This window comes from Cetorhinus maximus, chromosome 22 (genome assembly GCF_964194155.1).
Source record: "Cetorhinus maximus chromosome 22, sCetMax3.hap1.1, whole genome shotgun sequence".
NCBI lineage: Eukaryota > Metazoa > Chordata > Chondrichthyes > Lamniformes > Cetorhinidae > Cetorhinus > Cetorhinus maximus.
Window position 1 is genome coordinate 10,856,486 of NC_135900.1, and position 288,358 is coordinate 11,144,843.

At 42.9% G+C, this 288,358-nt stretch overlaps 6 protein-coding genes across 19 annotated transcripts; 3 read left to right on the forward strand and 3 right to left on the reverse strand.

Moving 5' to 3' along the window:
• Positions 1–8,272: 8,272 nt before the first annotated feature.
• Positions 8,273–82,385, reverse strand: LOC144696473 (putative tetratricopeptide repeat protein 41). Its single transcript, XM_078567799.1, has 15 exons — positions 81,308–82,385; positions 73,503–73,725; positions 70,307–70,521; positions 68,976–69,139; positions 67,387–67,837; positions 49,398–49,637; positions 45,126–45,324; positions 32,913–33,070; positions 30,490–30,629; positions 26,634–26,814; positions 25,972–26,119; positions 23,309–23,458; positions 22,385–22,518; positions 11,042–11,168; positions 8,273–10,967 (listed from the first exon to the last, which is right to left on the reverse strand). The coding sequence occupies exons 1-15, from the start codon at positions 82,107–82,109 to the stop codon at positions 10,208–10,210; spliced, it is 4,092 nt and encodes a 1,363-aa protein (XP_078423925.1). The 5' UTR covers positions 82,110–82,385; the 3' UTR covers positions 8,273–10,207.
• Positions 82,386–84,975: 2,590 nt separating this feature from the next.
• On the forward strand, positions 84,976–98,852 carry hsp90b1 (heat shock protein 90, beta (grp94), member 1). Its single transcript, XM_078567790.1, has 18 exons — positions 84,976–85,164; positions 85,973–86,060; positions 86,850–86,991; positions 87,503–87,619; positions 88,263–88,594; positions 88,834–88,945; positions 89,021–89,134; positions 92,962–93,078; positions 93,341–93,478; positions 93,923–94,000; positions 94,369–94,434; positions 94,760–95,029; positions 95,189–95,434; positions 96,874–97,010; positions 97,333–97,411; positions 98,085–98,240; positions 98,390–98,497; positions 98,590–98,852. The coding sequence occupies exons 1-18, from the start codon at positions 85,113–85,115 to the stop codon at positions 98,617–98,619; spliced, it is 2,382 nt and encodes a 793-aa protein (XP_078423916.1). The 5' UTR covers positions 84,976–85,112; the 3' UTR covers positions 98,620–98,852.
• A 3,692-nt stretch (positions 98,853–102,544) lies between these two features.
• On the reverse strand, positions 102,545–111,773 carry uqcc6 (ubiquinol-cytochrome c reductase complex assembly factor 6). 10 transcript variants are annotated; one of them, XM_078567779.1, is made up of 4 exons: positions 111,578–111,593; positions 111,387–111,486; positions 104,803–104,952; positions 102,545–102,801 (listed from the first exon to the last, which is right to left on the reverse strand). In XM_078567779.1, exons 3-4 carry the CDS (start codon positions 104,908–104,910, stop codon positions 102,676–102,678), a joined length of 234 nt encoding a protein of 77 aa, XP_078423905.1. In that variant the 5' UTR covers positions 104,911–104,952; positions 111,387–111,486; positions 111,578–111,593; the 3' UTR covers positions 102,545–102,675. The 10 variants fall into 10 exon arrangements, with proteins under 10 accessions (XP_078423905.1, XP_078423908.1, XP_078423910.1 ...); XM_078567782.1 differs by lacking the exons at positions 111,387–111,486; positions 111,578–111,593 and adding an exon at positions 111,752–111,773; XM_078567784.1 differs by lacking the exon at positions 111,387–111,486 and having other exon boundaries at positions 111,589–111,610.
• Positions 111,774–111,860: 87 nt separating this feature from the next.
• On the forward strand, positions 111,861–136,112 carry tdg.1 (thymine DNA glycosylase, tandem duplicate 1). 3 transcript variants are annotated; one of them, XM_078567774.1, is made up of 10 exons: positions 111,861–111,988; positions 112,103–112,227; positions 116,966–117,198; positions 125,028–125,097; positions 125,322–125,457; positions 125,541–125,623; positions 127,065–127,159; positions 128,040–128,211; positions 129,247–129,375; positions 133,698–136,112. In XM_078567774.1, exons 1-10 carry the CDS (start codon positions 111,942–111,944, stop codon positions 133,838–133,840), a joined length of 1,233 nt encoding a protein of 410 aa, XP_078423900.1. In that variant the 5' UTR covers positions 111,861–111,941; the 3' UTR covers positions 133,841–136,112. The 3 variants fall into 3 exon arrangements, with proteins under 3 accessions (XP_078423900.1, XP_078423902.1, XP_078423901.1); XM_078567776.1 differs by having other exon boundaries at positions 133,701–136,112; XM_078567775.1 differs by having other exon boundaries at positions 116,969–117,198.
• A 2,727-nt stretch (positions 136,113–138,839) lies between these two features.
• Positions 138,840–188,851, reverse strand: glt8d2 (glycosyltransferase 8 domain containing 2). Of its 2 annotated transcripts, none has more exons than XM_078567788.1 (10): positions 188,509–188,851; positions 181,025–181,074; positions 175,226–175,318; positions 171,091–171,304; positions 164,227–164,344; positions 150,633–150,717; positions 149,119–149,231; positions 148,751–148,917; positions 143,061–143,173; positions 138,840–140,987 (listed from the first exon to the last, which is right to left on the reverse strand). In XM_078567788.1, exons 2-10 carry the CDS (start codon positions 181,041–181,043, stop codon positions 140,815–140,817), a joined length of 1,095 nt encoding a protein of 364 aa, XP_078423914.1. In that variant the 5' UTR covers positions 181,044–181,074; positions 188,509–188,851; the 3' UTR covers positions 138,840–140,814. The 2 variants fall into 2 exon arrangements, with proteins under 2 accessions (XP_078423914.1, XP_078423915.1); XM_078567789.1 differs by lacking the exon at positions 188,509–188,851 and adding an exon at positions 186,489–186,661.
• A 9,592-nt stretch (positions 188,852–198,443) lies between these two features.
• On the forward strand, positions 198,444–274,739 carry LOC144696470 (host cell factor 1-like). 2 transcript variants are annotated; one of them, XM_078567791.1, is made up of 25 exons: positions 198,444–198,614; positions 216,809–216,957; positions 217,540–217,700; positions 220,546–220,748; positions 230,402–230,486; positions 231,977–232,083; positions 233,676–233,855; positions 234,537–234,845; positions 237,778–237,965; positions 241,384–241,608; positions 243,185–243,292; positions 246,220–246,439; positions 252,453–252,589; positions 253,577–253,727; positions 255,448–255,671; positions 256,812–257,058; positions 258,783–258,943; positions 261,288–261,687; positions 262,373–262,645; positions 264,108–264,193; positions 264,585–264,722; positions 265,205–265,390; positions 265,653–265,950; positions 271,588–271,645; positions 273,047–274,739. In XM_078567791.1, the coding sequence occupies exons 1-25, from the start codon at positions 198,455–198,457 to the stop codon at positions 273,084–273,086; spliced, it is 4,494 nt and encodes a 1,497-aa protein (XP_078423917.1). In that variant the 5' UTR covers positions 198,444–198,454; the 3' UTR covers positions 273,087–274,739. The 2 variants fall into 2 exon arrangements, with proteins under 2 accessions (XP_078423917.1, XP_078423918.1); XM_078567792.1 differs by having other exon boundaries at positions 237,778–237,959.
• The last annotated feature ends 13,619 nt before the right edge of the window (positions 274,740–288,358 follow it).

The window sequence follows — 288,358 nt, forward strand, 5'->3', positions numbered from 1 at the left end:
CTGCTTCAGGTTCGGAGATGACAATACATTAACCTCCTCCAAACGGGTGGTCCTCCCTTGTAGGATAGCAGGGATCAATCTGTTTATCAGTACTGGTGTGGTTTCTAGCGAGATACCGCTATTGTTAAGTCGATCTGCGATGAAGAAGGTTTAGATGACACTAGATATAAAGATAAATAGAGCAGTCGTGTTTGGGAAAAATGTGGATCTACATTTTACTCGGTCAGGCCATTACTGCTTGCCACTAAGGAAGCCAGAAATTTCTCATCATAAAAGTTCATGAAGTTTTGTTAACTGCTGAGAATGAGAATTTGATGGACAAAAAGATCATTTGGAAATTACATAGATAGTTTGCACATCCGGCGCCACAAAAACTGAAGACTCTGCTTCGAGATGCGGGAATGGTCGATAAAGGATATGTTGACCTTATTGAACAAATCACTGCTCAGTGTGAAATTTGTCTTAAATATCGTAAGACACCACCGCATCCTGTTGTGAGCTTGCCATTAGCCAGGGAGTTTAACCATGTAGTGGCAATGGACCTGAAAGTTTGAGATAAGGTAGGGGTATTGTTTTACTACACTTCATAGATATGGCAACCAGATTTAGTCTTTCCACTGTGATACATAGTAAAGACAAAAGGACCTTTGTCATGTCATGGAATGTGTAGGAACAGCAACGAAGTTCCTCACAGATAATGGCCGGGAATTCGCCAATGAAGAATTTCGAGATATGTGTGAAAATTTAAACATCATAGTTATGCACAATGCAGCTGAGAGCCCATTTAGTAATGGTCTTTGTGAAAGAAACCATGTGGTAATAGATAACATGTTACATAAAATATTGACTGATCAACTAGATCGTAAATTGCAAATGGCACTAGCATGGGCAGTGCACGCAAACAACTCTCTGCAAATGGTTGGGGGTACAGTCTGTACCAGTTGGTGTACGGAAGAAATCTGAAGTTACCTTCAGTGTTGTCAGATGTTCCCCCTACTCTAGAAGGGGCTAGCGTTAGCTCCACTTTTTCTGCTCATCTGAACGCTTTGCATGCGGGCAGAAAAGCTTTCATTAAAGCTGAGGTTTCGAGAAAAACTCGGCGGGTCCTACGGCACTGCATAATACCATCAGGAATACAGTTTAGACAAGGAGACATGGTATATTATATAAGGGAAGGCCAGAAAAAGTGGAAAGGACCTGGCAAGGTTATAGGGAGTGATGGGAAAGTAGCAATTGTGCAACATGGCAATCAAACTGTTAGGGTACATTCTTCACAGTTAATTGGTACTGATTATACCGTTACAGGTTCTGAACAGGACATAAGATGCGAGGACGCACCACACACTTCACATACAACATGGTAGTTATGAGGAGCAGACGACGGCAGATACAGGGTTGACTGACTATTAACAAAGTAACACTGAGTTACAGGATAATGCTATTCATCCAAAAGAGCAACTACCCAAAGTAGGAAGAAAGGTAACATACATGCCAGAAGGGACCAGTGTGTGGAGGGATGCCACCAACAAAGGGTGAGCAGGAAAGGCCACTGGTAAATACAAACATTGGCTAAATGTGCAGGATGAAGGACAGGAGACAAGACCGATCGATTGGCAAACCGAGGTAAAGATGTGGAAACCCAGAAAGGGCAGTATGAGTCCTAACAGTGGACCAGAAAATGGTCCTGACACCAGAAAAAAAATCACGGACTTGCGAACAGGGTTCTGCTCGCATGGGAGGACGAGGGAGAGAGATGTGAGTAGAGGCCGTAGCTTTAAAAAAATGAGAACTAGAGAGCAAGCTAGCAATCTCAATAGGAGTAGAAGTATTTATGATCGAGAAATTCTAGTAGCTGCTGATAAATTGAAAAATAAGCTGATAAAGGAAGCCAAATGGAAAGAGGTAGGAAGTTGGGAGGAATTTGGGGTATATTCTGAAATACCTGACAGAGGACAGCCAGCTTTATCTTACAGATGGATCTGTACAGAAAAGGTACTCACAGACGGCACATATAAAGCCAAAGCAAGATTAGTAGCCCGAGGCTTTGAAGAGAGACTAGGAGATCGGGATGTCAGAGTGGAATCGCCTACTGTGGGGAAAGTAAGTTTGAAGATATTTTATTTTTAGCTATTTTGGCATCCTATTCCTGGGAGTGCAAATCAATTGATATAAAGGCTGCATTTTTACAGGGGGAGAAGTTTCAAAGAAGCCGGGGATGTAGAAGGAAAGCTATGGAAATTGAACAAGAGTGTTTATAGATTGAATGATGCATCAAGAGTTTGGTATTTTTCCATGAGGTCTGTCTTGTTGAAAACAGGTTGCATTCAGTTAAAGGCAGACCCCGCGATGTTCTACTGGTACCATAAGGAGAAACCAGCTGGGATCTTTATCATGCATGTTGATGATTTCCTGTGGGGAGGCTCTGTAGAATTCGAACAATGGGTAATCGAGAAGATAAAGAAGGAATTCAAGGTCGAAAGTCAGGCTTCCGGGGCCTTTAAATACATAGGTTTAGACATTAAGCAGAACAAGTTAGGAATGACATTGAATCAACAATCTTATCTAGAAAATGTTAATCGAATCCCAATAACTTAGGTTAGATCCTCACAAAAAGAGGATCCTGCTACCAAGAAAGATTTGATTGGGCAGTTGAACTGGTTGAGCACTCAGACTAGGCCTGACGCTAGTTATGATGTGTCGGAGCTGAGCATCATGATGAAACATGCTACAATTGAGCAAGTTCTGAGATCAAATAAAACACTTAAAAAATTAAATTCTGAGAGATGTGTGCTCAACTTCCCAGCCTTGGGTGATCCAGGGATATGAGGTTGGTCATTTTTAGTGACGCTTCACATGCCAATCTTCCAGATGGGTACTCTAGCACAGCAGAGTTCATCATATTCTTGGTGGGAAAGAATGATAAATGTTACCCACTGCCTTGAGGCCAAGAAAATAAAAAGGGGAGTGAAAAGCACATTAGCTGCTGAAATGATGGCCTTAGTAGAAGTATTAGATATGGGAGTTTACTTATCCAATATACTGACAGAAATATTATAAGGGGCAATGTGAGAAATGTTTGCCCATAGAATGTTATGTTGATAACCGATCTCTTTGGGACAATGTTCATTCCACAATGTGTCACGGAAAAAAAGCTAAGAATAGACCTAGCCAGCATAAAGGAGATGTTAGAGAAGAGATCTCTAAGATACAATGGGTTGACACAAGTCACCAACTATCAGACTGTTTTACGAAAAGCAGTGCCTGGTCTTAGAAATTATTAAATGTATTGGAAGGGGAGTGCCTTATGTTATAATGATGCAATGAAAAAAAACTTTTTTGTTTTATAAGGGAACTATAGATGTGGAAATACGTGACATTATTTCCTCCTGTTTGTTTAAAAAAAAATGTTCTTTAAGTTTTTTGAAGTTTTAATTTAAAAAGAAAAAGAGGGGAATCTGTCAATGTATAAATAATCACACTGCATGGCAATCACCTTGTTAAAGACAATTACTAGTTAAAAAGGCGATGGGCGTTGATTATCCCATTTAAATAGAAAAAGATACAGCTGGAATGCTTTGTGTGGAAACTTCTTGGAAGTCAGTGACACTGTGTGGAGCTGTCTTGAAAATAAACCAGCTTGAACCAAAAGACCAGCCTGGATTAGTTCTTCCACCATAACCTCTTATTGTGAGTAACAGGTGTAAGAGAGGAGGAAGGTGTAAGGGAGGGAGTTGAGGGGGGGAAGGTGTCCGGGGTGGGGGGGGGAAGGTGTGTGGGAGCAAAGAAGGTGTCTGAGGGTGGAGGAGAGAGGTGGGGGTGGGGGGGGGGGGGGGGGGGGAGTTGTTGTCCGGTGGAGGAGGGAGTAAGGGTGGAGGACGAAGTAAGGGGTGGGGGATGTCAAGAGAGGGCTCTGTGGAGTCAATGACTGCCTCCTTGGGAGCAAACTAAGGGTGGGCATGGTAGGAAGAAATGATGAGTATGAGAGGGAGCTGACAGGATAAGGGTATGTTGGTAGCGGTAGAAGGGACGGTGAGGTTAGTTGGTGGGGACTTGGAGGCAGACACAGATCCTGGGAATGGGAAGGAGGAAGTTGGGGAGGTCAATGTGGATGGGGGTGAGATTCTCAGGAAGGTAGAGAATGTGCATGTTTGCCTGGACATCCTGGAAAGACAAGGGTTTGGGTTGGTAGGTGACGCTGGGGAGGTGGGGGGTTGATAGTGATGGGGCAAAGGACGTGGGTGATTGGGGAGGGGAAAAGACAGGGAGCTTATCAAAAACCTGACTACAACTATCATTGTCGAAATCAAAAGTGAGTGGAGCCTCGTTTCGGGCACAGGAGCTGCAAGGCAGTGCAGTCAGTGGGTGGGGGAGATGCAGGTCAGCTCAGATGGATAACTGAAAGAAAACCTCAGCAGGCTGCATTGAAAATGCTTGGGACAGTGAGATGAGCGTGATGGATGAAGGCTCCACATGCGTGGGAGTGTGCTTGCATGAGGCTCCGAAAGGCCCTGACACACACACACACACACACATACACTTCTCCCTCCAGAATCACTCATGGTCTGGCTGGGTGCAGCTGAACTACTAACGGGGAGGATGCAGTCGGAGGACTCGTGAAGCCTGTCATTGTAGCTGAAAGACAATATTACACAGTATTCTGTGAAAATGAATATATTTTCAGATTATAAGGTGACAAAATGTATTCACCCCTGCAACCACTTGTGATCAGAATTTCTTTAATTTTCTAGGCCTACCACTTCTAGGTGCTGCCTTGACATGTGCAGCAGGGGTGGAGATGGCCTGTGCAATGGTTGGCCTTGTTGCCTCTGATTTTGGTGCTTCCTCTGGAGGCCTTGAGGGCCCCGGCTTACTTTGGCTGTCCTGTGGGCCAGCTGCTCCCTCTGCAGTGACAGATGATGAGGTTGAGGGGGTCACAGGCAAAGGGGACTCGGAGGGGGCAGACAGCCTCTGAGGTTCCTGGGTGGATGACCCAAGGGTGTCCAGCTGCTGCTCCTCCCTTCAGGTGCCAGAGGGCCTCAGCCTGACTCCTTGAGGGGAAGGAGCACCTGGAGGGACGTTGAGTTGCCCCATTTCCCTCTCACGTTGCCACTGCAGGAACTCACCCATGGATACCGCAATGGAGTACAGGTGCACGTGCAGCTCTATTCTGCTGGTCCAGGGTCTCCATGGCATCTGCCATCGTTCTCATGGAGAACATGTGGTAACCACTTCATCAGGGAGCAGGCAGACACACTCCTCTGGCTCACGAGCCACTCTGAGGGTTTCCAACAGCTCTGCGTGATGTTCCCCCGCTGCCTTCTGACTCCCCACAATGAGTTGGAAGGCTGAATCCAGAGGCTCGACATCTGACTTGGACCTCACAGGTGCCTCTTCCCTAACAGTCCTCCCAGTGCCAGGGAGCTTGGCTGAACCTGCCTCCTGCTGCTGCAGATACATGTCCGTGCAGTGACCGCCAGATTGTGAACCCAAGCCTGCTCTGGATCTAGGTCCCACTGAAGTGTGTGTCTCTGAGCTGGTGCAGGGTTTGGGTAAGCGCTGTGATGGGTCTTCCAGGCTGCTTATTTCCAGCTCTTCAGTGGAGGAGGTGTCCTCTTGGCTGGAGGTGAGGGCCTGGATGGAGCTGAGGGACTGGCTGGTTGAGGGTGTTGGTCGCTTGCCAGAGTTCCCCGTGAACCAAAGTAGAGATAATTAGCGCATGGCAGCAGAGTCAAGAGCAGGAGAGAGAGCACTCACGGTTGCATTGAGAGAGGGATGATGTGGTGCAGGATCCTCCAGTGGGCGTTCGCAACAGGCGGATCGGATGAGAGCATTCATTCTCTTCCTGCACTGGATGGCTGATCTCCTCTGTGCTCTGGCGGCACTGACCACCACTGCCACCACCTCCCAGCTTGGATTGGTGACTCTGGAGGACCTCCTGCCAGCAGAGCGGGGGTAGAGGACATCGCAGCAGCCCTCCACTGCGTCCAGCAGACACTCCAGGGAGGTGTCACTAAATTTGGGGGCTGCCACCTTCTTTGCTTTCGTGGAATCTGCCATCTGGAGCGGTCTGATCTGTAGACATGAAGTTGACATGTGCTCTGGGTGGGCTCGGAGCGAGGAAGCACTGAGGTTGCGGTGTACCGTGAAAATCCAAGCCCGCCTGCCAGCAATCGAGTGTTTCCCGTGAATGCATTATTGGTGAGGCAGGATGCACCGGGGATGGGATGATGTGACATGAATATCATATAGAACTACTTTTTTCCCACCAGCTACTGCACTTTTTGCCGGCGGCTCCATCAGTTCCGGCAGTGCCAGGAAGATGTCAGTGGCACCTGCTGGGACTACAGAAGGGGAAAAAAGATCAAGGCCCATGGATCACTGGAGCAGGTAAGTCTGGGGTCTCGGGCTGGGAGAGTTTGGGTAGGTTAGGAACAATTGTGGGCCTCACGGGGAGCTGATGCAGTGCTGGAAGCCATAAGTAATGGCAAATTGGGTGGTGTATTTATTTGCAAATTGTGGACCATTGTCTGACACTCTCTCGCCCTGGATGCCTTGGCTCATGAACATGTCCTTCAATGCTCTCACCAACGTCTCTGTGGTTGTCATGTATAATTGCTTCACCTCGATTCAGCAGGAGAAGTAGTCCACCACAGTGAGGAAGGATTTGCCATTGAGGATGAATAGAAACATAGAAAATAGGAGCAAGAGTAGGTCATTCAGCCCTTCAAACCTGCTTCGCCATTCAATATGGTCGTGGCTGATCCTCTATCTCAAGGCCATACTGAGGCCTATAAACAGCAGGCGAGCTGTGGAGAACGCTGCTGCTCACTCACCTCAGTTCCCCCAAAATGAAGGCCACCAGGTGCGTGTCACCTGTGTGCTGTTGTGAAACATGTCGACAGGCTTTCCCATCGGCGGGAACGGATGATATGGTGGGGTTCCAAGAGCCTGGCGGGATGGCCTTTTATTTATATGCTGATGCATTACAATTAGCTCCCTGCCGACCGATGGCAGGAAACGCGGCCCGCTGTTGGCGGGCTGAGCGGACGATTGCGACCTGCCCTCACACCGTCATGAAGCAGGTCGCGCCATATTTTCCACATATGCCTCCTATCACGCCCACCACCAATGGGCTCGGAAAATTCGGCCCTTTGTGTCATCCTCACCACTTGCCTTCCCATCTATTTTTGTGTCATCCGCAAACTTGGCGATAGTACATTCACTTCCCTCATCCAAGTCATTAACATATATTGTAAATAATTGTGGCCTCACCACTGATCACTGTGGCACTCCACTAGGTACAGGTTGCCATCCCGAAAATGTCCCCCTGATCCCACCTCTGTCTTCTATTAGTTAGCCAATCCTCTATCCATGCTAATATACTACCCCCAACACCATGGGCTCATCTTATTAAGTAACCTTATGTGCGGTACCTTATCGAACGCCTTTTGGAAATCTAAATATATTACTGGTTCCCCTTTATCTATCTTGCTTGTTACCTCCAATTGTGTTGTTTATATTGACGACTTGGTAGTTTTCAGTCAAACATGGGAGGAGTATTTACAACATCCGAAAGAACTATTTGATCGACTGCAAGAAGCTAATTTTGTGGTGAACTTGGCTAAGAGTGAATTTGCAATAGCGCAAGTTACATAACTAGGCCATACCATTGGACATGGTAAGGTGGCTTTGAGAGGTGTGAAAGTAAAAGCCATTATGACTTTCCCAGTACCTACAACAAAACAAGAAGTTTTGAGATTTCTGGGCATGAGTGGATTTTACCAGAAATTTGTACCAAATTTTCACAGTGTGATTGCTCCATTGACTAAACTACTAGTTCTAGAAGAACTAGAAGTTCAATGAACACAGGAGTGTCAGAATGCATTTGACAGTTTGAAAACTGTGTTGACTACGACACCAGTCCGCAGTACCTAATTATGCCAAGTAGTTTAAGTTGGTGGTTGATGCAAGTGATGTAGTTATTGGTGCTGTATTGTTACAAGAAGGTGAAACTGGAATTGAGAAACCGGTGGGATATTTCTCACGGAAGCTGGATGTACATCAGAGAAGATATTCAACCATCGAAAAGCAGACTCTAGGTCTAATGTTAGCATTGCAGGTTTATGTTGCAAGCAATTCATCAGAAAAAATTGTTTATATAGACCACAATCCTTTAAAATGTCTGGACAAATTTCGAGACTGAAGTGCAGGACTGTTCAGATGAAGTTTATTACTGCAACAATTTAATTTACAGATTATACATGTGGCTGGATGAGAAAATTTAATTGCAGATGCATTTTCGAGAGTTTAAAGCTCAAAGGAAATTGACATTTAAAACCTGGACATTGGACTGAAATTATCTCTTTTGATACAAAGGATTTGGGTATATTTTTATGTTAATGCATGCACCTGGTAATGTAATAGTTTGCGTATATAGATAAGTACAGCAAGTAGTGTAAGATGAGTTGAGAAAATGAAGCCATCTTTTAAAATCACGACAGTTCATTTTTCCATAAGGATGGAGGCGTCACAAAACCATGATATTATTGTAGGCTTATGGATTTAAGTGTCTGTCTGTGTGGGGGATTTAATTGAATTACAGTCAGACAGACTGCAAGGTTGACATTATCAAAGGTGTTAGGGTAAAAAGGGTATTTGAAATGCCAATGACTGAGCTACAGCAAGAGTCAGTTGATAAGGTGTGAATGAAATTTGCATTTGTGGATAAGTGGGGATTTGTTTGAGTTTCAGAGGGATGGTAAGATGTTTACAGCTAACAAGATAAATAGGGCAAAGTTATTACGTTTATTTTCCCAAAGGAAAAAGGCCATAATGATGACATGAAAGATTTTTATGGGAAAAGTAAATTTCCAAAGAAATGTAGAACGGTGGGATTTTACATATTAAAGAGAGAGAAACATATATAAAGAAGGATGTGATAGAAGGCTATGTGGGGTGTAACCATGTAAAATCCTGAAAGGTACACTGTGTGAAACAGCCTTGGGAAAAGCCTCTAGCCATTTTTGCAGAAGTCTGCTGTGCCCAGTAACTAAAATTGTGTTAAAAGCCTTTGGAATTCCACTGTTGAGTGGGTGTTGTGGTAACCTTGCTGGATTGCCTATTTAAAATTCTGATCTATTTTGGACTGTTGCTTTAAAGGGAGTGTGTGGTTGGGAGTCTGGTTAAGTAGGAATTTTGGGATTTGTTATAATATCAAGTAACTGTAATCTTATGTATGTGTTTGAATTCTTTTCTTTTGTTAATAAATGTTTTAATTTAATTTTTAAAATCTCTAAAAGTGTTAGTGGGCTCATTACTTCTGAATTCAGTGCACAAATCTTCTTGTAATAAATACAAATTGCAAACCTTTGTGATAGCATGGCCAAGTTTCCCTTGTGGATTTGGTCCACCTGGCACATATCATCTGCCGCATCATAACACTTGTTGCAATGATATTGAGGGATAAATGTTGGCCAGGTGCCTGGAGAGAACTTCCCTGCTCTACTTTGAATAGTGCCATGGGTTATTTTATATTCGCTTTAGAGGATAGACTTGATTTAACATCTGATTCAATATTTTTGGCTTGAGAAGCTATGTGATGCAGGAGGACAGTCGATAAGGGACGGGAATAAAATACATTTCCTTCCTTTTTTATTGCATTGATGTAGTTGTGACTGCAGCCTTAAAACTTTTCAATTTAGCTCCTCACAGATAGATTGTAGCAATGCTATAGAAAATCCTAATATACAAATAATGCTATCTAGTAGTTTCAACAGGTTTTTGTGTTTTACAAATCTCCATTTTCAGTGTTCCTTGTATTGGGTTTCATAATGGAGTAAAAAAATTAAAAAATCATGTTTGTCACTTTTCTCTTTTATTTGTTAGTTCATTACTTATCTGTAACATTTAATTAGCAGTGCAATAGGATGTTATGGGTTGTACTTTGTCTTGCAATCTGGTAAACAAAGGGGATGCAAGAATGATATTGGTCGAGTCGCTCTCCACTATTTCCCTCCTTCTTTCAGTTTGAATATACGCCTCGCTGTTTGGTCCTTTAAGCAAGTCACAGTAATAGGAATTTCAAACGAACTTATTGCTAGATGGCCAAAGAAGAATAATATTGGACTCGAAATGTTAACTCTGTTTCTCTTTCCATTGATGCTGTCAGACCTGCTGAGTTTTTCCAGCACTTTCTGTGTTACTACTGCTAGATGGCGTTGTTCAACAGTGCAGTGACATGCTGCAGATTCCTAGCCATTCCAGGATCCTTTCTGATCAGATGTCTTTGGGATGAGAAAGGTTTTTGACGAGCTGGGTGCTGTCCTGGTGGATGATGCCAACCTGATTGGTAGATGATCCTGAGTCTTTCTGAGCCTACTTTGGTCCTTAAAGGTGGTACTAAAGTGTTAATGCTAGGCCTAAATGAAGACGGTTTGCAGATGGTTAATGGCCTGCAGACTAAACAAGACGAGGAATGTTTTTTGATTGGTGCTGACGAATTCCTATTCATAACTGGAGATGTAGATTCTTGGTGTTCCATCAACAAAGCTGGACTTGGAAGCAAAGCATGTTTGGAAATGTATAATTTTGAACCTAAATTGCCTAAACATTCCTCTTCGAAACTGACATTATTTTCCATTTTATCCTGTATAAGTATAACAGGTGCATCAGATGATATGTTAGAACCAACGTTTGCTTCTGTCTTTTCCATTGAACAGCCAACAGGATGTGTTGTTTTCACAGACTTGAAATTGCCAGTCATCTGACGACTGTCAGTTAGGCTGCTAATTAAAGTCTTCGAATTAATATGGTTCTTTGGTCTTTCATGAGTGAGGTGCAAACCAGGTTTTGCCTGGCCACTTTTCTTTGCTGTTAGGGAACTGAAAGACTTTCCAGGGCTATCTGCTGCCAATCTCTTAAAGAATGTTTGATCTTTGCAAATTTGTATCTCTGAATGTTTCAGCAGCCTATGAGAAAAAGTTACTGGTGAGACGCAACACCTTGTAAAACAAATGATCAATAAAATCTAAACATGCCATACCTTCGCACCTCCATTGCTAAATGATGATTAGGACCCAGCAGCTCGGTTAGTAAGTCGAATGAATGCTGTAGATGTTCTGTTGCTTCTTTCCTAGTCTGATAATTGTCATTATTTTGTAATAGTTTACCTATTTAGAGAAATAAGAAAATGCAAAGTTCCAAAAAGCAGATTTTATGCTTTCCATTGTACAAATGATGTTTTTCTTTGTATCTTACACAATGACCACATTTAGATCTGCATGTCATCACCCAAAAACAACACGACATTTAAGCTTATCCAGAAACAGATTTTCACACGGTCAGTTATTATGGTCATACATTGGATCATTGGAGGAAGTAAGCCCATCTTTGTTGTCAGTATCCTGATGATTAAATAATGAAAAAATACCAGTTATGAACACTGGAGGGACATCTAGTTCAGTAATAAGGCATGTGCTTGGTTCAAAATGTTAAATCTATTCATAGCTCTGCCTCTCTTCCAATCCGCACAAGGCTAGAGTTCCATCTCACTGGGGACGTCACTTTGCTGTGTACATGAAGACAGTAGCACATGCAGGAGTATTTGTTGTCTAAACAAAAGTGTTTGGCAAACCTCTCTGCTGTTTGAAGATGTGCTTCAATTTTGTCTGGGCAATAACAATAACATGCAACATACAGATGTGTTATTAGATCATTTATGTCAAAAGGTTATATGTTAAGAGAGAAAAACATTTACAAACAGTCTTTCATTAAGATGATATCCTTGTAACAAAATAATAATTATCATCATCAGTACAGATAAGGGCTACTTCATCAATGCCTGAAAACTCAGGCATGGAACAATGTTTAGTTTCCTAGTTGCTCACATGTGCAGTGACTCTTTAGCACTTGTATGGCTGCTATTTACCTGCCAGTAAAACACTGCAAAAACAGGATGATAAAATTTCCTTCAACAGAAAGATTCTGCACATAATTGTTCCATTGTTTAGAGCAATTATCCAATTACTGTATAGTACATTAATAAATATTTGAATGAATATGATTCCAGTATAATAAATCTAAAACATAGTTAAGAATACAGAGCGTTTGGAAATGCAGCATGAGTCTGCCAGTGTCAGTAAAAAGATGAGTTAAGACCCAAAGATCATAATCAGATCATAAGAAATAGGAGCAGGAGTAGGCCATTCGGCCCATCGCGCCTGCTCCACCATTCAATAAGATCATGGCTGATCTGATTGTGGCCTTAACTCCACTTTCCTGCCTGCCCACATAAACCTTGACTCCCATGTAGATCAAAAATCTGTCTAACTCAGCTTTGAACACCCAGGCTCTACTGGTCACTGTGGAAGAGAATCGCAAAGAGTAATGACCCTCTGAGAGAAGATATTGCTCCTCATCTCCATTTTAAATGGAAGACCCCTTATTTTTAAATGTTTTGTTTGCAGTCTCTCAAAAGATACTATGACTTATAGCTCAAATGCTAATTTTTTTCCTCCTTACGGGCTGCTGTCTGTTTTGTGCATCATCTGGTTTCATTCATAGCTTGTGCAGTTTTTTCTACTTAAATCTAAACTACACAAATGTAGAAATATTAACGACAGTGTACAGAGTTTTCAGTCCACAGGATCTTATTTTAAGTTATCTCAATTTTAACAATGTTTTTCTGTTATTATTTGGCTTTGTAAACTGCTCCACCAGTGTTTTTCCCAGTCAATTTTACTACATCAACTTTTACAGTGTATTTGCGGACTCTGACCACCAGATGGTTCTCTGTGGAGTAGTTTCTGACGTCTCTCTCCCACAACTCTATTGCCAGCTTGTGTATGATTTTTTAAAATCAACTGGTTGCAGTATAAGGGGGTGGGATTTTCTGGTCCCATTACCGGCAGGCGTCATGGCGGGCGGGATGGAAAATGTGGAAAGCTGCCAGAAGTCAATCTCCTGCCGGTTTAAAAAAAGTTTGCAACTTTCTGCTCCCAACTTCCTTGGCAGGTTGGGTAGCCTGCTGCGCATGTCGGGAACCGCATTTGAATCACAGAATCACACAATGCAGAAGAGGCCTTTCAGCCCATCGAGTCTGCACTGACATGTGAGAAACACCTGACCTAACAACCTAATCCCATTTACCAGCACTTGGCCCATAGCCTTGAATACTATGACGTGCCAAGTGCTCATCCAGCTACTTTTTAAAGGATGTGAGGCAACCTGCCTCCACCACCCTCCCAGGCAGCGCATTCCAGAGAGTCACCACCCTCTGGGTAAAATAGTTTTTCCTCACATCCCCCCTAAACCTCCTGCCCCTCACCTTGAACTTATGTCCCCTTGTGACTGACCCTTCAACTAAGGGGAACAGCTGCTCCCTATCCACCCTGTCCATGCCCCTCATAATCTTGTACACCTCAATCAGGTCGCCCCTCAGTCTTCTCTGCTCCAACGAGAACAACCCAAGTCTATCCAATCTCTCTTCATAACTTAAATGTTTCATCCCAGGCAACATCCTGGTGAATCTCCTCTGCACCCCCTCCAGTGCAATCACATCCTTCTTATAATGTGGCGACCAGAACTGCACACAGTACTCCAGCTGTGGCTTCACCAAGGTTCTATTCAACTCCTACATGACCTCCCTACTTTTGTAATCTATGCCTCGATTGATAAAGGCAAGTGTCCCATATGCCTTTTTCACCACCCCGCTAACATGCCCCTCCGCCTTCAGAGATCTATGAACACACACGCCAAGGTCCCTTTGTTCCTCAGAACTTCCTAGTGTCATGCTGTTCATTGAATACTTCCTTGTCAAATTACTCCTTCCAAAGTGTATCACCTCACACTTTTCAGGGTTAAATTCCATCTGCCACTTAGCTGCCCATTTGACCATCCCGTCTATATCTTCCTGTAGCCCAAGACATTCAACCTCACTGTTAACCACCCGGCCAATCTTTGTGTCATCCGCAAACTTACTAATCCTACCCTCCACACAGTCATCTGTGCTGGTTATTAAAATGACAAATAATAGGGGACCCAGCACAGATCCCTGTGGTACGCCACTGGACACTGGCTTCCAGTTACTAAAGCAGCCTTTTGTCATCACCCTCTGTCTCCTACAACTAAGCCAATTTTGAATCCACCTTATCAAATTACCCTGTATCCTATGTGCATTTGCCTTCTTTATAAGTCTCCCATGTGGGACCTTGTCAAAGGCTTTGCTGAAATCCATATAAATGACATCAACTGCGCTACCCTCATCTACACACCTGGTCACCTCCTCAAAAAATTCAATCAAATTTGTTAGGCATGACCTCCCTCTGACAAAGCCATGCCTACTATCTCTGATCAAACCTTGCCTCTCCAAGTGGAGATAGATTCTCTCCTTCAGAATTTTCTCCAATAGTTTCCCTACCACTGACGTGAGACTTACTGGCCTGTAGTTCCCTGGCTTACCTCTACAACCCTTCTTAAATAGCAGAACCACATTAGCTGTTCGCCAGTCCTCCGGCACCTCCCCCGTGGCCAGAGAGGAATTAAAAATTTGGGTCAGATCCCCTGCGATCTCCTCCCTTGCCACCCTCAGCAGTCTGGGACACAAATCATCCGGACCTGGAGATTTGTCCACTTTTAAGCCTGCCAACACCTCCAATACCTTGTCACTACATATATCAATTTGCTTAAGAACCTCGTAGTCTCTCTCCCCATGTTCAATAACTTAATCCTCATTCTCTTGGGTGAAGATGGATGTGAAGTATTCATTCAACACTCTAGCGATGTCATCTGGCTTCACCCATAGATTGCCCCCGTGGTCCCTTATGGGCCCTACTCTTTCCCTGGTTATCCTCTTCCCATTGATATACTTATAGAAATCTTGGGATTTTCCCTACTTTTACCAGCCAGAGCTTTCTCATATCCCCTCTTTGTTCTCCTAATTGCTTTCTTAAGCTCCACCCTGCACTTTCTGTACTCCACTAATGCCTCCACTGATTTGCTTCCCTTGAACCTGCTAAAAGCCTCTCTTTTCCTTCTCATCATAACCTGAATATCTCTGGTCATCCATGGTTCTCTGGGCTTGTTACTCCTTCCTATCACCCTTGAGGGAACATGTTGAGCATGTACCCTCCCCATTTCCTTTTTGAATGCCCCCCCACTGCTCCTCTGTAGATTTCCCCACAAGTAGCTGTGAATATCATGAATACTCATTAAAAAGGCAGCTCGCCAGAATCACGCCCCCAGTCCAGATCAAATGGCCATGCCGGCGGCTAATTAGACCGTGTGATTCATGACCGGTATAAGTGACGTGCACCTGGCGAGAACCTTTTCACTCGTGACCTCAAGGTATGTTCGCCTACCTTTCATTATGCTCATGGCTGCTCTGATTCAGTGCCAAGGCTGCACAGGCAAGACCAGTGGGAACTCAAGTGGGCAGGGTGTTCAGAACCAAGGCTTACCATGCGAGACCAGTGGGAAGGCAGGGGGAAGGGGCAGTAGGGTGGAAGGTGCTGGAGGGCAAAGGCTTGACTGGGGTGGGGGAGAAGTGGTGGTAACGCAAGATAGAGGCAAGGGGAGGGGCTGGAGAGCAAATGCTTGAATGGGGTGGGGGTGGTGAGACAAGACAGAGGGAAGGGGAGGGGCTGGAGGGAAAAGGCTTGAATGTCAGGGTGGGGAAATCAGACAAGACAGAGCCAAGGGGAGGGGCTGGAGGCCAAATACCTTAATGGGTGGGGGTGGGTGACACAAGACAGAGGCATCGGAAGGGGCTGGAGGGCAAAGGCTAGACCGAGGAGAGATGACTGGGGAAAAGATCACATGGACACATGACTAAGGGAGTGGGAAATTAAATCAGGACCAGAAAGCAGAGACAGTCCTGGGCAGTTGCGCAACAAGTAGTCGGGGCCAGAAAGCACAGACAGTCCTGAACAGTTGTGCAGCATGTAGTCAAAGCCAAAAGGCAGAGTCAGTCCTATGGATCTGCGCCACAATTTAGAGGGCTGTGCTTGGCACGCCTGTCCTAGTCGCAGTCCAGGGAGGGAGCGGGCCTGTCAGTCAGTGCCCAGCATGAGACACAGAACGTGGTCAGTCCCTCACACACGTCGATCCTGGGGTCTAATCTGAATCCGCACCTTGGCAATCGCTTATGCAAGACAAATTTTCAGGCCTCATCATCATACTGAGTCCCCAGAATGAGATCTCTCTTCTGGACGCAGTCATCTGCAACTCTCAGTAATGAACCTGAGCCTGCACTTCAGCTCACCTTGCAATGGACCATGAAAGCTTCAGCTGCAGCCACATGGTCTGCTCTCTGTCAAGCACTCCTGACCATGGCTCTGTTTGGAGGCTCCCAACTTCCAGTACATTCTAGCCTTGGCACAGGTGGCCCCAAAAATGCTGACGCTCAATCTAGGCATTAAATACACTAATCTTTGATAATAAAGAACACACATCAAATGTTTTGGAGCCTTGCTCTGATCCCATGTGAGGCCTCCACATTTTCATTCCACCAGTCTGACATGTCCACAAGGAAACCAGTCCCCCAATGCCATTCTAATTAGCACATTACCATGCCGAATGACCATCTGAGAGCTGGCACAGGGTTAATTTAATGAGACACTAGCCAGACCTTCTGGCCCAGCACAGCATCCTCCCATGCCAAAGTCCAGCACCTAGGGCCTTTACACACACCTCCTATCTCACCTAGTTCTAACCATCTAGCACAATTGGCAAGGCTCAACATGTGTCAGCAAAGTTCATAGTTCTGCACCATGGAGGTGGGAAGGTGGAGACTAAGATTGGGGTGATCTTCAGATGTACAGGCAGGCATGAGATAATGCTGCAGGCCACCAGGAGCACATAAGAGCCCAGGCTTTTGGTTCATAAGTAAAGCACACTCAAGGCTGACGGGAATTACATAGAGGCTAATGAAAGATGCACCGACTGAGATTGACTGCAATGTGCATCGATATTCAATCCTCCAAGATCCACATTGAGCACCCTTCAATGCAGAAGCATCAGGAGATAAAACAGACTCCAGCTTCTAAACTCATGAAGGAACATAATGGCCTGTAACTTCAGAGCTCCCCAATGTCGGATTTGGGGGCGCCCCAAAGATGCACTGGGGAATCCCTCGGGGAAGTCCCCAGGTAAGGATTTGCACAGCAATTGCCCAGAAATACACACTTCCTCTGAACAATTGCACTGCGCTGGGAACCATTCGAAAATGCAGTTTCAAATCACAAACTTTGAATGGTTCCACCAGGGTTATACAATAGTTACTCAGAAAAAGAATTAAAATCGCTTCTAACTTCTGAGTAACTATTGTAAAGACCCAGGCCAATCACATGAGACTCCACCCACAACCCCAAAACCCCCCCAAACGGGGCTCCCCCGACACAACCCGACCTCCCACCCCTGGACCTCCAACACTCCCTACCACTGACAACCCCCACCCCTCAATCTCCAACCCCAGCCCCTCCAGCTTCCGAGCGCCCACCCACCGACCTTTGAACTCCCCTCCCCGACCTCCGATGCCCCAACCCCCACCTCAGGTGCCCCACTCACCCGATCTCCAAATGCCCACCCTCGACCTCTGACAACCCCCACCCTTGACACTTCCCACCCCTCGGTCTCCAACCCCAACAACCTTAGAACCCCCATCCACCGACCTCCGATCCCCCACCTCTCCACTTCCGATCCCCCCGACCTCCAATGACCCACTCCCCTGACCGCCTTCCCCACCCCCGACCTCCGATGCCCCACCCCCTACCTCTAAATCCCCATCCCTCCAACCTCCGATCCCCCACCCCCCGACCTCCAATCCCCTGCCCCACTGACCTCCAATCCCCCACTCCCCCGACCTCCGACTGCCCAACCTTCCGACCTCCGACACTCCCCACCTCCCCTAACCTCCGAAACCTTCCACCCCCCCAGACCTTGGACCACCTGCCTCTCCCCACGGACATCTGACCCCCATCACCACCCCCCCGCCCCCCGGACCTTCAACTGACCTCTGTCCACGACCTCGTATGCCCCTCCCACACTCCCCACAGACTTCTGGCCTCCAGCCCCTCAACCTCGGACCACCCCCACAAACCCCTCCAGACCTCCAACCCCCCCCCCCCCACAAAGACCTTCAACTCCCACCCACCCCCGTCTCCCCAGACACCGGACCCCCACCATGGCCCAACTCTGGCCCTCCCCCCATGACCCTCCCGGACCTCTGACCGACCTCTGCCCCCGACATCAGACCATCATGCCTCGGAGCCCTCACCAAGGACTTCCAACCCCTTGAACAGACCATCGACCGACCCCCCCCATAGCCCTGGAGCTCCGACTGATGCTCCCCCACGGACCTCCAACCAAGCTCCTCGTACCGCCCCTGAACACCCTCATCCCCCAAATCCTATCCCCTTACCTTCCCCGGCCTGTCAATCTCCCTAGCCCTTTAAACTTACCTGCTTTACGGCAACAAGTGCTGTAAAAAAAGGGGGTGCAGCCTCCTTGAATATGCTGGTGCCTGCGCGGAGTCTTTCGAAGCAGACCCCAAGCAGCTCTAGCGAATGGAAGTATCAATGTAATTTTCAAGACCAGGTAACCAGGTATTTATTTCTTCTAATTCCTGGGGACTAGCAATTCCAATGCTAATTGAAAGTTATGGCCTTATATGAACCTCTGAAGCAGGTCTCAGAGGCGCCTTGCCCAAGACCAAGTTCTTGGAGCCAGAGTCTTCACTAATGTCGATACTGCGCAGAGAATGGTCAGGCACTGTAATGAGATGTTCGAGATACCATAGACCTGAGGCAGATGATGGGACATCTGAGAGAAGGAGGGCATCTGTGACACTTGACTGACCACAGAGCATATCATCAGATAGAAGAGGCATACACTAGATGGGAAGTAGACTGAAACAAATTGTATTCACGTTTGTGCCATTTACATACAGATTCTGAACACCAATGCTACCTTTGTGCTCTTAGTATTTCTTAATTTTTCTTTCCCTACTACTACATCTTTGTGCATCCCCGACATCCACAGCAGAGATGGAGGCAGGCTGCTGACTACTACGCACTGTTGTCTATGATGACCTTGGTAGGCACCCTCTGGAGGGCCACTGCCTGCTTTGGGTGTCCTGCTGTGGGGCAGTGGACACTCCCTGGCCTGTGGAGCTGGAGCTGATGGGGTCACATGCAGAGGGGATTGGTAATGGCTGGACACGCTGAGTTACCTAGGTGGATGGCCCCAGGGTGTCCAGCTGATGTTCCTCCTCCCTGTGGGTGCCCGAGGACCCCTGCCTGGCTCCTTGGGCAGAATTTTACGACAGTGGGATTTTACGTTCCAGATGTCGACAATGGGATTTATAACGGCCCGCTGAAACGGGGCCATAAAATTCTGCCCCTTGAGGAGAGGGGGCACTTGGAGGGAGGTCAAGGTGCCCCATCCCCCTCTCGCCTAGCAACTGATGGATCCAATGTATGCTTAGAGCGATGGAGTGCAGGTCTTGGCACACATCAGGTGCAAAGTCATGGACCAAGGTCTCCATGGCAATCGCCATCCTACCAGTGTTGACCTCGGTGCACTGGCATGTCGGCGCAATGAAATCAGACAGAACTTCGAAAGACTCCTCAATTGTCCGTTGCAATCTGATGACAGCACCGGACAACCCTGCCTGATGTTCCTAAGTCTGTCTTTGCAGCTCCAACATCTGTGTTAGGACCGAGTCCAGAGGCTCGCCATCATAATTGGACTCAGCAGGAGGCTGGCGTCCAGCAGTCCTCTGAGTGTTGGTGACCTAGGATGTCCCAGCCTCTGCTGTGGATCCGAATCTGTGCTGTGCTCACCAGATTGTGATCCCGAGCCTGCTCTAGGACTAGGTCCCACCAAGTTTTGTATCTTTGCGCTGGTGGAGGGTGCGAGTGAATGCTGTAACCACTCTACATCTAGTTGGTCCTCAGTATCCTCATCCGAAGTGCTGTGGGGGCTAGGGCTGATGGGCTGGCTTTCGGTGCGGCTCTTCCATTTCCTGCTGGTGCCTGTTAAGGAGAGAAGAGATAATGAGTGAATGGCTGCATAGTCACCAACCTAACAAAGCACTCACAGTTTTGGCTGGTGTGTGAAGAGCTGGTAATGAGTCCTCACTGGGTTGGGAGTTGTTGATCTCGGTGCAGGCAGAGTCCCGGTCCTCACCAGCCAGCTCTGCCACCCACTCTTCATATTGAGTGAAGGGCCTGAGCTGGGATCTCTCCTGTTGTTGTGGGCGACCTTGTCCTGCATAAAGACAGATGCACACATTGTGAGCAAGATGGATGGCAAAGCTAATGATAAGAATGCTACTTTCTGTGTGTGCTGAGTGGACCCCTAAGGGCTGGGCACGCGATGAAGATGTCAAAGTGTGTGTGGGAGAACCGGTGGTGATGTCCTTATGGTGGTAGTGTGTGAGATCCCTGTGGAGTGTAAGCCCGCAGATGGCTGATGAGCTTGTGAGAGTGTGAATTGAGAGTGAGGAGAATGTTGATTTAAAAACAGAAAATGCTGGAAAAACTCAGCAGGTCTGGCAGCATCTGTGCAGCGAGAAACAAAGTTACAGTTTCGAGTCCGTATGACTCTTCTTCATACAGACTCGAAATGTTAACTGTTTCTCTCTCCACAGATGCTGCCAGACCTGCTCAGATTTTCCAGCATTTTCTGTTTTTATTTCAGATTTCCAGCATCCACAGTATTTTGCTTTTATCAAAATGTTGACTTACCCTGGCAGAGCGGATGAGATTATTCATCCTCTTCCTGCACTGGATCAGGCTCCTCTTCTGGGGCACGTTGGCACTGACCGCCCTGGCAGTCTGCTCCCATGCTGGCATGGTAAGGTTGGTGGATCTACGGCTCTCATCATGGGGGCAAAGTATCTCCCACTGGTCCTCCACTGCGTCGAGGAGTGACGCCAATGAGGTTTCACTAAACTTTGGAGCAGCGTGCTTGATTCTCTTGGGGCCACTCTGGTGTTCACCACAACAAGTCCTGGGCTGCAGTGAGCTGTGTGCATGGGTGCGGTTTGAATACGTCGCCCAGAAGGAGGATCTGATGAGTTTACGGATGAATCCCAGGCCGCCCCGTCATGAGACATAGCACGCTTCATGTTCATGCATATTGAATGAGCTTAAAAGCGAACGATCTGGCGTGGAAACCTGCCGCGACAGGTCAGCAGGAAATGCTCCACTTTTCCCACCCGCCACCACACTTAGGGCAGAATTTTCTGCCTGCCGGGCGGGTGGGCCCAACCCAATCTCCGGCGGGTGGGGAGCCAATCCCTGCCGGAGAAGCGGGCCCCGCCGCCATCTTAGGGGGGCGGGCCAATTAAGGCCCGCCAAGCGTGACATCCGGCAGGAAGCGCTATGCGCTCCCTTTGCAGGCGGGGGGGGGGGGATTCCCCAAAAGCGAGATTGTGCTCTTTCACGCATGCGCACGAAAGAGCGCACATCTCCCAGAGGCTAAGTGCTGCCTCAGGGAGATCGCTGACACTTTTAAAAATATTAAAAATAGAAAAAAAAAATTCCTTAACATGTCCCCCTCATGTGACAATGTCACATGAGATGGGACGTGTTCATAATTTACATAATAACTTTATTAAAAATTTTAAAACACTGCATGAAACCTCATCCCGCCCGTGGATGAGGTTTCACGTTTTCTCTATTTGCCACCGGGGCTCCTGGCCTGCCTGCCAACCTTAAGGTTGGACGGGCAGGTACACTAAGTACTTTAATTGATCTATCAATGGCCTAAATTGGCCATTGACAGGTCGGTGGGCACGCAGCTGACTTTGCTGCGGGCCCGCCTTCCTGAAAATTTAAGTGACATCGGGGGTTTCGCCTGATGACATCCCGCGTCATTTTACACGTTGGCAAGCGGGTCCTGCCCCCTGCTCGCTGACAACAAAATTCTGCCCTTAGTCTCCAAAGCATAAAATTTCACCCAGGGTCTGGCGCATAAAGGATTAACGTGGGACTGAGTACAATTTCACCCAGTGATGTAAGAGAACACATGACCGGCACCTAGGGGTCAGTGTAGTGTTGGACAGAACCATGTGTGGAAGCAAGCAGGGAGACAGCTCCTAGCTTGGATCTTTATTGTACTTATGTATATAGTTTCTAGTAGTTAATAAATACTTACTGTTGAACTACCTAAGACTACGAATAACTCAATAAGACCTACTCAACTGCACCAACACCTACAAAACTGGTCATATGCAAAGCTGTGGGCAATTTATGAATTTGTGAATAAATGTTCTTGTATTACCACTGCAAAGTGCACAGAGCAACAAGCTAAAATTATTCAGGAAATTATTTACGCGTGTGAAAAAAAAATTGACAATTATCTAAATATGTGGTTATCTTACCTAGTTTATAAATAGTAAGGGCTCTACTGAGATTGATCTGATCTCTAATTTGCGAAGATCTGGCCCACTGCATACTGTCCTCTTGAATTTTGACCACTTGTCTGTAAAACCTTTCTGTTTGACTCCAGTCTAAGCTGCAAATTAAGAAAACAGCACTGTGTAAAGGATATAGAGGTAATCTATTGAACAGCCAAGCTGCCCAACCTCATAAACTGCAAGTAACGGTTGTGAAAGTCAGACTTAAGGTTAATTTCTAATGGGAAGTACTCAAGAATTATACCTTACAGTTTTTTTTTTACTGTATTCATTTGTGTTACCTTTCCAATTGGTCTTGTTTTGGAAAATTTCCCCCCTATTTATATTGATGGTCAGCAGCAAGCAGTTTCAGATCAAAACTGACTCAAGTTAAATTACTGAGCCCTTAAATTCCATGGGGCTACCATTGGACAATTGCAGTGGCAGAGCCGCATACATGGCTATCAGCTGCTTGGACCATTTTGTTGGAGGTTTCAATGCTCTTCCACTTAAGTTTTAAATAAGGAGATCAGCAGAACTACATGGCATTGCCAGACCATTCTAATCTTCCAAATGCAACAGTCTGATGTTTATAATTTCATGTGATGTATTTTTGTTCATACTTCACAACAAGATTTTGATTCATAATCCAGGTTGACATTCCGGTGCAGCACAGAGAGGATTGTATTCATTTGGATGAGACATTAAAGGAAGTTTCCTGGTAAACCTTTTTTGCAGCACCATTTTCTCCTAAATAGTTTGATGTCTGTTTCTGTAAGTAGAGCACACCCATCATTATCTGAAACCCACTACAGCAATAAAATTGGTGCCAAGTCAAATTTTCACCATAAAATGTTTCACAGGTGTACTTTCTTAGGGAGGAGGAATATTATATATGGTAAAATTTACCTATTTGAGTATTCAGGATAGCACAGCAGATCTGCCAGGGGTTCCAGCACCTCAGCAACAATGGGATGCAATTTACCATACCATTTTTGCCTGATATCTAAAGCCTGTTGAAAATATTGTTCAGCTGCAGGAAGTTTACCTACATGGATTCTAAAAACAAAGAAAATTAAATTATAGTCATAAATCTTAAAGAGAGATTAAAGTGATGGAAGTAACAAATAGGACTGTAAATTTAAAAACTATGTAAGGAAGATATGAGTGGATTATCAGTGTCAGTGAAAAAGAGACACATTTTATATAGCACCTTTCACAACTTCTGGATGTCTCAGAGCACTTTACAGTCAATAAAATACTTTTGAACTGAAGTTACTGCTGTAACATAGGAAATGCAGCAAACGTTTTGCGAGGTCCCATAAACAGCAATGTGATACTGATCAGGTAATTTGCTCTTTTTAGTGACATTGTTTGAGGGATAAATATTGACCGAGTCACCAAGGAGAGCTTCCCTGTTCTTCTTCAAAATAGTACTGTGAGTGCTTGTGTTGGCTGTTAAGATGGGAATGTGAGGCGGTGCCTTAATAGTGAGGAATGAATGGAGCTGCAAGATGTGTTGGTCTGTGGTGTGTTGTGCAGGAGAATTCTGAGAAATTTAGAGTGTGAAGCTTGGGCACCTGAAAGTGTTATGCAACTTACCTTTCCTGTCTCCCTGAGTTCCCTAAACCTCTTGGGGCACTGCATCCAGGTTTGAGGAATCACACTGCTGCTGCTCACTTGATCATTGCCATTGGAGCCTGCTTGGATTGAGAGGTTGGCCTCTTTTTCCCATCCTTGGGAAACATCACCTCACTTCAGTCTCTCAGACCCTGCAGCAAGGCCTGCAGAAAAGAGTCAGAGTCCTGTGGTTGGTGAAGCCTCAGGAACTAATGTACTGTGCAGCCATTCTGACCCCTGCCAGGGTCTATTTAACTAGAGATCCTTCCTTTGACAGATATGTGCTTTATCACACACACCCTCTGTCAAAACAGCCATGGCAAAGCCTGCTTCAATTAAAAACCGTACAATCCCCCACGAAGATAAGGAGAATTTTTTTCTCTCAGAGGATCATTAGTATGAGGAATTCTCTTCCCCAGAAAGCAGTGGAGGCTGGGTCATTGAATTTATTCAAGGCAGAGTTAGACAGATTTTCAATATACAAGGGGGCAGACAGGAAAGTGCAGTTGAGACCAAAACCAGGTCAGCCATGAATGGCAGAGCAGATTTGAAGGGCTGAATGGCCTACTCCTGCTCCTAAGTCCGATGTTACTACCAATGCTGACACCCACCTCACGCTGCCTCCACATACCTCCAGCTATTCAGCTATGGCAGGCAAATCACCCAAACACAATGCAAAACAGTTACTTAGATTCTGCCTTCTCACTTGCAGAACAACATGGCACAAAATAGAAGCAGAGCTGGCAGGGGACAAAGACACTTCTATGTCCTAATCCCTATGGAGGATTAGATTCTCCACATCATGGAGTTGGCTGCAATAGAGCCCTTGATATCCGATGTCGCTGAGAACATTGAGGATGATGATATGTTTCTGCATTATGCCCCTTCTCAACTCTAAGCTCCCCTTCATCCTTCTATCTGGCATGATGATAAACCTGCAGAGAGTGTGACCATGGACCTCTGCTTCCCACCCGTTCCTCTTCCCTCGCCCCAAACTCTCCCCACTGATTTTCCACTTTCAGATTTCCAAGAGCTGGTGCCTGCCAATGCCAGGAAGAGAAAGAGCAACACCGCTCCACTGAGGAAGAAGCACCATCACCTGATCTGACACTCACAGCTACCAGCTCAGATACTGGCACTGCACATGCCTTCGATGGTAATATAGAGTAAGGATAAGCTCGTGGTGAGTCACTGGGCATAAATGAGCTGCAGCCAGAATGGTTCATGATCCAGTTCACTTAAGGATAAGGTGGCAGATGGATTCTGCTGAAGAGGACTTAGCTGAAGACCTTAATGGGGCACCATACAGAAGCACGCTGATTAGTATGCACACAGAGGTATTGGGTGTATTGGGAGGCATGCTGGACAGCATCCTCTCATTGTCAGGAAGAACAGGGGAGTCTGGCTCCAAGCTGACAGAGGGCATCACGCAGAGCTTGTCCTCTTTGCAGTCTCTATCCTCCCTGTGAGGACACAACAACTTTCCCTGCTAAATCCAGGAATTCACCACAACACCTCCAAAAGCACTCCAGAGTCCTTTGAGACAATTTGCAATAACAAACATTCTTCAAAATTACTGTATCTGCAAGTTGGGTTCCTGGCTCTTTACATAATGCTATTACAGGGCCCCTGACATATGCAAATTCATTGAATAGACCTGTGTGGTCCAAATAGTGTGGTAAATAGGCATTACACAGACTGTAGGGCAGTGTGATGCCATGTGTCATGTATTCAGTTGCCTCTGGTGCCTCTGTACGTGCCCTTCTCAAGGTAGTGCGCCATATGGGTTGTGCTGAAAACAAGAGGTGATGCAGCGCACACCCGACATGGACAATCAGCTACAGCAGTGCCATCTCCGGCATTCCTACAGATCCAAATTTCATGTCCGAATTCTTTGATGGAAAATGCCACCATATGAAGGACAGACAAAATTAACCAGTAAACAAACTCACTTTCGGAAACCTTCAAGAATTTTTAAATTTGCTTCTGCACATGGATCACAGATCTTTTTAGTAGCTTTCCTGGCTTTCCACAGGATGTCACCAATGTCAGTTGAGCCTCCTCGCATAACTAAATTAGCCAATTTAAACAACAACTGTGCTGTAAAAACAAATGAATAATTAATTTGCTCAGTTCAGTTACCAACACATTTTTAAAAATTTAACTTTAAAAAGCAGCACAATGTGATACATATTTATTGCCACAAATAAAGTAAATTAGTGTCCTTCCTGTGTGAATACTGATGCTATTTAGCAACAAACTAAGTGATGTTGTTCAATCCCATGTAATAATAGATACATAAGACTTCCATTAATAACCTGATGCATTTAGGGTGAAACTGAATAATCTCCATTCATGTACATCAAAATGTTCCCTAGAATGTAGTACATTGCCAAAGACCACTCAGGAGAACAAATGTATATTCCTACATGAAATTAAAATCAGGCTGGTGAGAGTTATTACTTGTTACATGAATCCGAAACCCTAATGCAAATGGCTCACTGGCATTAACAGAATTTGTCAAACACATTACAGCCTTATTAATGCTCTCAGACATCTGGTATATGGTGCAAAATTCATTTTCCTGAATGACACATAATATTTGTTGCATTACCTGTGCACTTTAACATATCCACATTTTTCCTGATATCTTTCGATGCATTATCAATACTGTGCAAAGCCTTTCGAAAATGCTTTGTCGCATCCTGCAACTTGTCGACACTGACACAAAGTTGTCCGAGGCTGTACTGTATTTTAAAATAAATTTCTGTTTCCTTCAGGCTCAGAGGGCATGACTAAAATCAATAAAGCACATGTTCCAGATTTAGAGTGCAATTGGCTTTTCCAAAGAGACAAGAGTGGTTGGTAAAGACTTTTACAAGTATTCAATTTCATAGCTTATCCATTAAAAAGATTGCCTACTTTCATCTCTATAGCATTACCTGCCTCCCTCCCTATCTCAACCCCGAAAACCTTATTTACCACCACCAGACTAATTATTTCAATACTTTGCAATCCTCCAGCCGCCCATTAACTTCAGCTGATCTTATATTCTGCTGCCCACGTCCTATCCTACACCAAGTTCCACTCCTCATCACACACATTTTTGTTTATCTACATTGGCTCCTATTCCAGCAATGCCTCAGATTTAAAATTTTTAGCCTTGTACTTAGAAATTCTTCCATAGACTTGCCCCTCTGTAACCTCCTGAATCCCAACAAACTTTCCCACCTCCATCCCCCGCACTTTTCATTCCTCTGGCTCTCGCATCTTATGTATTTGACTCCCTTCACCAAACTACGTTTCACTCTGGAATTCCCTCCCTAGACCCCTCTGCCTCTCTACAACCTCCTTCTTTGTCAGGCCTATCCTTGAAACCCACCTCTTTGGGGTGGGGGAGCGGGGGTTGCTGGCGGGTAGAGGGGATTTTATGGCCTCTCTCGTGGTGTGTTTCAAGGTGGGGAGGGCATTTAGTTAGGCAGAATGGTGGCTTGCGAGCACTCTGCAGCCTTCCCGCCTCCCCAGCAGATTGGATGTTAGCAAATGTAACACCGCTATTCAAGAATGGAGAGAGAGAGAAAATAGGAAACTAGAGGCCAGTTAGTTTGACATCAGTCATTGGGAAAGTGCTGTAATCTATTATTAAGGAAGTCTTAACAATAGATTTAGAAAAGATTAGAATAAGTTAACATGGTTTTACAAAAATGAAGTCCTGTTTGACAAATTTATTCGAGTTTTACGAGGAGGTAACTAGTAGGGTAGATGTAGTATACTTGGATTTCCAAAAGGCATTCAATAAGGTGCCACACAAAAGGTTAATACACAAGATAAGGGCTCATGGAGTTGGGGGGTGATGTATCATCATGGATAGAGGATTGTTTAATGGACAGGAAGCAAAGAGTAGGGATAAATGGGCCATTTTCAAGTTGGCAGGCTGTGACTAGTGGAGTGTTGCAAGGATCAACGTTGAGGTCTCAGCTATTTACAATCTATATTAATGACTTTAATGTATGTATCTAAGTTTGCTGATGATGCAAAGCTAGGTGGGAGTCAATGCGAGGAGGACACAAGGAGGCTGCAAAGAGATACAGGCAGATTAATTGAATGGGCAACAAGATGACAATGGAGTATAATGTGGGGAAGTATGGTCGTAAGAATAGAAAAGCAGAATATTTTTTAAATGGCGTGAAACTTGTAAATGTTGATGTTCAGAGAGACTTGGGTGTACTACACAAGGAACACAAAAAGTTAGCACAAAAGTACAGCAAGCAAATGACATGCTGGCCTTTATTCTTGTACTCCAATCCACTTGCAATAAAGAAGTCATGCTACAATTGTACAAGGCTTTAGTGAGACCACACTTGGAATACTTTGCAAAATATTTTTTTATTCATTCACAGGAGATGGATGTCACTGGCAAGTCCCACATTTGTCACCCATCTCTAATTCACTTGAGAGCAGTTAAGAGTTAACCACATTGCTGTGGATCTGGAGTCACATGGAGGTATGCTCGGCATATTTCCTTCCCTGAAGGACATCAGTGAACCAGATGGGTTTTTACAACAATCAATGATACAGGGACTAGTTTTCAATTCCTCTTTAGCTCTGTTTCTTTCTCCACAGATGCTGCCAAACCTGCTGAGTTTTACAAGCATTTTCTGTTTTTATTTCAGATTACCATCATCCACAGTATTTTGCTTTTATTTTAGTTTCAATTCCAGATATTTTTAATTAGTTAAATTTAAATTCCACCAACTGTAGTGGTGGGGTTTGAACCCATGTCCCAATGCATAAACCTAGACCCCTGGATTGCTAGCCCAGTGACATTATCACTACACCATCATCTCCCCGTATTTAAGGATGAATATATTTGCATTGGAAGCAGTACACAAAGGTTCACTAGATTGGTCCCTGGGATGAGAAGGTTGCCCTACGATGAGAGACTGAGTAAATTGAAACATAGAAATATTCTCTGGAGTTTAGAAATCTGAGAGGAGATCTCTTTGAAACATTCAAGGTTATGAAGGGACTTGACAGGTTGGATACTGAGAGGTTGTTTCCCCTGGCTGCGAAATCTAGAACAAGGGGACACTATTTCAGGATAAGGGACCAATCATTTAGGACTGCAATGAGGAGAGATTTCTTCAAAGGGTTGTGAATCTATGGAATTCTCTACCTCAGAGTGTTCTGGATGCACCGCCACTGAATATATTTAAGGCTGAGATGGACAGATTTTTGGTGTCTGAGGGAATTGAGGGATATGGAAATTGGGAAGAAAAATGTAGTTGAAGCCCAAGATCAGCTATGATCATATTGAATGGTGGAGCAGGCTCGATGGACCATATGATCTTCCCCTGCTCCTACTTCCTATGTTCTTATGGCATGGTCACAACTGGCCGTATGGCCTCCTTTTGTGCTGTAACCATTCTATGATTTATGACCCCTAGTTTTGGATTCCCCACAAACAGGAACAGTGGGCAGAATTTTTTGGCTGACGTGAGAGTGGTGGAGCCCGCACGTCAGTGCTTAAAATGTCTCGCGCTGACATCGCACGAGCGTCCTGACGTCAGCACGCGGCATCGCGATATTTAGGTCGGCGGGCGCTATGCAGTGGGACGCACGCCCGCCATTAATTAAAGGCCTCGTTAAGGCCCTTGACTTGCCAATCGTCGACGATTTTGAGGGGCCCATGCGAACTTCGGCTGGGCGCACGGGCCCAATGGGCAGGCGGGTAGGTGATTTTTTTACAAACCTCATCCAGTGGCGGGATGAGGCTTGATAGCGGTTTTAAAAACGTTTAATAAAGTTTTTGTTTATTTCATTAACATGTCCCATCTCGTGTGACATTTTCACATGAGGGGGACGTGTTAATGAATTTTTTATTGTTCTATTTTTTATATTTGCCAGCCTTTCAGCGATTGCCCTGAAGCAGCATTTTGCCTCATGCGCATGCACGAAAGAGCGCACTCTCACAGTTGGGGAGTCACCACCCCCCCCACACCCCGCCCCCCACCCCCCCGCCCGCACAGGAAGCGCACAGTGCTTCCCGTCAGGCAGCACGCTGGGCGGGCCTTAATTGGCCCACCCACTTAAAATGGCGGCGGGGCCCGTTTCGGCGGCGGGGGTCGGCTGTCCTCCCGCTGCCGAGTTGGTCGGGCCCACCCGCCCAACAAGGGAAAAATTCTGCCCAGTTTTTCTACATCTTGAGTTTAAAACACATTTGCAGTTAATTAGAAGTAGAGTGCTTTGTGATTTCAATTTTCATGAATGCATTTTTCAGGAGTGTGAATGTTTGTTCCTGTTTTTATGTAGCTTATAGTAACCTTAACAAAGTTTGTAATTTTATCCCATTTATGCATATAAATTCTGAGGCCAATAATCGTTATAAAAAATTATCACTGAGATAACTTATAACTCTGCATATTGCACATGTATTTGAATACAATCTTTCTAAATATTGTTAACTTTACCTCTGGTAACAAAGCTTGGGCAATTAGAAGCAATTCATCTGCTGCTGTGGTCTTGTCAAGTTCTTTCAGAAACTCTGCAGTAAACCATATCAAAGTAGCTTTTCTGCAGCTGTCATAGCTCAACGTTTCACTGTCACCATCTGTAATGGCAAACATTAGTCTTTAGAGGTCCAGTGAGAGTTTTTCCATTGATAGGGATGGGTGCCTGCTATGAGTGAATGAACTGCTTGTAATGTGTTTAAATCAAAAAAGGAAGAGCTTACATTTATATGGCACCTTTCACAACCTCAGGACATCCTAAAGTGCTTTACAGCCAATGAAGTGCTCTTTGAAGTGTAGTCGCCGTTGTAATGTGGGATGCAGGAGAAAATTCCCCAATACAAGCTAAATGCTTTGCTGTGGAATCCCAGTGGGAATAGGAAACTCTAGGGAAGGGGGGCTCAAGGAGTCCTTATGGGATCCAGAGTAGTGCTACTGTTCCTCCTGGCTTAAAAGGAAACTAAAAGAAAATGTTTGTTTAAAACTCATCATGCTGGGGCTCTTTTGGCCTTCGATGCTGTTCTTGGGATCAGAGACCAAGCTGTATATTTAAAAAGCAGACCTGCTGGCTTGGGGTGGGTATCCTTCTCTCCTGCTTCATTTTAACTGCCCTCCCCCACCCTACCTGTCTGATTTCCTTCAGAGGGGGGATGGTAAAAATGATCTCAGAAAATGCCAACAGAATAAGGGGTGACAGATATGCAGGTAAAAAGGTAAGCAGGAAAAACTGGCAAAGTGGATCAGGTACCATTAATCCAAAGGTCAGGTAGAAGAAAAGGCACCAAAGTTAAAAGCCGTATCATCAGCATGGCGTTCTGATGGAGGGGTGGAACTGGAACCAATCCCAGTCTCCAACCTCTTCTTCCTCCCATCTCCAGAAAAACTGGCCCACCTATCACACATTGCCAACAACACCTACTAGAGAAAAAGTAGGAGCTATAGCTAAAGTTGTTAAAGTCAATATTAAGGCCAGAAGTCTACAAAGTACCCACTAGAAAGGTCCAAAAATAGTCTTGAATTTATTTGCAGTACTTTAAAAAAAAACAGGAACCTACTACAAAAACAAATATTTTGAGCAGTTAATTACTTTGTTAAAATGATTAGGAAACCAAGATGATGGGTGAAACCACCTTGCAAGATATTCCCATGGATGAAGAAATGACAAGAGATGAGGTAAATCAGGGAGTGGTCATTAGGTGAAGCCAAGCTAGATTATGTTTTCAGAGAAGAAAGACTCTGAATGACAAGGGCCCCAATATTTATAGCGAGATGGGGAGCATGCCGGGATGGCTGAGAAATGGGCTAGGCATTAGGCAAGGCCGGGGACTGGAGATGCTGCTGAACAACGGCAAGACCTCATTAACATTTTTGGTTCCATTTTCTGCCCAGCACCTGGCTAAACTAACAGCCTGGCAGAGTTGCAGGCTGTGATGAGTCTTGATTTTAACATAAGTGAGAACAAGAGCACATAAGATGGTGTATTTGAAGCTTAGAAGGAATAAAGCGCTTTGTGTAGCACTGAGAAAAGCAGGTTATCAGTCTTGGCTCACTGGTAGCACTCCTGCCTGAGTAAAAAGATCATGAGTTCAAACACCACACACAGATTTGAGCTCATAATCTAGGCGTACAGTTTGTGCAGTACTGAGGGAGGGCTGCACTGTTGGAGATGCTGCCTTTTGAATGAGACACCAAGTAAAGGCTTCATCTACCCTATCAGGTGAGCATAAAAAAAGTCCTACAGCATTACCTGGGGAACAGCAGAAGAGTTCTCCCAGTATCCTGACCGATATTGTCCTTCAAACACTTCATTAAAACAAATTATCTGGTCACGTATCTCACTGCTGCTTGTGGAACCTTTGACTACCACTTCAATAATACTTAATTGGCTGTAAAGCGCTTTGGGACAGTCTAAGGTTTTGAAAGGCATTGTATAATCTTTAGGAGGAATGAGAGGAAATAAGAGATAATAACAAGAGTAAATGAGGAAAGTTCAGTGGAGTTCCCATGAGGGAGAAAGGCAAAAAAAGTTGTGATGGAAATAAGAGAGATTGGAGGCTTAAGGTGCTTCTGTTTTTGTTTTGGATTTCCAGCATCCGCAGTAGTTTTTTGTTAAGATTTTCTTGTATCTGGTTTAAAGGTGCAAGCAACATGCTAGAAGATTTTTTAATGAATGGTGAGTATACAAAATATTAATTAAAACCAATAAACCACTACTTAAGGAAGCTATATGGAAGGTTAAATAACACAGCCACCTGCTGCTAATTGATACATATCTACCATTCACCAATATAAATGTAAATTAAATAAAGTTTAGTGTTAAAATTTTTCCATTAAGTAATCAGAAATGGCATTTTTTCATGGTAACTGTAAATGTTATTGCCTACTTTCTGATACTTTAGGTGTGACTGGCAACTCATCCACCATGTTGTGATAGGTAACTGCAGGATCGAACCCTGACTCCGATAACAAATCCCAGTAATGTACAAGGTCCAGCTTCGACTGATAAGAATGCTTTGAATTCTGGTAAATTAGATCCATGATTCTAAAGAGAAAGGAAACAAGTAACACCTTTTATTTTTGAAGTATGTCTTAAGTCTTACCTGTGAAAATTAGGTCATTCTGATGGCATTGGCATTAACCTCTCAAAAGAAAATAAACACACTTTAAATATACACCTGGGGTGTTGGGAGTTGAGGAGGGATGGATGAGAAGGGGTCATTTTGACTGCCAGCAGGTTTGAGATAAAAAGCTGCTGGTTTCGTTTAGATTCCCGCCCATTGTGGCAAGAATGAGGACACACCAGTTTTTACTCTTGAGCGTCATTAACATTCCAGATGGGGATTGGGTGGGAAGTTGTGCCAGCCTATGGCACTGAGGCAAGCCTGAGGACCAGGATTCTGGGGAATTCTAGCAGTGAGGAGATGAGATGGAGGGGGGAGGATGCAGAAGAAGTTCAAGGAAGTGAGGCTTAAACTGTGTTCATTGGCTTCCAGTATCCACAATGGTTCAACAGTAAAAATGATAGGGTTGGGGTATTGTGTCTTTGACTGTTTCGGACAAACTTGAAGGATCAGCCAATCTTTTCATGTCTGTGTTTTCATATGGTCGCAGGACATTGTCTGTGCATTGTCTAAGGATCTGTCCAAACAAGTTAAGTAAACATGAAGTTTTCTGTTTAAAGATCACTACTATGCAAATAAAATGAGAAAAAGCGGGCAAAATTTTCTATCTGTCGGGAAGGCGGCCCGACCCAATCTCCAGAGGGTGGGGGGGATTCCTGTGCGGGTGGGGGGATTCCCTAAAAGCGAGAGTGCGCTCTTTCGCACATGCGCACGAAAGAGCGCACATTTCCCTGAGGCTAAGTGCTGCCTCAGGGAGATCACTTGCACTTTTAAAAAGATTAAAAATAGAAATGTCACATGAGATGGGACATGATCATAAATTACAGTAAAACTTTATTAAACTTTTTAGAACCCTGCATGAAACCTCATCCTGCTGGTGGATGAGGTTTCGTGTTTTTTCTAATTGCCTCCGGGGCTCCTGGCCTGCCCACCAATCTTAAGGTTGTACAGGCAGGTCCTTTAGTTGTTTAAATGATCTTGTCAATGGCCTCAATTGGCCATTGACAGGTCGGCGGAGGCGCAGCTGATTTTGCTGTGCCCCCGCCTTCCTGAAAATTTAAATGGACCGGGATGACGTTGGGGGTTCCGTCTGACGTCATCCCGCATCATTTTACGTGTCGGCGAGCGGGCCCCACTCCCTGCTCTCCGACGGCAAAATTCTGCCCAGCAATTTTACTCCAGTCTCCGCTGACAGGAAAACATAGCATAATATTGTCTTTTCATGCATGACGAAGGAACTTGATGATTTCACTCAGACAAGTTGAAACGTTGGGGAAATGTTAAGGTCAATTTAATGAAATATGAGGGGCTCAGTTGAGTTCAGAGTGAAGCAAAATAGGAAATGGTGAAAATACAAAGCTCATCTGCTTGCATCTCAAAAGATAAATAATGGGGCACTGCCTTAGGTATAGACTTCCATCACAACTGTTATGATGAAGGGGTTACATCTGTATTGGTAAGCTGAGCCCTTTCACTTTTCATAGAAGTAACATGTGCTGCTGATAAAGGGGAACCAGTGGATGTACTATACTTTGATTTCCAGAAGGCTTTTGATAAGGTGCCGCATCAAAGGTTATTGCAGAAAATGAAAGCTCATGGTGTAGGGGGTAACATATTGGCATGGATGAAAGATTGGCTGGCTAACAGGAAACAGAGAGTAGGCATAAATGGATCATTTTCTGGTTGGCAAGATGTAATGAGTGGTGTGCCACAAGGGTCAGTGCTGGGTCCTCAAATTTTTACAATTTATATAAATGACTTGGATGAAGGGACCGAAGGTATGGTTGCTAAGATTGCTGATGACGCAAAGATAGATAGGAAAGTAAGTTGTGAAGAGAACATAAGGAGGCTACAAATGGATATAGATATGTTATTTGAGTGGGAAAAGATCTGGTAAATAGAGTATAATGAGAGAAAATGTGAAATTGTTCATTTTTGCAGGAAGAGTAAAAAACAAGCATATTATTTAAATGGTGAGAGATTGCAGACCTCAAAGATGCAGAGGGATCTGGGTATCCTAGTGCTTGAATCGCAAAAGGCTAGTATGCAGGTACAGCAAGTAATTAGGGAAGTTAATAGTATGTTATCATTTATTGTGAGGGGAATTGTATACAAAAGTAGGGAGGTTATGCTTCAGTTGTACAGAGCACTGGTGTGACCATATCTGGAGGTCTGTGTACAGTACTGGTCTCCTTATTTAAGGAAAGATGTAAATGCGTTAGAAGATAGAATGGATGTGGGGAAGATGTTTCCATTAGTAGGAGAGACTGGGACCCGAGGGCACAGCCTCAGAGTAAAGGGAAGACCTTTTAGAACAGAGATGAGGAGAAACTTCTTTAGCTAGAGAGTGGTGAATCTATGGAATTCATTGCCACAGAAGGCTGCGGAGGCCAGGTCATTGAGTGTATTTAAGACCGAGATAGATAGGTTCTTGATTGGTAAGGGGATCAAAGGTTACGGGGAGAAGGTGGGAGAATGGGGTTGAGAAACTTATCAGCCATGATTGAATGGCGGAGCAGACTCGATGGGCCGACTGGCCTAATTTCTGCTCCTATGTCTTATGCTCTTATGGTCTAAGAAGTTCAGAGAAGGTTTACTAGACTAATACCAGGAATGGGCAGGTTGTCTTATACAGGCTAGGCTTGTACCCACTGGAGTTTAAAAGAGTAAGAGATGACTTGATGAAACATAGAAGATCATAAGCGGTCTTGACAGGGTGGATGTGGAGAGGATGCTTCCTCTAGTGGGAGAGTCTAGAACTAGCGATCACTGGTTAAAAATAAGCGGTCGCCCATTTAAGACAGAGATGAGGGGAAATTCTTTCTCTAGAGAGTAGTGAGCCTTTGGATCTCTCTTCCTCAAAAGGCGGTGGAAGCAGAGTTTGAAAATTTTTAAGGCAGAGGTAGATAGATTCTTGATAAGCAAGGGGATTATTGAGGGTAGGCGAGAATGTGGAGTCGAGGTTATAATGAGATCAGGTATGATCTTTTTGAATGGCGGAGCAAGCTCGAGGGGCCGAGTGGCCTACTCCTCCTCCTAATTCATATGTTCCTTTGTTCATATATGCTGATAAACCCGTCAAGTATTTCCAGAACATGTCTTTTTACCAAATTTCCAATGTTTGCAGTTTTCCTTTTTTAATCTCTAAACTTCAGATTGCAATAGTGGGTAAATTAACAAAGAAAGTCATCCTGTCTTGCCAATGGTTAATGGGAGTAAACTGAGCATGGGTGCTCCTTATACATTAACATATGCATTTAAGGGATTATTTTATAAATGCAGCTCCCAAGACAGAGCCCTGTCTAGTGGGAGCACAGAATGGAAAATTGTGGAAATTGGCCCTTACGTATTATTAAATTGTTATTAGCAGTATAGTGAGTCATCACTTTTGATGTACACTCATCAGGCAACGTGGCTTAGTTTCCAGCATACTTTTTAAACTGGTGTGTTAGGCCAAATATCCCAATGCATTGTGTATCAGCCATTACCTATTGAGAAGGATGAACAAAGAGTGAATTTAGTCCTTCTGCACACATGAGAAATTTCTCATTATGCAATAAAAATGGGATACTGGGAGATGTTGTTCAAATTGCAGATTAAAAACTCTGTACAATAAAGTCCCGCAGTTTCCTCTTTCACAAATTTGCTTATACGTGCAAAAGTTTTTGTATATCAGTTTTCCCATTGCTGACCCAAATTCACTTATCCATGGTTTTAAACAGAAAAAATAGAAGCCATCTTTAGAAAATGCCGAAAAAAAGAAAAACCGCCTCAACAAAGTTTTTTAAAAAGGAAGGTGTCCATGACATATATCCTGCAGCCAGCCTCTTCCCCCACACCCAACCCCGTCACCCCGGCAGCAACGACTCCCCGTCGCCCCGGCAGCGACGACTCCCCGTCACCCCGACAGCGACGACTCCCCGTCACCCCGACAGCGACGACTCCCCGTCACCCCGACAGCGACGACTCCCCGTCACCCCGACAGCGACGACTCCCCGTCACCCCGGCAGCGACGACTCCCCGTCACCCCGACAGCGACGACTCCCCGTCACCCCGGCAACGACTCCCCGTCACCCCGGCAGCGACGACTCCCCGTCAGCAACGACTCCCCGTCACCCCGGCAGCAACGACTCCCTGTCACCCCGGCAGCAACGACTCCCCTTCAGCAACGACTCCCCGTCACCCCGGCAGCAACGACTCCCCGTCAGCAACGACTCCCCGTCACCAACGACTCCCCGTCAGCAATGACTCCCCGTCACCCCAGCAGCGACGACTCCCCGTCACCCCGGCAGCGACGACTCCCCGTCACCCCGGCAGCGACGACTCCCCGTCAGCAACGACTCCCCGTCACCCCGGCAGCAACGACTCCCCGTCACCCCGGCAGCAACGACTCCCCGTCAGCAACGACTCCCCGTCAGCAACGACTCCCCGTCATCCCGGCAGCAACGACTCCCCGGCAGCGACGTCTCCCCGTCACCCCGGCAGCGACGACTCCCCGTCACCCCGGCAGCGACGACTCCCCGTCACCCCGGCAGCGACGACTCCCCGTCACCCCGACAGCGACGACTCCCCGTCACCCCGGCAGCGACGTCTCCCCGTCACCCCGGCAGCGACAACTCCCCGTCACCACGACAGCGACAACTCCCCGTTACCCCGGCAGCAATGACTCCCCGTCACCCCGACAGCGACGTCTCCCCGGCAACGACGACTCCCGTCACCCCGACAGCAACGACTCCCCGTCACCCCGACAGCAACGACTCCCCGTAAGCAACGACTCCCCGTCACCCCGGCAGCGACGACTCCCCGTCACCCCGGCGGCGACGACTCCCCGTCACCCCGGCGGCGACGACTCCCCGTCACCCCGGCGGCGACGACTCCCCGTCACCCCGGCGGCGACGACTCCCCGTCACCCCGGCGGCGACGACTCCCCGTCACCCCGGCGGCGACGACTCCCCGTCACCCCGGCGGCGACGACTCCCCGTCACCCCGGCGGCGACGACTCCCCGTCACCCCGGCGGCGACGACTCCCCGTCACCCCGGCGGCGACGACTCCCCGTCACCCCGGCGGCGACGACTCCCCGTCACCCCAACAGCGACGACTCCCCGTCACCCCGACGGCGACGACTCCCCGTCACCCCGGCAGCGACGACTCCCCGTCACCCCGGCAGCGACGACTCCCCGTCACCCCGGCAACGACGACTCCCCGTCACCCCGGCAACGACGACTCCCCGTCACCCCGGCAACGACGACTCCCCGTCACCCCGGCAGCGACGACTCCCCGTCACCCCGGCAGCGACGACTCCCCGTCACCCCGGCAGCGACGACTCCCCGTCACCCCGGCAGCGACGATTCCCCGTCACCCCGGCAGCGACGATTCCCCGTCACCCCGACAGCAACGACTCCCCGTCAGCAACGACTCCCCGTCACCCCGACAGCAACGACTCCCCGGCAGCGACGACTCCCCGTCACCCCGGCAGCGACGACTCCCCGGCAGCAACGACTCCCCGTCACCCCGACAGCGACGACTCCCCGTCACCCCGGCAGCGACGACTCCCCGTCACCCCGGCAGCGACGACTCCCCGTCACCCCGGCAGCGACGACTCCCCGTCACCCCGACAGCAACGACTCTCCGTCAGCAACGACTCCCCGTCACCCCGACAGCAACGACTCCCCGTCAGCAACGACTCCCCGTCACTCCGGCAGCAATGACTCCCCGTCACCCCGGCAGCAATGACTCCCCGTCACCCCAACAGCGACGACTCCCCGTCACCCCGGCAGCAACGACTCCCCGTCACCCCAACAGCGACGACTCCCCGTCACCCCGGCAGCAACGACTCCCCGTCACCCCGACAGCGACAACTCCCCGTCAGCGACGATTCCCCGTCACCCCGACAGCAACAACTCCCCGTCAGCAACGACTCCCCGTCACCCCGACAGCAACGACTCCCCGTCAGCAACGACTCCCCGTCACCCCGGCAGCGACGACTCCCCGTCACCCCGGCAGCGACGACTCCCCGTCACCCCGGCAGCGACGACTCCCCGTCACCCCGGCAGCGACGACTCCCCGGCAGCGACGACTCCCCGTCACCCCGACAGCGACGACTCCCCGTCAGCGACAACTCCCCGTCACCCCGGCAGCGACGACTCCCTGTCACCCCGGCAGCGACGACTCCCCGTCACCCCGACAGCAACGACTCTCCGTCAGCAACGACTCCCCGTCACCCCGACAGCAACGACTCCCCGTCAGCAACGACTCCCCGTCACTCCGGCAGCAACGACTCCCCGTCACCCCGGCAGCAATGACTACCCGTCACCTCGACAGCGACGACTCCCCGGCAGCAACGACTCCCCGTCACCCCGACAGCGACGACTCCCCGTCACCCCGGCAGCGACGACTCCCCGTCACTCCGGCAGCAACGACTCCCCGTCACCCCGGCAGCAACGACTCCCCGTCACCCCGGCAGCGACGACTCCCCAGCAGCAACGACTCCCCGTCACCCCGACAGCGACGACTCCCCGTCAGCGACGACTCCCCGTCACCCCGGCAGCGACGACTCCCCGTCACCCCGGCAGCGACGACTCCCCATCACCCCGGCAGCGACGATTCCCCGTCACCCCGGCAGCGACGATTCCCCGTCACCCCGACAGCAACGACTCCCCGTCAGCAACAACTCCCCGTCACCCCGACAGCAACGACTCCCCGTCAGCAACGACTCCCCGTCACCCCGGCAGCGACGACTCTCCGTCACCCCGGCAACGACGACTCCCCGTCACCCCAACAGCAACGACCCCCCGTCACCCCGGCAACAGCGACTCCCCGTCACCCCGGCAACAACGACTCCCCGTCACCCCGACAACGACGACTCCCCGTCACCCCGGCAGCAACAACTCCCCGTGGCCATGATCGCAGTCCACCTCCACTCTCAAGTACTGTAAGTGTGACAAATTTTACATTTTTCTTCTTTTAGTAAACAATTTCTCCAGTAAATTCCTCTTTAAATTAATTAAAAGATAGTTTTTATTGCCTTTGATCTTTCATACATAAAAATTTTTGGATGGCTGGTACCTATCTGATTCCCATTGTAAAGTATGTTCATCATTCGCGATTTTGCCATTTATAAGGTTTCGTGGGAACATCGCAGGACTTTACTGTATTTCAGAAGTCTATTTTTGTAGTTTTAGTGATGAGCAGTGTTCCCTCTAAAGTTTCGTTGTTGTGCTCAGTGAATCTTTTTATGGTCTTTAAATACCTTTGCATGGTACTTATTGTTAATATGGCAATCATCTTGTTAAAACCAATTGCTAGTTAAACAGGTGATGGGCATTAATTATCCCTGCTGAATAGAATAAAAAAAGGTACAGCTGGATCACTTTGTGTGGAAGCTACTAGCACTGAGGAGTTGTCTTGGAGATAAACCAGCTTTAACCAAGAGACCAGCCTGGATTAATTCTTCCATCACTGCCTCTTATTGTGAGTAACATGGTAGCAGAGAGTGAACTTGAAGCTCTGCTGATTGATTGCTGTATATGAAGTTTTCTGTCTCAGTCCTCTGAGGGAAAAGAAGTGTACTGTTGCTGACAATTCAAGTTACGGAATGGTGGAAGGATGGTGCAAAATCGCAAGCTTTGACTATCCACCAATTTTTTTTCTGACTCTGAACCTTATTAGCAATGGAAGGCTGAAGTTGAAATGTGGACCTGGGTTCCTGCTATACCCCGGAAGAAGGAAGGTATGGCTTTGGCATTATCATTACCAGCCAAAAGTAAGATAAGGAGTAAAGTATTTTCAGAGTGGAAAGTGGATGATTTGGATCATGAAGAGGGATTAAACCATCCGATACAATTTTTGGATAAGCTTTACAAAAAGGATGAATTATTGGAATTGTATGAAGCTTGGACAGTCTTTGATAGGTTTAGCAAATCAGATGATAAGTCCATGGAAGAATATATCACGGATTTTGATAAATTGTACCGGAGATTAGTGATTTGAACGTGAAATTCCAGAATCGGTATTGGCATTTAAGTTACTGGACTCTGCTCACGTTTCCCATGTTGATAGTCTTTTAGTACTAACAGGGGTTCAGTTCCAGGGGAAAGAGTCTCTTGGATCAAATGACTGCTGCCCTAAAAATATTTCTGGGGAAACAGTTGTTCCCTGCTAATTTTTTAGCAAATGCGAACAATTATGCTGTAAAACAAAGGATAGAGGATTCAATAGTAATTGAATTTTGCGGTCGACCAAATATTAGATGAAGATTCCAATACAAGGATGGGGTTAATGATAAGAGGTCTGAAAATGGTCGTAACCCTAGCCAATTTTAGTCGGGACAAAAAGCGTGTCTGGGATGGTGACCGTAGAAGTTTAAACCCAAAAATTGCACAGGAGTGGTTAATCGGTGTTTTTGGTGTGATTCCCAGTACCATTACGCAATGAATTGCCCACAGCGAAGGAATCATGTTTTTGAAGTGACCCACGAGATGGATTCATCTGAAACTGAAAATGATGACGGTGACTGCCATGATGGAATTGTATTGATCAGAGTTTGAATCCGGTGATGAGCATCTTGATGGTAGATTCCTTCAACTGTGCAGTTCTGGACAGTGGTCGCACTTCTATGGTGTGCAGCATGGACTGGCTTGACTGCATCTTGAGCCTCTTGATGAGGCAGACCGGCAGAAGATCAAGGGGTATGAAAGCTCTGCGTTCTTCAAGTTCGGAGATGACAATACATTAACATCCTCCAAACGGGTGGTCCTCCTTGTAAGATAGCAGGGATCAATCTGTTTCAGTACTGATATGGTTTCTAGCAAGATACCGCTACTGAGTCGATCTGCGATGAAGAAGGTTCAGATGACGTTAGAGATGAGGAATGATCGAGCAGTCGTGTTTGGGGAAAAATGTGGATCTGCATTTTACTCGGTCAGGCCTTTACTGCTTGCCACTAAGGAAGCCAGAGATTTCTCATTAAAAAGTTCACCAAGTTTTGTTAACAGCTGAGAATGAGAATTTGGTGGACAAAAAGAAGATCATTTGGAAATTACATAGACAGTTTGCACATCCGGCACCACAGAAACTGAAGACTCTGCTTCGAGATGCGGGAATGATCGATAAAGGATATTATTGAACAAATCACTGCTCAGTGTGAAATTTGTCTTAAATATCGTAAGACACCACCGTGTCCTGTTGTGAGCTTGCCACTAGCCAGGGGGTTTAACGATGCAGTGGCAATGGACCTGAAAGTTTGGGACAAGGTAGGGGTGTTTTTATTTTGCTACACTTCATAGATATGGCAACCAGATTTAGTCTATCCACTGTGATACATAGTAAAGACAAAAGGATCATTGTTGACAAGGTCATGGAGAAATGGGTAGGAACAGGATTAGGAACACCAACGAAGTTCCTCACGGATAATGGTGGGGAGTTTGCCAATGAGGAATTTTGAGATATGTGCGAAAATTTAAACATCATAGTTATGCACAATGCAGCTGAGAGCCTGTTTAGTAATGGTCTTTGTGAAAGAAACCATGCAGGAATAGATGATATGTTACGTAGAATATTAGCTGATCAACCAGGTTGTAAACTGCAAACAGTGCTAGTATGGGCGGTACATGCAAAAGAGCTCTCTGCAAATGGTTGGGGGGTATAGTCTGTACCAGTTGGTGAATGGAAGAAATCTGAAGTTACCTTCAGTGTTGTCAGATGTTCCCCCTACTCTAGAAGGGACTAGCATTAGCTCCACTTTTTCTGCTCATCTGAATGCTTTGCATGCGGGCAGAAAAACTTTCATTGAAGCTGAGGTTTCGAGAAAACTCGGCTGGCCCTACAGCACCGCATAATACCATCAGGAATACAGTTTAGACAAGGAGACATGGTATATTATATAAGGGAAGCCCAGAAAGAGTGGAAAGGACTTGGCAAGGTTGTAGGGAGTGATGGGGAAGTAGTAATTGTGCAACATGGTAATCAAACTGTTAGGGTACATTTTTCACTGTTAATTGGCACTGACTATACCTTTACAGGTTCTGAACAAGACATAGAATGTGAGGAGGCTATACACACACACAGTAGTTATGAGGAACAGATGATGGCAGATACAGGGTTGACTGACTATGAACAAAGAAATACTGAGGTACAGGACAATGCTATTCGTCCAAAGGGCAATTATCCAAAGTAGGAACAAAGGTAACATACATGCCAGTAGGGACCAGTGTGTGGAGGGATGCCACCATCATAGGGAGAGCAGGAAAGGCCACTGGTAAATACAAACATTGGCTAAATGTGCAGGATGAAGGACAGGAGACAAGACTGATCAATTGGCAAACCGAGGTAAAGATGTGGAAACCAAGAAACACAGTATTAGTTCTGACAATGGACCAGAAAGTGGTCGTGACCCTAGAAAAAGGCCATGGACTTGCGAACAGAGTTCTGTTTGCATGGGAGGACAATCATATAGTAGCAGTCCAGAAAGGGAGAGCAATGTGAGTAGAGGCTGTAGTTTAACAAGGAGGACCGGTCGGTCGGTCAAAGATAATGTCACATGTCAACTCATTTTTTGCTTAAAAACAAATGTTGAAGTTGTTTTTAGTTTTTTAATAAAAGAAGAGGGGAATCTGTTAATACAGCAATCATCTTGTTGAAACAAATTGCTAGTTAAACAGGTGATGGGCATTAATCATCCCAATTGAATAGAATAAAAAGGTACAGATGCAACACTTTGTGGAAGCTGCTAGGAAGTTAGTAGCACTCAGGAATTGTCTTGGAAATAAACCAGCTTTAACCAAGAGGCCAGCCTGGATTAATTCTTCCACCACCGCCTCTCATTGTGAGTAACAATTATAATAAGTCCTGCACAGTACCTTACAGACTGCTGCGTGGCCGTGCACCAGGGCAGCTTAGCAGAACCATAGGTAGTTAGTAATTGATTGCAAAGAAAGACATTTTCTCGTGTATCTCATTAAAGGACTAACTTGGTTAATTAATTATCAACTAGCTTGACCTTTGAGGTCAGCTTCAATAAAGCTTGGTTCAATTACAGGAAACACACCATCAAATATTAATAAGCATCTCTCGAATACAAGTGTAACTTTGTGAGGCTCCATTCTGCCTGAGGACTTGAGTTTGCCCCTGTCTCTGCTCGGTTGCTGAAACCCTCATTCATACTTTCATTACCTATAGAATTGACTACTCCAGTGCACTCCTGGCTGGTCTCCCACATTCTAATACTTCTGTAAACTTGAGGTCATCTGTCATCCAAAGCTTTGCTGCCCATAACATTAATTTGCACCAAATCCCATTCCCCTATCGCCCTATGCTCAATGGCCTACACTGGCTCCTGTTCAAGCAACAACTTGATTTTAAAATTCCCATCCTTGTTTTCAAATCACTTCATGGCTTGGCCCCTCCCTATCACTGTAATCTCCTCCAGCACCACAACCTTTTTAAATATCTGTGCTCCTCCAATTCTGGCCTATTCTGCATTCCCAATTATAATTCCTCCTCCATTGATGGCTGTGCCTTTGGTTGCCTAGCCCCCAAGCTCCTGAATACCTTCCCTGCACCTCTCTACCTCGCTTTCCTCCTTTTAAGACACACCTTGAAGCCTAGCTCTCTGACCAAACTTTTGGTCTTCTGACCTTATCTCCTTATGTGGTTCAGTGTCATACTTTGTAAAATGCTCCTGTAAGGACCTGGGGTTTTTTATTATATTAAAGGTGTTATATAAATGAGTTTTTTTGTTCAAAACCTGGAACTACTAAATTTCTCATTGCACCAAAATAAAGTGATGAGGTATATGAGGGAGATAAAAATTACATTGTAAAATGAATCTGTATTATGAAATGTACAGTGAAAGCATTTAATCAAATTTTGTTGCACAGTGTAAAGCTACTTAATGATGAGAGTATAAAATATTTGGACCATAAGTTGCAAGTGCCATAATTGAACAGTAGAACAAATAAGTGAAATTTTTGACTTACAGGGGTTCAGATACAAAAGTACACAAAGCGCTGAGGTTGCCACTCATTTTCAGATGCCAAGGTAGCTCTTGGTAAAGCTTCAGGGTGTAATTCTGCTGTGCAAAGTACCCTGCAAATAGCCGGTGAATATGGGTCTTTTTACAATTAAAGTGATTTTGAAAAGAGTTGAAAGTGGATTCATTAACTGGGGCAATAACACCTGCAATTTAGAACAACAGACATAGAACTAAGCATAGATTTTTAAAGTTACAAGCACACTTTTCCCTCACTGTCAGTAAACAGATTTTGTTTAAACTCTGAACATTATTTATTTTTTCATAGCATGCTGGCAAGGCCAACGTTTGTTACTTATTCCTAATTGCCCTTGAACTGAGTGACTGGCTAGGCCATTTCAGAGGGCAGTTAAGAGACCACTACATTGCTGTGGGTCTGGGGTTACAATGTAGGCCAGACCAGGTAAGGGTAGCAGGTTAGTGAATCAGATGGGTTTTTAAGAACAATCAATGATAGTTTCATGGTCATCATCACTGAGACTAGCTTTTAATTTAAATTTTACCAGATATACCATGGTGGGATTTGAATCTATGTTCCCAAAGCATTAGCCTGAGCCTCTAGATAACTACTCCAGTGACATTACAATTGTGCCACTATCTCCTCCTAAACATAAGTAGCTCTTGGTGTACTATCATTTTCAACTCCAAAAGTAGTAAAATCATCTTCTTGATTAAGCAGTAATATCACAATGACTACAGAACAAGGTTATAATAACTTTGCATCCTGGCAATAAAGTATTGCAATGTTGGTACTGTGTAAACCATGTACTTTATTCCTCCCCTTCCAATTTGTGATACTGGACAACATTTGTGGGATATGACTATTGTGGAGGATCATTTCATGTTACCGGTGATTCAGTGATGGTGCTCTCACTTCTAAGTCAGAAGGTTGTGGGTCTCATTTGTGACACTTTGGCACAAAATCCAGGCTGACATGACCAGTTCAGTACTGAGAGAGTGCTGCATTGTTTGAGGTGCCATCTTTCAGATGAGACATTAAACTGAGGCCCCTTCTCCCCTCTCAGGTGGGCATAAAGGTTCCCTTGGCACTATTTTGAGGAAGGTCAGAACTTCCCATCAGATTGGAAAACAGCAAATGTGACACCTCTAGTCAAGAAAGGAGGGAGACAGAAAGCAGGAAATTACAAGCCAGCTAGCTTTACATCTGTCATAGCAAAAATGCTAGAATCTATTAATAAGGAAGAAGTAGCAGAGCGCTTAGCAAATCTCAATGTAATCAGACAGACTCAATATGGTTTTGCGAAAGGGAGATCATATTTGATTAACTTATTGGAGGCATTTGACGAAGTAACAAGCAATGTAGATAAAGGGGAACCTGTGGATGCACTGCACTTACATTTCCAGAAGGCATTTGACAAGGTGCCACCTCAAAGGCTATGAAGCAAAATCAGCACTCATCGTGTAGGTGGGTAACATTATAGTGTGGATAGAAGATTGGTTAGCTAACGGGAAAGAGAAGGCATAAATGAGTCATTTTTGAGTTTGCAATATGTAATGAGTGGAGTGCCACAGGAATCAAGTTATTTACAATCTATATTAATGACTTGGGTGAAGGGACAGAATGTAGGGTTGCTGATGACGCACAAAAATAGGTTAAAAAGTAAGTTGTGAACAGAACATAAGCAGTCAGCAAAGGAATATAGATAGGTTAAGTGAGTGGGCAAAGATTTGGCAGATGGAGGGCAGAATCATCCCAGATTTACACTAAGTGAGGTACCAAGTGTGAAAAAGACATTTTACCCGCTGGCTACAAGGGCGGGTTTTCGTACTGTATCGTTCCCTTCCCGCCTCATTAATTATGTGGCCACAGGAAACATGCCACCTCGCTGGTAGGCAGCCTGCAATTTGCCTGCCACCGTTACCTTGTCACTTCCTCACGCCAGGTGATGTGGTGCTGCCTGCAAAGCCTGGCGCCAATGACCGCAAGTGCTGTCCAGAGCAAGGTAGGCAAACAAACCTTGAAGTCCCAAGCAAAGTGCAGCTCGTCGGGTGCATGTCGCTTATGTACAGTTGTGAAACACGTCAGCATGTGCCCAGATGATCCAACGTGGCAGGATGATTCTGGCAAGCAGGGCTTATAATGAAATAGCAAAGTATTGAAATTAGGTTCCTGACCTGCGACGGCAGAAATGCAGCCCACCCATTGATGGGTAGAGCGGGCAATCGCAAATTGGTTTCACAACACCGTAAAACTGAGTTTTGGCCTTCTCGACACATTGTCCGCTCATGCCTGCCATGATGCCCCCCACCCATGGGACCAGACAATGTCTGGAATATAATGAGGGAAAATGTGAACTTGTCCACTTTGGCCTGGTGCATAGAAATGCAGTTTTTATTTAAATGGAGATAAATTGCAGAACTCTTAAGTGTAGAGTGATCTGGGTGTCCTGGTACATGGATCAGAAAAATTTAGTATGCAAATACAGCGAGTGATTAGGAAGGCAAATGGAATGTTGTCACTTATTGCAAGGGGACTGGAATAATAAAATAGGATGTTTTGCATGAACAGGGTGTTGGTGAGATAACATCTGGAGTACTGTGTACAGTTTTGGACTCCTTATTTATGAAAGGATATAAATACTTTTAGAAGCAGTTCAGAGAAGGTTCACTCAACTGATACCTTGGGTTATTTTATGAAGAAAAGTTGGACAGGCTGGGCCAGTATCTGTTGGAGTTTAGAAAAATAAGAGGTAATCTTATTGAAACATGAGATCCTGACAGGACTTGACAGGGTGGATGCTGAAAGGATATTTCATCTTGTGGGAAACATTTTAAAAGTAAGAGGTCTCATATTTAAGATGGAGATGAGGAGAATTTGTTTTTTTTTGTGGTATAGACCTTTGGAGCATTCCACCCCAGAGACCGGAGGCGGCGGGGTCAATGCATATGTTTACGACATAGATCAACAGACAGACAGATTCTTGACTAACAAGGAGTCAAAGATTATCAGGGGTAGATGGGAATGTAGAGTTGAGGCCACAATTAGAACTTACTGAATGACAGAGCAGGCTTAAGGGGCCAAATGGCTTACTGCTGCTCCTAATTTGTATGTTCCTGTTCTTCTTTAAGAAGTGTCATGGGTCCTCTTACATCCATCTGATCAGGTAATCAAGGACTGTCTTTTCCAAAAGGCATACGTACAAACTTAAGGCATATAAATGACATACATCATATCCGAGGCTGTATCCTGTATGTACTCAGGCATAATGCAAATGCATTCCAAAAACCTTGGGCAGAATTTTGCCCTCGGATGGCATGTGGGCCCCACCAGCTCGGCGGTGGGCGGACAGCCGACCCCCGCCACTGAAACGGGGCCCACTGCCATTTTGAGTGGGCGGGCCAATTAAGGCCCGCCCAGCGGGCTGCCCGACAGGAAGCGCTTCCTGTGCGGGGGGGGGTGGAGGGATTCCCCATCTGTCAAAGTGCGCTCTTTCGCGCATGCGCATGAAAGAGAGCACTGCTCCCTGAAGCAAAGTCCTGTCTCAGGGAGATTCGTGAGAGATAAGTAAAGTCTAAAAATAGATAAATATTAAGATTATTAACATGTCCCCCTCATGTGACAATGTCACACGAAATGGGACATGTTAATAATAAACACATAAAATTTATTGAATGTTTAAAAAATGGACATGAAACTTCATCTCGCCAGTGGATGAAGTTTCATGAATAATCTGCAGCCCGCTGGGGCTCCTGGCCTGCCCGCCAGCCTTAAGCTTGGACGGGCAGGTCTTTGATTATCTTAATTAGCCTGTCAATGACCTCAATTGGCCATTGACAGGTCGGCGGGCGGACAGCTGATTTTGCTGTCCGCCCACCTTCCTAAAAATTTAAAGGGACTGGGGGATTCCTCCCGACGTCATCCGGCATCATTTTCCCCTCAGCGAGTGGGCCCCGCCCCCAAATTGCCGAGGGGAAAATCCTGGCCCTTGTTTAGTTGGGTTCTTACTCATGGAGCAGTGTGAGCCTTTTTATTGTAACAGGAATAGAAATTTCTCGCAGCATTCTCTAAGTGCAGTTTGTACTACTGTTGCCACAGATACATTTAATTTCATGGTAATTGGTTACCGCTTAAGTACAAGGACAATGAATAATACTGTTTTTTGTGAATATGCCAATAGTTCACATGAAAATAATGCAAATAAAACATGGCTTAAAAATTGAACTGTTCCTTTCCAATTTTAATACAAGACTATCTTACCGAGAAGGAGGTATTCTACAGCATCCCGTATAGATTGATGGGTGAAATTTAACAATCCATCCGGTCTTTTTTGTATCCATTCCATGGAGGCAGTACGGAAGTCAGCCCAGTCAAAGCTACTGACCTCGTTGGTCCCTTTATAGCCCAGGTATTTAAGAAGCTGATGGATGTCTTCCTCATTTAATCCACAACGAGATACACCAAGCAGACAAAGGAAATCAACTACCCAGCCCTTCATTCCTGCAATGTGGTACAAAAAGAATTGCAAAAAGGAACACAAAAAACTTTAATTTGGGAAAAGAGTTTCCACAGATCTTAAAATTCAAATAGTTACAGGAAGTGCATTTGATTTTTCATTCCTTTAATTCTTAATACAAATTAGAACCAGGGGACATAGATTCAAGATAAGTGGCAGAAGGTGTAGGGGGGGGACATGAGGAAGAACTTTTTTACGCAGAGGGTAGTGGGCGTCTGGAATTCGCTGCCCAAGTTGGTGGTAGAGGCAGAAACTTTAAACTCTTTTAAAAAGTACCTGGATCTGCACCTAAAGTGCTGTAAACTGCAGGGCTATAGGCTGGGTGCAGGAAGATGGGATTAGAAAGGGCAGCTGGGTGTCCTCAGGCTGGCAAGGACAAGATGGGCAGAATGGCCTCCTTCTGTGCTGTAACTTTTCTATGGCTCTAAGTTCCTTTTAGAGGAATGGGTAAATTTTGTGAAGCCTTATGCATCAGTTGTTCTGCAACATAGGAACAGAACTAGCCATTCAGCTCCTCGAACCTATTCTACAATTTAATTAGATCATGGCTGCTCTGCATCTTAACTCCATTAACAGCCTTGGCTCCATAACCCTTAATGCCCCTGCCTAACAAGAATCTATTGATCTCAGCTTTCAAATTGGGAAAAACCCAGAGAACATTCCATATTCCCACAACCCTTTGTTTGAAGAGCTTTCAGACATCACCCTTGAATAGCCAATCTCTAATTTTAACGTTATGCTCCTTTTATTCCAGACTTCCCTACCAGAGGAAATTGTTTTTTCTCTACTTACCCTACCAACACCTCAATTAGGCCACACCTTCATCTTTTTTATTCAAGGGAATACACCTACTCTAGGCTTTCATAATTTAACCCTTTAGCCTTATACTGGTGAATCTGTGCAGCACCCCCTCCAAGATCAAAATATCCTTACTTAGAACTGAATGCAGTGCTCCAGATGGGATCTAACAAGAGTTCTTTTACTGATATCCAGTTTACTGATATCTGCAATTGTCCGCTATGTTTTGGTTGCATGTGAAGCCTCCTGGACTGTGCAAGACCTTGCAAAATTTACTGTTATATTTTATCTGCCAATTTAGCTCCATAGGTATTAGCATGCTTGAGGCTGATTGGATTTGTGTGGAAGGAGCAATCTTACTGATGGTATTTTTAAAAATTCTTGCAACTGCATATCGTTTTTTCTACATATAATTTATAGCACAGAAACAGGACATTTGACCCAACTGGTCCATGCTGGTGAATATGCTCCCCTTGAGCCTCCTCCCTCCCTACTTTACCTCACCCTAATAACATATATTTTGATTCCTTGCTTTGTCCAATGCTTATCTAGCTTCCCTTGAAATGCTACTATCCAGTAGCATTCACACAATGTAACAAATCACATGGTTCATTCTTCAGTAAATTTAATTTCAAATAATGTTGTATGAAAACACAAATAGGAAGAAGAAATTGATCTCAGTCAGGGTCCTCAGGCCCAGTGACTCCAACTGGACAACGGAGATGCACGGAAAATCAGATGGAGATCAGGATACGGCTTGACTGTGATGGTATTCATAGTTAAATAACATGAATACACTCACCCCCTAGGCTGTCGTCCAAAGAAGAGCATGTGAGCAAGGTACTAGAAGGCAGCTAAGTTCTGATGATAGATAATCAACTTAAAACGTCAACTCTGGTTTTTCCCTGCACAGATGTTGCTAGACCTGCTAAGTGCCTCCACCATTTTCTGTTCTTATTTCGGGTTTCCAGCATTTGTGGTATTTTGTTTGATGTAATATCGTCATTTGTTCCCCTGCCTCCTGCACCTTGTGAATGTACAGACAAATTTTGTACACTGTCTGTGATTTTCTGTCCAAGACTGGAAAAATCATAGGCAGTGCACCCATAACTTGTCAGTATGTGTGGCTGAGTGTACTTTGAAAATTGGCATGGGCTTATAAGAATATGATTATTTTCAAAGAAATTTGTCATTTGATAATATAGGTCAAAGAGTAAAACAATGCCAATGACCATCTCCAACAAGAGAATCTAACCATTGCCCCTTGACATTCAATGGCATTACCATCGCTGAATCCCCCACTATCAACATCCTGGGGGTTACTGTTGACCAGAAACATAACTGGACTAGCCAGTAACTCACCACCTGACTCCCCAAAGCCTGTCCATCATCTACATGGCGCAAGTCAGGAGTGTGATGGAATATTCCCCACTTGCCTGGATGAGTGCAGCTCCAACAACAATCGAAGCTTGACACCATCCAGGACAAAGGAGCCTCACTTGATTGGCAACCGATCCATAAACATTCACTCCCTCCACCACCGAGGCACAGTGGCAGCAGTGTGTACCATCTACAAGATGCACTGCAGGAACTCACCAAGCCTCCTTCGACAGCATCTTCCAAACTCATTACCACTACCATCTAGGACAAAGGCAACAGACAGATGGGAACACCACCACTTGGGAGTTCCCCTCCAAGTCACTCACCATCCTGACTTGGAAATATATCACCATTCCTTTACTGTCACTGGGTCAAAATCTGGAACTCATCCCTGACAGCATGGTGGGTGTACCTACACCCCATGGACTAGTGGTTCAAGAGGGAAGCTCACCACCACTTTCTGAAGGGTAATTAGGGATGGGCAATAAATGGTGGCCTAGCCAGCAATGCTCACATCTTATGAACGAATAAAAAAAAATGCTGGTCTTCTATGTGGACCACAGACAACCTGCCATTAATGAAAAAGAGAGAAATGATCCAGGCTATTGCCAGCATTGGGTCACTAGAACATGCACATTGTGTTTCAGGCCTGTTCACCGAAATGTTGCACAAAAATTGGCACAGATGAGGTTAAATGTGCAAAACTGTACTCTGAACGCACAAGTCAGAGAATCAGAGCTGGATGGACACACCACACACCCAGGCATACTGGTAACAGCCAGTGTCCTGTCCTTACTTGAAACAGGAATTTTACCATTTTACATTTGCAAATAAGGAGTCTAAGGTTCGATTAAGGCCTCCACTGCAATACTGGTTTGCTATGAGGTCCCTGGAGGCCGTTCACAAAGCGATCCAGGAAATATCAAATTAATGTCTTTAATTAGTATGCCCTGGGCCCACATAAAGATTCCAGGATGGTGCTGGTCCATCTGAGACCCTCTCCAACCAGTCTCTGTTTGCTGGTTGGCTCAGCGTGGGAGCCAGCGAACTACTAGCCTTCCCAGAATCAGGGCATTCATTTGACATCTATTACTCTGGTGGCATATAAATGAGTCCTGGGCCTCAAGTGATGGGTTTCATGCCAGGAAGCATGAGCATATCATCCTATCACCCACTCATTCTCTACCTGTTGCAAAAATTGTTTTCATCTGTCCTGGTTGACACTCCTCAGAAGAATGCATTTGTGTCTTCAAAGTAACATCATTACAACAAATTATCTAGACATTATCACATTGCTGTTTGCCTCCCATTATGGGAACTTTGTGTGCAAATTGATTGTCGCATTTACTACGTTACAACAGTGACTACAAAAAAAGTGCTTCATTGGCTGTAAAGCATTTTGAGAATCCCTGAGGTCATGAAAGGTGCTATATAAATGCAAGTTCTCATTTCTTTCAGACTTTTTAAAATTTATTTGTTTTGAGGATGTGGGCAATACTGTGAGCAACCTCCAGGTCCTTACGGCAAGCCAATTTAACAGTGGGGTTCTCAAGGCTTTTTTTTTTATTGCCCATCTCCAATTGCCCTGAGGTCAGAGAGAGGATCCTCTCCTGAACAGCTGTAGGGAATTCATCATTTTGACCCAGCCACAATGAAGAGATGAAGTAGTCATGTCCAAGTCATGTTGATGTGTGATTTGGAGGAGGAATTGGAGCTAATGCTGTTCCAATGGTCTTGCTGTTATTTATTTCTCGGTGGTCGAGGTCATTAGGCTGGGAGTTGTTACAGGAATAAATTTTGTGCGTTGCAGTAGATAGTGCATGTGTGTATATATACTGCAGCCAAAATGCACTGGTTGAAAGAATGGATATTGAGTCCAGTGGAATGGACACAATCAAACCAAATGCTCATTTCTGAATGGAGTTCTTGAGTGTTGTTACATTGTATCCACACAGGCAGACTCTTTACTTGATCCTTATAAATGGTGGCAAGGGTTTGAGGAGTCATGAGATAAGCTGTTTAATATACAATACCCAGCTTCACTTGTGCTTGTATCTAATGGTGTTGATGGAGGAGCACTTGGTAATGCTGGTGTCACTCAAGGTTAGGAAGAGGTTGCTGAGCCTTTTCTCATTGGTGAAGGTCATTACTTGTGACTGCTCTAAAGGTTATCTGGCATTGTCAAATGTGAATATTTTAAAATATTTTTTCATGGGGTTTGGTAGTTGCTGGCCAGGCCAACATTTATTGCCCATCCCTATTTCACCTTGAGAAGATGGAGGTGAGCTGCCTCCTTGAACTGCTGCAGTCCATGTGGTGTAGGAACACCCACAGTGCTGTTAGGACAGGAGTTCCAGGATATTGACCCAGCAACAGTGAAGGAACGGCAATATAGTTCCAAGTCAGGACATGGAGGGGAACTTGCAGGTGGCAGTTTTTCCATGCATCTACTCCTTTGTCCTTCTAGGTGGTAGAGGTTGTGGGTTTTGGAGATGCTGTCTAAGGAGCCTTGGTGAGTTGCTGCAGTGCAGCATGTAGATCCGGCTTGCCCAACCTTTTCACGTGGGGGGCCACATTTCAAAGTTTTTCTCACTCGAGACGGATGTGCAAATTTCAGAAGGATAAGCTTTAGCACAAGAAAAAACATGAATTTCAAAATAAAACTGAGGTATGAAAAGAAAAACTTGCTGATCAAAAAATCAGTGTGTAATAATAGGGTGAGTGTATCTGTGTCTGGCTCACTCCTAGTCTCAAGGTGCTCACTCACTTACCCTCATCCACTGAGAGAGTGCATGATGGTGTGTATGGATGAGGGTGAATGAGAACCCTGTGAGACGGACTTACGGACACACTCTGCACCTGCAAGCAAACTCTCTCTCTCTCTCTCTCTCTCTCTCTCTCTCACCACCCCCACTGTCAAATCGAACTCCCCCAACATTCTCTTTCACTCACTCACTCTCTCGCCCTGCCCCACCATACTCATTTTCTCATACCATTGGGCACTGTTCCTGCTGCCTCGTGTTGTGCTTCAGTCCACCTGGGCCCCACTCAAACTTGCCTGAGCCTCACTCACTAGTGAATCTATCAGCAGCAAATGCAGGAGAGAAATAGCCTGTGATTGGAGGAGCAGCTCCATGCAGAATCTTCCATTCAAACTTACCTGTTTGACCGTCATTTTGAAAACTAGCTCCAGGGGCTGCATAGAGAGGGCTCGTGGGCTGCATTCGGCTGGCGGGCCGCACGTTGGACAAGCCTGTTGTATATGGTACAGACTGTCAAGGACAGAATCTCTCTGGCTAGAGGTAAGGAAGGGAAAAGGTGCAATAACATTGATTGGTGTAGTATATAGACCACCAACTAGTGGAAGGGATGTGGAGAAACAAATTTGCAAAGAAAGTACGGAGAGGTGCAAGAGTTAGAGCAATCATAATGGACTTCAAAAATCCAAATATAGACTGGGATAGGAATAATACAAGAGGGTTGAGAGTTCCTGGAATGTGCTCAAGGTAATTTTCTACAGCAGTATGTTTCCAGGTCAATGAGAGGACATGCACTTTTGGACCTGGTTCTTGGGAATGAGTTGGCCCAAGTGGATCAATTATCAATGGGGCAGCCTCTAGAGGACAGTGACCATTGTATCATAAGGTTTAGATTATTCATGGAAAAGGACAGGGAACAATCCTGAGCAGGGATAATTAATTGGGGGAAAGCCAACTTTGATGGGATGAGAATGCATCCGAGTCGAGTGAGTTGGAATCAAATGTTGGCAGAAAAGACAATAGCTGAACAATAGGCCATCTTCAAAGAAAAAGTATTGCAGACAATATCAAGGTTTATTTCCTTTAAGGGGAAAGGTAGGACAAATAAATCCGGATCACCCTGGATGAAGAGAGATAGAGGTAAAGATGAAAAGGAAGAAGTTGCGCGGATGACAGAAGTCAGATAGAAAATACAATGGAGAATCAGGTTGAATATAAAATGACCACAGGGGAAGTGAAGAAACTAATAAGGGAATCAAGGAGAGAGCATGAAAAGATGCTGGCAGCGAACATAAGGGAATCCCAAAGTCTTCTATAAGCATGTAAATAATGAAAAAGGTGGCAAAAGACAGTGGGGTCGATTTAGCGACAAAATTGGGGACTTGCATGTAGAAGCTGGAGAAATATCAGAGGTGTTGAATGAGTATTTTGCATCTGTCTTTACAAAGCAAGAATTGCTACCCAGGCCAAGGTGAGAGGAGGTAGCTGGTACACTAGAAGAATTTACAATTGAGGAAGGTGTTGGAAAGGCTATCTTTGCTTAAAATAGAAGGTAACAGGACCAGATGAGATGCATCCAAGGATACTGAGAATTGAGAGTGGAAATTGCAGGAGCACTGGTGATAATCTTCCATAGACACGGGAGGTATCAGAGGACTGGAGAACTGTGAATGTTACACCTTTGTTCAAAAAGGGATGCAAGGATAAAGCTGGCAACTAGTTAGGCCAGTCAGTTTGACCTCTGGCAGGGAAACTTCTGGAAACTATAGTACGGGATAAAATTAATAATCACTTAGGCAGGTACACGATAATTAAGGAAAACCAGCATGGATTCATCAAGAGAAAATCATGGTTAACTAACTTGCTGGAGTTCTGAGGAAGTAACAGAGAAGGCTGATAATGGAAACACTGATGTGGTGTATATGGATTTTCAAAAGGCATTTGATACAGTGGCACACAACAGACTTCTAGGTCATGGAATAAAAGGGAAACTAGGCACTTGGATAAGAAATTGGCTGAGTGACAGGAAAACAGTACTGATAAATGGTGGTTTTTCAGATTGGATGAAGGTTTGTAGTGGAGTTCCTAAGGGACCCTTGCTCTTCCTGACATATATTCATGACCTAGACTCTGGTGTGCAGGGCTTGATTTCAAAATTTGCAGATGATACGAAGATTGGAAATGTCAACTGTGATGGGGATAGTCTTAAACTTCAAAAGGGCATAGACATGTTGGTGAATTGGGCAGACAAGTGGCAGATGAAGTTCAATGAGGAGAAGTAGCAGGAAAGATATGGTCAGACGGTATAAAATAAATGGAGAGCCGCTAAAGGAGGTGCAGGAACAGGGACCTCGGTGTATATGTACATATGTCATTGAAGATGGCAGGGCATGTTGAGGGAGCAGTTAATAATGGATATAGCACCTTAAGATTTATAAATAGGCGCACTGAGTACAAGAGTAAGGAGCTAATGTTGAACTCGTATAAGACACTAGTTAGGCCTCATCTGGAGTATTGTATCCTGTTCTGGGTGCCATACTTGAAGGATGTGAAGGCATTGGAGAGGGTATAGAGGAGATTCACAAGAATTATTCCAGGGATAAAGAACTGCAGCTATGAGGACAGATTGGAGAGGTTGGGACTGTTTTCCTTGGAGAAAAGAAGGCTGAGAGAAGACTTGATAGATGTATTCAGGATCCTGAGGGGTATGGACAGGGTAAATAGTGAGAAACTGTTCCCACTCAAGAGAACATCAAGAATTCTAGAGGGCATAGATTCAAAATAATTGGCAAAAAGAATAAATGTGATGTGAGAAGCTTTTTTAACCAGGAGGGTGGTTGGAGTCCGGAACTAATTTCCTAGAAGGGTGGTAGAGGCAGGTTCATTTGAGATATTCAAAAGGAAATTGGATTGCTACCTCAAAAGAGAATGTGCATGGTTGCAGGGACTAGGTAGAATGCTCTTTCAGAGAGCCAGTGCAGACTCAATGGGCTGAATAGCCTCCTTCTGCACTGTAAAGATACTGTGACTGCTGCCACTATGTCAGTGGTGGAGAGAGTGAATGTGTAAGGTGGTGGATGGGGTGCCAATCAAGCAGGCTGCTATATCCCAGATGGTGTCGAAATTCTTGAGTGTTGTTGAAGCTGCATTCATCCAGGCAACTGGAGAGTATTCCATCACACTCCTGTCTTGTGTCTTGTAGATGGTGGACAGACTTTGGGGAGTCAGGAGATGAGTTACTCTCTGCAGAATTCCCCAGTCTCTGACCTGCTCTTGTAGCCACAGCATTTATATGGCTGGTCCAGTTCAGCTTCTGGTTAATAATAATCCCTAGGGTGTTGATTGTGGGGGATTCAGCAATGGTGATGCCATTGAATGTCAAGGAGAGATTCTCCTGTTGGAGATGATCATTGCCTGGCATTTGTGTGGCATGAATGTTACTTGCCACTTATCAGCCCAGCCTGAATATTGTCCAGGTCTTGCTGCATACGGATACGAACTGCTGCAGTATCCGAGGAGTCGCAAATGGTGCTGAACAGTGTGCAATCACCTGCAAACCTGATTGCAAACATCCCTACTTCTGATCTTATAATAGAGGAAAGGTCATTGATGAAACAGCTGAAGATTGTTGGGTCTAGACATTACCCTGAGGAACTCCTGCAGCAATGCCCTGGGGCTGAGATGATTGTCCATATCTTGCTCCAAGCTGATATGGCTTCTGTATTTTCAGAGAAATTGTGAATGGAGCAAAACACTGCAGAAACATCAGCATATATTTGCACTGTTGACCTTACATTGGAAGTAAAATCATTGAAGCAGCTGAAGGCGTTTCAGCTGAAATTATTTCCCTGTGAAACTCCTGCAGCGATGTCCTAGGGTGCAGTGATTGGCTTCCAGCAGCAACAGCCATCTTCCTTTTTCAGATATGTCTCCAGCCACCAGAAAGTTTTCTTCTTGAGCTACAGATTTGATAGGTGTTTTGGCACTACACGTACTTGAATGCTGCCTTGATGCCAAAGGTGGCTGTCTTCTGGGATTCAGCTCTTGTTTCGAAGTAATTGATTTGTCTGAAGTTTAGCAAGCAGGCTACTGGTGATTGCACTTCTCAGACCAGAACAGTTGAGGACTTCTCCCACTGGGAGGAATCTGATAGGACAACAATTGGCCAGGTTAGTTTTGTCCTGCTTTTATAGATACAACATATCTAAGCAATTTTCCATTGTTGGGTTGATGCCAGTGTCTTGGCTGTATTAGAACAGCTTGGCTAGAGGCCCAGTCAGTCCCAGCATGCATGTTGCCAGCACTAGAGCCAGGATATTGTCAGGGCTATGGCATGTCACTTTTTAATGTGACATGGATGAATCGATTGGCTAGACATTGGCATCTGGCAGCCTTGGGAGTGGGAAAGTGGGATCATCTTTAACAAGCACCTCAGCTTTGCCTCTTGTACTCATACTGGGTTCTGCTATTGTTGAAGATGGGGATGTTTATATTCTCTTTTAACCAATTAGTTTTCTGATTGTCCACCACCATTCTTGAGTGAAGTTGTGGGCAGGTGAATGCCTATGGATGTTGTTTGTACACATTCCAGAAGACATCTGATAAAATCCCTCATAAATGACTGTTAGCTAAAAATTGAATCTTATGGAATTGAAGGGAAATTATTGACCTTGTTTGGAAATTTGGCTGAGTGGCAGGAAATAGAGAGGGGTAATGGGCAGGCACTTTAATCGGCAGGATGTGACTAATGGTATTCTGTAAGGATCTGTGCTGAGGCCTTAACTATTCACCATATTGAGTAACAACTTAGATGATGGGATGGAAAGCCACATTTCCAAGTTTGTCGATGACGAAAAGAAAAAAAAATTTGTAAGCAGTCTAGATGGAAGCTTAAAATTTCAAAGAGATACTAATAGACCAGCAGAGCTCTGCAAAACATCTGGGGTCAAATTAATGGCCCAGATCTTCCATTCTCCGGAGGGTCATGCCCCGGAAGATGTGTTGGTAAGTTGTAAGTCCCCATACAAGGTCTGCACAGGAATTGCCTGGGAAGTTCAACTTCCATTGGGCAGTTACCATGCTTGTGGAACCCTCAAACTCCGATTTAAAGGGGAGTATTTTCTCCCCGTCGGGCGGGCCAGTCGGAAGCTGGTGCGGAGCCACGCGCCACCATTTTATATGGGCGGGCCAATTAAGGCCCATCCAGCATGACGCGTGCCCGGCAGAGCACCATCTGTGCGGGTGGGGGGAGGAGGGAGAATCGGGGCCTGCGTTCTTTCATGCATGTGCGCAAAAGAGAGCAGGAATCTCCGAAGTATGGAGCTGCCTCGGAGATTAATTTCAGAATGAGAATTTTTAATAAAGAAGGTAAAAAATTATTTACACGTCCCCTCATGTGACAGTATCACATGAGCTGGGACATGTTTATGAAATGTATTAAAAAATTTATTAATTTAATAAACCCTTCATGAAACCTCATCCTGCCTGTGGATGAGGTTTCATGAAAAATGCGACGGGCTCTTCGCCTGCCTGCCAACCTTAAGGTTGGACGGGCAGCCCTGTCAAATTGGTTAATTGTTTTATTAATGGCCTTAACTGGCCTTTGACAGTTCAGCAGGCGCACAGCCAACTCCGCTGCTTGCCCGCCAAACAAAAGGTCAGAATGACGCGTGGTGATGTCGGGATGCACACCCAACATCACTGCGCGTCATTTTATGCATTGGCGTGCCAGGCCCACCCCCACACACCGAACAGAAGATTCTGCCCAAAGTCTGAGGCTTTGGATGGTTCTGACTTTGCAGAACAGTTACCCAGGAAATGTTAGAAGCATTAAAACCAGTTCTAACTCCTACTACTGAACCCTGACTCCCCTCACCCCACCAACAGACACCCTCACTACAGAACCCTATCCCCCAAGCTAACAGCCCTCCCAACTACTCCCCAACCCCGCCTACTCCATCTGAACACACAACTACCCCCTTGACCCACCAACTACCCACCGACTGGTCCCCATCCTGCAACTACCCACCCCACCCCTCAGGCTAGCCCCCATCCCCCATACCCAACTATCCTCCCTGGCCTCCTCTTGATGACCGCCCACCTGACTAGCCCGCATTTCCCCCGACTACCCCCTCCCACCCCATGAACTACCTGACTAGTTGGAAGTCTGGGCAAGAAACGTGGAGCTCCAGTCTAAGGTTGGAAAATAACAGCAGATGGTAATCCAATGGTGATTGCCACTCCATGGAAGATTCACCCCAATATCTTTATTGCAACACTACTTCCTTAAATCCAGGATTTCTAATTATTCTTTCACTAAAGACTTTAACAGAATCAAACTTCTCATTCTGTAAAAAGTAACATTTCTAAGGAATATAAATGCAAATCTCATTAGAAGAGTCTGGCTTTGTGATTTGTCTATATTCATAGATTATGAAAGTCTAATTGGGAACTGTTTTCTCCTGAGTCCAAAAGGCAGGTTTACATCTGGTGGGCTCAATGTTATTCAAGGAATGAACAATCTATTTTCTTGAAATCTGCCTGTTATAATTCCAGCATCTATTATCAAATAAGACAGCTTCCTAACCACTGTACCAATTTTGTTTCATGACAAAGTCCTTGTTTAGGATTCAAATTTCGGAGTAACATTATAAGTTCTCCTTCCTTAAGCCTAAGTTTATGTAGTGGCATGCCCATTGGAGTTAGACTAGAAATTCTGCAGGGTATAGACTGTTATCTTCATCTATGGAATCAAAGCTGATGTATTCTTTTTATTCACTTGGCAGCTTTTCTAAAGCTTTTTCATTCAAATGTAGTGAACCTTCATTTTTAGCACAGAGTAGCTTTTGAATAATAAGTTGAATCAAATAATTGTTCCTGCCCTTTTTCCACACTTAACCAATTCCATAATCTCATCCACCTCTCCAATGCTATCCCCATCCCATGTCATTCCATCCTTCCTATGCTATCCCCCTCGTGTCAACCCATCCCATTCCTTCCATCTCTCCCACACCATCCCCTTTCTGCTCTTGCCATCCCCATTCCTCCCATCAACCCCATCCCATCCCTCACGGAAACAATCTCTCCAGCCAAAGCAACCTTGTTGTTGGGCTCTCCTTACCTTTCGCTGTTTTTAAAATTTTCCAGCAAACTATCCGCCCTACTGTTACCATCTTTGTGCATTAGCAGCCACACGTGTGTCATGCACTCCAGTCCTTGACGTGCCCCATATGCCTGTGCATGCACCAGACTCTGCCCACCAAGTAAACCCACCAACACATCTTAAACTGACCAATCAAAATCAGACAGACAAAAACAGGCTATTATTATTACAAATTACTGAATACGTAAAATTCTGGCATAAGTACAATGGGGACAAATATGAGGACATTATTTTTTGACCTAAAAAGGTTGGAACAGAGTAATTTCCAAATGCTTAAAAGCTAGAAACAGTGGATGTCCTAAGAGAATTGGGAGTTCATAGATCATATAAATGTCTTGAACAGGTACATAAAATAAACAAAAAAGCTAGTAGATTCTGGTCTTTGTACTCTAGTCCTCTAGAATATAAGGGGATAGAAGTTATGCTACACCTATTGATCAACTTGGTCAGACCATACCTGGAATGCTATATGACCAGGCTGGCACCACACCTAAGGATATTTTGGCCTTGGAGGGAGAGCAGCACAGACTTACCAGAACAATATCTGACTCCAAAGGTTAAATCACAATGAGAAATTATACAAACTAGGTTGTATTCCCCGAAATTTCAAATATTAAGGGATGATTTGATCTAAGTTTTAAACAAATAAACAATCTATTTTCCTCAAATAGGAAAATAGAGAGAATCTATTTCTGCTGGCCATGGAGTCTAGGACTTAGGGCATATTCTAAAAGTCAGAACCAGACCTTTCAGGAGGGAAGACAGAAGTCTGGAACTGTTTTCTGCAAATGGCCATTGATGCTAGATCAATTGTTAATTTTAAATTTACATTTTTGATTAACCAATGGTAGTAAAGGATGGGGGCAGTGGTGGGTATGTGGAGTTAAATGGCAGATCAGCCATGATCTCATTGAATGGTGGGAGAGACTTGAGGGACTAAATGGCCTTCCCTTGTTCCTATATTGTAGGGCCATAGAGTATTACTCTGGTTCACTGGTTGTGGGCCTGCTCAGAAAGGTCTGCAGCCAATGTTTGATGTTGGTGCCTCATTCCAAGGTATGCCTGATGCTGCTCCTGGTATGCGCTTCTACACTTCCTATTAAACCATTGTTGGTCTCTGTTATGTCTTGGGTAAATAAGTTAGTTGGCCAACTAAATTCTACCTGCATGTCTTCCTATGTTCTCATCAATTGCTGCTTGCAATCAATAATGGGGAGAGACTGATGTAAGAATAAAGAGATGGTTTATTGAGGCAAAGGGCAGAGCACCAGATCATTGCTTACTCAAACCTCCAGAACGGGACTTACAGTTCCCAGTTGTACAGTGATTTGTCAGTGCTGTCACATGATCAGTCCACTTGCATTCTCTTAGAGGGACAGGGTACCTCACTTTACCACAGCCCTTCCCCTTTACTTAAAAATACAGCTAACAAGCTTAAAACACTAACTATTTACAGATCAAGTCTCTTAGGAGGCCGCCTTTGATGGGTTGAGCGTTGTAGCCCAACAACCTCAGCTGGTGTTTCTGAGACCTCCTTTTCAGGGGCAGTTGCCCATTATGTCCTTCAGTGGATGATTTCGCCATCTTCCGGATGTAGTCACACAGAATCACAGTGCAGAAGAGGGACTTCAGCCCATTGAGTCTACATCGACACGTGAGGAACACCTAACCTACCTACCTAATCCCATTTACCAGTACTTGGCTCATAGCCTTGAATATTATGACGTGCCAAGTGCTCATCCAGGTACTTTTTAAAGGATGTGAGGCAACCCGCCTCCACCACCCTCCCAGGCAGTGCATTCCAGACAGTCACCACCCTCTGGGTAAAAAAAGATTTTCCTCACATCCCCCCTAAACCTCCTGCCCCTCTCCTTGAACTTATGCCCCCTTGTGACTGACCCTTCAACTAAGGGGAACAGCTGCTCCCTATCCACCCTGTCCATGCCCCTCATAATCTTGTACACCTCGATCAGGTCGCCCCTTAGTCTTCTCTGCTCCAACGAAAACAACCCAAGTCTATCCAACCTCTCTTCATAACTTAAATGTTTCATCCCAGGCAACATCCTGGTGAATCTCCTCTGCACCCCCTCCAGTGCAATCACATCCTTCTTATAATGTGGCGACCAGAACTGCACACAGTACTCCAGCTGTGGCCTCACCAAGGTTCTATACAACTTCAACATGACCTCCCTACTTTTGTAATCTATGCCTCGATTGATAAAGGCAAGTGTCCCATATGCCTTTTTCACCACCCCACTAACGTGCCCCTCCGCCTTCAGAGATCTATGGACACACACGCCAAGGTCCCTTTGTTCCTCAGGACTTCCTAGTGTCATGCCGTTCATTGAATACTTCCTTGTCAAATTACTCCTTCCAAAGTGTATCACCTCACACTTCTCAGGGTTAAATTCCATCTGCCACTTATCTGCCCATTTGACCATCCCGTCTAAATCTTCCAGTAGCCCAAGACATGCAATCTCACTGTTAACCACCCGGCCAATCTTTGTGTCGTCCGCAAACTTACTAATCCTACCCTCCACACAGTCATCTATGTCGTTTATATAAATGACAAATAATAGGGGACCCAGCACAGATCCCTGTGGTACGCCACTGGACACTGGCTTCCAGTCACTAAAGCATCCTCCTTTCATCACCCTCTGCCTCCTACAACGAAGCCAATTTTGAATCCACCTTATCGAATTACCCTGTATCACATTCACTCATGCTGTCCTTCCTCTCTAAGCTGAAACAGATAAAGGGTAACAAGCGCAAAGCAATACAGCGATGAGCTACATGACGTGTGAGGAGATGTCTTTTTGTTTTTCTTTCCAAGGACTGTCAACGATTTCTTTTTTTCTTCCTGTGTGTCCTTTTCTTGGTAGCGCTGACCCGTATCTCTGTCTTCTCTTTAATTTCACTGTTGCCTGGACTAGACTCGGGTGCGAGCTGAAAGTGAATGTGAATGAGCTCAGTAGTTGGGTTTTCCAACAGCTCTTCTGAGAATTCAGGGCCTTCTAGCTTTACAACTTCAGGGCTTTTACACAGCTGCTGTTTCAGCTCTTCCAATTCTTTCCTATTCCCATTAATAGTTTGCTGGAGAATCACATATCATTGCCACTTCTCAGCTAATTCGTTTCTTAACTTGGCCAGAGACAGACTTAACTCTTCCTTTTCTTCTTCATATCTTTTTAGTGGCACAAATTGGGAGCTGATTGAATTTTGTAGCGCATGAAAGTCCTTTAATAGATTTTCCATTTCCTTTTGAAGGATGCTGACTTCAGCTTGAATTCTGTCCCGGTATAACAATTCTACGGGCTTCTCCCATTGGGTCTTTGTGTACTCATATTTTCTTGCAGCAACGCTTCTGGTTTTGAATTGGGAACTTAGCGGGCCCTCAAGATTTATCTCTCCCAGCCAGTTCCTTCTGAGGATACTCGGTCCCCTCCTTGACATTACAAATGGGGATAATTTTGCAGATTCATACTGCACCTTACTTGACATACCTCTTTCACATTTCTTTCTTTGCCTGTGTATGTGTCAACTTTGTGTCCAAAACTTCTAACTTTAAAGGATTAGTTCCTTTACTCAGATATCTAAATGTGTGCTCTCCAATGATGTACATCGACACTCCAGTGTCAACTTCTATCTTAATGGGTTGTCCGTTAACTGTAATGACTATTTGGATTGGCTCAGTTCACTTGGCTCACTTTGAGGTTATATAACGAATAGATGTCTGTTTCTATTTCTTCTGGCTCTTCCATGAGATATACTTCATGATTTTTCCTTCTGCCTTTATAGTGTTGTTTTAGCCTTTCTCTGCAGTGCCGCCTTTTTACGTGGCCATAGCGGTGGTAGAAAAAGCACTCGACTTGCTTGATTTGTCGTTCGCTCGCTGGCGGCCTGGATGTATTTCTCTCATTCATTTTGTGGGTTTTCATTGCAGTACCATTTGTCTTTCAATGGTTTGGAGTTAGAAAGCGTTTCCTGCCTTTCCGCGGAGTCCGAGGTTTTTGTGCCTTTTGTTGCTGGACTGTCCCGCTCAACCAGTTGGACGGCGCCATTTTGTGTATCTTTTATAACTTTGGAATTTCTAACAGCACTCTCCATTGCAGTAGCTGATTCTAATGCCTTATTGAGGTCTACACTCAGCTCGGCTAGCAAACGCTTTTGGATAGTATTATCTCCAATCTTGCATATCAGCCAGTCTCTCAACATATCACTTTGGACGTCTCGAATTCACAACGCTCTGTTAATGCCTTTAAAACAGCCACATAGTCAGCTATTGTCTCCTCTGGAAACCTGTTCCTTGAATTGAACTTGAAGCACTGCATTGTAACTGAGGGCTTTGGTCTCGGGTGGCTCTGTGCAGTTTTTATTAACTCATTGAAAGTCTTCGCGGCTGAGGCACTAGGTGACATGAGGCTGCGGATCAGCCCTTGCGTTTTGCTCCCGCATGAGGACAAAAGAATCGCTCTCTTCCCCTGCGATGTCATTAGTGGTAAAAAAGAACGCTAGGCATTCAACATACTGAGACCAGTCACCTGCAATGGGGTTGAATGGATCGACATGTCCAAACTGCGGCATCGTGAACAACTGCAAGGGGACTACACTTCTGATAGGCTTTCCAGGTAATGCCAAATTTAGGTGTTTGGCTTACCGCGGAGTTGCCCTCTCTCTGGGGTCTCTTATCATTTTCTGTCCATAGCCATTTTTCATGTGTTTACCCTTTTAAATGTATTGCCGTTTTAAGAGCAGTCACCGTTTTTTTAATTCTGTCTCTGCAGCTGTCTGCTTTTCTGTGCTGGGTTTTGTGCTTTTTTTGCTGAGTTTTGGCGGGATCCCTCTGATCGTGATTCTGCAGGGCTTTTTTTAAATTTTAAACTGCAGCACTGCTTTTTGCTCCGATTGCCAGCTGTCGCCTATTTTACAGGGTAAGTACAGATGTTCTTTCCAATTCTTTGCTCACGCGTCTTGAAATTTATTTTCTTTTGTTCTTTATCCTCGTCGCCACTTTTATGTCTTGGGTAAACGAGTTCGTTGGCCAACCGAACTCTAACTGCACGCCTTCCTATGTTCTCATCAGTTGCTGCTTGCAATCAATAACGGGGAGAGACTGATGTAAGAATAAACAGTGATGGTTTATTGAGACATAGGGCAAAGCACTAGATCATACTTGCTCACTCAGAAACCTGCAGAACTAGACTTACAGTTCCCAGTTGCCTGCACTGTACAGAGATTCATCAGTGCTGTCACTGATCAGTACGCTTGCATTCTCTTAAAGGAACAGGGTACCTCCTTTTTCCACAGTCTCCAGACTTCCTGGAGATATTAATGAGCTGGACTCTGCAGGGTTGACAGAGCTGAGATTACATGGGGACATTTGCTTCTTGAAAAATAGCCTCTTTGATCGCTAAACACAACAAAAGTGACCTTATCCACTGTTCTTGGAAGAGAATTGAATTTGGCTTTCAAGGGCAAACCAGAACACACATGGAACAAAGTTGTAAATTTAATAGATAAGCAACTGTTATGTCATACCTTCATTACTTAAGTGGACATCATGTCAGTTTTTTTCTGTGGGTTTTATAAGCTTTGGGGATTTATTTTATTGTCATATAGAATATAGTTACTAACCTGAGATGGAAGGAGAGATATCTTTTTCTCTGCTACCAGTTCTCTTCTCAGTAACCCAACTGTAGTCTTCAATCCAACGCCTAAATACAGCAGCCCACAACTCCTGAACAGAATGACAGTGAAGATATTCCTCCAGACAATCAGTCTCATTTCTGAATGCTCCACATACACGGAGTTCGTTAGCCAAAATAACCAGGACGATTGGAAGCGTGCTCAATTTTCTACTCACAATAATTTGGAGTTGGATCTCATTTAGTTCTTTGTAGGGCATGGCCAAATGCTTCTGGAAGATATGGATTCTGAATTTATCATCAGTTCTATTGGAAAGCTGCACCACATTTGCTTCTTCATGCTTTGAAATTGATTTGTAGGCAAGGTTTGAAGTGGCAGTGGTTACAATAAGCTTGCACTGAGCTGGGAGGGGCCATGGAAGCCATGAGAATTCCTTTACCTGTAGGGAGTGGAATCACTGTTAGTATTAATTAATGAACAAGGGCATTTTGCAGAATAAGCATGGACAAGGCTTACTAATTATTCACAATGTGCAATATACTTCCTTGCTCGTATAATTTTTCAAAACCCTTTAGGAATAGAAATAACTACTTATCCAAGCTCCTTCTATTTGAACTTTGTAACATTCATGATCTATTTTGACCTCATCGTTGATTTGACAGTTATAAACTGTGCAGGTGCTGCATATTACTGAGACAAACTCCACTTTTGTTATCTTGTCATTGAATATTACGAATGGAATATACAAGACACCAACATCACCACTAGTATATATATTTTATTTCATATAATACTTGGATTATTATGATTCTTAGATTTTCATTCTTTAGGCAAACTTTTTCAGTCCCCTGGTTTGAAGGTGGCAGTGCATGGCCTGCACGCTGATCCTCTGTGCCCATCAGATGCCCCCCCTACCTGTCGTCTTTTTTACAGGGGGACAGTGGAGGTGTTGGCAGCCCACCCACCAGTGGACCTATAGTGGCCCTCAAGTGGCCAACTAATGGCCACTTAAGTACCTCATCCCACATCCACCACTATATTACCCATGGCAAGGGGAGGCCCATGACAGACGGGTAGCCCTGAAGCTTTTACTGTGCAGGTTGATGTCGGGCCAGCATGGGGGCACCTCCTTTGGGAGTCTCCTGTGCCCATCAGAAGCACCTCCCCAACAAGGCTCTATTCCCCCCCCCACCTTTTAAACCTGCTCCCATAGCCACTCAAACCTGGCATCCATAACATTTTCTTTTTCAGGAACTGTCTGTAGTCCCAGCAGTGGCCACCGCTCGAGCTTGGCGCTGCTGGGACTAAGGAGCTGCCGGCAATCAGATTAGCTGGCAGCTCTCTAAAGTGGGACTTCCTCCCCAGATGTGGGTGGAATTCTCGACCTTAAGCAATTAACGCCCTTTGGAGGATTAAAAATGGCTGTGGGGCAACTGGGATCAGAGGGGATGGGTTCCCCGTTGACTTCCAAGTGGCGGGGCAGGAAACTGCATCATCCGAAAAATCTTGCCCTTTATTTTTAAAAACTCTAAAGATCTGTTTTATCTTAAATTTATCATTAATAATGAGAATAATACCTGCTGTGCTGACAACCCACGGGTTCCAGTTAGTTGATCAGCACCATCTAGCACTAGCACACATGGTTTTAAACCAATCGCTGCTATGAAGGCTTCGCGGATCATAGGAAACATCCAAATATCTGTAGGATTTGCACTGAAAGCACCAGGGTGTTCTTCAGCTCCTGAAATTCAGTTATAAAAAATGTTTCATACTCACTGTGCATCATTTCATATTCACTTTCCAATGAGCTGACATCGACACATACTGTTGCTCATGCACAAAGAAAAGGTCCATTTTCAATCCTGTCCCGATTTTAACTCAGGCCAAAAATTAGGGATTATGTGGGCCAAAGTGGGCAGTGAACTGTCCAGTTCCTCCAGAGCGTGAGGTCCACAAGATCTTATCACTGTCTCCCAATTAAAGACAGCGGGAATGGTGTCACTGGGAGTCACAATTGACTGGTGGGGGGAGAGCAGGAGGCAGGCTGCCAATGGGCACACTTAGAAAAAGGTCCTGGCAAATTAAGCATCATTTTTTTGGACTGTTTGTTTTCTCACATTTGGGCTGCTTTTCTTGACTGCAGCCAGCCTGACACAGGTGGTCGGCTGCTTATTTGCATCTGCAACTTTTAGACATGGGCCCTGGCCACACTTAGGGTAGAACTTTTAGGTCGGCATGCAGGTGCGATTGGCGGGCCAGGGAATGAACATTTCAGCGTGCGTTTCATGTTCGCTGGCCATTAATGGGCCAGCCAGTGTGAAATCGTGGGTCAGGTGCGCGCCTGCACAATGAGCTATAAGTTCTGCCCTTAGATTTTTTGCCAATACCAATATGATAAGTGGTGCATTTCTGGCACGTAATGAGTATGTGCTTGCTGCCTGCAGTATTGGAGGCTTAGGTGCTCCTTTAGCACCTGAAAACTTGGCACAATATCTATGTTTGTCGGTCTCCAGGTAAGAAATAAAGCATGAGTGTTGGCTCTGTCTCTCACTAAAATAGTGATCTGTCAAAGGGGTGAACACCCAAAACATCAACCAATCTTTCGTACTTCCTTTCTTCCACAAACCTACTTAAAAAAAACTCTTGCTTATGTTCAACTTTTTGCCCATGGTAATTTTGTCCATGCCCAATAGTGAACATTACCACCTGTTCTGTATACCTTTATAAAAATATTGTCTACATTCAAGCCATCTTAAAATCAGCAGGAAATAGGCATATGCATGATTAACAGATATCGAATGGTTCCATTTTCATAATTTGTTGTTTATTCTTTACTGACAAGCAATAGATCTTAACAATGTCCATAAATATTTCTCATGCTTGATTCTAAAAGAACAATTATACTCACCAAAATATTCGTGACGTAGTTTTAAAATACAGTGCCTCATAAAGGACATGATGTTGTGGCTGGCAGAGCTACTTCCCACAAAGTGAGTTATCACCAGGATATTCGGGTTTTTCTGCGTAAAATATTTTAGCCAGTTGCAGATCACTGTTGACTTGCCACAGCCTTTCTCTCCACAAAGTAATAGGACGGATGTACCCTGGGACACACGCCTGGATCTAGAAATTAACCAGAAGAAAAAAAATCAAAGCAATCAACATTAGTTGAGGTGTTAAATGAATACTTTGCATCTGTCTTTACCTATTAGGGAGATGCTGCCCAGACCATGGTGATAGAGGGGGAAACTCCAATCACTAGAAGGGTTTAAAATTAATAAGGAAGAGGTATTGGATAAGCTGTCGGTACTTAAAGTTGATAAGGCACCGGGACCGGATGAAATGCATCCAAGAATATTGAAGGAAGTGAGAGTGGAAATTGCAGAGGCACTGGCAATAATCTTTCAATGCTGCCTAGATTCAGGGGAGGTGGTGGAGGACTGGACAATTGCAAACATTATGCCCTTGTTTAAAAAAAGGTTGTAAAGATCTACCCTGCAATTACAGACCAGTCAGTTTAACTTCAGTGGTGAGGAAACTTCTAGAAACAATTATTCGAGATCGAATTAATAGTCACGTAGAAAAATGTGGATTGATTTGGAAGAGTCAGCATGGATTTGTTAAAGAAAAATCATGTCTAACTAACTTGCTGGAGTTTTTTTTTGAAGAGATAACAGTGTAGGTTGATTTAAGGCAAGGCCGTTGATGTGGTATATATGGACTTCCAAAAGGCATTCGATACAGTGCCACACAACAGACTTGTGAGGAAAGTTCTAGGTCATGGAATATAAGAGACAGTAGCAATGTGGATACAAAATTGGCTGAGGGATAGGAAACAGTAATGATTAATGGTATTTTTAGGGCTGGAAGAAGGTTTGTAGTGGAGGGGACAATGTGCAGGGGACAATTTCAAAGTTTGCGGGCGACACAAAACTTGGGAGAATTGTAAACTGGTGATCAAGATGGTGTAGAACTTCAAAAGGACATTGACACATTGGTGGAGTGGGCAGATAAGTGGCAGATGAAGCTCAATACAGAGAATTGAGAGATGATGCACTTCGGTACAAAGAACATGGAAAGACAGTATAAAATAAAGGATACTATTTTAAAGGGTGTACAGAAGCAGAGACCTGGGTGTACATATACATAAGTCATTAAAGGTGATAGGACAGGTAGAGAGAGCTGTTACTAAAGCATACAGTATTCTAGGCTTCATTAGGGGCATAGAGTACAAGAGCAGGGAGGTTATGATGAACTTATATAAGACACTGATTAGAGCTCAGCAGGAGTATTGTGTACAGTTCTGGATGCCACACTCTAGGAAGGATGTGAATGCATTGGAGAGAGTGCAAAAGAGGTTTACGAGAATGGTTCCAGGGATGTGACACTTCAGTTATGAGGAAAGTTTGGAGAAGTTGGGACTGTTTGCCTTAGAGAGGAGAAGGCTAAGAGGGGAATTGATAGAAGTTTTCTAAATCATGAGGGGTCTGGACAGAGTACTTCGGGAGAAATTGTTCCTGCTCATAAACAGATCGAGATCCAGAGGGCACAGTTTTAAAGTGTTTTGAAAAAGAAGCAAATGCGAGGTGAGAACTTTTTTCACACAGCGATTAGTTAGGATTTGGAATGCACTGCCTGGAAGTGTGGTGGAGGCAGGTTTAATTAAGGCATTCAAAAGGGCATTGGATGAGTATTTACATAGAAACAATGTACAGGGTTACGGGGAAAAGGCAGGAGATTGGCACTAAGTTAAAATGTTCAGAGCAGGTGCAGACATGATGGGCTAAATGGCCTCCTTCTACACCATAACGATTCTGTGATTATAGCTATTTTAACCCACCCACCACGCCGCCTCCACCAACCTCATAACTAACATATTATTCTAACACAGTTGCCATGGTGATTCCATGAAGCTGCTAATAAATTAACTATATTTGATATGGATTTCATGGCACTGTAGCATTGATTATTTCTCATGTTTTAAATATTCTTGATCTGAACAAAGACAAAATCTCAATGGTATTTTTTTTTTCTAAAAGTGGTGTTCCTTCAGGTCTTGTGCTGCAGTTGTAGCCACCCTACCTCTGAGTCAGGAGCTCTTGAGTTTAAGTCCTGCTTCAGGACTTGATGGCCATAGAAAGTGTGGCCAAACAGGTTGATTATCAGGTTGTAAATCCTTCTAATAAGCCTGATGGCAGGTGGTAAGAGCAGGAGAGTTTCCTGGTCAGCCATATTGCAGAAGGAAACAGCAAACCACTGCAGTACTTTACCAAGCATAACCATGGACCAATCCAATGGAATTCCATGGTTGCCAATGGCCCCTTAGGGCATTGTACCTGGAGGAGGAGGTGTTCCAGCCTGAAAAAAGTACTGCTCTCTCCCTGTAACTTGTGACCCCCGCCCCCCACCCCATTTTATATTTTCCCTTCCACAAAATTATTTCCTGGTTGTAAGAATGGAGAGAAATTGATTTCATAATTTGCATTTATAATTGTTGCTTCACACACATTTACCATCATCCAGTGCTGCAATCATAGCTGTGATAGATTTGCACTGCCATGCTAATGATATCGTTGTCATGGTGGTATTAGCACCTTGTCAATTATTACAAAAGAACATATTAAAACTAATAGTTAGGAAAAGTAGTGAGAGAATAAATGGCAAGAATAAAATGGGTATCTGTGAATGGAAATACAATAGAACAAGACTGAAGGGAATTCAGAATGTAAAACAAAGTTTAATAATCTAATGTCATGTTTATGAACATGGGGAAAGGTTGCTATCTAAGGCCTTTCAGTCATAGAGCACTGAGGGGGCTGAAATTGTATAAAACGCCTTGAGCTGTATGACTCACATTGAATGTATACAGTAAATAATATATGCACCACAATTGCATTGAAGCACCTCAAAGTGCAATATCATCTATGCAGATAACTTGAATATCATTGCATTTACTGTGGTGGCCATTTTGAAGTGTTTGTAATGTTCTTTTAGATATTTACCAAATCAAGTATATTTTTTGCAACAAACAAAATGCCATGTTCATGAACATTACAATTGCACAAGGCTGAATCAAAATTCAAGGCTTTTCCTTGAAACCACACCTGGGCTTCATTGTACAGAAGGCACCGGTACGATTAAAGTCAGTTAATCCACTGTTGGCTTCAATTTGAACGTCATGTTGGGAAGAGACAGCAAATTTGTCCAGAATTCTAAAAACCAACCGTGTTTCTTTTGTTTCCACAAAAACTTGGCAATACCTTTGAGAAAATGCTTCATGATAACAAAGCTCTAGATAACTTTCATGATCTGAAAGAGAGAACATTCCTGGAAAGGTTCATTTGTTCCAGTGCTATGCAGTTCAATGAAAACAGTTAACATTTACTACTTTTGGTTTAATTAAAACTGGGTCTATCGCATGCCATAATATATCTTTATTATATTGCAAAGTATGCTCTATAAAGCCAATGTTCTACTACATCCAGTCTAACTGTAACACACAAAATAAAATCTTCAAATGATCTACAGTAGATATCAGGTTTTTTTTAGTTATCTGATTTTATAATGCACTGACTTACGATTTATATGACTATGTGACACACTGTCGTTTTAATTCAAGGCAACACAGCTCCATAACCAGGGTGAATGGTTTGTCCTTAGTTCCACACTACAGGTAAATATAGCAGCTAATCCTCTGCCTCTCACTAATAGGGAATAATTCTTAAAACCATTCATCTTAAATGTATATTGATCTACTTTTCATTCTCATCAAAGCCAGGAAGTGGATACGAAGGGCGGAATCATTCCAGATTTGCACAAAGTGCAGTAGCGGACAGGGAAAAAGGACGTTTTATCTGCTAGCCACAGTGGCGGGTTTTCGCGCTGTATCATCCCATTCCCGGTGTGTCCCACCTCATTAATAATGCATTCTCAGAAATATGCCAGATTGCTGGTTGGGCAGCCTCTGATTCGCCCACCCCACCTTCACCTCAGGCCTTCAATAATCTGGGTGCCCCTGCACAGAGCTAGCTCTCTAAGGGATCGGAAACTGCTGAAAAGTCACGGCTGCCCAAAGGAGGAAACATGCCTCCAAAGTTAGCGACGCCTCCCTCGGGCGCCTACTGGACACAGTGGAGGCCCAGCATGAAGTCCTCTACCCCGCTCTGGGCGAAGGCCAGCAAGCAAGGTCATCAATCCAGCATGGGAAGAGTGGCAACGGTGGTCAGCGCCAACACCCAGTAAAAGAGGACAGCCACTCAGTACCGAAAGAGAATGAATGATCTCCGTTCCGCCAGGGTGAGTCACTCTCTTATCACTCTCAACACTCTCATTCTCAAACCCATCACACATCTACAGGGATCTCACTCACTGCCAGTTCAAAGGACATCATCATTTACTCTCTCTCAAACACTTTCATCTGCCTGCGGATCATGTCCTCATCCTGTCCATAGCACCAAGCATCACCCACACATCCCAGGTATCCTTCTCACCTGGCCTGGTGGGTGTCCTGATTACACTCTCTCCATCTGTATTCATGCAGGACAAGCTGGCACGCAAAAGGGAGAGGTCGCAGACTGGCGGAGGAATGCCTGACCTCCAGGTCCTCATAGACTTTAAAAATAGAGCCACCCAGCTGGCTGGTGAAGATCTGGACCGTTCCTGTGCTGACAGTGAGGTTAGCGGTGCTCAACCAAATGAGGATCCAGCAGTGCAACATCCATCAGACAACCATGCTGAGTCACTCTCCCTGTTCTGCAGCCCCCTGCCATACACTAATTATCTCTCCTTGCTTTCACAGGAGAAAATTTCAATTTGAACATCATGTTGGGAAGAGACAGCAAATTTGTCCAGAATTCTAAAAACTAACCGTGTTTCTTTTGTTTCCACAAAAACTTGGCAATACCTTTGAGAAAATGCTTCATGATAACAAAGCTCTAGATAACTTTCATGATCTGGAAGAGAGAACATTCCTGGCAAGGTTCATTTGTTCCAGTGTTACACAGTTCAATGAAAACAGTTAACATTTACTACTTTTGGCTTAATTAAAACTGGGTCTATCGCATGCCACAATATATCTTTAATTATTATATTGCAAAGTATACTCTATAAAGTCAAAGGGGTCCATGAGCCAGGTCCTCAACTCAAGACCTGATGACACCTCGGAAGAAGAATCTGATGACAATCTAATTGAAGACCCATCACAGCGCTCACCCACACCCTCCACCAGTACAGAGACACACACCTCGGTGGGATCTAGTTCTACAGTACCCTCGGCGTCACAATCTGGTGAGCACGTCTGTCTGATCCACAGCAGTCGGCAGCAGGGACTTCCCAGGTTTCTGACACTCGAAAGACTGCTGGAAGCCAGAGGTCTGCTGAGTCCAAGTCCGATGATGAGCCTCTGGACTCGATCACACCTCAGTTGCTGGAACTGCAAAGGCAAGCTTGGGAACATCAGGAAGGGATGTCCGCTGCACTCAGATTGCAAGGCACGATGGAGGAGACTGTCCACCTCCAGGCTGAGGTGACAGCTCTGGCATGCCAATGCACCGAGGTCAACACTGGTAGGATGGTGGCCGCCACAGGAGACCTTGGGCCAGGCTGTGTGGGCTGGACTCCGTCGCTGATGTCCTAGTTGGCCTCCAACAGTGTCAATGCAAGAAGGGTGCGAGGCAGCTCGATCTCGCTCCAGTTTCCCCATCCCTTCAAGGAGTCAGCCAGGGGCCCTCAGGCACCCATAGGGAGGAGGATCAGCAGGTGTACACCCCGGGGCCATCCACCCAGGTGACTCCGGGAGTGTCCAATCCATCCAAATCCCCTCTTCCTGTGACCCCAACAGCTCCAGCTCCACAGGCTGAGGGTGCCACTGCCACACAGCAGGACCCTGAAAGCAGGCCAGGACCCTCCAGAGGATGCCCACCAAGGTCATCACAGACAGGGTGTAGCAGTCAGAAGGCTGCCTCCACCTCCGCTGTGGGTATCGGGGGAGTACCAAGACAAAATGGCAGGGTTAGGAAGGTTAAGAAGATGTAGTTGTATGGCCTGGACATGAGTGTTAATGACTTGCACTTAATGTTCACTATTATAAATAAATAAATTCCCAAGAATGCCTCCTTGCCTATGGCTCCTTGTTCTGATGAGCAGTGTCAAAGATCTGTGCAAATCCCAGCGCTCTTGTTTCCTGGCTTTCCTGATCCTGGGCGAAATGCACAAAGTTCTCTGCCTTTGCAAAGATGGCATCTGTGACCTCCTGGATACACTTGTGCATGGAAGCTTGCAAAATCTTGCACAGGTCACCTGTGGAGCCCTCCATGTCCCCATGGTGCTAAATCCTGCAGCAGGTGGAATATGTGACCGACCAGCTCCCTAGACATGCAGTCTTCAGCGTTCTCGGTCATTTGCAGGAATGACCGGTACCAACTATAGACCCTGGGTCTAGCGAGCCATCTACGAGCAATGGCTCACTGGGGATCTTCAGCTCCGTGCGCAGCAGGCCGGGCCGCTCCTTCATTTTGAGGGAGGTGCTCCTCCCTTTACCGAGTCAGGCGCCTCCGTCACTTTCTTCTTCTTCTCTGCTCCCTGTAAGCCATGCAGCATACTGCTAAATCACCAGGCTCCATGATCCTAATGTTCTCCTCCTGTTGGATCAAAGAGAGACCCTTGGGCTAGTGTAGGTGTACTAAGAACCTCTCTTGGTTAAGTCTTAAGGCCCCCTCATGCATGCAGGAGAGTGCTGGCCACCACTTGGATGGCCAGTGTGTAGTGCGCTCATTGGCTGTCCAAAACCTCACCCGCCTCTGCCCCACTCCGCTTGACTGATTGGTGGCAGCTTCAGCCACTGGACTGCACGCTGTATTCTCATCTCACATGCAGGCATTCTCCTAACCCACATTGCAAGGCTGTGCCGTAAGCTTGAACCATAACGGATACTGGTCCAAACCTGAATAAAGATATTGCAAGGGGCTTTGAGCACCTCCACCAGTGACTGCGCCATGTCCACCTTTTGCAAGGGAATTGTATGACTTGCCCAATCGGCCAATTGTTCTGCTGCCCCCTAAAATGCACATTAATTTCAAGTCTGCATCCAAGGGTTGAAAAGTTCTGTAGTATTTTGTGGCACTTTCATGCTTTTGTGTTACTTGAGTGGGCAGAAAAGCTTCAGAGGCCCAGCTCCAAGTATGTCAATGGAGCTGCAGCTGAACAGTCTCAGCTACAGAAGAATGCATACCTTTGACAAGCTTTTCCAAATGTATGGCTGCTTCCCTTCCCACTACCACCCCCACGCCTCTGGCTTGATTATTTCCTTCAGTCTGTGCCGCCTTGTCCCCCCACCCTCTCCAATCTGATATGCGCTGGAGCCCTTGCCCTGGAACCACACTAAAAACCAGCCGGGAGAAACTAACCTGCCTGTGCTCCCTGCGAATGCACAGTACCTCTTCCCTGATAACCTATAGGCGATGCTCGCAAGCACTGTGCAAGGTTGTGTGCACTCACCTGTAAGTTCGCCTCGAAGTTCAAGTCACCAGGTGCACGCCTTTTAAAGGCGGTTGTGAAGCACGCCGTTCTGAAGTCACACCAACATGGGTGGTAAATTTGATGTGGGAGGATGCTTCCAGCAAGCAGGGCTTATAATTAGATGCAAATGTATTAAAATTACATTCCCGACATGCAGTAGAGGGAAATGTGGCCCGCCATTGAAGTGGACAATCACAAACTGGTTTCACGACGGCATAAAACTGATTTTTGACATTTTTTGCCATTTTGTTGTCCCCCCCCCCCTCAACCTGTCATGATGCCTGATGCCAACGAGGCCAAAAATGTCCGACCTAAATCTTTTGTGGACTTTCATTTCTGATTTCTCTCTGTAAATGACAACCTAGTTAGCGTGATGTATAAACTGTCCAATCCGAAATCTGATCTTATGTTGTCTGAGGAAACCACCAATTTGGTACCTTAAGAAATGCACGATATTTTTGTAGTTGCAAATTTGACTATTTAAATATATAATCCTTGCTGTTTTTGTTTATACCCACCAAATAAATCCTACCCTCCATTTATTAATTATGCATTTATTATCAGTACGATAATATGATAATAGTGAAGTTAAAGGAATGTTCTCTTAGGTTTCCGCACTCCCTGGGATTAACTTTAGCACTTACCTTTGCTTTGTAAAAAGGCAAAAACCATCAGGGGAAGTGTTTTATTTATTAATTTATCATTAAATATTATTATTTATTATTAATTTGTTTATTTATTGCATTATGTCATGAAAACATAATTTTCATAAAATTATTCTAATTTATTGTAAAGAAAATTATTCTAATTTATTGTAAAGGTATGTTAATAGTGGGGTTTGGATTAGTTTTTCTGTGTATAGGTGTGTGTGTGGGTTTTAATTGAATTACAGACAGCTGGTCTGGGCGCTTTGCTGTATCAGAAGAGAAATTAGGTTTGAAATGCTAACTCTAAGTATGGCTGAAATTTTAGAATGTGAGGTGTGAAGAACATTTGCAATTTTAGATAAACCAGAGTTGTGAATTTCAAAGAGATGGTAAAGTGTTACACCTAGCCAACAGAGGATAAGCAAACATTGTTTATTTTTCCCAAAGATTACTGATAATGAGTGTTGGGAAAGATTTTCAAAAAGTAGTTACAAAGACATATTGGGACAATGGAATTTGCATTAAAAAGGGGAGAAACATGTATAAAGGAGATATGCCTCAGGGAGATTTCTGCGCTCTTTCATGCGCATTCGCAAAAGAGCACGCTCCCAACTCTGGGAACTACCCCCCCAACCCCCCAAACCACCAGCACAGGGAACGCACAGCGCTTCCAGGTGCATGTCACACTGGGCGGGCCTTAATTGGCCAGCCCATGTAAAATGGAGGCGCAGACCCGATCGGGAGTACCAATCATGTCTATGCCCACCCCCGTACAACCCCCCCAATGGGGAAAATTCTACTCTGGGAGCTAGATTAATTATGGGATTTAGCAGTTATCATGGTAGTAATTTGTAGACCTATGTATGTGCTTAAAATGATTTCAATTATTAATAAATGCTTAATTTAGTTTTGTAAAAAAACCTCTAAGACTCGGTCTTATTACTACTGAATTCAAGGCACGCATCTTGAAATAAAAATACAAATTGCAAAATAGTTGTGGCAGCTGTTTCAAGTTTCCCTCTGGGATTTGAACAGGTTAGCATTTACCATCCACTGTGCCATAACAATTATCACAAGTACCTAAATGTTGTAAGGCAAGAAACCAATAAACATATTCTCATCATCTCTGTAATGTCTTTCTTTTATTCTTTCACGGGATGTGGGCATCGCTGATAGGCCAGCATTTATTGCCATCCCTAATTGCCCTTGAGAAGGTGGTGGTGAGCTGCCTTCTTGAACCGCTGAAGTCTGTGTGGTGTAGGTATACTCAGTGCTGTTAGGAAGGGAAATCTACCCATTAGAGAAACATTGAAATGGCCAATTTCTACAAAACTGGCCCTGAAGTGTGGTACGACACCATGGGCTTGATTTTCAATCTGGGTTTGGGAACTCCATAACAAAAACAGAATTACCTGGAAAAACTCAGCAGGTCTGGCAGCATCGGTGGAGAAGAAATCAGTCAACGTTTCGAGTCTTCATGACCCTTCGGCAGAACTTCTGCCGAAGGGTCATGAAGACTCGAAACGTTGACTGATTTCTTCTCCACCGATGCTGCCAGACCTGCTGAGTTTTTCCAGGTAATTCTGTTTTTGTTTTGGATTTCCAGCATCCGCAGTAGCTTCTAGCTTTTTGTTTTTATCTTTGGGAACTCCATGCCTGGATCATTTTTGGGTCCGGTTTCTGTGGCATTCTGCATCACTGAGGCATTACTATCTTTCAAATCCAGATCCCCCAGTTGGACCAGAGACAAGTTTGACACGCAATTAATGGTGCAGAGTGCTACAAGGAGGTGGAAGCTGACTGCTGAGTATAATCCTCAAAGGCAGATGACAGCCAGGACTGGGCTTGCCTCTGCCTTGCAGAATAGAGGAGACAGAAAATCAGAGGGCTCGCAGCCTCTCAGCAGAGAGAAGTGGCCAAATGCCAACAAAAAATTACTGCACTTGATCTGAGCCAATAACCCTTTTTGGCAAAATGTTTACTTCAGATAAATATGATTTGATGGCTCCCCTACATTGTGCCCAAAAGCTGTGCACTAATATGCTCCAGAATGTTTGGTCTGCCAATCTGCGACTTGAAACTTATCTTCTAGCCCTCCCCAGCCCATTACCCAGCTCCTCAAGGAGTTTAAAAGGCAATTAATTGGAGGTAAGTGGATTCCTAATTTCCCCACCCGCCCTTGCTTTGAAAATACCAGCACACCCCAGAGGCATCAGGACACTGACATGCCATCCAGAGTGGCATTTTCAAAGTGTGCTCGCAGCCAATCTTGCCCCCATGGTGATTGAAAATCAAGCCCCATGATGTTCAACCCTGATTAGGGATTCCACAGATAGAGGAGGCTTTGCACATTCCATTGTGCTTCAACACTACTGACATGAATAGCGAAGAGATGGACCTTTTCTTCAACATACTCCCCATTTCATTGGCTAAAATAACATGGCAAACAAACTTCACGTTATTAATTCAACTTAATAAAATTTTGTTCAATGTTTTCTTTTCTCTTTGATTTGATAATGTAATAATGTAATGATTGAGGAATGAATCTAACAACAGTAAACTTTCCCAAGTCCAATTTCAAACAATGACGGGAAGTTATTTTTCAGTATATTGACTGAAGAATAACCTCTAATCTGTGTCCTTGAGGAAGAGGTTGTTTCAATAACACAAGTAGCCAATTGTGTTAAAAGCTGAGCCAAGAACAGAACTGTAGTTGACCTTATTACAAGATCACACGATAAGCTTACCTGTTTGCAAAGGAACTAAATCCATGGGATACAACTTGTCAATGACATCACTACAGTTTTTCAAAACTGCTTCTCCTAATTCTTCAACTGTCCTAAAAATTTTGACAGGTAATCCTTTATTGACTATCTTTTCCTTCAGCTCCCTCACTCTCCGTTCCTCATAATGATCTCTGTGGTTATATTTACTCGCTATCATTTCCCTTTTATCTTGTGGGACATGCAAAAGTATATCATCGACATACTGGGAATCTCGGAAATAAAAGAAGCTGAACACAGAGTCATTCAGTAAAGCTGCTTCAGTTATCTCGAGCTCTAGCAGACTGCAGTTTTTGTATTCTTCGCGCAATATCCAAGAGTAACCGTTTCTTGCTGCGATATGAATATTCCTTTCTACCTTGGATAAAGCTTCCATATCCATTCTACCCGCTGGAGAGCACTCTGCATCTGGTGGGCAATACTCACCATATTTCTGACCTAACATGCATATGAAGAAAGGTGAGCATTTTGAGATGAAGTCTAGTGAAACCTTTAGCTGGTGGGAATCTGTGCTCTGGCGATGGCTTCCTTCGTGTGATGTCCACTGCATATCTAATACTTTAAAGCAGCTTCTTCTGGTGTTACAGAGTTCACTTAGAAGAGGAAAAATATCATTTTCCAAATAGTTTCTTTCCTCTTGAAAATCCTCACATGTTGAACAGAGATATACCTGAATGGGTGGTCGATAGGTGAAATCTGGGTGGCATGTAAGACATTCACTTTCCTCTGTCTTGGATTTGCTCTGTCTTTTTATACATTCATTCATTGTTGAAAATTTTAGAATATTTTCTTAAGTTTTTTTTGTATAAAGAATGATCACTGTTTTCAGTTTTTTTTATCTTCTAATTCTAGTGACTTTTCCCTAAAATTGTAGAACGTACAAATGGAATTACATACAGCCATCTTATTTATGTATTCACGTTCATTAGCTTCTGCAACACTTCCACTGGAGATGTGAAATAAGCATGGTTCTTTGAATGGGTTCAGAATTCCTTACATAATAACTTGTGTTCCATGTTGCTGATGACTTCAGCTTCTTCAAAGTTACTAAAATAGAATGGAAATTTGTGTTTTAAGAAATCAGCGCAAATGGAAAAGGCTCATCTTTCCAGTTTTCACAGAACTGTGTATTCCATTTCAACATAAATAAAGTGCTTTGGAAAAAGACAGCTCATTCTTTAATTACATAAGAACTGAAGAATAAATCCCTTGAGCCTGCTCACCATTTAATAAAACCATAACTCATCTTTGGCCTCAACTCCACTTTCTTGTCCTAATCCCATATTTCTTGATTTCCTTAGTATCTAGAAATCTCAATAAACTCAATAACTGAACATCCACAGTTCTCAGGTGCCAAATGAATAGACAATTCACACGCGCTCAACATTCGTGTTGCAAATCAGCTCTGGTTATACTTCTTCAAATCTCCTTGCTGTTTTAAGTGCAGGTACTGACATCTCTGCATAAATGCATCTTAACATCTCTGCAACAATGCCTTGCCACAGAATCATAGAACCTTACAGCAGATTCAGCCCATTGTGCCTGGAGAAATGGGAGCACCATAGAGAGTACGCCATTCAGCCTTTTGGGTCTGCCCTTCCCCTTTCAATTATATTATTGCTGGTGTGAAAGATAATGACAGAGCTCCTTCAGAAGCTTCACAAACAGTTCTTGGAAACTTGCAAACACCCAATCAAACTATTATTCTGAAAGGCTTTGGAACTCCACTGATTGAATCAACACCAAAACCATGAGGAAATCTCTGCAAAGCAAAACTGGATTGAACGTCTGAGCATAAGTTAGAAAAACAAGGTGCACCATATTGAACTCATTGTGGAGAATTATGACTGCTTTGTTCATCTTATCAGAGCTCCTGAGGAATACTGTATCCCCATCTCCCTCTACCCCCTTATAGTCCTTACTGGCAGCTAGAGGCAGAAGCACTCCGCAAACATTTCTGAGCTAAGCTGGTTAAGAGAGAATCTGGGGGGATCATTCTTCACATAAAGCCTTATAAAAATGCAGAGTGACCTGTCTCAGATGCCTACCTGACATCTGTCACAGCACCTTCATATGATTACAATAAACGTGCTGCCTTGTTGAAGAAATTATCCAATTTAGTCCCACACCCCAGCCTTTTCCCCATAGGCTTGTAAATTAGTTCCCTTCAGACAAGTGTGCATTTGCTTTATAGAAGTCCTAATGGGTTCTGATGCTTTGTTTCTGCTGTGGCTCAGCTTGTAGCATCCTTGCCTCTACGTTAAAAGGTAATGGGATCAAGTCCCACTCCACAGATTTAAGCAAAAACACACCAGCGAAGTAGTAAGGGAGCATTGGACTGTCAGAGGTGCTGTCTTTCGGATGAGGAAAGATTGAGGAGACTGGGCCTGTATTCTCTAGCGTTTAGAAGAATGGGAGGTGACCTCATCGAAGTATACAAAATTCTTACAGGGCAGGAAGGATGTTTCCCTGGTTGGTTGGTTGGTTAGTTGGTTGGGGGGTTGGGGGTCTAGAGCCAGGGGACACAATCTCAGAATAAGAAGTAGGCAATTTAGGATTGAAATGAGGAATTTCTTCAGTCAGAGGGTGGTAAATCTTTGGAATTCTGTACCCCAGAGGGCTGTGGAGGCTTAGTAATTGAGTATGTTCAAAGCAGAGATTGATGGCTTTCTGGATACCAATGACATTAAGGGATACGGGAATCGTGCGGGAGGATGGGGTTGAGGTAGTAGATCAGTCATAATATGGTTAAATGGCAAAGCAGGCACGAGAGGCCAAAGGGTCTACTCCTCCTGCTACGTTCCTATGAGACATCGAACTGAGACCCTGTCCGCCCTCTCAGGTGGCCAAAGAACAGAGGAGTCATCCTTCGTGTCCTGACCAACATGTCTCCCTCAAACAACATCACCAAAAAAAAAACCCAGATTATCTGCTCACATTGCTGTTTGTGGGAGCTTGCTGTACGTAAATTGGCTGCCCTGTTTCCTCCTACATGATGGGATAGTGACTACACTACAATGGTACTCCCTTTGTGCTTTGGGCTCTCCAGTTTCCCCCCCACTTGTCGTTACGTTCCTCAGATTAAAACCATGAACTAGATGATTTCAGTTTACTTTGAATCCATCGGCTCAACACCCTCAAGCTTTTTTTTTTGTTAAACAACTCACCACGACCCAGAGTCGTTCCCGTCCTGTCCAGGCTCCGGAGCTTCGCCAGTCTCCATCGCAACCGTCTCCAAGGCCCGTTACCAGGGTAAACGACCCGGAGAACCAGGACAGAGGAGCACCCCCCCTCCCCCCGGAAGCAAATCACAGCAGCTCCTTAAAGAATAAGAGACACTCCTTTTTTAAAAAATAATAATAAATGATGCCAATCAGTGTACAATTGCACCCCCTTCCCTTAAAATTAAAAAACACATATTTTTGGCACGAGAAACGATAGGTTTCAGCTTTGACCCCCTGGCTCCACCAATTAGGACGAGCCACGCTCTCGACGTAGGAGATGGTACATGGAAGGCGCTGATTGGCGGGGCGGCTCCGGCCGCCGCGCCTGATTGGCGGGCTGCGTTTTGCGTGGTGAGCTGCGATTGGCCGTCCGTCGCCCCGGCCCCCCCCACCTCTCCCCCTCCCCCCGCTTTTATTGAAGAATCCAAGTGAAGCGGCGAGGAGAAAACTCGGCTCAATCTCCCAGAGAGGACGCGCGGTAGCCCCGGGGGGTAGGGAAAGATCAGTCGGAAAGCTCAGGGCCTCTCTCCTCTCCTCTCCTCACCATGAAGCAGGCCTGGATCCTCGCGTTGGCCTGTGCTCTCTTGGCGTCGTTCGGTAAGTGGGTGAGGGCGTGGGGGAGATCGCCGGGGGTCGGGGGGGTGCGGGCTGGTGTTTCTGGAACCTTCCTTCCGCTCCCGGGGCTCGGGTTTCCCCACCTCCCTCAGCTAGAATCAGCCGCCTGGCTCGAGATGGTGGGAGCGAACGAGCGGGCGGAGTTGGTGATTTTTCTCCCTAACCGTCATCTACTCAGCCCACCCCCCCCATCTCATCGTCTTCCCCCCATCTCCATTCACTCCCCCATCCTCTCTTCCCCCCCCCCTCCCCCCTCCCCCCGTTATTCATTCTCAGTCCCTCATCCCCTCACTCACTCCTCCCAATGCCATTCTCTTCCCCATCCCTCATCCCTCCATTCACTCATCTCTCCAATTCGCCATCCCACAACCCCCCCTCCCCACTTATTTTTAACTGACCCTAAATTCCCCCCCCCCCATCCCCTCCACTCGCCTTCCCTTCAACCCCATCTTCCCTCACCCCCCTCCCCTCCCAGGCCCTTGTTGAGTGGAGTGGGCTGGACTCTCTGGGAAGGGAATCTCCTCCTCTTCCCCTCCCCCTCTTTCCGGTTGCTGTCGGTGACTCCCTGCGCTGGCAAATCTGAACACACTCTGTCTCTCTCTAACCTGAGATCAGTCTCTTTCACCCCCCTTCCCTCCCCTCCCCTCGCGTTCCCCCACCCACCCAGGCGAAGGCTGTTTTTAAAAAAAAAAAAGAACACGTGGATTCATGTGGAAGGCCGGCCCCGCTCGGTGATTTATTGCCGGAAGAGACGCTGTTCCTTTTGTTTTCACTGTTTTCAATTTCCCAGCTTTAGTTAGAGCCGAAGATGAAACCGTGGAGGAAGATATCGGGAAAAGTAGGGATGGATCTCGGACCGACGATGAAGTTGTGAAAAGGTATTGGATGTGGACAGTTCTCAAATGCCTGTCTGTTTTTTATTTTGCTTTTGATACTGGTTCACTATTTCCTTAAGGGCCAATGTGACTCCAGTGCCACAGGTTGGTGGCATCTAGGATGGTGGGTGATGTCTACATTGAGAACAAAATGTGTGGATGTGTGCAAGCAAATCTAACTAGGACTAAAAGTTAGAATCTTGAACAATAGACTATAATAGATATATCAAACATTTTTATCTTAATAACATGAGCTAAAGATTTCTGTAGTTAAATTATGGTATGCATTATTTCCCAATAACATGAAAGAAACTTTCTGGGCAGTATAGTACTACAGTAATGTTTAGCTTTAAATATATTAGCAATTCTTTTACCTTGTATTTGATATTGTGCCATTTGGCTGAATTCCACTAGTACATGTTTCATATTTCAAAGTGTAGTGAGACTTTTTCACTTTGGAATTTAGACTGACCTTGGAGTTGATCCAGAGCTGTGACCTTGACCAACATGTTAGCATAGTATGCTGTACACTTGGCCAATATCTTGGCTTCATAGTCATGTAGATCCAGATCAGATTCTAGGCCAGTCAAACTTGAAATAAATGGACCCAATCCTGGGTGCAAATGGAATTGAAATGATGAGCTGTATGGATGTTTATAATTCAAGGAGGTCTGCAGTTTTTCTGAGTATTTTGTGTTGAGGGGGGAAAATACTTTCTTTTTAGGGTATTAAGTGTTTTGACCTACTGATAACTGAATCTAATACCTTCCCCTCTTGCCTTTTTCTTGATAGGGAGGAAGAAGCTATCCAAATAGAAGGACTGAATCCTGCCCAAGTAAAAGAGATCAGGGAAAAGGCTGAAAAGTTTATGTTCCAAGCAGAGGTTAACAGAATGATGAAGTTGATTATTAATTCTCTATACAAAAACAAGGAGGTAAGGTGTCTTTTTAAAGGCTTCACCCATCTCTCTCTCTCTCTCTCTCTCTCTCTCTCTCTCTCTCTCTCTCTCTCTCTCTCCCCCTCCCCCCCCCCCCCCCACCCTGCTGTTTTGTACATCTGCAATTGATTCCTTTAGAGGGTCACAAGGACAACAAGTCTGTGGCACTCTGGTACTGCAAAAATGCCAGATTTAAAGCATTTAGAAATGTTGGATGTTCAGATGTTCAGCCCAACAGTTGGGCATTCAGTAGCAATTAACTTATCTGTACTCACTGCATAATCCTTTCTTCCCTCTTGGGTGGAGGGGAAGATAAAACCATATATACTGTTACATTTATCAACAATGGATTTGTAGCCATTATTTCATGGTAATAGCTGTCGTGTTCTGATACATGACTTTATAATACAATTACCATTGAGTTTTCAAAGCTGGATACCAGGGTAAAGTCACAAATACCAGTGTATATTTGGCTGCAGGATGCTAACTTGATGTTGCTTGTTACCAGATATTTCTACGTGAACTGATTTCTAATGCTTCTGATGCTCTGGACAAGATTAGATTGATATCTCTAACAAATGATACTGCACTACATGCCACAGAAGAGATGACCATTAAGATAAAGGTTTGCCTTCATTCATTAAATTTGATTTTTGAAATGTAGTAAAATGCTGCTAGTTTAACTGATCATCAATCAGGACTTGAGAGGTCAAGCATTAGACACATTCAGCACAATATACAGACTGGCATGGGGTTATAGCTTGTGCTAAACTGTAAGTGTTATATGGTGTCTGTCATTAGATTTGGTGCCCTTGAGTCAGACCAGGGCTTGACTCTTTATTCATCCACATGAAAATGTTATAACACCTGCAACTGCCATCCCAAAATTGTAGAATTACTGCTTTGGCATCCAGTGTGCTGAAACTGCTCTTTTTAACTTGGCAAAGTTGTCTTCCCCAATATAATATAGTTGTCACATGCCTACAAGTCTAAATTTGTTCTAATGGTTACTACATTTATTTTAAATTGTGCACAGTGGCTATTCATCACATGTACTTGGTGAATTTGAGATGAGTTCAATACAAAATGTGTCAGCAGTGATACAATTGTTTTTAAGCACCCTACCCAGTGGGAAGCATGGAGCTGATAGAGCTGGGGTAATGCCTTTTAAATTTGAACATATAGCTAGTGATCTGCTTGTGCAATTGAAAATACAACAATGATTTGGTAATGGAATATTGATGTTTGAGGACTGCTTTTTCCCTTAGGCTGACAAAGAGAAGAATATGCTACATGTCACTGATACAGGCATTGGCATGACTAAGGATGAACTAATTAAAAACCTTGGCACAATTGCAAAGTCTGGAACAAGTGAATTCTTAAATAAGCTGACGGAGGTGCAAAGTGATGACCAGTCTACCTCTGAACTGATTGGTCAGTTTGGTGTTGGATTCTACTCTGCTTTCTTGATAGCAGATAAAGTCATTGTAACATCTAAGCACAACAATGGTACACAGCACATCTGGGAATCTGACTCAAATGAGTTTTCAATAATTGAGGATCCACGAGGAAATACACTAGGACGTGGTACTACTATCTCGTAAGTTAACAACTTTTGAGTTTTTTCCAGTACACACTCAAATGGCTTGGGCTTAGAACAATGTTCTTTGGGCTAAGGTTGGAGGTGGTGTAGTGGCTATTGCTGGCTAACAGCCATTACAATAAATTTGCTAGGGTAGTTAATCTGACCAAGTTGTATAATGCTATACAAGGTTGATTATTGATTTAGTAAATCAAAAATGTTTGCAATTGTCTAATTTTGTGTTTTGTTTACTTCAGATTAGTCTTGAAGGAAGAGGCATCTGACTATCTTGAACTGGACACCATCAAAAACCTAGTGAAGAAATACTCTCAATTCATCAACTTCCCCATCTATATCTGGAGCAGTAAGGTAATTGAAATGTAAATTTGGATAGCTAAGAGTAAACTCATCTAATTTCTAAATTTAATAAAAGTTTCTCAATAGACAGAAACTGTAGAAGAACCAATGGATGAGGAGGAAACTAAGGAAAAGGAAGAAACTGATGACGAAGCTGCAGTTGAAGAGGAAGATGAAGAAAAGAAGGCTAAAACTAAGAAGGTATGAACTTTTTTTAGCCATAAGTATGTTCAAAGAATTCAGAATTTGTTAGGAAGCTGGAGACAGACTAGGGATAAGGATTGTAACTAGTTGGTGTCTCCCAGGGATTTGGACAGGACTGCAGCATTTCAGTGTAAATCACTTGAAGAAATAGATATTTAACTTTAAGTTGCTGTGACACTTAAGGTAGGTAGCATAGTAAAGGCGTAAACAGGAACGGAAGGTTGCAAGGAGACACTTGTAGATTGAATCATTCTTAGAGGATAGATCAGTATCTAATACCAAGAAACTAGGAACTATTGAGATTTGAGGGTCCAAGTACAAGAATCTACTAAGCTAGTAGATGAGTACAAAGACAGCATGGGCATCACATTTCAGGAAGGATGTATTGGACTTGAGAGGGGATGTAGGGCCAATTCACCAGAATGATTAGATTAAGGGGTGATCTAATTGAGCTGTTGAACGTGAATGAAGGATCTTTTTTGTATAGTAGGATGTCAGATGGGTTGCTCGAGATAATACTATTTACAGGATATGCCAGAGCAAGTGGGCATAGAATCATTGCAAATTCTGGCACAGAGGTCATGCAGCTGATGTCTGCACTAGCCAAAAAGAGAAACTAGCCATTCATTTTAATCCAACTTTCCAGCGCCTGGTCTGTAGACTTGCAGGTTGCAGCACTTCAGGTGCAGCAGATACCATTTTTAAAAATGAGTGTTTCAGCCTCAACACCACCTTCTGGGTGAAAAAGCTTTTCCTCCTGTCCCCTCTAATCCTTCTGCCAGTCACCTTAAATCTATGCCCCTGGTGATGGACCTTTCAGCTCACAAATATGTGGGAAGGCAAGTGGTGAGGATGACTAAAGTCTATGGAGGATTTAGACAGGTTAAATGAGCAGGCAAAAACTTGGCAAATGGAATATAATGTGGGGAAAATGAGGTTATGCACTGGCAGGAAGAATAGAGGAGCTGACTATTATTTAAATATAGAAAGCTGCAGCAGAGGGATTTGGGGGTCCTCATGCATAATCCCAAAAAGCTAGCATGAGGTCAGGTAATAGGGAAAGCAAATTGAATGTTGGCTTTATTTCAAAAGGAATGGAGTATTTATTTTAAAGGGGAATAGAGGGCTATGGGGGGGAAAGATAGGAAAGTGTAGTTGAGGATTCAGATCAGCCATGATCTCATTGAATGGTGGAGCAGACTCGATGGACCAAAAGGCTTGCTTCTGCTCCTATGTCTAATGGTCTAGTCCCTCCGTAATTTTGTACACCTCAACTGGGTCACCCCTTATCCTTTCTAAAGAAAACAACCCTAACCTATCCCATCTTTCTCATAGCTGCAATTTAAGCCCTGTCAACATTCTTGTAAATCTCCTCTACACACATTCACTCTCTGTCCAGAGCAATTATCACCTTCCTGTAATGTGGTGACTAGAACTGTACACTATTCCAGCTATGACCTAACCAGCATTTTATACAGTTCCAGCATTACAGCTTGCTTTTGTATTCAATACCTTATTTATTCAATAAAAGAGCATTCCATATGCTTTCTTAATCACCTGTCCTGCCACCCTCAAGGGCCTGTGGACATGCACTCCAAGGTCTCTCTTCCTCAACCCCTTAACTTCCTGTTTTGAGTATTCCCTTGCTTTGTTTGCCCTCCCCAAATGCATCACCTCACTTTTCCAGATTGAATTCCATTTGCCACTTCTCCACCCAATTAACTAAACCATTGTTGTTTTGGAGTCGACAGCTATTCTCTTCACCAGCTACACAGCCAATTTTTGTCATATGCAAATTTCCCAATCATGCCTCAAGTCTAAATCATTACAACAAACAGCAAGGGCCCCAACACTCATCCCTGTGGAACACCACTGGAAACTGTGTTCCATTCTCAAAATAATCCATTGACCTTCGTTTCCTGTCACTGAGCCAATTTTGGATCCAATCTGCCACCTTCCCCTCTAAGCCATGAGGTCTCACTTTCCTGACCAGTCTGTCATGTGGGACCTTGTCAAATGCCTTACTGAAATCCATGTAGACAACATCCACTGTACTACCCTCATCAAAAATTCCCCTTGTTACTAACTAGAATTTTGAAGAAGACACAATCTTCCCCTAACAAAGCCATACTGACTTCCCTATCAATCCATGCTTTTCTGAGACAGGATAAACTGTTTCCAATAATTTTCCCATCATCTAAGTCAGTCAGACTGACCAATCTATAATTTTCTGACCTATCCCTTGCACTTTTTGATTTTAAATAGTGGTACAACATTCAGACCTCCAATCCTCTGGACCTCTCCTGTCTATTATACAGCACAAATGGGCTCATCAGCCTGTATCTAGTGAGGATTGGAAAATGATTCTCAGCATCTGCTATTTCCTCCCTGGCTTCCTTCAACAGCCTGGGGTATAGTCCATCTAGCCCTGGTGATTTATCCACCTTCAAGGACAAGTCCAGTACTTCCCTTCTCACTATGCTTATTGTGTTTGGTATTTCACACTCTTTAACTAGAAGTCTCTCTTCAGAGAAATGATGCAAAGTACTCATTGAGATTCCTGCCCACATCTGCATCAACCCACAAGTTACCACGTACACCTGATTAAACCCTACCTTTTCCTTAGTTACTCCCTTGTTCTTTATGTACTGGTAAAACATTTTAGGATTTTCTTTGATTTCACCTGTCAATACTGTTTCATATCCTCTTGCTTTCCTAATTTCCATTTTCACTTTACCTTCTGTATTTTCTATGCTCTAGGTTTTCTACAATAAGTTGACTGAGCTTTCTTTTTCTGCTTTACCTTGGCCTGTATGCTTCTGGATAACCAGGGGTCTCTACAGTAGGCAGTACCACCCTCTTTTTTTTATATACCTTTGCCTCCCACTGATTTGACAGTTTTTTCCTTCTAATAGCTGTATCCAGTCCACATTTGTCTGCTCACCTCTGCTTTGTAAATTTGTCTTCCCCAATTTTAGAACTTTTGCTCCTGTTCTATCTTCATCATTTTCCATAATGATGCTGAGCCTATAACAATATTATGGTCACTATCTCAGATAGTCACCCACTTGCCCAGCTTCATCCCCTAAGACTAAATCTAGAATTGCACTCCCTTTTCATTGGGCTTGTTACATGCTGGCTAAAGTTTTCTTGAATACAGTTCAAGAATTTTGAGCCCACTGCCCTTCACACTGTCTGTATCCCAATTGATATTAGGGTAGTTGGAAGTCCCCAATGATTACTGTCCTATTGCACTCAGAAATCTGTCTACATATTTGTTCTTCTAACTCCCTTCCACTATTTGGGGGCCCTATAGTACACTCCTAACAGTGTGGCTGCTCATATTTTATTTTGGAGCTCAATCCATATGGCCTCATGATTTCATTTAGTATATCATCCCTCACAACTAATAGCTTTAACCAATAAATGCTACACCCCACTTTTTTAATCTCTTTCTTTCCCTCTTTCCTCCTTTTTCTGCCCCCCCCCCCCCCCCCCCCTACCTGGAAAAATCTATCCAGAGATGTTGAACTGCCATTTTTTTTTTTTTGCCCCTCTAAGCATGATCTTAAACTAAGTTTTTCAGGGATGTCAAAGCACTGTTTCCCCCACATAGCCAGATTTATTTCCCAAAAGATGGGGCTGGGTAAAATCTCAATTTGAAAGCTGTGATTGTGAGGCAAAAGTTGTGCAACCAAAGCGTGTACATGGTTAAGATAGAGATCGGTTATGATGTAATAGAATGACAGATCAGGTTTGAGGGGCTAAATATTAGGCCTGTTTTTGTTCCCATGTTAAGCTGATTTAATTTCCAATTCTTGCAGGTTGAGAAGACAGTTTGGGATTGGGAACTGATGAATGACATTAAACCAATCTGGCAAAGACCAACTAAAGAAATAGAAGATGAAGAATATACAGCTTTCTACAAGACCTTCTCAAAAGTAACATTTCTATATTTAAATGCCTTAGATCATTGATTCAACTCTTGTAGCCTGTTAGTTACTCTTGTATTCAGAGGGTGGGCCAAATCCAGTATGAGATGAGTACACTGCCTACCTGGTACTTCATGAAAAGCCAGACTGATTGTTATGCTAATATTTACACTGGTGTTCCTGAAGGTAATCAGTCTGAAGTGTAATAGTGGAAAAACTCCCTAATGTATTTTAACTTTCCTCTGGTATTTACAAAGGCTTTATTTTCCAGGATTCTGATGAACCAATAGCTCATATCCACTTCACTGCTGAAGGAGAGGTCACATTCAAGTCTATATTGTTTGTGCCTAAATCTGCACCCCGTGGTTTATTTGATGAGTATGGATCAAAGAAATCTGACTACATTAAGGTATGCTGGCTAAGTTTTTTTTTTAAATCAATTTGCTGCAGCAATTTAAGAATACTTGATTCAAGTGCTACGCCCCTGGTCAACAGGACAGAACGTTTGCACCTAGAAGTTTCCTACATGATAACTAAACATTTAGTCCAATTAGATCAGATTAGTATACTGATGTTTGCATCCTGTCCTGATTGACTGGAGCAAAGAAATTTCAATCTTGATTTTGGATTTCTATTTTACTTTTGTGCACTTGACACACTGCATGAGTCCATTTAAGGAGTTTATTTGAATTTCAATGCTAGTATAGCAGGAATCATTTTGTTTCCAGAATACAAAGAGCTCCTTGCAAGATTACCAGCTTTTTAGCACATAGCTGTTAATGCATTTCTAGTGTACTGGTAGGCTTGATGATGCTCCAGTTTTGACCCTTAATCTAACAGTTTCTTCTTGTAGTTGTTTGTTCGTAGAGTGTTCATCACAGATGACTTCCATGACATGATGCCAAAATATTTGAATTTCGTCAAGGGTGTAGTAAGTAATCATATAAATGACTTTCTACATAGTCTCTAACTGGAACTAGCTCAAACTTGCTAAGTATGTAATGCCTGAACTTTGCAGGCAAAGTAACCACCACCATTGCCAGCTGAGCCCAAATAAATGAAATAACTAAATCTTATTGATTTCACTCTACATGTGTTTGAAAGTGGTCCTGGCAATATAAAATTAAGCACATTTGAATTCTTTACTACAGAATTTCTGTACTTTTTGGTCAAATGAAATTTTTTAATTGTACTTCTTTGAATTTTATTTTTGTATTGGAATAAAGACGCAGTTTACTTTTTGTTTGGACTTTGCTAGTAAAGCTATTTCAGCACTTCAATCTGTACATGTTTTCACAGGTGGATTCTGATGATCTCCCTCTGAATGTGTCCCGTGAGACTTTGCAACAGCACAAATTGTTGAAGGTACATAGTGTATTCATCTCTCTATCACAGCTGAAGTATTGCTGAATATGAATGCACTTGAGGGACAGCGAACAGTATAAATTCTTAAAATCAGGTGTAACACTTCATTGTTTTGCAATATAGCTGACTTTTTTGAGCTCTAGTTTGCCTAATCAATTTTGATCGAGTGGCTCTTTTCCTTGTGCAGATCATTGCGATAGCACTGCACATCTGGAGAAAACCCAACTTCTTAAACACTAGTATACTTGACACTAGTTCTAGTGTTCTATAGTAAATAAGCTATTTGAATACTGGATTTCTAATTTTCCTAATTATCTGCAAATAGGTTATCAGAAAAAAGTTAGTACGCAAAACTCTGGATATGATCAAGAAGATCGCAGAAGAAAAGTATGAGGATGAATTCTGGAAGGAATTTGGGACCAACATTAAGCTGGGTGTAATTGAGGATCACTCCAATAGAACACGTTTGGCCAAATTACTGCGTTTCCAGTCCTCTCACCATGAAACCAAACAGACTAGTTTGGAGCAGTACTTGGAAAGAATGAAGGAGAAGCAGGACAAGATTTACTTCATGGCTGGAGCAAGCAGGCAAGAGGTGCGATAACCAAATTTGTAACTCTGCAATGTGTATTGCAGAGTAACTTGCTTTCCATTGCCAAGAGCATAATACTACATCTTGTAATGCTATATAAATTGGAAGTGTTACAATACATGTGTTTTCATTTGAAATATAAACAAGCTGTTACTTTTTCAGGTTGAATCATCTCCCTTTGTTGAACGACTTCTGAAGAAGGGTTATGAGGTATTGTATCTGACAGAACCTGTAGATGAATACTGTATCCAAGCTTTGCCTGAATTTGATGGAAAGCGGTTCCAAAATGTTGCCAAAGAAGGACTGAAATTTGATGAAAGTGAAAAGGCTAAAGAAAAACATGAAGCAATGGAGAAGGAATATGAGCCACTCTTAACATGGCTAAAGGACAAAGCACTGAAAGATAAGGTATGTGATGTCATAGCAAACTTGTTCAGATGTTTTACCAGAAGGGTGGTGTTTGGTATCGTGGAAATTTCATTTATTTGTTGCAGTGTCATAAGCATGTACAACTGCAGAAAATCTCAAGAATGGGTTTCCTAATACATCCCTAAAGTCAACTTGATAGCAAGTTTCACTGCTCATGAACTATATAGAGGGTAAAACCTAGCTGTAACTTGCTGCTTAATGTGTGGGTAGAGCTTTAGCACTGTTCTAATCAAGTGAGGCAGGATTTAATGTAGAAGGCAAACAGTGCCCTCCTACTATGTAGGCATTTGGTCCCTCAATCAATAAATCATGGCTGATTTTGTGGCCTCAATTCCATGTTCCCTGCCTACCCAATAACCTTTGATTCACTTGTTAGTCAAGAATCATCTACCTTTGCCTTAATATTCATTGGCCCTACCTTACTGCTGCCCAAGGAAGAGTTTCAAAGATTCACAGCCCTCAAATTTCTTATGCCTTAAATGGGAGACCCTTATTTTTAAACTGTCCCCTAGTTCTAGTGTCTCCCACAAGTGGAAACATGCTTTCAGCATCCACTCTATCAAGTTCAATAAGGTCACCAAATCTTCTGAACTCCAGTGGATACAGACCCAGCCTGCCCAACCTTTCCATATAAGATAAGCCCTCCCCATCCCAAGAATCAGTCAAGTGAACTGTTCCTAAATGCATTACTTTATATCCATCCTTAAATGAGAAACTCTACAAAATACTGCAGATGCAATCCCACCAATACTGTGCAACTGCAGCAAAACATCCCTATGATTGCAATGAATATAACAACATTCCATTTGCCTTCCCATCACTTGCTGTACCTGCATATTAACTTGTGATTCATGTACCAGGACATTCCAAATCCCTCTACCTCTGTTCTGCAATCTCTCTCCCTCCTCTTCCTCTCTCTCCATTTAAATAATAGTGGACAAGTTCACATTTTCCCACATACTTGTATCTACCAAATTTTTGCCCACTCAAATTAACCTTTCTATAATCCCTTTTGCAGACTCCACCTCTTGAAAATTTGTTTTCCTATCTATTTTTGCCATCAAATTTGGCAACCAAACCTTCAGTCGCTTCACACAAGTCATTTTTATAAATTGTAAATAGTTGAGGCCCCAGCATTGATCTCTATGGCACTTAATGATCCACCTGTGCTACTGTTTGCCAACCAATCTCTATTCATGCTAATATGTTACTCCTACAGTGCTTTGTGTAGAAACCTTTTGTGGCAACTTATCAGATGCCTTCTGGCAGTCTAAGTATAGCACATCCACAGGTTCTCCTTTATCCACATTGCTTATTACAAATTTTTGTATTTTAATTTCCTTTTGGAAGGACAGACTGGATCCACTTTTCAGAGGGTGTAAGGAGAATGGAAATTTAACCTTGAGTATTTTTTTTAGATTGAAAAGGCTGTGCTGTCCCAACGTCTCACAGATTCTCCTAGTGCTCTTGTGGCCAGCCAGTATGGATGGTCTGGTAATATGGAAAGAATTATGAAGGCCCAGGCCTACCAGACTGGAAAAGATATTTCCACAAAGTAAGTTGGCTTTTAGTTTTAAGTGGTAACATAGCAGTATTGGACTGGAACATCTTTTAATGTGGTCAAGCTTGAGCTTTACAGTGCACTTTTTGTCCTCCAATTTTTGCTTAATCAAAAGGCTATGCTGTAGCATGCTGGCTTGAGATTGAGTGCTCCTCATACTGCTGCAATGCAAAGTCAGTGGGGCTGCATTAACTTTTTGCACTAGTCCTCAATTTACTCCAGCTTTTAATTGGCCTGTGCAGCTTTAGTGTTGCTGTAAGGAGGAATGGCTTGGATTGGACCAGCATATTCTAATTTTGTTTATAAACTTTTTCAGTTACTATTCTAGTCAAAAGAAGACCTTTGAAGTTAATCCAAGACATCCTTTGATTAAAGAGATGCTGAAGCGAGTTAAGGTAAGGTTTTTGAATGGATGTCCCAGTATGTTAAGAATTATTGGGGCACAAGGTCTTTTCCAGTTGGTACCATACTTTCCTGTGATAAACAGAGCTCTGAGGATAGGGTTTTGTGCTGTGGTGATTGGTTAGACTGACAATTTGATTGCTTAAAGTGAGAATAGCAGCTGTAAGAAATGCAAACATTTAAACTGCTTTGCCAAGGTACAGTAAACAGTGTGAAAGTATCAAAACCAGGCTAGTGAGGCATAAGCAGTGCAGATCTCAAGATTGGTTTCAAATGTATAATGTTAATTTCTAAAACAAAAACAGAATTACCTGGAAAAACTCAGCAGGTCTGGCAGCATCGGTGGAGAAGAAATCAGTTAACGTTTCAAGTCTTCATGACCCTTCGGCAGAACGGTCATGAAGACTCGAAACATTAACTGATTTCTTCTCCACCGATGCTGCCAGACCTCCTGAGTTTTTCCAGGTAATTCTGTTTTTGTTTTGGATTTCCAGCATCCGCAGTAGCTTTTAGCTTTTTGTTTTTATCTCAATGTTAATTTCTAGGTTAGCACAAAGTTGTAGGGGGAATATGGAAAGCTGACCTTTTTTAAAGAAGGAAATCTGATTCTTGGCTAGTGTTTTACAAAATCCTGAACTGCAGGCTAATGTGAAATTTTTTTTTTAGGAAAATGATGATGATCAGACTGCTGCAGATCTTGCTGTGGTATTGCTTGAGACTGCCACATTACGTTCAGGTTACCAATTACCAGACACCAAGGCATATGGTGAAAGAATTGAAAGAATGCTTCGCCTAAGCATGAACATAGACCTCAATGCGCAGGTATATTATTGGCTTTGCCTACATCAAGTTTTTGTACAAACCTCCTAGAAATTTGACTTTTTTAGAAAAATCAAGTATTGTGGAAGTCAAATGGTGGAATATTCTCATTGCATTGGCTTACTGAAACTGAATTGCTGTAACCTATTTAGGTTGAATATGAAGAACTTGCAGATGAAGAGGTTGAAGAACAAGATGAGGTGAAAGAAGATGCAGAGGAAGATGATGCAGAAGATGAAACAGAAGAAAAACAGACTGAGGTGGGTCTTTAAATCTTGCATGTGTAGTGTAACTAATTCAAGGACATTTTCAGATGGAGTTACATAAGTTTCTTTTTTCTTCCAACTTCCAGGAATCCACAGATATTAAGGATGAATTATAAGAATTAGACTACAATTTACACTGGGGAGGTGTAAAATATTGGGACAAGAAACCATTGAACAGGATGTTGAACAAACAATTCACTTATCCCTATTAAAAGGTCTGGGAGGGCAAAGGAGTTTTGTATGTTACTTGCATTCCTTCAAGTGAAATGACTGTAAATTTGTAATATTTAAAATGACTTTCTTGTGAAACTTGTCATGTAAACCATAATAAAACTTTTCCACAAACTTGTTCAAGCTTGATTTAGGTTTCATATTGTACAATTTTAAGATATCAATTTTAGTTGAAACAATTTTTTTGGGGTGTGGGTGGAAAGGAAGTGTTTCCCTATACATGTTGCCAGGATTTTTAAAAAAATGGTACGGGCTGAAATTTTTCTCAAAAGGTACAAAGCTGAGGGCCTGGATAGTGGATGGGAAAGGCTTTTATTTGCTTTAGCAGAAAGATCAATGACTAGGGGGCATAAGATTTAATGATTGGTAGAAAGATTAGCAATGTGGATTTTTTTCATAGGGTTCAGGGTAGTAGATTAGAAATGTTCAACTCAAGGTGTCAGCATAGGCACCTAAAGTGCTGTAATAAGCAGAGCTAGACCAAATACTGGAAAGTGGGGTAGGCCAAGTGACTTCTGCTAACTTTCCAAAATTCTAACTTCGCCTTTTGAATAAGTAGGTAATAAGATTGTAGCCTTGTCACTTTCATAAGAGTCCATTGAGCATCAAGCTGTATGGCTAGTAATCTCTAACTTGGAGTAAGGATTTTCCTCTTGCTAGAGGCTGAATATTTGTCATTCACAATCAAATGTAGTATTGGCACTTCAGGACAAACTGGATAGCTTTACCAATCACCTTGGTAATTTTTTTCCTCTTCTAAGTGTTTGGATTAACCAGTTCAATTAAATCTGTTGGCACAACTCTGCCTTCCAGAACACAACTTTCCACTTAAGTTTCCTTATGTTGCTTGGATCTCTTCCAGTTAACTTAAATCTGTAGTGTTGCAGTGGTATTGATTTTCATATTGTTTTGTGTAGGAAGAGATCTTAAACTCTCCACTCCCAAGTACTTTTTATTCTTAACTGTCAATAGTAAAATGTATTATAGATTTTCCTCTAGTGACATCCCAGTTCTTCAGAAGATGGGTTTTTAACTCATTTCAACTAGAATCCTGCAAGTTGCCTGTTAGTTTCAGAGTATGACCAGATCTGAAGATGAGTTTATAGGTTTTTAAACTTGCATTAGTCAAAATTTAAGGAATTATTGTCTGAAGTGCTTGTTTAAGCCCACTTGAGTAATCAGGAACATGAGGTAAGCCAGAGTGGCAACTTATTGATCTGCCTGCCTTGCTGGGACAATTATTCCACAAGCTGAACTGAGTCATTCATAACAAAAACAGAATTACCTGGAAAAACTCAGCCCAACCGTGTCCGGCCTATCTCCCGTGCATCCGCCCTCATGCCTTCTCCCAGAAACATGATAGGGTTCTCACTTATCACCCCACCGGCCTCCACATTCAAAGGATCATCCTCTGCCAACTCCAGCATGATGCCACCACCAAACACATCTTCCCTTCACCCCCCCCCCCACCGGCGGCATTCCGTAGGGATCATTCCCTCCGGGACACCCTACTCCTCAACCCCCACCTATGGCACCTCCCCATGCCCACGCAGAAGATGCAACACCTGCCCCTTCACTTCCTCTCTCCTCACCGTCCAAGGGCCCAAACACTCCTTTCAAGTGAAGCAGCATTTCTCATTTCCCCTTAGTCTACTGCATTCGTTGCTCCCAATGCGGTCTCCTCTACATTGGAGAGACCAAACGTAAACTGAGCGACTGCTTTGCTGAACACCTGCAGTCTGTCCGCAAGAAAGACCCAAACCTCCCTGTCGCTTGCCATTTTAACACTCCACCCTGCTCACTTGCCCACATGTCTGTCCTTGGCTTGCTGCATTGTTCCAGTGAAGCCCAACGCAAACTGGAGGAACAGCACCTCATCTTCCGACTAGGCACTTTACATCCTTCTTGACTGAATATTGAATTCAACAACTTTAGATCTTGAACACCCTCCTCCGTCCCCACCCCCTTTCCGTTTCTTCCCCCTCCCTTTTGTTTTTTCCAATAATTTATATAGATTTTTGTTTTCCCACCTATTTACATTATTTTTAAATCTATACCTGTAATGCCCTGTCAGTCTTTCCACCCCACCCCCACTAGAGCTGTACACATCTTCCCTTCACCCCCCCCGACGGCATTCCGTAGGGATCGTTCCCTCCGGGACATCCTGGTCCACTCCTCCATCACCCCCTACTCCTCAACCCCCACTTATGGCACCTCCCTATGCCAACGCAGAAGATGCAACACCTGCCCCTTCACTTCCTCTCTCCTCACCGTCCAAGGGCCCAAACACTCCTTTCAAGTGAAGCAGCATTTCACTTGCATTTCCCCTAACTTAGTCTACTGCATTCGTTGCTCCCAATGCGATCCCCTCTATATTGGAGAGACCAAACGCAAACTGGGCGACCGCTTTGCAGAACACCTGCGGTCTGTCCGCAAGAAAGACCCAAACCTCCCTGTCGCTTGCCATTTTAACACGCCACCCTGTTCTCTTGCCCACATGTCTGTCCTTGGCTTGCTGCATTGTTCCAGTGAAGCCCAACGCAAACTGGAGGAACAGCACCTCATCTTCCGACTAGGCACTTTACAGCCTTCCGGGCTGAATATTGAATTCAACAACTTTAGATCTTAAACTCCCCCCTCCCCCCATCCCCACCCCGTTTCTCCCCCCTCCCTTTTTTTTCAATAATTTATATAGATTCTTCTTTTCCCACCTATTTCCATTATTTTTAAATCTAAAACTAAAACTTTTTTAGTCTTTCCATCCCACCCCCACTAGAGCTGTACCTTGAGTATCCTGTCTTCCATTCTTAATTAGCACTTTTCTCAGACAATATCACCACCTTCAACACCTCTTTGATCCTTTTGTCTGTGACATCTTTTGATTATCTGCTCCTATCACACTGCTTGCTTATCTCCACAATCACCACACCCTCAACTTCTCTCTCCCCCCGCCCCCACACCTTAGACCAGCTTATATTTCACTTTTCTCCTAACTATACTCAGTTCTGCCGAAGGGTCATGAAGACCCGAAACGTTAACTGATTTCTTCTCCACCGATGCTGCCAGACCTGCTGAGTTTTTCCAGGTAATTCTGTTTTTGTTTTGGATTTCCAGCATCCGCAGTAGCTTTTAGCTTTTTGTTTTTATCTCTGTACCTTGAGTGTCCTGCCATCCATTCTTAATTAGCACATTCTCTTAGATAATATCACCACCTTCAACACCTCTTTGTTCCTTTGTCTGTGACATCTTTTGATTATCTGCTCCTATCACTGCTTGCTTGTCCCTACAACCACCGCCCCCCACCCCCCCAACTTAAACCAGCTTATATTTCACCCTTCTCCTAATATTACTCAGTTCTGTTGAAGGGTCATGAGGACTCGAAACATCAACTCTTCTTCTCCACCGGTGCTGCCAGAACTGCTGATTTTTTCCAGGTAATTCTGTTATTGTTTTGGATTTCCAGCATCCACAGTAGTTTTTTGTTTTTATCTCTGAGTCATTCATAACCCCACTGGTTGAGTCTAGGATAATTTAGTTACCCTTTTTTTCATCTTGCAAAGCTAGTTTCTCATTCCAATGTCAGCACAAGTAATCAAGTTCATATCACATGTATAAACCACTTTTGTGCTTTATAAATATTTGACCTTCAAATGTAGGTCTGGCATATTAAGTGCATTTCCTTTTTACTTCCAATGCAAGGAAAATTAAAGTTATGGGAGATGGGTGTTACAGTTCTGCTTTTCTGCAGTTAGGTGGTGCAAGAATTATACTAGTTTATTTGATCCTTATAGAAATGGTTCATGCAACACCAGCCTTTGAACAGTTTAATAGCCCAGTAAAGAATCTTAACATGTTAATCATGCCCACATTTTTAAATATAGATCTGTCATGTCATCTACATTTAAATAAATTCAAGTTGGATCATAGCTGTCCCATATACTTTATGGAGAACTTGAATTTTCTATTCCACTTAAGTGTTTTTCAGAATTATGAGTTTGCACATGTTCTTTCAGACCCAGCAGTTCTGTTTTAAGCTCGCCTGGTTTAGGTGGAATCTCTGGTATACTCTGAAGAACACAAAAACAGAATCAAGTTTAGTATTAAAACAAATCAGGAAAGTTCAAAATGAAGCTCTGACTCTAATATGACAACACTAAGTTATGGTTACAGCCTTCATTGATGTCTTCTGGCACAGTGGCTTGCACCCTTGCCTCTGAGCCAGAAGCTCTGGGTTCAAGTCCCACCACTAAAGACGGTGCATCCATAACATAGCAAAACAGGATCAACCACCTGCAAAACCTCCCAACAAAAATCAATGGCAGGCAGTAAGAGCAGGAGAAATTCCTAATCAGCCATCTGGTGACAAAGTTGGAGCCTCTACCTTACTATCCGTAGCCTCAGACAACATACATATTACCACAGCAACTCAGATTATCTCTTGCCAAAAAGCCCACAACTGGGTTTGGGTTTATGTTCACCCAACACCTGGTGAAACTTCAAACTCATTCAAAAAGATGGCTTGTGGAGAACTAACAAATCACTTTTGAGTAGGTATAATTTGTACATTTATATCTTTCAAATAAGATTTCCTTTGGTTTTCTAGATACGTGTAGCTATCTGTAAATTCCTGACATCATCCAAGGAACAACTGTAAACATATGAAAAGGTTTGGCCCCACAGTAGACAAAAAGAATGGCTTTTTTCTAATAATGATTAAGTGACTAATCTCAAAATTTTGCATAAACTACCATCTTGTGTGGTGTTGTTCACGGTAGTTATTTTATTGCTAGGGAGATTGAGTTTTTTTCCTGGAAAATAAATTGTATTCTTTGCCCAAAGTAGGTCGATATACATTTGTTACCCCTTGCACAACACATTGATACAGGATTTTTATTCAGAACCTCCCTTCAAATTTGAGTAACACTCCCAGAATGTACTGGGTTTCATTTTACTCATATTCAACTGTTGTGAATTAAATGCATTATAAATACAAAGACAGTGCAAGTCCTTCTCTAATCACTGTTTCAACTTATCTGCAGGTGTTCAACCTTCTTGGGGTACTGCAGATTGTTAGCTAAAATAATAAAACAATAGGTGCTTAAGTCACAAGGAAAATTAAAGCTTTAACTTAATTCATACATACATGGTGTCTAGTCAAATACAGAAAATAGTATCGTATTAAAATAGTTCAATCATTTTCTTGTTTAATTTTAGTACTACAAACCTTGTTTTCAGTAAATCCTCAGTTTATTGGGCAAAGCTGTTGGCTAAAAAAAATCTTAAATGAGAAATTTTATTGATCACTTCCTTTATTTGGTTTACCTACTACATTGACATCTTCAGCTGTGTTTCGCATGTTTTTAATCAATACAGAATTTGAACCAACCAGCTGCAAGTGTGAAACAAAATTTGTAGTTTGAGAAAGGTGTGACAACCAAAATGTAGGATAGATAAAATAAATGTGACTTAAATAAAGATAAAAAGTATAAGAAACAAAACGCATTAGTGCTAGCATGTCGGAGGTGTAGAAAGGCAGAGATGGAAGAGAATTTACAAGATAGGAAAGAAAATTTTATGTAAACATGGAAATTATTGGGGTAAGAATATTTTAATGAGAATGGAGAGGTGTGGCACACAGATGTTTCCTTATGCCATGGAGGGGACATGGATTCATGCACTTAAAATGAGCTTCCCAATTTCAGCTATGTGCTTGGAGAAAAACACTGATAAGAGTTCACTGCAACATTTCTCTACAGAAATTAAAATAAAATGCTAATAACTATCAGCCTTTTCCTGGTGGTAGGCAATGTTCCATCTAAGCTGTGCAGATGCCTGCAAAGTTCCCACACAAGGCATGCACAAGTCAGCCCTTTTAAGTTACTTTCAAGTTTGCGTGGCTGTGCAATTAAAACACCTATGCACTACCAAAAAAAAGAGGGTATGTTGGTGGCAGACAAAAGTAGTACTGCCAGAAACCTGAAGTCAAGCTGCCAACCTACCCCTTCCCAACAAGGGGACAATGGCAAGGATTAGGGAGGCAAACAAAATCTACAAGATTTCTCACTCACCAAATCTGGTCTGTAGTACCTGTGTACTACTTCTGCTCCTGCAAACATTGCTAGAATGCTTGACCCCAGCATCTTCAGGTAACGAGGCCAGGACACCCCAGCTGGCATCTTTATTTGCTAAAACTGTCTCCTAATTCATAGTACTGTTGACTGTAAAACAAACATTGGACATCATTAACTATTAAGTGAAAACAACTGCAATGATGAATCACCACAGCATTAACTGTGTACAATTTGCACTGTAAAGTGATCTAACATTTCTGAAACGGAATACTCTGATTAAAGGAAATTAATTTGCATACAGTAAATTGCAAAATATTTAAGATCTATCTGCTGTTGCTTGTAGCTACTCCTACCAGGAGATGTTGTCTTGGTTTGTCACACTCGTCATTGTTTGCGTCATCCTCACATCCACTGCAGCCATTCTTTTACATCCATCATCCAATTATGCCTAGGACAACCCCTCTTTCTGCTGCGCTCCACTTTACCCTATCAAGGGGATCTCTGTAGCTTTTCAGCTCTGATCAAATGGCCAAAAATACTGATATTCCCTTTTTCGGATGTCGCTTTTTAAAAGGGTTCTTTGCTCTTGCTAACTCAAGCACCTCTTCATTTGTCCTATGGTCTGTCTATGGAATTTTAAGCATATGTCTGAGCATCCACATTTCAAAGGCTTCTATTTTCTTTCCCAGGTCTTTACTTATTGTCCAGGTTTCTGAGGCATACAGGAAAGAGATGTAGGATCTTATGAGTGTTTTTCCCTTGTTACAAGTTGAGTTTTTAACACCACGTTCATCTTCAGGAAATTGCTTCTGTCCATCTCTATCCTACTTCTGACTTCAGAATCACATCTACCATTTTCTGTTATCATTTATCCTAAATAGACAAACTTATCTACTTGTGACACCATCCACTTCTATCTTCACTCTTGTTTCTTCTAATGTATTCTTTCTGTCCACCATTGTTTTTGTCTTTTGGTGCTCATACTCCATCCATGTTCTGAACTCCTAAATTTTACTTGATCCACGATATTTTGTGGGGCCTTTTCTGATTCTGTAATTAGCGCTGCGTTGTCAACGTACCGCAACTTTGTTATGTTCTTGCCTCCATTTTTTTAGCCTTGGAAGTCCATCTTATTCTCTGAATATTTGTTGCGTACAGATTGAATAATTTTGATAACAGTACACAGATTCGTCATACTACTCTCTTCATTTATCTGATCATCCATCTTCCAGCCTGATGTTCACTATTTGATTCCAATATAGGCTCTGGATAAATCTCACATCTTTACTCTCATTGTCACATTTCAGTAACATGTCTATTAGCATTTGGTGATAAACACAATTGAACGCTTTTTCATAACCTGTAAATGTTCTTGTTTACTTCTAGATATTTATCAAAGATTTTGTTCTTTTTTGTAAATATTCCTTTTCTCATTCCTACTCCAGGTCTAAATCCAGACTACGTTTCACCAATTTCTGCTTCAAATACATTATTATTTTCATTATGATTTTCAAGATCATTTTAATGAGATGACTCATTAAGCTTATAGTTCTAAAATCTAAGATTTTCCACTGTACCACAATGATACTGTATTGTGCAAACAACTGAACTGATTCAGATTGCACTTTTGAATTACACAGTACAGATCAGAAACGGGCCATTCGGTCCAGCTACTCTATATCACTATTTACACTTCACGTAAGCCTCTATCCCATTTCAGCTAAACCTGTCGCAAATCTTTCTATTACTTTTCCCACTATTGTTTTTCTAGCCTTGTCTTAAAGGCATATGAACTGCATAGTTGTGCATACAATTTGGTGGCTGGTAACAAAGCATATTCAGTAAGTTTTGCTACAAGTGTCAATTGTTTCCTCTTAAAAGCAGCAAGTTGCTCAATGTATGTACAGCATGGCTGCATAAGAACCGCATTTAACATTCAAGTACAAGAGACAATAACATAGAAAATAGGAGCAGGAGTCGATCATTTGGCCCTTCAAACCTGCTCCGCCATTCAATATGATCATGGCTGATCCTCTATCTCAAAGCCGGACTCCCACGCTCTCCCCATACCTTTAGAGTCCAGAAATCTATCCATTTCCTCCTTAAACATATTAAGTGACTTGGCCTCCACAGCCTTCTGTGGTAGAGAATTCGATAGGTTCACCATCCTGAGTGAAGAAGTTTCTCTTAATGTCAGTCCCAAATGGTCTACCTCGTATCCTGAGACTGTGACCCCTTGGTCCAGAACCCCCCACCCCAGCCAGAGGAAATATCATCCCTGCATCCAGTCTGTCCATCGCTGTCAGAATTTTATACGTTTCAATGAGATCCTCTCTCATTCTTCTAAACTCCAATGGATACAAGCCTAATCGGCCCGATCTCTCCTCATATGACAATCCTGCCATTCCAGGAATCAGTCTGGTGAACCTTCGCTGCACTCCCTCTATGGCAAACATATCCTTTCTTAGATAAGGAGACCAAAACTGCACACAATATTCCAGGTGTGGTCTCACCAAGGCCCTGTACAGCTGCATCCTTGCTCCTTTACACAAGTCTTCTCGCAATGAAAGCCAACATACTAATTGCCTTCTTAACTGCTGGCTGCACCTGCATGCTTGCTTTCAGTGATTGACATCCAGGTCCCTTTGTACATCCAACATATCCCAATCTATCACCACTTAAATAATACTCTGCCATTCTGTTTTTCCTACTAAAGTGGATAACTTCACACTTATCCACGTTATACTGCATCTGCAGTATCTTTGCCCACTCGCTCAACCTGTCAAAATCACCTTGAAGCCTCTTAACATCCTCCTCATTGCTCACATTCCCCACCAAGTTTCATGTAGATTTGCAAACTTGGAAACATTACATTTGGTTCCCTCATCCAAATCATTGATATATGTGAATAGCTGGGGCTCAAGCACTGGTCCCTGCAGTACCCCACTAGTCACCGCCTGCCACTCCGAAAAAGACTCTACTCTCTGTTTCCTGTCTGCTGACCAATTCTCAATCCATGCCAATATATTACCGCCAATCCCATGTGCTTTAATTTTACACACTAATCTCTTATGTGGGACTTTATCAAAAGCTTTCTGAAAATCCAAATACACCATATCCACTGGTTCTCGTCTATATATTCTGCTAGTTACATCCTCAAAAAATTCCAGTAGGTTTGTCAAACATGATTTCCCTTTCACAAACCCATGTTGACTTTGTCTAATCTCGTTGATATTTTCTAAGTGTCCTGTTATCACATCCTTTATAATAGACTCTAGCATTTTCCCTTCACTGTTTTCTCCCTCCCTCCTTTTTTAAATAGTAGGGTCACATTTGCCACCCTCCGATCTGCCGGGACTGTTCCAGAATCAACAGAATTTTGGGAGATGACAACCAACTCATACACTATTTCCATGGCCACCTCCTTCAGCAACCTGGGATGTAGATTATCCGGCCCTTTGGATTTATCGGCACTCAGTCCCATTAATTTCACCAGCACTATTGTTTTAGTAACACTAATTTACTTCAATTCCTCCTTCTCAATAGATCCTTGGTTCCCTATTATTTCTGGGAAGTTGTTTGTATCTTCCTCCATGAAGACAGAACTAAAGTAGTTGTTTAATTGCTCTGTCATTTCCTTGTTCTCTATTATAAATTCTCCTGTTTCAGACTGTATGGGACCGACATTTGTCTTCATTAATCTTTTTCTTTTTACATACTTATGGAAGCTTTCACAGTCTGCTTTTATGTTCCTTGCAAGTTTACTCTCTCTCAATTTTTCCCCTCTTGATGAATCTCTTGGTCCTTCTTCGCTGAATTCTAAACTGCTCCCAACCCTCAGGGGTTTTTTTTCTAGCAATTTTATATGACTCCTCTTTGGGTCTAATATTATCCTTAATTTCTTTTGTTAGCCATGGTTGGGCCACTTTTCCAGTTGTGTTTTTGTGCCAGAAAGGAATGTATAACTGTTGCAATGTATACATTCGTTCCTTAAATATTAGCCATTGTCTATCCACCATCATGCCTTTCAATGAAGTTCCCCAATCTATCTTAGCCAACTCACACCTCATATCTTTGTAGTTTCCTTTGTTAATATTTAGGACCCTAGTTTCAGATTGGACTACTTCACTTTTCATCCTAATGAAGAATTCTATCATGTTAATGGTCATACTTCCCTAAAGGACCCGGCACAACAAGATTATTAATTAAACTCTTCCCATTACACAATACCAAATTTAGGATAGCCTGGTCCCTAGTCGGTTCCTCGACATACTGGTCTAAAAAAACACCATCTCGTACACACTCCAGAAATTTGTCCGCCACAGTATTATTGCCAATTTGGTTTGCCCAGTCTATATGTAAACTTTTAATAGATAATTTGCTAATTCCTTGAAGTACACACAATTCATGATACATTATGCATTTTAAGCTATAAAATTACATTCCTTTCCTAACAGCACTGTACTGCACCACATGGACTGCAGCAGTTCAAGAAGCAGCTCGCCACCATCTTCTCAAGGGCAATTAAGAATGGGCAACAAATGGGTTGCCTTGCCAGTGGCATCCTATGAAAGAATCAAAAAAATACAAACATCATGGGTTCAGATGTAATTCTATCTTCTAATAAAATGTGTAGCTTTAGGATTGGGTTCAAGGATACATACAGGAACAGACTTCAGAATCTTTCAGATTATGTGCAAAACAAAAGCATGTACTATTTTCCCTTTACTCAGAGGGCTAGGAATCTTTGGAATTCTCCACCCAAGAGGGTTGTGGATACTTATTTGTTTAAGGCTGAGATAGATAGATTTTGGACTCTTAAAGGAATCAAGAGATATGGAGATTGGGCAGCAAAGTGGAGTTGAGATAGATGCACAACCATGAATGACGTTAGTTAATGGCAGAGCACACGTGAGGGGTCATACATACGAATTGGGCGCAGGCCTGCTCCTAATTATTAATATCTTCTGAGATATTGCCCTCCAGTAATCTGATGTCTGAAGCATGATTACACTCAGCTCAGCCTGTTCATCTGAGAACACTTGATCACATGTTTCCTGTGGAGAACTGATACATCAGGAGGGTAACTGAGATTACAGCTGGAAGTTTCTCTAGGTTGGCAGCTGCATGACTCCTCCTTTGTGTAGATGCTAAGCCACCTCACAGTTGGAAAAACAAGACAGGAAATAGCTGCTTTTCTTTCGTTTTTGTTTTTTTTAAAAGGTCGTTTAGTACTCTTGCATAAAACATTTGTTAGAATACTCTGAACACAGAAAATGCTATTATTTGGGTAGGTCTGTTGACAAGTGAACATTCCCCAACCACAGGATATACTTCACAGCCGATTAGTGTTAGCTGCCTGTCACCTATTGAAAGTCTGAGCATTTTGTTTTTAGATGCATGTTAACTTGCCTGTTCTTTCACAATGCCCACCTGACCTGCTGAGCATTTACAGCATCTGCAACGGTTTTGTTTTAAGAGAAAAAAACACAGCCACGCAGACGGGTTGGACCATACAACCCGTCCTCATATTGTGATCTCTATGGGGACGGAAGGGCAACTCGGGTATTCGCAACACTGAGTTACGTACCGTCTGACTGAGTTTCTGATGAAGCAGGGGATACTTTAGTCTTGGAGGGAATGCAGCATTGATTTACCAGAATGGGTCAAATTACCTGGAGAAATTACACAAACTAGGGTTATATTCCCTGGAATTTAGAACACTTAGGTGATTTGGGTGACTTGATCGAAATTTTCAGGACATTAGGGGGAACTGATAAGGTAGGTAAGAGGGGCTATTTCCACTGGTTGAGTCTAAGACTAGAACACATAGTCCAAAAATTAGAGCCAGACCCTTTCTGGAGCAAAATTTAGAAACACTTCTACCCATAAAATGAGTGGGAGAGGTTTGAAACTCCCTTCCACAAATGACAACTGATGCTTGATGAATTAATCTGATATTGATCAATTTTTGTTATCCATAGGTATTAAGGGATGTAGGGAGTAAAGATATACTAAGTAAAATGACATAGGGCGTACAATACAGAAACAAGCCGTTCAGCCTCTTTGACATTTATGCTCCACTGACGTCTCCTCCAGTCTTTCCTCGTCTAATTACCAGCCCAGCCCTCTTAAGGCGACAAATCAGATCAGCCACGATCGTACTAAGTGGCGGAGCAGGCTCAATGTTCCATTTCTTATGCTCTTATTCCCATTTTCCTCATATGCTTGCGTAGCCTCGCCTTAAATGCACCTATAGCATTCACCTCAACAGCTCCCTGCCAGAGCCAGTTCCACATTCCCATCACTCTCAACAAGTTTCTTCTGAATTCCCGGGTCCCTCATCAGCCATGATCTCACTGACCGGCGGAACAGGCGAGGCTCGAGGGGGCTAAATGATTCCCCGCCCCGCCCCGCCCCGCCGTTCCTCCGGGGACACCACAGCTCCCACTCGTGCAAACGTATTTACAAAGGGGACCCCAGCCACACTTACCCTCTCCTCCTGTCCCCGGCCCTCCCAAACCTTTCACTTCCAGCCTGTGTAAAGGAAGGGGGGGGGGGGGGGAATGTGCTTCACTCACAACCGTCCCTCCTGCCGCGCCGCACCACAAACATTCGTTCCGCCCTTCGGAAACAGCCGTCTGGCGTCTGCGGCTTCCTCCATCCATTAACCAGAGCGAACTTTAAAACCAAAAAAAATGAGTCACTGGTAACGCTCATTCCCCAACCTTCTCAATCCTCCACTAACCATAACCCCCCCTCTCTCACTCACTCAGAGCTCACCGTTAGGAACGGAACCTTCAGCCCAGTTCAAATCGGCTTCGGAATATACCAATACTGAAAGAGGGGGGATAACAATACATTAGATGTGAACAATCTTACCTCGAAGGCAGTGAGTGAACACATAAGGTAATTTATCCATTTTTTTTAACTCTCTTTTACTCACTTTAGTCCGGGTTGATGTTTGACTTTTATGATCTTTCGTACTCTGGAATTTCAGGCTCGCCCCCCGCCAAACGTGGAAGGAGGGGATTTGGTGGAGTCCGGGCCACGTGCGCCCCCTGCGGCAGTGGGCGGGTGGCCCCTTTTGTTTGGCGGGGCTGACGAGCGTCTGCTGTTTCCTCTCGGAGGTAGTGATGGAGGCGCAGGGCCCGGGGCTGCAGTGCGAATACTTCCACGATTGGTGAGTCAGCGTAGGCAGAGCCCGTCGTTGCGGGAATCAGGTCCTGTCCTTCTCCTCCTCGATCCCGGAACACTGACTAACCATCTTTCCCCCCTTCTTTGTGTTAACCTTCAGGTCCAGCAGCTCCGGCCTGCCGCTTCTCCAGCCGGCCCAGGCCCAGACCCAGGCACCGACAGGGCCCGATCCCTTCAACGTGGAGGAGGCCGCCGCAGCAGCCTCGCCGCCAGAGGCCGGACAGGGTAAGAGAACGTCCCCAGGCCTGAATAAAAGAGTTTCATATTGTGAAACTCGTCGCACAACAACAGCAGCCGCAGCAGCAACAACTCCGCCTGGAATATGTTCTGAAAGAAAGATAAATCCTAGCTCTTCCTGCCACTTGTTGACTGTCTCAGTGCTGCGTGAAGGGGAGTGAACTGATTAAGATACCAGAACAAGGAGCTGGAGCTTCTCTGTTACACCTTTTTAATATAATAAAACAACCCACAGAGACACAAGATAAACAATTATACCGAGACACATAAGGAGATTTTAAGCCAGATGACCAGAAGCTTGGGCAAAGGAGCAGGTTTTAAGGAGTGTCTTAAGGGAGGAAAGCGAGGTACAGAGGCTTAAGGAGGGAATTCCAGAGCTTAGGGCCCAGGTAGCCGAAGGCAAGGCCACCAGATTTAAATTGGGGGTTCTCAAGAAGCCAGACATGGAGGAGTGGAGATATTTCAGAGGGTTATAAAGCTGGAGCAAATTATAATGATGATTTTGTGGGGGGGGATGAAGAGAGGGTAAGGGCATGGAGGGATGAGAATTTTTAAAAACAAGGTGTCACTTGATTAGTAGGTCAGTGAGCACAGGCGTGATGGGTAAACAGGACTTGGTTTCATCACTTTAAAAATAAGGGATCGCCCATTTAAAACAGATGAGGTGAATTTTTTTTTCCTTCAGAGGGTCGTGAGTCTTTGGAATTCTCTTCCTGAAAAGGTGGTGGAAGCAGTCTTTGAATATTTTAACGGCAGAGGTGGATAGATTCTTGGTAAGCGAGGGGGTGGTGATAGGTTATCGGCGGTAGGTGGGACGCAGATTTCAGGTTACTATCAGATCAGCCATGATCTTATTAAATGGCGGAGCAGGCTTGAAGGACTGAATGGCCCACTCCTGCTCCTTGTTCATATCATGAGCAGCAGGGTTTTGGATGACCTCAAGCTTATGTAGGGTAGAAAGTGGGAGGTTGGCCAGGAGTGTGTTAGTATAGTCAAAGACATGAATAAGGGTTTCGGCAGCAGAACACTTGAGGTGGAATAGGTGATGTTATGAAAGGAGGCCTCGGTGACAGGGATGGAAGTTTATCTTGGGTTCAGACATGATACTAAGGTTTCAGTATAACTTCAGACAGTTGCCGGGGGAGGGATGGCATGAGTGGCTAATGTTTGTGGTGGGGACTAATGACAATAGCTTAGGTCTTCCTGATATTTAGTTAGAAGAAATTTCTGCTCATCCAATGCTGAATGCCAGACAAGCGGTTTGACATTTGAGAGGTGGTGGGGGGGGTCAAGAGAGGTGGTGGTGAGGTAGAGCTATGTCCCGTCAGCATGTGTGTGGAAAGTGGAGCTGTGTTTTTAGATGAAATTGCTGAGGGGCAACGTGAGGAATAGGACAGGGTCAAGCATAGACCCTTGGGCACACCAAAGGTAATGGTGCAGTAGCAGGAAGAAAAGCCATTGGAAGTGATACTTTGGCTACAGTTAGATAGGTGAGATTAGAGCCGGGTGAGTGCAGTTCCAACTAGTTCACTGTTTTGGTTGAGGAAGGTTTGGTCAACTTTCAAAGGTGCAAGCATGTTGAGAGGATGACAAGGGATGGTTCACCACTGTCAAAGTTATATAGTATGCTCTGGGAGAGATGGACACAGAATTGGGAGGCAATGGCACATTCAAAGACTTTGGAAAGGAAAGGGATGCTGAAGATGAGGCGGTAGTTTGCAGGGCTGGAAGAGTCAAGGTTGGTTTTATGATGGGATAGGGTGATGGCAACAGTTTTGAAGGAGTGGAGCACAGTACCTGAGGAGAGAAAACTTAATGTCAGCTAATATGGGAGTTAGGAAGAGAAATTGGTTGTTTAGCAGTTTAGTGAGAATAGGTTCAAGGGAGCGAGATGAGCTCAGAGATGGCATGAGGAGAGAAACTAGAGAAAAGTGAGAGTTTAGAGCAGGAGGAAGAATGTGCAATAGGATGTGTTGCCCGCACCCCGAAAGTGATTTAAGTTGTTGTGAGATGACACTTGATTCAGCTTTGTGCACCTTGTTCGTTTTATTAACTTCATCACAATCAACTCAATGCTAAAATTGAATATGCATGTGTAAGTAGCTGCTTGTTTTGAGCTGACCATAAGATTTCAGATGTGAGCCCCAAAACCAACAGAGTCGACAGCATCATCAGACTTCTTAATTTGTGGCATTTAATTACATCACTAACGGTTACTAATGTTGCTTCATATATTGACACGTTTTACATATGAAAAATGTATTTTGTGTAACTACAAATGTAGGGCCTCAATAAATTCTAAAGCCATTTGAAAGGTAGAGGGAAAGCTATAATACAGAATTTTTGGGACGGAGTAATAATGTTCTGTAAAGTGATAGAAAAGTATATTGCAAATATATCAGCCCTGTGTCTTTTCAGCCTCAATACTATATGTAATAATTTCCTCTTATATCAACCATCTTATATACTGCTACAGTGATGTTACTGTTGTATTTAGACTGTACTGCTATAAAAATAAAACTGATGAATTAGATTAATTCCTTCCCTTCATTTGTGACACCTGTTTACTTTTATGCCACAAATTAAGGAACAATAAGTGTTAACTCTGGGTTATTCAGCAGAATAATCCATCTCTAAACTGACAGAAACTGAAGCGTTAATTCTCCTCTGTTCGTCCCTGGTGCTGTACACATAGTTTGAGGTGATAACAGTGGTGTATTGTGTTGCTGCACAAACCATTTTTTTACATGGTGTTTCACAGACATAGATACTGACTTGCAACATTGCAATTTAAATCCTGCTACTAGTGGCAATTCTGACTCTGGCACTAATATAAACAAAACTCCTCCCAACAGTATGGAGACTTGCCTCAAGATTCACTTTTGACCATAAGTAATAAATATGTCATGTGCTGGTAGCCACCATTTTGTTCCTGCTGTGAATGGGCAGACGGTTCTCAACCAGTCTTGTATCCATTAACGTAATTTTTGTGTCACTGGCATATAGTGGACTTTCTCCCAAGAAGATTTGTGGCCAGAAACTTTAGAATCACAATGGGTTTTCATTTTGTAAATCTTTTCCTCAAAATTTATCTTAAATAGACATTACTCTATGGCTTTTAAAAGTACATAACTTTGCTGAAGTGTCATTCTAGGTTTGTGTCAGTGATAAAACTTGTCAAAGTCAGTGACTTGAGCTATGGATGAAATCTTCCCTGATGCAGTGGTGATTGATCATAAGTTCATAATAAATAGGAGGAAGAGGCCATCATACCTGCATCACCATTTCAATAGGAATGTGGCTAATCTGATTGTGGCTATAATTCCACTTTCCTGCACGCCACCCCCCCCACCCCCCAATAATCCTCGTTGGCTCCCTTGTAGATCAAAAATCTGTCTAAATCAGCCTTGAATATATTCAATGACCCAACCTCCACTGCTATCTGGGAGAGAATTCCAAAAACTAGCAACTCTCTGAGAGCAGTTTCTCCTCATCTCTATCTTATTTTTAAACTGTTCCCCCTCGTTCTGGACTTCCCCCATGAAGAAATATCCTTTCAGCATCTACAGAATCTTATGTTTCAATGAGATCACCTTTCATTTTTCTAAACTCCAATGAGTAAAGGCCCAACCTGATCAACCTTTCCTCTTAAGACAACCCCGTTCATTCCAGGAATCAACCTAGTAAACCTTCTCTGAACCGCTTCCAATGCAAGTATATTGCTTCTTAAGTAGGGAGAACAAAGCTGTACACAGTGCTCTAGGTGCGGTCTCACCAATGTGCTGATTGGTTGTAACAACACTTCTCCACTTTTATACTCCATCCCCCTTGCAATAAAAGCTAACGTTCCATTTACCTTCCTAATTATTTGCTGTACCTGCAGGCTAACTTTTTGCCGTTCTCATACTAGGACACCCAAATTCCTCATTGGTATTCTGCAGTCTCTTTCCATTTAAATACTGCTCTGCTTTTCCGTTCATCCTGCCAAAATGGGCAACCTCCCACATAAAACTCTTCATTTGCCAAAATTTTTGCCCACTCGCTTAACCTATATTTATACCTTTGCAGTCTTTTGTTTTTCCCTCACAACTTGCTTTCCCTATCTATCTTTGTATCGTCTGTAAATTTGGCTACAATACAGTCAGTCCCTTCATTAATATAGATCATAAATAGTTGAGGTTCCAGCTCTGATTGCTATGGCACTCCACTCTTTACAGTTTGACAACCTGAAAATTATCCATTTATCCTGACTCTCTATTTCCTGTTAGTTAGCCAATCCTCTACCTATGCTAATATATCACCCTCAACATCATGAGCTCTTATCTCGTGCAGTAAATTTTTATGTGGTGCCTTAACGAATGCCTTTTGGAAATCCAAATACTCTTCGGCTGGTTTCTCTTTATCCATTCTGCTTGTTACATCCCCAAAGAATTCTAATAAACTTGTCTAACACCGTTTCCCTTTCACAAACCATGTTGACTCTGCTTGTTTGTATTATGATTTTCTAAGCATCCTGCCATTACCTCCTTAATAACATTTTCCCAATGACAACTCTTAGGGTAATTGGCCTATAGTTTCTTGCTTTCTGTCTCTCTCTTTTTTTGAATAAAGGTGTTATGTTTGTGGTTTTCCAATTCACTGGGACCTTTCCAGAGCCTAGGGAACTTTAAGCTGCACACAAAAACCACAAGCCATTTCAAGATTTGGTGTTATTGTGTTCTTTCAGCAGCTCCAAAACGTAAAAGAGGAAGACCTCCAGGATCGCAGAAAAATAAGTCTGAAGGAACAAGCACCAAACGTGGCAAAACAGATGGGAAATCAGGGGGGAAGCAGGAAAAAATCACCAATGCTTTTAAAGTTACAAAAAGAAAAATTGATCGATTCAATGGAACAACTGAAGCTGAACTTTTAACAAAAACCTTACCGGATATATTGACCTACGGTTTAGACATTGTGATTGTGAGTTAACGTTTCCCGTTATTTTATTAATTTGATTTAGTCCGATTGAAATGAGCAGAAGATTGTTCTAGATCATGATTAAGTCTCCAGAGAAAAAGATTAAATATTTTTATGGTGAAAGCAACATGATAAGAAACAGAAATCTGTCAGGTACTTGAATGAGAACGGTGCAGGGATATGTGTTCTTGTATGCTTTAGCATAGTGGCAAGCTTCAGATGGCTTTTGTTGTCTCCTTTCCTTGGGGAGGTTAATTAAAGATTAACTCTATCCAGTGCTATCATGCCAGAAGACAAGAAGTTTGCAAATGTTACACCACTGCTTCAAAACTGGAGAGGGATAAACCTAACAATTACAGGCCCATCAGCCAGTAGTGGGGAAGCTTTTGGAAACATTAATCTGAGACAAAATTAATTGACACTTGAAAATATATGGGTTAAGAAATGAAAGTCATCACAATTTGTTAAAAGCACTTCATGTTTGACTAAGTTTGTCAGCCTTTCATGAAGTAATGGAGTGGGTGAGTGAGAATGCTGCAGTTGATATTGTGAATATGGATTTTCAAAAGATTTGATAATGTACCAGCTAATTGAGTAGCACAAAATAGACTTGTTAGCAAAGTTGAAGTCCATGGGATTAAAGGGGCTATGATTGTGTTGATACGAAATTGGTCGAGGGACAGAAAATGGAGAGTAGCACAAGTCTTTGAAGGTGGTAGGACAAGTTGAAAAAACTGTTGAAGGGGCATTTGGGATCCATGGCTTTATATATAGAGGCATAGAGTACAAAATCAGGGAAGTTATACTAATCCTTTATAAAACACAGTTTAGGTTCCAGGTGGAGTATTGTGGCCAATGCTGAACACTATGCTTTAGAAAGGATGTCAAGGCCTTTAGAGAGGGCGCAGAGGAGATTTACTGAACTGTACAAAGGATTTTTAAAATCTACAAAATTGTGGACAAACTAGTGAAACTGGCGTTAGGCTGATGGGCCTGTAATTGTTAGTTTTATCCCTCTCCTGTTTTGAAGCAGGGGTGTAATATTTGCAATTTTCCAATCCTCTGGCATCACTCCCATATCTAAGTCCATAAGGCAGGGAAGGTTAAGGGGAGGTTTGATAGAGGTGCTCACAATCATGAGGAATGTTGAGAGTGTAAATAAGGGAAAACTTTCCAGTAGCAGATGATTCAGTAACCAGAGAACACAGATTTAAGGTAATTGACAGAAAAACCAGAAGTGACATGAAGAAATTTTTATTTTAAACAGTAAGTTGTTGAAATCTGGAATGCACTACCTGAAAGGTTGGTGGTTGCAGAATCAATAATAACTTTCAAAAGAGTGTTAGATAAATACCTGAAAAGGAAAGATTTGTTAGGCAGTGTTGTTGGAGGAGACGAATTTGATAGCTCTTCTAAAAGGCTTGCACAGGTATGATGGACTGAATGGTCTCCCTCTGTACTGCATTATTCTATGAAATATCTAACGCATTATTTTTCTGAAATTATAATTGGAAAAGTAACTTTCTTTCTTGCAATCTGAATTACAATTCTAAACTGACAGAAAGCGATCGGTCATCATCATGCTAATTTAACGTGGGGAGCCAATATGTTAACAAGGGACATTACATTGCCTAGTGTAGTTGAAAGGTAGAATTGGTTTGGTTGCTATTATAGGGTGAATAACTTACATGGGAAAAATAACCAGCACTTTTAATTAGGTATATTTGCCTGACATTTTTAGACTTGTATTGCTGCAGATTCCTCGATTGCCACATAGAGGTGCTGGTGATCTTTTGAAAATCAATGTTCAGTATGCATTTTTGAATCTTAAAGTTTATTTAAATTGCTATTGCAGCGACTTTCCTGTTAACTAAAATATTTAAGAAGCTTTAGGAAGCCATGCTGCTAAACAGTTGTTCTTCTGTTGAGGCTACCCGCTAGCATTCATTCCTCTACTTACAGTGCTGTAAAATGGCAAGACCGGCCAGACTTGGTGCTTTTAAGTCCACAGACACTGCTTAATATACAATGAGGGAATGAGGTTCGTTTATTGCTGGTTTCTGAACGAAGGTTCCCACATGGAGAGGGAAAGCTTGATTGCTTTATCAGTTAATGGTAGAGCTTTAAAAGTGGTCTTTTTTTTTAAAAATATATATATATATACTGGCAACAAGAGACTGTTTCCTATTATCACATTATAGGGGAGGCGATACCGTAATGATATTGTCGCTGAGCTAGTAACCCAGAGGCCTGGGTTTGAATCCCGCCACGACAGATGGTTGAATTCAATAAAAATCTGGAATTAAAAATCCGATGATGACCATGAAACCATTGTTGATTGTCATAAAAACCCACTGGTTCACTAATGTTCTTTAGGGAAGGAAATCTGCATTCCTTGCCTGGCCTGGCCTACATGTGAATCCAGACCCACAGCAATGTGATTGACTCTTTTTAAAAAAATTGTCTGCCAGCTAGCAATGCCCACATCCCACGGATTAATTCTTAAAAAAAAGCTTCTTGAGTGTTGTTGGAGCTGCACTCATCCAGGCAAGTGGCAAGTATTCCATCACATTCCTGACTTGTGCCTTGTGGATGGTGGACAGGCTTTGGGGAGTTAGGTGGTAAGGCGCCTGCTTCTGACCTGCCCTTGTAGCCACAGCATAAATATGGATAGTCCAGTTCAGTCCTGGTCAATGGTAACCCCCAGGATGCTGATAGTGTGGGATTCAGCAATAGATTGAATGTCCTGGGGTGGTGGTTAGATTCTCTCTGGTTGGAGATGGTCATTGCCTGGCAGTTGTATGGCGCAAATGTTACTTGCCACTTGTCAGCCCAAGCGTGGATATTGTCCAGGCCTTGTTGCATTTGGACATGGACTGCCAATGCGAATGGTGCTGAACATTGTGCAATCATTAGTAGACATCCCCACTTCTAACCTTACGATGGAAGGAAGGTCATTGATGAAGCGGCTGAAGGTGGTTGGGCGTAGGTCACTATCCTGAGGAACTCCTGCCGTGATGTCCTGGAACTGAGATGACTGACCTCCAACAACCACAACCATCTTCCTTTGTGCTAGATATGACTCCAACCACTGGAGAGTTTTCCCCCTGATTCCCATTGACTCCAGTTTTGCTAGGGTTCCCTGATGCCACACTCAGTAAAATGCTGCTTTGATGTCAAGGGCAGTCAATCTTGCCTCACCGCTGGAGTTCAGCTCTTTTGTCCATGTTTGAACTAAGGCTGTAATGAGGCCAGGAGTTGAGTGATCCTGGCGAAACCCAAACAGAACATGAGTAAGCAGGTTATTGCTAAGCAAATGCCCCTTGATAGCATTGTTGATGACCCCTTCCATTACTTTACTGATGATCAAGAATGGGCTGATGGGGCGGTAATTGGCCGGATTGGATATGTCCTGCTTTTTGTGTACAGGACATACGTGGGCAATATTCCACATTGCTGAGTAGATGTCATTGTTGTAGCTGTACTGGAACAGCTTGGCAAGTTATGGAGCACGAGTTTTCAGTACTGTTGCCGGAACATTATCAGGACCCCAAGGCTTTGCAGTATCCAGTGCCTTCGGCCATTTCTTGATATCACGTGGACTGAATCTAATTGGCTGGAGACTGGCATCAGTGATGCTGGGGACCTCCAGAGGTCACCCGTTCAGCACTTCTGGCTGAAGATTGTTGCGAATGCTTCAGCCTTTTCTTTTGCAATGATGTGTTGGGCTTCCCCAACATTGAGGATGGGATTATTTGTGGAGCCGCCTCCTCTAGTGTGTTGTTTAATTGTCCACCACCATTCACGACTGGATGTGGCAAAATTGCAGAGCTTAGATCTGATCCGTTGGTTGTGGAATCGCTTGACTCTTTATGTCGCTTGCTGCTTATGCTGTTTGGCATGCAAGTAGTCCTGTGTTGTAACTTCACCAGGTTGACACCTCATTTTTAGGTATGCCTGGTGCTGCTGCTAGCATGCCCTCTTTCACTCTTTGTTGAACCAGGTTTGGTGGTAACGGTAGAGTGAGGGATATGCCGAGCCAAGAGGTTGCAGATTGGTGGTGTATGTGGAAAACTTTTTCAGAACTGTTTGTAACAATTCGCCCAACCATTTGGCCAATTCATATTGTGCAGAGGCACTCATAGATAAGATAGGGGCATAACTTTTTGGGCTTACATACATGCAGCCCATACATACATGGATACAGCAAGCTGTGAGGACAATCCCTGTCATATATATCACACAGTAGCTCATTGCTCTTACACAAGTCCAACAAGCATTTTTTTAGCTTACTTTCGAGCAAGGCCGTCAGTCATGCTGAACAGCAGCCAAACTGCTTCCACGTAAATGATTTGATCCATTTGTGCTGCTATATTGCTTCAACAGATGACCGCACCATAAACAGTACCCGTTTGAAGCACATCTGTACCGTAAACTCAGTTTTAACGACACCATGTATGTCCAAATAGATGGTGTTGCCATGGGATCCCCTCTAGGCCCAGGTCTCACTAATGTCTTTTTTGGGTTCCCTGAGAAATGCGTCTTCGATGGAGTGGCACCTAACCTTCTACCCGTTACATTTTTCCAATATGTGGATGATGCGTTTGCTATATTTAAATCCGTAGCTGCATGTAATAATTTCCTTACGTGTCTTAATGGGACTCCATCTTGCGCTTAAATTCATCTTTGAAATGGAGCACTTAAACGAACTCCTTTTCCTTGACATACCAGTTGAGAAATCTGCCAGGGGGTTCCCTACCACGGTCTACCGCAAGCTACCTTCACTGGTCAATATACGCATTGGAATTCTTATCGTCCACCCACCATAAAATTGGTCTTATCGACAACCTCGTAAATAGGACCCGGGCTATTTGTTTACCATGTAAACTTGATGCTGAAATAGGGCACATCAAAGACATCCTGCAGGATAATAGCTACCCTGATCAGATCATTTCGTGCTGTATATTGCACAAACTCATGAACGGGCCTAAGGCCGTCACTTTCAGCCTTCAAAAGTGCCCAGTCTACCTCAGATTACCCTGGAAGGGCAAGGTGTCTCAAAAATTTGAGCAACAAGTGAAGCTAGCTATTTCACACTGCTACTATGCAGTAGCAACACAAGTGGTATTCACCACTAACAGGATGCTGCTGCCAAGCCAAAAAGATGTTCTATCACACAGATGAGTAATGTGGTATATGAATTTCAGTACCAGTGATGCTAAGTAGGTATGATTGGCACCCAGTTCACAAACATTCACTCCCTCCACCACGGACACACAGTGGCAGCAGTGTGCGCCATCTGCAAGATGCACTGTAGGAGCTCACCAAGTCTCCTTAGCGCCTTCCAACCCCACAACGACTACCATCTAGAAGGACAAGGACAGCTGATGTGTAGGAGCGCCACCACCTGGAAGTTCCCCTCCAAGTCACACACCACCCTAACTTGGAAATATGTCGCTGGGTGAAAACCCTGGAACTCCCTTCCTGACAGCACTGTGGGTGTGCATACACCACATGGACTGTAGCGGCTCAAGAAGGCAGCTCACCACCACCATCTCAAGGGCAGTTAGGGATGGGCAATAAATGCTGGACTAGCCAGCGATGCCCATATCCCATGAATGAATTTTTTAAAAAAGCATAACCCTTCTGTTGTTCACAGCAGGCAAGGCACAGACCATACCCAACCAGCCCGTACTTGCAAAACTCAAAACACAGTGTCCAACATTAGATGTGATTCTGCAATTGGACAACACTTGCTAAATAATCTTCTGCACTAAGAATTACGCTGACAACCAATTTAGGATTGTCAGTTGGGCTCACAGTATGGTGCATTTGCGAGTACTGGAAGCTATATATATATTGAAACACAGGGCCTGTTCTTTGCAGACATAGAACATGTACACACATTGCGCCTGTTTCAGCTAAACAAAATAAGTGACAGCCATTCGCTGGTTCATTGGTCAAGGCATTGCCCCAAGGAATCGGAGACAAGTTGGCTAGTTTAAATTTCAAACAATGCTTGGCAGTTAACTGTCAGTCACCTTCAACTGGTGCATTCTCCATGGCAATCAATCATAGGCCACTTGCCAACCAATCAACACAGCCTTTTCTTCCAGTATGAATTTGTGTGTTTCCCTTACGTTGTATTCTTGCAAAATGTCTCTTTTTTAGCAATATTCGAGTTCTGTACTACCAAATGATTATATGGCAAATTCCTGATCTCTTACATACCAAAAAAAGGCCAGGTGATTCCTCACTCTAATTAATATTTATAGAGACATAGTAGATGACCATTTGGCCCGTGCCAGCTCTCTAGAACAGTCCAGTCACCTATTTCCCCCACTCTATCCTCTTCCTCATGCCTATTTAATTTCCTCTTAAAATCATTGATCGTCCCTGCTTCCACTATCTTCTAGAGTAGCAGTGATAGAGATGAGAAATTGTGGGTCAGAGTTGATGTAATTGTTTTTTTATTCATTCATGGGATGTGAGCATCGCTGGCAAGGCCAGCATTTATTGCCCATCCCTAAATGCTCTTGAGAAGGTTTTGATGAGCTGCTTTCTTGAACCGCTGCAGTCCATGTGGCGTAGGTACTTCCCTACTTCCTCTTAGGGAGGGAGTTACAGGAGTTTTACTCAGCAACAGCAATATATTTCCAAATCAGGTGTGTGACTTGGAGGGGAGCTTTCAGCTGGCAGTGTTCCTGTGCATCTGCTGCCCTTGTCCTTCTAGGTGGTAGAGGTCACAGCTTTAGAAGGTGCTGTTGAAGGAGCCTTGGCAAGTTATGTAGTGTGTCCTATAGCTGGTGCCCACTGCATCCACTGTGCATTGGTGATGGAGGGTTTGAATATTTAAGGTGGAGGATGGGTGCCAATCAAGTGGGGTGCTTTGTCCTGGGTGATGTCCAGCTTCCAGGCTATGGAGAGTATTGCATCACACTCCTGACTTGCACCTATATAGATAGTGAACCAGCTTTGTGGAGTCAGGAGATGAGTTACTGTCTGCAGAATTCCTAGCACCTCACCTGCTCTTGTAGCCACAGTATTTACATGTCTAGTACAAGTAAGTTTGGAGGACTAACTGACCTAGACCATTTTTGGGAACCTCAAGTGCCTGGTTCAAGAAAACAGAGAAATGTGCGGAGTGGGTTTTCCCTCTCAGCTGGAGAATAATGTGGAGGGGAAAATAAATTACAAAATTTGTGTTAGAAACTATAGCTGTTGCCCTTGTATTTTGATGGCTTGCCTTACTGGATCCAAACTACTCTTCTCTATTGATGGATGGAGATATTGAATTGGAGATGTCAGCCAAATCTCAGTAACTTATATTCTCCCATCAGAAAAGAGCATTCCTGAGTTTGTTATTAGTCTCTTGAATAATATATCACATCTGGAAAGTTACTTAAATATTTTGGGCCAAAATTCCATAGAGAGTCTTTGAGCATGTCTGCATTTTTCCTTAAACAATGTATTGTATCCCCTGCGCAGAATACGTTGCAAAATAGAAATGTATGCTTGGTTTTCTGCTTCCCACTGCTGGAAATACTTAGTGAGGGCAGAACTGGGCTCAGTGATGCTCTTCTCCTGGTGAAATATATTGCAAATACTCCATATCTAGGCTGACCCATGGGTTATTGGACATTTCTACAAGGATGTCTAGCACTAGTGTAACTGCAATATCTTTGTGGGGGTGTGATAGAGAAGGTGCCCATATTGTCGTCATCAAATTCTGCTGGAATGCACAATTACCAAGTGTTTTGGTTGATTCTTTTTTATGGCCAACTGGTTATAATTTCCTTTGCAATCTAAACTGAGCCTGCTGTTTGTTTTAGATTGGAATTAACCCAGGGCTGATGGCAGCATACAAAGGACACCATTACCCGGGACCAGGAAATCATTTTTGTAAGTTCATGTATATATAGAAATCTTTTTGGATGTTCTTAAATTTTTTGGATCTTTTGTTCGGGTGGAATGCATGATGAACATGGCATATTTTCACTGTCTGGTTTTTGTCAGAAGTAGACTATCCAATTTTCTAAGTTTTTATTATCTAAAACCAGTTTATTTTATTAAGACTGACTCTTGCTGTATATTCAAACTTTCACACATGCTTCTTTCTTCTGTAGGGAAGTGCTTGTTTTTGTCCGGTCTTATCGATAAGCCTTTAAACCATGTGGATGATGCTTCTTTACCAGAGAAATATGGAATAGGTTTCACAAACATGGTGGAGAGGACTACTCCAGGGAGCAAGGACCTCAAAAGGTGGTTAACGAAAGTAAATTAAAATTCCAATTTTTGGTTTTGTTTGGGAAGAAAGTATAATTTTAAAATTCTTTGCATTTCAGTAAAGAGATTCGCGAAGGAGGGAAAATACTTCTGCAAAAACTGCAGAAATTTAAGCCACGGATTGCTGTTTTTAATGGAAAATGTGAGTACACATGTGAAAATCTAAAATCAAACTTTTCACCATCTGACTATAGCTTAATGTTTCAAATGTTTTTTTTTGCTGCAAATTGGGGGCATTAGTGTTGGGAAATAATACCCAGTGTTAATATCAAACATTCTCAGGACATATGTAGCAAATAGAGTAAAACTCCCTCTATCTCAATCCAAGAAACACTACATCATTTCACCCCATCAGTCTGGGCTGAATTTAAACCAGTGTGCCTGAGGTGAAAGGCCTGTCTACTACCCAGTTCCCCACAAAATATGAATTTACACCCAGAGTACTGTGCCTAGTTTTAGTCTCCTTACTTAAGGAGGGACATACTTACATTGGAGGCAGTTCAGAGGAGATTCACTAGGCTGATTTCTGGAATGAAGGGGTGTCTTATCAGGAAAGTTTGAGTAGGTTGGGCCTATTCTCATTGGAGTTTAGAAGAATGAGAGCTGATCTTATTCCTGAGGGGACTTGACAGGGTAGTTGCTGAGAGGATGTTTCCGCTTGTGGGGGAATCTAGAACTAGGGGGCATAGTTTCAAAATAAGGGGTCTCCCATTTAAGACAGATGAAGAGCAATATCTTCTGAGGATCATTCATGTGTGGAATTCTGTCCCTTAGTGAGCAGTGGAGGCTGGGTCATTCAGCGCTGAGTTAGGCAGATTTTTGATTGACAAGGGAGTCAGTGTTACAGGGAGGCAGGAAAGTGGAGTTAAGGCAACAATTCATCAGACATGATCTTATTGACTGGAGGAGCAGGCCCAAGGGGCAAAATGGTCTATTATTCTATTTCTTATGTTCTTATCCCTAAGTGTAAATTATCTAATAAAATAATCTAGAAATAGTTGCTTGGTAGTACAGAACTTCAGTATTTCTCAAAACAGGCATGCAGTTGAAGCTTTTTGCCTTGAACTCATCAGAACAGACACAAGAATGCCAAATTTCAAAGAGAGCAACAACTTATATTCCTTGAGAAAAGGATGCTGACTTAAAATCTTAAAATTTTGAACAGCAGGTGAAGCTTGCTGTGATAATACGAATGTTAATTTCCACTAACAGGATGCTGACGTCAAGCCAAAAAGATGTTCCGCTTGCCACACAAATGAATAATGTGGTATATGAATTCATAAGCAGGAACCTGTCCCCTGCAGGCAAAAAAAAACATGCCCAGGCATTGCACCTTTTTTTGAAGTAAGCATTGGGGGGGCCAATAGATCCCTAGTGCATTCTCCATGGCAATGCCTCAACCAATCAGCCGACTTGCCAACCAATCAGCACCCTTTTCAGTGTAAATTGTAATCGGCAGAATTGACAACCAATAGGAAGGAGATTGAATTGAAACCAGTTGATGCTTTAGAAGCTGATTAGGTGAATCTGACTTTTAACTTAGTGAATTTGGAAAATTTGATTTTGCTTACCATTTTTTGCAGGCATCTATGAAATTTTTAGCAAAGAAGTATTTGGAGTTAAGGTCAAGAAATTGGAGTTTGGGCAGCAGCCACACAAGATCCCTGAGGGAGAAACAGTAAGCACTGGATTAATTTATTATACACGCACACAGTTCTGAAGTAAATAATACCCAGTTCCCGTTCTCTTTCTCAAACCCCAAAAAAATTTTGTTATTGTCTGATGACTTTAACCTGTTGCTCTTCAACTTTCTGCCCATCATTTACTAGATTAGGTGGAGAAGGTTAGCATTTGTTTTACCAGTAATTCTTCAGATTCACATTTCAATGCATGACCAAACTTCCTGATTTTAGTTCAAAGAAACTTGAATTTTTCTGTAATCAGTCTTGTTTGTTGAAGAAAATAATCTTGAGTATCTCACAGCCCAGTGATCTGTTTTGAGATCACCTTTGTATCTTTTCACAGTGCAGTTTCCAAATTGGTGACCCATAAACTTATCCTAGATAGTAATGAGTTGTTAAGATTAAATCCTGATTCAGATGTCTTCTAGAATTCCAGATTGCTTCTTTGGCCCCTCTGTCCCAAAACTTTCTTCTCCAATTCCTTTTGCCTACCACCCGCACCGCACTGTCTCTTTCCCCCTCCTCCCACCCAACTCAAACACAACCTTTCAACATCTGCCTGTTCAGTTCTATCCTCCACCCTAGTCACTATGAAACACAGAACAAGCTTGGCTTTCTTCCTTCTGACAAATTTGACCTAAGTTTCCCCAACCTTTCCAATTGCCTTAAGTTCTGGACTCTGACTTCCATTTGTCTTGAGTTCTCCATCCTATGTTTTTGTATCTTAATCTTATCATTCCTTGCCACTTGCTGTTGCTAGTGTCACTTTCAAATATGCTCGTCGCAGCAAGTCTTCCTCATGCTCTTTTACGCTTGCAGGAAACCTCACCAGAAGAAAGTAAAGGTAAAAAACATCATTGTAACTTTATTTTCAAGGTGGTCTATGTCATGCCTTCTTCCAGTGCAAGGTGTGCACAGTTTCCTCGGGCCCAGGACAAGGTCCATTATTATATCAAGCTAAAGGAACTGCGGAATCATTTGAAGGGCATTAGAACTGCTACAGAGGTCACTGAAGTAGAATACTCATTTGACTTGCAGAAAGCTCAAGGTAAGTAACTTGCAGTTGTAATTCAAGCACTTCCTTCAAAGGAAGAGTCTTTATAGGAGTGACCCAATGTCTATAACTTTATTTCTTTAAGGTCTTAAAACTTCTCTTAACTGCCAACTATTTGTGAAATGTTGTTGCTGAGAGTAACTTGCTTGGATTGATTATAGTCTTTTATTAGTTTGCACCAGCGGCTAGTATTTATTTACAGCCGAATAGAAATATGAAGTACAAAGTTTAGTACAGTTGAGTAGGGCACGTAACCATACACAGAAAAAGCTCCTGTAATGTCATTTGTAAGGACTTTGACAGGATAATAACTCTAGCTTTGAGAGTTAAAGACCTGGTTATTAACACAGGGAAATTCAGCTTTTCACAGCTTGTCATGTATAATACCATTATCCTTCTAATAGGGAATTCAAGGCAAATGATTTAATTTCAGAAGAAATTTAGAACGTTTAAACTTTAGCTTTTTCCATCTGATTTCCTTGCATTCTGCTTTTCAAGCAAGTTTAAAGAATATTGCAATTACATGTTCACACATCAATGTGTATGCATAAATACATAATGTAATAATGGATTCATACCAAAAGAGTTCCTTTTCCTTACCCCCTTCACTATATCTAGACAGATCCAAGTGGCTATTTCATTGATGGATGGCATAGGAAGAACTGCTGTCAAACAAAAACTTTCACCAATGACTCAACAAGGAAAAATGCACCCAAATAAACATATTTTGTAGCGCACTAAAATTAAGTTATTGTAACTTACTTATTTGCTGTAAACATTTTAACTTCATACCCAGTTTATGTAGAAATGAATATTAATATCCAGTAGGTATCAGTGTTCACTATAGTATTGGAATGTTGGATTCCACTTAATTGGGTTGAAGCTGAATCATGGTTTTTATTTGTCAGAATCGAGTTCTTGGTTTGTCCACAAGTTGTAGTAGTTCATTAAAGCATCTCTGATTTTGTAGTCTTTATTATACTTTAATAAAAATTCTAAAACTCTGTAATGTTCTAATTCTCCCCCTAGTGGAAGCCAAGAAAATGGCAATTAAAGAGGAAAAATATGACCCTGGTTATGAAGCAGCTTATGGTGGTTCATATGTGGAAAAATCCACAGAAAGCAATGGGCAGTGCAACTTTGCCATGACTGAACCAGGTAAATGTGCAAAATGATTTCCGCTGTAGGCAAATCAGCTTGGGATTTTACAGTTTATATTGATGTGGTCTATATACTAAGTGCCAAATGTTCTAGTAACCTGCAGGAAGCTACTATCTGGATTTTCGATAATCATGTAACTTAATATTAAAGCAAATGCTGTTAATTTGTTACTAATATAATTCAAGAGTCAATGAAGGAAGCATGCTACCATCTTCACAGCATCATAAATATTTGTACTTTTTTATATAAAAAAGGATTTTACATATTGTATTAAATAATTCCTGGAGAAGGGAGACATTTTTTGTTGTGATTCCAAGATCGCACTTTGGTTACAACCTATGATTTTGGCAGAACTTGCTATAAATAGCCATCTCGCTCCCTCCCCAGGATCTATTTGTCTCTATAAAATAGTTGAACAAGGATGAAGGGAGTAATCCTGTGAAAAGATAGAAATTGGAAAATTACCAGTTGTGCTTTTGAAAACTCAGCCATTATGATATGAATGTTGCTACTGTTGCACTAACCAGTATTTTGTAAGTGTTCCAATCTCCTTACTTTTTTTTATAAGAGTTGGTTTATAGCTGCGCGCAACAACTGGTATTATTTGTGGGTAGTGAGGGGACATAATTCAGTGACCCCTATATAAACAATGTACAAAGGATTAAGATGCACCATTAAATCCATGTCACTGAAGATCATGCAATATAAAAACTTGAAGGAAATGATATATGATACTGTATAGATTTTGTGCCAAGTTTTCATTAGGTGGGAGGGAGTACAGTGACTAGATATAGGTGACCAACAAGCAGTTTCAGTTTGCCAAAACAGTGGGACCAAAGAATGCAGCCTGCATTTGAAGGAGGGTTAAATTCAAAACAAATCTGCTAAAATGATTTTTTAGTGAGTCTGCGGAGCAGGACTGATTCATTCAAATTCAAAAAAGATATATTTCTATCAACAAATAATATTTGAGATACAGTGTACGAGTAATTCAAGACATGGTGTGGTAAGTCTGGAATGGTTGTGGTTGGTGGGGTGGAGAATAAAAATGACTTTTGACCTAAGTCTCCACTACTGGGGTCTTCCTTGTGTCATTTCTGTGCCTGTTGTAGACTAATTGATAGAGTTGCTGACTAATCATAGCAATTAATCTCTATCAATGTTTTTTTAATTAATTTATGGGATGTGGGAATCGCTGGCTAGGCCAGCATTTATTGCCCAACCTAATTGCCGTTAAGAAGGTCGTGGTGAGCTGCTGCCTTGAACCTCTGCAGTCCATGTGGTGTAGGTGCACCCCAAGTGCTGGTAGGGAGGGAGTTCCAGGATTCTGACCCAGCGACAGTGAAGGAACGGCAGTCTATTTTCAAGTCAGGATGGTGAGTGGCTCGGAGGGGAACTTCCAGGTGGGATGATCCCATGTATCTGCTGCACTTGTCCTTCTAGATGGTAGCGGTCGCAGGTTTGGAAGGTGCTGCCTAAGGAGCCTTGGTGAGTTCCTGCAGTGCACCTTGTAGATGGTACACACTGCTGCCACTGTGTGTCGTTGCTGGAGGGAGTGAATGTTTGTGGATGGGGTGCCAATCAAGTGGGTTGCTTTGTCCTGGATGTTGTCAAACTTCTTGGAGTGTTGTTGGAGTTGCACTCATCTAGGTAAGTGGAGAGTATTCTATCACACTCCTGACTTGTGCCTTGTGGATGTTGGACAGGCTTTGGGGAGTCAGGAGGTGAGTTTCTTGCCACAGGATTCCTAGCCTCTGACCTGCTCTTGTAGCCACAGTATTAATATGGCTAGTCCAGTTCAGTTTCTGGTCAATGATAACCCCCCCCTAGGATGTTGATAGTGGGGGATTCAGCAATGGTAATGCCATTGAATGGTTAGATTCTCTCTTGTTGGAGATGCCACACAAGTGCCCGAAAATCAGTAAAGTGATGGAAGAGGTCATCAACAGTGCCATCAAGCATGAATGTTACTTGCCACATGTCAGCCCAAGCCTGGACATTGTCGAGGTCTTGCTGCATTTGGACATGGGCTGCCTCTGTATATGAGGAGTTGCGAATGGTACACATTGTGTAATCATTACTGAACATCCCACTTCTGATCTTATGATGGAAAAAAGATCATTGAGAAGCAGCTGAAGATTGTTGTGCCTAGGACACTTCCCCTAGGAGCTCCTGCAGTGATGTCCTGGAAGTGAGATGATTGACCTCCAACAAACACAACCATCTTCCTTTCTGCTAGGCATGACTCCAACCAGTGGAGAGTTCCCCCTCTGATTCCCATTGACTCCAGTTTTGCTAGGGCTCCTTGATGCCACACTCAGTCAAATGCTGCCTTGATGTCAAGAGCAATCACTCTCACTTCATCTCTGGAGTTCAGCTCTTTTGTCCATGTTTGAACCAATGTAATGAGGTCAGGAGCTGAGTGGCCCTGGCAGAACCCAAACTGAGTGTCACTGAGCAGGTTATTGCTAAGCAAGTGCTGCTTGATGGCACTGTTGATGACCTCTTCCATCACTTTACTGATGATTGAGTATAGACCCATGGGGCGGTAATTGGCCTGGTTGGATTTGTCCTGCATTTTGTATACAGACATACCTGGGCAATTTTCCACATTGCCAGGTAGATGCCAGTTTTGTTGCTGTACTGGAGCAGCTTGGCTAGGGACGTGGCAAGTTCTGGAACATAAGTCTTCAGTACTATTGCAGGAATATTGTCAGGGGCCTTTGCAGTTTACAGTGCCTTCAGCCGTTTCTTGATATTACATGGAGTGAATCGTATTGGCTGAAAACTGGCATCTGTGGTGCTGGGGACTGTTATGAAGAATAGCAAAAGTCTTGATAGAGGCTCCATGGTGTCATTTCATCGAGCAGTTCCTACGATCATTTGTGGTTGCAAATAGAAACATAGAAAATACGAGCAGGAGTAGGCCATTCGGCCCTTCGAACCTGGTCTGCCATTCATCATGATCGTAGCTGATCATCCAACTCAATAGCCTGCTCCTGCTTTCTCCCCATATCCTTTGATCCCTTGCGCCCCTAGAGCTACATCTAACTCCTTGGAAATATACAATGTTTTGGCTTCAACTACTTTCTGTGATAGCGAATCCCACTCTCTGGGTGAAGAAATTTCTCCTCATCTCAGTCCTAAATGGTCTACCCCGTAACCTCAGACTGTGACCCCTGGTTCTGGATTCCCCCACCATCGGGAACATCCTTCCTGCATCTACCCTGTCTAGTCCTGTTAGAATTTTATAGGTTTATATAAGATCCCCCCCACTCATTCTTCTGAACTCCAGTGAATATAATCCCAACCGACTCAATCTCTCCTCATATGTCAGTCCCGCCATCCCAGGAATCAGTCTGGTAAACCTTCGCTGCACTTCCTCTGTATTAAGAACATCCTTCCTCAGATAAGGAGATCAAAACTGCACACACTATTCCAGGTGTGGTCTCACCGAGGCTCTGTATAATTGCAGCAAGACATCCCTGCTCCTGTACTCGAATCCTCTCTCTACGAAGGCCAACATACCATTTGCCTTCTTTACCGCCCACTGCACGCTTCCCTTCAGCGACTGGTGTACGAGGAAACCCAGGTCTCGTTGCACATTCCCCTCTCTCAATTTATAGCCATTCAGATAATAATCTGCCTTCCTGTTTTTGCTACCAAAGTGGATAACCTCACATTTATCCACATTATACTGCATCTGCCATGCATTTGCCCACTCACTCAGCTTGTCCACATCACACTGAAGCATCTCTGCATCCTCCTCACAGCTCACCCTCCCACCCAGCTTTATGTCATCTGCAAATTTGGAGATATTACATTTAGTTCCCTCATCTAAATCATTAATATATATTGTGAATAGCTGGGATCTCTGCGGTACCCCACTAGTCACTGCCTGCCAATTGGAAAAAGACCCGTTTATTCCTACTCTGTTTCCTGTTTTCTATCCATCTCAATACACTACCCCAAATCCCATGCGCTTTAATTTTACTTGCTAATCTCTTATGTGGGACTTTGTCGAAAGCCTTCTGAAATATAGTGCAAAACATAATAAATTCCATGATGATTCCAAATGTTGAAAGATGGTATGTTCAAAACTTTTGTGTGTTGAGGTTACAAAAGTTAGTAACATTACGATATTAAATGCTTTCATCTTGATTTTATACTTTCAACTTTAGTTTAATATTTTTTGAATACAGTCACATTTATCTAAACATACGGTTCAGTGTACTTATTCTACAGTTACATTTATGAACCATTTTCAGGTTTACTTTAGAAAATAGTACCAAGTTATTTTGATTAAATTTGTTTTGTAGCAGCAGCCAGCAATTCCGAGTTCAACATGGACTCAACGTTTTGTCAAGTTCCTGATGGTCAGTGGATGACCCAGTCATTTGCCGATCAGATTCCTTCAATCAACAATTACTGCACACAGCCTCAAGAAGAAAATAGCACATAATGAATTGACAGGTGTGCAAAACTTCATGTTACTGCAGTTTTAATGCAGTCTTAAAAGTACTGTACCTCAGTTTTTGAACTGAAGATGTTTTGAGATAACATTTCTTTTTACCTAATGTTTTAAGTCTAGAATTGTGTAAACGTAATGATGTAGTATCGGTCAGAAAGCTGAATTCTTAAACTTTTAGAATTAAACTTTGCCCAAAATATTTATAGATGGAAGGAGAAATGGTTTTTAATGAACATTTAAGTTTTTTTATTTAATATGGTCAGGTGCTCATTTTATTCCTGTAATACAGTGGGGGTTTCTTAAGAGTACAGATTCTCTTTTACTCAAGTGTTTAAATTGTAAGGCTGTTAGGCCATTCAGAAATTCCTTCTGTTAATTCTAGCAATAGACTGGGTGCAGTGAAGCCTTTATTGATCTTGGTCAAAGTAGTAGTGGGAGCTCTACAGAAATCATAGTGTAACCTCTTAAACTGAATTGAAACAATGTTGTTTAAGGTCTTGCTTATTTGAAGCTATTTTAACATTTGCATTTTTCGGGATATGTGCACATGTTGAAGTTCTATCAATAGCAGTTTCAATTTCAGACCTGTTCAGCAAACCACTTTAATTTTAAGTTTTTTTAGACCAAAGGGTGCATTTTTTTAAAAAAAATTCATAGTGAATACGGGTCCAGATGTCCATTTGTTTATGCAAATTCAAAGCAAGATTAGAGCAGTTTCAATTCATTATTTTAAATCAATTTTGAAATGTTGATGAGGATGGGGGTATGTCGCTCCCCCGTAGAAAATTAAAACTCCATTGAGCATAGACTCTACCTTTTCAATATGTCTTTAAGGGTAAGAAGGGTGCTACAGTGTTGTAAAAATAATAAGTAGCATCAATAATCATGTTTTACAATTAAATAGATGTTCTTTAATACTTTAAGTCTACTCTTAACTCAAAGTTGCTTAATTTAAATTACCTGATTCATATTTTAACAATAAATTCCCCCTTTGTGCAGTTACTTTACCAATATTGCTGAAAACAAATTATGATTTATCTTTTGCACAAAGCAATTTTGAATTATCAGGAGTAGACTGGTTTGGAAAGTTGACAGTGCACAAGAGGAGCCAGAGAATAGGCTCTCAGACAAACTTTTGAATTATGTTTAAAAATCTTGAGTCAGCAACTTTACAGTTGCCTTCAGCGTTTGAGGTTTTAATGTTTTTGTATGAAGTGTAAAAGATGGTTTTCTGTTGAAAATTGTCTGGATGTTAAATGGAACATTCACAATTCTGGCTCATGCATGTATTTCAAAGCACTTTCCCTTCAAGCTAAACTTACACAACAATTTTCTTTTGGCCTGATTTAAATTTGAATAAAGGGAATTAAGTTCTTTCTGTGGGCCCTTGTACTTAATCACTTAAGTCTAGAGAAATGTAGCTCACTAGCCCAGATTTTAACCCTCACACTCGACGAGAACTGAGAGTGTAGGGGAGTTTGAATTCGCGCAGCAGCTTATTTGGCCAAACTTGCCATTTTAACAAGTATGCTCTAAGGTCCTCACACCAGACAAATGAGGGGCTCACTGAAATTCGAAAGTTGGGGTCTGGTCATTTAGCAGCTGCTTTCGGCTGACCTCACCGGGAACACTAGCTGCAAAGGGGTAGGAGGGCCAAAAGAGACCATTTACAGGTTTCCTTGTGGGCCTGGGGCAACAGGAGTGAATTTCCCAAGAAAACCTAGGGCTTTGGGCTTCCTCCTGATTGCCCATTTAACCACCATCCCCTCCACTCCTTATCTAACTGGATTTGGGCAGGAATCTGGTACAACCTGGGAATGAAAATGGCCCAGGCGTCATGGCTGCCAGCTCCTATCTCACCCGTTAACATCCAGGCTACTCTTTTTTAAGTAAAAGTTCACACAATTGGGACGTGTCACTATGTAAATGCCTTAAAGGTTCCTTAAGAAAACTATTCAAACTAACCTGCATGAATGTTTTCAACAAAGCATTTGTAAGACTCTAGTGATTTAAAGCTGTTGTACAGGACGTTTTCAGGTTACACACACATCACATGTTCTAGTATGTAAAATGTGCCTGTGGGAATATATACAAGTAAATGTACTCTGACTTGAAGTGAATGGGCAGCTACTGGAAACTTTTTAAAATGTTAAAATGACACTGTTTACAACTTGTACATTTGGTGCTCAATCCTCTTGCAAGAGAGGGATGGTTCTGAAAACTGGCAAAAAAAAAATCAATAAAAATTACAATGAATACTTTATATTTTTTTTGTTTGTATTTTACACTGAAATGTTATACACTAATTCACTTGTGTAAATCTTTGAATACATTTTGGCTAAGTCAGATCTTGCAACGGTGGTACTAGTGTTTCTGCACAACTTCAAGCTAAGCAGGACAGTTCAAACTTCCTGTGCAGGGATTGATTTTATCTGCTGGTTTTTCACACTAAAGCTGCGAGAAAACCTAGCTGAATAAAGGAACTTAATTTTGCCACACGAATGAGATCATTTTGTAAAAACAAAAAGCTAAAAGCTACTGCGGATGCTGGAAATCCAAAACAAAACAAAAACAGAATTACCTGGAAAAACTCAGCAAGTCTGGCAGCATCGGCGGAGAAGAATATTATTTGTTTAGATTTCATACATTGAGGGCAGAAAGTAAATGGCAATGGATAACAATTCTAACTTTTCACATAAGACCTATATGGTTTCTTTGGAGTTTTTATTAGTGCTGGGGAATACCAAGCTTAATATTAAAAATGAAAAATGGGTTGCAATGGAATTAGAAGGATGCCATATTTTTCTTGCATTGTTTGGTTGTCCTTCATTTTTTGATCTGTGTTTAATATTTTCACCTTCCAAACATGCGACCCTTATCACCTGGAAGGACAGGGGCAATAGATGCATGGGAGCACCACCACCTGCAAGTTCTCCTCCAAGCCACATACCATCCTGATTTGGAACTATATCGCTGTTCCTTCACTGTTGCTGGGTCAAAATCCTGGAACTCTCTCCCTAACAGTACTGAGTGTACCTACACCACATGGGCTGCAACGATTTAAAAAGGTGGCTCACCACCACCTCAAGGGCAAGTAAGGATGGGCAATAAAAATGCTGGTCCAGCCAGCTGTGCCCAAGTCCCATGAAAGAATAAAAAGTAATTTATTCAGTTTTCCATATATCTGTTTCAACAGCTCTAAAGCCATTTGAGTATCCATTTTTACTTGCTTTGTATACTCTTTTTGGCTAATTCTGTCAGATTGCAGTTGGGTTTAATATCTAGATTATTTATGCTGCAGCTATCGGACTAGGTTCATCCTGCTTTATAGGAACTGTCATTGAGGGAGAAAAGCTGCTATTTTCGCAGTTGCGCTTTTCAAAACAAGATCTTCCACTTGTTTGGAATGGAAGATTCATCTTAGCCTTAAACTATAGATTTTTTTTAAAAACTTGTTCTCAATATATGGGCATCGTGAGTAAGGCTGCATATATTACCCATTGCTACTTTTCTTGAACTCTGCGAAGACATTTTTCAAGGTAGTAAGAGTCCATTACATTGTACTGAATTGGGAGTCCCACATAAGGCGGACTAGGTGGCAGATTCCCTTACTTGAAAGGCATTTGTTAACAAAATGCCTTTTAATGACAAAAGCAGGAATAGCCCACAAGTTATATTTTTGAATTCCATTCGACAATTTGCTATAGTGATCTGAACTCTCAACCTCCACTTCACTAGTCCAGTGCCATAACTGCTGCACTGCCACACTCAGAAACAGGAGGCCACCAGTGAGCCTTCCAAGTCTGTTCTGCCATTCAGTTACATCATGACTAATCTGTGTCTCAACTCCCTTTAATAACTAAAAAATCTATCAGTCCTCAGTTTTGAAATTTTCAATTGATCCCCAGCCTCTTGGGAAGAGTATTCCAAATTTCCATTACTCTTTAAATGAAGAAATGCATAGGGGCAGAAGTAGGCTTTTTGGCCCTTCAAACCTGCTCCACCATTCAATAAAATCATGGCTGATCTGCTTGTGGTCTTAGTTCCGCTTTCCTGGAGGGTTTGCCCACCCCTCCCATAACTCTTGACCCCCCTGCCTAGCAAAAATCTGTCTAACTTTGCCCTGAATAAATTCAAACACCCAGCCTCCACTACTTTCTGGGGAAGGGAATGCCACACGCTGACGGCTAGGGAAAAAATCTCATCTTTGTCTTAAAAGGGAGACCTTTTTAAACCATGTTGGGGAGATTGAAACTACGGGACAAGAGGAAACATCCTCCGGGTAACCGTCCTATCAAGTCGCCTCAGGATCTCATGTTTCAATAAGATCACCTCTCGTTCTTCTAAACTCCAATGGGTATAGACCCAACCTGTTCAACCCTACTGCGTGAGACAACCCCTTCATCCAAGAATGAGTTGAGTGAAACTTCTCTGAACTGCTTCTAAAAGCAATTATCTTTTTTTTTAAATGAGACCAAAACTGTACACATGGTCTCACCAAGGCCCTGTATAGCTGTAATAAGCTTCCCTACTTCTATATTCCTTCCCCTTGCAATAAATGCCAATGTTCCATTTGCCTTCCTAATCACTTGTACCTGCATACTAACTTTGTGATTCATGTACAAGGACACCTAGATTTCTCTGTACCACAGAGTTCTGCAGTCTTTTTCCATTTAAAAAGTATATTGTTCGATTCTTCCTGCCAAAGTGCACAAGTTCACATTTACCCATGTTATACTCTTATCTGCCAAAGTTTTGCCCACTCACTTAACCTGTCTAGGGGGAAGGAGTTGAGCGCTAAGCTGGAGAAAGCTTCAGTGAAAAAGAAACGCGGTAAAGGAGGGGAACGGGAGGGGAATTCCTGAAGCCGGCCCTGGCCTGAAGGGAGGGAACCCAGATCTCGTCAGCGCTGATGGGGTAAAGATGGAGCCATCCCCTTCACAAACACCTGGAAAGGAATAAGAGGAGAAACAGACCAGAGTCATAAAGATCGTATTAAATAGTTGTTATAGTTTATTTTTTACTCAAAAGTTACTTCACAAATGTTTCTGAACACAACATGATAGAACAAGTGATGGAAGGGGTCATCACCAGCGCGATAAAGCAGCATTTGCTTAGGATTAACCTGCTCACTGACGCTCAGTTTGGGCTCCGCCAGGGCCACTCAGATCCTGACCTCATTACAGCCTTAGTTCAAACATGGACAAAAAAGCTGAACTCAACGTGAGGTGAGAGGAACTGCCCTTGTTCAATCGAGGCATTCAACAGGGCATTAGATGATTATTTGAATAGAAACAATGTGCAGGGGTATGGGGTAAAAGGCAAGGCAATGGCACTAGGTGATAGTGCCCATTTGGAGAGCTGGTGCAGACATGATGGGCTGAATGGCCTCCTGTGATTCTGTGAACTTACTTTCCTATCTATCCTGGTGTTATCAGCAAATTTAGCTACCATACATTTGGTCTCTTCATCCAAGTCAATAATATAGATTGTAAGTACTTGAGGACCCAGTACTGATCTCTGTGGCACTCCACTAGTTACAGCTTGCCAATCCAAAAAAGACCCATTTATCCCTACTCTCTGCTTCCTGTTAGCCAACCAATTCTTTATCCATGCTAATATGTTACCCTCTACACCATGTGCTCTTATGTGGTAACCCTTGATGTGGTACCTTATCAAATGACTTTTGGAAATCCAAGCACACCACTTTTACCGCTCCCCTTTATTCACTTTGAATGTTGCTTTGCCCAAAAAACTCTACCAGATTAGTTAAACACAATTTCCTTTTCACAAAGCCATGTTGGTTTTGCCTGATCAAATCGTGATTATCCAAGTATCCTGCTATAACCTCCTTAATAATGGATTCTAACACTTTCCCTATGATAAATGTTAGGCTAACTAGCCTATAGTTTCCTGTGTTCTGCCTCCATCCTTTCTTGAATAAAGGTGCTACATAGCTATTTTCCAATCTGCTGGAACTTTTCCACAATCTTAAGAATGCATCTCTGTGCCACCACTTCTTTTAAGACCCTAGGATGCAGGACCTCCAGTCCTGGGGATTTGTCAGCCTTTAGGCCTAATAGTTTTCCTAGTACCCTTTCCCTGGTGATGGTGACTGTATTAAGTTCATCCCTCCCTATCACCTCTTGATTTTCAAGAATCTTTGGGAAGTTTTCCAAGTCCCCTACCATGAAGACAGACACAAAAGACCTGTTCAACATCTCTGCCATTTTTTTGTTTTCCATTATCAATTCCCCATACTCTCTCTAGAGGACCAACACTAATTTTAGTTACTCTTTTCCCGTTCAAATACTTGTAGAAACTTTTACTATCTTTTTAGATTACTTGTTAGCTTTCTTGCATACTCTGCTTTCTGCCTCTTTATTATCTTTTTAGTCATTCTTTACTGGAAATGCTTCCTGACATCATCCCTGAAGGCCCCAGCTCTAAATGTAAGGTTATTCCCCTTCTTTAGGATGGTATACATCCAGAATGTTACATTTTTAAATTATAAAAGTGTTATTGAAAGTTAGGCAAGAATTGTTTAAAACTGATTTAATAATTTTTCACATTTGTCGAGTATATTGCTTTATAACTTTACCTCTCAAGCACAGAAAAGCAATTATGAAGACTTCTTTGCAGTCATTCAAAAGGATTAAGTAGGTAGAAAAATATTATTTAGCAAATTGGTTTGTATTATACCAAAATATAACAAAAACTCCCGCTGCTAAAAGTCGTGAATGTTATTGTGCAGGACTACATTTTACTTTGATGTAGAAATATTTTCACTGAATAACATTTAATTATCTTCTTAGTCAGCTAAATCTCAATTCCATAGCAGTAAGTTCTGCTGTCTTTTAATTCACAGAAACAAAAGTATGGAGAGTGGATTACTTAAACTGCAGCATGCCTATAAGCACACTTAATTGGACGAAGAAATGAAAATTCTGTACATGATAAAGCTCTTAATTGTTGGGTCGCACCAATCTAAACCGTCCTGTTGGATCAGGAAGATACCATCTTTCCCAAAGTTCCACATGTGCAGTGGGATAATCCCAGGGTTTAAACCTTCCATTCCAATGTAGTAATTTAGCTTCAGAAAGGAAGTGTTCAGAATATCTGGCATCAGGACTCCACCCTACAGAAACACAATTGAAAAATACATAAATTACATTCTCGAGCAATTCCATGGCTATAAATTTAAAAGGTGGGAAAGACACATCACTTCCTAGCACTTAAGTACATTTTTTCCTTCAATCCACATAGAGCACCTGGTTTTTACTATCAAACTGGATCTTTGTCTCTATATTCTTGAGGTTCTGACCCACAGGTATATGTTTGTCAAGATTTTAATTCTACTAAGACTTTGCTGATAAATTCATAGTAATTGTGCAGCTTTCTTCTTGCTGCACATATCTTTAGAGAGTGTTTCTCAGGCTTTGAATAATTTTTCACCATATTGTTAAGTTTTGTACTGTAAGTAAGCACACCCGGTAGTTAATTCCTATTTGCTGGGTAAAGTTGTCAGATTGGAACACCCTTTTTAATTTCGGGCTAAGAACTCAGAAGGATCAAACTTTGGTAGAATGCAAAACAATTTTTAAAAAATGGAATGTCCGTGTATACTGACCTCATTTTTATTATACAAAGATACAGATAGATTAAAATAGCATCAGTCCCAACAACAACCCATTTATATTTAGCTCTGAAGAAGGCTCATACAGGCTCAAAACGTTAACTCTGTTTCTCTCTCCACAGATCCTTGTCAGACCTGCTGAGTTTTTGCAGCATTTTCTGTTTTTATTCCAGGTTTCCAGCATCCGCAGTATTTTGCTTTTAACCCATTTATAATGCTTTGCACAGTTCCCTGTTTTTAGCTATATATTTATATTTTGCCTCCTGCTCCATGTCTCTAGTCATTAATTACCAATGTGCAATCTTATCAAAAGCTTTCTGAAAGTCCAATATAGAATATAAACTGCATTCTCCTTTCGACCATGTTAGTAATGTCTTTTTATTAAAAATATCTTGTCAATTAAACATGCTTCCCTTGATTGCTTTTTAACAATTTATGCTTTTCCACGTGTTAATCCAGCAGACCATTTCAAATATTTTTAGCACTTTTGCCTGAGTTAGAAGATTACGAGCTCAAGCCTCCCTCCTGGACTTCACATAGCTGAGGCTGACACTTCATTGCAGCACTGAACATACGATCAAGGATCAGGAGTAGGCCATTTGGCCCATCGAGCCTACTCTTGTCATTTGATAAGGGGAATGTTGTGCTGCTTTTCAAATGAGATGTTGAATCAATTGTCTGCCTGTTTCAGTGGAGTGAAAATATACCATGGTATCTCTGAACAAAAAGCATGCAGTAGCCCTGGCCAACACTCAATCAAAATGAATTAACCGATTGTTTATTCATTTGCTGTTTGTAGGACCTTGGCTTTGAAAATCAGCTGCTGCTTTTGTCTGCAAAATAATGGTCACTCTACTTCGAGTTCATTCATTAGCTCTGAAGTGCTCTGGGATGCCCAGAGGACATGAAGTTGCTATGTAAATGAAAGTTTCTTTATAAGTGCCTCGAGTGTTATTGTACTGAAAACCTTTGGAGACTGTTTGGCGAGCACAAGAAAGCTGTGTGTTTTGAAAGCTGTGGGAGAATTCCGGTGTCCAACTTAAAAATTATCGTATGTTCTTGGCTGTCTCCCATGCTTGTAATTTGTATACAATCTGCCATATTGTGCAAAACTACCAGATAACTTATTAGCAGTTGTCCATTGCTTGTTTTGATTAGAAAGGGTGAGTTGGAGTGAGAAATCTATTCCATGAATAGAACAGTTAAACAGAGGCACATTGGGGTTCATTCTTGTCTTCACTGTTTGGTCAGTAATCTGGCGGAACAGATTATCCTTTTGGAGAACCCATCCAATTTGTACTCATTCGATTGGAACGGAATAAAACCCAGACGGGTTAGGTAAGGGGTGGACAATCCACTCCACCAGCCGACTGAAGACAATCTCAACCTCATCATCTTAAAACAACTGCAGGAGTTTACAAGAGTATTTTAATCTATCCCAATTTGAGTTAAATAGTTATGCTTTTCAAGTCAAGTCCAGTGATTAAAAATTAACTCGACTGCTCAGCAAAATGCCCCTTTCATCTCCATTCATATCTTTAAAAAAAGCTGGCCAGAGCAAGGACAGACTCTTACCAAGGTGCCGAATATGCCATAAAGGGTTCAATAAAGAGTGCTTTTCGTGAAATACTATTAACATAGGAGGGGTCACTACTCCTTCAGCAAGTGCACTGCTGTACAGGTTCTCCCTGTAAAAGAATAGAAACCCAGATAAGTGAGCGAGAATACCATACAGACAACACTCATATACTGGTAAGGGATAAGAAAGCTATTTCTGATATCAATAGTTAAAGAATACAGCATGAAGAATTGCAAACCTTGTTTGCAAAATCGCATTAAATAATAAAATTCGCATTCTATGGTTCACCACACCCATCCCTATCACTGTAACCTCCTCAACAACCAAGAAGGACAAGGGCGGCAAATGTATGGAAACATCACCACCTGCGAGTTCCCCTCTGAGCCCCAAATCATCCTGACTTGGAACTATATCGCCATTCATTCACTGTCGCTGGGTCAAAATCCTGGAACTCCCTTCTTAACAGCACTGTGGCTGTAATTTCACCACAAAGACTGCGGCAGTTCAAGAAGGCGGCCCACCACCACCTTCTCAAGGGCAATTAGGAATGGGCAATAAATGCTGGCCTAGCCAGCAATGCTCATGTCCCATAAAAGAAAGAAAAAAAACCTCCAATTCTGGCATCTTGCACATCCCGATTTTCCTTTGCGCTACTATAGGTGCCCATACCTTCAGTTCCTTTAGGCCTTAAGCTATAGAATTTCCCCCTTAAACCTCTCTGTGTTTCCACCTCCTCCTTTAAGATGCTCCTTAAAACCTAAATAGCTCTTTACTTGTCTTAATATCTCCATATGTGTCTCAATGTCAAATTTTGTCTGGTAAAACCCCTCTGAAGCGTATTGAGATGTTATACTCTGTTAAAAGACATAAATTGTTAAATGAAGTATTGTAAACATTGTTAACGAAATAGAAAATATATAAAAGATATAAAGAAGATAAATAGACAGGATACATCCTGCCTAATAGTTTACATAATGTGGCTTTAAAAATACTGTTGACCAATTCAATTTAAAATATTTGCAGGGTTCAGAATTTTCAGATATTGGGAATGGGAGCTGAAGGGGACAATTACTGTGGGCTGCATAGCTGGACCCATCATTCTTAATGGCTTGCTCAGTCGTTCCATTAGCACCAATATTCCAGCATGGGCATAATGGGCCAAATGGCCTTCTGTGCTATATAGTTCTAAGCAGAAAGCATGCAATCCAGCCTTTCAGGTTTCTCAGTTACTACTGAGCTGACACCATTTTATGGGGCATAGTGGTATTGTCACTGCATTAGTAATCGGGCTAATGCTCTGGGGACATGGGTTCAAATCCCACTACGACAGCTGGTGAAATTTAAATTCAATTAATAAATCTGGAACATAAAGTTAGTCTCAATAATGGTGACCATGACAAATGTCATCAATTGTTGGGAAAACCCAAATGGTTCACTAATGTCCCTTAGAGAAGGAAATCTGCCGTCCTTACCTGGTCTGACCTACTTGTGACTCCAGATCCACAGCAATGTGGTTGACTCTTAACTGCCCCCTGGAATGGCCTAACAAACCATTCAGTTCAAGGGCAATTAGGAATAGGCAACAAATGTTGGCCTTGCCACCATTGGATTAAAGCATCACAATGCTATTAAAATAAGGAGCTGTGGTTAACTGATTGACAGCCGCTATCATCAAACAAACCGTGGCTTAAAGCAAAATTAAGAGTTACTGACAAGGAGTTAAGAAATGACACACAGTAAGCTAGCTAACAGGAAATAGAGAGTAGGCATAAATGGGTCATGTTCTGGTTGGCAAGATGTAACAAGTGGTGTAGCACAGGGATCAGTGCCGGGGCCTCGAATTTTTACAATTTATATAAATGACTTGATGGGGGGACCAAAGGTTGCTAAATTTGTTGTTGATACAAAGATAGGTAGGAAAGTAAGTTGTGAAGAAGACATAAGGAGGCTACACTGGCATATAGATAGGTTTAGATTAGGTTTTTTATTTGTTCATGGGATGTGGGCGTCGCTGGCTAGGCCTAACTGCCCTTGTTCAAAGGGCATTTAAGAGACAACCACATTGCTGTGAGTCCGGAGTCACATGTAGGCCAGACCAGGTAAGGACAGCAGATTTCCTTCCCTAAAGGGCTTAGTGAACCAGATGGGTTTTTTACAACAACTGGCAGATGGTTTCTTGGTCATCATCAGACTATTAATTCCAGATTTTTATTGAATTCAAATTTCACCATCTGCTGCAGGAAGAATAAAAATGAAGCGTATTATCTAAATGGTGAGAGATTGCAGAGCTCTGAGGTGCAGAGGGATCTGGGTGTCCTCATGCATGAATCGCAAAAGGGTTAGTATGCATGTACATCAAGTAATTGGGAAAGCTAATAGAATGTTATTGTTTATTGCGAGGTGAATTGAATACAAAAGTAGAGAGGTTACGCTTCAGTTATGCAGGGCATTGGTGGGACCACATCTGGAGTACTGTGTACAGTATTGGTCTCCTTATTTAAGGAAGAATTTAAGTGCGTTGGAAGCAGTTCAAAGAAAGTTTACTAGACTATTACCTAGAATGGTTGTCTTATGAGGAAAAGTTGGACAGGCTAGGCTTGTATCTGCTGGAGTTTAAAAGAGTAAACTACATTGAAACATAGGATCCTGGGGGGTCTTGACAGGGTAGATGTGGAAAGGATGTTTCCTCTTGTGGGAGAATCTAGAACTAGGAGTCACTGTTTAAAAATAAGGGGTCACCCATTTAAGACAGAAATGAGAACTTTTCTCTCTCAGAGGGTGGTGAGTCTTTGGAACCCTCTTCCTCAAAAGGCGATGGAAGCAGAGTCTTTGAATATTTTTAAGATGGACGTGGATAGATTCTTGATAAGCAAGGGGGTGAAAGGTTATCGGGGGTAGGTGGGAATGTGGAGTTAAGGTTGGGAATGTGGGGTTGAGGTTACAATCAGACCAGCCATGATCTGATTGAACGGTGGAGCAAGCGTGAGGGGCCAAGGGGCCAACTCCTGCTCCTAATTTGTATGTTCATATGTAAGATTTCAGTTCTTAGCAAATAATGGCTAATTCCTTTCTGGAGGGCTCAGATTAGATTGTTGTAAGCAAACAAATCTAAACTAGAAAAAAGCTCAAATGTTACCTGAAAAGCCGAATGCTTGCCTAAAAGGCAAAACAAGTTTTGAATATGCAGAAACTTGAAAAACGCACTAAAGGAAACTTGATAAATTGCCAGAAATATGCTTATGAGAAACGTTCAGCAGCCATGCCACAAAGTTTCAATTGGGCTTTTTTTTAAAGAAGTGCAACGTCTCCCTGCATGTCTGTGTTTGAGCTGTAGAGAGAAAACGCTAAGAAAATGAGTTGCCTACAGCTAAAAGACTAGCTTATAGCAAGAGAGCATTGCTGCAACCTGGGACCCTGAAAGAGATCCCAGCTTTGAGCCAAGGTCTGTTGCTGGGATTTTGATCATAGTCCCATTGTATTGAAGCACCTCAGGGTGCAACATGATCTATGTGGAAAAGTTGAATATTTTTGCAGTTTTTGTGATGGCCTTTTTGAAATGTTTACAAAGGATACAAAGAACAAAGAAAAGTACAACACAGGAACAGGCCCTTCGGCCCTCCAAGCCTGCGCCGATCATATTGCCCGTCAACTAAAACATTTTGCACTTCCGGGGTCCGTATCCCTCTATTCCCATCCTATTCATGTATTTGTCAAGCTGCCTCTTAAACACCACTATCGTACCTGCTTCCACCACCTCCTCTGGCAGCGAATTCCAGACACTCACTACCCTCTGCATAAAAAACTTGCCCCGCACATCTCCTCTATAATTTTCTCCTCTCACCTTAAATCTATGTCCCCTAATAATTGACTTTTCCACCCTGGGAAAAAGCTTCTGACTATCTACTCTGTCCATGCCACTCATAATTTTGTAAACTTCTATCAAGTCGCCCCTCAATCTCCGTTGCTCTAGTGAGAACAATCCGAGTTTCTCCAACCTCTCCTCATAGCCAATAACCTCCAGACCAGGCAGCATCCTGGTAAACCTCCTCTGCACCCTCTCCAATGCCTCCATATCCTTCTGGTAATGTGGCGACCAGAACTGCACGCAATATTCCACGTGTATAACCAAGGTTCTATTCAGCTGCAGCATGACTTCCTAGCTTTTATACTCAATACCCCTGCCAACGAAGGCAAGCATGCCATCTGCCTTCCTCACTACCTTATCCACCTGTGTTGCCACTTTCAGTGACCTGTGGACCTGTACACCCAGATCCCTCTGCCCGTCAATGCACTTAAGTGTTCTGCCATTTACTGTATAATTCCTGCCTGTATTAGACCTTCCAAAATGCATTACCTTGCATTTGTCTGGATTAAACTCCATCTGCCATTTTTCCGCCCAAGTCTCCAACCGATCTATATCCCGTGGTATCCTTTGACAATCCTCTTCACTATCTGCAACTCCTCTAACCTTAGTGTCGTCTGCAAACTTACTAATTAGCCCAGTTACATTTTCCTCCAAATCATTTATGTATACTACAAACAGCAAAGGTCCCAGCACTGATCCCTGGGGAACTCCATTAGTCACAGCTCTCCATTCAGAAAAGCACCCTTCCACTGCTACCCTCTTTCTTCTATGACCAAGCCAATTCTGTATCCATCTTGCCAGCTCACCTCTGATCCTGTGCGACTTTACCTTCTGTACCAGTCTGCCATGAGGGACCTTGTCAAAGGCCTTACTGAAATCCATGTAGATAACATCCACTACCCTTCCATCGTCGATCATCTTTGTCACTTCCTCGAAAAACTCGATCAAGTTAGTGAGACACGACCTCCCCTTCACAAACCATGCTGCCTCTCACTAATACACCCATTTGTTTCCAAATGGTAGTAAATCCTGTCACGAAGAATCTTCTCCAATAATTTCCCTACCACCGACGTAAGGCTCACCAGCCTGTAATTTCCTGGATTATCTCTGCTACCCTTCTTAAACAATGGAACAACATTGGCCATTCTCCAGTTCTCTGGGGCCTCACCCGTAGCCAGTGAGGATACAAAGATTTCTGCCAAGGCCCCAGCAATCTCCTCCCTTGCCTCAGTACTCTGGGGTAGATCCCATCTGGCCATGGGGACTTATCCACCTTAATATTCTTCAAGATGCCTAACACCTCCTCTTTTTTTATCTCAACATGATCCAGGCTATCTACACACTCTTCCCTAGACAAATCGAACGCTAAATCCTTCTCTTTGGTGAATACTGATGAGAAGTACTCATTTAGTATCTCTCCCATTTCTTCTAGCTCCACACACAGATTCCCACCTCTGTCCCTGAGTGGGCCTACCCTTTCCCTGATTCATTGATTGTATTGAAGCACCTCGTGATCCATGTGCAAAAGTTGAATCTGATTGTACTTTTTGTGATGGCGATTTATAAATGTTTTGTAATGTTCTTCCAGATGTTTTATGAATAAAGTATATTCTTCCAAAAAAAAAACCTTGATCCAATTAACTCCACCCTCAAACCTAGCCTTGAATTTACTTGTCTCAGAAAACATGGCTGTGAACCTGCTGACACTGATGCCCCCTCACCCCACTCCACTCCACTCCCCCCACCGGCCCTTACAAATAAAAATATCAAGACGTTGATTTCTATGACAGTATAAATATCTGAGAAAAGCACATGACTTACTCTACATTGGACACCAGCCATTTTTCCAATTGCTTGGTAATCCGCTGTCGTTTCCATTCTGTAACATTTGCAATAAACACACCAACGTTAAAGGAACAAGTCATGGGATTTATCCCCAGACCTCTGACTGTTGCCTTCCGGTAGTCCAAATGTCCCATGTATGTGGTCTGGAAAGAAAATGTATCAGATGATTTTTAGTTGCATTTCTTTACAGAGTACATTTGATGGTGGGGAGGGGATGGGTGGGTCTGAATCTTTCAATGATAAGTGCAAACTGAAGGAAGCAGTGTTTTTAAATAAAGGTACACTTTCACCGTAGGCGCATGCTTTGTTTCCGCTGCCCATTCATACCAAATTACAGAAGTCACCTGCATTCCCATACTCCTAACCATCTCGTGAGTTGAGGTCAGATCACAATCTGTTGAGAAGGCAGCAGCGTGGCCAGGGTTCAATTCGGAGTCGTACAAGTCCTGGATATCACCTGTGGTTAAAACCAGTCCAAATTCAGATAACTAGTTGTGGTTACAAGAAGCAAGTCAGCTGTTGAACAAAAAAAATATTCGGCAGTCACTGTAAGATGGGAGCAGGGCAAACAGGAAGCAGAATAATTAGGGAGACTAAATTTAAAAAATGGTGTGGGCAAAAATTTCCCACAATCTCCACAGCACTTTGGTTGAAAAATATATAGAAACTCTGGTGTGCTGAAATGTGTAAACATAATCAGCCATCTCAAAATCCACGGAACCAGAGTGGAAGCAAGTCATTGTTGATCCCGAGGGGCTGCCTAAGAAGAAGACAAACTCAAGGAAGGCCTTCAGTTTCAAATGTGGAATACTTCAACTTGAACTAGGGCAGCGTGGTGTAGTGGTAATGTCACCAGATTAGTAATCCAAAGGCCTAGGCTAACGCTCTGCGGAAATGGGTTCAAATCCCTGGCAATTTTAATTCAATTAATAAATCTGGAATTAAAAGTCGCCATAATGGTGACAACTATCATCGAATTTGTGAAAACCCATCTGGTTCACTAATTTAGGGAAGGAAACCTGCCGTCTTTACCCGGTCCGGCCTACATGTGACTCCAGACCCACAGCAATGTGGTTAACTCTGAAATGGCCTCTGAAATGGTCTAGCAAACCACTCAGTTCAAGGGCAATTACTGGCACAAACTCAACTTACCAATGTGCTGATGGGTGGGCTGGGCTGGGCTGGGCAGCACAACACAGGGAGGATTTATTGGCTTTGGAGTGGATGCAGTGCAGATTCACCAGAATGCTACTGCGACGAAAAGAGGTAAAAATATGAGGACCAGATACAGAGACTAAGCTTATATTGCACTGAAAATATAAGGTTAAAGGGTGATCTAATTAAACAGTTTCAGATGCATAAAGGATTTGTTAGGGTGGATAGAGAGAAACTATTTCCTCTGGTGGGGCAGAACCTTAAACTTAAGATCCAGGACTGAGGTCAGGAAGTACTTCTTCACAAAAAATGGTAGTAGAAATCTGGAACTCCCTCTACCTAAAAGCTCTTGAGACCAGGGATCAACCGAAAATGTCAAAAACTGAGATTGGTCGATTTTTGTTAATTAAGGGTATCAGGGATACGAAGCCAAGGCCAGTAAGTGGATTTAAGATACAGATCAGCCATGATCTAATTGAATGGTGGAGCCAGGCCCAAAGTGCTGAATGGCTTTACTCCTCTTCCTGTGATCCCAGAGTGATGCTCCAGGGTTCAAAGGAAGCTCAAGTACTCAGTGTGTGCAGCCACAACCAGGCTAGCACAACCAAGGGCACTGAACAATGTTCTTCTGCTGTGAACTCATTCTGCCTTGTGAGGTATAAGAGTAGAACTGGTCAGAAAATCTTGTCAGTCCAGAAAATACCTTGTACAATAACATCATCGTCCAAGTATATCACCTTTTCGTGATCACGAATAAGATATGGAATGAAGTATCGGACAAAGTTGAGCTGAAATAGAAAAACATTCCATGAGAAGATAACACTACATGAAAATTTTTTAAAAAGTCGATGGGAGGGAAGTGCAGCAGGTCAGGGTCACTATGAAGCAGACTAGGAGGAGTGTGAAGCAGGATGGGATCACTTGAAGAAAATCAAAATCAGTATTAGTAAAAAAAATGGTGCCGGAGAAATTAATGGGGTTAAAGGCTGAAAAATCCCTGGGCCTGATAATCTACACCCCAGAGTACTAAAGGAAGTGGCCCTGGAAATGTTGGATGCATTGGTGGTCATCTTCCAAAATTCTATAGACTCTGGAGCAGTTCCTACAGATTGGAGGGTGGCAAATGTAACCCCGCTATTTAAAAAAGGAGGGAGAGAAAACAAAGAATTGCAGACCAGTTAGCCTAACATCAGTAGTGGGGAAAATGCTAGAGTCTATTATAAAAGACATGGTAACAGAACACTTGGAAAGCATTAACGGGATTAGACAAAGTCAGCATGGGTTTATGAAAGGGAAATCATGCTTAACTAATCTACTGGAGTTTTTTGAGGATGTAACTAGTAGGATAGACAAGAGAGAACCAGTGGATGTGGTATATTTGGATTTCAAGAAGGCTTTTGATAAGGTCCCACATAAGAGGCTAGTGGACAAAATTAAAGCGCATGGGATTGGGGGTAATACACTGGCATGGATTGAGAATTGGTTGACAGACCGGAATCAGAGAGTGGGAATAAATGGGTCTTTTTCCAGGTGGCTGACGGTGACTGGTGGGGTACCACAGGGATCAGTGCTTGGACCCCAGCTATTCACGATATATATAAATGACTTGGATGAGGAAACCAAATGCAACATTTCCAAGTTTGCTGATAACACAAAACTGCGCGGGGTTGTGAGGAGGCTGCAAGGAGGCTTCAGGGCGATTTAGATAAGTTGCGTGTGTGGGCAAACACATGGCAGATGCAGTGTAACGTGGCTAAGTGTGAAGTTATATGCTTCAGTGTGAAAAACAGAAAGGCAGAGTATTATTTAAATGGTGATATATTGGGAAATGTGGATGTACAAAGGGATCTGGGTGTCCTTGTACACCAGCCAATGCAAGTAAACAGGCAGGTGCAGCAAGCGATTAGGAAGTGAAATGGTATGTTGGCCTTCGTTGCAAGAGGGTTTGAGTTCAGAAGTAGGGATGTCTTACTGCAGTTATACAAGACTTTGGTGAAACCACACCTGGAGTATTGAGTGCAGTTTTGGCCTAAGAAAGGATATACTTGTCATAGAGGGAGTGCAGCGAAGGTTCACTAGGCTGATACCGGGGATGGCAGGACTGTCGTATGAGGAGAGATTGGTTCGACTGGGCCTGTATTCACTAGAGTTTAGAAGAATGAGAGGGGATCTGATTGAAATGTATAAAATTCTAACAGGACTAGATGCATGGGGGATGTTTCCCCTGGCTGGGGAGTCTAGAACCAGGGTCACAGTCTCAGGATACGGGGCAGGCCATTTAGGACTGAGATAAGGAAAGATTTCTTCACTCAGAGGATGGTCAACCTGTGGAATTCCCTATCATAGAAGGCTGTGGAGGCCGGGTCACTGAGTATATTCAAGAAATAAATTGATAAATTTTTTGTATACTAGGGGCATCAAGGGGTATGGAGAGAAAGCGGGAATATGGCATTGAGATGGAGGATCAGCCATGAACATATTGAATGGCGGAGCAGGCTCGAAGGACAGAATGGCCTACTCCTGCTCCGAGTTGCTATGTTACTATAAAGCAGACCAGGATCACTGTGAAGCAGACCTAGAGGAGTGTGAAGCAGGTCAGGATCATTGTGAAGAGATCTGGAAGAGCATGCAGCAGGTCAGGATCACCATGAAGCAGGTCAGGATCACCGTGAAGCAGGTCAGGATCACCGTGAAGCAGACTGGGAGGAGTGTGAAGCAGGTCAGGATCACTGTGAAGCAGGTCAGGATCACTGTGAAGCAGACCAGGATCACTGTGAAGCAGACCTGGAGAAGTGTGAACCAGGTCAGAATCACAGTGAAGAGACCGGGGAGTGCATGCAGCAGGTGGGGATCACTGTGAAGCAGACCAAGAGGAGTGTGAACTAGGTCAGGATCACTGTGAAGCAAGTCAGGAGGAGTGTGAAGCAGACCGGGAGGAGTGTGAAGCAGACCGGGAGGAGTGCGAAGCAGACCGGGAGGAGTGTGAAGCAGACCGGGAGGAATGTGAAGCAGGTCAGGGTTACTATTTTCCTTGGAGAGGAGAAGGTTGAGAGGAGACTCGATAGAAGTTTTCAAAATAATGAGGGGCCCGGGCAGAGTAGATAGAGAGAAACTGTTCCCACCATGAATGGATCGAGAACCAGAGGGCAGTTTTAAAATTTTTTTGCAAAAGAAGCAAATGTGAGGTGAGAAAAAATAGTAAAAAGGTGATAAAAGGTAAAGTGGGGTCAATTAGGGACCAAAAAGTGGATTACGCATGGAGGCAGGGAACATGGCTTAGATATTGAATGAATACTTTGCATCTGTCTTTCCAAGGAAGATGCTGTGGAGGCCATGGTGAAAGAGGAGGTAGTTCAGGCATTTGAAGGGTTTGAATTTGATAAGGAGGAGGTACTGGTTAGGCTGTCAGTACTTAGAGCTGATAAGGCACCAGTGCCGGATGAGAGACATCCAAGGATACTGAGGGAAGCGAGAGTAGAAATTGTGGCAACACTGGCTGTAATTTTCCAATCATCCTTAGATTCAGGGGTGGGGGTCCCAGAGGACTGGAGAACTGGAAATGTTAAACCCTTGTTCAGAAAAGGGTGTGAAGATAAGCGCAGCAATGACAGGCCAGTCAATTTAACTTCATTAGGGGGGAAGCTTTTAGAAATGATAATTCAGAACAAAATTAACAGTCACTTGGGCAAAAGTGGGTTGATTAAAGAACACCAGCACGGATTTGTTAAGGGAAAATCGTGTTTAACTAACTTGCTTGAGTATTTTGATGAGGTAACAGAGAGGGTTGATGAGGATAATGCTGTTGATGGTCTAGCAAAAGGCATTCGATAACGTGCTGCACAACAACCTAGTGAGCAAAGTTAGAGGTCACAGAATAAAAGGACATGGATACAAAATTGGCTGAGTGACAGGAAACAGAGAGTACTGGTGAACTGTTATTTTTCAGCCTGGAGGAAGGTTTATAATAGAGTTCTCCAGGGATTAGTGTTAGGGCCCCTGACCTAGACCTTGGTGTACAGGGCACAATTTCAAAATCTGCAGATGATATGAAACTTGAGAGTATCGTGAAGTGGTAGTATTGTGAAGCAAGAGGAAGATAGTGTGGAGCTTCAAAAGGACGTAGAGAAGTTGGTGGAATGGGCAGACAAGTGGCAAATGAAGTTCAATGTGGTGAAGTGATTCATTTTGGTGGGAAGAACACAGAAAGACAATATAAAATAAAGGGTGCAATTGTACAGGGGGTGTAGGAGCAGAGGGACCTGGGTGTATATGTGTATAAATCATTGAAGGTGGCAGGACAGATTAAGAGAGGGGTCAATAAAGCACACAGGACCCTGGACTTTATCAATAGGGGCATGGAGTACAAAAGCAAGGAGGTTATGTTAAACCAGTATAAAGCATTGGTTTGGCCTCAACTGGATTATTGCGCCCAATACTTGGCACCGCACTTTTGGAAAGATGTCAAGGCACTAGAGAGAGTGCAAAAAAGATTCACGAGAATGGTTCCAGGAATGGAGAACTTTAGTTCTGTTGAAAGATTGGAGAAGTTGGGACTGTTCTCCCTGGAGAAGAGAAGGCTGAGAGGAGATTTGATAGAGATATTCAAAATCATGAGGGGGCTGGACAGAGTAGATAGGGAGGAACTGTTCCTACTGGTGGAAGGATGGAGAACCTGAGGGCTTAGATTTTAAGCTAATCAGCAAAAGAAGCAATGGTGACATGAGGGAAAGCCTTTTCACGCAGTGAGTGGCACTAAGTGTATGGTGGAGGCAGGGTCAATTGAGACTTTCAAAAGGGAGTTAGGTCTTTATCAGAAAAACAAAGATTTGCAGCGCTATAGGGAAAAGGCAGGGAAGTGGCATTGGGTGAATTGCTCCTTCAGAGGGCCAGCACAGACACAACAGGCTAAATGGCTTCCTTCTGTGCTGTAACCATTTTATCATAGAATATAAAATAAAGAATACAACTCTAAAGAGAGGGTAGGAGCAGAGGGACCTGGGTGTATAAGTGTATAAGTCATTGAAGGTGGCAGGACAAGTTGAGAGAGCGGTTAATAAAACATATAGGATCCTGGGCTTTATCAATAGGGGCATAGAGTACAAAAGCAGGAGCCGAGAGTTCTGATAAATCTAACTACTTTGCTGAGAAATATTATGCTTCTTTTTTTTAATTTATTTATGGGATGTGAGCATCACTGGTAATGCCAAACTTTACTGTCATCCCGGATTGCCCTGGAGTAGTCAGTGGTGAGCTGCCTTCTTGAACCGCTGCAGTCCATGGGATGTAGGCACACCCACAGTGCTCATAGACTCATAGACATTTACAGCACAGAAGGAGGCCATTCAGCCCATCGTGTCCATGCCGGTCAGCAAAGATCTGACCACACTAATCCCATTTTCCAGCGCTTGGCCCATAGGCCTGGAGGCTAGGGCAACACAAGTGAATACCTAAATACTTCTTAAATATTTCAAGAGTTTCTGACTCAACCACTCTTTCAGGTTGTGAGTTCCAGACTCCCAATACCCTCTGGGCGAAAAACTTTCTCCTCAACTCCCCTCTTAGCCTTCTACCTCTTACCTTAAATCTATGCCCCCTGGTTATTCACCTCTCTAATGGAAAAAGTGCCTTCCTACCCATCCTATCTATGCCCCTCATAATCTTATACACCTCTATCAGGTCCCCTCTCAACCTTTGCTGCTCCAAGGAAAACAACCCCAGCCTATCCAATCTTTCCTCACAGCTCAGACCCTCCAGCCCAGGCAGCATCGTGGTAAATCTCCTCTGTACCCTCTCCAGTGCATGTTCAGTACTTTCCAGGGTCTTACTATCCATAGTGTAATTCCTTGCCTTGTTAGCCCTCCCCAAGTGCATTACCTCACACTTCTCCGGGTTGAATTCCATTTGCAACTGCTCTGCCCGCCTGACCAGTCCATTGATATTCTCCTGCAGTTTACAACTATCTTCCTCACTATATACCACCCTAGCAATTTTCGTGTCATCTGTGAACTTCTTAATCATACCCCCTACTTTTAAGTCCAAATCGTTTATGTATACCACAAACAGCAAGGGCCCCAGCACCGAGCCCTGCGGAACCCCACTGGAAACAGACTTCCAGTTACAGAAACATCCCTGTACCATCACCCTCTGCTTCCTGCCTCTCAGCCAGTTTTGGATCCAATGTGCCACTTTGCCTTGGATCCCATTGGCTCTTACTTTCTTGACCAGTCTGCCATGAGGGACCTTATCGAAAGCCTTGCTAAAGTCCACTTAGACCACATAAAATGCACTATCCTCATCAACACTCCTGGTTACCTCCTCAAAAATTTCAATCAAATTGGTCAAACACAACCTTCTCTTAACAAATCCATGCTGACTATCCCTGATTAATCTGTGTCTGTCCAAATGCAGATATATTCTGTCTCTCAGAATTCTTTCTAGTATCTTCCCCGCCAACGAGGTTAGACTGACTGGTCTGTAATTTCCTGGTCTATCCCTTATTCCCTTTTTTAATAATGGGACAACGTTAGCAGTCCTCCAGTCCTCTGGCACCCCACCTGTGGCCAGAGAGGATTTGAAATTTACTGTCAGGGCCCCTGATATCTCTTCCCTTGCCTCCCTCAACAGCCTGGGATACATCTCATCCAGACCTGCGGATCTATCCACTTTTAAGGCCACTAAACCCGCCAGTACCTCCTTTCTCTCTATGTTAATTTCCTCTAATATTTCACAGTCCTCCACCCTGATGTCTATATCTGCGTCGTCCTTCTCCATTGTGAAGACCGTGCGAAGTATTCATTGAGGACTGTACCCATGTCTTCCGGGTCCACACACACATTACCTCTATGGCCCTTAATTGGCCCTACTCTTTCCTAGTTATTCTCTTGCTCTTTATACAATTTAAAAACCATTTGGGGTTTTCTTTATTCTACCCACCAGTGCTTTCTCATGCACTCTCTTGGCTTTCCTAAATTCCTTTTTAACTTCCCCCTTGCACTTTTTATACTTCTCTAGGCATCTGCTGTATTGAGTCCTCAGTATCTGCCATAAGCTTCTCTTTTTCCCTTAATCCTAACCTTTATGTCCCTGGATATTCAGGGTTCTCTGGACTTGGTTCCCCCACTTTGTCTTTACGGGAATGTATTTGCCCTGTACTCTCGCTATTTCCTCCTTGAATGCCTCCCACTGCTCCGACACAGTTTTATCTGCAAGTAGCTGCTCCCAGTCTACGTGGGCCAAATCGCATCTCATCATAGTAAAATTAGCCTTTCCCCAGTTTAGAACTTTTATTCCCCGCCCAACCTTATCCTTTTCCATAACTATCCTAAATCTAACTGAGTTATGGTCACCATCTCCAAAATGCTCCCCTACTGATACATGCCTGGGCTCATTTCCGAATATTAGGTCCAGAACTGCCCTCTCCCTTGTTGGGCTTTCTATGTACTGGCTAAAAAAGTTCTCCTGGATGCAACTTGAGAATTTTGCTCCCTCCCTACCCTGCACACTAAAACTATCCCAGTTAATATTTGGGTAGTTAAAATCCCCTAGTGTTACTGCCCTATTATTCTTACACTTCTCTGAAATTTGGTTACATATTTGATCCTCTATCTCTCCCTGAGTGTTTGGGGACCTATAGTACACACCCAACAGCGTGTTTGCCCCTTTTGCGTTTTTTACTTCTACCCATATGGCCTCATTTGAAGATCCATCCAAGATAACATCCCTCCTCACTGCTATAATTGATTCCTTGATCAATATTGTGACCCCCCTTCTCTATCTCATCTGAATAGCCTATAACCAGGAACGTTGAGCTGCCAATCCTGCCCTTCTTTTAGCCAAGTCTCGGTCATAGCTATAATATCACACTCCCACATGCCTATCTGTGCCCTCAGCTCGTCTGTCTTATTCAAGCTCTTTGCATTAAAATATATTCCACTTAGCCTTGCTAAACTCACTTCTTTCTTATCTAGCCTATGTTTCCTCTGCCTTCCAGACTCTCTTACTAGTGTTTTAACTTCTAATTCCATCTCAGCTACTCTCCCCTCCAAACTACTTTTCAGGATCGTATCCCGCTGCCAATTTAGTTTAAATTCACCCCAACAACATTAGCAAAGCTCCCCGCGAGGATGTTGGTCCCATTCCTGTTCAGATGTAACCTGTCCAACTTGAACAGGTCCAACTCCCCCAGAAATAGTCCCAATGCCCCAGGAATCTAAAGCCCTCCCCTCCTGCAACATCTCTCCAGCCATGAATTCATCTGCTCTAACCTTCTGTTCCTATACTCACTACTGCGTGGCACCGGGAGTAAACCGGAGATTACTACCTTTGAAGTCCTGCTTTTCAATTTCCTACCTAACTCCCTAAAGTCTGCTTGCAGGACCTCATTTCTCTTTCTTCCTATGTCATTGGTCCCAACATGGACCACGACCTCTGGCTGTTCACCCTCCCCCTTCAAAATACCCTGCAGCCGTTCCGTGAAACCTTTGACCCTGGCTGGCACCCAGGAGGCCACATACCATCCTGGAGTCACGTCTACGGCCGCAGACACACCTGTCTACTCCCCTCACTAACGAATCCCCTACCACTATTGCCCTTCCACACTTCTTCCTCCCCCCCGAGCAGCTGGACCACCCACAGTGTCTCGGCCTTGGCTCTGGTTGGCCTCCACAAAGGAACCGTCACACTCATCATTTTCCAAGGCCAAAAAACGGTTTGCGAGCAAGATCACTCGGGGTATCCCTCACTACCTGCCTGGTCCCCTTCTTCTGTCCTGGCGGTCACCCATTCCCTCTCTGCTTGCACTTCCTTAACCTGCGGGGTGACCACGTTCTGAAACGTGCTATCCACGAACCTCTTCGGCCTCGTAGTGCCCCCAACTGCCGCTCAAGCTCCAAAACCCGGAGCTCGAGTTGCTCCAGCCGGAGGCACCTCCTGCACACATGGTCATCCAGATCGTCAGGAGTGACTAGGATTTCCCACATAGCGCAGGATGTGCAAATCACAGGACAGAGCTCCCCAGACATATCTTAACTAAATAGAATATGGTCCCTTGCTTTTATTTTACCCTTACTCCTACGAGTATAGACTAGATGCTAGGTCCTCTAGATAGACTTGATCCTCTAGGTGCTGCTGACTGCCTGTCCCAGGGTCCTCCTCTCACACTCTCCTCCAGATGCTGCTGACTGCCTGTCCCAGGGTCCTCCTCTCACCCTGTCCTCTAGGTGCTGCTGACTGCCTGTCTCAGGGTCCTCCTCTCACACTCTCCTCCAGATGCTGCTGACTGCCTGTCCCAGGGTCCTCCTCTCACCCTGTCCTCTAGGGGCTGCTGACTGCCTGTCCCAGGGTCCTCCTCTCACCCTGTCCTCTAGGTGCTGCTGACTGCCTGTCTCAGGGTCCTCCTCTCACACTCTCCTCCAGATGCTGCTGACTGCCTGTCCCAGGGTCCTCCTCTCACCCTGTCCTCTAGGTGCTGCTGGCTGCCTGTCTCAGGGTCCTCCTCTCACACTGTCCTCTAGGTGCTGCTGACTGCCTGTCCCAGGGTCCTCCTCTCACACTCTCCTCCAGATGCTGCTGACTGCCTGTCCCAGGGTCCTCCTCTCACACTGTCCTCTAGGTGCTGCTGACTGCCTGTCCCAGGGTCCTCCTCTCACACTCTCCTCCAGGTGCTGCTGACTGCCTGTCCCAGGGTCCTCCTCTCACACTCTCCTCCAGATGCTGCTGACTGCCTGTCCCAGGGTCCTCCTCTCACCCTGTCCTCTAGGTGCTGCTGACTGCCTGTCTCAGGGTCCTCCTCTCACACTCTCCTCCAGATGCTGCTGACTGTCTTTCCCAGGGTCCTCCTCTCACACTCTCCTCCAGATGCTGCTGACTGCCTGTCCCAGGGTCCTCCTCTCACACTGTCCTCTAGGTGCTGCTGACTGCCTGTCCCAGGGTCCTCCTCTCACACTCTCCTCCAGATGCTGCTGACTGCCTGTCCCAGGGTCCTCCTCTCACACTGTCCTCTAGGTGCTGCTGACTGCCTGTCCCAGGGTCCTCCTCTCACACTCTCCTCCAGATGCTGCTGACTGCCTGTCCCAGGGTCCTCCTCTCACACTCTCCTCTAGGTGCTGCTGACTGCCTGTCCCAGGGTCCTCCTCTCACACTCTCCTCCAGGTGCTGCTGACTGCCTGTTCCAGGGTCCTCCTCTCACACTCTCCTCCAGATGCTGCTGACTGGTCCCAGGGTCCTCCTCTCACCCTGTCCTCTAGGTGCTGCTGACTGCCTGTCTCAGGGTCCTCCTCTCACACTCTCCTCCAGATGCTGCTGACTGTCTTTCCCAGGGTCCTCCTCTCACACTCTCCTCCAGATGCTGCTGACTGCCTGTCCCAGGGTCCTCCTCTCACACTGTCCTCTAGGTGCTGCTGACTGCCTGTCCCAGGGTCCTCCTCTCACACTCTCCTCCAGATGCTGCTGACTGCCTGTCCCAGGGTCCTCCTCTCACACTGTCCTCTAGGTGCTGCTGACTGCCTGTCCCAGGGTCCTCCTTTCACACTCTCCTCCAGATGCTGCTGACTGCCTGTCTCAGGGTCCTCCTCTCACACTCTCCTCCAGATGCTGCTGACTGCCTGTCCCAGGGTCCTCCTCTCACACTCTCCTCCAGATGCTGCTGACTGCCTGTCCCAGGGTCCTCCTCTCACACTCTCCTCCAGGTGCTGCTGACTGCCTGTTCCAGGGTCCTCCTCTCACACTCTCCTCCAGATGCTGCTGACTGCCTGTCCCAGGGTCCTCCTCTCACACTGTCCTCTAGGTGCTGCTGACTGCCTGTCCCAGGGTCCTCCTCTCACACTCTCCTCCAGATGCTGCTGACTGCCTGTCCCAGGGTCCTCCTCTCACACTCTCCTTCAGATGCTGCTGACTGCCTGTTCTAGGGCCCTCCTCTTGCGCTGTCTGCTAGATGCTGCCTGTGAGGGAGTTGTAAGACAGTAATGCCTTCCCTAAAAAAAAAAATTAGCTTCATGCTGAAACTTGACCATATTAATTCTCATGCCTTGTGAAGAACTGCAGACACTGTTGAAAGAATAATTTCTTGTTTTTAAACCTTTTTTAATTAAACTTGCTGAGTTTGTCATAAAAGCAAAAACCCAATGATCTCAGGAAGGAATAAAGACTCTGCAGTTGAGAAAAATATCTAACTAAAATAATAAGTTATATGGCCTTGAAAAGTCCTACAGGAATCAGATAAGACCAAACTTAATGGTCAATTGATCTTCCCTGCAAACACCATTATCTGAATTTGGCTAATACAATGGATGAGACTTGCAAACGATACACAACCCCTAAGTTCAAGGAAGATAGACAGCTTTGGTGTGGGCTTTCATGATAGGTGTAAAGAGACAGTCAAGATTACACTAGCGCAGTCAGAAAAAAGACTTGCATTTATTTAGCAGTTTTCACAACCTTCAGACATCTCAAAACACTTTACAATCAATGAAGTCATTTTTTGTGGTGTGATCACTGTGGGAATGTAATGGAGGGAGAAAGAAGCCCAATGGATCACTGAAAGGAGATCTCCAATCATCAGAGCCTGGCTGGTCATTCAGGTTGATTGTATGATCATTTGCTTATAGTATATCTGAGCATTGTGTTGTCAGAGACAGAATAGTAAAGGCATTGCACTGTCAGAACATTATATTACAGAACATTGTATTGCTGTTTAAAATTTACCGTCGAGTGTTCAAATAAGTGAACCTGATTATACGTAAAGATTTTTTGGGTGCAACAATGCTGAATTCCCTTGTAATTCATGGGTCAAACAACTGTCACCTGGGTATTTAAAAGACTTAAAGATTTCCAGCTTTTTGACTCAGTGACAGTGAAGGAACAGCGGTGTAGTTCCAAGCTAGGATGCTGTGTGACTTGGAGGGGAGCTTGCAAGTGGTGCTGTCTGCTGCCCTTGTCCTTTTAGGTGGTAGAGGTCATGGTAAAGGGGTTTGCAAGGTGCTGTCGAAGAAGCCTTGGCGAGTTGCTGCTGTGCAGCTTGTAGGTTGGACACACTGCTGCCAATGCATGGTGATGGTGGAGGGAGTGAATGTTTAAGGTGGTGGCTGGGATGCCAATCAAGAAGACGGCTTCAATCAGGATTATATTTGGGCGGCAGCTGCACGGGGACACTTTCAATTCCAGATTCCTCTCCAAGTCACACACACACACACACCATCCTGACCTGGATATACAGCCTTTGTGCATCTTTATACTTTCATAGCTTTGGATGTTCACACCATAGAAACAAACTATAAACAGCATATGAAGACATAACTCGCAAAGTTTTCCCGAAGTATAGGCCAAATTTCTCAGCTTCAACAGAACTGTCATCTAGTATGATACATCGCTCAACTCAATTTTCCAAAGTTTATCTTTTCATCTACTGTTGCCACTTTCAATAATTTCTGCATCATTCGTGCAGCAGAAACAACAACATTACCAACTTAATAAATTATCATTTCACGTACCATTTACAGTTTGTTTCTGTCATGTGCAGATCCAAAGTTAGTAAAGTTGCACAGAAGTTTATAAACACTCTGTACATCAGCCGTTCCTTCATCGTCAGTGGGTCAAAATTCTGCAATTCCCTACCCGATACCATCATGGAAACACCCACACCACAGGGACTGCAAGGGTTCAAGAAGGCAGATCACCACCACCTTCTCAAGAGCAATTATGGATGGGTAATAAATACCAGACTTTCCAATGACACCTACATCCCATGCATTGCAGATAAGGAGGCTCATGCACAGGAACAATGGTGGACAGCTGAATGCCCTCTCTTCCATCCAGCCTGCATCACACAAATGAAATACCTTGTACATCACAATATCTACACCTCCTGCCCCAGCCAGAACCATGTGATCTCCCAGAAGTGGCGAGAAACCGGATGAAAACCCAGTCCAAATTGGGGGGAAACAAAATCTGGGGAATTCCTTTCCCAGCCACAGAGGTAATCGAGACCATTCCAGGAGATCACTCTTGCCCTGAAGTACCTGGACTCCCTCCCTTTTGCAATAGGTAATCTCTAACCTAATTAGAAGCAAGTCCAGCTCTCGCTTGAAGGAACTCAGTGAGTCAGTGTCTACTAGGTGAGCTGGCAGCCTGTTCCATGGGTCCACTATTCGAATGAATGTATCTTTGTACCCAGGATGGCCTTTGGGGGACAAAGGTTGGTGGGGGTGGGGGTACGTGCAGTCTGTGACGTACAATGTATGGCATCTCCCCTTCCTGCCAGCCCACTCACCCAGCCTGTACTTCTCATTTGACTACCCAAGCTGTTAACTCCAATCTGTGTTAAATCTCACTTTGCACTTTTTCTGCACGTTCGTTCTGTCTAGAGCCTGGGAAAGGGGTGGGAAACAATACCAGGCCCTATACCTTGTTATGTTCTCCAAAAAGGGAGAAAGTAAAGAGGATTTTTAAAAAAAAAATAACTTTGCAAAGTCTCCTGAGCGTGACTGTGCTGCAGGTAGTGCCAAAAGTGTCACGTTTTGCCTGAGGCTCCAGCACTCAAAAGAAAAAACAAAAAACAGACAAAGTTGTGTAGAAATTTATGACAGGCCTGATCCAGCACCAGATTCCTCACAGGCTAACATGAATTTATTGCTTTACTGAGCCTGCACTGCTCTGTGAATATTTGAAGATGACAAATTGTGTTATTCACCAATCCCCTTCTTACAGGCAGTGGAAGATGGAGGTTTAGACATGAAAACCAGCCTCTTGCAACTTTGTTTCTTTACAACATCAACAACTTGCTTTTGCGTAGAATTATACAGCTCAGGAGGCTGTTTGACCCATCGTGCCTCTGTCAGCTTTTATGTAGGTCTATCTGATTAATCCCACACTCTTTCCCACTCACCCTGCAAATGATTTCCCTTCAATTATTTATCAAGCTCCTTCCACCAAACTCTCAGGCATTCCAGATGTTAACAAATTGCTGTGTAAAAAAATACTTCCTCATGTCACCTTTTGCCAATCGCTTTAAATCTACATCCGCTGGTTACTGCTCCTTCTACCAACGGGAACAGTTTCTCCTTATTTACTCCATCAAAGCCCTTCAAGATTTTGTATAACGTTGTCAAACCTCCCAAGGTGCTTCACAGGAGTGCCATTGAATGGATGTGGACACCGCGCCACGTAAGCTTGGTCAATGAGATCGATTTTAAAGAGCGTGTTAAAGGACTGCCACAGGTTGTGCAGAGTGTGAGCCTGAGCTCCACACTCCACCCACGAACCTCGAAGGACATGTTAGCTCTTCCAGAATCACTCATACTCACGGGCTGCAGTAGCTCAGGCCTTGCAGAGTCTGGTCTTATTTTCCCCTGCAGTACAGCAGCATTGAATTCCATTACTTTGTAGTGGATGCCTTTCAGTTTTGTATTTTCAATCCATTTGCTAATTTGGGGAGGGGGGGTGGGGGGAGAAAAAAGAGAGGTCACGTGTCTATCAATCAGAAGGAATGATGATTTGAAGAGGTGGAGGCAACTACACAAAAGTAAAAGGCATCAGGAGGTTGTGAGGATTCTTGTTCCCTCAGGTGAAACTTGTTGACAAGTTTCTTCACATCACCATTTCTCTCACTAATACTAAATAGCTGGAATGTCAAGTCTTATTCTGTGTGATGCTCAGAACCTCATATTAAATGTCTGTGAATTATTGACAACATTTTTGTAACCGCATTGCAAAGAAGTTAGAAGTTTCTGTCAATGCTAAACTGAACACTTTACCCTCAGTGAAAGCTGGTAAACGTCAACTTTAATGATTAGAGTTGAGGAGATTGGCTAACGGGTTTGGAATTGGGATCCGGAATAACTCCATCTGATCCTCAAACTTCTCAATATTCACACTGGTCCTTCAAAGCTCCCCTCCTCCAGGTATCCAAATTATCGAGGCCATTTGACTCAGTCATCCGACCTCCATTTCATTTTTGCTGTACAGCAGATTTCACTGCCCCATTAGTGTGGTCTCACCAGCATGAGTTAGGGAGCTGTCATTGGGTAAGATGGGGAGGGTGTGGGTTGTTCCATACATCATTGCCTGGGTAGCATTGTGGCAGAGTGAACTACCCACCAGTATAAAGCCTGCACAATTTTCATTCAATTGAAACAAGATTACATTGAATATACAGAAACAGGTTAATAGGCCCAACTAGTCCATTTTGCTATTCAGCTATTCATGCTCCACTTGAGCCTCCTCCCATCCTTCCTCATCTAAATCTATCATCATAACACACTATTCCCTTCTCCCTCACATTCTTATCTAGCTGCCCCTTGAATACATCTATACTATTTGCCTCAACTACTCCCTATGGTAATTAGTTCCACATTCTCATAACTCTCTAGGTAAGGAAGTCTTTTCTGAATTTCCCTACTTGATTTCTTGCTGACTATCTTACACTAATAGCCTCTAGTAATGCTCTTTCCCATGTGTGTCTGTGTCTACTCTATCAAAATCTTCCACAATTTCAGAGACCTCTATTAAGTTTTCTCTATTCAGGAGAAAAGAGACCTGCCTGCTCATCCTTTCTTGATAGCTATAATCTCACCTTTCTTGTATCAGCCTTGTTAATATTTTTCGCACCACCTCCTGAGTGCAGCCATACCTTTATCATCACATGGTAACCAGAAATCGACACAGTATTCCATGGGTGGTCTGACCAAGGTTCAATACATGAAATTTACCTAGATTGATGTATATTGCATCAATGTACGGTGCCAAAGCAGTTCATGTGACTCATCACATGATAAGCCACTATTCTCAATCACGTCAACAGGACAGGCACTGAGTACAAGCCAGAAATATTCTCACAGGCAGAGATGAAATCACACCTTAGTGTCTGTCATTCCACGTCCTTAGTTAAGAAGGAAATAGATAGATTTCCAGACTCTAAAGGCGTCAAGGGGTATGGGGATAGAGCGGGAGTACACCGTTGAGATACAGGATCAGCCATGATCGTATTGAATGGCGGAGCAGGCTCGAGGGGCCGAATGACCTACACCTGCTCCTATTTTCTATGTTTCTGTGTTTCCATCACCATCACTGGCGTTGGTTCAGGAGTGAAAATGGGGGATGAATGGAACACATGAGTGACTGAGTTCTCAGTGAGAAAATTGCATGTGCCATTAAAAGATATCTCAATTTTCTGTGTTCTCATTGTACACTGTCAGGTCAGCACTGTATACTGTCTTGTTTTAAAGATCCTATTTAAACAGCAGGTGCAAGTCCTTCACTTTTCAGCCTATTTACAGCCTTCGGAGTTAATGTGGTATTCACACTATATTTAGGAGTGTACCATCATTACTACCCACAAGTAGGGGGACAAATCTGATTGTGAAAACTACAGGGGGATTTCCCTCCTGTCCATCGCGGGTAAGAGCCTGGCCTGTAACCTCCTGAACCACCTTCGTCCAATCGCTGAGGAGATCCTTCCGGAAACCTAGTACGGCTTCCGACCATCCCGGGATACTGTGGACATGGTCTTTGCAGCTAGACAGATCCAGGAAAAATGTCAGGAGCAAAATCAAGAATTGTTCCTTGCCTTCATCGACCTGACCAAGGCGTTTGATTCTTTAAATCGTGAAGCTCTATGGATCGTCCTCCAATGCTCTGGTTGCCTGTTGAAGTTTGTCACTGTCCTGAGCCTCCTGCTGAACAACATGGCCACCACCGTCCTGACTGGAGGATCCGAAATTGACACCTTTCACATCCGGGGTCAAACAAGGTCGTGTGATCGCTCCCATCTTGTTCGCCATTTACCTGACCGTCATCGCCCACCTCATCTGAGACGAGCTACCACCTGGTGTCAGCGTTGAGTATCGTCTGGACAGGAAGCCCTTCAACTTTGGTTGCTTCCAGGTAAAACAAAACTCACCACCGTGGACATCCACGACCTTCAGTTTGCAGATGACTGCTGCATGATGGCTCACTCTGTACAGGACGTGCAAAGGACGCTTGACCTCTTCAACACCTCATATAAGAAGTTTGGCTTATCCTTAAACATCGCCAAGACAAAGGTCCTTCACCAACCTTCCCCGGGCCGGTTGAGCATCCCCCGCGCCATCCACATAGATGGGGTGGCTCTGCAGTATGTGCTGCACTCCCCTTAACTCCGGCAGCCACCTCACCCAAGGGGTTACCGTCGATGATGAAGTCCAGCACCGAGTCAACTGTGCCAGCACTGCCTTCTTCACAGGATCACACAGTGCAGAAGAGGCCCTTCGGCCCATCGAGTCTGCACCGACATGTGAGGAACACCTGACCTACCTACCTAATCCCATTTGCCAGCACTTGGCCCATAGCCTTGAATGTTATGACGTGCCAAGTGCTCATCCAGGTACTTTTTAAAGGATGTGAGGCAACCCGCCTCCACCACCCTCCCAGGCAGTGCATTCCAGACCGTCACCACCCTCTGGGTAAAAAAGGTTTTCCTCATATCCCCCATAAACCTCCTACCCCTCACCTTGAACTTATGTCCCCTCGTGACTGACCCTTCAACTAAGGAGTGGAGCCAGAGGATATCGCTAGAGTGTTGAATGAATACTTCACATCCATCTTCACCCAAGAGAATGAGGATGAAGGTATTGAACTTGGGGAGAGAGACTGCGAGGTTCTTAAGCAAATTGATATAGGGAGTGACAAGGTATTGGAGGTGTTGGCAGGCTTTAAAGGGGACAAATCTCCAGGTCTGGATGATTTGTGTCCCAGACTGCTGAGAGAGGCAAGGGAAGAGATCGCAGGGACTCTGACCCAAATTTTTAATTCCTCTCTGGCCACGGGGGAGGTGCCAGAGGACTGGACAACAGCTAACGTGGTTCCGCTATTCAAGAAGGGTTGTAGACATAAGCCAGGAAACTACAGGCCAGTGAGTCTCACGTCAGGGGTAGGGAAACTATTGGAGAAAATTCTGAAGGAGAGAATCTATCTCCACTTGGAGAGGCAAAGTTTGATCAGGGATAGTCAGCATGGCTTTGTCAGAGGGAGCTCATGCCTAACAAATTTGATTGAATTTTTTGAGGAGGTGACCATGTTTGTAGATGAGGGTAATGCAGTTGATGTAGTCTATATGGATTTCAGCAAAACCTTTGACAAGGTCCCACATGGGAGACTTATAAAGAAGGCAAATGCACATGGGGTACAGGGTCATTTGATAAGGAGGATTCAAAATTGGCTTAGTTGTAGGAAACAGAGTGTGATGACAGAAGGATGCTTTAGTGACTGGAGGCCAGTGTCCAGTGGCGTACCATAGGGATCTGTGCTCAGTCCCCTATTATTTGTCATTTATATAAACGACATAGATGACTATGTGGGGAGTAGGATTAGTAAGTTTGCGGATGACACAAAGTTTGGCCGGGTGGTTAATAGTGAGGCTGAGTGTCTTGGGCTGCAGGAAGATATAGACGGGATGGTCAAATGAGCAGATAAGTGGCAGATGAAATTTAATCCTGAAAAGTGAGAGGTGATACACTTTGGAAGGAGTAATTTGACAAGGAAGCATTCAAGCTGTGCAAACATGTCTTTGACAACATTTGCAAGTCAACAAAGGTTCTGGTTTATAAGGCCGTTGTGTTGACCACCCTCCTCTACTGCAGTGAAACATGAACTGTCTACCGACGCCACATTAAGATCTTTGAGAGCTTCTATCAGCAGTGCTCGTGTCAAATCCTGGGGATCAAACGGGAGGAGCGTCGGACTAACGTGAGCGTCCTCCATGAAGCTGCATCGACCAGAATTGAAGCCCTACTCCTGTGGAACCAATTCCGATGGACGGGCCATTGCATCTGGATGTAAATGCCTCCCTCGGCAGGTTCTCTTCTCACGCTCTCCGGTGGCCAACGCTCAAAGGGCAGCCAAAGGAAAAAGGTATAAGGATACGCTCAAGGTCGCCCTAAAGCATGGAGGCATTAACACCACTGACTGGGAGGAGAATGCTGCAGATCGCTTGGCATGGCACCAACTGGACCATCAAGACGCAAGCCACTTTGAGGCTCAGCGACTCGACAGCGAGGCAGAGTGGCGGCGGCAGAGGGAGGAGAAGGAAGCCAACCCGGGGCTGCGAGTTCTATTCTCCTGAGCAACAAGGTGCCCCCACTGCGGAAGAGCATGTGGATCCAGAAATGGGCTCTTCAGTCATCTTAAGTCTCACCAAGCCTGACAGACGTCATCCTCGGTTCCGAGGGACCGCCGATGACGACCAGGTGTGTACATCCCATCTGTTCAGGAACTGTTAGATTCCAAGTCACAGATCTGGAGTTGGAAAAGTTCTGAGAGTAATTAGGATCTTGGCTTGCTTTGGAATCTGCTCTAATTTTTAATATGACCACTTTCACGATATGATCTTTTTAAAAAAATTTACTCATGGGATGCGCAGCTGGCTGGGCCAGCATTTATTGCCCATCTCCAATTGCCCTTGAGAAGGGTGGTGGTGAGCTGCCTCCTTGAACCACTGCAGTCCCTGATTTGTAGGTACCCCCCCAGTGCTGTTAGGGAGTGAGTTCCAGGGTTTTGATCCAGCGACAGTGAAGGAACAGCGATACATTTCCAAGTCAGGATGGCGAGTGACTTGGAGGGGAACTTCCAGGTGGTGGTGTTCCCATCTATCTGCTGCCCTTGTCCTTCTAGGTGGTGAAGGTCGCTGGTTTAGAAGGTGCTGTCGAAAGAACCTTGGCGAGTTGCTGCAATGCATCTTGTAGATGGTACACACTGCTGCCACTGTGTGTCGGTGGTGCAGGGAGCGGGGTACCCATCAAGCGGCTGATGGTGTCCTGGATGGTGTCGAGCTTCTCAAGTGTTGTTGGAGCTGCAATCATCCAGGCAAGTGGGGAGTATTCCATCACACTCCTGACTTGTAGATGGTGGATAAGAAAGGAAATCTAAATACTTAAACAGTTAGGTTTAAAAAAAACTTATCAGAACTGAAAGGTTCTCGACTTGTAACATTAACTCTGTTTCTCTCTCTACAGATGCTGCCAGACTGGCTGAGTGCTTTCCAGGATTGTCTGTTTTTATATCTGATTTTCAGTATCCACAGAGTTTAGCTTTTATTTTATAAAGGCATCATTCACTTAAGCATGATACGAATTTGTTGAGAGGTGAGTGGATATTTTATAATTCACATTCACTTCAGATTTTTCAACCCATCCACAGTTAAAGCGTATTTCTCACTCCACATTAGCAATCAGTTCAAACACAGTGAATTCGCTTTATTATGTTCTTGTAGATATTATAAGAAGCAATGACAATTTATTATGTCTCTCATTTAACAATGTAAATGGTGCCTTTTTTTCCTCTGTGACAATCAATATTCATCACAGGAGGTCGTCATTTGGCTCATTGAGCCCATGTCAGTTCTCTACAAGAGCAATCTACATAGTACTGCTGAAAAAAAGAGACATGTCAAAGCTTTTCATCTTGCACTCATCAGGACACTTCGCAGGAATGCCAATATAAGAGGAAAACAACAATTTACACTGTATGTGAAAAGAGTGCTGATTGGTTGGCAAGTGGACTCTGATTGGTAGAGGTGTTGCCATGGAGAATACACCAATGATGGTGACTGACAGTTAACTGCCAAGCATTTTTTTTTAATTTAAACCAGGTAGCTTAAACCTTGATTGGTCAAGGCATTGTCCTGAGGAATGGGTCAGCAAATGGCTGTCACTTGTTTTGTTTATGTTCAGATAGTCTCACTTTCCCATCCCTTCCTCGTAGAATACAAATTTATCCCTTCAGGTAATTATCCAACCCTCTTTTGAAAGCCACAATTGAAGCTGCCTCCACCAACCATTCAGGTAGCGCATTCTGGATCCTAACCACTAGTAACGCAAAAAAGCTTTTCCTCATATCACTGTTGGTTCTTTTGCCAATCACTTTAAATCAGTTCCTCTGGTTCTCGACCCTTCTGCAATGGGAACAGGTTCTCCCTATCTACCCTGCCTAAACCTGTCATGATTTTGAATACCTCCATCAAATCTCCCCTCAACCTTCTCTGCTCTAAGGAGAACAACCCCAGCTTCTCCTATCCATCCACATAACTGAAATACCCTCGTTCCTGGAACCATCCTTGTATATCTTTTCTGCGCCCTCTTCATTAATTCAGTGAATAAAAAAAGACTTGAAATCAGAAATTATGACAAACACCTTACCTAATATGAATGAGGGAGTCTCTAAGTGTAATTATATAGAAAACGATATTGGCGTTGGTGTTGCTATAGATACTGTTGATTGTTGCTATCGTTCCACCCAATCGATCTTCCGCAGCGCATATTATAATTGGAATAACACTTTCTGGAGCAGCAAGTTCACTTTGTTTCGCTGTATGGATTGCACTGTGGACAGTTGGAGATTCAGGTCCTTCCGCTGAATAGCAAATGCAGAGAATTAGTTTCATTAAATGGCAAACCATTCACTTAATAATGACTGTATTACACAGGATTTTGCAGCACAGACACAGGTCATTCATTCAAAAAGATCCATGCCAGCGTTTGTGCTACACGCCACTCTCCTCCCACCATACATCATCGAACCCTATCAGAATAACCTTCCATTCCTTTCTCCCTCATGTGGTTATCCAACATTCCTTCAAGTGCATCTACACTATTCACCTCAACGCTTCCACATTCTAACCACTCTCTGGGTAAAGAGGTTTCTCCTGAATTCCTATTGGATTTATTAGTGATTATCTTACATCGATGGCCCTTAGTTTTGCAATTCCTCACAAGTGGAAACATCTTCCCTATCAAAACCCTTCATAATTTTCAAGATCTCTATTAGGTTCCCCCTTTTTCTTTTCTAGAGAAAAGCCATCCACCCTGTTCAGTCTTTCCTCAGAGACGTACCCTCCTATTTCTGATACAATCATTGCAAATATTTTATCCACTGTCTCAGTTTTTCTATTTGAGTACCAATTTTCCCATCCAGGAATGGTTCAGGGGTTTCCTGGGAGATTTACATCTTTCTGGAAGTTCCAGTAAGAATCACATCAGTTTATGTGGAAAGACTAGGGAAGCTGTGACAGAGTAAAGAAAGTGGAGGGGGAGATTTGATAGAGGTGTTCAAAATGATGAAGGGTTTCGACAGAGTAAATAAGGAGAAACTGTTTCCATGGGCTGCAGGGTCAGTTACCAGAAGACACAGATTGAAGGTAATTGGCCAAGGAACCGGAGGGGAAGATGAGAATCATTTTTACACATCGAGTTGTTGTGATCTGGAATGCACTGCCCGACAGAGCAGTGAAAGCAGATTCAATAGCAACTTTCAAAAGAGAATTGGATAAATACTTGAAGGGGGAAATTTGCAGGGCTATCAGGAAAGGGCTTGGGAGTCAGACTAATTGGATAGCGCCTTCAAAGTGCCAGCACACGCACGATGGGACGAAGGGAGGGAGGATCCCTCCAATGGACACAGCTGGTGGACGGCAGCCAACGTGTGACTCCAAATCTCCATCCTCCTGGGTGAATGGTCATGGCTGACAAGGTCTCACGTGGTTAGTCTTTCTGTGCTGCCAAGGCAATGGTATCTCTAGAGAGTCTTGAAGGTGGTGGAGGCAAGCAGAATAGTATCAGGGGGAGGGTTCTCACACATGGCTCTCATCACCCTGGTCAAAGAGCAATGACTTCAAGTGCAATCATGTATGAACAGGAGGAACATGTATCTCTGGTCCTCCAGGAAGTCCTTCACTTGGAAGGGGTGGGGACACCGTATCTAGATGGAAGCCAGGTGAGGGCTTAGCACTTGAGGCTTCACTTCAATTTGTTGTATAAGAACATCAGAAATAAGAGGAGTAGGCCATTCGGCCCCTCAAGCCTGCCCTACCATTCAATACTGCCCCAGGCCTCAACTCCTCTTTCGTGCCAGCTCCTCATAGCCCTCAGCTCCCCGATATTTCAAAAATCTATGTACCTCCTCTTTAAATACTTTCAGTGATTTAACCTCCACGACTCTCTGGGGGTGGGGAATTCCAGATACTCACTACCCTCTGAGAGAAGAAATTCCTTCACATTTCAGTTTTAAATGAGTGCCCCCTTATTCTGTAACTATGTCCCCTAGTTTGAGACTCCCCCACTAGTGGAAACATTTTTTCAACATCTAGGTCCACAGAGGAGTCGATGGTGTAGGCCGAGGCAACCCTGCCTTGGTAATGGCTCTCATCCAGATGAGGAGGAGGAGGGCCCACTGCAGGTTGGCGCAGGAGGAGCCAGGGCCTGAGCAGCAAGAAGCAGTGGGGCCTCTAGAAGGTCCAGAGGCTGTCGAACAGGGTCCACTGCAAGGCTGAGCATTGGCCCGACCATGGGTGCATCGCAGGCGATATTCTTATTTAGAAATGAGCGAAAGGCAATGGCGGAGATGCCCTCGTATGTCCGGGATGTGGTTTGCTCACATCTGCCAGCTTCTCCATTACAAGCTGCGGCCGCAGGGACTCTGGAGGAGTAATGCAGAGTTCCTGGCCTGCAATGAATGAATGTCCGTCCAGATGTCTTTTAAATATGGCTCCAGGACCTTCGACCCCATGGGATAACGCCAGCTGAGTGACTTCCTGTCCGCCCCGCCACGAGGGTCACCATGCTCCTCACGGATGCATAATTAATAAGTTGAACAGCGGAAAATGGTGTGTGTTCAGCCGTCCAGCAGAGCAGTGGGAATCACGCCAACTCTCCCGCCCACCACTGGACTTAGACTCCAGAATGGAACATTCCACCCTACAATTCTGCTTCTAATTAGTAATGCTCAGTGCTACAACAGCCAGCGCCTTTACCCAGCAGTCCAAAAGTATTACATAGTATTTATAGTGGAGACAGGCCAAATACGTCCATGCCAGTATTAATGCTTTACCTGAGCCTCCTCCCACCCTTTGTCATCTCATACCATCAACATTCTAACCTTCTAATCCTTGCTCCTCATCTACTTATCCAGCTTAAATGTATCTATGCTATTTGCCTCAACGGCTCCACATGGCAGCCTGTTTAATTCTTCAATTTCAATAGAAAATTTCAAGGGAAAATTAGTTTCATTAAAACAAGCTTTAAGATACATGCACACATTTATACAGCAGCTTGTATTGAATAGGATGCAGATGCTGGTGCTTTGTTTGAGAACACCTTAGATTTCTCAAAGTGGACACTGACTGACCTATGTCACAAAATGTTTACATTAAATTAATGCCATAAAAGAAATAATTAACTTGCACCAGTTGATTGTATGTATGGGGGGGGTGCAGGTTGGGTCCCAACGCCTAAGTACTTTTGAAGTGTAGTCACTATTGTAATATAGGAAATCTGACAGCCAATTTGCACACAGCAAGCTCCCACGAACAGCAATGTGATAATGACCAGAGAATCTGTTCTTTCAATATTGTTGGTGAAGAGATAAATATTGGCCAGGATACCAGGGAGAATTGCCCAGCTCTTCTTCCAAACAGTGCCAAACATCTTTTAGGGCAGACAGGGCTTCAGTTCACCATCTGACTTGAAAGATGGCACCTCTGACAATGTAGCACTCTCTCAGTACTGCACTAGGAAATGCACTCGAGTCTCTGGGATGGATTTGAACCCACAATCTTTGACTTAGAGGCAAGGGTGGGGTGTGGGGGGGACAACCAACGGAGACCCAGCTGACATAAAGTCAAAATCAGTAAAGTTCGTTTGTGAACTTACGTTCCTGCAAAACCTCGTAAACGGCGAGACCACGAATGACAAACATACTTTACAATGCGAGTCATTTAGATAGGGTTCAGCCATCCTAAAATTTTACATGTATAAAGGATCAAAGGCAATAAAAACATATGTTTTTAATAAATTTAAAGAGAAATTTACTGGAGAAGTCATTTAATAAAACAAGAATACAAGAAAAATGTAAAATTTGTCACACTGACAGTACTTTAATTGAGGGTGCATGCAGACTGTGATTAGGAACGAAATTGCCGCAACATGGGACATCCACGTGCAAACAACAGCAGACGACACATGAGCCGTGCGCACTTTCTACTGAAGGAAATATGTCACGGACACCTTCCTTTTTTAACTTTATTTCGGCTTTTACTCTGCCGTTTTCTAAAGGTGGCTTCTATTTTTTTCATTTTTATAATTTTTAAGTGAATTTGGGCCCACAGTGGGCGAACGGGTGTACAAAGACATGGACAAGCGAATTTGCGAATGGTGGGACTTTACTGTAAACTATCGACATGTCAAATTGCTTCAAGTCTAAATATTTTTGTAATGTAGTCTTCCACCAACTCCCAAAACCAACATGAACCCTGATGTCAAACAACAGAGAAACACTCACCTAATTCCTCCTTGTAGAGTGACATGTTGTGAAATTTGTTGTAAAGAACCAGGCAAAATGTCAGAATGACTAGGAACAGCAATCCCTGATTAACTAGAAACAAAAACATAAAAGGGGAAAAAAACAAAAAGAAACAGAAACACTTAAAAGTTAGGTATCCATCCAGAGGAGAGAAAACCTAAAAGAATCAATCAGCGTCTCACAAATAAACAAAGCTCGTTATAAATAAATCATGAATTTCATTAAAAAAATTAAAACCAATTTTTATTTCATGAAACTTGTTATCTTATTGATGTTGTTAAGTTGAAATGCATTTTAAACAATCGGAATACAGGCCAAATGCTGGAAAATGGGATTAGAATAGTTAGGTGCTTGATGGCCAGCATGGACATGATGGGTCAAAGGGCCTGTTTCTGTGCTCTATGAGTCTATGACTCTAATACATGAGGCAAGCTGTGAAAACACCTCTAGCATACCCTGGTGCTTCGATTGCCGATTGGCCCAATCTCAACACCAGCCTTGGGGTATTGCCAGCATTAAAATAACACAAATTGGAAAATTTAGGCTCAGGAATCACCAAGGACAGTAAACTTTGTGTTATCTGGCACTCTACCAACCGGGATTCCCTACTAACCAGAATTTCCCCCGAAGGAAAAAACAGTTCAGACGGTACTCTTATTTCCCAGTTTTTAACTGGTGTTCCATTTTAAAGGTATACAAGACCAGTTCGGACCAGTATTCTTATTTCCCAATTTTTAACTGGTGTTCCATTTTATGGTACACAAAACCAGTTCGGACCAGTATTCTTATTTCCCAATTTTTAACTGGTGTTCCATTTTATGGTATACAAGACCAGTTCGGACCAATATTCTTATTTCCCAGTTTTTAACTGGTGTTCCATTTTAAAGGTATACAAGACCAGTTGGGACCAGTATTCTTATTTCCCAGTTTTTACTGTTCTTTCTTTCTGGGTCTGATTTTCCCCTGACATGAATTATCACTTGACCAACCAGAAGCAATTACAAAGTTATCCGGAACCCATACCTGTATACTGTATTGTTTTATACCTAAATTTACGTTTTAATGTACTGTTGAAGATCAGAAGTAAAAAGAATACTGTTCTTTATTGCCTGACTACTTGCATATTAATTGAAGCTACAAGTATTGCCCCATATTCCATTGGTAAATGGAACTCTCCGTTGGCCGGCATTTTTGATTAACCGACACCAGTCATTCCCCACACACGCACCCGGATAGTAAAGATTTTACTGTATTTTATTATGCCAACAAATACAACAACAGCTTTCATTTATCCAGCACCTTTAATGTAGTGATACGTTCACTGGAGTGTCACCGACACACAGGGGATATTAGGGCCAATGATCAAAAGCTTAATCAAAGAGGTAGTTTTTAAGGAGCGTCTTAAAGGAGGAACAAGAGGTAGGAGAGGCGAAGAAGTGTAGGGCCTCGGAAGAGATGGCCGTGGATGGTGAAGCGGTTAAAATTGGGGATGCATAAAAGGCCAGAATCGGAGGAGCGCAGAGCTCTGGGAGAGTTGCAAGGTTGGATAGCAGTGCAGTATATTGTGACATGGAGTAGGGAGATGAGGATTTAGGCCTTCATGTCAAAAAAGGATAGCTCAGGTGGAATTATTGAATATAGCCCAGGCAGTTCATCATACAAAACTACTGGGCACACCACAGAAAAGAAACAATCTGACTCCTGGCAGCTCTTTCACGTAGAATTATATAATGGTTACTATGGAAACAGGTTGCTGGGCCCTGCCCATCTATGTTGAGGTTAATCCGCCACATCAGCGGCCGTCCTGAACCCCATGGGCAGAATCTTCGGTTCAGCGAGCGGGGGCGGGGGTGGGGCCCGCTCGCCAAGGTGTAAAATGACGCGGAGTGACGTCAGGCGTATCATTTAGGTTTTCAGTTCAGCGGGCACGCAGCCGACTCAGCTGCGCGCCCACTGAGCTGTCAAAGGCCTGTCAAAAAGCAATTAAGGCAATCAGCTGAGCTGCCCGTCCGACCTTAAGGTTGGCATTTTTCATGGAACCTCATCCATGGGGCGGGATGAGGTTTCATGAGTGATTTAAAATTTTCAAAATATTTTTTTTATTAAGATTAATGCACATGTCCCAGCAGTTTCACATGAGGGGACATGACATAAAAATTTTTACAACACTTTATTAGATCGTTTAACCTTAAAATTCAGCGCTTTTTTTGCACGCATGCACGAAAGAGCGCACTCCCTACTCAGGCAACACCCCCCCCCCTGCTCCCCCCACCACCCCCACCCGCACAGGGAGCGCTCAGCGCTTCCGGGCGCGTGTCATGCTGAGCGGGCCTTAATTGGCCCGCCCCCATAAAATGGCGTCGCCGAGCCGATCGGCTCCACGCCCGCCCCCCCCCCGCACAAACCCCCCCGACGGGGAGAAAATTCTCCCCCATGTGTCTGCCTGGTCCTATTATTCCGCTAATCCCCTTTACCTCAACCACCAATCTAACCTCTTCTTAAGTGTTGACAAAAGACTTGTTGACTTGGTTCTGGATTCTTTGGTCACATTTACAAGGGAAAGGGATAAATATAAAGGAAGGGTTGGAGTTTTTTTTTTCTCGGTGGCATAATCAACTATCCGGACTCACAATGGTGCTAGTTTTCGGAATTTACATTTTTGCTCAGGTTTCTGCTCAAGCTCTTTTACAGATCACCAAACCTAGAATCTTCCACGAAGCTGTGCAATTGGACAGTGTTATCGAATGTAATTTTTGTTTTTAAAATTGCATCAAAAAGTATTCATATTTTTTATTCTTTCATAAGATGCAAGTGTCATTACCCATTCCTAAATTACCCTTGAGAAGGGTAATGAGAATTTATACAATTAAAGGTGGTAACATAAGAAATAGGAGCAGGAGTAGGCCATTCAGCCCCTCAAGCCTGCTCCGCTATTTAATAAGATCATGGCTGATCTGATTATGGCCTTAACTCCACTTTCCCGCCCCCCCACCCCCCCCCCCCCCCCCCCACCCCACCCCCAATCCCCAGTAACCCTCGACTCCCTTTTGGATCAAAAATCTGTCTTTCTTGAATATATTCAATGACCCAACCTCCGCTGCTCTCTGGGGTAGAGAATTCCAAAGATAAACGACCCTCTGAGAGAAGAAATTTCTCCTCATCTCTGTCTTAAATAGGAGACCCCTAATTTTAAAATTGTGATCCCTAGTTCTAGGTACACCTATGAGGGGAAACATCCTCTTAGCATCCACCCTGTGAAGCCCCCTAAGAATCTTATATGTCTCAATAAGATCACGTCTCACCCTGATGCAGTTTTATTAATACAGCTGAAAATAGGTTTATCATTAAAAAAAGTAATTTTATTAAGAATCTAATCCACCTATGAATGGGTGAATAACTGAAAGCGACTTTGTATAGAACCATTTACTAGTTGCATCGGTGTACATTAATTAAGCTTCTTAGCAAATTATTATTTTTTCAATTTTTAAAAGGTGCCGATTAGCTTCCTTGCACCCAAATCAACCAGCTTCATTTTAAGAGCCCTCTTTAAAGGCCCACAAAAATAGGCACAACTGCAGAAGCTCACCACGATGATTAATTTATTCTTTCAAGGCAGGCATTTGTAGCCCATCCCGAATTGTCTTTGACCGGAGTGGCTTGCTAGGCCATTCCAGGGAGCAGTTAAGAGTCAACCGCATTGCTCTGGGTCTGGAGTCACATGTAGGCCAGACCGGGTAAGCAGGGCAGATTTCCTTCCCCCTAAACAGACAGCTAGGTTTTTATGATAATCAATGACAGGTTCACAGTCACCATTTAGCTTTCAGGTTTTATTAATTGAATTTAAATTCCACTAGCTGCCCTGAAGGGGGAGGGGGTTGAACCTGTGTCCCCACTGGATCTCTGTATTCTTAGTCCATTGACATTATCACTATGCCACCATCTCCCCCAAACTAATTCAGTTGGGAGGGAGGACATGGTCATACATGTTGGTGGGTCAACTTCCAGCACAGATTTTTTTTTTAAAAAACCACTACAAAAGGTCATGGGAAATTCGATCGGTTCTGGATGTAAATGGCACTTAAAATTCCTCAATCGGTTGTGCTAGTTGGGTTGGTTTTGGTCACATTGCACTGAGAAAACACAACGCAACCCAATGGAAACTCCACGCCAACGTGTTTTTTTTAATATACACTTCGAGGAGAAGCTTCCTTCAAAGGGATGAGCTTCCCCAGCCCACCCCACATTGAGTTATGGGTGCATAGGCAGGATATGGAGAGACGGGCAATTGTTTTGCACAGATCCCAAACAAAATTCAATTCGTATGCAGTCCAATCCCCTTCGGAAATACATTTCCAGACACTTGGCGATGATAAAACGTTTTTGATCCCGGTGGGTGAGGGAGGGAGGCCATTTACAATTCGGACAAACACCAAGACTGAAGTGAAATAATGCAGACACCGGAAACCTGAAATAAAAACAGGACATGCTGGAAATACTCAGCAGGTCTGACAATATTTGTGGAGAGAGAAACAGAGTTAAGTTGGGCTACAAGGAAACGATCTCTACTCTGGTCAGGACAAGTTTGTGTTTTTGTGTTAAGTAAAAGATTAGTATAAGCATACATATTTTTGCACTGGAATATTAATAGAAGTTATACTGAGTGTTTCCTGTCATACTCAGTGTTCTCTATGTTTTGCCTACTGTGGAATAAAGCAATTTACAAACTTAACTGAACATTATTTTACCTAATGTAAATTCTATCTACCTGCAGAAGGATTAAGGGAACACACGTGTGTAAGACAGGAAAGTTCGATCTGGAACAATAGAGCTTCAATGTTACATTCCCATGTGTCACAACTGAGCTAGTAGATACAGGCTAGAGGGAGTCATTTCCTATCAGAAAGAAGCCATCAAACCGCTAGAGTATGAACCTGACTGAATCGCCATGCCACTCCCAAATTCATAACATTCTTCAAAACCAACTTCATAGATCATAGCTCCTGTTACCCCTCTCCAATTCCTTCCCAAATACAGCCCATTCTGTCTCTGTGAAATTTACCTCGGCACACTTTGGGAGATATTAAATAGGTGTGGGTTTGGATAGGCTGGGAGCAGTGCGAGCATCAAACTTAAGTGGCTATGATGACTTGAGCCATTTTAGGTCATTTTAACTCCTGGGTCTTGAACACGCTAGTTAAAATCGTGTGGTCCAGAGGCCACCCACCATTTGCATGGTAGGTGGTGGGGAAGGGGTTTCAGCCAGTAAGTGTAAAGATGGCGGGTTAGAGGTGCGATGGCTAGTCTGGGGCAGCAAACACCAAGGTTTTAACTTGCAGGGCTCGACGGAACATTTCATTGAGCAGGGTGCTCCCCTCAAAACGTACGGTAAAAGGCTATCAAAGTTTTAATGGTCCAGTAGGTGTCCAATTCATATTCGCATATGAAACTTCAGCCTGAATTGAGTGGGATTCTGAACCAGTTCCAAAGTAATGGCATTAAAAATCCCCACAGAATAGATAACCGACCCATAATAATAAAAGCAAAATACTGCAGATGCTGGAGATCTGAAATAAAACAGAAAGTGCTCGAAAAACTCAGCAGGTCTGGCGGCATCCCTGGAGAGAGAAGCAGATAACGTTTAATGTCCAATATGACTCTTCTTCAAAACCATTCCCATTCAGCTGCTCAACCATCTAGTTTCCACCTTCATGAAGAATCTATCCCAATATCTGTTTAACGTCAACAAATATAAGAATCGTTGCTTTAGGGCATACTTACTTTTTCTAATTAATGCCATTCTTTCCGTGTCACTTAGCGAATGCTATGATCTGTAAGTGAAGAGAAACATTCATTAACAAGAACCTTGAAAAATGAATTAAACACCAAAAAAACCTCATTAGACTCTAGGGAGATTGTGTTTTAAGTGAGTATTGGTGGGAGGGTTGGAGTGGGGGCAGAGAGAAATTTGATTTGCCATCACCCCACCGCCAATGCTGACGCAAAATCTGCCAATGCCAGTCTGCGCCAGCTTGTGACTTTTAAAAAATTCATTTATGGGATGTGGGCTTCGCTGGCTGGGTCAGCATTTATTGCCCATCCCTAATTGCCCTTGAGAAGGTGGTGATGAACTGCCTTCTTAAGCTGCTGCAGTCCATGTGGTGTAGGTACACCCACAGTGCTGTTAGGGAGGGAGTTCCAGGATTTTGACCCAGCGACAGTGAAGGAACGGCGATATAGTTCCAGGTCAGGATGGTGAGCGGCTTAGAGGGGAACTTGCAGATGGTGGTGTTCCCATCTATCTGCTGCCCTTGTCCTTCTAGATGGTAGTGGTCGTGGGTTTGGAAACTGCTGACTAAGGAGGCTTGTTGAGTTCCTGCAGTGAGACAAATTCAGCATCGGGCCTTCATTCAAATGCCACTGGCTCCTGGGGATGGTAGCAAATCAGATGGTTCACATGCAGAGTCAACTGGCAGCTAGAGTCTGGAAACATAAGAACACAAGAAATCAGGAGCAGGGGTAGGTCCTATGGCCCTTCGAGCCTGATTCTCCATTCAGTATGGTCACAACTGATCTTATACCTGAACTACATCTTCCTGCACTATTCCCAAATGCCCGAATTCCCTTCGAGTCCAAACATCTATTGATCTCTTTCTTGAATATACTCAACAACTGAGCATCAACATCTCTCTGCAGTGAAGAATTCCAAAGATTCACAACTTCTGAGTGAAGAAATTTCTCATTACCTCAGCGCTAAATCAGCGACTCTTTCCCTGAGACTGTGACCCCTAGTTCTAGATTCTCCAGCCAAGGGAAACAGCCTCTAAGCAACTAGCCTGTCAAGCCCTCAGAGAATCATATACGTTTCAATGGGATCACCTCTCATTCTTCCAATCTCCAGTGAGTACAGTCCCATTCTACTCAATCTCTCCTCACAAGTCAACCGGTGTTACACCCTCTAAGGCAAGTATGTATTTCCTTATATAAGGTGACCAAAACTGCATACGGTACTCCAGAGGTAAACATACGGTACTCTGGACGTGGTTTTACCAAAAGTTCTATATAATTGCGGCAGGACTTCTTTACTTTTATACTCCAAACCCTTTCACTAAAGGCTAATATACCATTTTCCTTGCAATCCAGTGAAGAGGGTTTCAAGCACAACTGACACAAGGCCAGAATTATTTTGGTACCCAGTATATAACCCGAAAGGAAAATCTTGCAGGGTAGTATTACACATTCCCCAAAACAAAAAAAATACCTGGAAAAACTCAGCAGGTCTGGCAGCATCTGCGGAGAGGAACACAGTTAACGTTTCGAGTCCGAATGACCCTTCAACAGAACTAAGTAAAAATAGGAAAGGGGTGAAATATAAGCTGGTTTAAGGGGGGGGGGGGGGGGAACAAGTAGAGCTGGATAGAGGGCCAGTGATAGATGGAGATAACCAAAAGATGTCACAGACAAAAGGACAAAGAGGTGTTGAAGGTGGTGATATTATTTAAGGAATGTGCTAATTAAGGATAGAAAGCAGGACGAGCAAGGTACAAATAGCCCTAGTGGGGGTGGGGTGGGGTGAAGGAATCAAAAAAGGCTAAAAGGTAGAGATAAAACAATGGATGGAAATACATTTAAAAATAATGGAAATAGGTGGGAAAAGAAAAATCTATATAAATTATTGGAAAAAAAAGGGGGGATTGGAAAAGGGGTGGGGATGGAGGAGAGAGTTCATGATCTAAAATTGTTGAACTCAATATTCAGTCCGGAAGGCTATAAAGTGCCTAGTCAGAAGATGAGGTGCTGTTCCTCCAGTTTGCGTTGAGCTTCACTGGAACAATGCAGCAGGCCAAGGACAGACATGTGGGCATGAGAGCAGGGTGGAGTGTTGAAATGGCAAGCGACAGGGAGGTCTGGATAATGCTTGCGGACAGACCGAAGGTGTTCTGCAAAGTGGTCACCCAGTCCTCGTTTGGTCTCTCCAATGTAGAGGAAACCGCATTGGGAGCAACGAATGCAGTAGACTAAATTGAGGCAAGTGCAAGTGAAATGCTGCTTCACTGGAAAGGAGTGTTTGGGCCCTTGGACGGTGAGGAGAGGGGAAGTGAAGGGGCAGGTGTTGCACCTTCTGCGGTTGCATGGGAAGGTGCCGTGGGAAGGGGTTGAGGTGTAGGGGTGATGGAGGAGTGGACCAGGGTGTCCTGGAGGGAACGATCTCTGCGGAATGCTGCCAGGGGGGGTGAAGGGAAGATGTGTTTGGTGGTGGCATCATGCTGGAGTTGGCGGAAATGGCGGAGGATGATCCTTTGAATGCGGAGGCTGGTGGGGTGATAAGTGAGGACAAGGGGACCCTATCATGTTTCTGCGAGGGAGAGGAAGGTGTGAGGGTGGATGCGCGGGAGATGGGCCGGACACAGTTGAGGGCCCTGTCAACCACCGTGGGTGGAAAACCTCGGGTAAGGAAGAAGGAAGACATGTCAAAGGAACTGTTTTTGAAAGTGGCATCATCAGAACAGATGCGACGGAGGCGAAGGAACTGAGAGAATGGGATGGAGTCCTTACAGGAAGCGGGGTGTGAGGAGCTGTAGTCGAGGTAGCTGTGGGAGTCAGTAGGCTTGTAATGGATATTGGTGGACAGTCTATCACCAGAAATTGAGACGGAGAGGTCAAGGAAGGGAAGGGAAGTGTCAGAGGTGGACCATGTAAAAATGATGGAGGGGTGGAAATTGGAAGCAAAATTAATAAATTTTTCTAGGTCCAGACGAGAGACTTAAGCAGCACCGAAGTAATCATCGATGTACCGGAGAAAGAGTTGTGGGAGGGGGCCGGAGTAGGACTGGAACAAGGAATGTTCCACATACCACATAAAGAGACAGGCATAGCTGGGGCCCATGCGGGTACACATAGCCACACCGTTTATTTGGAGGAAGTGAGAGGAGTTTAAGGAGAAATTGTTCAGTGTGAGAACAAGTTCAGCCAGACGGAGGAGAGTAGTGGTGGATGGGGATTGTTCGGGCCTCTGTTCAAGGAAGAAGTGGAGAGCCATCAGACCATCCCGGTGGGGGATGGAGGTGTAGAGGGATTGGACGTCCATGGTGAAGAGGAGGCGGTTGGGGCCAGGGAACTGGAAATTGTTGATATGGTGTAGGGTGTCAGAGGAATCATGGATGTAGGTGGGAAGGGACTGGACAAGGGGAGAGAGAATGGGGTCAAGATAGCAAGAAATGAGTTCCGTGGGGCAGGAACAGGCTGACACGATTGGTCTACCGGGACAGTCCTGTTTGTGGATTTTGGGTAGGAGGTAGAAGCGGGCTGTCCGAGGTTGGGAGACTATGAGGTTGGAAGCTGTGGAAGGAAGATCTCCAGAGGAGATGAGGTCAGTGACAGTCCTGGAAACAATGGCTTGATGTTCAGTGCTGGGGTCATGGTCCAGGGAGAGGTAGGAGGAAGTGTCTGTGAGTTGACGCTCAGCCTCTGCGAGGTAGAGGTCAGTGCGCCAGACAACAACAGCACCACCCTTGTCAGCGGGTTTGATGACAATGTCAGGGTTGGACCTGAGAGAACGGAGTGCAGCAAGTTCAGAGAGAGACAGGTTAGAGTGGGTGAGAGGAGCAGAGAAATTGAGACAGAAAAATTTACAGATTCCCCAACTCCATTTTGCAACCCTGCCCAAGTTGAGTTTCACCCCCCCACCTCCCTCCAGTGTTTATGATTGTATTGTCCAACTATAAAGCATGTGATAATTATTCTAACTATTCAAAGGCGAGGAGGGGCATCTCCTCTGTCTTTCGGATGAAATGACAACCAGGTGGACGTAGAAGATGCCAAGCTACTTTACACCCAATGAAGTACATTTTTTTTTGAAGTGTAGTCAATGTAGTTGTAATGTAGAAAACATGGCAGCTAATTTGTGAATAGCAAAGTCCCATAACTAATACTAAATAGTGTTGGTTGAGGGATAAATATTGGCCAGGACAGCAGGGAGAACGGGCCACTGGTCTTCTTCAAAATAGCATCAAGAGACATTTTTAACTCCTCTTGAGATGGCCGAGTGTGTAAAGTCTTTCTGAAAGACAGCACGTCCACCAGTCCAACACCCCATCAGTCCTGCAGAAGGAGTGTCAGCTTAGCTTTATGGACTCAAGTTCTTTGGAGTGGGTCTTGAACCCACAATCACCTGACTTAGAGGCAAGAAATAAGAACAGAATGGTAAAACAAGTGTAGGTGCATTGAAACCATTGAAACCTTCAATCTCTGCCTATCTTTAGGAACTTTGTTCAATGAATCCCAAACAAGTATTAACTGATTTTACAACTAACATTTTATAAACTGTTGCAGCCACTAAATGGCTAAGTTAATTTCAAATACATTTAAAAATTAATCTTATGTGCAATGGGAAAAGCAAGTGATAAAAAACATAAGAAAAAGGAGTAGGAGTAGACCATATGGTCCCTTGAGCCTGCTCTGCTATTCAATAAGATTATGACTGATCTGATCTTGGCCTCAACTCCACTTTTCCGCCTGTTCCCCAGAACCCTCGAGTCCTCTTTGGTTTGAGAATCTGTCTATCTCAGCCTTGAATACATTCAATGATCCAGCTTCCATAGCTCTCCGGCCTGGAGAATTCCAAAGATTCATCATCCCCTGAGGGAAGAAATTCCTCCTATCTCCATCTTAAATGGGCGACCCCTTATTCTGAAACTGTGCCCCCTCGTCCTAGTTTTCCCCATGAGGGGAAACATCCTCTCAGTATCTCGCCTGTCAAGCCCCCTCAGAATCTTATATGTTTCTTCTAAACACCAATGAGTATAAGCCCAACCTGCTCAACCTTTCCTCATAAAGACATAAAGATAACTAGAAAATCTAGTAACCTTACGCAAATCCTTGAGAAAGCCTGGCCCCATTTGTGGTCATCGGACACTTCACAGTTGCAAAAAGAATGCATATCCACCCAGTGATGGAATATTGGCAGATTACATAGAGAACCCAAGCCTTTGCTCAGGCACAGTACAGTCAAAGGAAGTAATGCAGATGAATAGGATACAGTATCTCCAGTCAAGCTATATCATATATTCACATTTCCAAGAAGATGAATACTGCAGCACCATAAGATTTATTAACATTTAAATCCAAACCCCTACCTTTCTTCTTTGAGCATAAGAGCTGCTGGAGACACATATTAACATTAAGTATCAATCTAAAAACTCTGCATTAGAATACCAATTATGTCATTTAGTGGTAGCGCTCTCGCCTTTGAGTCAGAAGACTGTGGGTTCAAATCCACTTCTGCAGTACTGAAGGAGGACTGCACTGTTGAAGGTGCCATCTTTCAGATGAGATGTTAAACCAAGGCTTTGTCTGCCCTCTCGGGTGAATGTAAGAGATCCCTTGGCTTCAAAGGGAAAAGTTCGTCCTGGCTAACATTTGTCCTCAATAATTATCTAAAACAGATTATTTGGTTATTATCACATGTTGATTGTGGGAGCTTGCTGTGCATAAAGTGGCTGTCATGCTTTCTATATTAAAACAGGTACTTCACTGCCTGAAACAGACTCTGAGGTTGTGAAAGGCAAGAGTTGGTTAGCCGAGCCTTGTATGGCAAACAGGGCCACAAATTAACATCTCATCTGAGGGACGACACCTGCAACAGTGCAGCACTCCTTCAGTACTGCACTAGATTAACACTCTAGATTCTGTGCTGGAGAGGGACTTAAACCTACAATCTTCCAATTTAGATGAAAAGTGCTACCACCACCACTAACTCGCTAAACGGTACGATTGATACTCTGTGCAGAGTTTTTGGATTAATACTTAGTGTTGATATATAGATTTCTTTCTCTTCCTCCTCTTTACTATGAAGCTTTCTTCTCCACACATGAGACGGAAGTTCAAAAGCAGAGTTAACCAGCACTAACTGATCCAGCCTCTTAACACCATGCATTAGGTGACTGGAAATTTGTTTTCCACTGGAACCCCAGTACAAAAGATTCCTAATTGCTTAACACATGAGGTAAGATGACAGGACAGCACGTGCCGGATAACTCAACCTTTCACCATTCATTTCCTGCAGCCATGTTGTGTCTCCTCTCTGACAGTTGTCTCTAACCACCTGTCTGGGTTGTGGTACTATCCATTCTATAAACATTTAGTTTAGAATTTTTGTTAAACTCCAAACGTCACACTTTGCATAACAACAAGGGCTAGCAATTATATGGTGCCTTTTACTTAGTAAAACATCTCAAGGAGTTTCACAGGAGCGTTATCACACAAAATAATAGCTAACCTTAAGCATTTTCTTTTGGAAAAAAAAATGAGAAAGGAACCCAGTTATTCTGCTCTCTTTCCTGACTTTGAGATAACCTCGAGAAGATGTTGAGATATGGAAGGGCACCCCAGGAGTAGGTAAATAGAATTCAGGTACAGCCAGCAAGGGCTGAATGTCTCCTGTGCTGCAACCATTCTCTGATCAGCCACGGTCTCAAGTGAATGGGGGAAAGCAGGCTCGAGGGGCTGAATGGCCACATCGCGCGTCCCTGTGAGCTGTTGCAGCAGCTGCAGCAATAATTGTACTCAGATTAACAGGATTTAATTGAAGCACTTCTATGCCGAGGGAAAAGAAAACACAGAAGTGGCCTCACAGGAACAGATGAAGTCAGTAGCTGAACGTTACCACTGCGCACCTCAGACCCCAGACCTCAGAGGAAACCAGCTTGGGAGATATTTTGGAGGGGCGGGGGGGGGAGTCTTGACACAGGGACGAGGCGACCCTTCAATAAGTAAGATTGTCTAGAAGGACATGCATGGGTCTTTTCACAACATTGTGACAAAGAATGATGATCCAAAAGGAGTTGACAGCGGCACAGTGTTCTTCACTGGGCTACTGGACCCATCGTGCTCACACTGAGCTTTATATTAGAAACAAAAACTCGGCGTTAGTTATTTAGATTTTAATAAGGCAGCTTTGGCGGGGGGGTTTGTTTTTAAACGTTGAACCTACCAAGCTGAAGCTGCGGCGGCCCAATATTCCGCGTTCAAAAAAAAAATGTTTTGATCCTGGATGACTGTCTGGGGGGCTAACTCTGTGCTGACGTTGTGCACTTCCAGTCAACAGGCGGCACTTCACAAGAGTAAAAGGCTTTAACTTAATATACATTCCAGGCAGTAGTGCTGGGGTTGGGGGGGGGGGGTCCTGTTAAAAAATGACAACAACAACAACAAAAACTGAAGATTTTTTTTTGCCAAGTGTCTCCATTAAACTTTCTTCAATTTACCTCAAGTCACTTGCTAGACTCCAGCTGAAAACGTCGGTGTCAATTTTTTTTCTTGAAAAATCTGCTTTCTGGCCTCCCTCTGGCAATATTTCCCTTTAGAGGTCAATAAAAAGAATGAACTTTTTCCCCCACAAACTTTGAGAAGTTGATGGCTGGACGGATGTGGCGATATGCTGCTGCCTCTTTTCCACGCGAGCAGAGAGAGAGAGGGATCCAGTATAAATGAGGACCAGATGTCTCTGCAATTCCCCATGCAGATCCTGTTGTTCCATTTCTCTCTCTCTCTCTCTCCCTGTCCCTCCCTCTGCAAATTACAAATTCCATCTGCGGGCTGCACATAGCTCAGATCAGGAACCAGGAGTGAGTGCTTTGGGGGCTTCCTCTCAAACTAACGCAGACTCGTTCAGAAAGTGAGCCACTTCGAGACGCCTCAGCCCTCAATAAAAAATAAACACGAGTTTGTGTTTAAATCTTGCTTTTAACGTTTTCCCAACTAGTGAGAGCTCCCAGGATACGACTTTTCATGGCTCTAGGCGTCAATTGATCTCATACTGTGAAGAAGGCGGGAGACAGTGGCGTACTGGTAACTGGATCCAGCGGATCAGAATAGCCTGAGGGCATTGAGTTCAAATCCTGCCATAGCAGCTGATAGAATTTGAATTTAATTAATACATGTGGAGTCTAGAGTTAGTATCAGTAATGGTGACCATGACAACTTTTGTTTTGGGTCCAAAAAAAACATCTTATCTGGTTCACTAATGTCCTTTAGGGAAAGAAATCTTCCATCATTGCTTGGTCTGAACCTACCCGTGACTCCAGCTCCAGCAGCAATGTGGTTGACTCTTCACTTCCCTCTGAAATGGCCTAGCAAGCCAATCAATTCAAGGGCAGTTAGGGATGGACAACAAATGCTGGCCTTGCCAGCAATGCCCAAATCCCGTGAAAGAATAAAGGACTTGCATTTATGCAATGCCTCCATTACGTCCCAAGGCTCTACAGCCAATGAAGTTAGTGCTCTTTGAAGTGTAGTCTCCATTTCAGTGTAGGACACAGTACAGCACAGCAAGTTCTCACAAATGACCCATCTGTTTCAAGTGATGTTGGTTGAGGGATAAATACTGGCCAGAGCTTCAGGGAGAATTCCGCTGCTCTTCTTTGAAATGGTGCCACACAGGATGTTTTACATCCGCCCGAGAGAGCAGATGGAGCCTCAGGTCAGTATCTCATCTGGAAGACAACACCTCCAACAGTGCAGCCAGCACTCCCTCTCTATTACACTGGAGTGAGAACAGAGATTTTGTACTCAAGTCCCTGGACTAGGACTTAAACCCACAACCTCCTGACTCAGAGGCAAGTGTGCTACCCACTGAGCCAGGGCTGCTAAGTAGAAAAAGCAACATGGCTGTCATGTGGCCCCAATGAGATTTCTCATTGGCTGCATATAGCTGTGTTTAGGAGGTTAATCTTTATTCATGGAGATTCCAGGATAATTTTTTATTCATTCGTAAGATGAGGCCAGCATTTATAGCATATCCTTAATTTCCCTTGAGAAGATGGTGGCAAGCTGCATTCCTGAACTCCTGCAGTCCATTTGGTGAAGATACAACTTGGAAGGTTGCCAGCGGGATTGACCATAGAACTTGGATTTTATAGGATGTTGGTTGGGTGGTCGATACTCACCAGCACAACTTCAAACCGCTGGTGAGGGAGTTCAAGTTAGTGTTAGATTTACTTCAGTCTGACAAGGCTACACAAGTATCCGATTGATGGCAGAATTTAGTTACCAGCAGTCTTCCTTTCACCTGATAGGGCTTGTTTTCTTGGTGACAATGGGGGATTCACTTTGCGCTGCTTCTCATTCTAGCCAACAACACCACGTATACAGTCCCCCAACAACAACAGCTTGAATTTTAATAGCATCCTGAACATAGTGAAAACTTCTGAGGGGTGCTATAAATCAAAATTTGACACTGAGCCACATAAGGGGGTATTAGGGCAGATGACCAACAGCTTGATCAGAGAGATAGATTTTAAGGAACATCTTACTGCAGGAAAGAGGGGTAGAGAAATGGGAAGGTTTTGGGAGTGAATTTCAGAGTTAGGTCTTGGCAGCTTAAGGTTTCATATATTGGGGAAGTGCAGGGGGAGGGGTGTTGATTGTGTTTGAGACTAATAATCTTTATTGAATTCAAACAAATCTTGACATACTCAATGCCTTAAGCAATAGTCACTCTGAAATAAATGATACTACTCACTTCCGGTCTGCATAGAGAATGTAACTTCCATTGATTCTTTCATTATTGTCCATCTGTATGAGTTATGACAGAAAGTTCAAGATCTTTACAGAGTTGCAGACACACAAAGCCATTCCTTAAAAGAAGTTGATCTTCAATTTTCTAACTGACTTATTGATCATTTTCTTGTTTATTTGTGATATAGGCTCTTACCTGAGAGACCATTGACTGCTTATTCAGCTTTGCTTGCTGGTAAAGCTTTTTCTTGCTAAATGTCATCCATACCCTGAAGACTTTTGGGATGAGCAATTTGACCATTTTGTTGGTTCTACCTACAGTGTCCGTACAAGCTATTTATGTTAAAAGAGAGTGAAAGCCTTAGCCATGGAAAATTAACCCAAATCCTAGCCCTACATGCGTGTACAAAAATAGGGCATCTTGCATCTGGGAATAGGAAGGCTTTAGCCTTGAAATATTGGTGTTGTTGAAGTGCTAGTGCCTGAGGGGATACCAGCACCAGTTCTGGGGAAGCTCTATACTGCTCCACTGGGCAAGGGAGGTAGTCGATTTTCATCAAGATGAGTGAAAACTTTGGAGAAAACCATGGATAGGAAAGCACATGGTCTGGAAATGGAGGCCAATTATTGACAGCGGTACAGAAGGGTGACCACTGCTGAGGCCAAGAATACTGGACATCAGACTGGAAGACACAGCGTGGAGGGGGAGGGGGGGAGACATCACAGCATATGGAGATGACATCATGACAGGCCCGCAAATATAAAATGCATCCGAGCCACCTGCAATTGTATGTATAATGGCTTAACTTCAAGTGGAAAACATTGATAAGAACATCAAACTGAACTGCAGTGTTTTCCTGGCTAGTCATTGTCTTTTTGACTCCTGAAATTTGCAAAATTACTTTAGGTGCATGTCTCTTTAAATGATCCTTTCTTCCTAACCCTAGTTTATTGGACAGTGCTAAAAATTGGACTGACCAGTATAAAACTGGACAAATGGCCATACAATACAGGTGTCCTTGGGTAACGGACAATTGAGTAAAACTGACTGCAGCCATAAAGGAGCTTGAAAAAACAATCTTCTATTCTCACTTTGTGTTTCTCCCTAGCCTGCTTATGTAGAACCATCAACTGATCGGTATCTGGAAAGGTAGAGAGGCAAACATCCAGTTTTCTGTCACAGGCTCTGCTTTTCCAGTTGAATGTGTGACAGGTGTTTTTAACATCGTGCAGTCCTACAGGCAATGTATTGTGGATTCTGGGGACCAGTTGTAAAATTACATCTATGTTCCCAATGATTTGCCCATATCTCAAACTGCTGACAGGTCTTGATATTCTGAACTTATCCACTAATGAGACAGCAGACCTAAAAACACCACTTAACAAACATTCAGGCCCAAAAAAGCCAAATAGGAAAATCAGCATCCAATAAATAGGCACAAGAAGTGTCAGCTGTGGCTCCATTGGTAGCACTTTTGTCTCAGAGTCGTAAGATTTTGGATTCAAGTTCCATTTCAGGGCTTGAGCACAAAAATCAAAGCTGACACTCAAGTGCAGTACTGACGGGGTGTTGCACTGTTGGAAATACCGTCTTTTGAATGAGGTTTTAAACTGAGGCCCCATCTGCCTGCTCAGGTGGACTTAAAAGATCCCACGGCCAAATTTCAAACAGCAGTGCTCTGGCCAATATTTATCCTTCAATCAACATCACAAAAACAGATCATCTGGTCAGCATCACATTGTGGTTTGTGGGAGTTTGTTGTGTGCATATTGACTGCCACATTTCCTTCATTATTTTTTCATGAGATGTGGGTATCACTGGTGAGCATTTACTGCCCATCCCTAATTGCCCTAGGGGCCAGTTAAGTCAACCACATTGCTGTGGACCTGGAGTCACATGGCAGATTTTCCTTCTTTAAAGGACATTAGTGAACCAGATGAGTTTTTACAACAATTGATGATAGTTTCATAATCACCATTGCTAAGACCAGCTTTCAATTCCAAGTTTTATTAATTGAATTTAAATTCCACCAGTAGCTAAGGTGGGATTTGAACCCCATGTCCACAAAGTTTTAGCCCCTGGATTACTTGTTCAGTGACAGTACCACTACACCGCCATCTCCCCTCAATTCCAACAGTGACTACCCTTCAGAAGTACTTAATTGGTTATAAAGCACTTTGAGATGTCTGGTGATTATGAGAAGCGCTATATAAAGGCAAGGTTTTTTTTTAAACAGGAGTGGAACCGTCTGGGCTTCAAAGACCTGCTTGTTAGGCATCTGGGCTGCGTATGTCTACTCTCACAGGTTCTTGATTAGCAGACCTAGAAAACCTACAAGTTTCCCTGGCTGCTTTCACAGCCTGCAGCAATCTCTTTAAGTGTGGGCCCTGCATCATGCATGCTCCATCTATTTACACATGAAAATTGCAATCAGGGTCATATAAGTGGCATAGAAACCTGATTAGAATACTTAAGAAGCATCCTGCTTGTTTCAGACAGGCAGGCTGCTTGTACATTTACAGACCCATCTGAAAATTACAGTTAAGATGCCCGGACCACCAGCCCTCCCTGATTTGCAATGCTTGCCTACCTATTTTCCAGATGAGAAACAGCTGGCTGACAGTTGTAAATCGATCCCAGTCATTATGATACAATGAGGAGTATGCCATGCCAGACAGTATATATTATTCTACAATTATGATAAAGCCCCATTAAGGCCACAATTCTAACTGCTGTTCAGTAAACACCAGGTGAGGTCACAAGTCATCACCTCAAAGGCCGTATGTCAGATCCCAGTTATTTTTCTTCATTTGTAAGCATGGTTGGTAAGGGAGGTCTTGTGGCACAGAAGCTCTGGGTTTAAATCCCGCTTCAGGACTTGATAGCCATGGAAGGTACATTTGTAATATGACCAAACAGGTTGATTATCAGTCTGTAAATGCTTCCAATACACCTGATGGCAGGCAGTAAGGAGCAGGGAGTCAGCCATACTGCAGAAGGCAATGGTAAACCACTGCAATACTTTGCCAAGCATAATCATTGGAAGTCATGGTTGCTAGCACCCTCTTAGGGCATTGTACTTGAAGAAGGAGGATGGTAAAGTCATTTAGAATTTGTAGATATTCTGATTCCTGCATCAATGTCTACTTTTGATCTGTGACACAGAAATTTGTGTGTGATACATTAAGTGTGATGGAGAATTGTACTGGGGAGGAAATGAATGGTCATATATAGATGTAACAATGTTATAGCATCAGCTCACCTGTAGTGCTTTCCTCAGTATATTGGATGTTAGCTCTATATATTATTCTTCAAAGGGGTTGGTAAAAACACAATGGGCTGAATAACCTCCTTCTGTGTTGTATCATTCTTTGATCCCCACCACAGTAGCTGGCGGAGTTTAAATTAAATTTATACGTCTGGAATATAAAGCTAGTCTCAGTAATGGTGACCATGACAACCATCAATTGCTGTAATAACCCATCTGGTTCACTGAGGTCCTTTAGGGAGGGAAATCTGCCAACCTTACCTGGTCTGGCCTAAATGTGACTCCAGACCCACAGCAATGTGGTTGACTCTTAACTGCCCTCTGAAATGACCAAGCAAGCCATCAGTTCAAGGGCAATTAGCGATGGGCAATAAATGCTGACCCTGCCAGTGATGCACACATTCCATGAAAGAGTAAAAAATGATCCTATATGAAGATGGATTTATGTCCCTTTAGGGCAACAAGTTCTACTTATTGTTCAGTAAACAAAGGTCCAGGCCAGGCAGAGTTTAAATGTTGTTTAATCAGGGAATTTGATCAGGGAACGGGGATCTGAAATCAATAGATTTTTGGACACTAAGGGAATCAAGAGATGTGGGTGGGAAAGTGAAGTTAAGGTAGAAGGTCAACAATGATCTTATTGAAATAAAAGCAAAATACTGCGGATGCTGGAAATCTGAAATAAAAACAGAAAATGCTGTAAAAACTCAGCAGGTCTAACAGCATCTGCAGAGAGAGAAACAGAGAGTTAATGTTTCGAGTCCATATGACTCTTCGTCAGAGCTAAAGAGAAGTAGAAATGTGATGACCTTATTGAATGTTGAAGCAGGCTTGAGGGGCCATATAGCCCACTCCTGCTCCTATTTCTTATGATCCTAACTTTGCAAGTTGAAGAGTGTCATTTGCTTCATTCCAAATCAAAAAAATGCAGCACTAAGGAGCATTTTTATTGGCTGTTATGCCCATGTGTCAGCATGTTGTATCTTCAATGTGACATCTGGATGTCTTTGCAGGTTTCTAATGCATTATATTGGCTCAGAAATCTTGTTACAGGGTGAGGAAATACACATTTCTTGAGGAGAATCACAGTGCTCTTTATAAACAATCTTATTTTTTTTGAAGTGTGATTATAAACCAAATAACACAGGATATGTTATCGCTTCGGGCTTGGCTCACAGGTTATGTCATCGCTCACTTTTTTTCTCTTAGCTCTCTCTCTCTAAAATAAAAATTAAGCACTTGGTAATCGCATAAGCATTAATCTTGTTTTCAAATCACTTGGTAAAACAAAGAAACTTTGAGAACCCGCTATAGCATGCTCCATATTGTTGGTTGAGAAAATCAAACTGATTTACGCTAGGAAATTCTGCACTTGCTCAGTTGGCATCTCCCTTTTAACTTCCAGGGTGATAGGTCAGGAAAGGCATTAATTATGACGCAGAACACAATTGCCAAGTTAAAAATGTCAAGTAAGGTAATCATAAACACAAGGATAATTTTATATGTAAGTTTAATCATGTTTTTGTGCTACTTGGAATTTTTAAATGTCTTTAATATGCGAATATTCGAGTTTGCAAGAAAAAAACACAGGTTATTTGATCTTTGCCACATCAGAAATTACTTATGATTTTGGAAAACCTTCGCCAGATTTGCTTGGTTCAGTTTCAGCTTTTTTATTGGTTGATTTTCATAACTTCTCATAAGTTAAGATTTCTTATTTCTGTCTCCACTATAAATACAGAATTTGTTCCATATGAGATGGAAGTATCACACAGGGAGCCTGGACTGTACTACACCGGATAAAACTCAAAATAGTGAAAGCAGAATAGATCGGACACAGATAAACATTGCAATGCCTGAAATGCAATGGTTAGGAGACAGATAGACAATCGGATGCCTTAAAATAACTGATAGGACACAGATAGACAGTGTGAAGTCTGAAGTGTAGCAAACAGGAAATGTATGTAATGTGATAGATAGGAAACATGGGTTGATGCACCACCCTATTAATCTCCCATACCACAGTCCCCAGTGACAGGAACATTTTACCATGTAGTATACCGCTGCTAAGATGCAGTTTTATCATTTAAGATTACAAAGAAAAGAAAAACTTGCTTTTATATAGCACTTTTCATGACCACTGGATATCTCAAAGCGCTTTACAGCCAATGAAATGCTTTTGATGTGTAGTCAATGTTGTAATGCTGCACACAGCAAATTTCCACAAACGGCAAAATGTGATAAAAATCAGATAATTTTTTTTTGGTGATGTTGACTGAGAGATTGGCCAGTTCAACAGCGAGAACTCCCCTGCTCTTCTTTGAGATCGTGCCACGGGACGAGCAGGCAGACATCTGAAAAACGGAACGTCCAGCAGTGCAGTGGCTCCCCTCAGCACAGCACGCGAGTGTTAGTTTTGATTTTTGTACTCAAATCCTAGAATGCGACTTGAACTCGGAACCTTATGGCTCAGGGCGAGAGTGCTACTAGCTGAGTCAAGGCTGACACTCAACATCCAATTGCTGCTAAGTAAACAGAGGGCAAGCCTTCACTCAGCATTCATTTGCTATGCAGGCTGATGTGCAGCAATATTAATTTTTTCATCTTTTTAAAACTTATGATTTATATGGCCCAGTAAATGGCTCCGGCCAATCCTTAAGAACTATCTTAGAAACAAAAAAATGGTTCCTTAAAAGCAAAATACTATGGATGGGGCAAAGTTGAGATAGAAACTGTTTTTTAGTCTCCCCCAGTTGAGTTTACAGAATCACAGAATTGTTACAGCACAGGAGGAGGCCGTTCAGCCCATCATGTCTGTGAAAGCTCTCTGACTGAGCAATTCACCCACCTTCTCCTTGTAACCCAGCACGTTCTTCCTTTTCAGATAATAATCCAATTCCCTCCTAAATGTCTCAGTTGAATCTGCCTCCACCACACAATAAGGCAGCACATTCCAGATCTTAACCACTCGCTGCGTGAAAGTTTCTCCTCCTCATTGCTTCTTTTGCCAATTACCTTAAATCTATGCCCTCTCATTCTTGATCCTTTCACCTTTCCCCTAGCTACTCTGTCCAGACCCCTCATGATTTTGAATACCTCTATCAAATCTCCTCTCAACCTTCTCTTCTCCAAGGAAGAAAGTCCCAACTTCTCCAATCTTTCTACGTAACTGAAATTCCTCATGCCTGGAACCATTCTCGTGGATCTTTTTTGCACTCTCTCTAACGCCTTCACAGCTTTCTTAAAGTACAGCGATGGCTGCAATACTGTGGTAGAGGCTGAACCAGTGTTTTATACAAGTTTAACTTGCTCTTGCATTCTATGCCCCTACTAATAAAGCCTAGGATACTGTATGCTGTGTTAACCATGCCCTGTCCCACCACCATCAATGACTTATGCACATAAACATCAGGTCCCTCTGCTCCTGCACCCTCTTTAGAATTGTACCCTTTATTTTATATTGTCTCTCCGTGTTCCTCCCACCAAAATGAATCACCTCACACTTCTCCGCATTGAACGTCATCTGTCACTTATCTATCTAGCTTGTCTATGTCCTTTTGAAGTTCTACACAATCCACCTCAAAGTTCACAATGCTTCCAAGCTTCGTATCATCCACAAATTTTGAAATTGTGTCCTGTACACCAAGGTCTAGGTCATTCATACATATCAGGAACAGCAAGGGTCCCAATACAGACCCCTGGGGAATTCCACTACAAACCTTCCTAGAATCCAAAAAAATACACATTAAGGTACTCTCTGTTTCCTGTCATTCAACCAATTTTGCATCCATGTTGCTACTGTTCCTTTTATTCCATGAGCTATAACTTCTCTCACAAGTCTGTTGTGTGGCACCGTATCAAATGCCTTTTGAAAGTCCATGTACATCACATCAAAAGCATTACCCTCAAAAACCCTGTCTATTACCTCTTCAAAAAACTCCAGCAAGTTAGTGAAAACTCATTTTTCCCTTAAAAAAAATCCATGCTGGCTTTCCTTCATTAGCCCACATTTGTCCATGTGACTCTTAATTTTCTCCCAAGTTATTCTTTCCACAAAGTTAAACTGACTGGCCTGTAGTTGCTGGACTTGTATTTGTATATATATTTGTATCCTTTTTTTGAATAAAGATGTAACATTTGCTGCTCATCAGTCCTGTGGCACCACCCCTAAGTCTAAGGAAGATTGGAAAATTACTGAAGAGTCCACCAGCTTCAAGCCCTCCTCTGCTGCTTTGGGTACTGATCCAGGAATCCTTCTCTGGGCAGAGGAGTGGGGGAGGGGTATGTGTGTCTGGCCCGCGGTGCACCCTGGGCAGGGGGAGGTCTGGCCCGCGGTGCACCCTGGTCAGGGGGAGGTCTGGCCCGCGGTGCACCCTGGGCAAGGGGAGGTCTGGCCCGCGGTGCGCTCTGGGCAGGGTGCAGTAAGATGGCGGCTCCCTCTCCCAAATGGAGACGGGTAACCGGAGCCACCGGACCGGTTCCGCGGCCCCGACACGGTCACCGGGTGGTGGCGATCAAAGAGTTAATGATCATATTCGGCGGCGGCAACGAGGGGATCGTGGACGAGCTGCATGTCTACAATACAGGTGGGGGTTTGCGTGTATGCGAGAGAGACAAAAAGAACCCCGAGCGGGAGGGAAGGCGCCATTGGTGCCAGTGTCCAAGATGGCGGCCGCTGGCGCCGAGCGGCCCGGATTTGAACAGAATCGGTTTATTCCCGGCGACAGAAGGCCCCGCGGGCCGGGGGGAGGGAGACCTGGGGCTGGACCTCGGGGTCTAGTCTCATCTCCGGCCGTTGACAATGTTACCGGCAGCTGATTTACCGAGAGGGAGTTGTTGTTGATGATTGAGGGGAGAGGAGGGGGGAGGGGAGACGGAGGTTACCGGCATCGCCGAGACGGCTCTCGGGAAAAGGAGATATGGGGAGAAGGAGGGTGGGAGGGAAAACCCGGCAACTTTTGGGGGTGGAGGAGGGAGGTGACCGTGCCCTTATTCACGGCCACCGGGGTTGGAAGCAGCCCCGCTGACAGACAGAGCCTGAGGGGGGCGGGGTGGACGAGGGGCGGAGAGTCACCACAACCACCCGGCTGTGTTTATTTTATTATTTATTCGTGAAGATAATAACGGCGGTTCCCGTTACCCACCGGCCGGGCCGTGTCTACTGGGTTTTTTGCAGCTGTTGACAGACTGGGGGGTGGGGGTTGGCAGGGGGGGGGGTAGACCTGGTTCCGGGGCTCGGCTCTGGAGAGGCGGAGCTCCACTCCAGCAGAGAATGAGCGCCTCCCTTTGTTTACACTGAGGCTGAGCAGATCCCTGGACCTTTCACCTTCACTGTTCCGCCACCCAGCCTCTCTCGTACAGAGATTTACCTTCTGACCACTTCATTTTAAACGCAACTGGTATTACCACCTCTCCACCCCCATCCTCTGTCACCCACCATTCCACAATTCATACCTTATTCCGACTGTGAAACATGCAAGTAAAACATTGTCTGTCTCTGCTCTTTTAGGTCGCTCCTTAAAACCTACCCAAGCTTTTGGTCACCTGGATTTATTAGCCTTCACGCGACTCCGTGTTAAGTTTTATTTGAGCAAATTAATTTTAAAAATCAAATTTTGTTTGTTAATCGCTCCCACAAAGCGCCTGGAGACGTTTATTGTTCGAGGCGCTATCCGAATGCAAGTTGTAGTTCTTATTTCAAAATAATGCTCGCTTTGTTTTGGTTTGTAGCAATTTATGGGTAAGTTTGGCCGAGAAGTCTGTATTTTTTTAAAGATTGGATCAAGACATTATTGTATGGGCGATGCACCATATTGTGCATCCTCCTCACTCGCTCCCTGTTTACATTTCTTTTTGACCTGCCTTCAAATCTGCTGTTTGAAGCTAGCCCATGAACTGACATTTTGTGTAGGGCTCCCCCTGCTGTGAATTCCCCATGAATGAGAATTGATGCCCACGAACCGCTCTATTCCGACGTTGCTGGGGTAGAAATTCCCGATAATTACACTAAGATTCTCGCTGAAGCCCTTTTTGTTTGCTTTGTCTCTAATTTGCGGTTTCGAAGCAGAAAACGAGGCAATGAAAGGTGACAGAAAGACAGCATTAGGATTAGAGGAACAAAAACCCGGAGATACTGCAAACAGTCGATCAGTCAACATCTGTAGAGACAAAAAGACGAGTTAATAATGACTGATCTGCGTGTCCAAAATTGTCTCTTTTTGTTTTGGATTTGCAGCATCTTTTTTGTTTTTAATCTGATAGATTTTTCTAGCGTTTAATTTGTAGAAATTTAATTTAACATGGGGATTTAATTGTATACACTTCCTTTTAAGATCCGAATTGGTGTGCCAGTTTATATTTTTGTACCAGATTTACTTAAACGTGTCTAGAATGAGTTATAACAAATTTAGTTCGTGGATTGATTATGTACAGACTCAAGAACATTAAGCTGAAACACTTTTTCTTAAATTTAATGTTTAACTTAAATAAAGTGCCTTTGTTGAATTTCTTTATCTAATATATTTTTAATTACTCTTACTTAAAACATTTCGTTTGGAGATCTTTCAAAAACACATATTAAAATTTTGTACTATTTGCCAGAATTTGTTATAGTAAAAATCTCCAGTTTTCACCCGCTTGACCTTGTTGGGCAAACAACAACATGAGAGCAGGCGGAGGCCATTTAACACCTGGAACCTGTACCACCTTTTAGTGAGATCATGGCTGATTTGTGACCTAACTTCATGAATCCATCTTTCCCCATATCCCGTAATGCCTTTGGGTAAGAAAAAAATCTACCAATCTCAAATTAAAAATTAACAATTGATCTAGCATTAATTGCCATTTGCAGAATAGAATTCCAAATTGCTGCCACCCTTTGCATGTTGTAGTGTTTTCTAATTTTAATACTGGAAGGCCTACCTCTGATGTTTAGACTGTGTCCTCAAGTCCTGGACTTCCCAACCAGCGGAAATAGTTTTTATCTACGCTTTCTGTTCCCCTTAATAGCTTTAAAACTTTGATGAGTTCACATCTCAACCGTCCAAATTCCAGGGAATGCAACCCTAATTTTTGTAATCTCCCCTTGTAATTAAACCTTTGGAGTCTAAGTATCATGTTGGTTAGCCTACACTACACTCCCCCTCAAGCCAATATATTCTTCTTCCAAAGGCATTGACTCGATTCTGGTGAAAGCTGCTAGCTCCATGGCCATTTTGATCTTGTGAGCTTAGATGATGAATGCTAACGGATTGAAAAGCATCGCAAGTGAGCCTAAACCTCTGCTCTGCCTTTACATAGAAATGGGACGTCAGTTAGGTTTCCCATGCCAGGGACCCTGAGATTAATTGTAGTGCTGCAAAAGAAGCCTTGATTGAAATCGAAGGAATCAGTACTGACCAGGGGTTATACTGTCCTGATTTAAGTGTAGTCTGGCACTGAGTAACAGATTCAGGCACTGAATTTATTAGGAAAGCACATACCTGTGCTCCTGCAATAAAAGGATAAACATGGCTCAAGCAGCTTTAATGTCATATTGTTACCAAAACACTCCACAGAACGAAGGTTCAGAATCCATTTCTGACTGGTATTTCTGCAGTGATTCTGTCCCGTGGCACTTGAAGTAGCCTCTAAAATCAGCTAAAAAGAGCAATGGAAATACATGTGGTTTTAGTCTTTGCAACTTTCTAGTTCACAGTATGGTATTTTTGTGAATAATGGAGGGACGTGAGATATAAAGCTGCAGAAAAAATGAACTATTTGAAGGAAATGTTTGCTTAGCAATGCTTTGGTTCCTGTGCATTTACTTGCAAAGGGAGCAAAGATTATCTGGGGAAGTGCAGTTAGGGTTAGTCAACCTGCAGTTGGGAGTCATTACGAAGCATTGGAATCTTGTCCATTCAACATTGGTGAAGACTTTTAGCAGGAGCAACAGCAAGATGTCTGGCCGAGGTAAAACTGGAGGCAAATGGTGCGCCAAGGCCAAACTTCGCTCCTCTCCTGTCGGCCGCATCCACCGACTGCTGCGCAAGGGTCACTATGCCGAGTATGTCAGAACCGGAGCCCCCGTCTACCTGGCTGCTGTCCTCGAGTGTCAGACGGCTGTGATCCTCGAGCTGGCCGGCTGTGCGGCCCGGGACAACAAGAAGACTCACATTGTCCCCTGCCACCTGTAGCTCGCCATCTGCAATGATGAAGAGCTCAACAAGCTGCTGGGAGGAGTCACTATAGCCCAAGGTGGGGCCCTGCCCAACATCCAGGCTATGCTGCTGCCCAATAAAACCGGCCACCCCAGCAAGGCTTATAAACTGCAGGCTTTTTTTTTCAAATTACTGTTAAGCTTTGGTGATCAGGTTTTTAGGTGGTAAGTGCTATTATTTAGTATAGCTAGTTGTAATTTTATGGAGCTAACATAATAGTAAAATTAATGTTATTGTGTAGTGAAGTGATCATCTTATAGATTGGGGACTTCAAAATTTGTGACTGTATTCTGCATTAAGGAGAATTTCTAGAAGAGCGTTTGAAATAGGAAAACAATTATTTTAAATTTCTATAGTATCACTTGTCATTTGTAAGCTCCAAATGCATTTTAATATGCTGACTTTGAAAAGCAGCAGAAAAGGCTAAACATCGATTTGATTCGACCATGGGGAATGCGAGTATGGAAAATAACCATTTTCGTATGAAAAAATACCCTTATTGTAGTGTATCGCTTGGTTTAATGTCTAAGCAACTGTAAAGCACTCGCATCAATTTGATGACATTTATTGTAGGGCGGTTCTTAGTGTGTATCATGTTCCTAGTCTGATCATATCAAGGCATTTGCACCCAGCTAAAAAACTGCCTCAGCAGGTTAACGATTATGGAATGATATCTTAAATCTCAAACAAAAATCAGGAACAGATAGCCAGGCTGAACCCAGAAGAGCAAACCTGAAACTGACCAGGGCTGAATGGAGGAGAGAAACTGAAATTGATCGGGGTAAAGGGTGAAGCAGGATTAAATACACCATTGCCATCCTGAAAGATAATCTTTTGAAAACGGCTTATTGATGCCATTTTTCAATGATTCAAACCAACTGGTAAGCTGGAAGTAACTTTTTAAATTTCCCTTGAATGCGATTTATTTTTTTTAAAAAGTAAGCCAACTGTGAAAAGAGATATGCCCAAATGCATCAGGTTATTCCAATTTTTTTGTGCTTTGCACATTGTGAGTAGTTTGGTGCAGTATTTGGACGTAAGATTTTGTTTACCCAATGCGATCAGAGAATAAAATGGTTTCAGCGCAATAAGAGTATTTTAAAATAGTCATTTGGTAGTTCAGAATTGAGTATTGCTGAAAAAAGACATTTTGTCGAAGCTTTTTGTCTTGCACTCATCAGGACAATAGCAAAAATGCCAATGTTGGAGGAAGCAGCAAGTTTATACCGTATGAGATGAGAGTGCTGATTGGTTGGCAAGTAGACAGTGGTAGAGGCATTGCCATTAAGAGTGCACCAGTTAATGGTGACTGACAGTTAACTGCCAAGCATTGTTTGAAATTTAAACCAGGTAGCTTGACTCTGGTCAAGGCATTGACCTGAGCAATGAACCAACGAATGGCGATCACTTATTTTCTTTAGCTGAAACAGGCGCAATGTGTGTACATGTTCTTTTTGTCTGCAAAGAGCAGGGCCCTGTGTATTAATATATGTAGCTTCCACAACAAATGTGCCACACTGCGAGCCTAACTGACAATCTTAAATTGGTCGTCAGCATAATTTTTTGAGGATTATTTAGCAAATGTTGTTCAGTCACTGGATCACATCTAATTCTGGGTGTTGTGTTTTGAGTTTTGCAAGCAAGGGCTGGTTGGGTATGGTCTGTACCTTGCCCATTGTGAACAGTGGAAGGGACATGCTTTTTGATATAATCCGCCAGTCTTTGTGACGTATGGCCTACATTCCTAGCATCACACTGGCACTGAAATTCATGTACCATATTACCCATTTGTGTGGCTTGACGGCAGTATCCTCTTAGTGGTGAATACCACTCGTGTTGAAACAGCTAGCTTCACCTGTTGTCCAACTTTTGAGATACCTTGCCCTTCGAGTTTAATCTGAGGTAGACTGAGTACTTTTCAGGGCTGAAGATGACAGCCTTAGGCCCACTGATGACTTAGCACGATATACAGCGCAAAATGCTCTGATCAGGATAGCCATTATTGTGCAGGATGTCAGCATCTAGCTTGCATTGTGAGCAAATGGCTTGGTCCCTATTTACAAGGTTGCTGATAAGGTCAGTCTTATAGCGCGTGGAACTGTAAGAATCCCAATGCGTGTATTGACCAGTGAAGGTAGGCTTGCGGTACACCATGGTAGAGGACCTCCTGGCAGATTTCTCAACTAGTACGTCAAGGAAAGGGAGTTCATTTGATTGCATCATTTCAAAGGTGAATTTGAGTGCAGGCTGGAGCCCATTAAGACCTGCAAGGAAATTATTACATACTGCTATGGATTTAAGTATAGCAAATGTTATTGCTATTACAGAGACTTGGTTGAAGGATGGACAGGATTGGCAGATAAACATTCCAGGATTTAGATGTTTCAGGCAGGATAGAGAGGGATGTAGAAGAGGTGGGGGGGTTGCACTGCTGGTTAAGGGGAATATCACAGCTGTACATCAGGAGGATACCTCGGTGGGCTCATGCAGCAAGGCAATATGGGTAGAGCTCCGGAATAGGAAGGGTGCAGTCACAATGTTGGGGGTTTACTATAGGCCTCCCAATTGCCGACGGGAGATTGAGGAACAATTATGTAGGCAGATTTTGGAAAGATGTAAAAGCAATAGGGTTGTTGTGGTGGGTGATTTTAACTTTCCCTATATTGACTGGGAATCACTTAGTGCTAGGGGTTTGGATGGTGCAGAATTTGTAAGGTGCATCCAGGAGGGCTTCCTGAGACAATATGTAGATAGTCCGAGTAGGGAAGGAGCAATACTGGACCTGGTATTAGGGAATGAACCCGGCCAGGTGGTCGAAGTTTCAGTAGGGGAGCATTTCGGAAAAAGTGACCATAATTCAGTAAGTTTCGAGGTACTGGTGGATAAGGGTAACAGGAGTCCTTGGGTTAAGATGCTTAATTGGGGGAAGGCTAATTATAACAATATTAGGCAGGAACTGATGAATCTAGACTGGAGGCGGATGTTTGAGGGCAAATCAACAACTGACATGTGGGGGGCTTTCAAACGTCAGTTGATAAGAACTCAGGACCGGCATGTTCCTGCTAGGATGAAGGATAAGTATGGCAAGTTTCAGGAACCTTGGATAACGAAGGATATTATGAGATTAGTCAAAAAGAAAAGGGAAACATTCGTAAGGGCTAGAAGGCTGGGAACAGATGAAGCCCATGGAGAATATAAAGAAAGTAGGAAGAAACTTAAGCAAGGGGTCAGGAGGGCTAAAAGGGGTCATGAAAAGTCACTGGCAACCAGGATTAAGGAAAATCCCAAGGCCTTTTATACATATGTAAAAAGCAAGAGGGTAGCCAGGGAAAGGGTAGGCCCACTCAGGGACAGAGGTAGGAATCTGTGTGTGGAGCCAGAAGAAATGGGAGAGATACTAAATGAATACTTCTCATCAGTATTCACCAAAGAGAAGGACTTAGCAATTGATTTGTCTAGGGAAGAGTGTGTAGATAGCCTGGATCATGTTGAGACCAAAAAAGAGGAGGTGTTAGGCGTCTTGAAGAATATTAAGGTGGATAAGTCCCCAGGGCCAGATGGGATCTACCCCAGAGTACTGAGGGAGGCAAGGGAGGAGATTGCTGGGGCCTTGACAGAAATCTTTGTATCCTCACTGGGTGAGGTCCCAGAGAACTGGAGAATGGTCAATGTTGTTCCATTGTTTAAGAAGAGTAGCAGGGATAATCCAGGAAATTACAGGCTGGTGAGCCTTACGTCAGTGGTAGGGAAATTATTGGAGAAGATTCTTCGTGACAGGATTTACTACCATTTGGAAGCAAATGGGCGTGTTAGTGAGAGGCAGCATGGTTTTGTGAAGGGGAGGTCGTGTCTCACTAACTCGATTGAGTTTTTCGAGGCAGTGACAAAGATGATCGACGATGGAAGGGCAGTGGATGTTATATACATAGATTTCAGTAAGGCCTTTGACAAGGTCCCTCATGGCAGACTGGTACAGAAGGTAAAGCCGCATGGGATCAGAGGTGAGCTGGCAAGATGGATACAGAATTGGCTTGGTCATAGAAGACAGAGGGTAGCAGTGGAAGGGTGCTTTTCTGAATGGAGAGCTGTGACTAGTGGAGTTCCCCAGGGATCAGTGCTGGGACCTTTGCTGTTTGTAGTATACATAAATGATTTGGAGGAAAATGTAACTGGGCTAATTAGTAAGTTTGCAGACGACACTAAGGTTGGAGGAGTTGCAGATAGTGAAGAGGATTGTCAAAGGATACAACGGGATATAGATCGGTTGGAGACTTGGGCGGAAAAATGGCAGATGGAGTTTAATCCGGACAAATGCGAGGTAATGCATTTTGGAAGGTCTAATACAGGCAGGAATTATACAGTAAATGGCAGAACCCTTAAGTGCATCAACGGGCAGAGGGATCTGGGTGTACAGGTCCACAGGTCACTGAAAGTGGCAATGCAGGTGGATAAGGTAGTCAGGAAGGCATATGGCATGCTTGCCTTCATTGGCAGGGGTATTGAGTATAAAAGCTAGGAAGTCATGCTGCAGCTGAATAGAACCTTGGTTATACACTTGGAATATTGCGTGCAGTTCTGGTCGCCACATTACCAGAAGGGTATGGAGGCGTTGGAGAGGGTGCAGAGGAGGTTTACCAGGATGCTGCCAAGTCTGGAGGTTATTAGCTATGAGGAGAGGTTGGAGAATCTCAGATTGTTCTCACTAGAGCGACGGAGATTGAGGGGTGATTTGATAGAAGTTTACAAAATTTTGAGTGGCATGGACAGAGTAGATAGTCAGAAGCTTTTTCCCAGGGTGGAAGAGTCAATTACTAGGGGACGTAGATTTAAGGTGAGAGGAGAAAACTATAAAGGAGATGTGCGGGGCAAGTTTTTTATGCAGAGGGTAATGAGTGTCTGGAATTCGCTGCCAGAGGAGGTGGTGGAAGCCGGTACGATAGTGGTGTTTAAGAGGCAGCTCGACAAATGCATGAATAGGATGGGAATAAGGGGTTCGGACCCCGGAAGTGCAAAATGTTTTAGTTGACGGGCAATATGATCGGCGCAGGCTTGGAGGGCCGAAGGGCCTGTTCCTGTGTTGTACTTTTCTTTGTTCTTTGTATCATCCACATCAGAAATATGCAAGTGGTAGAAGGTTAGATGTCATTCCATCGAAGACACATTTCTCATGGAATCCAACAAAGATGTTTGTGAGAGCTGGGCCTAGAGGGGACCCCAAGGCAACACCATCAATTTGGGCATACATGGTGTCGTTGAAGCTGAACGCAACTGCGTGAGTTGCCAAGTTCATAAGCTCAATGAATACTGATTCACGCAATGGTGGCAGAGCTAGATAGCCATGATATGGTGCTGCAGCACAAATATCTATGGCTTCCTTAAGTGGAACATTGGTGAATAGACTAGCAATGTCAAATGAGCATATGGACACAACATTGCTATCAATATACAAGTCCCGTATGGTCTTTGCAAATGTGAAGGAATCCTTCACCGTGTATTTGGAAAACTTGTTCAAAACTGGTTGTAACAATTTGCCCAACCATTTGGCCAATTCATTCTGTGCAGAACTGGTCATAGATAAGATAGGACGTAAAGGGACATCACTTTTGTGTCGTGGGCACATACTGCTATGACGAGGCTGATGATATGTGCCTCAAATCCACAAGGCAAATTTGGTCGTGCTATGAGAATGATTTTGCAATTTGTATTTATTACGAGATGTGTGCACTGAATTCAGAAGTAATAAGACCACCAAACCCTTTAGAGATTTTAAGAATTAAATTAAAATATTTATTAACAAAATATAAACGATTTCAAGCACATACATAAGACTACAGTTACTACTATAATAACTCCTAAAATTCCTAATTAACCTGACCACCAGTTACATTCCCTTTAAAGCTACGGTCCAAAATATATTTTAGATTTAAAACAGAACCAGCAAATTAACATAATAGCCACTTGACAGTTGAATTCCAAATGACTTTTCCTCAACTTCAGTTTCATTATATAGCAGACTTATGCGCAAGTGCTGGAGGCTTCATTAAGGTTGTTTCACACACTCCTGTTAGATCTTATATGGCCTTCTCACGCACAACTTTTCATTCTCCTTTACATGTTTCTCTCGTTTAATATGTAAATTCTATTGTACCATATGCCTTTGAAACTCTACCTTCCTCATAATATAAAATTTTTCATGTTGCTAATATATTGTCAGTAACCTTTGGGAAAAATAAACACATTCTTTAGCCTTGCTTATCTGGCTAGTTGTAAACAGACTAAGACCTCTGAGTTTACCAAGGCTCCTTCCCACCAAGGTCTCTCCCTTCCACCTCTTCATTTACAGCTATTACTGGAATTTTTTTTGTATCCCCTATAGTGAAGACAGAAGCAAAATAATTGTTCATTTCATCCGTCATTTCCTTATTATTTACTATTAACTCTGCACTGTCACACTGTAGAGGACCAACACTCACTTTACTTACTCTTTTCATTTTTAAATACCTGTAGAAACTCTTGCTATCCGTTTTTACATTTCTAGCTAGCTTCCCCTCATACTCTCCTGATTAATCTTTCATCCATTCTCTGCCGTTCTTTATATTCTGACCAATCACCTGACCTGCCACTTATCTTTGCACAGTTATGCTTTTTCCTTAAGTTTGATGCTTTTCTTAACTTTTTCAGTTAACCATGAAATATACTTATTCAGGGTATTCTGAAAACACCCTTTAAATATCTGCCACTGCTTCTCTATTGCTCCATCCCCTATCCTAGTTTCCCAGTTCACTTCAGCTAGCTCAGCTTTCATGACCACATAGTTGCCTTTATTTAACTTTAAAATACTAGTCTTAGACCCACTCTTCAAACTTTCCAACTGGATGTAAAATTCAATCATATTGTGGTCGCTGCTTTCTAGGGGTGCCTTTTCTCTGAGGTCATTAATTAATCCTGTCACATTACACAATACCACGCCTAATATAACCTGCTCTGTGTTATATCCGGAACGTGCTGCTCTAAAAAAAACTATCTGGAAAGCATTCAATGAACTCCTCACCCAGGCTACTACTGTCAATCTGATTTTTCCAGTTTATATGTAGACTAAAATTACCCATGATTATTACCATCCCCTTATCACACGCACCCAAAAATTATTTTTTGTATACTTTGCCCTGCATCGTGGTTACTGTTAGGGGGCCTGTAGACCACTCCCATTGGTGATGTCTTGGCCCTACTATTCCTCATCTCCGCCAAACCGATTCTACGTCCTGATCTCCTGAACCAAGGTCATCTCTAACTATTGCACCAATGGCATCCTTGATTAACAATGCTACCCCTCCACCTTTACCCAGCTTCTTATCCTTCTAAAATGTCATATACCCCTCAATATTCAGGACCCAATCCTTGTCATCCTGTAGACACGAGTCCGTAATCGCTATCAGATCATATTTACTTCAATGTGTGCTATCAATTCATTTACTTTGTTATGAATGCTATGTGCATTCAGATACAGAGCATTTAGTTTTGTCTTTTTGTTATTTTTGCAATATCTAGTCTTCACTATTGGTGTATTCTTCAGTTTTATCTCTGTCCCTTCCTGCTATTCTCTGACCCTCATTTCCCATATTACTATTATGGTCGCCTACCTTGAATCTGCCACTTGATTTGCTGCATCTGTCCAAACTTGATCCCTCACTCACCCTTTAGTTTCGAGACCTCTCTACTTCCCTAGTTATGCAATTCACAAAAACACTTGTCCCAGCAAGGTTCAGGTGTAGACTGTCCCAAAAGTATTGCCTCCAATTTCCCCAGTACAGGTGCTAGTGCTCCATGAACCGGAATCCACTTCTCCTACACCAGTCTTTGAGCCATGCATTCATCTCTAACCTTTTTTGCCCAGTGCCAATTTGCACATCTTCAGCTGCTTCATCAATGACCTCCCTTCCATCATAAGATCAGTTCACTGATTGCACATGTTCAGCACCATTCGCAATGACTCAGATACTGAAGCAAATGTCCAAATGCAGCAAGACCTGGACAATATACAGGTTTGGGCTGACAAGTGGCAAGTAACATTTGCATCACACAAGTGTCAGGCAATGATCATCTCCAACAAGAGACAATCCAACCATCATTGCCCCTTGATGTTCAATGGCATTACCATCACTAAATCACCCACTATCAACTATCAACATCCTGGGGGTTACCATTGACCAGAAACTGAACTGGACTAGCCATATAAATACTGTGGCTACAAGAACAGGCCAGAGGCTAGGAATCCTGCGACGAGTAACCCACCTCCTGACTCCCCAAAGCCTGTCCACCATCTACAAGGCACAAGTCAGGAGTGTGATGGAATACTCCCCTCTTGCCTGGATGAGTGCAGCTGCCACAACACTCAGGAAGCTTGACACCATCCAGGACAAAGCAGCCGCTTGATTGGCACCACATCCTCAAACATTCACTCGCTCCACCACCGCCGCACAGTGGCAGCAGTGTGTACCTTCTACAAGATGCACTGCAGGAATTCACCAAGGCCCCTTCGACAACACCTTCCATTCCCACGACCACTGCAGTCTAGAAGGACAAGGGCAGCAGATAGATGGGAAAACCATCTTGGAGGAAGTTCCCCTCCAAGTCACTCACCATCCTGACTTAGAGATATATTGCCGTTGCTTCACTGTCACTGGGTCAAAATCATAGAACTCCCTCCCTAACAGCACTGTGGGTGTACCCACACCACATGGACTGCAGTGGTTCAAGAAAGCAGCTCACCATCACCTTCTCAAGGGCAACTAGAGATGGTGATAGATGCTGGCCCAGCCAGCGAAACACACATCCCATGAATTTTTAAAAAAAACATAACTCGGGTAATAATGCAGAGATTATTACCTTTGAGATTCTGATTAATTTGATACGCAGCTTCTCATATTGACTATGCAGAATCTCTTTCCTTGTCCTGCCTATGTCATTGATACCTACATAGACAGTGACAACTGGAACCTCCCCCTCCCACTGCAAGTTACTCTCCAGTCTTGAGCAGATGTCCCAAACCCTGGCACTGGGCAGACAACACAGCCTTCTGAACTGTCACTCTTTGCTGCATAGAACAGTGTCAGTCCCCCTCACTATACTGTCCCATACTGCTACTACATTCCTGTTTGCTCCCCCTGTTTGAACGGCTTCCTGTACCATGGTGCCATGGCCAGCCTGCTCATCTACCTGGTAGACCTCACTTTCATCCACACAGGTTGTGAGCATCTCACACCTGTTTGACAATTGCAAAGTCTGAGGCTCTCCCACTACTGTCTACTGGGTCCCTTTTCTGCCTCACTCACGGTCACGTCCTCCTGTTCCTCACTGCTGACCAAAACAGATGAGCCTATTCTAAGAGGGGTAACCATCATCTGGAACAGTGTTCAGGTATTTCTCCCCCTGCCTTATGTTGCACAGGTCTGCAGTTCAGCTTCCAGATCAATAATCTTGATCCGGAATTTCATTAGCTGCTTGCACTTTTTGCAGATGCGTTTGTCATGAATCACTTGGTATCCAAAAGCTCCCACATTTCACAGCTGCAATATTACACCTGGCCTGCCATTGTTATTTATTTAATTTAATTACCATCTTAATTAATTTAGAATAATTACTATGTATACTACACCTCTTTCCCCTGTGCACCTAATTCGCTACTCACTTGGTCGCCATCTCACTCCCATATAGACCTCTGATGAGTCAGTAGCTAGTTTAGCTTCCTGCTACAGTAATCAATACCACTTGAGCCAACTGCTTTCAGGTGACTGACAGATAATTGCCACTCCAGGCAGTTCTCCACTTAACAAGCTGGCTTAACTTACTTGAAGGCTAGTACTATTTCAGAAATTGATTCTTGATCTATAGTTAAACCTGAAAAGGACTTAGCAGAACTTACTATGTGAACTTAATTCGCTACTCACCTGGTCTCTGTCTCGCTGTGGCGTAAGCACCTATCTCCTCGCACACCCCTCACTGATCAAATCCAAACATGAAAGAAATTTGCACACCTCAGACCAAGCGCAATGTAAATTAGTAACCCTATTACCAATCTGTTCAATCATACCTCGCATGAATGCTCGCTCAGTTGTGGGACTGCGTCTCACTTTAGCATTATCGCTATGTTTGGAAATGAAAACTGGCACAACCTTGGGTTTAATATACGCTTCGAGAAATCCGTGTCCACTTGCCAACCAATCAGCACTCTCTTCTCATACAGTACAAAGTTATTGCTACCCCTTACATTGGTATTCTTGCGATTGCCCTGATGAGTGCAAGGTGAAAAGCTTTGACAAAATGTCTTTTTTCAGCAATACTCAACAATTTTTTAAAAATTCATTTATGGAATGTGGGCATTGCTGGATTGTCCATTCCTAATTGCCCTTGATAAAGTGGTGGTGAGCCGCCTTCTTGAACCGATGCAGCCCATGTGGTGTAGCACAGTGCTGTTAGGGAGGCAGTTCCAGGATTTTGACCCAGCAACAGCAAAGGAGCGGTGATATATTTCCAAGTCAGGATACTAAGTGGCTTGGAGGGGAACTTCCAGGTGGTGGTGTTCCCATGTATCTGCTGCTGTTGTCCTTCTAGGTGGTAGTGGTCGTAGGTTTGGAAGGCGCTGTCTAAGGAGCCTTGGTGAGTTCCTGCAGTGCACCTTGTCGATGGTACACACTGCTGCCACTGTGCGTCGGTGGTGGAAGGAGTTAGTGTTTGTGGATGGGGTGCCAATCAAGTGGGCTGCTTTGTCCTGGATGGTGTTGAGCTTCTCGAGTGTTGTTGGAATTGCACTCATCCAGGCAAGTGGGGAGTATTCCATCACACTCCTGACCTGTGCGTTGTAGATGGTGGCCAGGCTTTGGGGAGTCTGGAGGTCTAGGAATCCTAGCCTCTGACCTGCTCTTGTATTGTGCATATGTGTGTATAACAACTTTAAAAACATATTGGATGTATTCTTTCGTCCAATGTGTGTGTTGCTGACAAGGCCAGCATTTGTTGTCCATCCTAATCGCCCTTGAGAAGGTGATGGTGAGCTGCCTTCTTGAATCACTACAGCCCATGTGGTGTCGGAGCATCGACAGTATTCAGAAGGGAGTTCCAAGATTTTATTTCAGTGACAGTGAAGGAACAACAATATAGTTCCAAGTCAAGGTGGTGTGTGACTTGGAGGGGAACTTGCAGGCAGTGGTGTTCCCATGCATCACCTTCCCTTGTTCTAGGTGGTAGAGGTCACATATTTGGAAGGTGCTATCAAAGGAGAACATAAGAAATAGGAACAGGTGTAGACCATTTAGCCCCTCGAGCCTAATCCGCCATTCAATAAGATCATGACGGATGATCTTGTGTTTCGATTTCCACATTCCCATCTAACCCCGATAACCTTTGATTCTCTTGCCTAACAAGAACCTATCTACCTCTGCCTTAAAAATATTTAATGATCTTGCCTCCACCACCACCTGAAGCTGACAATTCCAAAGCCACACAACCCTCAGGGAAAAAAATTTCTCCTCATCTCTGTCCTAAAAGGGTGACCTCTAATTTTAAAACAGTGCCCCCTAGTTCTGGACTCACCCACAAGAGGAAACATCCTTTTGACATCCACCTTGTCAAGGCTGTTCAGGATCTTGTGTACTTCAATCAAATCACCCCTCACTCTTCTAAACTCCAATGGAAACAAGCCCAACCTGTCCAACCTTTCCTCATAAGACAACCCACTCATTCCAGGTATCAATTTAGTAAACCTCCTTTAAACTGCCTCCAATGCATTTACATCCTTCTTTAAATAAGGAGACCAAAACTACACACAGTATTTGAAGTGCGGTCTCACCAATGCATAACATCCTTACTTTTATGTTCAATCCCTCTTGTAATAAAGGATAGCATTCCATTAGCTGCCTTAATTACTTGCTGTACCTGCAAACTAACTTTTTGTGTCTCGCACTAGAATACCTCGAACCCCCTGCACCTCAGAATTATGCATCCGTTCTCCATTTAAGTAATACTCTGCTTTTTTGTTCTTCCTGCCAAAGTGAACAACTTCACATTTTCTCACATTAAACTCCATTTGCCAAATCTTTGCCCATTCATTCAACTTATTTATATCCATCTGCAACTTCATGTCCTCTTCACAACATACTTTCTTACCTATCTTTGTGTCATCTGCAAATTTAGCTACCATGTCTTCACTCCCGTCATCTAAGTCATTGATGTAAATTGTAAAATGTTGAGGCCGCAGTACAGACCTCCATGGGACTCCACTCGTCACATCCTGCCAATCCAAAGAAGACCCATTTATGCATACTCTCTGTTTTCTGCCAGCCAGCCAATCTTCTAACCATGCTAATATGTTACCCCCTACACCATGCGCTTTTATTTTCCGTAATAATCTTTGATGTGGCACCTTATCAAATGCCTTCTGAAAATCCAAGTACAGTATGTCTACAGGCTCCCCATATCCACTGCGCATATTACCTCTCCAAAAAACTCCAATAAATTGGTTAAACATGATTTTCCTTTCACAAAACCATGCTGACTCTTCCTGATTGCCTTGAGCTCTTCTAAGTGCCCAGCTATAACCTCTTTAATGATCGAATCTAACACTTTCCCCACGACAGACACCAAGCTAACTGGTCTATAGTTTCCTGTTTTCTGCCTCCCTCCCTCCTTGAATAGAGGGGTTATATTTGCTACTTTCCAATCTGATGGAACCTTTCCAGAATCTAGCGAATTTTGGAAAATTAACACCAGTGCATCAATTATCTCATTAGCCACCTCTTTTAAGACCCTAGGATGTAGTCCTTCGGGACCCGGAGATTTGCCAACCTGCAGCTCCATCAAATTGCTCATTTCAATTTCACCAAGTTCCTTTCTCCTGTTCACCTCCTGATTTTCAGCTATTACTGGAAGTTTTTTGTATCCTCTATAGTGAACACAGAAGCAAAACATTTGTTCATTTCTTCCTCCATTTCCTTATTATCTACTATTAAACCCCCACTGTCACACTCTAGCGTACCAACCCTCACTTTACTTACTCTTTTCCTTTTTAAATATCTGTAGAAACTCTTGCTACCCATTTTTACATTTCTAGCTAGCTTTATCCATTTTACATTTCTAGCCTTTGTGAGTTGCTGCAGTGCATATTCTGTATAGTACACACGTCAGCCACTGTGCATCAATAAATGTTGGGGTTGGTGGATGGGGGTGCCAATCAAGCAGGCTGCTTTGCTCTGGGTAGTGTCAAGCCTCATGAGTGTTGGATCTGCACTGATGTAGGCAAGGAGAGAGTATTCATCATGCTTCTGATTTGTGCCTTGTAGATGATGGACAGGCTTTAGGGAGTCAAGAAGTGAATTACTCACCTCAGGCCTGCTTTTTTTGCCATGGTATTTATATGGCTTGTCCAGTTCAGTTTCTGGTCAATAGTAAGCCCCAGGATGTTGCTAGTGGGGGAATTCAGTGATGGTAATGCCATTGAATGTCATGGAGAGATGGTTAGATTTTTTCTTGTTGAAGATGGTCATTGTCTGGTACTTGTGTGGTGCGATTATCACTTGCCACTTATCAGCCCAAGTCTGAATATTGTCCAGTTCTTGCTGCATGTGGGCACAGGCTGCTTCAGTATCTGAGGAGTCACAAATGGTGCTTAGTACTGTACAATCATCAGCGAACATCCCCACTTCTGACCTTGTGATGGAAGGAAGGTCATTGATGAAGCAACTGAAGATGGTTGGGCCTAGGACACTACCCTGAGGAACTCCTGCAGTGATGTCCTGGAGCTGAGATGATTGGCCTCCAACAACCACAACCATCTTCCTTTGTGCTAGGTATGACTCCAACCAGCAGAAAGTTTTCCCCCTGATTTCCACTGACTTCAGTTTAATATATATCTAATAAAAAATGTTTTTTTTTTGTAGAGCAAAAAGCATGTAGTTAGTTAACACTGAGTGTGGAAACTACAGAACTGGGTGGAGCTAGATCAGTGCACAGTTGTCAGAGAGTGGTTCATAATGCAGTGCAGTTAAGAGGTGTACAGTGCATGAATTTTGTTTTTACTTTAAAATGTTCTGTATTTTTTTGCTACACTCAATCTTTATTTGTGTGCATTTCATAAAGTGCATCACAATTCTTTTTAAAAGTAACAAAATGTTACTTAATATAATGTTGAGAGTCTTTTCAGGCTACGTCTTTCACATGTACGCTCAAAAATACTTGGCTCCAACAAGTAAATTCATTGTAGTCTCCTTTAAGACAAAAATAGTCATGTCCTTGATGTGGTCAGGATTTAAGTGTTTGTTTCCTGCAGCCAAGCTTAGTGTAAGTTTACCATTGAAAGTATGGCATGGCTTGTTTCAAATATTCATCACAACTAGCATGACTTTAAAGGCTGTCATATTGCAAGGTCACCAGTTTAATGATGAAAGTGTTAATATCCTTAGAAAAATATTAGGCAATGGAATTATATTAATTTGAACTTGGGGTTATAATGAAATATTTGGTATATATATTTATTCCTTCATGTGGTTTTGTACAGTTCATTGAACCTAATTCTTTTTATTTTATTATAGCCACAAACCAGTGGTTCATCCCTGCAGTTAGGGGAGATATCCCACCAGGCTGTGCAGCTTATGGCTTTATCTGTGATGGCACCAGGATTCTGGTATTTGGAGGAATGGTAGAATATGGAAAATATAGCAATGATCTGTATGAACTGCAGGTGAGCAATTGTTTCAAATGCTGCATTTACTTCTGTGGCATTAAAACCATCCTTACTTCTCAGTCGTGATTTTCTTAGTTCAGAACTCTGATCAACTGGGCATATTATGTTCTCAAATATCATTTCCTATTTAAAATTTTAAATAAATAAAACAATGTTAGAAATTTAACATTTTAAGATTCTCATCTTTGTTTTCAAATCCCTCCATGGCCTAGCCTCTTGCCATCTTTGGAACCTCTTACAAACCCCTAGAACTCTGTGCTGCACCAATTCTGGCCTCTTGTGTATTTCCAATTTTAATTGCTCCACCATTGGTAGCTGTGCCTTCAGCAGCCTGGGCCTGAAGCGTTTGAATTTCTTCCCTAAATCTCTCTATGCCTCCTTTTCTCTTTCCTCCTTTAAGGTTCGCCTTCAAATCTCTTTGACCAAGCTTTTGGTTGTCTGGCCTAATACCTCCATATGTGGCTTGGTATCAAATTCTGTTCTAAAATGCTCTGTAAAGCACCTTTTATGTTAAAACTCATTATTTAGATGCAAGGTGTTGTTTACTTCATCGTAAAAATTCAATTATGTTTCTTACAGGCGAGCAGATGGGAGTGGAAGAAACTAAAACCAAAACCTCCCAAAAATGGTCCGCAGCCCTGTCCCCGCCTTGGTCACACCTTGTGTCTGGTTGGGAATAAGTGTTATTTATTTGGTGGCCTGGCTAATGACAGTGAAGACCCAAAGAATAATATTCCAAGGTATTCCTCTCATGTTTTTAATAGCAATTTGTATTGTAATACTATAATACCTGCTGCATAATGCTGTAAGTTGATCATTGGCTGTTGTATTATTGAGCTATGCTGTGTTTCATATAGATTTATACTGGGAATTTAAATGAATTTTCAGTAGCCACCGGTCGAGTGTGTTAGGAAATAGAGACAGTTTAAGTAAGTTATATTTGTATTTTGTGGGTGTTAGGAATGAGTTTTAGCTTTAAAGTTTAAGTTTGGTTTCTATTTCTGTATCTATGTTAAGAAAGGTCAAATTGAGCTTTAGTTTCACTTTAAAAGGTGCTTGCATTTCTAATGAGGTTTTTACCACTGTTGCAGCTGGGTTAAGCAAACAATAGTAGGGAAAAACAGTGCCGTTGCCTAGCAACAGGCGTCCAGAGAGGCAGGCCCCTCCCACAGACAGACACACACACACACACACACACACACACAAGAAGAGAAACAGTAGTTTGATTTTGGGAAGCTGTTTGAGTTCATTTGGTTTTGAAAGTAACTGCCAGGAGAGACTGGAGCAAAGGGGATAATGATGGCCAGTTCCAAGCTAAAGAAAAGACCCCAAAAGGGGAGTGAAATAGGAGAAAGTCCCAGGAAGACCTTCTAGTCAAAGGAAGGGCAGCAACCTGGAAAATGTCCTGTTAAGTGAAGATAAGAATGAGGGGCTCCAAGCTTCAGATTTAATATTACAAAAGCTGCAGAAAACACATTTAAGGCAAGAACAGCTTGCAAGAGGCCAGAAGGTCCAAGGAGACAACTGAAGGTCTGTAACTCTTTGCTATGAGCATGTGAAGCAGTGATACTGTTGACGGCTGAGTCAGTGAGAGAGAATGCATGGAAGGCAGCTTGTATGCGTGTGGTGACCCAGGGGAGAGGAACATCAGAAGGAGAGTTCGAAACTCTGGAGGTGAACCCTTACGGAAGGCTTCTGAGAGAAAACGTCAGTTTCGGAGAAGATTCAAAAGCAAAGCCTTGGAGAGTGGAGATTGGAAACCCTTGTGTGAAAGACAGAGTTCAGTGAGACCAGTCAGCTCACGGTTTGACAAGCATCTGGGGGATGAGGAGAGATCCATAGCATCTGTTTGAGATGGCACCTGTCACTTGGTTTCACAGTGTGGTGTGTCTGACCACAGGTCACCATAGGTTTACATAAACTGCGTACTTACTATGAACATTAAAGTATAAGATAGCTTTTGTGACTTGTGTTATCCTTACAAATCTGTATATATCTGTAAAGGTATAGTTGTGAGTGAAAGAGTATTGTAATATAGTTAATCTTTTGTTTAATAAATGTTTTATTCTTTTGTTGAAAGTTCATCAGTGGACTCCTGTGGCTTTGTTCACCATGTTGGCTACTCTCCACGTATCGAAACCAACAATAAAAGTTAGGATCTATCAAGCTAGGTTTCTCCCTGGGATCAGGCTTGTCCAAGGGTAACCTCAGCTGGGATCATAAGGGTAAACCACTGTCATTTTGGGAATTCCACAACTTGTAGCTCTTTGTTTGGAATGATGTGTGACTCTCTATTCACTTGTAAAGTGGTTGAAGTCAGTTATACTGCTTGATAGTATTCCTGTAAGTCACACAGATGTATTGGGATTGGACTGGTTTTCATGGGACACATAGAGCCAACTGTTACTGTAAAGCACAACAAGAAGCAGGCTTTTGGTTCACTTCTGGTGGAATATGATATTGGTAGAATCATAAAATTGAGTTTGACGTTGCTAACCTGCAATAGCCTGAATCCATCTCTTTCTCAAAAGCAGCTTTCTCCATTACTGTAGAAAATGTCCCAAGACGTTTCATAGAGGAGGAGGTGGGAAAATGGATATCTACTAAGTGGGAGAAAAATGGAATAGGTGACTGAATGAAAGGTTGGAAAGATAGTTCAGTGGGAGACAGCGGCATAATGGTAATATCACTGGACTAGTAATCCGGAGGCCCAGGCTAATGCTCTGGGGACACAGGTTCAAACTCTGCTGTGGCTCTATCCTTTATCCCACAACAACTCATTCTTCTGCCTTGATTGCCATGGTGCTTCCCTCAACCCACTCTTCTCTTGTTGGCCTCCAGCTGCACAGCCCTCCCTCGTCTCTGGTTCATTTCACTTGCACCCCCCCCCCAAATCTTGCTTCACCTGAAAACTGTGGCTGTTCTTGACTTCCAGTACAGATCACTCCAGGAGATTGATTATGTTAAAAACCTTAGACCTGTGCGCCCCCATTGGTGAGAGAGCATAAATGTTGCCAGACAAGATTACATAAGTGATTTCTGTTATAAATGACAACATATGAATTTGTAATGGAAATATAACAATTTGAAATTGAGGGGCTGAATTACATCTGTGCATCTGGTCCAATTATTCCCTGCTCTCTTATCCCATTTTAATTGAAGAATAAGGTTTGGTAAACGTGACCAAGTCTGAATAGAGCATATTGTACATAGTTTGTGGAAAGAATCGGCATGATCAGTCAGATTTTGTTTAGAGAGTGTAAGGCTAAGGTTCTTCTGTGTTGACCAAGAGTGAAGGGTCCTCCGTCAGATGTGATTAAAACCTATTAAACTTTTACCAACTCCAGTATCTAAGTTCAATCCAAGTTACTCAAGGGACAAAATGAAACTTTCTTTATTGCTTCTGGCACCTGACTTACTTTCTTTGCTGGCTGACTGGTTTGGAGAGCCACCACTGATGCAGTGGGCAGCGAATTCATTTTGAGACTTGCTTTGAATGCAAATCACTGGTTTTCTCGATCTCCCTCTTATGCAGTTAAATGTGCACTATTCTCTAATTTTTGTTTTTGTTTGCTGTATTTGAAGGTACTTGAATGACTTGTACACTGTGGAACTTAGGACTGGATCAGGGGTGGTAGGATGGGACATTCCTGTTACACATGGTACTCCTCCTCCTCCAAGAGAATCTCACACAGCTGTTGTTTATAAAGATTCAAAGAAACCAAAGATGATCATTTATGGAGGGATGAGTGGATGTAGACTTGGTGACCTTTGGATACTAGATGTGGGTAAGTGCACTACAGGCTTAAAGTCCATCTAAGTGTACAAGGGCTGCATTGTGAAAGGCCCTGGCTCATTTTACATGTGGAAAATGCTACTTAAAAGAGGTGTTTGTTGTTCAGAAAGTATGGGACTTTTTTTTTTAATTGAACATTTGTCCTTAAAGGTGATATCACAAAAATCTGCAGTTGAGCATGTGGAGGGGGACAGTGCTAGTCCTTCTAACTCTTTCAGTTCAAAGCCTTTTTTGGAAGTTATTGAAACAGCTGGAATGGGTAGTCAACAAGAGTGGTTGAGATCAGACTCATTTAAGGAAAGAAAATCTAGATAACCATAATAGGTAGATGGGCTGATATCCTTGGATATCAAATGGGATGAAGAACTTTCTTCGTCCAAACCCATCTTGTGAAGCATTATCAGTTTAGACTGTGTTTCAGAGGCATTTGATATGGCGATAGCCTTTATTAATTTACATGACATCAGAAGTCAAACTGTGTCACATTTTGGATTTGGTTCCTTGATGTCTTAAGTGGACGCACCTCAGCATTTCATTTCTCATCATTTAGGAATAATTACCCTAGACCCTGACAATGTTAGAATTGCAGGTCCCTTTAAAAGTAAACCAGGACACACTTCAGAGTGAATTGAGAGCACGTGATGCTCATTGAAGCCTCTACTTAAGAGCTGGGCTTTCCCCAGTAGGGGGTTTGCTTCCGGACAGGAAGAGGATCCAGAAAGGAAGAGTGGAAACTGGTATTTATACTGAACTATAGTTTAACAATAAAGCAGTTGTGATTCACAGAATATCTTCTGCAGCCTGATTCGGTGAATGGCTATCCACCTATAAACAGTCCCTTTGTACAAGGTGCCATCTTGGGCAATTTCTTCATCTCTGAATGCCCAATACTCTCTTAGAACATCAGGTGTTTCCTTGATGGTTTCAGGCCATCCTTTCATTGTAATTTCCTGTAATACTTGGAGAATTGCATGTCATCGTGTAGTTTGCTTGATCTGAGCAACGTGCTTGTTTGTCAGATTCAATGTCTGTGCTGGGTGGATAACTTCCCAAGGGTGTTGTTCTGTTGCTTCTTGTTGAATCAGGAAGATTTCACACTGTACTCATCAGCTCATCAAAGGGTGTGTAACCCTTGACAGCATGTTGGTGATGTACATCTGCTTCCCTTGTTTGTACTTCACTTGCAAGTGATATCTCTGCAAGTGAAGTAACATCATTTATAAATGATTTGGAGCAGATAGAAGCAGTTTGAAAAAGATACTTTGGGATGGCTTGTGGCCAGACTCTACCATCATTGTCTCACACTCTAACAGGTACTGGTTGAAATGCTTACAAGCAGTAGTTAGGCACTCTTTATTGATCTGTGCCCAGTGTTGTTCAATTCGTGTCAATGCTTTGGATGCAAGCGCAACTGGTTGTCTTTGCTGCATGAGGGCTGCTCCAAGTGCTGTTTTACAGGCATCACACTGGCTTCAGAGTACCTCAGCACTGGCACATGTCTGTTACGAGTAAAAGTAGCTTCTTGTTCCATGCCCCGATACCATTGAACACCCTTTGCAGTGAGCTTTCTCAGAGGCTCACATACTGACAACAGATTGAGCCAGAACTTGGCTAGGTAGTTCAAAAATTTAAGTTGCTGAATCTCATTCACTCCTGTTGGTTGCTGCATCTCTGTTATCACTTGCACCATATCAGGATCAGGGTGAAGTCCTTTAGCTGTTAGTACAAGAGCTATGTACTTCAGTCATCTCCAGCTACAACTTTTTTGTTGTTTAGCTTCGGGTTCATCTGGTGAGCACTCTCTAGTAGTCTCACTAGATTTCGACCACGGTCTGTGTCCTCCATTGTGTCTCCACATCCATAGACTAGTAGATCATCCAAGATCGCTTCCAGTCCTGGTAGGCCATTGACTATCTCATGCTATCTGCATTGGTACTCTTCTGGAGCAGTAGAAATGCCAAATGGCATATGCACGGTACCTCCCAAATAGGGCCAGAAAGAAGTCAGAAACCTGCTGCTTTTGTCCAGTTTCATTTGCCAGCATCTATTCTTAACATCTGGGGTAATAAACACTTTTCCCTTGGCAAGTTGAGGCAGAATTTCTTCAATGGTTGATAATGGGGAGTGAGATTTATTTAAAACTTTATCGTGATCCTTTGGATCTATTTAGTATGCACACAGCGTTCCAGGTTTTTTCACTGCTACCATACTGCCTATCCAGTCTGTAGGAGTTGTCATTTTCTTGATTACTCCTATCTTTTCAAGCTCCTTTATTTTGTCTTTCAGGCTGTATTTGATGGTAGCTGGAACTCTCCTCTGCAGATGTTGAGTTGGCCTCATGCTCTCATCTACTTGATGATATTCACAAGGAAGGCATCCAAGGCCTATGAAAACAACTTTATAATCTGTCAGGATGTGGTCAGTAGTCATGACTTGGTGTCATGCGAAACACTGCAAATCTCTCCTGGTATGCGGAGGGTTACCAATCCAAGCATTTGACTTGTTTCAGTCAAGATGAGGGAAGTTTGCTTAGTGCCCACTCTCTGGAATTGAAGAAGTTCTTTCTTCTTGTTGCATTGGACTGTCAGTTTAGTTTGTCCCCTTAGGTGAGCAACGTTCCATCATAGAGCCTCAACATTTCCTTGGGCTTCATTTTTGGATCACCACCTTGAGCAACTTCACACAAGCCTGCGAAGCTCATGATGTCGCACATAGAACCAGAGTCTTGATACTTCACATCAGCCTGATGCTCTCCTAACCGTCCCAAAGCATTTTCTAACTTGAGACTTGACAGTGCAGGCCTGTTCTAGGGTGTGGAGTGATCTTTCAGAATCACTATCTGATATCTCTCCTGCAACTGTCTTTACAGAGTCACTTTTCATTTTCGTAGCAAAACGCTGGCGTGCAAAGTGGTTTAACTTCTTGCAGTTAAAAGTCTGCTTTCTGCACTCTGGATATGTTTAATTTTCCTTTTTGTGGTATCCTCCACAGTATTTACATCTAATACTCTGGCTTTGATCTTTCTGTTGGCCCTTCTAAAAGTTGCCCTTCCTTTTGATGATTGATTTGTGCTTGGAAGATTTGGACTGCCTCTCAGCATAGTGCAAAGCCTTGTCGGTTTTCCAATTAATATTCTTTAACTGATGATAAGGTAGCTCAAGAGTTTCTGCACACATCAATAGCTTTCTTGAAAGTAATTTTCTCTTCTTTCAGCAGCAATGCCTTCACAACAGGAGCTCTTGTAACTAAGACAATTCTATCTCTGATGAGATCATCCTTCAGTTGCCCAAACTCTCAAGACTCAGCCACGAATCTCAGTACAATGACAATACTGATCAATATTCTCCCTCTCTTCTTGAGCTCCAGTGTTAAACACATAGCATTCATATATGACATTAATGGAGGATTCCCAAGTCTAGCTTTTCTTCAAAGCGAGATCTATGGTGCAATTCAACTTGAAACACTCCTTTCTCATCACTGATAACAGAGTTGTTACTCTTATCTGTTCGGGTTTCTTGTCCAACCCTATGCAAATCTCACAACTCTACCACTGAGAAGGGAAGAATTGCCAGTTCCCCCTCAAATCTCTCTTCATGTCCACAGGAGCAAGTACTAGAAAATTCAAAGCCATGATGACTTACCCAAGTGTCGATGCTGTTTGACAGGAGTTTTATGACCTGGCTCCTATGCAAAATGCTCACATGGGCAAGGGAGGACTTCTAAGTGTTCTTAATATACTAATCCCACTTGCCCGTGTGCATGTAGCCAGGCTCTAGCGGGTCAAACTTCTCCTCAGAATTGCACTAAAACTTTCCCTGCTGGAACTCCACAAGACATAATTATTCTTTGATGTTTTGCATTTCTGCTGGTTGTCTTACAGCTGACATGCCTCAATCGAAAGGCTATCAAAATCCTTCAAATCCCAGTGACTCATTTCTGACACCATGTTTCTTGCAGTGACTAAAATGGCGAGAGCCTTTATTAATTTCCATTGATGTCAGCAGTCACGCCAAGTCACATGTCTATGGCAAAAAGCATGCAATGGTATTTATCCAAATAAACTATAAGCAGTGACTTTCAAGGTCAGAGATTGAAATTACCAGCCCACCTGGTGCAGGGAAGAATCTAATGTACAAGTATGAATTCGATACACTCATGGCTTAATTACAATTCTGCACAATCATCTCAACAGTGCTCTCAAAATTTGCATTGCCACGGAAATGAATAATTCATTAAATTAGTCTCAATTCATTTAACAGTGAACATAAATTCAGAATGCAAACTCCCCTGTGATTAAGCATTAGTTAGGCAAATGTATCTTCGAGGCCTTAAGAATGGATGACGTGAATTCTCAAATTCCCACTTCACAGCAGAATGCTTCATTCTGCAAATTGGGTTAAAGCACATTTTTATAGCAACGTTACCCTGTATTTGTACTATAGCTGATTTTAATACGATGTTGACACAGGGCATATAGAATGGAAAGAAAAATCTCAGCACTGATATCCTTCAGTGGTGGCTTGATATGATATTTTTCTGTGGAATTGATTCTTTCAGGGTTTGTGTTATTATGCATTTTCTTGCAAGCCCTGAGTGGTTAAACTGCCCTGCCATGTTTATCCATACTGATTACAGTCTCTGGTAAGCCATTCAGAAATCAGCCTAGGCCAAGACATTAATAGGGTTGCAACATGGACCAAGGATCAAATCCTTTACCATTAGGAGATCAGGGCAGACCAGAGATCAATGATCTGAATTTGTCAGCCTTGTTTTGTGGAATGCTTTAGTGTTTGGGAAAGTTGTTGATTCAGTTTTGTAATTAGATTTGTAATACTTTTAACTAACATTAGGGTATTGAGTACTGCAATCTTCGATCCATTGATACAAGGCAGCTTCCAATGTCTGGCATGCTTATGTAACTTGAATTCCCTCAGTATCCATTCATGTGCGCATTTTGGCTGCCCTTTGGATCGGTGCTCAATATTTCTATCTCCCCCTTTTTTCTCTTGAGCCTTTCTCTCTCTCTCTCTCTCTCTCTCTCTGCTACCTGTTGCCCAGTCATACTACCTTTCATTTCTCTCCTCTTGGGTCCTTTACCCCCACCAATCACCACCCCAGCCTATCTGTACTCTGCCTTTGTACACTCCTAACACCATTTCCAGGCTCAAATCCCCTTTGATTAAGGCCACTGCCATGCCTTGTGCCTATCTTGGCATTCTCTGAAGCACCTATGAAGACACCTGTTGCTACCTCCTTCCAAATAGCAACTGTAACCACTCCATTCCCCTTTTTTGCCATCCTTGCTGCCTTGCACACCTCCCACCCATCATTACACTCCAGGCTTCTGTCCCACTCTGCATTTTCTCCAGAAGGTTTGAACTTGATATCTGCAACTTTGTCTAGCTCCTTGCCCCTTACTGATGCCTCACCACATCACCTGCTCCCAAATTGCTGCGGTGATGCTGTGGCTCTTATCACCCAAGTTCTACCTTGGTCTCCCTCCCGCACTCTGGCATCTTCCCCTCCTTTAAGCCCTTTGCCTTGTTTTACATTGTTTATAGTCTCTTCCAAATCTCAGCCCGAGATCTCAGAGTTATCATCTGCCTTTCCCTCCATGAGTCTCTGAATTGAGCAACGTTTCATCCTTGATGATTTCAAACTCCATCTCAGCCTCCCTTTCTTTCTCTCTCATGATTTCACTGCCCTTCCAATCATCCCTAAACCTCTCCCTTCATATAAGCTCTGGTAATCCAATCATAGCCATTCCCTCAACCTTTCCATATTCCGTGGCCTCTGCTTCTATGGTCTTGATCATTGACAAAGCTATCTCTGACAGCTTTGTAGTACCACTTGTCCTACCCCTTCCAATCGCAACTCTATCTCCATCTGGAAAAAACATTCTTCCCTGTGCCATTGAAAGTTGCCCTTTCAGACTTTCAACTGCCCAGCCTTTGCCAGCTCCCTCACCTCCACCTCTACTGTGCTTGTGTCAGCAAAACCTTTACTGCCAAGTTGCTGTGCAAGTATGGCCTCTATCTTTGCTCGACCAAGTCCAAGTGGTGCAGACTCGATCACATCTGGTACACAGTGTTTAAGCCAGCTAGCTGGGCCACATCAGGCTCTAATGAGACTCATTGTCCTCTGCCAAAACACCCACTACACTAGGATTATCCTGTTGAGAAAAGGTAACCACCCAGCCTTCATTCTCCATTATCAATATTAAGTCCTCCTTCTCTGCCCCCTCCATCGTCACTTATACTAATAAGTGTGTGAGGCTCATGGTCATCTTTGTCATTAAGATTGAGACCATCATTTGAGCTTTCCCTCTCACTTTTTCCACCAAGCTTTATTGTTGGTGATTGCAATAACACCCTGGCTTTGACTAAAACTTGTCTCTCAGACGGTGACTCCTTGCCTCTTACTGCTATCTCTCTACATGGCTGTACTTTCCATCACTTGCTCCACCCAAAGTGCTGCTGTGATGCCTCCCCATCGCCTGCTGGTTCCTTGTACCCTAGCACTGAATTTGTATCTCTTTCTAGTTTCTCTCCTGTCTCCTCTCATGCACTCTCCAAACTCCTCTTGATCTGCAGCCTGATAAACTCATTCCTAGTAAACTGCTGACTACCCAAACTCCCTTCTTGGCCCCCATGATAGCTGGCATTGTAAATCGTTTTCTTGCTACGTTTACTGCTCTCCCTTTCAAAACTGGTGTCATCACCCGCTTTTCAAAAAAGCCCACCATAGACCCTTCTGTCTGTGCAAACTGCTACCCCATCTCTTTTTCCTCTCCAAAATCCTTGACTGTGTACACCTCCCAATCTATGCCTATCTTTCTCTATCTTTACGTTTTCCTCTCTCTGACTAGGTTTCCACCCATAGCACAGCACTAGAACACTCCCAACCAGACTAGCAAATGACATCCCCTGTGAATGATTGGTGCATTGTGCCTCACCATCCTTCTTAACCTCTCTGTAACCTTTGACTTGGTCCAACCACATCATTGTACTTCGATGCCTTTCCTCTGTTGCCCATCTCAGGGGCTGTCCTTGCTTGGTTCTACTGTTACCTGATTGTGGTTAGAATATCTCCAGCACTGGCTCCTCTTATCATCCTGCACCATTATCTCCAGAGCACACCCCACCCGAATCCCTCAAGCATGAGCATCTCCATGAATGCTGATGGCACCAGCTCTATCTCCCCAGCACACTGTCAGTTCCTCCATTAACTCTATTGTCTGGACTGTTTATCTAACATTCAATTTTGGCTGTGCTGCATTTTTTCCAGTTAAGCATTAGTAAGACCGAATTCTCCCACTGTAAACTCATTATCCTTGCCACTGATTATATCCCCCACCTTGGCTATTGTCCCGGGCTGAATTAGAGTGTTTGCTACTGAATGTCTTATTTGACCCCAAGCTGGACTCTTGACTACATATCCTGTTAATCACAAAAGCTGTCTGCTTGTGCCTCCAGTACATCACCCATCTCCACACCATCTCTTGTTACCTCAAGATTTAATTATTCCATGCTCTTCTGATTAGCTTCCAGAGCTGCACCTTCAATAACCTTCAATTCGATTCACTGTACATGGTATCAAGAAATGGCTGAAGGCACTGCATAGTGCAAAGGCTAGAGGCCCTGACAACATTCAAGCAATAGTACTGAAGACTTGTGCTCCAGAACTAGGTTTGTCCCTAGCCAAGCTGTTCCAGTACAGCAGTGGCATCTACCTGGCAATGTGGAAAGTTTCCCAGACATGTCCTGTCCACAAAAAGCAGGACAAATCCAACCTGGCCAATTACCGCCCCTTCGGTCTACTCTTGATCATCAGCAAAGTGATGGATGGGGTTGTCAACAGTGCTATCAAGTGGCAATTCATCGCCAGTAACCTGTCCGCTGATGCTCAGTTTGAGTTCCTCCAGGGCCACTCAGCTCCTGACTTCATTACAGCCTTGGTTCAAACATGGATGAAAAGGCTGAACTTATTTTTAAGGGGAGGCGGATAGACTCTTGATAAGCAAGGGGGTGAAAGGTTATCGGGGTATACAAGAATTTGGAGTTGAGGTTACAGTGAGATCAGCCATGATCTTATTGAATGGCAGAGCAGGCTCAGGGGGCCTAGTGGCCTACTCCTCCTAATACTTATGTTCGTATGTATGTAACTCGAGGTGAGCTGAGAGTGACTGCCCTTGACATCGAGGCAGCATTTGACTGTGTGTGGCATCAAGGAGCCCTAGAAAAACTGGGGTCCATGGGAATTGGCAGCGGGGAGTGTGGGGTGGAGGTGGAAACTCTCTGCTGGTTGGAGCCATACCAAAAACAAAGGATGATGGTTGTGAGTTGTTGGAGCTCAATCATCTTAGTCCCAAGACATTGCTGCAGGAGCTCTTCAGGGCCTAACTATCTTCAGCTGCTTCATCAATGACCTTCTCTCCATCTTAAGGTCAGAATGGGGATGTTCGCTGATGATTAAAAAATGGTCATTACCATTCATGACTCCTCATACTGAAGCAATTCCTGTCCATATGCAGCAAGACCTGGACAACATTCAGACTTGGGCTGATAAGTGGCAAGTAACATTTACGCAGTGTGTACCATCTAATAGATGCACTGCAGCAACTCACCAAGACTCCTTCGACAGCACCTTCCAAACCCCCGATCTCTACCACCTAGAAGGACAAGGGCAGCAGATGCATGGGAACACCACCACCTGCAAGGTCCCCTCCAAGCCACAGTCCATCCTGACTTGAAACTATTTTGCCGTTCTTTCACTGACTCGGTCAAAATCCTGGAACTCCCTAATAGCACTGTGGGTGTACCTACACCACGTGGACTGCAGCGACTCAAGAAGGTGGCTCACCACCACCTTCTCGAGGGCAATTAGGGATGTGCAATAAATAGCCAACGATGCTCACATCACGTAAAAGAATAAGTTCATCTTGTAATCTGTCTCTCTCACCCCTACCTCGTAGCCCAAAGTTTCATTTAAAATTCTCATGTATAGATCCCTTCATAACCATACCCCTCCTTCTCAGGAATCTCCTTTCAATCCTACAATCACTCCCTCCAACACTCTGTTCCTCTGTCTCTAGCCTTGTGCATTCCACTCCCTTGTTGCCCTGCCTTTGGTGGCCATGGCATTCAGCCTCTTCGGCCCATGCTCTGGAACTCCCTCGCTAAGCTCTCCTGCCTCTGCATTCCTTTCTCTTTAAGGCTCCCCTAAACAGCCACGCCCTCAACCAAGCTTTTGATCACCCTTCCTAATATTTCCATCATTGGCTCAGCATCCAATTTTTCCAGTGCGCCATAAGTATCTTTAGTGTTTATTCTATGTTAAATATGCCATACAAATGCAAGTTGTTCTTGTAATGGCTCCTTGGTATAGTTGCAATTTGATGAAATGGAGACTGATGTGTAAATCTGTGCATAAACCATTAAGTTGCTTGTCTTCACCTTAATTTACTTCTTTAATAACCATAGAAAAAGTGCAAAGCTGATGACAGCTGGATATAGCATTAAATGGAGTGGTTTATATGAGCATAATCCATTGAAAACTGTATTGTTTTTGGACTCTTACTTGACCAGCAGCACTGTGCAGACATATTTACAGTAAGCTGTCAAGTATTTCTTCCTTTGTTTACAGAAAGCTTGGTTTGGACTAAGCCAGCAACCAAGGGCTCAACACCACTTCCTCGGAGTTTGCATTCTGCTACTGTTATTGGAAATAAGTAAGTGCTCTGCTGCTATCTGAGGATTCTTCCAAAAAGTCAGTAATGAGAAAGAAAGCATGTGGTGCAAGAGGAGCATTCTCTGTCCATGGCCTCTTAGCAGGGTAAAGAGTGGGTGCCATTTCTCGTGCACAAGAGTTTATTGGAATCGTACTAATATAATCAGAATGATTAATTGCTCTTTTTTAAATAATGTGAAAGGGTATGGGAGAGAAATTGTTAAAAATACGCATTGATCTATCTTTACTGGGGACTTACTGTGAAGGTGGGGGGGTTAAGTATTGTGAATGGTGAGTATTCAAGTGATACATTGGTACTTCTGTGGCTTTTAAGACACTTTTACAGATACCTATTTACACATACAGCAGTTAAACACTGAAGAGGACTCCTTTCCCCTTCCCAGCCTCCAAAAATGATTTGATTCCAGGTGGAAAATTCTTGGTAGAGATGGGAAAGTGGTGAATAAAAAGTAACCTGAGCATGCTGGTCGCATCATCGCAAATTCATAGCTGCTGATATGAGTATCGCATCTATCTCCTCTAATTATAACCATGTGCATTTTGAATATTTATAAAATTGTTTTCGAATATATTCATCCCAGGAATATGTCCTTAGCACATTGCTAAAAGTCCCTACAAGTAGCAAATCTCTGCTGATTTCCCATCACTGAAGCAGATTTGAGGTTGCAGCAATTGAAAACATGAGGTACAGTATAACTGCAGCTTAAATGGCTCGCATTGAGTGTGAGGTCATTTCCAGGCAGTGGTCTTGCACAGCTTTGGTTTTGTATCATTTGCAGTATAACTCTGTTAGTCACTCAGAGAGGTTTAGGGTATTCAGCACCAATGTTAGTTAATCATACTGTTATGTGAAGTGTATTGGCTTTGTAATGAACCTTCGATTGATCTGCTGATCCCACATTTTTTCTAAAAATTGAATTTTAGCTAAATTATCACTGAGACTATACTTGAAATGTAAAAGGCATTTAATTTTTCTATCTGATATTATTTTACACCTGATTATATTACATTGATACATTTTTGTTTATTGAATTGTAATCACTGTTTAGCATCTCATCTTTTATGTAACACGTTTCCAAATCAGGTGCTCGAATCCTCTTATCAGTGGTTTTTTTGGTTTCCATAAACTATTATCTGTATTTGTCGTTTTGATGATTATATATTCATTTAAATCTTTTTATTAATTAGAAGGTCAATTGTCCAAATTGTTCTGTTTCTACTCGCCACAGTTATTTCTGAATGAGCTTTTCAGAAGTATGTTTTCACAGTGTAAGTATATCTGAACACTCCAAATTTCCCATCGGTTTGGATAATTGACATTCTGTCGCATTTAAACAGCATGATTCATTGCTGATTGTGTTTTCCTTGTTAAGTCTGATATATCTGTTTTAAATACAAATGCACAGTTTTGTTGTAAATAGTTTTCAGCACAACCTGTTTATGTTTTTGTCTGTATTTATTTTCCTTTAGAATGTTTGTCTTTGGTGGCTGGGTACCACTTGTGATGGATGATGTGAAAGTTGCCACTCATGAAAAGGAATGGAAGTGCACAAATACACTTGCTTACTTACATTTAGGTCAGTCTCTTGAGTTTCCTACTTAAGCGACTAATGGGTATGAAATCAAACCGCATTTTCCCCTCCTGTTATCTCCAGCCATTGTTTACGGATTGTAACGCAAAATAATGTTTTTCATTTCCATTTTTTGTGCAGTTATGAATGTTGTCCATAGGGTGTGTGCTGTGGCTCAGTCAGTAAAACTCAAATCTGAGTTAAAAGGTCACAGGTTCAAGTCTCACTCCAAAGGCTTGAGCACATAATCTTAGCTGACACTGCAGTGCAGTAACGAGTTAGCGGTGCAGTCTTTTGGATGAAACGTTAAACCAAAGCTTTCTGTAAATAAGTGTATTAATGATCTACAGTACTTTATTCAATATTCAAATGTTCGCAAGTATCTTTTAGTCAAGAGAATTATCCAAGCTAGAAAGTAGCCTAGAATCTAGTGATTGAATTTCCCTACAGAAGATTTCCATCTCACTTCTCTGCCAGAATTATTGAGCAATTCACTCCAGAAGCAATTGTACATTAACTATTTAAATTATTTGCTTGTTTCCTCTAAATTTAAGAAATAACATGTACATCTTTGAGGAGGTGATTCGTCATGGTTGTACTTAAACTTTTTGCTATATTCTAACGAAAAGAAAAGGTAATTTCCTTGAACTTCCACATTTATATTGATTGTGTTGTAATTATTTTAACTGATCCTTGGCTTGGGAGATTTTTACTCAATTCATCCACTCTAGACTTCTATAAAGGTGCAGCAGATATATCCGTTTCAGATCTGTGGCAGAAGTGAGTTGAATATTGGCAATATATTGCCAATTCTACCTGATCATTATTGCATTAAATCTATTCCCATACATATTTCTGTTTTTACAGCGGTATGTGAAATGTAGCTCAGTAGCTTAGTTTCCCATCAAGACAGGCAGGGCATTTTCTTTTCTTGCTTTATGGACAAAGGTGGTTTAATATTTTTGTAAACGACCTTGTCATAAAGTGCATTGTCATTTTGTAAATGGTTTATTTTTTAAAAATTGCAGGTTTTAATGATCTATCGCTTGTTTTGTCAGTTTCAGACTGCTTAGTCTTCATGCATGTCACCATAGAGTCTTTAACTGTGTAGTTAGTTTAAATAGAACTTATTTTAGGAGCAGTGATTTATAGATTGTCAGTATAATTCAGTCTTGGTGTTAGTCTGTTATCTGGTTGCCATTACTAAGCGGTCAATTTTTCATAAGCTACTAGTTCATAAAGCGTATCCACAGATAAATAGTATACACAAACACAGTTTTATCATATACTTCAGATATAACCTGGTTTAATTCAGGGGAAAACATGGTGTGTACTTTTTAAAAACTTGTATGGAACATTTCTTATGTTGAAAATGTCGGTGTTGGGAAGTATCCTCTGAGGTAAATGGCAACAGTATGTCACTTGAAAACAGTTTCAAAACTCTAATATAATTTAATTTATAGCTGTGTCTCATAATATTAAAGCATATGTCAGAATTCACTATTTAATTGTTCTGTGTTTACGTTTTATAAGTGGTATAATTTTTTTTTAAAAATGCTTTGGCAGAATGAATTAAGTTAGTGGTGTATTTCTGGCAGATGGCAATATGTGGACACCTGTAGTCTCAGACACACTGGAGGACAATGTACCAAGGGCCAGGGCTGGCCACTGTGCTGTTGCTATTCATACTCGTCTTTATATCTGGAGTGGAAGAGATGGCTACCGGAAGGCTTGGAATAATCAAGTCTGCTGCAAAGATCTTTGGTATTTGGAAACTGGTGGGTGTTGCATTGTCCCTAATGCTAAACTTGGGCTGAAGAATTGTTTTTTTGTTTGGAATAGGTTTAAAATGCCTCTAAAAGTAAACCGCAAGAGTATGGCACAGAGATATGGGTTCAAACAGCAAAGGGGAAATTCCTCTTCATGCACAATGATGAACATGTGAAACAGACCACCTGAATGTGTACTAGAGGCAAAAATCCTGGGATCATTTTTTTAAAAATGGGTGCTGCTCTTGCAGGGGAAATGTAGGGTACTTCTGGAAGTCTGAATGACCTTTCTCATCTATAATTATATTGTGTATATTCATATCCATTTCGGCTGCTTGGTTTTTATTTCAGAAGAAGGGATGCATTTATTTTCGTGACCATAAATGTTAAGGTGGCGGAGACTGGAACGTACCATGGCACGTTTTAAAAGCTAGTGGTAGAAATAGAAAATTGCGTGAGAGTTGGAATCTAGATCAGGAATATGAAAAGGGTTTTATGGTGAACCTTCACCAGTCTATTCCTAATCAGTTTGAGATAACGTTGACATTGGAATAATGGAGGGCAGCAGTTTAGCTTGATTCTTGGAAATAGAAGCTTCAGAAATGTGGGTCTGGGCAGAGGTATGTGAGAGAAATATCAAAATACAGTTTTACTAAATTTAACTTGAAACACTGTTTGATTTGTCTTTAGAAAAGCCCCCTGCACCGTCCCGTGTGCAGTTGGTTAGAGCCAGCACAAATTCACTTGAAGTGTGTTGGGGTGCTGTTCCAACTGCAGATGCCTACCTTCTTCAGCTGCAAAAGTATGATATGCCGCCATCAACTACCACCACCACCACCACCATGGCAACTCCATCATTGAGCAACACTGCACTGCCACAGAAGACTCAGTGCAGCCCTATTTCTCCTACGCCTGTTTCTCCTGCCACACCGCTGCATTCACCGCTCCCTGTTTCTAAAGTAGCTTCCCCCACTAGTGCGCTGGTTCCTGGAATGACTAGTAAGCTCCATGGTATTTTTAACAGTTTTAATTGTCACCATTTAAAACCTTTGTCTTTCCGACTATCATGTGCCAGTTGTACAAGAAAATATTTAAGGCTTATATTTACAAACATTGAAATGCTGTTAATTATAACCTCTTAATGTTCCTCCCATGCAGCAAGGTATATTTTAGTGTTGCTGATTTTGAAAGCTATTATTTTTAAAATATATTAAACTATTGTTTTAGAGTAATTTTCCTGTTTTAAGTTATACCTGGTACGGTTTCTTAGCTGAATATATAAAGGCAAGTTATCAGCCATAGTTCTGTACCTAGTCACTGTGAAGTGCACATTCACTGCTTGATTTAACTTATTTTACTGTTTGTCTCTATCTAATGCCTTCACCACCTTCCCACTCCTTCCCTACCCCCACCATTAGCTAAAATAGCCAACTCAGCATTTGAAAGTTAATTATATGATGATTCTTGAGCCTGAATCTCTATACTTTGCACATTGGAATGACGCACAACAGTGACTACTCCAGTGCCTTTCCCTACTGTCATTGCTGTTAGTCATACCTGATGGGACTCAATCGTAATGTGCTAGTCTGTGTATTGGTATTTATAATTGAGATTAATCTGTTGATTTTTTTTAACCAAAAAGCTGCATTTTGAATTGCAGAGGATTTTGGCTATATCACAGTTATTCCAAAGCGATGGTCATATATGTTGGGCAATGTAAGGGATTGCTTCTTATTCCTTTGAGACCATTCATTTATGTTTCATAAGTAAATTAAGAAAGGGAAACATTTATTGTTATATTGATTTTTTAAATCAGTTATTATTTATCATGAAGGGTGGACTGATCAGGGTCCTTAAGATTATGAAAAAAGTTTGATAGGGTAGGTAAGATGTTTCCAGGGGTTACCAGAACTAAAGGCCATAAAAATTAGATTGTCATTAATAAATCCAGTTGGGAATTGAAGGGAAACTTCTTTAAACATAGTGGTGAAAATGTGGAACTTGCTACCACAAGGAGTAGTTGAGGTGAATAGTAAAGATGCATTTAAGGGGAACCTAGATAAAAACATATGGCAGAATTTTAGGGGGTGTGAGGTGGGGCGCCTGTAATATTCCCTGAGTGGCCTTCCCGCCCTCCCCTGACCTCTCCACAATTTTATGCGGGGTGGGTTCGCACTGTATATTACGCAAACTCATGAATGCTTAAGGCAGCCACTTTTGGTCCTGAAAAGTGCTCAGTCTACCTCAGATTACCCTGAGAGGGTAAGGTGCCTCAAAAATTTGAGCAACAGGTGAACATAAGAACTAGGAGCAAGAGTAGGCAATTCAGCCCCTCGAGCCTGCCCCGCCATTCAATACGATCATGGCTGATCTCATTTCGGCCTCAACTCCAATTTCCCGCCCTCTCCCCATAACCTTTCAACCCGTTACTAATTAAAAATCTGTCTATCTCCTCAAATTTATGCAGCGCCCCGACATCCACTGTACTCTGAGGTAGTGAATTCCACAAATTCATGACCCTTTTGGGAAAAATAATTCCTTCTCATCCCTGATTTAAATCTACCACCCCTTAGTCTAAAACTATGGCCCCTCATTCTAGAATGCCCCACAAGGGGAAACATCCACTCCACATCTACTTTGCCTATCCCCTCTAGTGAGTATAGGCCTAAACTGCTCAATCTCTCCTCATAAGACAAGCCCCACATCTCTGGAATCAATCTAGTGAACCGCCTCCAATGCAACTACATCCTTCCTCAAGTAAGGGGACCAAAACTCTGTGCCGTACTCCAGGTGCAGTTTCACCAATGCCTTGTACAGTTGCAACAACACTTACCTATTTTTATACTCTATTCCATTAGCAATAAATGCCTAAATTCCATTTGCCTTCCTTATTACCTGCTGTACCTGCAGACTAGCTTTCAGCGATTCATGCACGAGGACACCCAGATCCCTCTGCACTGAAGCATCCTGAAGTTTCTCTCCATTTAAATAATAAGTCGCCTTTTTATTCTTCCAACCAAAATGGATAACCTCATACGGAAGCTAGCTGTTTCGCGCTGCTACTCTGCAGTAGCAACACGAGTGGTATTCACCACTAACAGGATGCTGCTGTCAAGCCAAAAAGACGTTCTGCCTATCACACAAATGAGTAATGTGATATATGAATTTCAATGCCAATGTGATGCCAGGTATGAAGGCTGTACACCCCAATGACTGACAGATCGTATCAAACAGCGTGTCTCTTCGGCTGTGCGCAACAGACAAAGTACTGACCGTACACAACCAGCCCGTGCTTACGAAACTGAAAGCATAGTGTCCAACATTAGATTTAATTCCGCGATTGGACGGCACTTGCTAAATAATCCTCAATGTGCTAAGAATTACACTGACAACCAATTTAAGATTATCAATCGAGCTTGTAGTGTGGCTCACTTGCGCGTGCTAGAAGCTACATATATTCACACACGGGCCCTGTCCTTTGCAGACAGAAGGAGCATGCCCACACAATGCATCTTTTTTAACTAAACAAAAGGTCGTAGAACAGCCATTCCCTGGTTCATTCCCTGGAGCAGTGCCTTAACCAATCAGAGTTGACCTGCCTAGTTTGAATTTAAACAAAAGCTTGGCAGTTAACTGTTCCCTGGTGCATTCTCCATGGCAAAGCATGGTCCAATCAGAGTCCACTTGCCAACCAGTCAGCACTCTCTTCTCGTGCAGCATAAATTTGTGTTCCCTTTACAAATTGGTATTCTTGCAAATCTGATCTCCTTTTTCAGCAGCACTCAAGTTCTGTACTACCGAGTGACTATTTATTACAACATTTTTAACTGAGGAATGTACTTCATTTGGAGGAATATTCTAGAACTTCAATTAATTATTCAGTTTTTGGTTTGTACAGTACTTTACATATTTCTACTTATATTCTGTGAAGGTGCTATGACTCCAGTGCAAGTCTCTGCTGCTCAGGTATCTGGGATGTCTTCAGCAGCAGCCCAGCTGGTTACAGTCTCCCAGCAAGCTGTACAGACAGTAAAAGCTGCAGTTTCTTCCTTACCTGCTGGTGTCCGTCTGGTTGTCCCAGCTCAAAGCACCACAAATGCTGTTCCCTCTGTAGTAAGTGTGAGTATTTACTTTTCTTTCCATCTTATTTACCAGTTAAATCATTAGTTCATTTTTATCATGAGGCTTGAAGTACAGTGTGAGGGAAATATAAGTGTTGTATATAGTGGAGTCATAACATTCTGTTAAAGCTGACTTTATAGCGGTGACAGGGAGGCAGTGGCTTAGTGGTATTGTCACTGAGCTAGTAATCCAGAGACCCAGGGTAATGCTCTGGGAACCTGGTTTCGAATCCCACCATGGCAGATGGTGAAATTTGAATTCAATAAAAAATCTGGAATTAAAAGTCTGATGATGACCATGAAACCATTGTCAATTCTGCTATCCTTACCTGTTCTGGCCTCCAGATCTGGTGACTCCAGAGACTTGCAGAAACTTCCTAGATGTGACTCCAGACCCACTCTTAAATGTCCCCTGAAATGGCCTAGCAGCCCACTTGTTTCTCAAGGGCATTTAGGGATGGGCAATAAATGATGGCCCAGTGATACCCCCACCCCATGAACGAATAAAAAAATAAAATAAAAATTGGGGGAGGTGTGTTTGATTGAATGGTGGCAATAAGGAGGAATTTTTATTGTACTGTTCAACTGATAAATGATTGTCCGATTATTGAAGGGGTGTGTAAGTTACTAAAATGTACCAATTTGAAAGCCCTTTTTAAAAAAAAAAGGAGGTTTGCAATCAATGTTCCCTTTAATTTTTCTTGAGTACATGGATAATTTCTTTAGGTGTGCAATCCCTTTAAATTTTTGCTTGGTAATTTAAAGGGGCTGACTTGTGTTCCGCCTGCACAGGGACTTTTGAGTTTATGCATGTCCATGCAGCTTAAAGGGAACATTGGCTACAGTAGCACTGGAGCACTGCTTGGCAGCGTTCAAAGAGCCTGGAGCATAATTCTGACACTTAACCACTAACCCAGCCTATCCATTTGAGGCTGACCTTGTGGAAAAATGGCCTAATTAGGAACATCTTGAGGTTAGTTAGAGGCAGCTTTGCTTTTATCAGAAGTTTCCCTAGACTAGTATATCTCCTGTGGCCTTGCACATAGTAAATTAGATTAGATGTTATTTCATGACTGGAGCATTATAACATGCAGTAATGCTGCTTGGGAGCAGCATCTAGCCTGGCACTTTGAAGCCACAAATTCTAAATGCTGCAAAAACATCTTGACTCCATTTACCTAACTTGGATCCTTCTCTCTGGATAAGGGAAAAAAAAATTACAGTGCTATGGGAAACAGCAGGAGGATGGAACTAATTGGATAGCTCTACCAAAGAGCTGGCACAGGCATGATAGACTGAATGGACTCCTTTTGTGCTGTATCATTCTGTGACTCTTTGATATGAGCTGCGATATACAGTTCCAAATCAGCTGTACTCTCCAGAATGTCAACACAGAACAGCCACCAGACAAGCGAGAATATATCCCACCATGCTTGAAGTTGAGGGTGGGAGGAGAAGCTGCTATCAGAGATGGTCTGCTGATGATTAGATTACAACCAAGTGAGGCAGTCATGTGGACTGAATAGCAGAGGAGAGAGCGGATTGTGAGATTCACTACTGAAAACTGCAGAGTGGCCAAGGAGAACAAGGGTGGATGACGCACAATGGTAACGCTCACCGTGGTTAGTGCTGTTTCGGTGCTGTGGAAAAGGCAGAAAACTGATTGGAGAGATTCACACAGGCTACTAGGAGAGATGAGCACAGTTTTGGAAGGCAAAGATACGCCACGGCAAAGGATCTTGGTGAGGAAAGGCAGTTTAGAGACAGGTTAATAGCTTGAAAGGACAGAGGGATTATAGCTGGGGGACAGGTGTGTTATAAAGGCAGTTTTGAAAGTCAGCAAGGAAAGGAAATTATTTGCAGTGTTCCTAAAATAGGAGGCAGGAAGGGAAGTTGGATCTTTCGTCATAGGCTGTGTCCCATGATTCGAGGAGCATGTCTACTCAGGATGGCGAATTTCTGCCATGGTCTTCATGAGACCAAACAGGCCAGTGTTGACCCGCAAATCTGTGGGCACACAGGGCAGGACATCCCATGAGGTAGCAGGATCTGGGATGCAGGATTTGTTTCCTTTCCTTTCCTTCTCTGCTGCCGCTCTACCTCATCATTTAGGAGTTCGGACTCAAAGCTTGATGCAGCTTGTTATGCAAATTGTTGCCATTTTGAACAGTTGGTAGATTGGCAAAACTCCTGCAAAATCAAGTAGGATCAACTGGGCACTGTATCTGGATGGCTTAAAAGCATCTCCCCCTCCCCCCCACTCTCCCTCACCACCCCCTCTCCCCCCACACATCCCCTGGCAAGGTCCTGCTTTCTCAACTTTCAAATGGCCACCATTTCAGGGGAGGACAAAAAAATCGCTTAAAAGAGACTCTGAGGCTCTCCTTAAAGTGCAGCAGCATTGACATTAATGACTGGGAGGAACTGGCTACCATTCGTTCAAAGTTGGATGTTTATTGGGAATTGGGTTGAGGAGCAAGAAGGTAGGTCACCCTGTTCTAGACATTGGTGTGGAATTGTAGATTGAATAATAGAGGATCTTCCTTTCTTTTCCTTTCTTTCCCATCTATCAGGAAAATCCTTACTTCTTTCTCCCTTTTTACAATATCACTTTGTTGCTTGTGAATAAAATCCTCTTATCTGAGTATTGCTTGGTTTTTTTTACCAGGTCAAGGGAAGCTTTACTTCATGCTGAAGTGCTTTCAAAGTATGTTTAACTAAGCTTATGCTTTTATTAAGAAGTAATTGCTCGAAAAGAACTTGGAATGTTAGATAGTAAGTAAATTTTTTTTAAGTGCATGAAAAAATATTGTCTTGAATTTTAATAGTCTGGCTGCAAATTAGAATTTATTCACAGTGATTTATTTTCAGGATGAATTGCAGGTGGGAGGAATCATCAGCCCCTTGTTGGTGAAAAATTAAGCCATTGCTAGCTGAATTTCTCCATAACACATCAGGGAAATCGGAGTCCTTGGGAGGATATTGTGTTCAGAAATTATGTATCTATTTGTAAATGACTTATATTTTAAAAGTTTTAAATTTTAAATTTTAAAATAATTTTAATTTAATTAATTTAATTAAATTAAATTAATTTAATTTTAAATTTTAAAATAATAAATTTTGGCCTTTACCATTCATTCGTAATGGAGAGATTATTCCTGGTTGCAAGTCCCAAAATGCAGTAAACCAGATATATTTTTCACTATTGCTGGATGGACAGTGGAGGAATGGTGATTTCAACAAAGTGAAGACAAACAAAGTGAATTTTTCTTAGTGTGGGTGAAAGAAGCTTGTAGCACTTAATTGTGAAGTAAATGTTCTTTGTCATTGAGCCATAATGGACAGGTGTAAAAGTAATTCTAACAATGTATCTTCATTCTACGAAAGATGTGTAAAAGTGCCTTTATGTTGTGCAGGTGAACACGCCAGCCACAACAATGCTGAAGACAGCAGCTGCACAAGTGGCAACGTCATCTGGCTCTCTTGGCTCTGCTTCATCCCGACCTATTATAACTGTACATAAATCTGGTGCATTGACCGTAGCTCAACAGACTCAAGTTGTCACCACTGTCGTGGGCGGTGTCACCAAAACGTTCACGCTTGTCAAAAGCCCAATTCAAGTCGGTGGTGGAGGCTCCCTGGTAATTAGCCCTTCAAAATCATTAAATGGCTTTGCATGTCAGATTTGTGCTAATGATTTAATGAAGCCTCAAAGTGATTTCTCCTCATTGAAAGCTGAGGTGCGGGTTCTCAACTTGCTGCTCGGGTATTAATCTGGCCTTGTGGTTCGGTGGCCCCTTAGGAGAGGTCATTGGAAATTTGAATCAGGTGGGCTCTGTAATAAGTAGCTGATCCATAATGGCAGTTTTACACCTGAATGGCAAGTTGAAAATTTAGCTTTGAGGGTCTGAAAATGTGTGGCTGGCCACTGCTACAAAAATTGGCCTGCATTAGCGCAGTGTAGGTTGGCAAGTGAGAGGCTGAGCAATGGGGGTTAGTGCTAGATACCCCTTCCCTTCCAAAACAGAATTTATAGAACTTATCCTCGCATTTTGGAAAAAAGAAAGTGCTCTCATCTTTGGGGATCCAGGCCTTGACCACAGCCCAGAAGAATGGAGACTGGCATGTACCTGCATTCAGTATAATGTTGGATCCCATGTAGGCCATTGGTGCAGGAACCTTCGGTGTTGGAAGCCCTCAACCCACTCGTTGTTCCTCGGGTGTAGATGCTGCAGTTGTCGCAATGTTTGACTGTGTTCCTGCACCAACACCTCTTGTTCAGTTTTGCTTATTAAACAAACTGGGGTCCTATGTGCCTTGCAACAAAGTGTTCGGACACATATAACTGCTTGATACTTCTTGATCTCAGCTGTGTCTTCAGAGGAACACTGGGTGGAGAGGAGGGAAAATTAGAGGGCAAATTAACTTTTTAGGACGTTCATTTGCACGTAACAGCTCATTACAGAGCAACATTAGCAGAAACCTCAGGATTAAGTCCCTTTTTCATCTTGTTAACTGATGCATCATATGATGAAACTTGAAGAGATTAGTTGTAATTGGGCATACGTGGTTTTATTCATCCTGATTTACTTTTTGCCTAGTTTTAAGATTTGTTGTTTTCACTGAACCATGAAAATTTGTATAGCAGGAACTAGTTGTTTCATGTGTTTGAGGTTACTAACTTCTTGGAGAAAACAAGATGGATTTTTGTAACAATTGCCATCTTGCTTTGCTGGATTGTGTTCAGGTTAGCGTTAATTTTAACTTGTGTATGGTCTGATGTGTGAACACAAACTTGCCTACTTAACTTCCCTTGTGTATGTTGGGCAGGGAATTTGTAGTAAACTTTCTTTTGTTTCCACGAAAATTGTCTATATGTATCACCAAGCACAACTTAAGAGAATTTTATGTCGGTCGTAAATTTTTTAGCATGAATATATGTATGTTTAGAGCCTCCTTGGCTCTACTTTCTGGAATTGCTTTTTTAAATTCCACCATCTTTTCCACTATTCTGTCATTTTAAAGCCTTAAAGTCTTTTCAACTATAGTCACCTCATCTAACCCTTGTGCCTTGCACCTTAACCATTACTTTATTCCTTTTATCTTTTTTAATCACCTTTGTAAAGCACTGTGGATTATTTTGTCTTAAATTTTTTGTAAGTGCTGGTTGCTATTGTTGTTGACCATGTGTGACCAGTTGAAATTTGTTCTGTTTAGATCTCCAATCTGGGGAAAATGATGACTCTTGTTCAGACAGCCCCTGTACAAACTGGTGCTTCAATCACAGGCCAGGCTACTGCTGGGTCTTTGGCACAGTTCATTCAGGTATGTTGTGTTACATTTTCATAATCATAACCTAGAAATGACTATGGCTGACAGTAGATAAATTAACTGCGTGTTTAGCAGTTTTAATGTCTCTGTTTAAATAGCAGATAGAACAACACCAAGAGATAGTGCTAAGTTATCAGTGATACTGCCCACAGTGATTTCCAGGAGCATGTGTTTTTATAGTTATAGAAAATGTATGGATCCGTATCTGTATTAAAAATGTTGCATAGGGTGAGCACTTCTGTCTACAAACGTTACATCCTGTTGTCATACTTTTCTTTCAGCATCTACCGTTATTAATTAGTTGCTCAACTGTTCCCATTTCATTTTGTTCTTTCAACCATCACAATATCGTTGCAGGCTGTGGCCACTAAGTGGCTCTGGAGAGTGGCTCTGAAGCCTTCCCTAACCAGTTACCATCTTTGATATAAAAGCAACATCATTAGCAATTTACTTTTCATAGATATATATTCTTTAAGTAGCTTACTGGGTCGTCTTTGCCTTTTCTGTGTTATTATTCCTCAGTGCTGCTACTTGCTGCCATGTTTCTTCCATTTGGGAGATCAGGTGACATAGTCTGTGCCACAGACTTTTCTGTGGCTGTTATCAATGCTGCACCATATTTCAGCGAATATTTTGTAGATTGGAACAGATTAGCCCAGTTCTCCTTACCTTTATTCCCTCAAGGTTACACACTGTGTGATAGCAGAGCACTACAGCAAGCATTTGAGAACTAAACAACAAAACTTGTACTGCGTGCATAGTCAAATTCAGATATAGTTCAAGGCCAGCATTCTACCTTGTGTCAGGGACACTTTGAAACATGATTTCGCACCACACTGGAGTTGTACAACACTAGATGTGTACCCTTATTTGGGAGACCAGCTAATAGAGAAGGTCTTGCACTACTTTCCGTCAGTCTACTTGACAGCATGGTGAAAATCTGACTCGACTTACATAGATGATTGATGTATTGTTGAGCATTTCATAAACTTTAAATATCTGAAGAGTTAGGACAAAGCTATCTCTCTGGTGGACAGTGTCTCCCAGCATTCAAAATTCACCAACTAGGGAACAAAGCATTGCTTGTATTATCTGTGGACCTCCTTTATTGCTGGGGAAAATATTATATACACTGAAGCTCAATGACAGTGCAGCTTGATTCTGAATGCTGTATATTTCATGCAGTAACACCAGTCTTATAATGGCATTCTTTGAGTTCAGGAAAACACCGTTACAGATTATGGAACAGCTTTTAGTTCCTTTCCTTACAAAAACTGATCAAATTTGTTATTTTTAAAATTATAATACAGTATCATAATTGTCAATTGGAACTTTAGTATTTACCAATTATTAGGAAAATATTAAATCTGAAGAATTATTTATTCAACGGAGGTGATTATAGTCATGTTTCTGCCGTTTTTGCTTCAGTTATTAAACTTCAAATTTGCTTTCTTTTACTATTTTTATATTTTGTGTTTTAATCTCTTTCACACACCTTAACGAACCAAATAAATATCAGTTAGATGCATGTTTAATTTATATGTAACTGTGTTATAGAACTGAGGGATTTGGATTTCCAGGTGCACACATCACTAAAACCTGGTTCAAAAAATAATCAAAAAGGCTATTGGAATGTGGTTCTTTATCTCAAGATGAATAGAATACAAAAGGAGAGGGAATTATGCTTCAGTTGTTTGATGAGACCCAATTAGAGTATTGCAATCTGTTCTGGACACTGCACCTCTGGAAGGATATTTGGCCTTGTAGAGGGTACAGTGCAGATTCACCAGAATGATACTGGGGCTTAAAGGGTTATCTTATGAGGGCAAGTTGCATGAACTTGTATTTCCTTTATTTTAGAAGGATGAGAGGTGAGCTAAATGACAAGATTTCATGTTGTAGATGCAGAGAAGCTATTTTCTCTGTCGGGGGAAGCCAGATGGGAGTCGATGTTAAAGCTGGAGCTGGGCTATACAGGAGTGAAATATGGCAACGTTGTTCACACTAAGGGTAATGGAATTGTAAATTCTCTACCCTGAAAGGCTGTGCACTCGGATTAATTGAAATTTTTGAAACTGAGATTGGCTGATGTTTGTTAGGTAAGGATAGTGGGAAAATGGATCAGCCATGATCAAATTGAATGGTGGCACAGGCTGGAGGGGCTGAATGTCCTACTACTGTTCCTATGTTCCATTTGTTCACCCAAATTTATAGCACTGTGGCATTTTCCAATACAGACAGTTCTGTAGTTGTTAAGATGAACCCCTGAACCTGCTTTTTCTAGCACTTTGTTGAGCCTCACACCATAAGTGGCAATCATTTTAAAATAGGATAAATACCAATAGAAATTAGATGCTGACTCTGCCCATCCCACAAATAAATAGTTGAATCCTTTTATCTGTGCGTGTATAAGCAGGGAATGGAACACAAACTTTTGTGTTAAGTATACAGTAAAAAAATGTTTAAAACATTGCTTAGAAACAGAATAGCTTGAAGAGCAATGAAAACAGTTAAGAACAAATATGGTGTAGACAAAGTTTGCATATATGTAGGTTCAGTGGTATGATCATTGTATGCCATTTCACGTTTCATTGACTTGTTTCTGTGACTGCTCTGTCCCATTGCCTGCCTATCTACAGTGTTTGCTTCATAGACATACATTAAAATTCTGCATGTTTCAGTATCAGAGCACAGGTGCAAATTGATTCTAGAAAAATCACAGCTGGCTATCTCTGTTTTAAACTAACTTGAGTTTTTATTGCAGGAGTAATACTATGAATTAGATGTTGTATTTTCTTAAATATACAAAACTGTGTGTTAGAAAAGAATGAAATAATTGTTTCTGGTGTATGTCTGCCATGGCATTCATCTTACTGTTTCCCATTTGACAAACACTTTGATTTATTTTAACACATCTGAAGGCAAAAGGTCCCTTTCCTCCAGGGACTATAGTGAGACTTGTAACAGCAGCAGATGGTAAGCCAGCAACAATAATCACAACCTCGCAAGCTGGTGGAATAGGTACGAAGCAAACGATCCTGGGTCTTGGCAGTGTCTCACCAACTAGCAGCAAACCTGGAGCAACCACCATCATAAAAACCATCCCTGTTTCAGCACTGATGGCTCAACCCAATGTTACAGGTATTGGATGGAGTCTTCTATGTTTCCAATTTAAATTTCATGAATATTTATGTTTGATAGATCTCTGTTCAGCTTGACTTTTTTTTTGTTTAAAGACTATATTTTTAAAAACAGTTTTGCGACACACACTAGTTCTTTGGATATATAAAAGGTTCCAATTAATTGTGGAGCTTGTTACCTTCTGTAAGATTTCACACTGAAAGCTAGATTTTCGTCCCTGGGTTGGGTTCGCAGAGTCAGGAAATTTCTTGGCTCAACTGTTAGAAATGGCCGCCTGTAGATCGGATTGTCAGTCGGAATGGAGGTCTGAAATAGGAATCGGAGCAGGCGACCCCGAGCGGAGGCTGCTGGGCACAAGGCCTGCCTCTGTGCTCTGGAATTGTGTTTAAATTTAGGAGAGGCGATGGCGTAGTGGTATTGTTGCTGGACTAGTAATCCAGAGACCCAGGGTAATGCTCTGGGGACCTGGGTTCAAATCCCACCACGGCAGATGGTGGAATTTGAATTCAATAAAATCTGGAATTAATAGTCTAATGATGACCCTGAAACCATTGTCAATCGTTGTAAAAACCCATCTGGTTCACTAATACCCTTTAGGGAAGGAAATCTGCTGTCCTTACCTGGTCTGACCTACATGTGACTCCAGACCCACAGCAATGCAGTTGACTCTAAAATGCCCTCTAAACAAGGGCAATTAGGGATGGGCAATAAACGCTGGCTTAGCCAGCGATGCCCACATCCCGTAAATGAATTTTAAATTTTTTATAAAAATATAATAAAACAAAAAACATTACTCACCCCCTTCCCTATGCCCCATCCATGCCAACCTATGCCAGCCCATTCCCCTACAGTCACCCCCCTCCCCCCATGGCCCCCTCATATCCCCTATGTCAGCCCATGCCCCTCTACCCACTCCCCATGGCCCCTCGTACCCCACTGCCAATTTACTGCCAACTCATGCCATCCCATACCCCTTTGCCCTTCACCCCTCCATGTCAATTCACCTAGCATCCTTTGACTCTTCCTGGACAGCTTAATAGTTAAATGAGTTTGTGCATAAAATAATGCATGATCATGTTTAATTATAACAATCCCAAAGGGTGACTTACTTCTCCCAAAGATGCCCTGGGACCCTATCCAAAAAGGTGCCTTACCTCTCCAAAGGGGCACCCTAGATATCCAAAGAATCCACCAAGTTCAGACTTCCTTATGAGGAGCATGGACCAGGTGGATAAGCAGCAGCTTAGTTGAAGGGTCAGTCACGAGGGGACATAAGTTCAAGGTGAGGGGCAGGAGGTTTAGGGAGGATGTGAGGAAAAACTTTTTTACCCAGAGAGTGGTAACGGTCTGGAATGCACTGCCTGGGAGGGTGGTGGAAGTGGGTTGCCTCACATCCTTTAAAAAGTACCTGGATGAGTACTTGGCACGTCATAACATTCAAGGTTATGGGCCAAGTGCTGGTAAATGGGATTAGGTAGGTAAGTCAGGTGTTTCTCACGTGTCGGTGCAGACTCGATGGGCCGAAGGGCCTCTTCTGCATTGTATGATTCTGTGATTCCTCTTACCTAATCTGCTTTGTGGATTTGGGGATTCATGCAGTCAGGGTTCAAAAATCAGAAGTCAGTTCCGACTCCAGCCCTGCCCCTGCAAAGATGGGAAGTGCTGTGTTCGTGGGCGGGACCTAGAAATTTTATCCATTTCCGGAGAGGCTCTCCATTGTGGCGAAAATTCAGGCCAGTGTGTGGACCCAGCCATTGTAAAGTGGATGGATTGAGGAGAGTTGAAAATTATTTTTCACTGAATTAAAAGTATTAACTGGAGTTAATTCTAAGGATCCTACTTAACAAGTATTTTGGTATGTGTTTGGAGTCATAGGGGAGAATTTTCTGGTCAGTGAGCGGGCCGTGTAAAATAACATGCGGTGACCTCGGGCAGGCATCCCAACTTCACTGCGCGTCATTTAGATTTCAGTTCGGCGGGCATGCAGCCGAGTCGGCTGCACACCCACCGAACTGTCAAAGGCCTATTAAGGCTTGTTTAAAACTAATTAAATCAATTAAATGAGCTGCCCGTCCAACCCTAAGATTGGTGGGCAGGCAAAGAGCCCAGGCGGCCGTCGCATTTTTCATGGAACCTCATCCACAGGTGGGAGTGTTTATAAATTAAATACATTTTTTAATTAATGTTCCTTGACATGTCCCAGCCCATGTGACACTGTCACATGAGGGGACATGTCTTAAAATGTTTTTAATTCTTTATGTAAATGTTTGAACCTTAAATCTGTGCCCCAGGGAGATTTCTGCGCTCCTTCGTGTGCATGCGCGTGAAAGAGCACAGGCCCAGACTCACGGAATCTCCCCCTGCCCACATAGGGAGCTCTCAGCGCTTCTAGGCGACGCCACACTGGGCGGGCCTTAATTGGCCTGCCCACGTAAAATGGTGGCACAAACCCGATTGGGGGCGCCAATCGGGTTCGCTCTTGCTCCCACCCGCTCCCCGCACCCCACCCCCCCAGCTGGGGGAAATTTCAGCCCATGGTGTCATTACGACACTAAAGAAGGCCATTCAGCCCATTGTGTCCATGCTGCATTTAATACCATAAATCTCAGCTTCTCAAACGTGAAGCCTGCAAAATCTTTAACCACATCTCACAAAAGTAGAATCTATGCTTTATTAGTTGCATATAAACCATGTGCATTTTGTGAAAGGAGTTACCTAGATGAACGAGCTGCACACTTCAATTCTTACTATTCTCCTGACGAAAGTGTCTTGCTTATCCTTGAATCATTGCTATACCAGTACGGTTGTTTATTTTTCATAAAATTTACATCTGCTTGGTCAGAGTTAAACAATAATGGAGCTATTTGAATACTTGGTGTACTTTGTAGCCCACCAAGTAGTAGGGAAGAAATAGAAGAACAGATTTTCAAAGAAATTACTGAGATGCATGAACTACATAGCAGTGGTAATTGGAGATTTTAATTACCCTAATACTAAATTCAACAGCAATTGTATTAAGGGCAGAGAGGGGAGGGATTTCTGAATTGTGTTCAGATGAATTTTCTTGAGCAGGAATTCACCAAGGCTCTTTAGACAGCACCTTCCAAACCCACGACCACTACTATCTAGAAGGACAAGGGCAGCAGATAGATGAAACACCACCACTTGGAAGCTCCCCTGCAAGTCACCCACCATCCTGACTTGGAAATATATCGCCGTTTCTTCACTGTCACTGGGTAAATATCCTGGAACTCCCTTCCTAACAGCACTGTGGGTGTACCTACAACACATGGACTGCAGCAGTTCAAGAAGGCAGCTCACCACCTTGACCATCACCACCTTGAGGGAAACTAGGGATGGGCAATAAACGCTGGCCCAGCCAGCGAAGCCCACACCCCGTGAATGAAGTTTAAAGAAGTATCTTTGCTGCCCAATCATGAAGGCGGCATTGCTGGATTTAGCCCCAGGGGATGAAGTGGGTCGAATGGAGAATGTTAGAGTTGAGAAACATCTTGGGAATAGTAATCATAGTATCATAAGGTTTAGATTCGTTATGAAGAAGAGCAAGGAGCAATCTAGAATAAAAGTACTTAACTGGAAGAGGATAAATATGAGCAAATTGAAGATGTATCTGGCCCAAGGTAAATTGGAGTCAAAGACTGGCAGACAGATATGTAATGGAGCAGTGCACAGATTTAAGATGTTTGACATCATAACCATGATGAAAACTTTTTTGAGTGGTTAGGATTTGGAATGCACTGCCTGATAGGGTAATGGCTATAGTTTCAGAAATAGCCCTGAAAACTTTTTTGAGTAGTTAGGATTTGGAATGCACCGCCTGATAGGGTTATGGCTGTAGATTCAGAAATAGCCTTCTAATGAGAATTGGCTAAATACTTGATGAAAAAGAAATTGCAGCAAAATGGGGAAAATGCAGGGGAGTGCAGCTAACTGAATTGCTCTTTCAAGGAGCCATCACTGACTTAATGGGCTGAATAGCTTACATGGCTTCTACCTGGAAACTCTGTGAAAGTGAGTACAGTATGGGAAAGCTGCATATCATCAAGCTAGGCTACAGCAAGTGGAATCTCTAGAAAGATAGCAAAAAAACAGTCACCCTGCAGAATTTTATAGGTGATCCTTTTTTTAAACTGGTTGTGTCTTTTGTTCATTCTTGGGATGTGAGCTCATCCCTAATTGCCTTTGAGAAGGTGGTGGTGAGCTGTTTTCTTGAACCGCTACAGTTCATCTGGTGCTGGTGCACCACAGTACTGTTAGGAAGCGAGTTCAAGAATTTTGATCCTGCAACTGCAATTTCTTTCCATGTCAGCATGGTGTGTGACTTGAAAGAGAATTTGCATGTGGTGGTGTTCCCATGCATCTGCTGCCCTTGTCCTTCTAGGCGGTAGAGGTTGTGGCTTTGGAACATGCTGTTGAAGGAACCTTGGTGAGTTTCTGCAGTGTAGATCTTGTAGATGGTACACACTGCTGCCACTGTGTGCTAGTGGTGGAGGGAGTTTAAGGTGATGGATGAGGTGTCGATCAAGCAGGCTGCTTTGTCCTGGTTGGTGTCAAACGTCTTGAGTGTTGTTGGAGCAGCGCTCATCCAGGCAAGTGGAGAGTATTCCACTGCACTCCTGACGTGCCTTGTAGGTGGTGGACAGGGTTTGGGGAGTTGGAAAGTGAGTTAATCACCGTAGAATTCCTAGCCTCTGGCCTGCTCTTGTAGCCACAGTATTAATATGTATCTTCTGTGAGCCTACAGACACATCAAACCATTGATCCCCGAATGGATGTATTTGATGTATTATATCATGCCAAGTGGTTTATTGCCCTAATCCAGTTGGAATATTTAAAAAAGGATATTAAGGGAAATAGAGCCAAGGTGGGTGAATGGTGTTATAATGCGGATCAGCCATGATCTCATTGAATGGTGCAACAGGCTCGAGTGGCTAAATGGTCTACTCTTGAACCTGCCTTTCTAATAGTGAGTGGTCTGCTGTTATCTGCCCTAGTGATTCACTCTTCCAGCTCTTGCCTCTGCTGCTGTTCCTTTACCATTATTCTGCAGAGCAGCATGTTCCTATTGGGTAGACCATTCCGGCTGCTGAACTGAGACCCAAACATTTTGAGTGCACAGAGAAGGCATACTTTGGTTAAGTATAATACTAGTCTCGGTAAGGAAAAGTCAACAAAAAGGATCTTAAAGAAAATGACCATCAAACTCCAGAGATCTCACCTATGCTGATGTCAGGTGACTGTGCCTTGACGTAGCTAAATTTTTGGCTGTACATCTACATTTTATTATTCGTATAAATCCAGCTTGAGCTGACCATTTGCATGAGGAATAGCTATGCAAATGAGCAACGGATGCTTTCAGTGGATGTTTATAAAGTACTATAAATAATCGAGTAAATTCTCACTTAGCAATGCCTCCATGTAAAACTGGCGTAAATCACTTATGTGAAAGGTTTCTCAAAATACTGGGGCAATGTCACACTTACATTGTAGTAATGCCAAAAAGTCCCAGGAAGTTCCAGGGCAGGATTTGGCAAAAGGAAATTTGCATGTGAAATCTCAGGAAATATTTGCATTAATCAGTTGTTGATGTGGTTTTTTTTTTAGCTGCACCTTATATCCTCCATCCTTGATATATGAAAACCATTTATTGAGTGGTAGTGGTGCCATGAGGCCAGAGTCTTTCCCTCACTATACTTTCTTTCACTGTTTTGTGTTTTGACCTGTTATGATGTATCTTCCTGATAATCTTGTGTGTGTGTGTGTGAGTCTCTTCAATCTCAGGGTTAAAGTGTTAGAGCGGGCATCTGGAAGAATTTACTTGTGCTCAATTAGTTTTTCTGGATAAACATTCGCAATTGTCCAAGAAAAATGTTAACAAAAGGAAGGATGAATGATGATAATGTAAATATAAACTTTAAATACTGCATATAAAAAGTGAATGCCTTAACCTCATTTACAAATCCTAAACAGTGATATATGCATTTTTCTCTAGGTGTGTCTGCATCTCCTGGTATGAAATCTCCAATAACAATCATTACAACAAAAGTAGTCACATCAGGAACTGGAGCTCCAGCAAAAATCATAACAGCTGTGCCAAAATTTACCACAGGACAGCCTGGAGTGACACAGGTATGGGGATAATTCCATTCCATGCTCCCAGTTTGCATATACTTGCTGGGAATGAACCTTCCAGTCAAGGCTGCAATTGAAATTTGTTCTAACTAAATAAACATGCAGTCGATTATTGCATGGATGGACAGTGGATAGATTCGCTATGTGAAGTGATACTGAATCAAACCGACTAGTGAAGTCCATCAGTGTTTGGCTTGTTCTTTATCAGACGGTATTGAGGATTGCTTAGCTGCCTCCAACATCCTGAGGTTAAGGGAGGGAATAATTTCGGCAAGGTTACATAAGAACATACAAATTAGGAGCAGAAGTAGGCCATTCGGCCCCTCGAACCTGCTCCGCCATTTAATAAGATCATGGCTGAACTGATTGTAACCTCCAGTCTACATTCCTGCTTACCCCTGATAACCTTTCTCCCCCAGTATTTATCAAGAATCTATCTCGTTCTGCCTTAAAAATATTCAAAGACTCTGCTTCCAGTGCCTTTTGAGGAAGAGTTCCAAAGACTCACGACCCTTTGAGAGAAAAAAATTTCCCCTCATCTCAGTCTTAAATGAGCAACCCCTTATTTTTAAACCATGACCCCCACCCCTAGTTCTAGATTCTCCCACAAGAGGAAACATCCACTCCACATCCACTCTGTCAAGACCCCTCAGGATCTTAAAGGTTTCAATCAAGTCGCCTCTTACTCTTCAAAACTCCAGTAGATACAAGCCTAACCTGTCCTACCTTTCCTCATAAGACAACCCGCCCATTCCTGCGTATTAGTCTAGTAAACCACCTCTGGTACTGCTTCCAATATATTCACATATTTTCTTAAATAAGGAAAGCAATACTGTATACAGTACTCCAGACGTGGTCTCACCAGTGCCCTGTTTAATTGAAACATAACCTTCTGGCTCCTAATTGTTGTCCAGTTACCCTGCTTGGTGAGCTGGTCAAATTACTCTAACCAATAGAATAAAAGTCAGTCTTCCAATTTTCTAGGTGGTTCTGAAGACTCCAGGAACACCTGGTACCATCTTGCGAACAGTTGGTGGGACTCCTGTCACAGTTAGTGGAGTCAGATTGGTTACACCTGTCACTGTGTCTTCAAGCAAGCCTACAGTCCCAACTTTGCTAGTGAAAGGAACCACAGGTACTCATTATAATTTGTACTTGCCCTTGTACGGTTGACACAGTTTTATAGTCAGCACACTTATTTAAAAAAAATCGACCATACTTAAAAGGTGTGCAGGAACATGTTTAAAATCTTCCATAGCCTCCTAAATTCATTGATATAAGATGATTGCAGTTAAATCTAACAGATACTGATCTGAGTTGGACTGATGGGAATCTGTCTTTCAGAAAAAGATAGTGTATCTGGTTGAGATCATTGTCCCAAATCTAGTTACAGTCCACGTGTTACCAATTTATTAGGACCGGTTGAGTTCCACTGATGTGTGCAGACTGGGATGTAATGCATTAAATGAGCATCCCCTTTCCAAAGCTGGCTGGAATCCATAACATGCCAAGCATTCTTCTCCAGTTGAGTTCTTATCTCAGTCAGCAGCTATCATTTGAATTATGAATTGTGTGTGTTTTCTCCAGCCACCCAGGTCTCATGAGGCATATGGCTGAGAGGGCAGGCAACCTCACCCAAGCTTCAAGCAATGCTACTGAGCTAGCTGTTGACAAAGATATGTGATGTGACAATGGTACCTAGCCTTTGTCTGCTATATAATTTCTGAAGTGCGGACAAGAGCAGGAAGTAGGGAGATTTGTGGTGAGACAAGGTTTTACAATAGTGATGTGTATTCATCTTTCACCAGTTTGTGTTCTTTTAAGCTGCTTTTAATATATTTTTTCATAGCTGGATAATGGCTCCAAAATTGAATCAGCTTATCAAGTATAACCACTCGCCAACTTTAAATTTGGAGCGGTTGTTGGATGACACCTCTTTTGCTTTCTTATGGAGACTAGAAATGATTACAGGCACTTTCAAAATATATGATAGATTAGTTAGTCAGATAACCCTGAATCTGATTCTTTAAACCCCCTTTTAGAATTGCTTTACAAGTTTTTGAAATTTTCTCCCAAAGAGCTATCTTGAGATAGCAGAGTTAACGAGGTAGCTCTTCACCACCCAGCCTTCCAAAATGCCTTTTGATATTCTGAAGCACTCCCAGTTCCATGATTTCAATGGCACTGAACTTCATCGAGATTGAATGCTGACTGCAAGAAGTAGACGGGAAAATTGTGAAATTCTTCGCTTGCTCTCTTCTGTATAATATTGAATGCATAATTATCCATGCCTAATGGGGCTGGGCTCAGATGTGAAACAGGCAGACTTTCGGGTGACAGGACAGTGTAAAACTATCTGCTGTGTCAGTCAGGAGGTCCAACCCTACTCAGCTGACCTTTTTTCTACTCCTCTCTCCATCCCCCAAGAAGAGCTGCCTGGCTTCACAAGGCAACAGCCGATGTCAGGTCCTATAAGGGGTAAAGGGCAATTTCCTGCTGGAAGCCTCTGAAGAAGTTGTACCAAGTGTTCAACAGCAATGGTAATCTACTTGAATTCAAATACTGCTGTTGAACATTCAGTATGAATATTTAACATTGGTGAACCTGTACATTCTACAAGTAGCTTGGACCTTTGTTTTACACTAACTATCTGCTCTCTTTTAAGATCAAAAGCTGCGCTAAACTAAAACATGTACATGAAGGAGAAAATATTTTGTATTCTATTCATGGCCCTTCTGTGTTAGCATCTGGGTGACTGCAATTGCAATCTAGACTTGTGTCAGAATTGTTTAGGGTTTCTTAACAAGCTTTTAATAGTTCTTGAAAGCTTATTCTTGTAATCTAATACTATGCAGGTGTCACTACACTGGGTACTGTGAGTGCTGCAGCGACTACAATTCATGCTGGAGCGACTGGTCTTGCATCGTCAAACTTCACTACGCCAGTCAGTGCTCTGGCAAGAGTAACAACACTGGGCACGCAAGGGATTAGCACAACTATTGACCCTTTGGCTGTGGCACCAACAACATTAAAGGTTACACCAGGAATTGTCTCAACTACTTCTATAGTTAACACTGAGGTAGTTGGTTTATCTTATCCATTGTTTATCTGTGTCTTTATCTTTTGCTAATTAAATTAAGTTTAATGTACACCTCAACCTCACCCTTGTGTTTGCATCAGTTTGTGGCCACCCTGCTTCCCATCTCTGTACTCTCCACCGAAACATTGGCCTGAATTTTTCAGTTGCCAGGCTTTCTCAGTCCACGCCCTCTCCTCATCAAGCTTTTCACTCTTTCCTCTCTGGTCTCCTGTGCATCCCTTCACCTCCTTTTGTATCTCCTTTGATAGTCACTTATTTAGCCACTTAAGTGCCACATTCTGGAATTCCATCTTTAAACCCCAATTTTTTGCCCTGGTCCTCCTTTAAGCTCCTCCTTAAAACCTAAGCTTTTGGTCACCTCTGACCCTTCCTGATATCTCACAGGCGCAGCAATTTTTACTATGCTTCTGTGAAGCACCTTGAAATATTTTTTTCTACATTAAAGGGACAATATAAATGCGAGTTAGTGTGGCAACTGCCACTAGTTCCCCAGCATGTTGATCCTTTCCCTCATCTTCAAATTCCTCACTGATCTCCACAAGCTTGAAACAACGCCCTTGTGAACAAACATTGCTTCAACTGTGCTCTACTGACCCCCCACCCACCCTCCGACATTTGAGAAAGATCCTTTTGCCATTACATCCCCTGCACTCTGGAATTTTCTTCCTAACCCTCCTAGTTTTGGTATATATTATATATGTATATATATATATATTTGGCCAAGCCTTCAGTCACCTACCCTAACTTCTTTCCTGCTTTCTACCTGATTTCCCTTTATAAATCATATCGAGCTGTTTTGTTATGTGAAAGATAAAATGCAAGTGTAATTTGGGTCACTGTCCTGGCTGTGGCTGATTTACATTGATTGCCAGAGTTTTCCCCAACAGTAACGATCCTTATTTTGAAACAGATATTAACCAAAATTCTGAATTTGTAATGCAGAAGCACACTAAGGTTTTGGTACACGTGTAAGAAGTTTACATTGGGAGTTCCTTTGTGGGTTATAGATTATTATGGTCCTCTACATTGAACAGTTATTCCTGCATGTTTACAGTTACAAGTAACAAATGTATTCACAAGTTAATACTTTCTCGCTGTGTGTATTTTGTGTTTTGACAGCCCATGTTTGTGATATCAGGAGAAGCAGTAACTCCTCGAGTAACTGGCCTGGTTGCACATCCCAGTGAAACTCAGGTGCCAGTAGCTGTAGAACAGACCACAACTGCAGTATCTGTTTCAGAGAATAGTGTGCAAACTTCAGATCAACAGATACAACCAGCAGCTGAAGAACCGGCCCATGAAACCACAGAAACAAATACTACAAATACAGCTACCTCCAGTACAGCAAATATATCTCTAAATCAAAGTGAGTAGACTAAACAAAAGTTCGGCATCTAAGATTGGTCACCTATTTAAAGGATTGATGTTTATTAATGTTGAAGTGCAATTGCTACTATTTTGTTCCTGCTTGTCTTCTTATTACAAGCAAGGATGGGTTTGCAGAATGTATGAGCTCATTTTCTGTTGACTTGAACCCCGACCGCTTCAACTGTTCAGAGGTGTACTGGAGCAACGAGAAGTAACTATTGTTTAATACTTTTTTGGTTATAGTTATTCAGGAGATTGAGCATATAATTCAGTGTTGCAGATGGAAATGATATGTCTGCCGTGTGAGGTGTCATACTTGTATGTTACAGATAGAAAACATTTTAAAAAAAAAAATCCGCTTCATTTTGGGTGCTCCTGATCTTTGGCCTGAAACTTGCAAACATTTTCCTATTTTCAGCTTCTCTTAGCAAACAAGTTAGTCTCTGATTATTGTTGTTACGTAAACACAGGCTTAGCTTAGACCTTGTGGCCTTAATGTGTCACAGGTCTACCTCAGCAGAAGATATTACATCATGCAATCCTTTCCTGTCCTTGTAATGCATGTTATCCCACTTGCTGAGTGCTCTGTCATAGGAGATATTTAAACAACGAGAACAATATATATTATTATATAATACTTTTAATATAGAAAACCATCCCAAAGAGCTTTTGCAGAGGTGTAATCAAAAGAAATACACTTAGCAAAGAGGGAATAACCGAAAGCATGGCCAAACAGGTGCATTTTAAGGAGAGCCTTAAGGAAGGAGAGGGAGTAGGGGAGGCAGAGGGGCTTTGGGTCAGGAATTCCAGAGAATAGGGCATAAGTGGCTTAAAGTATGGTTACCAATGGTGAGACAAAAGGAGGGGTGATGCACAAGGCCCCACGCAGAAGAGTTTTAAAGGTGAAAAAAAGGGCTGGAGGAGGTCACAGATGGGGAGGGGAAAGACCATAATGAGATTTAAATGCAAGTGTGCAAATCTTCAATTAGAGGCACTGGGGGTCAGGGAGCCAGTTTAGATCAGTGAGGATAGGGACAGTGGGCTAGCAGAACTTGGTGCAAGGTTAAATATAGGCAAGACAGTTTTGAATGAGGTCATTTATGGAAAGTGGAGGAAGGGATGCTGACCAGGAGAGCATTGAAACAGTCACGCCTGGAGGTGGCCCTCTGAGTCAAAGGCTGCAGAGAGTGAGCAGGATGAAATGGGATAACACACCCACAGTCACAGAAAATGTCAAATTAACTATGGCAGCACAAAGTATTATCTATCATTCAAGGTGAAGGATTGTGTTATAAACTTAAGTATAATCAGTAATTCTATTTTTTTTAATCTTCTGGACTCTCATCTTGTTTGCAATTTCATAAAACTCTGTATGTGGATATCTTCCAATGTTGTATTCGGACACAGAGTGCGGAAGAAATAAAATGAACACTGGAGTTTCGGAGCATTCTCTTATGAGAAAGCAATTGGGACAATGCAGAGTGAGGTTTATTCCGTATCTCGATTCCCAAAATGAGGAAGAGAGTTCAATCCCATAGCCTCGTTGTGAGCATGAGAAATATAAAATTTAACATGGTCTTTCCCAACTTAGTCTTCTCAAAAATATCACCTGTGATCCACAAAAATAAGCAAGCAAAATTCTATGATATTAACCTGTTATTCTTGTTAAACAGTACAGTGCTTTTTATTTTTTGTTAACCTATTGGGATGTGTATGTCACAGTTCAGCCACCAGACACGAGTAACAATGGTATGCCAGAAAGTGTACATGGCGAAACAGCAACTGCAGGAACAACTAATACAGCAACCACTGTCTCAGCAGCATGCACTGGAGCAGTGACCACTGTTACACAATCTACGCCAACTCCAGGCCCTTCATTGCAGGTAAGAAGAGAAGAAAATGATTCTGTTTTGACTGGCGTAACAATAAGCATTGTTTTTAAACTGTTTTTCTTATCGTCAACACATGAGAGGAAGTTTGGAGAGGCTGCACTGTCCAGCCTTGGTGTCCTGCCCAATCTCTTGACTTAACAATCCATCCAACAAGGCTCAGTGTTGGCAGGGGAGCTTTGCACACTTACCCTATGTGCAGCAAGACCTGGGAAATATCCAGGCTTGCACTGATAAGTGACCAGCAACATTCACACCACACAAGTGCCAGGCAATGACCATCAACAACTCGAGAGAATCTAACCACCTTCCCATGATAGTCAATGGAAATACCTTGGCCAAATCCCGAACCATCAACATCCTTGTGGGAGGTCATTGACCAGAAGCTCAAGTAGACCAGCCACATAAATACCATGGCTACTAGAGCAGCTCAGAGGCTGGGTATTTTCCAACAATTGGCTCCTCCAAGCTTCTCTACCACCTACGAGGCATGAGGCAGGAGTGTGATGGAATACTCTCTGCCTCCCTGGACGGGCTTAGGTGCAGTAACGCTCAACTATTCTGACGACATCTGTGACAATGCAACCCACTTGATAAGCCAGTTTAAACATCCCCCTCAACTGCTAGAGCGTGGCTGCAGTGTAGTATCTGTAAGATGTACTGCACAAGTCGTCAAAGTCTCATAAGGAGCATCTCCCAAACTTGTAACCTCTACCACCTAGATCATAAGGCGTATGAGAACACCAGTGCATCTTAAGTTCCTCTCTCAAGTCATACAACAATCCTGATTTGCTTATATCATCACTGAGTGGAAATTCTGGAATTTTCTACTTAATTGCATAATAGCAGTACCTCTACCGCAGGAAATGCAGTGGTTCAAGAAGACACACTCCCACCTTCTCAAGGGAAACTAGGGATAAGCTATAAATGCAGGACTCTTCAGCAATGTCCATATCCTGGCGATGAATAAAAAAGTGTAATTCACAGCAGTATTTTGAACAGTATGGAAGTAAACTAAATTACACAGACTTTCTAATTGGCAATATAAGTGAGTCATTTAGGCAGGAGAAAATTAGCCAGGGTTCCCACTGCTGTGGGCATATTTTAACTATTGGGTAGCTGCTTGTTGGTACCTAGGGTGGGCCTGGTCCATTTTGAGGGTCAAACCTCACTAACATCGGGCTAGTGGTTTTGTGTTTGAAAATCAAGTGGTCCATTGCAGCTGGTTCTGGACTGCCTTAATATCGGGCAGCCAGACTGGGAAAAAAAGTAAGTCCAGTTTGGAGATGGGGATTGGTGGACTCTGAGCAGCAGCAGCCCAAGCTGGCTCTGTGGAGTCTGGAAGACCACTCCTGATTCTAGCCCCACAAAAACAAACGCCTGTAGGCTGTTCTTCGACTGGACCATCGAAACCTGTTTCTGCAATTAATCCATTCTAAGGTTAGAATTAAATAGAGATGATGTTTCAGTGCTTTAGCATCTGTTTTTACTCAGAACTAGAAGTGGAAATTATTGATGGTGATATAACTGGGCAAATTAGCACATTTGTATAATAATACTATTTTTTTTTTATTTGTGATATTAGCCTATTCAAAATAGGTTTGTTAACATCTCAGACTAATTATGATGTGACCTGTATTCTCCTTGTATCAATCTTAATCGCTGCCTCTTAAATCTTCCCTTTCTCACCCACTTAAAACTTGAAATGTTTCTAGTTGTGGGCATACCTGGTCTACAGTTTATACTTAATTCAGGGTTGCTTAATTCAAATTATCAATTTTTTTACACCAAATTACTATTTGGCTGTATTATTTACTTTGTGGAATATGGATAATAGAAGAATGGTAGAGTGCAGAAGGAGGCTATTCATCCCATCGAGCCTGTGCCTGCTTTTTGGTAAAACTATCCAATTAACCCTACCCCTCTGCTTTTTCGCCATAGCCTTGCATTTTCTTCCCCTTCAAGTATTTATCCGATTGTCTTTTGAGAGTTACTGTTGAATCTGCTTCCGCCACCCTTTCAGGCAATACATTCCAGACCATAACATCTCTCTGTTTCCTCAAGTCACCTCTGATTCTTTTGGGCAATCATGTTGAATCTGTCTCCTCTGGTTACCGACTTTTCTGCCACAGGAAACAGTTGCTCCTTATTTACTCTGTTGGATAAAAAAGCAAATTTGTTGTATAATGCAGGTTATGAGCACAAAAATGATTATAACCATCAGGAATATTTTGTGTTTTGCTATATCTAAAAGATATAAATTGATAGAGAATATTATGTTATGTTTATGTTTTGTACTCATACCTGCAGTCTTAACCTTTCACTTTCGAATGACCAGGCCTCTTCGACAACATCAGATGTTACTTCAAGCAGTAGTACATCTTTGTCAGATTTGAGCACGTCACAGTTGGCACCCACAGCAGAGACTGGCCAAAATCCAGAGAGTTCTGAGCTCCAGACTTCTTCCGATCAGACATTAAAGAACTTTGCCCATGCAGTAATCCCACAGCCGACCGAGAGTCAGCAACCTGATCAGTCAGAGGCATTCCAGGGCCCACAAGAGAAAGTGGAAAGTGGTAAAGCACAGGAACAGTTAAGTCAAAACCCAGAGCAGCAGCACCACCAACACCATGTCACTGCAACTGAGCCTTTTGTTACTGAAACAAAACCAGCAGAAAGTATCCAACAGAAAATGACTGCTGGAGGTGTTCCAGCATCTTCATTGCCAAAAGCTACAGGTAAGCACCATGTTTTTTAAGTAACTTTTAAATGTAGTTCAGGAATAAGCTGACATTGTTCTCAAAAGGGGAACAGTAGCTATAATCGTTATCACTAAAAGGGACATCTTCTGACAGCAGTGTAAGCTATTATTTGCAGCCAGGAAGAAGCTAGAACTCCATTTTATGAATGGAGTATAGGTAGAGGCCAAGTATAAGCTTTTGTTCTTGGGATAATTCTGCAGATTAGTGCAACAAAATTAAAAATGTTACTTTGACCCACTATTTTAAAAAAAAACTTTTGAGTAAGCCTGTGTCGCAATCAAAAATGTGAAATCTGCAGCCTTAGAGACAATACTATTATATTAATGGCTATAAATTATTTTACATTAATTAGAACACATTGATAACAAAGAACTGTGTTTAGATTATTGAAAGTATTAAACTTTTCTACATCTGATTTCTAAAATAATCTAACCTCCTGGATAAATTTGCATTCTGTACCTTGCAGGGTGTCAAATTCAGGGTTTTTTTTCAAGTTGCTTTATTATATATTTTGTTTACATCACAGGGGCTATCTCTGGATTTATAAACTGATTCCACTTTTTCTTTCCTGAACAAAATGTATTATGTAGAAGTCAGTTACATCAAATCCTTGTTTTCAGAATAACTAACCTTTTCAGAACTGCTTGTTTTTATATTTTAGAATGCAACACTGTAAAGCCTCCCTTAGAAGATGTCGCTTCGGAACCAGGTGTGCCCAACATAGACTCTTCTCAGCATTTGCAACATTGCCAGAAGCTTGTGACTCAGACCCCAGAGCAACCAGCACAACAAAAGGATCCATTGCAGCCTCCAGTGCCACTGAGCACACTGAGTGCTCCTCCTCAAGCAGCAATGCTGAGTCCTAACGATACGAGCGTGCAAAGCAGTCAGCAAGGCCAGGTCACAGAGGACACTCACCAACCTACCACTTCAAGTATGTTCAACTGGCTGGAGACGTTATGATGCATATTCTGTTCATGTTTCCTCCTTAGCATTTGTAATTGTAAACCCATAGCTACATTACAGTGTGGGGTGCAGCTAATAAACTAGGGCTGCGCTGAAAGCTGCATGTCACAATCGATCCAATGCAGATGAGAGTTCTGCAGCCTGTTAATTTTCAACGTCAGGTAAGTACGGGTGGCAGGATCAATTTTGTAACATGAAAATGATTCAAAAGTTAGTGCAGAAAGTTGCGGGGTATCAATCAATTGGCTAGACATTCATAAAATGTGACTGGAGTTATACACCTGGTGGGGGTCAGTTAGCTCAGTTGGCTAAAGTGTGATGCAGAAAGATGCCAGTGGGATGGGTTCAATACCCAGACTGAGTGTGGTAATTTATGGAGGTTTGCCTCTTCACCTTGCCCCACACTTGCAGAGTGGTGCCCCTCAAGCTATATAAACCAATTGTCTCCCTCTAATGGAGAGAGGTGCCTCTGGACCTTTGTGGACTATGGCTAAATTACCTATACTACACCTGATGTGAAAGCAAAGCAGTGTGAGACTACCTGCTGGAGGTGTTCTCACGTATCTTGGCTTCACTGTGTTGGCAGTTGGATCGAGGTCTTTCTCCTGAGATACACTAGTGCTTTTGCATTAATAGACAAGGAGAAGAACATGCCGAATATTTTGACCATGTTTTACTTCCAGAATAGGAGCTATCATTTAAATTTCATTTTGTTTGTTTAAAATTAATTCTGCATCTTTGTATGACTCAATATTTACATTAAAATATAAATTTAATGGAAAAATTGTGATTCCGATATCTAGCTAAAGCATATAATTGAAAAGATAAGATTGCAAATGCCTTCAAATATGTCTGTATCCACTATTTAATGTTATTTACAAATATGAGGAATACTCCTCAGGAAAAATGATTTACTTGAGATTGTTTTTAATCTTAAAGTGTGGTTTTGTGTAGCCTGATTTATGGTAGTTGTTTGCAGAAAATTTTTGATTGGAATATCTTTCCATCTCTTATTAACATGGCAGCTGTTGTAACATTAGTTCATTCTGTGTCAGTGCGGGGAAAAGATGCCTGAAATGCCGCATGTCTGAAATCTGCCTACCATTTGAAAGCAAAGTTAATGAGATGTGTTTATACACCTAATTGAGTTCAATGTTTTTACATTGGTTTCTTATTTGTTGTGGCATATATATTGCCGAATATATATTACTGAATTGCACATGATTTAATGAAGTGATAATTTAGTGCTAGGAGCTGAGCAGGCAGGATCATACATATGATGGTCTAAGGAGTCAGTGCTAGTAGTAATGGATGAATCACTTTAAATATTTTTATGTGCTGTCATTAACTTAACAATTAAACACATGGTAAGATTGAATAAATTCACATCTACCATACAGAAAATAATCTTGTAGGTCTTCTGTTTCTAGGTCCTGCCAGTTCACTTCCACCATCTTCCACCACGGCAGCTGTGTCACCAAATGAAGTCTCTAATAGTAATCCACTAGCAAATGGGGTAAATAGAGTTACTATTATTACCTCAGCTACAGTTCCACTGGTTTATCAGGTTACCCAATTCAATAGATCTTACACCGTCACTATAGAACTGTTGAAGTTGCACATTGTCTGGATATTTAAATATGAAAAGATACATACACAACAGGTAATGGCATGCTATCATCTAATCTTTGCTTGAGGATAAGCTAAAACTGAGGCTGGAGGTAAAAAAGAATGCCCTCTGTAAGGCCATGCAGCTAATCTCTGGATTGATGCTCTGTGCTCATAAATCTAAATAAAGTTACGACTGTGGCTGATTTTCAATTTGCTTTGCATTGGTTGGTTTTTCAGTGATGGTTTTTGCTTTGCAGCAGATGCAAAACCTGAACAAGGTTCCCTTTTTTTTTCAGAAACAAGAAAATTCTTATGCACAATTAAAGATAACGCCAAAAAAAGAAAGCAATGCATGGTATGATGTAGGAATCATCAAAGGAACCAACTCTGTGGTAACTCATTATCACTTGCCACCAGAGGGCAGTCACGGCGAGGTGAGTGAAATTCAAACAGTGAATTTGAAAGTTATCCCGTGCTTCACATTACTTTCATGATCATGGTTTACAGAAGGCAGGATTTTCCTTTAGTTCTTGGTAACAAACAGGTGCTTGATAGTACAGAACTTGAATATTGCTGAAAAGACATGTTGCGGAAGCTTTTCATCTTGCACTCATCAGGACAAATGCAAGAATGCCAAATTTCAAACAATCAGGAGAATTTACAAGCTCTTGTAGTAGAACCCAGGACCACCTTACTTAGAGACGAGAATGCTACTACTGAGTCCAGGTTGACACCTTCAGCTCAAGAATGGATGTTTCAATCAAGTTTTTAGCATAACTAACTGACCTTAGAAAAACAGCATGTGAGATTAAAATTATGGATGGACCTAACAGCTAGTAACTGGTATGAATATTTTTTAAAAAAGGACAACATTACAAAACAGAACTAAGTTTAAATATTCCTTTATTTGTTTTAGGATGCAAGTGCTAACACCCCAGACTACAGCATGCTCAAAAAGCAAGAACTCCTCCCCGGCACTGCATATAAATTCAGAGTTGCTGGAATTAATGCATGCGGAAGGGGTCCATTCAGTGAGATATGTGCGTTCAAAACCTGCCTCCCTGGATTTCCTGGAGCTCCATCTGCTATCAAAATTACCAAGGTACAAAGACGTATAGTTCTGCCTCTTAGAAATATTGTAATTTATTGCGCTTTTGTAAGCTTTTTCTTTGCAAAAAATCATTTTGCTGTGACTCAAAAGGTGGGGGTGGGGAGGTGAGGAAGCTGATGTTATAATAATTTAAGTTGTATTTTCTGGTTGAAAATTGAGCTAGCCTAGAAACTGCCAAGAAATGCCGGAAAAACAATGTTGAAGTGAGCACTGGTTGTTTTAATTTCTCAATGCTGTTTTCCCCTTTTCGCAGAGTGTGGATGGTGCTCATCTTACCTGGGAACCACCTGCTACGACAGCTGGCAAAATTCTGGAGTACTCTGTTTATTTGGCAGTGCGCAGTATTCAGGTGACAGAATCGAAGTCTGGAAGCCCAGCCCAGTTGGCCTTTATGCGGGTGTACTGTGGTGCTAAGCCATCTTGTGTGGTGTCCTCGTCACACCTCGCAAATGCACATATTGATTGTACGACAAAGCCCGCCATTATTTTTAGGATTGCAGCACGGAACGAGAAGGGATACGGACCAGCTACACAAGTTAGATGGCTTCAAGGTAACAGAGTTTTGATGCAATTTGGGCACCCGAGCGTTGTGTCTAACTGGCTTGCAAATTTCAAAATTCACCCACTCTTAAGGAAAAAAAAAACGTGGATTATATGCCCCTGTGAATGCGGTTTTGCTGGTTGATGTGCATCTGATAAAGCAGATGTGCACTTTTATACTTTGCTGGCTGGCAAATTGATAATAAAAGAACATAAAGTCAGGATTAACACTAGAAAATTGAGGGAAAGTTAGAATGAATATTCCCACATGCAGCATTATTAAAACATGGAATGCTTTAGTGTAAGTACTTTTTGAGGCAAAATTTAAAATGGAATTTGATTTGCAAGTTAAAAGGAAGAATATAAAAGGCTACGAGGAATGGGCAAAGAAATGGGATTAGACTGGTAACTGCAGTTGAATAGCTCGCACTAACACAAGTGCAGTGGGGCCAAATGGCTTTTTGCAACTGAGTAAAATATTAATTTAAAATGTATTAAACTTGAAAAATTTACAGCCATAGTATAATTTGCTCTTATAGATTACTAGATGCAGGATGCCTGCTGCAAAATGCGTTATACAACTGTAAAATGTCTGATCGTTTGTAATTGATTTCTGTAATCATAAGATATTCTAAAATGCAGTTTACCATTTTGGATAAAATGTCTCGGAACTGATTTGCAGCTGGGAGCAGTTGTACAGAATTAGCTTTGGTGTTAAAGATGATTTAAATTAGCATGAGGGCTAGTTGCAGCAAAGGAGCTGAATAACTTATTAAATATGAACAGTCGTGGAGAATCTTTTTGTTCATCTGAAGCAAAAACCTTAAATGTCATAAGTACTTCTAAAAAGTCCTTATTATTTGCAAGTGGGTCTTTCTTGTAAAGCCTGTATCTCCACACAACTCCTTTCAGGCACAAGTGTGGTTTGCAAATGTCTTTCTTGATTCAGTAGGTTAGTAATATGTGGGCTGAATTGTGTCAGTATAGTGGGGGTCCCAACACTGAGCCGAAAACCCAGGGAGCAACACCACCTCAACCTTTTGCAGGTCTCCTGGATGCATTTTTTGGCACTCAGGCAATTAACTACCTGTCCTCCACCTTCTCCGACGCTAATAAAATTCCATGGTGTCATGAAGGCAACAGGCACTCCATCCTTCACCATATTATACCCTGCCCTCCTCCCAGCATATTACTCTAGGGCAGTTAAAATTTAGCCCATACAATCGCTCAGATCTGCGGTTTTCACGGAAAAACGGGATGAAATTGCACAATTTGAATTCCTCCACTGCCCCCCCCACCCCACCTCAAAACTCTGGTTAAAAAATATTTGAATCCAATATCATGGAAATGAAATAAACATATTCAGTCATTATAAGCCAGTATCCCTAACCAGGGGGGAAATAATGCTTCTAGAATTGTAGTTTTAATGGTATGGTGGGTCTCCCTTGGGGGGAGGCGATGGCATGTTGGTATTGTCACTGAACTAGTAACCCAGACACCCAGGGTAATGCTCTGGGTTCAACTCCCACCACGGCAAATGGTGAAATTTAAATTCAATAAAAATCTGGAATTAAAAGTTTAATGATGACCATGAAACCATTGTCGAATGTTGTAAAAACCCATCTGCTTTGCTAATGTCCTTTAGGGAAGGTCTGGCCTATATGTGACTCCAGACCCACAGCAATGTGATTGACTCTTAAATAGCCCAGCAAGCCACTCAGCTCTATCAAACTGCTACAAAGTCTCAAAAAAGGAATGAAACCAGAAGGACCACCTGGAAGTCACCGGTAGCATCAACGGCAAACTCAGCCCTGTTGACCCTGCAAAGTCCTCCTTACTAACATCTGAGGGCTAGTGCCAAAATTGAGAGGGCTGTCTCACAGACTAGTCAAGCAACAGCCTGACATCGTCATCGTCACGGAATCATACCTTACCCATAATGTCCCAGACACCGCCATGTCCTGTCCCACCGGCAGGACAGGCCCAGCAGAGGTGACGGTACAGTATACAGTCGGGAGGGAGTTGCCCTGGGAGTCCTCAATTTCAACTCCAGACTTCATGAAGTCTTATGGCATCAGGTCAAACATGGACATGGAAACCATCTCCTGGTTACCACATACCACCCTCCCTCAGCTGATGAATCAGTGCTCCTCCATGTTGAACACCACTTGGAGGAAGCACTGAGGGTGGCAGGGGCACAGAATGTACTCTGGGTGGGGGACTTCATTGTGCATCACCAAGAGTGGCTCTGTAGCAGCACTACTGACCGAGCTGGCCAAGTCCTAAAGGACATAGCTACTAGACTGGGTCTGCGGCGGGTGGTGTGGGAACCAACAAGAGGGAAAAACATACTTGACCTCATCCTCGCCATCCTGGTTGCTGCAGATGCATCTGTCCATGACAGTATCAGTAGGAGTGACCACCACACAGTTGTTGTGGAGACGAAGTCCCGCCTTCCCATTGAGGATACTCTCCATCGTGTTGTGTGGCGCTACCACCGTGCTAAATGGGATAGATTTCGAACAGATGTAGCAACTCAAGACTAGGCATCCATGAATCGCTGTGGGCCATCAGCAACAGCAGCAGAATTGTACTCTCGCACAATCTGTAATCTCATGGCCCAGCATATCCTCCACTCTACCATTAACATCGAGCCAGGGGTTCACCCCTGGTTCAATGAAGAGTGCAGGAGGGTATGCCAGAAGCAGCACCAGGCATACCTAAAAATGAGGTGTCAGCCTGGTGAAGCTATAACACAGGACTACTAGTGTGCAAAACAGCATAAGCAGCAAGTTACTGATAGGGCTAAGTGATCCCACAACCAACGGACCAGATCTAAACTCTGCAGTCCTGCCACACCCCTTCATGAATGCTGGTGGACAATTAAACAACTCACTGGAGGAGGAGGCTCCACAAATATCCCCATCCTCAATGATGGAGGAGCCCAGCACATCAGTGCAAGTGATAAGGCTGAAGCATTTGTTACAATCTTCAGAAGTGCCGAGTGGATGATCCATCTCGGCCTCCTCCGGAGGTCCCCAGCATCACAGATGCCAGTCTTCAGCCAATTCGATTCACTCTACGTGATATCAAGAAACGGGTGAAGGCGCTGTATAGTGCAAAGGCGATGGGCCCTGATAATTTTCCGGCAATAGTACTGAGGACTTGTGCTCCACAACTTGTCGCGTCCCTAGCCAAGCTGTTCCAGAACAGCTACAACATTGACGTCTATCTGGCTATGTGGAAAATTGGCCACGTATGTCCTGTACACAAAAAGCAGGAGAAATCCAACCCGGCTAGTTACAGTCCCATCAGTCAACTCTTGATCATCAGTAAAGTAATGGAAGGGGCCATCAACAGTGCTACCAAGCAGCACTTGCTTAGCAATAACCACTGTCGCCCAGTTTGGGTTACACCAGGGCCACTCAGCTCCTGACCTCATTACAACCTTAGTTCAAACATGGACAAAAGAGCTGAACTCCTGAGGTGAGGTGAGAGTGACTGCCCTTGACATCAAGGCGGCATTTGACCGAGTGTGGCATCAAAGAGCCCTAGCAAAACTGGAGTCAGTGGGAAACGGGGAAAACTCTCCACTGGTTGGAGTCATACCTAGCACAAAAGAAGATGGTTGTGGTTGTTGGAGGTCAGTCATCTCAACTCCAGTTTTTCACTGCAGGAGTTCCTCAGGGCATGTCCTCAGCCCAACCATCTTCAGCTACTTCATCAATGACTTTCCTTCCATCATGCGGTCAGAAGTGGGGATATTCGCTGATGATTGCACAATGTTCAGCATCATTCGTTACTCCTCAGATACTGAAGCAGTCCGTGTTCAAATGAAGCAAGACCTGGACAACATCCAGACTTGGGCTGACAAGTGGCAAGTAACATTTGTGCCACACAAGTGCCAGGCAATGACCATCTCCAACAAGGGAGAATCCAACCATCGCCCCATGATGTTCAGTGGCATTACCATCACTGAATTCCCCACGGTCAACATCCTGGGGGTTACCATTGACCAGAAACTGAACTGGACTAGTCATATAAATACTGTGGCTACAAGAGCAAGCCAGAGGCTCGGAATCCTGCAATGAGTAATTCACTTCCTGACTTCCCAAAGCCGGTGCAGCATCTACAAGGCACAAGTCAGGAGTGTGATGGTATACTCCCCACTTGCCTGGATGAGTGCAGCTGCCACAACACTCAAGAAGTTGACACCATCCAGGACAAAGCAGCCCGCTTGATTAGCACCTCATCCTCAAACATTCACTCACTCCATTTCCAACGCACAGTAGCAGCAGTGTGTACCATGCACAAGGTGCAGTGCAGGAATTCACCAAGCTCCTTAGACCTCAGCACCTTCCAAACCCACGACCACTACCATCTAGAAGGACAAGAGCAGCAGATAGATGGGAACACCACCACCTGGAAGTTCTCCTTCAAGTCATTCACCATCCAGACTTGGAAATATATCGCCATTCCTTCACTGTCACTGGGTCAAAATCCTGGAACCCCCTTTCCTAAAAGCACTGTGGGTGTACCTACGCCATATGGACTGAAGCGGCTCAAGAAAGCAGCTCACCACCACCTTCTCAAGGGCAACTAGGGATAGGCAATAAATGCTGGCCCAGCCAGCGAAGCCCACATCCTGTGAATGAATTTTTAAAAAATGGTAGCATAATGATTGTTACAGGACTAGGTAATCCCAGAGGGCTGGACTAATGATGCAGAGACATTGGTTCAAATCTTCCCCCCCACCACCAGCCCATGACAGGTGAGCAATTTAAATTCAGTTAATTAAGTAAATCTGCAATGAAAACTTGTATCAGTTGACCAGATTGTCATAAAAACCCATCTGGTTAACGTTCCTTAGGGGAGGAAATCTGCTGTCCTTACCAGGTCTGACCTACAAGTGACTCCAGACCCACGGCAATGTGTTTGACTCTGAAATGCCCTGGAAAGCCACTTGGTTGTATATGGATGGGCTATAAATGCTGATCTTGCCAGCAATGCACACAACCCATAATTTATTAAAAATAATTTCTGCCATAACCTGGTTTTGAGCTGAAAACTGATGCAGCTCTTTTCAGTTGTAGTTTATAATCTAACGATTTGGAACTGGTGACCTGTGGAATATAAAATCGTAGATGATTGGCGCTGTGATACTAAGCACTAACTATTAATGTGGATGACTCAAGGTTCTTTCAGAACCACCACTGATTAGCTGTATCGTTCAAATTCTTGAGTTCACATTATGTATAAGCTGCACTGATTAATCTAGTTGAGCGCAATAGAAATGTGTCTCAATTTATTGTAGAATGTTAAATATTTTTCATTTCTTTGGTCATGTAACTTAAGATAGTTTATTGTAAATTCCCCCCAATATTTTGTTTCCAAAAATAATTGTTTTCTATTTGAACCAAATTAAAATGCTGAAATGTTGATAATGATTAGCTGACATCACGCTGGAATGTTTACACTATACTTTAGTTGGATTTGGATTTTTCTCCTTGTGGCGGAAATTATTAGCAGAGGAAATGCCTGTTGAGTTTATTATTGTAATGTTGAATATAATATCCCTGCATGCATTGTTGCTGAAGATGGATCAGCGTCCAGGGGAACTTCCACAACTCAATCTTTATGTTCTTTAGATGCAGGTGTACAAGGAACCAAAGGCACTGTGAAACGGCCTACAGCATCACCAGATAAGTAAGTGAGCTACTGTGTGGAGAGGCTTTTCTCAGCGTTGTTCTTATTGAATAATGGGATTAAACATTTTCAGTAGCTACACTGAAACTCATAATGGGATAAACTGCTCTGCACCAATAGCAGAGAAACAGCCCCAATAAATCGGCAGTCTGCTTTACAACGCTTGTGATTTTTCTTTTCCGTTTAAGTTAACAAAAGAGAATTGGACACTGTATAACCGTCTGCAAATTTGCTATAAGCTCCTATTGCATTACTGGTATAGACCAGTTTTGCACTCATAGGACTCCTGTCCAGCGTTTTAACTGGAAGAACATGTGTTTGTGTTCCAGAGCTGTTGGCACCTTAAGCATATTTGACTTGGGTAAATCATTTCACTTCCTAATCTGTTTAACGGCCCCAGATAAATTAAATAAATTGGGTTTACTTCATTGGAACACACACCTGGGTACTTAAGAAATTTGCATCCAGTCTGATCTGGTGATCTTGCCCGCTCCGCTTGGCATGAGGCATTATTCTTGCGTCAGTCCTTCAAACCTTTCTCCCATATATGGCAGCAATTTTCTGACCTTGAAAAAATGTTTGTTTGTTCCAGATTTGATGTTCGAAACAGTTAACGGTTATGCAAGAATGAATAGTTGAGACAGTCCAGTTGTAGGGGGTTTCATGGCACTTAATTGAAGAAAATGTGCAAGTAAATATTCTCTCATAATTGGACCCCACACATTCCCTACTTCTGAAATCATAGATAAAAATGAGCTCACCACTTTACAACGGTGATCGCAACTTGCCATCATTTTCACTGGGCTGCAGCCTTCCTAAATGTCACAAACCTTACAGACCCTCGCCAAAATCCACCTTAGAGGAATATAGCTGGAGTAGAACAGAGAAGTGCTGGCATGGGTTCAATTTATTAGCAACTGGCATGGGACTGATTCAGTATTTGTCCCAGTGCCTTTCAAATCTGGCATTGGTGCATAGTAAATTTTGCAGTTTTGCCAGCCTTCAAGGAAATGAAATTTCTGATGCCTTCAGTGTAAGTGTTTGAATAAAACCACTTTGATTTTAGATGCATGGAACCACACTGATTCAGCTCTAGATTTCAAGGTGGACCTATGGAAAGCTTGTAATTCACTTGCAGGGGAGGTTTCTGTGCATCTTTTTACATTGATTATGACTGCATTTGGGCAGAAAAAAAAAAGTGATTCTTGTGACTCATTAGTAGCCAAGGAAACCTTGGTCCTCAGCCCTCCTTGCCATCAGTGTTCAGAGATGCATGGCAGCCAATGGCACTATTCAGAAGGAGACAGATGGTGAAGGAGGAGGGGGAAATAATTGAGGGCACATTACAACATATAACCACAGTGAAAAACGGTTAACATAATGCCCTGAATGTCATTGCAGCACTAAAAGTGGCGGTGCCAAGAAGTCCAAGTCCGAATGACGAACAGAAGAACTTTTCTATTTGCTGAATGAAAGAAGTAAAGTACCATCGGATAGTATTTGTATTTATTTTGTAAATGTTTTGTAATATGTTTCTGTTATACTCTTAATCCCTATAACTTGTGAGCTTCTTAGAGAAGGAATTTAATTTGTATTAATTGTACAAAGTACATTTCTTGTTTTAGAACTGTGACAATAGGCTTCAGGCAAGTTTTAAATGATAGCTTTTTAGAAACATAATGTAGATTTTAAATTTGTATTAACATTACTGTGTCGAGTTCATGTAGGTGGCTTGTTTCTAAAGTGGCTTATTCTGAAATCACTACAGTAGTGACTGGATGTTTGCCGTGCAAGCAGTGGTTTAAAGAGTTTTCAAAGAAATGTTGGTGTTTCACCTTGTTGCAGGTGGATTAGGTAGGTCTTTAAAGCATGTTTATATGTGGATGAAGTTTGGGACCAAAAAAGGCACTACGGAGAAGTGGCTTCCTTCTCAGAGTAGCACTTACACAGATTCTGAATCACCATTAGAAACAAAAGTTATTGAACAATTTTTCTTTTTGTGTGTGTGCGTGTGCGTGCGACTAAGTGGCATTTTTGTGCATGATTTGTGATGAAAAATTTAAAATTGCTTTTTTATTTTCCATTTTTATACAAATATAAAAATGATTGACGATGTATTGGGCATATAGGAGTTGTATGACCCCACTGTTCTACTAAAGTCCTTATGAAACATCACCAAATCACTCTACCATAATCATCTCTTGTTGGGCCAAAAGGAATTTTAGAAAGTCTTTTGCAGCAGCAATAGTTTGGTTTCCTCAGATGTAAAGACTTGCCCTACACGCACAATTATTCCCATATAGAAATTGCAGGGGAAATGTAGGAAAGGTGTGTGGAAAGGGTATTGATTACAGTCTTCCAGCAGACAGTGATGACTAACTATAGAGCAGTGCAAGCAAAACAGTTGCTTTAAAATGCTTTGTTTCAATTGTACAGGTTCAATAAATTGAAGTCCCTTTTATGAGAGCTTCCTATTTTGATGAACACTGTTAATTTCTGGAAAGTTGTGGGGTCATGCAACTTTAAGGATTCATAACTCGAGCATTTTGTTGGACTGGTTGAGGTTGAAAATTAATGCTTTAATACAGGCTAATTTCATCATAAAATTGTATAGTTCAGAAGATTACCTTTGCTATAGCTAACGAGTGGATTTGTATTTGGCATTGAACTTGGTAGTTGATAATTTCTTGCATTTTACTTTTTATTTGCTTTTCTATCTCTTTTTTGTTAACCCGTTACCTGTCCACCAAGTTTATAGTGCAAAGCTGTAGAGAAATCCTCAGTTGAATTTTAGGCAACTGCACACATAGATCTGCATAAAACACTTTTCTGTTAATCCCACACTAACAGTTTCAGCTTTAATGAGGTACATTGGGAAGTGTCAGTCCAGAGGAAAGTTATAATTTTTATTCACATTGCTATTGTACCTTTCTACAGATATATATTATGTATAATATCATTGAAGTAATCTTTATTTGGTAAGATATGTTAAGCCTTTTTTTTTGCAGTAAATACTGCTTTAAACAATTCTGTGCAGTTTAGTTAATTAAAAAGCTACATTTCCAACAAATAAATGGATCATTTGGTATATTTCCTCACGCCTTGCGAATGGACATTCACTTTATACTTCCGACGCAATAAGAAGCAGACGTAATTTTTTTTATTTTAAAAATAAATGTAGACACTTTTTATAAACTGGGCTAGTTAAGATTTTCAGTAGAGCCCTTTTAAGACAAGTTTCTAATTTTCAACAACAAAGTGTGACCTGAAGTAGGATTCGCTCAGAGCTGTTCCTGTTAGGTTTCCGCTGTAATGAAAAATAAAGAAAAAAAGCCGCCGAATATGAATGTTGCTCTCTTGACCATCATATACAGCTCCACCATTCACAACAGCAAGTGATTCAGATTGAAAAGGTACATCTAAATATGCTTAATATAGTGTACACTGAAACTGCATACTTTTTATATTCTTGAAACATTAAGATCTAATTGATGAGCCGCCACCCCTTAATAATGGTGTGCTCAAGACATAATAGAACTCCAGCAACTTTGTTTGATTTCTCCGTGACCAGAGTTGATAGCGAGGCATCAAAAGCCATTGTTTGTTTTCCCCAAAGTACATTTGTTATTTTGATCCCAAGTTTTATTTTTGTGCTTTTCTTTCATTTTTATTATTTTGCACAAGGACAAATGACTTTGTTTCCAGCAGTTTAAAAACCAAATTATGAATGCAAACCGTACTTCTGTGCTTTAACGTGTATTCAAAAAATGCACTTTTTCCTCCTATTTTATCGACATCAGTGAAAAAAAGGGGGGAAATTTTAACAGTGCTGTATAGAGAGCTGGTTGAATGCAGCTTTGGTTACCCGTTCTTGCTCAAAAATGACTTGTATAATGAAATTGTGTTTCTACTTGTGATGTCTCTTTTTATGCCTTGTTTCCATGATGTTTGCGGTCATTTCCACCCCCAACCCATATAATTTTTTTTGCCCGTTTCCAAATTGACATTTATTTCTTGTGAATTCCACCACCAACTCCCCATACTGCCCCCCTCACAACCCCCAACCCTACTGCCCCCTAAAAGCCCTGAATTAATTGAAAACTGATAACAGATGAGCCCATGACTAGTACTTCCTAAGTTTTACATATCCAGCCACAGCATGACTTCTTGAAACTGAAAGAGGTAAGACTCACAAAAGCATCTCCGAAGGCAGAATCAGATGTTCCAGCTACCAGTACATTTTCTGAGTTACTTCATCGGCATTTCAAAAATACCTAAACAAACGCTGACACAAAACTGAAATAATAGGCCGCTTTTATATGAAAGTAACTTTTGGAACAAAAGCTAATGCAAAGATGTTTTATACAAAGGTTGTGAAATTAGACGTGAAAATAATGCATGCAAAAATGATGCAGGGTTCATCCAGAAAGTTTCGTATATTTTTTGATTTGAATGGAGGGAGAAGGAACTGGGTTTCTATATGTGTACTTGTTCATCAGTCACTGAAAGCAAGCATGCAGGTGCAGCAAGCATTTAGGAAGGCAAATGGTATGTTGGCTTCATTGCAAGAGGATTTGAGTACAGGTGCAAGGATGTCTTGCTGCAGTTGTACAGGGCTTTGGTGAGACCACACCTGGAGTATTGTGTGCAGCTTTTGTCTCCTTACCTAAGAAAGGATATACTTGCCATAGAGGGAGTGAAGTGAAGGATCACCAGACTGATTCCTCGGATGGCAGTATTGTCTTATGAGGAGAGATTGGGCCTGTTAGGCCTGTATTCGCTGGAGTTTAGAAGAATGAGGCGTGATCTCATTAAAACGTATAAAGTTCTGACAGGGCTGGGCATACTGGATGCAGGAATTCCTCTGGCTGGCTGGCCTAGAACAAGGGGTCACAATCTCCGGACATGGGGTAGGTCATTTAGGACTGAGATGAGGAGAAATTTCTTCACTCGGAGGATGGTGAACCTGTGGAATTCTTTTTTTACCACAGATGGCAGTGTGAGCCAAGTCACAATATATTTAAGAAGGAAATAGATACATTTCTAGACACTAAATGAGTCAAGGGGTATGGGGAGAGAGTGGGGGTACGGCATTAAGACAGAGGATTAGCCATGATCATGTTGAATGGTGGAGCAGCCTCAAATGGCCTGCACCTATTTTCTATGGTTCTATGTTTTTTTAGTAGGTACAAATGAGTAGTGTATCGTACAAAAAGTGACATAGAAAGTAATTAGGCTGCCCCATTGATAGTCTAGGGTCTTGGGGGGATTGTGTAAATTATGCCTTTCATCTTCACTGCCCCTCCCCCACCTCTTTTGTATGAATTGTTTTCCTAGTTTTCCTAAATACCTTGGTTTCCTGTTGACTTTATCTTGGAGCTTCCTTTTTTCTGCCCTTCTAACTTCCTTGAATACTTTCATACCACCATCTTCTTTAAAAACAGCAGAGCTACTATTCCAGATAAAGGTATATGTATTAGTGGAAATGAGATGGTATCAGTATGACCGTCATGGCCATATTTAAACTAGCACTTTCTCCCCGTTTGGATGATATCTTTTCAATTATGTGTTAATCCACATGAGGTTACAGCATGGTGGAAGCCCCACAGTACACGTGCTGCCTCTGACTCCACTGAGCTACTTGAAGTTAAGAGGTCGGGCCAGAAAAATGCGGGGCCTTTGGTGCCTTGGAGTGGCAGGAGTCTTTCAACTCAGCTGCAGATTTTCAGGGCCAATATGTCTAGTAACTAATTTTTTTTTAATGTGTGCCAAATTTGAGACCTGCTGCTTAAAGCATCAAACTGATGTTTTGTTGCAATTCAGTTCCTGCATCACACTCCTTCATCAGATTTATTGTTGACTGTAGATTTGCATTATCACAAAAATTTGAAGTTGTAAGAAGTGGTGCGAGACAGTGTTCTGGCAGATCCGGAATGTATTAAGACATGCCAGTGACTGACATGTGCTACATCCTGTGCTAACTCCGTGAAACAGTAATACCTTATGTGTAACTCGAGCACATCTAATAGTGTCTTGATGAAGTCATGTTTCTATTCATTCATGGAACGTGGGTGTTGCTGCCAAGGGCAACATTTATTGTCTATCCCCAGTCGCTCTTTAGGGGATGATGGTGAATGGCCCTCTTGAACCGCTGCAGTTTGTGTGGCATAGCTACAACCACAGTGCTGTTAGATAGGATGTCTGTGGGCTAGAACATCTATCCTATTGAGTAAGGATAGGGTAATGACTAGAGGTTGTAAAAGTTTGGTTTGAACTCAAAATTAAATAGGTTTGACCCATATTAGGAAGCAAAGGTGTGAAAATTAAGCACAAGGAATTGCAGACAATTATTCTAAATTCTACTCTAATAGCAAGCAGTGGTATTTGATTATAGTCACTGAAGCAGTATTAAAGAAATTCCAAGCACAAAGAAATACAGTACTTCTAAAGAAGACAAGTAGAAGTTGCTGATAAACTCATGGAAAATCAGGTTGTGTGTGCCCACGATTTCCTGAGCAGTGTTTCCTTTAGGGGCTCGATTGGGAAATTGTTTCTTTTTTATTTATTCATCCATGGGATGTTGGCGTCGCTGGCTAGGCCAGCATTTATTACCCACCCCTAATTGCCCTCGAGAAGTTGGTGGTGAGCTGCCCTCTTGAACCGCTGCAGTCCATGTGGTGTAGGCACACCCACAGTGCCGTTAGGGAACTCAAGGCTACCAGAGTCGTGCTCTCTTTGTGGTTCTAGCACTCCATGTTACTGGTTTTAACATGTTCCTAGTGTTTAAGATTTATTTGCTAGTGCCTTGCTGAAAACTGCACTCACTTTTGCAAATATATAGTCATAATTAGAAACGTTTTGTCAGAAAGGACAGCAGTTTTAAAAATAAATTTGATCTTGTAGGATTTAATCTAGAATTAACCTTCACCATAATATTTTACAGGTGGTCAGGAAAGGTTTCAATTTTTTTACAAGTTTTGCTGTCTGCAATTCTTTTAAATGAAAGAGAATTTTAATAACCGTTTTATTCAGTTATCACTGTGATAGCCTTCCTCCACAAAGATTACAGAGTATGTAGAGATATTGCCTCTTATAGAATTATGTAGCTAGTAACCTACTCCAACTTCAGCAACAGCTCACCATCACCTTATAACTCAGCTGTATATAGTGCCTCGTGTTCTCTCCTTTTCTGCCCCTTATCAGAAGCATTAATAGGCATTAAATAAGCCCAAGTTTTGGCACATAAACTGGTTCCTTGTGCACCTGATAATTTTCTAATAATCCTTTTCAGACCTCTTTCTAACTTTTGACCAAGTTTGCTTTGATCAATGCTTTTGCACACTATCCTGCTAGCACCTCGCCCTTGATCAAGGTGTCATCAAAAGTTATGGACTCTTGCCAGTGGCTGACATTCAAGACACCTGTGTATGCCGTTTTCTATTCATTGTTGTTTGACTTCTGAAGGTATGGTACAGTATTTGCTGATTAGTATGACTGAATCCACTGTCCTGACTATAGTATGTCCAAGCTTGGTTAGTTCTTAAAAAAAAAGCTGCAAAGTATTGTTCTTGCCCCAGGTAACTGGAGGCATCAGTCAGAGCACTGATGCACTGGTTGAGTGACATTCACTTCCGACTTGTGCCCAGGGAGATCTCATTAGGATCACCCGAAGAACAAATGATCATCTCCGCCTTCAGAAATTCCTGAAGGAATCCCCTTGTTGCTGATTGTAGCTATACTGTCACAAGAGACTTGGGAAAATTGAATGGAGAATGTTGACATAAGTATTTACAATGATAAATGTTGACTCAAAATTATAACAAACTTACTGATAGAGGTTGAAGAAAGGGAGGTGCCGTCTAATGCTCATCTACTTTAAATGGTTCTGCTGATAATACTCACTTTTTGAAATAGGATATTTGTAAGACATTATTGTAAGTGGTATTTGTAAAACGTATTAAGAATTCAGAAAGATATAAAATGGTTTATTTATTAGAGCACAAGCATTTATATACTTCAGTATATTTCTCATGGGATTGCACATGGCTTCAAGACCGATTCTAATCTTCAGGTAAAGTGGAATTAAAGAGCGAGGTTAGTCAAGCCAGAGTGTGCAGGCATAATTAAGTTGCCATTTTAAAGTCATTTATTCTGTCCGGGTATTTATATAAGCTTTGATTTTTATAGTCAGCAAAATGTACAGCAGTTCGGGCAGTAGAGAAGTAAAATTCTTTGGAGTGTAAGTATTTTTTTAGTACAGGCTGGTGAGCTGGGTGTCTCTAAACTGAGCTAACAGTACCACCGTTGGCACGATAGTGATAGGTTTTCACACAGTTTAACTTATAAATATAGAAATTACACAGAGAGACAGGCCACTCAGCCCAAGGAAAGGCTGGCTGTATTTAAAGTTGATCAGTCACTACTAGTAAGGGAGGAAATTATGAATAAACTAATCTTCCGGTCCTCCTTTGATACAGGGATGGTGCCAGAGGACTGGAGAATTGCAATTGTTACACCCTTATTCAAAAAAAGGGTGTAAGGAGAAGCCCAGAAACTGCAATTCAGTCAGCTAAACTTTGTTCAGGAAATGCTGGAAAAACTCAGCCGGTCTGACAGCATCTGTGGAGAGAGAAACAGAGTTGACGTTTCAAGTCCATACGACCCTTGGTCATACGGACGCGAAACGTTAACTCTGTTTCTCTCTCCACAGACGCTGTCGGACCAGCTGAGTTTTTCCAGCATTTTCTGTTTTTGTTTTAGATTTCCAGCATCCACAGTATTTTGCTTTTAACTAAACCTCGATGGTTGGAAAGCTTTTAGTAACAATAATCCGGGACAAAAGTAACAGTCACTTGGACAAACGTGGATTAATTAAGGAAAGCCAGCACAAATTTGTTAAGGGCAAATTGTGTTTAACTAACTTGGTTGAGTTTTTTTGATGAGGTAACAGATAGTTGATAAGGATAATACCGTTTATGGGCAAACATGAACTTCCAAAAGGCATTTGTTAAAGTGCCACCGAACAGACTTCTGCAAAATTAAGGCCTATGGAATAAAAAGCACAGTGGCAGCATGGATGTGAAATTGGCAGTGACAGGAAACAGTAATGGTGATGGTTGTTTAAAGGAATGGAGGAAGGTTTTTAGTGAGGTTCCCCGAGAATTGGTTTTAGGACTACTTGATCTATTGCAATCACCTAGGCTTGGGTGTGCAGAGCACAATTTCAAAATTTGGAGATAACAGAAAACTTGGAAGTATTGTGAACTTATGAGGAGGATAGCAATAGACTTTAAGAGGACATAGGCAGGTGGAATGGGTAGACAAGTGGCAGATCAAATTTAATGCAGGGAAGTGTGAAGTGATACATTTTGGGAGGAGGAACGAAGAACGGTAATAAAATAAAGGATACAATTCTAAAGGGGATGTAGGAGCAAAGGGAGTATATGTGCACAAATTGTTGAAGGCGACAGGGCAGGTTGAGAAAGTAGTTAGTAAAGCATATGGGAAACATAGAAGCATAGAGTGCAAAAGGGGGAAGGTTATGGCGAACTTGTATGAAACACTGGTTTGGCCTCAACAGAAGTAGTGTGCCCAATTCTGGGCACCACACTTTAGGAAAGATGTGAAGGCAATAGAGAGGATGCCACTGAAAAGATGCTGATAACATTGGATATTAGTTTCATTGCTGTACTGTAAAGACTCAATTAATATGCAGGAGTGGATGAAATATTGATAATGGAAGCTTTGCAGACAAGTTGTCTTCAACACTCAAGCTTTTAATGGCTTGGTTTGTAAAATGTTTACTTAGTGTTCTCAGTACTTTTCTTGATCTGTTATAATAGTTGCTCGTTGTCACTGATGATTGTGTAACACAGACTGTGTTAGGATACTTTCCGTCCAGCTCGTTGGCCCTGCATATAAATCCCTGCAGATAATCATATCCTGCTGTGTACATGACTTTGCACAAATGTTTAAATTCTGGGATGTGTGGAAAGAACAGGCAAGTGGGATCAATTGGACAACTCTTTCAAAGAGTGCTGAATGGTTTACTTTTGCGCTGTAAGATTCCATGAGCAGTTAAAACAATGTTGCTTCAATGACCTTTCATTTTTCTCACCAGCTCTGTAGCTGGTGGAGATTTGCAAAGTTTAATGTTACGGCTTTATCCCAACAGGTTTGCCTGTGTTTGTGGCTAAATGGCAAGTTTCCGTAAGAAGACTGTGTTTCCCGTGAACTAAATGTGCTGTGGATTAACTCCCGATTCACAATGTTCACTAGACAAATCTGTGGGATGCCCAGCACGTTCTCCCATCGTTTCTGAAAGCCAAAAGTAGCCATCAAATTAATGCATTACTAGATAAACCACTTGGTCAGCTTGATAGCACATGGACATGGGATCAGAAAGACACAGTAAAACAATGAAGCCTTTATAAAATATAAAGATGTTATATTTTAAAATAAAGCAAAACCAGAATCACCTCCAAGAAGTTAATGCACTTTCTTAACAATGGGGCTTTCCTGGAGCCTAATAGGCAACAGGTCTTTGAAAGGAAGTGGTCAGGTTCCTCTCTTACAATACTTCATCTTAAAGGTCTACTATGTGGATGATGCAAATTCCAATTCACCCGTGGTACTCAGGTGGACTTGCTAGACCCAAAGCTCAGCAACCTAGATTGTAGCCACCTCTTTTCAAATCAAGCAAGCAAACCGAAAGTTTGAAAGAGTTTTCATCTTATGAGACGTGTGTACCTTGTGGGTTGTGCTGTTTCAATTTGTGTTTTTCCCCTAGATTTGAATTTTACCCCCATCATATCTAATGGCTTAGATTAGGATTCTGTATTCCACTCTAACAATTTGTTTATATTAACATTTTGAATAAACTGTGCCAGCCACCAAAGCAACTTTTTACTTCAGTGGTTGCTAACCAAGGTCAATAACAGGCATAGATTTAAAATACTTGGTGGAAGGATTAGAGGGGGAATCGAGAAATATTTTCACCCAAAGGGCGGTAGGGATCTGGAACTCGCTGCCTGAAAGGTGGTTATAGGAGGGAACATTCATTGAATTTTTAAAAATACTTAGATATGCACTGAGTTGCTATAATCTACAGGTCTTAGGACCAAGAGCTGGAACGTGGGATTAGGCTGGATTGTGTTTATCTTTTTTATCAGCACAGGTGGGATGAGTTAAATAGCCTCCTTAAGTGCTATTGATTTTCTTCATTTCAGACAAAAATATTGATCACTCACCGCATCTATGGGACTTCCACTGTGAATTCTAGTGAGGACCGACAGCTTCCATTTTAACTCTAGTTTTAAAAAAATACATAATTTTTGTACGGTGCGTCCTCTTAACAATGGGGCTTTTGTGGAATCTTAATAGGTAACAGTATTTTTAGATAAAACAGCCAGGTTTATGTTGTACACTGGATAACGTAAAATAAACTGCAGGACGCTGCCTAAGAGAAAGGGAAAATTCAAGCCTTTCTGTGCACCTTCTGTGCCTTGCTCCTATTTATTTTTAGGAACCAATGTACTTGGGGTTTCAAATGCCAGTAAGGTGCTCATTTTAAGATTGGCGCTATGTGATTGATTAACCCATGCGATGCTGTGGGCAAGCTAACTCCGTGAGTCCTGGCAGCCCCAGACTAGAAGGGCTGAAGAATCAGCTCTGCCTCAGTGACCAGCACAAGTTCAGGATAGGCTTCCATGTTTGGATGTTTTGGAGGTCAGTTTTTGAAACAGTGATGTTCTGAAGACATGAGGTGGGCTTAGGGGAGAAGCCACACTTAAAAATAGGGTCTGTGAGGTAGAGGGGGATCAAAAGAAAGCTGTCAAAGTGTAGGATATGGTTCAAAAATGTGAAATTCTAGTTTATATTGGAATAGAAACAATAAAGAAAAGGGTGATTTGAGATCAAAAGACCTTAAATTCGTTTTCTTAAGCATACACATTAAGTATTTACATATCACATCAATAAATCTGCTTATGGCACTTGAGCTACATTATTACTATTTTTTTCAATGTCACAGTTCATGAGCTGAAATATTGTTTTAAAAATCTCCAACTACAAAGTAGAGCATTCTCCTGGAGGATTCATAACAAACAGAAAAGTTTGTGTCTTATCAAAGATCAGCATTTCTAACAGCTAGAAATAGTCCCAAAGTGCGCCCTTCAGCAGAAAGAAGCTCACTTGTTTTTCAAGATTCAGTTCTGTGATTACTTATTCAGTTGATGCTAATCAGGTTACTTTATGACCTTGATTTTGCTCTGTGATAGCCAATCAGCCATTGCATAGGGATCAAAGGGGAAAATGTTGCTTGTTTCATTTTTGCCTTAATGGTTTAAATGCATTTTTATGATTAAAATGCATTTATATTTTAGGTAAAATTGGATGCTTTCAAGGGGAAGTTCGATAAACACATGAGGGAGAAAGGAATAGAAGGATACGGTGGTTGGGTTAGATGAAGGGGGTGGGAGGATCCTTGTCGGGAAGACAAAAACCATCTTAGACCAGTTGGACAGGTTTAGACCCTAATTCTATACATAAAATTGCCTTGAATGTTCAGCTCTTGATGTATCAAACAAAACGATTTAACCAGATAAATTATTGTTTTGAAAATCTAATGTTAAGCTATGCTGACTAAAAATTATACATTAAAGGGTTGTCCTTTTTATGGGAATTCTGTTGGTACACTCTTTTACAGATAAGACCCACCATCCATTCTGGGATGCTTGCTCAAAGCATTCCTGAGACCCAGAAACTAGTGAAGTGAAGTGAAGCATAGGTCTGTGTGAGGCAAAACATAGACCGGGATAGTTTTGTAAACAGTATGCAACTCTCTAGGAACTTCATGTAAGTTGCCAAAATTTCAGAAAAGGTCTTCCACACTTCAATAACACCATTTAATATTATAAAATATAGATTAATTGCTGCATTAGTGTTTATGGTAAATGTGAAGGCAAGTATAATGTGTGAGGTGATGGTTGGCTTTTTTTAAAATAGTGTTAATAAAACATGACTGTGTAAATAAAACATGACAAATATTTACATAAAATCATTTCATGGCTTTCCTAGCCATTTTGTGACCTAAATCGCAGCTATGAGTAAAACTTACTCTTGAGTTTGATGGCATCGCCATCAGATTGCAAGGTTTAATTTCACTTATTGAGATACAGTTATGCAATACGTGAAAGAAGAAATTAAACGTTCACTTTTTAAATCATTATAAATCATACTTTGACAGTAGGACACAGTCTAAGTTCCTTGTAGCTGTTGATCAAAATTGACTTTGTAAAGGATTTTTTAAATATAAGGAATGGCTCTAGTTTAGTGTGAATTTGTCAGAAAAATTAGCGAATCATTGGCCAACCGAGGGGCTTTGGCCCTTTAGTTACAAAGCTCACAAAGCACTTGTTCTTCAGCTGGTACCTTTTTTACAAAACATTTGGAAAACCTGCATTCTCCGGTGCAGCCGAGAAATGGTTATATGCCACAACGTGGTGCTCGGGTTTAAACTTGTATAAATCAAGCTGCAAAGCAGCCCCATCTTTAAACGAGCAACATCACAGACTCATGTCAAGCGAAACAGTTTTCAGGGCTTTGTTTCACTGGGAAAAATATAATATAGATTTATTTCTTCTCGATTGGTCGTATTTTACTGCTTGTTTGTGCTTTGTAGGAAAAAGTATTACCTTTGTACATTCTTGACAGTAATAAAATAATTGCCAGTAAGTTTTTATCCTACTTACCACTTTCTCTTCTGTCAGTTAAATTACACAGAAATAAAGGATTTATATTATGCCTGTGTTCATAGTATCCAATGGTTCTCTTGTCTTCAGTTTCTTGGACATGTGTCAAATACAAGGCGCATCGACCTTTAACACAAACATGCTCTCAGAGGAAGCCAAGCAGGTTTGTTTCCTTTTGAAAAAAATGTTTTAAACTTTTAAAGAATATTTAGTATATATGTGATTGGTGGCTTTTTAAATCGAGTAATTGTCTTTGCTATGTTGGTTTGAGGCCTCAAGTTTGTTTGGAATACGAAGTTTCCTATGGAACTGCCCTGGTGAATATCTATCTATCAACCAACACCAAAAAAACCCACAGATTACCTGGTTATTATCACATTGCTATTCACGGGACCTTGTTGTATACTAATTATTGTCCCATTTCCAACAGCCACAAGAACCAGGACAAATCCAATCCAACCAATTACAGCCCCATCAGTCTACTCTCAATCATTCGCAAAGTGATGGAAGGTGTGATCAACAGTTTTATCAAATGGTACCCACTCACCAATAATCTCACTGATGCTCTGTTTGGCTTCTGCCAGGGCCACTCTGCTCCAGACCTTAATACAACCTTGATCCAAATATGGACAAAAATGCTGAATTCTGCAGGTGAGGCAGGTGTGACTGCCTTTGATAATCAAGGCAGCATTTGATTGCGTGTGGCATCAACAAGCCGTAATAAGATTGCAAATGGTTATCAAGAGGAAAACTCCACTGGCAGAAGCCGTACCAAGCATTAAAAAAAGATGGTTGTGGCTGGAGGTCAATCCAGGTGCTGGATTGTGTCCAATGCCCAGTTATCTTTGCTGCTTCATCAATGCCTTTCCCTCCAACATAAGATCAGAAGTGAGGATATTTTCTAATGGTTGCATAATGTTCAGTTCCATTCACAGCTCCTCCAATAATGAAGTAGTCTGTGTCTGCGTGCAGCAAAACCTGATGGCATTCAAGCTTGGGCTGGTAAGTGGCAAGTAGCATTCATGCCACAAAAATGCCAGGCAATGACCATATCCAAGAGAGAGGCTTAACCATTTCCCCTTGACACAACAGTGACATTACTATCGCTGAAACCCCACAGCAACAGCCTGCGGATTTCCATGGCCCTGAAACTTAACTGGATCAGCCATGTAAATAGAGTGATTGCAAGAGCAAGTCTGGATATTCTGCAGTGAGTAGCTCATCATCTGATTTCTCCAAAGCCTTTCCACAAGACATAAGCCCAGAATGTGATTGAATACTCTCCACTTGCCTGGATGAGTACAATTCAAGCAACACTCATGAAGCTCAGCATCATCCAGGACAAAACACCACATCCACCAACTTAAACATTCATTCCGTCTACTACTGACGCACCGTAGTTGCAGTATATACAATCTACAAGATGCACTGCAGCAACTTGACAAGGCTTCACCAACAGCAACTTTCAAAACTGTGACCTCTACCACTTAGAAGAACACCACTTCCACCCACCAAGGCACACACCATCCTGTCTTGGAACTATATCGCCATCCCTTCATTGTTACTGAGTCAAAATCCTAGCAGTACTGTGGGTATATTTACACCATACAGACTGCAGTGGTTCTTGAAGGTTACTGCCCAGCACTTTGTTAAGGGCAATTAGAGATGGGGAATAAATGCTGCCCTTGCCAGTGATGCTTATATTCCACATACAATCTTTTTTCTAAAAAGTACCTCATTAGCTGTAAAGCGCTTTAGAATGTCCTGAGGCTGTGAAAATGCATGACATAAATGCGAGTTTTTTCTTCCTATCTGTATTGAAATCACCTCTGAAGATATTTTTCTCAGTTAAATGGCTGCCTTTTTAAAATTTACAGTCCCACTGTGACTGATTTTTCTCGCTGTATGCAGTAAAACCAAAATGTGAAGTAACAAAACAGGAAATTGCAATGAGCAACTGGTTCTAGTTTTAAGCAGTTACACCCTGAATTTCACCACTAAGATAATCTCACATTATTAAGATATAAACAGCTGATTGAAAATGTTTGAAGACCCAACTTTGCCTGGGATCAGCAGAGCCTTTAATTAATTAAGCACAGGGTAAGTGTCCTCGGCCCAACCATCTTTAGCGGCTTCATCAATGACCTTTGTTTCATCATAAGGTCAGAAGTTGGAATGTTGGCTGATGATTGCACAACGTTCACCATTCGCGACTCCTCAGACACTGCAGCAGTCCATGTCCAAATGCAGCAAGACCTGGACAACATCCAGGCTTGGTCTGACAAGTGTCTAGTAACATTCATTGCCTGACACTTGTGGGGCATGACCATCTCCAACAAGAGAGAGTCTAACCATTGCCTCTTGACGTTCAATGGCATTACAATCACTGAATCCCCCACTATCAACATCCTGGCGGTTACCTTTGACCAGAAACTGAATTGGGCTGGCCATATAAATAATGTGGCTACAAGAGCAGGTCAGAGGCTAGGAATCCTGTGACGAGTAACTCACCTTCTGACTCCCCAAAGCATGCCCACCATCTATAAGGCACAAGTCAGGAGCGTGATAGAATACTCCCCACTTGCCTGGATGAATGAAACTCCCACAACACTGAAGAAGCTCGACACCATCCAGGACAAAGCAGCTGGCTTGATTGGCACCACATCCACAAACATTCACTCCCTCTACCACCGATGCACATTAACAGCAGGTTGCACCATCTACAAGATGCACTACAGGAACACACCAAGGCTCCTTAGCACCTTCCAAACCCATGACCACTACTATCTAGAAGGACAAGGGCAGCAGATAGATGTGAACACCACCACCTGGAAGTTCCCCTCAAAGTCACACACCATCCTGACTTGGAAATATATTGCTGTTCCTTCACTGTCACTGGCTCAAAATCCTGGAACTCCCATCCTAACAGCACTGTGGGTGTACCTACACCACATGGACTGCA

What these genes read in the sequence shown, in the direction of transcription:
- hsp90b1 (XM_078567790.1), top strand. Translation starts at nt 85,113, where the DNA reads ATGAAGCAGGCCTGGATCCTCGCGTTGGCCTGTGCTCTCTTGGCGTCG. An exon ending in TCTATATCTGGAGCAGTAAG is followed by an intron (nt 88,946 to 89,020) that starts GTAATTGAAATG and finishes GTTTCTCAATAG; the next exon opens with ACAGAAACTGTAGAAGAACC. An exon ending in CAGAAGAAAAACAGACTGAG is followed by an intron (nt 98,498 to 98,589) that starts GTGGGTCTTTAA and finishes TCCAACTTCCAG; the next exon opens with GAATCCACAGATATTAAGGA.
- tdg.1 (XM_078567774.1), top strand. Translation starts at nt 111,942, where the DNA reads ATGGAGGCGCAGGGCCCGGGGCTGCAGTGCGAATACTTCCACGATTG. An exon ending in TGCTGTTTTTAATGGAAAAT is followed by an intron (nt 125,624 to 127,064) that starts GTGAGTACACAT and finishes CATTTTTTGCAG; the next exon opens with GCATCTATGAAATTTTTAGC. An exon ending in AGATCCCTGAGGGAGAAACA is followed by an intron (nt 127,160 to 128,039) that starts GTAAGCACTGGA and finishes TTTATTTTCAAG; the next exon opens with GTGGTCTATGTCATGCCTTC.
- LOC144696473 (XM_078567799.1), bottom strand. Translation starts at nt 82,109, where the DNA reads ATGAATGAATGTATAAAAAGACAGAGCAAATCCAAGACAGAGGAAAGT. An exon ending in ACTACGTCACGAATATTTTG is followed by an intron (nt 69,140 to 70,306) that starts GTGAGTATAATT and finishes ACTGAATTTCAG; the next exon opens with GAGCTGAAGAACACCCTGGT. An exon ending in TATCTCTCCTTCCATCTCAG is followed by an intron (nt 49,638 to 67,386) that starts GTTAGTAACTAT and finishes ACCACATTGCAG; the next exon opens with GAATGAAGGGCTGGGTAGTT.
- glt8d2 (XM_078567788.1), bottom strand. An exon ending in TTAGGAGTATGGGAATGCAG is followed by an intron (nt 148,918 to 149,118) that starts GTGACTTCTGTA and finishes TTTTCTTTCCAG; the next exon opens with ACCACATACATGGGACATTT. An exon ending in ATGGCATATTCGGCACCTTG is followed by an intron (nt 140,988 to 143,060) that starts GTAAGAGTCTGT and finishes GTGTTTCTGTAG; the next exon opens with GGTGGAGTCCTGATGCCAGA.
- uqcc6 (XM_078567782.1), bottom strand. Translation starts at nt 104,910, where the DNA reads ATGCCAGCTGGGGTGTCCTGGCCTCGTTACCTGAAGATGCTGGGGTCA. An exon ending in GGTACTACAGACCAGATTTG is followed by an intron (nt 102,802 to 104,802) that starts GTGAGTGAGAAA and finishes TGTGTTCTTCAG; the next exon opens with AGTATACCAGAGATTCCACC.
- LOC144696470 (XM_078567791.1), top strand. Translation starts at nt 198,455, where the DNA reads ATGGCGGCTCCCTCTCCCAAATGGAGACGGGTAACCGGAGCCACCGGA. An exon ending in ACTTGCTTACTTACATTTAG is followed by an intron (nt 232,084 to 233,675) that starts GTCAGTCTCTTG and finishes TATTTCTGGCAG; the next exon opens with ATGGCAATATGTGGACACCT. An exon ending in CTCCAGGCCCTTCATTGCAG is followed by an intron (nt 258,944 to 261,287) that starts GTAAGAAGAGAA and finishes TCGAATGACCAG; the next exon opens with GCCTCTTCGACAACATCAGA.